At 37.6% G+C, this 288,358-nt stretch overlaps 10 protein-coding genes and 1 long non-coding RNA gene across 17 annotated transcripts; 7 read left to right on the forward strand and 4 right to left on the reverse strand.

Annotated features, from left to right (window-relative positions):
* The first annotated feature begins 14,081 nt into the window (after positions 1-14,081).
* LOC119788896 (type-1 angiotensin II receptor-like) lies at positions 14,082-25,012 on the forward strand. The gene is made up of 2 exons (XM_038293580.1): positions 14,082-14,240; positions 22,235-25,012. The coding sequence occupies exon 2, from the start codon at positions 22,335-22,337 to the stop codon at positions 23,412-23,414; it is 1,080 nt and encodes a 359-aa protein (XP_038149508.1). The 5' UTR covers positions 14,082-14,240; positions 22,235-22,334; the 3' UTR covers positions 23,415-25,012.
* A 14,892-nt stretch (positions 25,013-39,904) lies between these two features.
* cpb1 (carboxypeptidase B1 (tissue)) lies at positions 39,905-49,687 on the forward strand. The gene is made up of 11 exons (XM_038293602.1): positions 39,905-40,050; positions 41,792-41,867; positions 42,067-42,191; positions 42,292-42,391; positions 42,486-42,587; positions 42,682-42,786; positions 42,880-42,990; positions 43,080-43,170; positions 44,172-44,374; positions 49,037-49,121; positions 49,342-49,687. The coding sequence occupies exons 1-11, from the start codon at positions 39,965-39,967 to the stop codon at positions 49,527-49,529; spliced, it is 1,272 nt and encodes a 423-aa protein (XP_038149530.1). The 5' UTR covers positions 39,905-39,964; the 3' UTR covers positions 49,530-49,687.
* A 17,509-nt stretch (positions 49,688-67,196) lies between these two features.
* LOC119789015 (carboxypeptidase B-like) lies at positions 67,197-68,927 on the forward strand. Its single transcript, XM_038293756.1, has 2 exons — positions 67,197-67,360; positions 68,574-68,927. The coding sequence occupies exons 1-2, from the start codon at positions 67,234-67,236 to the stop codon at positions 68,774-68,776; spliced, it is 330 nt and encodes a 109-aa protein (XP_038149684.1). The 5' UTR covers positions 67,197-67,233; the 3' UTR covers positions 68,777-68,927.
* A 4,251-nt stretch (positions 68,928-73,178) lies between these two features.
* gyg1b (glycogenin 1b) lies at positions 73,179-83,772 on the forward strand. 2 transcript variants are annotated; one of them, XM_038293753.1, is made up of 8 exons: positions 73,179-73,330; positions 74,424-74,559; positions 74,673-74,847; positions 74,947-75,109; positions 79,116-79,242; positions 80,010-80,226; positions 82,071-82,109; positions 83,105-83,772. In XM_038293753.1, the coding sequence occupies exons 1-8, from the start codon at positions 73,324-73,326 to the stop codon at positions 83,252-83,254; spliced, it is 1,014 nt and encodes a 337-aa protein (XP_038149681.1). In that variant the 5' UTR covers positions 73,179-73,323; the 3' UTR covers positions 83,255-83,772. The 2 variants fall into 2 exon arrangements, with proteins under 2 accessions (XP_038149681.1, XP_038149682.1); XM_038293754.1 differs by lacking the exon at positions 82,071-82,109.
* Positions 83,773-84,155: 383 nt separating this feature from the next.
* bdh1 (3-hydroxybutyrate dehydrogenase, type 1) lies at positions 84,156-90,711 on the forward strand. Its single transcript, XM_038293824.1, has 5 exons — positions 84,156-84,445; positions 84,685-84,795; positions 85,490-85,631; positions 85,712-85,864; positions 89,553-90,711. Exons 1-5 carry the CDS (start codon positions 84,233-84,235, stop codon positions 90,017-90,019), a joined length of 1,086 nt encoding a protein of 361 aa, XP_038149752.1. The 5' UTR covers positions 84,156-84,232; the 3' UTR covers positions 90,020-90,711.
* A 2,582-nt stretch (positions 90,712-93,293) lies between these two features.
* Positions 93,294-143,858, reverse strand: nck1b (NCK adaptor protein 1b). 2 transcript variants are annotated; one of them, XM_038293676.1, is made up of 5 exons: positions 143,611-143,858; positions 113,273-113,320; positions 111,166-111,406; positions 99,160-99,917; positions 93,294-97,472 (listed from the first exon to the last, which is right to left on the reverse strand). In XM_038293676.1, the coding sequence occupies exons 3-5, from the start codon at positions 111,389-111,391 to the stop codon at positions 97,272-97,274; spliced, it is 1,185 nt and encodes a 394-aa protein (XP_038149604.1). In that variant the 5' UTR covers positions 111,392-111,406; positions 113,273-113,320; positions 143,611-143,858; the 3' UTR covers positions 93,294-97,271. The 2 variants fall into 2 exon arrangements, with proteins under 2 accessions (XP_038149604.1, XP_038149605.1); XM_038293677.1 differs by lacking the exons at positions 111,166-111,406; positions 113,273-113,320; positions 143,611-143,858 and adding an exon at positions 106,611-106,766.
* Positions 143,859-146,685: 2,827 nt separating this feature from the next.
* Positions 146,686-152,583, reverse strand: slc35g2b (solute carrier family 35 member G2b). Its single transcript, XM_038293808.1, has 2 exons — positions 152,270-152,583; positions 146,686-149,435 (listed from the first exon to the last, which is right to left on the reverse strand). The coding sequence occupies exon 2, from the start codon at positions 149,406-149,408 to the stop codon at positions 148,158-148,160; it is 1,251 nt and encodes a 416-aa protein (XP_038149736.1). The 5' UTR covers positions 149,409-149,435; positions 152,270-152,583; the 3' UTR covers positions 146,686-148,157.
* Positions 152,584-191,031: 38,448 nt separating this feature from the next.
* On the reverse strand, positions 191,032-197,665 carry LOC119788945 (Golgi reassembly-stacking protein 1-like). 2 transcript variants are annotated; one of them, XM_038293641.1, is made up of 9 exons: positions 197,445-197,665; positions 196,940-197,020; positions 196,653-196,856; positions 196,420-196,506; positions 196,184-196,314; positions 194,725-194,863; positions 192,488-192,593; positions 191,499-191,621; positions 191,032-191,296 (listed from the first exon to the last, which is right to left on the reverse strand). In XM_038293641.1, exons 1-9 carry the CDS (start codon positions 197,508-197,510, stop codon positions 191,049-191,051), a joined length of 1,185 nt encoding a protein of 394 aa, XP_038149569.1. In that variant the 5' UTR covers positions 197,511-197,665; the 3' UTR covers positions 191,032-191,048. The 2 variants fall into 2 exon arrangements, with proteins under 2 accessions (XP_038149569.1, XP_038149568.1); XM_038293640.1 differs by having other exon boundaries at positions 192,482-192,593.
* A 1,419-nt stretch (positions 197,666-199,084) lies between these two features.
* Positions 199,085-203,705, forward strand: LOC119788911 (chymotrypsin-like elastase family member 2A). The gene is made up of 8 exons (XM_038293600.1): positions 199,085-199,167; positions 199,259-199,353; positions 199,428-199,534; positions 199,622-199,750; positions 201,685-201,821; positions 202,184-202,329; positions 203,385-203,534; positions 203,613-203,705. Exons 1-8 carry the CDS (start codon positions 199,134-199,136, stop codon positions 203,658-203,660), a joined length of 846 nt encoding a protein of 281 aa, XP_038149528.1. The 5' UTR covers positions 199,085-199,133; the 3' UTR covers positions 203,661-203,705.
* A 2,164-nt stretch (positions 203,706-205,869) lies between these two features.
* On the reverse strand, positions 205,870-218,761 carry csrnp1b (cysteine-serine-rich nuclear protein 1b). Of its 4 annotated transcripts, XM_038293597.1 has the most exons (6): positions 218,515-218,760; positions 215,749-216,154; positions 210,916-211,115; positions 209,189-209,448; positions 208,795-209,091; positions 207,705-208,688 (listed from the first exon to the last, which is right to left on the reverse strand). In XM_038293597.1, the coding sequence occupies exons 3-6, from the start codon at positions 211,094-211,096 to the stop codon at positions 207,705-207,707; spliced, it is 1,722 nt and encodes a 573-aa protein (XP_038149525.1). In that variant the 5' UTR covers positions 211,097-211,115; positions 215,749-216,154; positions 218,515-218,760. The 4 variants fall into 4 exon arrangements, with proteins under 4 accessions (XP_038149527.1, XP_038149525.1, XP_038149524.1 ...); XM_038293596.1 differs by lacking the exon at positions 215,749-216,154 and having other exon boundaries at positions 218,515-218,761; XM_038293598.1 differs by lacking the exons at positions 215,749-216,154; positions 218,515-218,760 and adding an exon at positions 214,241-214,337.
* LOC119788912 lies at positions 213,309-215,160 on the forward strand. Its single transcript, XR_005281518.1, has 2 exons — positions 213,309-213,492; positions 214,958-215,160. It is a non-coding gene; the product is annotated as an uncharacterized LOC119788912 (long non-coding RNA).
* Positions 218,762-288,358: the final 69,597 nt, after the last annotated feature.

Below are 288,358 nucleotides of genomic sequence, written 5' to 3' on the forward strand. Positions count from 1 at the left end.
GTAATTCCATTTAAAAAGTGAAACTTGTATATTATATTCATACATTACATACAAACTCATATATTTCAGATGTTTATTTTGTTTAATTTTGATGATTACAAATGACAACAAATGAAAATCTCAAATTCATCATATCAGAAAATTAGAATATTGTGAAAAGGTTCAAAATTGATGGCCCCTGGTGCCACACTCTAATCAGCTAATTAACTCAAACCACCTGCAAAAGCCTTTAAATGGTCTTTCAGTCTAGTTCTATAGGCTACACAATCATGGGGAAGACTGCTGACTTGACAGTTGTCCAAAAGACGACCATCGACACCTTGCACAAGGAGGGCAAGACACAAAAGGTCATCGCTAAAGAGGCTAGCTGTTCACAGAGCTCAGTGTCCAAGCACATTAATAGAGAGGCGAAGGGAAGGAAAAGATGTGGTCGAAAAAAGTGTACAAGCAAGAGAGATAACCGCACCCTGGAGAGGATTGTGAAACAAAACCCATTCAAAAATGTGGGGGAGATTCACAAAGAGTGGACTGCAGCTGGAGTGAGTGCTTCAAGAACCACCACACACAGACGTATGAAAGACATGGGTTTCTGCTGTCGCATTCCTTGTGTCAAGCCACTCTTGAACCACAGACAGCGTCAGAAGCGTCTTGCCTGGGCTAAAGAGAAACAGGACTGGACTGCTGGTGAGTGGTCCAAAGTCATGTTCTCTGATGAAAGTAAATTTTGCATTTCCTTTGGAAATCAAGGTCCCAGAGTCTGGAGGAAAAGAAGAGAGGCACTTCATCCACGTTGCTTGAAGTCCAGTGTAAAGTTTCCACAGTCAGTGATGGTTTGGGGTGCCATGTCATCTGCTGGTGTTGGTCCATTGTGTTTTCTGAGGTCCAGGGTCAACGCAGCCACATACCAGGAAGTTTTAGAGCACTTCATGCTTCCTGCAGCTGACCAACTTTTTGGAGATGCAGATTTCATTTTCCAACAGGACTTGGCACCTGCACACAGTGCCAAAGCTACCAGTACCTGGTTGAAGGACCATGGTATCCCTGTTCTTAATTGGCCAGCAAACTCTCCTGACCTTAACCCCATAGAAAATCTATGGGGTATTGTGAAGAAGAAGATGCAATACACCAGACCCAACAATTCAGAAGAGCTAAAAGCCACTATTAGAGCAACCTGGGCTATCATAACACCTGAGCAGTGCCACAGACTGATCGACTCCATGCCACGCCGCATTGCTGCAGTAATACAGGCCAAAGGAGGCCCAACTAAATACTGAGTGCTGTACATGCTCATACTTTTCATGTTCATACTTTTCAGTTGGCCAACATTTCTATAAATCCTTTGTTTTTATTGGTCTTCAGTAATATTCTAATTTTCTGATATGATGAATTTGAGATTTTCATTTGTTGTCATTTGTAATCATCAAAATTAAACAAAATAAACATCTGAAATATATGAGTTTGTATGTAATGTATGAATATAATATACAAGTTTCACTTTTTAAATGGAATTACTGAAATCAATCTACTTTTTCATGATATTCTAATTTTATGACCAGCACCTGTATGTTCCTGTCATACACCCACACAAGTGCAGTCTCTGAATCACAGCTTTGACTCATGCTGGTCATGGCACTAACAAGGCAGGTACATTGAGAGTGAGAGGTGCAGTAAATATTTTCTGAACCTTGACTACAGCAGAGAGATGATGTGAGAGCTGTCCTTGATAGCTAGATGCTACACTGGAAAAATAGGCCAGTTAAAGTCTCATTTGACTTGTTCTCTTTGGGCCATCATGCAAAGATCTGTCCTCTCTTTAAATCTATTTAAGGACGGATGGAATATCTCGGCAAAAATAACTGAAACTATGTAAAACACAGCGGCGTCATCTGTTATATAAAATATGCTTATTTTTGTTGTGTTTGTTTTGGTTAGTAGCTGTTTAAGATAACGTTTACTCAATTAAGCACAATAACACACATCACAAGTTATTAGTTTATGACAAATTTAAAAACCTAGAAGTGCTGGGCAGTAGAAGTTGAAGGTATATATGCTCTTTGATTTTTTGCACATCTCATATGCATATTATCACAGACCGTATATGCATTACATTCTGCTTTTTTCAGTCAATTAAAGGGACAAAACTAGGAGAGTATCAATGAGGAAGATGTCAATCGGTCCATGGACCTACAGTACAGCTCAGGTGTGATACTTTACTTTAAAGATTCCCAAGACTGGTAAGCTTCAGACTGTCTTAAGCAGAAAAGATTGTGAGGAGAGAAAACTGGTTAATTTGCCACCTTAACAATGGAATAAATGAACACATTAACATTAATTATAATCATGCAATTTCTAATATGATGATAAAATCAATTTTAGCGTTCTCAAACAGATAAATCAAATAGTTTCAGTGATTTCAGCACTTTTCCTCAGCTGTCAGTAAAGTGCATCTCTGTTAATGTAATTATAAAAAAAAGATACATAAATAATAGGGAAAATGTTAAATGATCAGTAATAATAATAGGAAACATTTTAAAACAAATAAAACATAGAGGAATGTCAACTGTATTAGAAGAACATGTTCTTAATGATAAACATTTAAAAAGAAATCGAATAAGTTGCAGTAGAATATGCAAATAAATACAGTTTTACCAATGCGAGAAAAAGATAGCTCTTTGCCCCAGTTTTAATCTCTTTACAGTGAGCACATTTAAGAGTTCTTTTAGACACCTCGGTGGCAAAGCTCCAGTTTATGCAACAAATTATTTGCCACTGCATTCCTGTTCTTGTAGTATGAGATCCCCCAACCAGAAAAGGTTGACCATTCCCCAAACTGGTTGTAGGACCAGAGGGGAGTGCTCTTTTAAAGCTGTGGCCCCCACACTCTGGAATGCATTCATCTTTGCCCTTTCTTGAGTCTCTTCATTCTTTTAAGAAACAGTTGAACACCCACATGTTCTGACTTGACTTGGCTTTTAATATCGTTTTAAACTAGTTGTATACTTAAATGTTGTGTTTATGCTGTTTTGCCTTTTTTGGTTTTCTTATATTTTATTTAATTCTATATTGCTTTATGGTGTACCTATTGGGAAGCAATTTGTGGGTTTTGTCCTGTGAAAGGTGCTATATAAACTACTAACTCGTGAAAGGTGTTGTAAATGATGGATGTAAGCTTGGACAGCACCCTCCTCTCTTTTTTCCACTCTCCCTGAAAGTCCTGTCTGCGTGGATGAGTTTAAAGCCATCTAGGGAAACCACTGAGTCCGGGACAAATCCATCTAACCACGTCTCAGTGAAGCACATGATACTAGTGCCCTGTACCTCCCTTGGAAGCAGGTTAAAGCTGCGAGGTACTCAGTCTTGTTGCGTATAGATCTTATGTTTCCCATGACAACCGATTGTATATAACTGTTCCTACTCTTTGTCCTGCCACCCCTGCAGCCTCCCAGTTTTCTCCTTATTTCTGCAGGGAAGTCTGGTCTCCTAGCGTGGTGGGGAGAAGGGCTGCTGCACATAGAGTCATGTAGTCCGAAGGCCTGGTCCCGCGTGTAGATAATAGGGCGCTTGGTGTCATGGACAAAGGGGTCTCTCGTTGCTGCATCAAAAAGTGCCAAAAAAAGGAGAAAGCTCAACACTATAGTCCCAGGATATGGCTTCCGCTGTGCGCATACCTTCAGAATATCAGATACGGTATTGAATAATATAAAAAAATTCCCAAAAAAAACACAATAAAATAGAGAAAGGAGAAAAGAAGAGCAAGAAGACGACGTAACATGCCGCTGCATGCACAGCACCATCTCATCATCACCATTTAAACTGGATGAGGCCAGTGAAAAACGATGCTCAAAGAGCTTTCTGTCAAGTTATTTTTCAGCATCATACTGAGAAGAAAGAAAACTTTAAAAATGAGCCTCATAAGAAATGCCTGACTGAAAAAGATGAGCATGCCTGGCACTGTCTACATTTGTTACAATTAGATGTAACTTGTACATCTAAATTGTATTTAGCGTTTTCTGGCCTTCATATGAATCACTTAATCAACATTCATTAGTTATTATTTGCATAACAAGAAGCTAAAGATAAAAGGATGTAGTAGGAGGATGTTACAACAGCAAATGAGATATGGGCTGAATCCCAAACCGCCCACCAACCACTAACCGTTAACTATCACGTGTCACTCCCAATGAAGTTTTTCTCGCAGCTGTGGAAGGCGCCTTGATTGAGGGTGGGAGGATATAAAGGAGAATGGGACGGCTTCTTCCCTCTAACAACAATGCAAAGTAGTCATTGCTATTGCAACACAGTGACACCCTGTGTGTGGCTGTAGCCCTGTGGCGCAGGTTAACATAACATTATACATTTGCCCCTTTCCTAAAACAAATGTATATGGTCAAATAAAACTACTTCAAATAGGACCGTCCATTATGGAATTTATTATTTTTTTTTAATAAACTAACTTGGGATTTTCTGTCAATGTGACGAAGATGCCTGCAAACCAGCGTAATTTACATTTGGTGGAACGTGTCTCCTCCGCCACCTGGCCGCTGTTACACCTGCTGCCAAATTCCAGCAAGCCTATCGCTATTTAAGGGCTGAACGGTCCACTGGCCTTACCCACTATGTGGTCTGGGATGGCACTTAATGTAGCATTTCATTTTTGCTTGTAGCATTTTTCGTTTGTGTTTTTGTTTTGTTCATTATTGTTTTTTTCTTCTATATCAGTGTTTGCTGTGCTTTTTGTTTGCAGCTTTTTTTTGTCACATTTATCATTTGTGTTTGCGTGGTTTGAAGGTTGCATCGCATGTTTTTGCATCTTGCTTTGGCGTTTGCACCTGTCAGCCACCGTAAAAATGTGTGTTCATTAAAATGTATTAATTGGGCTTAAACTATAAGATCTACAGAATGAAACTAGACTAAAACAGGAAAGAAGTATTTTAATAGATTTTTACAAAAATGTCATTATAGTTTCTCAATTGACAATTGACTGCATGTTCTGGTTATGTAAGCATCAACACTGGTTAGTTGAACGTGTTTTGCAATAGTGATATTTGCATTAAGTGACAGTGGGGAGAGAAAACTCCCCTTTGGGAAGAAACCTCTGGCAGAATCACATTCTACATGGCGGTCTTCTGCCAGACCGGTTGCGATGTGGCGGGGAATGCAGTAAGAGTTGGGGAGGAATTACACTATGATAGGTACAGTGCTAGGTTTAAGACACACTATGGAAAAGCTTCTTTAAAGATGGAGCTTAGCCAAACGGTGGAGAAGGGGATGGAGGTGGGTTGAATCAGGGTCATCTGAGTCAAAATCAGACATAACAACAATGATTGAACTTCATTGATCTAACATTGGAGAAATCTACTTCTGCATTTAACCCATCTCCTTGGGGAGCAGTGGGCTGCCATTGTGCGGTGCCCAGGGAGCAACCGGGGTTAAGGGTCTTGCTTAGGAACCCAGAGTGGAGGCTGTGGGGATCAGATCGGGTGCTTGCAAGCTTCTCAGAGCACAAGCACACTGCTCTAACCCACTAAGCCAACACTCCCCTCAATATAGACATAGCACAACCACTGCTTGCACCTGGTTTGGTAGCAGGCTGCGTCATGGATTTGAAGACCTTTTAAAATGAACTCTGGATGCTGATAGGGCTTTGTTGGTGTGCAGTTCAAAGCTGATTGATGTGCGTCAGAGGCAGATGAGCCTCTGATGATGAGGGCAGGTAATTTATTTTCTTCAGTTGAACTTTCACTTAGGCTTCATTAAGCAAGCAAGGTGTCCCATGGTGAAACCCGGTAATCATAGCCTATATGATGTAATCTTGGCATGATGCACTAACCTAACCTAAAGACAGAATAGGGCAACCAACTCTGGCTTTTCTGAGTGAGTTTTATAAATACCCTCTTTTGTCTGCAATAGCCATTGTTTGTTTGTGTTTAAACCAAAACTCCTCAGTGTGTTACTTCTTTCTGTTTGCAATAAGGTCAATCCCAAGAATAACATTCAGAAAAAAGAAACTCATTTAAGATTTGGCAATAGTTTGTATTTAGTGTGCTATAATAATAATTAATTATCTAAAGCTTAAATTGCTTTATGAGCATTATCCCACCACCATACTAAGCTGTTTTATGGCTTTTCTGTCAGAAATGGTGAAGGAGGGGGGAAAATTGGACATATTTTTCGCTTCATTAAGCAAGTGTTTTTTTAATTTTTCCTAAATTCTCCAGCTAATTGTCTGTTCTCTGAGAGATACTGTAAATCCCAGTGGAGCGGTCAAAGAGCTTGACAATGCCTTAAAAAGTAGTAAAAGCTGAACTGAGCTTCGCTGCAGGAAATATTTGATCATTTCCACCTGTTCTTTGTTTTAGTTCTGCCAAGTTAAAATGTGTTCAGCACCACTGGGAATGATAAGAAACATGCTTAGTGACCAGAGACTAAAGCACTATATAATGTGATTGATGTTTTTTTTTTTTTTTTTGCTTTGTTTTTTTTTTTTTTTTTTACTTAGGGTGATCATTAAGGGTGTGTATCATTCAACTATTATATATGCTGCCTGTCTTTTACTATTGGAATAATGTTGCAATACACCAAAGACCCTCTGGAAATTTTAAACTTATCAACACCATATGTGCAAAGAATGATGTATTCATGTTCTGTATTTATTCATTATTTTCAAATTCTTCTTGGCTTGTTCCTGCTAATTAGAAAATGCAATATGTCAACATATAAATTTGATGGAAACCATTCAATAAACCTATCATATTTTATTACTATGATTTTTTTATTTTTTTTATGATGATTAGTATTCTAATTAGTAATGTATGGATTTTTTATTTTCATTTTGTTGTAAAAGTAACTCTTTAAGTAAGGCAGAAGTGTATTGATTTTAATGAATAAAAAGTAATTCTTCCAAACAAGCCCATACAGTTATGCTCATTTTGGACCTACGAACTGTTCTTTTAATTGTGGTCTAGTGAGAATGCATCAAGGAATTCATAGAGTAGGAACAGAAATAAATAACTGGGCCAAAAATCCCCAAAATGACACAAAGTTTTAGAAGAATGATAATAGAAACCAGAGATGACGAAAAACCAGAGACAGTAAATGGCCTGTACTTATATACAGGTGTGCAGTTAGCTGGTACTCAGGTACGCATGCACGACACAAATCAGGAAAGCGTAACATCAATTGTATTACTACAGGCCTTTGCATACTACTTGAGCATCAGCTTATCAACACCTGTTTTGAACTACTGTCGAAGAAGTCCAAAAAACAACAAACATTAAGCAGTTTCTTTGGCGTTTTGCACCTAGAAAGAAATGCCAAACTGGGCCGGAGCCGAAGAAAATACTTTTTCTGAAAAGTGGCTCCAAGACATGCCCTGGCTTAAAGCAGACGGGATTTGCTGTTGGCATCCAAATCTAGCAGACAAAACAGGCGTGTTCTACAAAGGCTCGAAGAATTTCAGCCAACATGAAAAGAGCAGGAGCACATGAATATGGTGCAAGCCATTGCTAATAAACAAGCTAACCGAGAGGAAATGTCTAGTTGACTACATGCCAGTTGGCGAGATAAGCTAAATGAAAAACAGTGGCAAACTCTCCATAATATGTTTCTCCTTTACATCCAAAAAGCTAAAAACGCACATCCCATGTCTTCCCTTTCCTTAATCGAAGCAGCTAGGAGTAAATGTCGGAGTTGCATATCATTTGCATGGATGTGCACATGTATCATGCATAGTATTGCTCACACCATCAGCGGGGAGTTAAGAGCCAAGTTGCAGTCTCCTGAATTTTGGGGGCTGCTTTTTGATGGATCTGAGGACATCACAAAAACTGAGCAGAAAATCATTTACATTGTATCTGTTTCGGGTGACGGAGAGTTTACCTCACACTTTCTCGGGCTGATAGAACTGGGTGCTGACCGAACCTAGCAGGTTATAACAGACGGACTTGGATAACTGGACAGCAACACACTGGAGAATTGCACAAAATCGGCCAATCACAACGTCCCTTACTGTGAGATATTCATTCTCACTGTGGTCTAGCTCTTGTAGTACTTACAAAAAAGCAAACAAACAAACAAACAAAATGCTGCACTGAAAAAGGGGATCTCCTTTGTGTAACTGGGGTAAGTTTCATAATATCAGATGGTCTGCATGGAGACATGAAACAAAAATGTCAAGACTACTGCCAGCCATTAAAATGCATCAGGCTACTAGTGACAGTGACTTGTAGCAAATCTGCAGAGAGTATTTTTAGTGCTTGACATTGGAAACATTTGGAAGACCACATCTATCAAATTTCAGAAAAAAAAATTTGACCATTAGAGAATACAAGCATGAATTCATGGTAGCCATTGGACAATTCACACTTTTGTTTGATGGTGAAGGCCAATACAGAGCACACACTGCTTCTAATGCGGATGCTGATAGAGACAAGACAAACATACTCAGGGGGTTAATTGAAGAGTTTGAAATCAGATATCACTCCCTCAAGTCATTTGATCTTTTTTTACTATTTGATATTTCAACATGGCTAAGGAAATGAAAGACCTTCACAGTTTTGGAAACACAACAGTTTGCAGGATTGTCAGGAAATTTGAAGCCGCCTTGCAGCTTAACAAAACCACCACTGTGACAGAATGGATGTGCTTAAAAAAGGCAGGAAAATGCCTAGGAGCCTTATCAGTGTATGACTTGGTCCAAATAGTAAAAACAAGTAACCCAGTTACTTACTCCAACTCTAACAAGGTGGTTAAGCTGTCTCTTATACTGCATTTAAGCAGTGCATCTTATGAAAGGGGATTCTTGCATCTAAGCATAATGAAAAACAAGTACGGATCTCGTATGTCACAGCCCTTATGCACATTCACCTGTCAAGGCAGACCACCGAGACATTTGACCCAAAGCCAGCTGTTGACCTGTGGATGGAGACGGCTAACCCAAGGCTAAATCAAGGACAGGGAAGTGCATCAGCAGCCTCTTCATCATTTACCAAACAGGAGTCCGAAGCAGAGGACAGTGGGAGCAAACTTGAGGAGGACAGTGAGGAAGACTGAGCTTAATAAGACAGTGTTACGTATGGGGTGAGTACCAAACACCATCTCCTGGTACTCACCTGAGTAACTCATCAAAAATGTTATGTGCACCCCTGCTTATATAGCGCTTTTTCAAGTCAGGAGACTTGACCAAAGCCCTTTACACTACATTCAGTCATTCACCCATTCACACACACACACTCACTACATTTTAGCCAAAGATGCCTTGGGGCTCACTGACAGAAGTGAGGCTGCTGTACACTTGCACCACCGGGCCCTCTGACAACCATCTGTAGACAATACGGGTGAACTGTCTTGCCCAAGGACAGAAAGACACTGAAAGCCAGAGACAGGGCTTGATTTCAGGGCAAACTCCAGCATCCCACGCCACTGTTGCCCCTCTTAATAAGCTTGAGATGTTCCAGCCCATCACAATGTGAAACAGTAAAGTAATTTTTACAAAAAGAAAGCTCTTACAAAGTGTTGACCAGGGAAGCATTGGTCACTCCAAAACTGAAGCAGTCTCACATTTACAGCTTAACACATGGATGAACCAATAACCCTATTTTATGATCCATCAGAGCAAAGATTATGCAATTTGGGCAAAAAAACAAAAAGAACAGGCCAATTCCAGGATTATTTCAAACTTTGGAGCTTAGTGGTGGCATTATCCTACTTAAAATGTGAGTGTTTAGTTGACTATGGTTATGCAAGCAGTCCTCAAAGAGCATTGTATATAACAACAGCAATGATCTACTTTTCAGTTGCTTTAATTGGAACTCTACATCACATCACAATTGTAAATGCAACTTTGTATTTTTGTTTGACACTGTGTGAAGTTTAACATCTAGTTTTTGAAAAACTTCAGATTTGTTACTTTTAGAATAATTTTACTTTGGAAAAAATTCTCATCCCATACTGAGTTGATGAATCTGTCATAGACATAGAATATACAGTTAGAGGAATAATTTAAAAAGTTACAACCAGTATGCCAATACACAACACTGGACAAGGACCCATATTTTTAATCTGTTTACTTTTCTTAGAGAGGAGTGTCAACAAATAAAGAAACTAGAAAAACACTTTGAGAGCGCAGACCTCTGCCAAGCAGCAAATTTTGCCCCATATTGTGAGTTATACTTGCTAGAACTCGCAAATGATCCGGATCATTACATTTATATTGATTGTTCTTTGGCATGAGTACACACAGACAGACAGACAGACAGACTCTCCCAAAAACATAACCTCCTTGGTGTTGGTAAAAAACCTTAAAGAATTAATGCAAATTTAAGAACATATTTAAAAGCTAGTAAATAAATGAATTCATAAATGAAGCAATTAAGATAACAGTTTATCATAAGAGTGAGAGGGGTATTTAATGAACAAAGAAGGAAGAGACTAGTTTTCTGTACATTTGGCAAAGAGGTAAACCAACTCTGTACCCAGTCTTCTTTCACACTTCACACAGTATTGTGTTTCTTTAGCAGGTGGCCCTGTGTTGGGTTTGGCATTTTACTGCTTGTGTGTTCTGTGGTGCTATAGAAAGTCTCTCCTTCCCCTGCTCCCTGTATTACCAGTAAATACTTCAATTCATTCTACCTCGCTTAAGAGCTAACAAAGCTAATCTGGTTAGAATGATTTGATTAGCAAGAACATCAACCACTACACCTCCAGGGTATAAGCGTAAGAGATTAAGCCTTTTCCACTTTCTGGCCTTACTCACCCAGTCAATAATCACTTAGTCAATAAATAAAATAAATAATCAAACACCTTGTTTTTGTTGTACAGGTTTGCACAAATGCCTTTTGAAACAATCTTTATCCCCACTGAAGACAGTGGAAAGTCTGAGGAAAGTCACATTGATGTGCTATCCACAAAATCAAGCACTTCTAAAATAGTACCCTTCTAAAATAGCACCATCCCTAAAGAGACCTTAGTTCCATTATTGTTTTCTCAGAACTCTTAATTTTAATATCACTAACATCTGTTTCTGCTAGCATCCCAGGAGTGTAAATCACTGTTACAATCCTGGGTGTTTCAACAACATCCTGTCCCAACAAAAAAAAAAAAAAATGTTCAAATCTCTATCTTTACATCCGGATTGGTCCAGTGGGGTCAGATGTGGGCTGTTGATCATTCTTGTGGCAGCAAAGATCGGGAATTTGCAGGCAATAAGACATCAGACAGACTTGCTGCACTGACAGAATACATGACCGACCAAATCAATTATTCTTATCATCTCCACTATCTCAATGTATAATAGAGACTGATAATCCTCCCGAAGGCGGTAATGGGTCTGTTGCTTTGTGAAGTTAGATAAACTCTGCCACATCCTGACTTTTATTAAATTTAAGAGGTATATAACTGAAGAAACCTATGCCTGTATGTCATGTATTTACAAAACTCTATCCAGACCTTTGAACTAGTTCCCTTTTAACCCTGTGCAGCCTCCAGAATGTTGTTACCCATACAAGTCTGCCAAAGCCCGGTTACTCTCAAATAGAAAGGTCATACCTAAGAGAGGAGGAGCCACCAAACAGGCTTTCTAGAGCCCCGTATGTATTTGTTTTTTCTTTGTTTCTTTTTAGGCCAAGGCTTTTTCCATCTTTGTTCACTGAAACTCTGTGGGCTTAGTAAACAAAAGCCTAGCCAACTGGTCCTAACTGTCCCTCTGGATGCTTAATGCAAAGAGGCAACTTCTCAACACCTGTCAGAATCCAGAAAGAGCAAATAGTGAAAGACAAATACCTTTAGTGCCGGGCCATGCATGAAGTTGCGTGTGGTCTCTAAATATAGACATTCCTTTATAATGCAGTGGCATTAGACGTTCTCAAAGTGGGCAGGCTTTGGATTCCTTCCTTTAGTGCAAACGATCCTGCATAAAAATATTATTTCCATTAATAATTCACATCTCTAGAATTTCTAACCCATTCAGATTTCGGATCAGTGCATCACATGATGCAGTATTCACTTCGGGTTATGATAATAAGCTGTCACTTTACAGAAATAAGAAGCAGCGCCCAAAAACACAAGCAGGTTTCGGATCATTGTATGCTGCTGTCACAGTTTTCTTACTTCTAATGTGTACTGCCATTTTTAAAAACTAATTTTCAATGTGAGAAAAAAAAAGAATGTTTGGGTCTTTGAAGTATGTGAATTATACCCGCCTTCGTCTGCCCAGATCTATTCTCCTGCTTGTTCTCCATCCTCCGGTGCTGCGGCATTTGGGACACTTTGGGTGCCGCCCGCTGCATCTTGTTTTCAGCCCATCGGCTGCATCCTACCTTGTTCTCTGGGCTTGGACTAAACTATTAAACTAGGTTAGTGACTCACGTACATAATCTTCCTCCGCCAGACGTACATGCTCACTAATCTGTTTCTTTTTCTGCCTCAGGCGCTCTAGCAACTGCTACTGCAGATTTGCAGTTTTTATAATAAATGGCTTTTTGAATTCTCCGACTGTCTGTCTGCCTTGAATACTGGGTCCTCCATTCTGCACCATGACAACAATGTCATATACCGAATACTAACCTGTCTGATTTTATGTATATTTGACCTTAAGAGTCAATTACTTCAATAAGAATATCATCTGAAAGAGGTTGTACCACTGTATGTTATTCTTTTGCAGTTTAATATAATCTAGATTAAATCACAAATTTGTAATAATTGGCTGTGTGAGTATGTTGATGCGTGTTTTTGTGCCCATACAAAGTGGGTGTTTTTTGCTTTATGTGTGGCCTATTTTATGGAAATTAAAATTATGTGGGGACTGACTGCTCCTTGTGGGGCCTGTTGCTTGGACCACACGCCAGGGGTCATATCTAGGACTAAGGTGTGAATTGAGTTTATGTTGGAGTTTGGGTTAGGTTTGGACCGTAATAGTTTTAGGGTAAGGAGTAGGCTTTAGAAATGAATGGAAGTCAATGGAAAGATACCGCAAAGATAGTAAGACAAGTTTGCGTGTGTGTTCTTGTGTGTATCTGTGTTAGTGAGTTAAAAGTAAATTGTCGCTAAATTTAACCATGCATTGTTTTCTTTGTTATTACACTTTTTGTCTATTTTGTAACCTATGGAGCTACTGTATGGATGCAAAATACCAAAATGTCATACTGTGCCTCAAATGGTGGCAATATGTCTGAACTGCACACTCTCCCTTTTTGAATAAAGTTTATACTTATGCTTAACTCTCTGGAAAACCAGTAGCCACATTACATCATGTTAATTCTTAACATTGGTGTAGAGATTACAGTAAACAGTCCTTTTTTGATTTTTTTTTTTTTTTTTTACATCAGAGGAAAAACCATATCTCCTTAATAATTCTTTGAGGTGCAAAAATGTCTTAATAATATGTATCTGGATAATTTGAATATACAACAACACTGACAGTAAACATCAATACAGAAATGATTTATCCTAAATTAAATGTATTGAGAAAAAAAAACTGTAATGACATCTTTTTCTTTTAAGTCAAACAGCTAAACATTGTACTGGAAAAACAGGAAATGTTTTGTGGAACCAAAGCAAAGACTGGAACACTTAGCTCCTTACCCCCAACCCCAACTTACCCCCTTTTTGAGACCCCACCTCCCACTCTGCAACAACATGGCCTGATTCAAACTAAGAGCCAGCTTTTAGCAGCTATTAATAACATATGATGACAGGCGCCATCATAATCAAAGCCTGGTTACTGCTTTCAGGATGAGTTTAGGACGAGGGACAGAGTGTTGTTATGATGAGACCACCTCTTAGCCAAAAGGGGCAAGAACATAAGGAATATTCGATGCAAGGCTAAATTTTATTTTATGAAAGCAGTTCAAACAAATAAACAAAGATAAAAAGCATACATTAGAATAAAGTCAAAACAGAGGAGAAGAGAGGGAAACATTACTGAAGCTGTTTGCATGTGAGTGCAACTATGGACTGTTGGGTAAACTTAAATTGGTTAGGACAAAACAAATGGCTCCAACAAACCCCATGCATCGTTGTAGTGTGTTAGTGAGAAAGTAGAGGGAGAGGGAGGGAGAGCAAAGGAGTTTTGGAGGGTTGGGGAGGGGGTTTGTCTGTGTGTCAGCCAGTACTCCTGCTTGTCTCGCTCCACGAGATGAGTTAAAATCACAGGCAGACAGTGGCACTCTCTGGTTGTCTCCCTGTGTCTCTCTGTTCGTTCAGCTCTGAAAGCATCACATAGCCTCCTGGTTCCACAGCTGCAGGTAAGAGCCAACACCATTGCTCTATTACCAAAGCTTTTGATCTCAGAAATTGATCAAATAATTGAAGCTTTTTTCAGGCAGTATATGTCTTTCCTGTGGAGGAAAGCTGGTAATAATATTTATCCAATGACAACTGCACATGTCATAGTTTATAATCCCGATTTTGACTGCTAAGACCTGTTGTTGTTTGTTTAGTTTATTCATGTGAAAGCGCTTTCAAAGGAATACTGTAGCTTTTCAGTTGGTATGAGTGGAATCTGCACTACATTGTACAGCCTATACAATCTAGGGGTTTCATAGGCCCATGTAATTACATCCACTTCCTGATAAAACAGAAGTTGCATACCTGCATGAATGCCTCACTGATTAAAAGTGTCATTTAAAGGTAAGAGGGCCTTGTTTTCTTGTTTTAAGAAAGATCATACAGGTCGTTTCAAGCTCACTTTATGAGCTTTGATTGTTCCAGAAAGAGTTTATTCTTAATTAAAATGTAAGATAATGGCCTCATTTTTCTTAGATGCTTCTTTCACCTTTGATTTTTCCATATTAAGGACTGAGATGGTTTGAAAGCTCTACAGCAAAGTAATCCTTCTAATAAACTAAAAATAAGTAGGTGAGAAAAGGACTTCTTATCTGTCATGTTGTTATGAACAGACATGCCAGTACAGTACAGGAAATAAATGGAAATCCACAGGCAATAGATTGCGCAGTTTAATTGTGCAGATCACTTGTGAGTTCAGTTTTGTAAACAAAAGGCCATGGACATTACTTCTGAGGCATAAAGTTTCCATTAGCTGCTCTGCTGCAAACCATAAGTCATGTCTCAAGTTAGTTCATGGACACAGGGGTGTTGAAAAACAAAGCTTTGCCAGGGCACAGGAAGTAGATATAAAAAAAAAGACAATGCACAACTTTTTAGTCCTTATGTGTATTTCAAGTTGTGTGATATATCAAATCACATTCATTAAGGAAAAATCTGTTTGAGCACTATCACAACCACAAAGAACTACATGAGTGCATTATATGGTTGGTTATGATACAGTGCTTCATCTGCTAAGAATTGAGAAAAAAAAAAGGTTTCCAATTATACATGCATAGGAGGACATTTGCTGTCCTTTATCCTTATAACTGATATAGGTTTAGTAAACTGAAATGAAAATATCAAAAGAAAGCAAAAACAGCATAATGAAAAAACTAAGGGAATATACTATAAACAGTGCAATAATCATCAATGTTACATTATGCAGACTCAAATAGTCAAGCTCATAAATATTCATGCCCCCTAATAGAAATAGATTTAATTCCATCATCCTTTAACCAAGAAGTTTGTTCGGCAAAGGAAACAAATCCGGCATTTCTCAAAAGCTCTTAAATCTGTCTGTCAGCTGTAACAAAAATAATTGTTTGTCTCTGTTTATTATTTTTAATTTTAAAATGGCTTGTCAAAAAAATCTTTATTGGCAGTAGGGAAATTAAACTTTTTTTAAAGAACATATGGATGGTTGGTCAAAAAGGTAGAAACTGTATTGAACTCCACCCACCTTCCATTACTTCTAACTAGATTTCCTATTCCTCTTTAAAACCATTCCTGCCATGCATATATACATATATGTGTACCGTAGGTTTATATGGATGCTTTTTACAATAATACACATTTAATATTAATCTCTGGCTTTGGTATCAAGGTGCTTTTATCACATCTACTAACCAGATTGCAACGGTGAAATAGAGTCCTTTCTTCCAGCAAGTATTCAGCTTTTTGGAGTCAGATATGCTTGTTTTATTTTCTAAAGCAGATATTTAAGCAATCATCACCATCAACTTAATTTGTAAAGCACTTTAAAAAAGCTAACTACTGCAAACAAAGCGCTGAACATAGCCAAACATAACACATAGAATAAAAACATAAAATGCAGCATAAAGATGTAAAATAATAAATGCAATAATAAAAATGTGTTTAAATTAAATAAGCAAGGTCAAAACAACATAGTCTTGCCAGTGTTAAAACCCAGTCAATAAAAGTAGGTTTTTAGCCAAGTTTAAAAATTCGGCCGTGAAGGAGCCTCCCTAATGTGCAGCAGTAGGATATTCTTTAAAAGAGGAGCAGCAAAAAGCCGTTCGCTGAAAGATGTAATTGGACTGTTTCCAATTATATTGTAGTAAGGCAAGGCAAGGCAAGGCAAATTTATTTGTATAGCACAATTCAGTACAAAGACAATGCAAAGTGCTTTACATGATTAAAATACAGGAAGATAAAACAGAATCAAAGCAAGTAGTAGTAATGATCCCGGAAAAATGCTTAGCATGGTTAAGACTATATATAACTTTCTATAAATAAAGAAGCTAAATAGTGCTAAATTATATATATGCAAAAATATAAATATATATGTAAAATATGCTACGCTTTGGCTGAAGGGACATCTTCGTAGCAACTGTAATTTGTGACATTGAAGTAAAATGGTAGGATAATAGATGTTTCAATGTTATCTATAAGGAGAAAAAGATAAAAGACACCACCTTGCAGATTACACCATTAGGTATGTGTTAGCTGTCGACATGGAGGTACGTTTGCAGTCCTCTGACTTGTTAAGATGTGCAGGATGCATTGAGTTGAATGCACCCATTGTTACACAACTTCCTGTTGACCAAACAGGGCTGAAATGAGAGGACAATCAGGAGACTGCCTGGTAGGGATGGTGAACCTCGCTTCCTAATGGGCTTTGTATAAATCATTAACTCCATCAGCCAGAGATTTTACTGGCTTTTCTCTATGGCTGACCAGATGCTGGTGCTCATGTCAGAGTGGATCAGTGCTACAGTTTAGGGCAGCCTCGAATAGCTTGGTTGATGGGAAACTAGTTCCTGTTTAGCCCCGCTTTCTCCAGCAGGATTCCCATGTGTTCATGCAGGAAGAGGCACATTTGAATGCCCCCTAAAATAGGATTAGAAGTGCAATGCTGCAACTAAAAAAGTCTGTCAGTACGTAAACTGTTGGTCAGAAATGTACCCAAACTTCCTGAAAATCTAGATTTTTATCATTCCTTGTTAGCAGCTTTGTGTTTGCAGACATGCAAACACACACACAGACCTTTTTCTTGTCTTAGAGGATGCAGCTTGCTCATGGAGCTTGTGAAGTAGATGTTTACCTTCCTGAGTGTGGTCACCCGGGGTTTATGGCTGCCCATCAGTAATGTGCCATCTCACTCAGAGCTGAAGCTCACTGGACAGAGCTGCGCTTATTAACCTGCTTCCGATCAGCCTGCTGTCTGAGCCACCTCAGCGTTTTATGCAGGACTCTCATATGTGGAAGTGCAAAAAGGACTTTAAGCCTTGTTTAAATAGCACTACTCTGTCACCATTCCCATCATGGAAAAGTACCAGTGGTTACCTACAGTAGTTCAATAATGGTATATAATCTGTACAATGTGTTTTCAATTAATTTTCACTTGTGGTTATCAGAAATGTTCAGAAATATATCAGGTAATTCCTTGATTAAAGCTCCTTAAAACTTAAAAAAAACTTAACGGATTGTATCAATTTCTTATTGTCACAGTGGGAAATTTTTTCTAGCAGGCAGGTTAAAACCATATAACACTACAACAATGGCAATAAAAAAAATTAAAAAAAAGAACTTCCTGAAAAACATTTGTGCTAGTAGCAATTGAAAAGGATCAGATTAAAGTGACAAAAAGTCACACCCAGTCAAATTATAACTTTTCTGAATAATACCCTGGGCAATAAGAATATTTACATCTGTTGGTCCTTCATGGGCTGCCTAGATTTCTTACTAGTTGGCTGGAGTTCAAGTTCTCCTGAATTAGAACTTTAAATTATATTGAAAGGTATTTCTGCACAATTTTGATAAATATTTTAAGGGGAGTTGAGAATGTCTTTTTGACATTTGTGTCCCTCCTTCAAAACCTTTTAGTAAGATCAGGTAATTTAGTACCAATAATATGTCCCCCCAATGTATTTGTTTAATCCTGGTCTTTTATCCTACTGATAGGTCACTAAACCGACTGATAAGAACAAACCATCAACATGAACTTTATTTGTATAGTGCTGAAAATGCTGAACATAGTTAAAAAATTATAAAACACAATAAAACAATAAAAATCAGCATAAATATGTAAAATAAGACATTAATAAAAATTTGTTTAAGTGAGATAAAAAAAAACAAACGTTGCAACAACTAAGTCCTACCAGTGTTAAAAACTAGCAAATAAAAGAATGTTTTGAGCCCTGATTTACAATTTAGCATTAATGCACTAATGTGCAGTGACAAATGTCAGGATAAATTCTATTATAGAATTTATTTACACAAATTTTTACACACACCAAATAGATATAATTTGCATGGGAAGTGTCAATCTTTTTTGTTTTGTTTGTTAGTTTCTTCATTTTAATGAACTCAACAGAATTTGCACTTAATTTAATCTCAATTGAACCGCTTGTTAAAACCACAAACTTTGACTTTATTTGGATTTTGTGTTGCAGACGTTAGTACATAGCCGCGAATTGGGAAAAACATATTTTCTTTTTCGTCTGTTTTTTTTTTTTTTTTTTTTTTTAAGCCCTGAGGGTCTCAGGAGCAAATTCAGCCTGAAGTTACATATGTGAATTAAAGCAAGTACAGCTCTCAAAGTATAAATGGGAAATACAATTGTTTATATTTGTGTGACAGAAAGGCGTTGAGGATTTTAAGGTGGAACCATTATTTTAAATGAACCCTATGTCTGTTTTATAGGGGATTAAACAAAGAAAAAATTAAAAGTATTTAGCCTCGCCAAATTTCTTTCCAAAATAAACACTACAAAACACCTTGAAACCCCATCTGAAACTCTGGAAAAACCCTCAGAGCTTATAGAACCACAACTTGACTATAACTCAAGCAAATTTGGACTGAATAAGTTGAAGCATGTTTGTTCCAGAAAGATTTTAATGGACAGTGGGCTAGGCAAAAATGTGATGTGGTCACAATGCCAAATGTGCATAAATGCATTTTTCCACTTATAAAAGGGAATCTGTCCAGACCTTCTGCAGACCTTTTGCATAAGGCAAAGCCTTTGCTCCTAAGATTAAGCTATTGTTTCATAAAATTTACCAATAATATCACCAAAATTAATAGAAAATAAGTATAACAAGTCAAGCTTCTGTAACACATGCTGGTCACATCACCTGAAATGGTTGCACAATTATCTCCGACCCCTGCTTGGAAAGGTCGAAGCCTCTGGTTTCTGATGATGCCAGCCATTAGGGGGTGTGGCTCAAAATGAATAGCTGCTGAGTCACACATGTCAGGTGTAATTTTAAATCTCTTTTTATTAGTTTACACAGCAATAAAACAAAAAATTGTTTGTTAAAAAATAATTTTCAAACATGTTTTAGAAATTTTAAAGCCCCATTAGAAAAGGCATGTGGAGGAAACACCATGTGACTGTGTTTTGGCCATTTCTATAAATAGGTAAACATGAGCACGAGTTAGTTGGGCCCTGTAACAGGCCCGCCGGGCTCAAGGGGTTAATTCAACATTCGAACAGTGAGCATGTAGCCTAGAGATTCAAAAGTTTGCAAAACCACCTTTTTTTCCCACACCTATAGCTGTACATATTTTAGGGCTAATTGCAGAAACTCTGGCTGTAGTGCTGTACACAACGCCTGGCACACCTCGGACACTATCCCAGACATAGTACAGGATGCTAGTTTGTAGCTCTGTGTGATGGTCTGTTTGTTTGCACACGAAGCCAAAACACGCCACGCCCAGTCTGTCAGGGAAACTCACGGTTGAACTATGTGTTTTCCGGAATTGGATGAGGGGTTGTAGATGGCGAACAAGCTTGTCAAACCGACCCACGGACAACCAAAATCCCAGCTAGTTTGTGATTGTCCCTCTTGTGTGGTATAACATAGCGCAGACCACACTTCAAAATTGGTCATAAATTAAAAATATCTGTGTCATACCTGCGACAGGCTAACTACGACACCCTGCTGCGGGAGTATACACAGCCCTTTACTCTGACCTGTCTGCTGTATCTTTTTAGTTTTATTCATGCTCTCCTAGAAACCTCCTTAGAACAGCTGTATTCATACTGAGATTAAATTACATACGGAGACTCCATACACACGTTAGATGATTTATGAATGTTGTCCTCAGTTTCATTTAAGGGTAGCAGAGCAAGGGCAGAACAGAAGACAATGCTTAAATTTTACTTGAAAAAATATGATTAAGACTATGACATATTACTTACCTTCTTGATCATTTAATATGAAACTTTGTGTCATTATATAAGCATAAATTGTAATAAAGTGTGACAATACGGGGAATTATTCTTTCAAGGGTTATGAATACCTTCACAATGCACCGTAACATTAATCCCAAAATAATATTTTTGTCTGTGGTGTAGTTCTCTTTTAAAAAGTAGCTTGAATTCACATACGTGAATAGAGAAAAGATGACTAGGAGACCTGAGCAATGAGATCTCTGTACTCTCTCAGCCCTGAAACCATCACGTTGAGGTCTGTACAGGAAACTCTGTGAGATATTTCATTATTGTCTTGTCCTTGGCACCAGTGCACCTTCCAAACTAAAACACGCAATACCCACATCTGCAACCGATACGGCTGTTGCCTTAGAGCTCAGATACATCCCCTCGAAACCGGTGGAAAATTAAGAGATCCTTGAATCTCAGATAAAAGAGTTAAAATCCAGAGCCCAGACGGCTAAGCACAGAGAGGCCAGCAGGATTACAAATACTCAAAGAGTTGTGATGGTAAAAAAAATTCTAATTAAACAGAAACACAAGATGAGTGTTTTGAGGGTTGTTTTTATCATGAATTTGACAGTTTAGTACTTCTTTCCTACTCCTTACCAAGAAACATTCGAGTGTGATCATATTGCTAGAGCTCCATCTTGTGGCAAGAAACACACACTAACTGGTACCGGATTCAATTTCTCCCTTTCATCTTTATCTCACAAAAGAGTGAGCTTAATTTTACTAAATCAACCCACTTAATTTTTATAGCATCTTCAAGCTATTTACCTGTTTTTAAGCCCTAAACTCAGCACATGCCTCTTTATGTGCCTGCCTGGTTTAATGAATCCCCAAACCTCCTTTTTGCTCATAATTAGTAACAGAAGCAATCTTTATGGCTTAAATGTTACAAACAGACTCCTTATGCTAATATTATTGCATCAGCTCAGCTAATGACATTCTATTAAACATAAAGACTATCCACAAATGGGGAGAATTTGGATTTTTACAACCATCTCACATTCTGCTCATACAAATTAAGCACAAAAAAAGAACTAGCCCTGGGGCAAATTTTCTGTGGCACACAGGTTTGATTTTCTCACAGAGTGAAGTTTCCACCGAGCTGAATCCCTGCTGTCCTGTTTGTTTAGGTGTGCACTGATTAGAAGTTCCCATGCTGGGTGCGATCTATCTACGCACGCCAAGGGTTTCAAACATGACAAGTCTTTTTTCAGTGACTGGAGCCTCTGAGCTCTTTAACTCTCCCCTCGCACCCCCCTCTTGCACCTCTGCCTTTGACGGCGTTGTCATCCAAGCTTGGCACATTGCCACAAAAGCCTTCAATTAACACAGGTCATAACGCTGAGCGAAAACTGTCATCTGGGCGCTGTCAGTCCACAAGTCTGATAAACACCACAAAATCTACCACCGCTTTCACCGCTCATTAGCTGAGGGAGGTATTAGAGGAGGGACCGCGACACAGACTGTCTGAGTAATGATCTTTCAAAGGACATTTTTGGAATATTGAATACAATATGACATCTGTTTCTCATGGCTTTTTCATTTACAGAAATAAAAATAAAGCTTCAGGAGGGCTTTAATGTGCAGGTCTTTAATGAGCTGGTGTAGGGCGAGCACTTTCATGGGTGTTCATGTGGATTAGCGTTTATGGACCATGCCAGCAGTAATGATGGCTTCTATCCCAGACTGTCTGTGACATTTCTGTTGCATTTTCTTTTATAGGACGTGCTGAGGCCCTCGCCCAAGGCCTGTATCAATCCTCACAGACACACCCCCTGCTGACACAGTCCACTGCTTTAAGGCATTACAAAAAAGAGGGGAAATGCAGAATCAAACAGAAGGGATAAACCTGACATGTGGCCTGTCTGGGAGTCACGGATTCATCTTCACCCTGGTGCCCATCGTCTATGTCTTCAACTTCATCATCGGGATTATCGGTAACAGCATGGTGGTGGCAGTCATTTACTGCTACATGAAACTCAAAGCCGTGGCCAACATTTTCGTACTGAATCTTGCTGTGTCTGATCTCACCTTCCTCATCACCCTGCCCATGTGGGCAACCTTCGCTGCCACGGGCTACCACTGGCCTTTTGGAGGGTTTATGTGCAAGACAGCTGCCGGACTGGTTATGTTTAACCTCTACACCAGTATCTTTTTCCTCACAGCTCTCAGCATCGACCGATATCTGGCCATTGTGCATCCAGTGCGGTCACGGCGTTTCCGCACTGTGATGTATGCACGGATCACTTGTGTGATCATCTGGTTGTTTGCCTTTGTGCTCAGTGTTCCAGTAGCCTTAACAAGGGATGTCCACTACATTAGTAACTCTAAAACTACTGTTTGTGGTATTCTGCACCCAACTGAAGAAAACTCCAAAAGTTTGGATGACCTCCTTCTGGGCATAAGTATCATGAAAAGTCTACTGGGGTTCCTGATACCATTTATCATTATCATCAGCTGCTACTGCCTGATTGGACGGGCCCTGCTCAGGGTTAACCACATTCAGAAAAGCTCCTGCTCCCGAGATGATGAGGTGCTGCACATGCTTGCGGCAGCTGTCCTGGCTTTCTTTCTGTGTTGGGCACCCCATCAGGTGTTCCACTTTATGCAGATGCTCACGCAGCTGAGAGAGGCACACGACTGCACCATGCTTAACATCATTGACACTGCCATGCCATTCACAATTTGCATTGCCTACTTCAACAGTTGTGTCAACCCCATTGTGTACAGTTTTGTGGGGCGCAACTTTCGCAAGAACCTACTGAGACTGCTTCACTGCTCTCCGGGTGGCATTGCAAGGCCTCACCCAAGCATTAGCTCCAGGATGAGTGCTCTGTCTTTTCGGGCCTCTGAAGCCCTGAGCCTTACAGTCAAAAGCAACGTTTCCTGTGACGTCAAATGACAAAAAAGGCCAAAGACGGAGAAGGTGTACAGTCGCTCTGCCCTTGTATTTGGACTACAGTAAAGGGGTTGAAAGTGGAGATGTCCAAAGCTTCAAAAAATCTGTTATAAAATATGAGCAGTGAAATATTTAGAAGGAAGAGACCAAAAGACAATCATTACCTTATATTGAACAGTTTTGCTTTACATGTTATCTTGTTCACTTTTTGTAAACCCTACCTTTTAAATACATCTAAGCAAGTTCATTTATGGTAGCCCAACACAAAAGAGTGCATGTCTGTGAAGTGTAGGCATATTTTGAAGATGGGATAATTGTGTTGTGAATTATGATTTCAGCCCACTGAGTCAATATTAAGTGGAAACAGAGCATGATGCTGCCAAAGCAGTGTTAGATTGTGGAGAAAGGTGTGTCCATTGGGTTAGTTTCCATAAATATTCATTTGCATTCTAACCAAGAAATATTGGTGTATGTTATTGCAAAATATTTACCTTTTTCAGAGGGTCTACAAATTGACTTTTTAGTGTTTTTAGGCCAACAGTGTCTTACTATATTCTCACACTTGAAATATACATCTCTCCAGCTGCTACAAATCATCCACCAGTGTTTTATTTTTCCTGCCTCTTGGCTTCAAATAATGTAATCAACAGGATTCTCAAGAGATTAAAAGCTGGGGATAGTATTTTATAACCTTACCTATCCCTCCTCAAAACTCCACATCTTTTCTTCTGACCTCTCTGCTTTGTTCTTTAGTCTTTATGTTTCTTTACTAATGGTCTTTCGGCAGAATTCAAATTGATGTTAAATAATGCACAAAAGGACTGCATTTAATCATTAAGGGTCTTCTGATATTTGCATTGGATTTAGATTAGGGGAACAGAGTAAAAAGGGTTGAATACATATGACCATCACATTATTTTTATGCCACTTTACAGGTATTAAGTACTTTGCTTCTTGGTCAATCATATAAAATTAAAAGAAAATAAATTGAAGATTGTCTCTTTACTGTGAAATAGAAAATGGAAGGAAAAATCAAGGTATATTTCAATTAATTTTTGCAAGGTACTGTAACCATCCACACACATTACAATTAATGATATACCGTAAGCCTTTACCAGCATGTCATTACTACAAATTTGCAAAAGTCAAGAAACTACTGTTATGGCTTTAAATGTTAAAAATGTTTGTAGCTAATTAAACTTCACTTATCCCATTATTTATAACAGATGTGCAAGTTCTGCAGGATTTTGTCAGAAAAAAGGTCCAGTAATTTATTGCTCAGACTGTGTGCTCAGCTGGTTTTCCAAATGCTTGCAACAGTGATCAAGTGTTCTGGCCCAGCCCTGTTTATTCTGCTACAAAATATGCTATATGTGAAATATACATTCAAATCTGTTATATATTAAACTGAGATAATGTGACATTGTTTTGTGTTATGTAAAATTCATATTTGTATGCTTAAGTAGCATAGATGCAAATTTCTTCATGTTTGATGAATATTATCTTTGTGGTATTTATATGAGTTTATGTTTTTTTTTTTACTCTGTAACTGTAAAGTTTGTGAATAAGTTATAAATAAAAATAAAAGATTGTATCCTGAAGCACATTTTTTTATATTTTCTAAGAGACAAATTCTGATTAAATGAATTATCTACAGGTGCTGGTCATAAAATTAGAATATCATGTAAAAGTAGATTGATTTCAGTAATTCCATTTAAAAAGTGAAACTTGTATATTATATTCATACATTACATACAAACTCATATATTTCAGATGTTTATTTTGTTTAATTTTGATGATTACAAATGACAACAAATGAAAATCTCAAATTCATCATATCAGAAAATTAGAATATTACTGAAGACCAATAAAAACAAAGGATTTATAGAAATGTTGGCCAACTGAAAAGTATGAACATGAAAAGTATGAGCATGTACAGCACTCAGTATTTAGTTGGGCCTCCTTTGGCCTGTATTACTGCAGCAATGCGGCGTGGCATGGAGTCGATCAGTCTGTGGCACTGCTCAGGTGTTATGATAGCCCAGGTTGCTCTAATAGTGGCTTTTAGCTCTTCTGAATTGTTGGGTCTGGTGTATTGCATCTTCTTCTTCACAATACCCCATAGATTTTCTATGGGGTTAAGGTCAGGAGAGTTTGCTGGCCAATTAAGAACAGGGATACCATGGTCCTTCAACCAGGTACTGGTAGCTTTGGCACTGTGTGCAGGTGCCAAGTCCTGTTGGAAAATGAAATCTGCATCTCCAAAAAGTTGGTCAGCTGCAGGAAGCATGAAGTGCTCTAAAACTTCCTGGTATGTGGCTGCGTTGACCCTGGACCTCAGAAAACACAATAGACCAACACCAGCAGATGACATGGCACCCCAAACCATCACTGACTGTGGAAACTTTACACTGGACTTCAAGCAACGTGGATGAAGTGCCTCTCTTCTTTTCCTCCAGACTCTGGGACCTTGATTTCCAAAGGAAATGCAAAATTTACTTTCATCAGAGAACATGACTTTGGACCACTCACCAGCAGTCCAATCCTGTTTCTCTTTAGCCCAGGCAAGACGCTTCTGACGCTGTCTGTGGTTCAAGAGTGGCTTGACACAAGGAATGCGACAGCAGAAACCCATGTCTTTCATACGTCTGTGTGTGGTGGTTCTTGAAGCACTCACTCCAGCTGCAGTCCACTCTTTGTGAATCTCCCCCACATTTTTGAAGGGGTTTTGTTTCACAATCCTCTCCAGGGTGCGGTTATCTCTCTTGCTTGTACACTTTTTTCGACCACATCTTTTCCTTCCCTTCGCCTCTCTATTAATGTGCTTGGACACTGAGCTCTGTGAACAGCCAGCCTCTTTAGCGATGACCTTTTGTGTCTTGCCCTCCTTGTGCAAGGTGTCGATGGTCGTCTTTTGGACAACTGTCAAGTCAGCAGTCTTCCCCATGATTGTGTAGCCTATAGAACTAGACTGAAAGACCATTTAAAGGCTTTTGCAGGTGGTTTGAGTTAATTAGCTGATTAGAGTGTGGCACCAGGGGCCATCAATTTTGAACCTTTTCACAATATTCTAATTTTCTGATATGATGAATTTGAGATTTTCATTTGTTGTCATTTGTAATCATCAAAATTAAACAAAATAAACATCTGAAATATATGAGTTTGTATGTAATGTATGAATATAATATACAAGTTTCACTTTTTAAATGGAATTACTGAAATCAATCTACTTTTTCATGATATTCTAATTTTATGACCAGCACCTGTATAATATTACTTTTAAAGAAAATTAGTCATTATTAAAAACTACACATAAAGTTTGCTTAACCTTTACTTTGCACTAAATCAGAAAGAAATGAGAAGTTTTAAAGTTAATAAAAAGAGACAATTTTATTTATTTATACTTGTTTCTCTTGTTATATTCATAATAAAAATTACAATATGATTAAAATTCAGGTTAATTTTGTAATATAATTAGATTTGTATATAATCAAATTACATTCATCATTTCATATAAAACTTTTACATATTATGTTTTCTTATTTTTTATTGTGTCTCATAAGACGTTTTAATTCGACAACGTTGGTTTATATGACATAATTGGACACCACTGATTTATTGTTGGAGAGGAGAGGAGAGGAGAGGAGAGGAGAGGAGAGGAGAGGAGAGGAGAGGAGAGGAGAGGAGAGGAGAGGAGAGGAGAGGAGAGGAGAGGAGAGGAGAGGAGAGGAGAGGAGAGGAGAGGAGAGGAGAGGAGAGGAGAGGAGAGGAGAGGAGAGGAGAGGAGAGGAGAGGAGAGGAGAGGAGAGGAGAGGAGAGGCTGTTACCAAAGCTCTGGGTATACTACTACCATCTTTCAGATTCAAATAAATTACTGGTGATGGAAAAATCTATCAAGAGCTCTCAATTTAATGATCAATTTACATTCCCCACCTCACCTTTGGTCATGAGATCTGGGTAATAACCGGAAGGACAAGATAGTGAATACAAGCGGCTGAAATAAGTTGTCTGATGGAGACAAATCAAATTGGTTAGATATAGACAGACACATCGTCCGGCTATATTTTTTCTGCCAATATTAGCTTTTGAAATATTTTTTTCTTGTATTTGTATCAGCCATTAAATGCATGTGTCAGTCAATTCATAAGTGGATTCAGCGGCCTTCACCTGCCTTGAGAGCATTTCTAATGCATGTATTGCCAATCCCTACCATTTGCCATAATTTGATCATTCATTTGATTCTTTAATACATTTATTTTTTTGAGACCTGTGTAATTTGTTATGATTATGTCCCTCTAAGCAAGTTAATGTAGAAAGAAAAAGCAATATCACCTCCAAGACTAAAAAAAAAATATCGGCAGCACATCTCACAGTTTGGTATCAGCATCGACCCTAAAAACCTTTATTGGTAAGTCTGTAGTAAATGTTAGTGCATACTTGAGTTGGCATATTGAATATCAGCAAAAATCTAATATAGTACATCCCTAATAAAAACTAATAGCATTAAGGTAATTTAAAATGACAGTGAATTTAATCAGAGGAGAGCTTAATAAAACCTCAATAAAATAAATCATTTTAGAGCCCCTGTCACACCTTGAGGATTTAGACCAGCATATCTGACAAAAATGGCATACGTTGGATAAGTTATGGGTACGTTTTGTATAAGTTATGAGCATGCTGAAGTACGCTGAAGCACATGTAGGTCCGGCATGTGCCTGTAACGTATGCCCCACATATGCCAACGTATGTCATATGTAGGGCATATGTTACAGGTAAGTTATCTAATCGTTGACATAGGTTAAGTGTAAGTTACTCATAAGTCGTGGTGTCCAGCTTATCCAAAACCTATGAGTAACTTCTCCTCCAGACTGCATCCCAATCATGGGATCAGAAAGAAGGTGAGTGTGATGGATCCTCCCTGCCTTCATGCCCACTGTCACGACCCACAAACTTCCTAGCAGACATGACGCTAAATCTGCTGCGACTGCAAACCTTCTTTCTTTCTTTTTCTTTTTATTGATTCTTTTTTTTTTTAGGTGGATGCGCCTGAGGGGAGCAGCTTTAATTGATGCTGCATTACGCTGCCATGCTTTATAGATAAATTAGGCTGTCGTTGGACATAAGTTCTGGACTCGTTATGAATAAGCTATCTATACGCCCAAAATTAAAAAAAAAAAAAATTCATTGAAAGTTCACCATATACCAGCGTTTTAGGAGATTCTGGGATGTCAAGCATACACTGTGTGTGACAAGGCCCTAAATAACAACATTTTCAAGATTTTTTAGGATGATTTCATTAGGAGGCTGACAGTGACCCTGTTTTCTAGAGCTAACAGCCGAATCACACACCTAAAAGATTAACTTCTTGCATTTGTAAAACGTATGGGTATCTATCAAAAATATAAAAAATGTAGAAAAATAAAAATCTCTTTACACAAGTTGAAACTCACATGCAAGTTAAAGACCTTGAGCGCAAAGTTTGGGCTTTGTATCTGTAAACAAACTTTAATAAAAACATGTGAAACTTGTGTACGGTAAAAAAAATACTTTTGTGATTATTTCAATAGATACACATATGTTTTATAAATGAACAAATTATTCACGGATGCACAAAGATGAAATTTCGACACATACAGATGAAATCCTGTGACAATTTGGTTTTTTAAGGTGAGAAAATCTATGAGCTGGCTTGATTTAAGTCCTCCAAGCCCCTGACAGCCCAGGGTGAAAACAGGGAAACAGTCATAGTTCAATACACTGCAGCTTCTTTACCCACCCGTTAATCCCATCTAGACAGTGTGTGGCTTGCAGCTAAAATCAAATTAACTAGAAAAAAATCTAAATGAGTGAATCATTATAATCTAATTAAAATTAACATGACTCCAATTAAGAAAAAAATAAAATAATTAAATGTGTTTCATGGAACATAGGATCTCTCTTCTCGAAGAGTTTGTTAATGACTTAATGTGTGATAATCAACTTAATATAGGTTATCTTATAGAAACCTGACGAGTATTTTAGTAAAACAATCTTAGCAATCTTCCAGCCTAATTTATTGATCAGTCCAAAACCAAGTAAAGTTTTTGAATATTTGATTAATTAATTAATTTGATTAATTATTTGATTACTTAATTTCCCCCATAAAAATTGTAAAGCAACAAATCAATTTCTCTTTGTAACTTTGAATAGTCCCCATTCCTTCACTTAATATTTAGATCAGTTTTCAGATTTTTCTGTCTGATTCAGTGTTAAATACAGAGGGCCGGATTTATCAAGATCCAATTTTGCGTCCAGTAATTTGCGCTCGCAAACTGGAATTTTGCGCGAGGGGCTGAACCATGGTTTGCGGGTGATTTAACAAGAGCGATTGCGTAACTGGTGGCAGGTGCAAAACTGTTGGAGACGCCCTATTTAAATGATGGTTTTGCGCGTTTGGTGGTTTGCGGCATGACGAGTTTGGACAGCAAAAAGCGCAAAAGGAAATTCGACCCCATGGAAATGGAGGTGTTGGTGGATGAAGCCAACAAACATTTAAGTGAGCTACAGCAAAAAATTGTGACTGTCACACAGAGGAACGATATATGTGAACAAATCTGTAATAAAGAAAACGCTGTTGGTGAAACCTTGCGAACAGTGGATGAAGTATAAAGAAGATACCAGGATATTAGAAGGCGAACCAAAGAAAAACTGGCATATAACAAAACATCTGCGAACAAAACAGGACGGGGCACAGTAGATGAGATGCCTCTGACCAGCATTGAGGAACAAGTACAGCTGACGCTCTGTGAGGAGCAAATCACTGGAATTGCAGCTCCAAAATGGCAATGCTGGATAAACGATATGTTTTGATGATCGTTTCCTCGTTCATTCCAAAAATATTCACACGGAGTGAAAATATGCGTTCTCTGCGTCTCCTTGCTTCATTTCCATGTCTCCTTCTTGCGACAATAACCGCTGCCATGTGTGCGCAATTACGCATACAGACCATTTGCACCTTCTTTTGAAACGTGTTAAATATAGAGTCAGATAGCGTTAGCAAAATTGCTTTCAGGTTTGATAAATCACTTTGCGAGTGCTAAATTAATATATTTACATGTTCTCCTCCCACAAGACGCACTTTTGCGTGTAAACGCCCCATATTGCATATTCATTGCAGAAAAAGTACTAAATGGATAAGAGGCGCTATTTAGCACATTTTAAAGACCAAATCCTTTTAGCACGCTGTTGATAGATCAGTTTGTACATTTTTTAGCGTGCGCAGTGAAATAGCTCACGTTTTAATACACGCAAACCTTTGATAGATCCGGCCCAGAGAGTTCATCATAGTGGGGGATTTTAAGAATCATAACAACATTTAAGGTGATAGTTTTAATTCATCCATTAGTGCTATCTTACATTCCATTCACTTTGTTTAAAACAGGCATAATCCCATGCATTCTTATCTTCATACTTTTTACCTTGTGCTGACATAGTAAATTTCTCCACTGTGAGATCAATAAAGTCAATCAATCATTATGGTATTGATGGTGAAAACAATAACAGTATTTCCTCACAGCCTTTTCCTATCTTAATGTTTTTTGAGTTACCTTAATAAACATATCTTCTCCCCAAATAGGGTTTCTTTTTAGCAGCTCATTGTCAAATAATGTGGAATAAATATTCAAGGAAAATTCCCTTTTTGATTTAGTCTCTCTCACAGAAGAATACTGCAGGGGAAAGCTACTTAATTTAGTTCACAAATTGATGATTTTGTTCATTCCCCTCTTCTCTGCTCATTGCTTTAGACAAAATAAGGATTTTGTTAATAGGATGCTGTCTTACTGGTTTAATTTGGAGCTGTGTATTTTGAAGCATAACACTTGGAAAATGGAGACAAAAAATGGCCATTTACACAGGAATCCAACTTAATCAGAAAAAAAGAGTCTACAGCAGTATACAATTATCCTTCATAAAACAGGAGCAGTATTTTACTTTCAATTAATATAGGAGAATAAGAATAATCCTATATTTCTTTTTAATACAGTTGGCCAGCTTACATAGAGACCAATAGCTCTGTTGAAATGTCCAATTCCCCTGCTCTTAGCAGTAAAGACCTCAAATGTTTCTTTATAAATAAGACTGTATTCTAAAAAAAAATATGAGATCATTGGCAACACTCTAAATATGATTAGTTCATCTCTGGAAGGTAATGTAGCATTAGAGGTGCAGCATTACAACACGAACTGTGTTTCGACTGGTTTAATTAAATATATATATATATATATATATATATATATATATATATATATATATATATATAGATACTGCGCAGAACCCTCAAACTCCCAGGTCTCTGGTAGAGGACCCGAGCTTGAGGATGACACATACCACCCCACGAGGGGTGAGAAAACAGTTTTTATATATATATATATATATATATATATATATATATATATATATATATATATATATATATATATATATATATATATATATATATATATATATATATATATATATATATATAAAGAGTAAATCATGATAATTTAATTAAAATTAAAATAACTCAAATTGGGGAAAAACTTAAAAAGATGAAATGTGGTCTGCTTAACATATGGTCTCTTTACTCTAAAAGTCTTCTAGTTAATGACTTGATTTGTGATAATCACATTGACTTATGTTGCCTTACAGAAACTTGGCTGCAGCAAGAGGATTACGTAAGCATAAATGAGGCAACTTCAACTTCACCGTCAAGCTATTTACATTTTCACATACCCAGAAGTTCTGGGCAAGGAGGAAGAGGAGCAACAACCTTCATACTTTGGATCTTGTGCTGACATATGGCATAGAATATTAAGAAATAACAGTATTTCCTCACAAAACTGTAAACTGAAAACTGTAAAAAATAGAAAGCTGGCTCCTTGGTTTAATGCAGAGCTGCACACTTTGAAGCAAAATGCTAGGAAACTGGAGATCAAATATCGCTCACAGGACTATGGGAATCCGACCTAGTCTGGAAAAATAGTTTACTGCTGTATAAGAGGACCCTTTGTAAAGCAAGAGCAGCATATTTCCCCTTATTAATAGAGGGGAATAAGAATAATCCTAGATATCTTTTTAATACAGCTGCCAAACTCACCCAGAGCCACAGCTTAGTTGAACTGTCCATTCCACCTACTCTTACCAGTAATGATTTTATGGGAAACTTTATAAATAAGATTGATGTTATTAAAAATAAGATCAGGCCTTCCTCTATCCGTGATTGGTTTGTCTCTGGAGGGTGGGGCAGCATCTGGGGTGGTCATGGAATCTGAACCGGGCTTAGACTGCTTTGATCCAGTTGAACTTCCAGATTATATTAGCTCATCTAATCTAATCTAAGCTGCACTTTTCTGGATCGAAACGTCTGATCCATTTCAAGGGATCTGCAGTAACCACTCCTCTAGTTTGGGGATCACTGCCCCGAGTGCCCCAATGACCACAAGCACCACTGATGCCTTGACCTTTCAGGTTTTTACCAGCTCTTCGCTGAGCCCCTGGTATTTCTCTACAATGGCTTTCTTCTGCTTTTTGTCCATCACCACAATGTCCAGTTGGTTTGCCAGTACCATTCGGTCCGTCTGTATCTGGATCCCACAGGATCTTGGCTCGGTCATTCTCTACCATCTTTTTGAGTGTTTCCCTTTCTGACCTTTGCAACTCTAAACATGCCTTCACGCTCTCTGGATTCCTGGAACCCTGGATCTGTTTGTTCCTGTGTGGATCAGAACCCCTGACCAGGCTCCGGACTCCTGGATGCCAGAAATGTTCCTGTCTGATCTGTATCCCTGGCCTGGATCTGCGCCGCAGCTCCTTGCAGTCAATCCACTGGATCCTGCCTTCCTGGATAGAATTGTTAAGCCAGGTAAGTGACCCACATGGATATCTATCTGTCGTCAGATGACCGTGGTAACTTACTTGTGATTATATATATATATATATATATATATATATATATATATATATATATATATATATATATATATATATATATATATATATATATATATATATATATATATATATATATATATATATATATATATATATATATATATATACACTTACCTCTTGCTATTCTCATTGTTATATTTCATTGTTATTATTGTTTGTAGTATTTTAAGATAATTCTGAAAAATAAACTACAAATAATATTATTAAATAGTTTGATGCCTTTATACAACAAATGGTGTGATTAAAAATTACATTTCAAATGATTTTATTGAATCATGCTTTCAAGAGAAAGGGAGAAAACAAGCAAATAATGAGTGCATAAAAAGTTATTGCAATGTCTCCTAATGTGTTTCCGAAAGCTTAACCATGAAGTCAACCCAGTCCCATCACTGTGGGACTCTTATCTACAAGCCACATTTAGCTTCAGCAAACCATTTACTTCCTACTCACATGCATCATTCTCATGGCTCTTTCACCTCTCACCGGGGCGTCTGGGGGCTGCACAGTCAGCGCTCACACTCCTGCTTTCCAACTCTCGCACTAACTGAACCATATTGCATGGCACTGAACCCCCCACCCCTGTTGCACTTACTTGTGATTTAGGCTTTCCAACAACACTTTACCGAACAAAAGAGCTCCAGGGATCCACCATAACTCACATGTCCCCTTGGAAATATAATTTCCTGCTCATGCCTGTCTCAGGGGGGTTGAAGGTTAATTTTCTTCTTGCAAATCACAGAAGCCTTCTGCTGTTTTCTTATTTATATTTATGTTTTGTTTTAGTTGTTTTGGTTTAACAATTCTACTAGAAATGTTTCCTTTGAACAGATAAGGATGTGTTGATGTAGTAAGAAGGAAAAAAAAAACTGTTTTTCAGTGACTATTATTTAAATCTGGTCAAGTTAGTATAGTTTATATATTAAGTGATGGAGTGGGCTGCGTTGGGGTGCAGGTTGTAGCACTGTTGTAGCCTCACAGCTAGAAGGTTCTGGGATTAATTCCCTGTCCAGGACTGTGTGTCGTCTGGCGTTGGATGAGGGGTTGTAGATGGTGAACAAGCTCATCAAACTGACGCACGGACACCCACAATCCTAGGTAGTTTGTGATTGTCCCACTTGCGTTATGGTATGAAATAACATAGCACAGACCATGCTTGAAAATTAGCCATAAATCAAAAATATCTGTGACAAGCTAACTGCGACACACAGCTGCAGGAGTATAACCAGCCCTTAAGTGGGATGGAATTGTTGTTAATAGGTTCTTACATTGTCAAAAGATATAATCTTAGGAGTAAATGAGACTTGTTTGTATGGCAAGGCCTGTTTGTTTGTACAATACTATTGATGATGATCAATTAAAAACCACTTTCAAATACAAGGGATGTTGTACTGAATCACTGAACACTACATTTATCAACTTTAAAGCAATTAAATATTTAGCAAATTTGAGAAAATGTTTTTTTTTTACATATATTGTCAAGTGTTTTTTTTATTATTCAATAACTACATTATTTTTTATTAGATTGAGTGGGTAATGTTTAACCAAAATGTATAGCGTACCACACAATCACTTAAAAAACGTCTATGAATGTTTGGGTCTGTCTTTGTCCACCAGATGGTGACAAATTCTTTAAGGGAACTGAAAATTATTTGTTCTTGTCTTTATTCATTTACAAGAAGATCAAGTAAAGGTAAGTGTGGATGAGAGGGGATATATTACAGCTGTTTACTCCTTTATATTTATGGTTAAAATCTTGTAAATGATTCTGTCACTGTCTGGTTGGATAATTTTTTTCAGTTTCCACTGATTAGACTATTAAATGTTACTTCTGAGATTAGTGGTGGATGTGAGGCCAGCCATACTGTGGCTGTTGCGTTTCCCTAAATTCTTCTCAGTCTGATCATTCAGCCCTTCTAGAGCGTTAGGCCCTAAGCAACAACAGCAGTAAATTTGCCTCCTCCTCCACTTATGACAGATATGTAACTTTTTAATGTCAACATTAGTCATATGGATGGATGGATGGATGGATGGATGGATGGATGGATGGATGGATGGATGGATGGATGGATGGATGGATGGATGGATGGTATTTTTTGTCATCGTAAGAGCATAAACGAAGTGCAGTAAAATGTCACTGTCACATTTTTCTGCTATTAAGCTAATTTTTTTCTTTTTTTTATGTAGCATTTAGGGGAAAAAATATAAATATAAATGTTAGATCTTTATATAGTTATTATTAGTAAATGTATATGTTAGATCTGTTTTTACATCTTATATTTAAGATGCTATATTCATATTTATATATAAATCCTAAATCTATATATTGCATCTAAATCTTGATTTTAATCTTGAACTAAATTTAAATATATATAAAAACTCAAAGTTGCTTTCAGAGTAAAAGTATACTTTAAAAGATTCTAGAAACCGCAATTAAACTTGAAGATCAAGAGCAAAGTAAATCTGTTAGGAACATAAGAAACAATCGGATCTCTCATATAAGATTAAGCTTGATTATTAAGGACACTATACTTGAGAAGTAGGATATTAAATTTTATTCCGAATTCAAGAAAGAGCCAAAGAAGGAAAGCTAAAGTACGATATCGCTATATTTATTTTTTATCAGAATTTTAGCTGCAGTGTTTTGGATCAGCTGAAGGATTTTACTCACATTGTTATGGACTCCCTGATAGTAAGGAATTGAAGTAACAAATGCATGGACTAGTGTTCACAGGCTCAGCTACTCTTCTGGTCAGTCAAGAAGCTGGTAATCCACTAGCAGTTAGAGACTGGCTCTGTGAGGTGAGTGAGCTTCTAGGGAGGATAATTAGATCAAAAGGTGGTATTGAATGAGTTAACTTCCACAAACAGTTTTGCCAAAGTATGTCTCCGGGTGGCCAAGGTAGGGCAGAAGGAAGTGCAGTCCCCAATTGACTAGATCATCTGCTAACCTGTTTGCTTGGTGAGCAGATTTCTGGGGTCCTGCAGGAGGTCTATGATGTCCAGACACTTTTAAAAGGATCTTATGACCCAAAATGACAGGTCTGTATTTATTTAATCCTGGGAGGGTAATGATGGTAAATTGCTCAAAGCAGGAGGGATCCTCACATACGTAGCCTCAGAGATTTGCGGAAGGTCTGCGTGAAGACGAGGGCCAGTTAGGAGAAGCTCCCTCAGGAATGCTGCCAGAAACTGGTGTCTGGCTTTGAGATGCATTTTCTGCAGGCAAAACAGCAATAGATAACCAAGTACTAAAAAGGCATGGCATGAAGAATTGAAGGCGCAACTGAAAAGAGGATTTTTTTTCTGTATTGAGATAAAACAAACATGCTGAACATCATTAAACATTAGATATCAAGAATCCCTTTAAAATATCTTTACTATTTTTGCAATAAAATCACTGACATGGAGAGACTTGCATTACAGCATGTCATTTGCTCACATCCCACCTAACTTTACTGACTATTATTCCTACATGTCCAACAGGTTCTTGGAAAAAAGCCATCTACACTGACCCTTACAGCATTCTCAGCAATATAAAAAAAAAAAACAAGCATACATCAGGATTTTGTTCGTATATTTCTGCTTGCAGTTTAACTTCTTCAGTGTCAGCTGACTGATCAATATACTACTGTACAAAATGGAACCTGCCTCTGTGGATCAGAGGCTTTCTGACTGAAACACTCTGCATATCAGGATTGGCATGTCTACTGTATATCCTCAACCATTGTTCTCAATACTGGTGTTGCTATGTTCTGAGCCCAGTCTTTTACACTTTGCACACCCATGACTGTGTCAACAACCATGGCTCCAACACCTTCAGCAAATGTGTGGACAAAGTGTGAAAGACGAAGGAATTTAAGTGCGTCATGTCACTGAACATCCTAGAGGACCAGTGCTGGACACTGAACACCATCCAAATAAATAAAAAGGTGGAGGACAACTTTTCTTCCCAAGAGTGCTACGGAGGAACAAAACCTTTGTTGAAAAAGCAACTGGATGGATAAACCTTTACCATTGCACTTCACCATAGCTGTCTGACTAATGGATAAACAGCATGGTACACCAGCCTCATTACATCAAAGAAAAAACTGCCACTGCTCATCAAAATCCAGATGAGACAGGCCCACCCAGGGCACTCACTGTTTCACCAGAATTCCCTCCGACAGATTTAGATTCAAGTAAACCACAATCAACAGACAGCATTTTCCCTATAGATGTGTAAAACGGAAACACTCGAGCAAAACACACATATGCATTGATATCTTGCTTTAAGTTGTGAGGACTATGCTGATTCCCATTGACCTCCATTGTAATTCAGCTGCACTGGGAAAAAAAGATATCTAATTAAATAAATTTTCTTAAAATAAATGCATTTTTTCTTGAACTGAGCAGCTAAGTTGGACACTTTGCCAATGGAATAAGATGATTTAGAAGTCCTTGCGGCTCCGGCTTCGGCATTGCTGCAGCTGGGGGATTTCCTTGGAGCCCTCTCCCCTCTTCCTTTGGTGGAGGGGGCGGATTTCCTCGGTTGGCCCCTACTGGGCGCCTTTGCTCAGGAGATCTCTGTGGGCATCTGGGGTTATATACGTACTGCTCCACTTGTGAAGCAAAATCTGTTGGGCTATTTTTTGGCAACAAGACAAAAACTACAGTCTCTTATTTCAAGTACATATTATTTGAATATCTTAATTTCTAATATAAGATATTCAAATAATATGTATGTCATGATGGGTCAAGGGAAGCAAGCCCATATGCAGAACACACACGGAGGAGACAGGGGAAAAGTTCAAAGGTTTATTTAAAGTTCTGAACACAAGATAATAAACAAGTTCTGAAACTGGTTTGGGCTGGTTCACTGAAGTCTTGACTGGGACCGGAGACTGTTGGTTAGCAGAGTTCATGAGAAGCTAAGCGTCTAGCTGTCCACATAGGATTCTTCAGGCTGATTCCACATAGGAATCTTCAGGTAAAGTCCACATAGAAGTCTTCAGGTTAAATCCACATAGGAATCTTCAGGTTGGCTCACCAGGGCAGATTAGCAGGTTAAGCTCACCTAGAGCTTCAGGCTAGAGACAGGTTTCCTGTGAGGCAGCTCTCCCAGAGCTTCAGGCCAGAGACAGGTTTCCAGTGGGGCAGCTCACCCAGAGCTTCAGACTAGCGACAGGTTTCCTGTGAGGCACAGACAAAGGAGAGATTAGAATCTGATCTCACACTAGAGACAACTAAGCTTCTATCAGTAAAAGAGGCTCAGGTTGCTAACCAAACTAAGATCAACACTGCGGCGTGGAAGCAAGGTCTGGCAGGAGCTTATAAAGGGGAGGTCTCCTGATGAGTAGATGCATAACAGGTGTGCTGGAAGACTCCAGCCCTAGGAGACCCACGGCGCACTCTGCTGGAGACAGAGGGTAATCTCCAGATCCCAACAGTAACTCCAGCCCTAAGAGAAAACAACAAGAGACAGAAGAGGATCCTCTGCGCCCTCTGGTGGGCAAGCCTGAGGATCCCAACAATGTAGGCCTACTTGACATTAAGACATTTTACTAATATTTTGGATTATCTTTATTTTATTTTGATATTTTGGAAGCCTAACAATAACCCTAAACCTACGCATTAACAGATCATACCCAACCCTAAATTTGACCTAAACAATCCACACCTTAGTTCTGGTGAGGACCAGTAAAATGTTCTCCTTTTGCTTATGAAACCTGAAAAGTTGCCAATCTATTCCACAAATAGGAACACGCACACAAACCCACACACATTTCTAGCTCATAAGATAATGGAGAGAAAAAAAGTTTCGACTTCTCCAGTTGTGGGGCTACATGGAGATTTTACATAATGTGTTAGACCAAGTTGAGCTGTGTTATAATAAGCTCCTAATTTGAGTCTAAACATGTACTAATGAGACACGTAATTTAATTTAATTGTGTTTGTGTAGCCTAGTTAAAATCTTTGTTAAAAAAAAGTTTTAATCTTTTTAAAACTTTTTCTACATGATTATGTTTTAACAACACATTAATGTGGTATTGAGTAACAATCCAGGTTACAATAGCAACTAAGCACTGTGATACTTTCCTTTTTTATTGTGTGTTCTTAAATAGATACCTAAATATTAATCCATATCTGTTGCATTTGCAATTTCATTTAATTCTAGGAATATGTGACTGTATTATGGCGTATTAGTGTAGTTTCCTTGTTAAATTGCCCATGTAGTATCTGTGGTATTTCAGTTTGTTCACATTTTATTTTTAGTCACAAGGAAGTTTTTTTTAAGAGCCTACATTTTTTTTTTTTATAACTTAAATTTCCTAGGAAGAGACATCACTGATTATTCAATACTTACCAATGCTCTAAATATAAACATAGATATAAGATATTGTTTCTATTTAAAGTAATAATCAAATGACACTGGTTAGAGTTTCCATAAACATCTATTAATCATTGACTTTGGGAATTGGAAAGAAGCCGAACAGGTGTACACAGTATGGTGACATTCAGGGAGGATTTATGATAGGGATGCATTTTGAATTAGGATTGGTTGATGGTCGAAGGGCCGATGGGTATAAGTGCCGTCCGCAGGAATGGCCAGCTTTACTGCAAACATGAAGCTCCTGTTGTTTTTCGGATTGGTGGCTTTTGCCCTGGCTGATGTCGCTCGCTTTGATGGGTGAGGATTATTGTTTTATCAAAAGAAAGATAAAACTTCAGACTAAATTATCTCCTGTGTGTAAGAGGGTGTGCTAATTATGCCTTTGCACTTTTGTTATGCCTGTGGAGTATTAAACAGCTAAATTTATCCAGTGTTAAACATTAATCCATAAGTGTCAGTTTTGTGATCTATTTTCTGTCTAACTTTAAAAAGATGTTCAGTAGCCTACTTACCAGAAGTTCTTCTAATGTTACTTCTCTTTCTCATATAGCTAGAGGCTCGAGTCTAAATTCTTTATTAATTCTAGATTTTAAAAAAATGATACATTCTAGCATAATCTTTCTATAGTTCTTTATTGGTATTTTAACTATTATTAATGCATTTTCAATCCTTGTAGCCTACAAAGCAATTCTATATAAAACATTTTTGGATTTGTCAATTAGGGGCTGACCCTCGGAAGATTGAAGGAAAACAGGTCAGCCCCAAGTCAGACCGTTTTTTTCCCCTATGCAATGCAGTCATGAAGTCACGCAACTCCCCCACATGCCATAGTGGCACTGTAATATTGTTTAAAGCAGAATTACAACACATATCACCTATCCAAGTTTTAAGTATTTAAAAGAATGTGAAAAACGTGTGGCATGTCGGAGCATTTATAAAACATGCTGAAAAGATAGAGATAGAGACGGTGTGAGCAGAAAAACTAATAAGGATAGGAAGTAAGATTTAACGTGGGATGCAGCCCTGTGATGTGGGGTAGACATTTTCTGTGGTAGAGCTGCCACTTGTGTTCCGACACTGTGGATTCTTGAGGCTTGTGATACAGAAAATGCCTCTCATAGCAGTAAGGATAAGAAAGGGACACATACGGATGAATAAGGGAAGAAAAACAAGGGAAAAGAAGAGGTGGGGAAAAGCATTGATGAAGGTAAGAGAAGATGCAGGTGCAGGTATCACCAAAAAAGGCAGAGCCACATATAAGTCCACTATTCATCTTTGCCTATTTAAATCCAGAAAGCCTGGATTTAGGTTCAAATCCAGGCTTTCTGACAACTGAACACATTTTTAAAAAATTGTTAATAAAACATCTACAGTAGCTATCTGGATATAGCTTTCGTGATTGTTTCAGTCCTCATCATTTCCATTATTTTTAAGAAAAGCAGCTTGTTTAGTTGTTTAATACTTGCTTTAACCTTAAAAGACTGACCAGAGTAAAAATAAATCAAACAAAAAAAGACATTATAAAAAGGTAATAACTCCAAAATGGCAGAATCAGAAACTAAACACCAAGTAAATAAAACTTAATTTAACTTGATTTATTTTAGTAGAGTGTTAGCCTTGCGGTGAGTTCAATTATTATTATTAATATTAAAAGTATATGTGGTTTTTTTTAAAGGCTGTCAACAAAAAGGTCCTGAACTTCTTTAAGAAGACAGGATTTTCCTCACATAAGGGTCTAAAAATAGTACTAAAACTCATTTGCACAAAAGCATATATCTACATATTTTTTGTGTTGCTGCTATGATTTGACAATGAACAATGCAAAAAGGGCTCTGAACTGTTTAAGTTATTTAACAGCAATAGATGTATATTTGCATTTAAACTTTTTACAAATGTAACAAAAAGTTATAAGTTTTCTTCACTTCTTTTTTATAGTTTAAATATTACTGATTAAACAAATGAACCATAAAACTGGGTTTTTCAGAGTGTGAGATATGTATTATTATTATTATAATTTACAACATATCTTTTCCTGCAGAAACAAAGTTTTCCGACTGAAGCCAAGCCTTGATGCACATGTGACCCTCATTAAGGATCTCGCTAAGAGCATTCAGGTACATGTCTACTTTTAAATTTACATGAAAATTCTCTCAATATTTTGTTTACATTTTTTCTCAAATCTAACTACATATATCTGTATGAACTCTGTCATCATCCATTTAAAACCTGATTTTCAAAAGTTTTATTATTATTATTAGAGAACTGTATCTAAACATTTTATTTCCTAAACGTGGACTTTGCTGCCACCTGCAGGTTGACTTCTGGAGCCCTGACAGTGAGGATTTGGTGACCATTGACATTAATGTGGATATCCATGTCCCAGCCAGATACCTCGATATGGTGTACACCATTTTGGAGCAGAGCGGCATTGAATATGAGTAAGAATATGAGTAAATAACTAATATTTACCAAATTGAAAATTTCTGCAAACATATTTTAAAGATGAAAGGATTATAACTCATCTGGATCACCATTCAGGATCTTCATTGAAGATGTTCAGTCTGCTATCAATCGCCAGGCTAACAGCGGTGCCTCTCCTAGAGCTCACAGCTACACCAAGTACAACACCTGGAGCGAAGTACGGAGAAAAAACAAACTCAATCATGACAATAAAACACATTCTGAAGTCATTTAATGTATGTATGTGATACGTTAATGTATTTATCGTTCAGATTGAGTCATGGATCAGCTCCATTGCCTCCTCCAACCCTTCCTTGATCAGTAAGCAGGTCATTGGACAAACATATGAGGGACGTTCAATGCATCTCCTGAAGGTAAGAGAGTCTCACCAAGTACTTGTAAATGAGACCAAACTATTCATGAATTTAATGCATTGTTCAATCACCTTATTGAAACAAACAAACACAGCTTGGAAAGTCATCCGGCTCAGCCAAACCCGCCGTTTTCATTGACTGTGGCATCCATGCTAGAGAGTGGATCTCTCCTGCTTTCTGCCAGTGGTATGTGAAGGAGGTAATTAAAAAACTGAAATGTGTGCTAAAATGCATTCTGTTTAGGAGCATTTTCTGATTAAACTTACACCTTTCCTCTGCATATATTATTTAGGCTCTGGAAAAATATGGCAGTGATTCTGAAATGACCAACCTGCTCAACACCATGGATGTCTATGTTCTGCCCGTCTTCAACGTTGATGGCTACGTGTACTCTCACACAACCGTAGGTTACAACCTATTTGACCTCAAGTTCACATTAACTAAACCTAATGGTATTATTGAAATGTACTTTTATCCTATTGGGAACAACAGGACAGGATGTGGAGAAAGACTCGCTCTAGGTTATCCGGAACATCTTGCAGGGGAACAGATCCCAACAGGAACTTTGATGCTGGCTGGTGCAGTAAGTGCTAAAACTGAGTTGTATCTTAGACGGAAAATTGAAAATCACTAAACTCACAAATATTTGAGAAGAAGATAAACTTGTCACATAACTTTTTTTTGTTGTTGTTGTTTTATATTATTCTGATCTAATATATAGAAGCTGAGATAATTAAAAGCCTTCAAGCAAAGACAAATTCAAACATTGTTTAAAAGTAAAATAAGACAAAGTAGAGGGGAATAACAAACGAATAAAGAAAAAAATACATAATTTTCTACAGTCCAACATTAAATCAGTCTAAACCGTTCTTGTTAAAGTTCTGTTAGGATTACCAAAATTATTTTATATAGTAAATAGCGGTTCAGTAGTATGTCCCACCACCTTCTTCAAATGCAGAAGTTTACATACACAGCAGAAACAAAGGCTGAAGTTGATCTCATTACATCAACTAGGAGGTTAGAGTTTGGGCACAAATGGATCTTCCAAATGGAGAATCAAACTAAATTAGTAGAAAATGGTTTAAGTGCAGAAAAGTCAAGAAATGGAGAGGTGAATAAGCATATGCATAAATAAGTGCTAATCTCATCTCAGTGAAAAGGCATTAGCTTGAAAGGTGTGAGTCAACAAGCAATCCAGCTCTTCCTGGAGGAATAAGACAAAATTACAGCAAACCAATTGGAGAAGCAGGTACAATAAACTTATACTAAATAGAAAGTGTTAAATCTGGGGAACGTTTAGGATTATTTCTCTGATAATTCTTGTGTTCTGGCATGGAGCAACTGGAAGAAAAAAAAGCAATCATACTAGACCTTAAAACGAAAAAAGATTAATCTGACCTTTTTTGCCAAAAGCTTAAAATGAAGATTGCTTTTTGAAGTTTGCACGTCTTTGTACAGTGTATGGAAACATCTGGTTGAAACTGTACTTATACACGCAAAAAGAGACAAACAAAAATAAAAACAAGTGTAACGACAAACACTCTATCACTTTATAACTAATGGCTTTTCCCCCTTTTTTCTTAGCCATTGGAGCTTCCAGCAACCCCTGCAGTGAAACCTTCTGTGGAAAAACTCCTGAGTCCGAGATTGAAGCAAAGAACGTTGCTGACTTTATCCGCAGCAATAAGTCCACCATCAAAGCCTACATCACTGTGCACTCATACTCTCAACTGCTTCTCTTCCCATACTCCTACAGCTATGGTCTGGCTGCAGACCACAGCGAGCTGGTGAGTCCATGGAGATTTACAGTCTAACCTCTGAATCATGATGTTTACAGTACATATATAATCCAGGGTAAATGGATTTTTTATAACTAACACAAACCATGAAACACCAGCGAATCACTCTTTCAAGAGGGAGCAAAATCTAAGTGGATAAAAACTTCTTGTTGTAAAGTTTCCAAATGTGTTTCCAAAAGCCAAAGTATGAACTCAACCAGCCACATCACTGTGTGACTCTTATCTACAGTCCACATTTAGCTGCTGTAAAACATTTACTCCCCACTTGCATGCCTCATTCTCATGGCTCTTTCACCTCTCCCTGGGGCATCCTGAGACTGCACAGTAAGCAATCACACCCCTACTCTCCAGCGCTCACAAGACTGAACCTCTCTGCCACGGCTCTGCCCCCTCTGTTGCTCACTTGTGATTCGGCCTCTTTACAAACATTTTCCCAAACAAAAGAGCTCCAGGGATCCACCATAACTCATGTGTCCCCTTGGAAATATAATTTCCTGCTCATGCCTCTTAGGGGGTTTCATTTCCTTTTAGCAACTTGCTTAAGCTTTTTTTTTTTTTGTCCTTTTTATATGTTATTGCAAAAAAAAAAAAAAAACGGGTGAGCATGTGAAAAAAGTGTATATATATATATATATATATATATATATATATATATATATATATATATATATATATATATATATATATATATATATATATATATATTGGATATCTTATAGGGCTGTTCGGATCTTGTTCAGGGCAAATTGAATATTAGACCAAATGTTAGATGTAGCTTATAGTGGCTAACTTCAGCAAAATGAAAGAATTTCATATGATAAGAAATGAATGGCCAGATGCAAAGCAGCCACACCAGTTGATTCATCAAGCTATAAACTAATAAAAGTTTAATTTTATGTTCTTTTAAAGCAAATTATTACTAATATATGTCTATTATTTCTTACCTCTCACTGAAAAAAAAAACTAACAGGATATGCAAGATATTGGGGGATTTCTTACATTGACAGCAATTCCAAATAATTCAATCACTATAGCGCTGCTTCACTCCCTACATGCATTAGAGTACCTAATGCCCCGGGGCACCAAAGAATCAGGCTATTGAACCATCACAGATATTTATAATAGAAATGTAAAAAGCTTGTCATTAGATAAACAATTCTGTCCAGTAGCGTTCTCATCGCAGGGGCAGAGCTGGAAATTTGCAACAGTTAATTATTCACATCAATATAATAACATTCAAGATGACAAACAGAATCCATGCTCTTTTTCAGAATTAGGTTTTTTCTATTATATAGCTCTGCTGTCTTCTAGGGCTCCTCTATGTACTTTGAGATGAAAAGCAATAAACGCAAATGTTTAATTTAGCCAGCATAGATGTATACAAATGATTCTAAATTTCTCAGCAAAAGCTTTATTAAAATTTGGTCTGTCTTCTGTGATTTTGGAAAACATGGATTCTGTCATTTTCCTATTGATACTGTAAGAATTGAGTAGATTGACCCCAAACTAATTTTGGTGCCTATCAGTTTTCTGACCAGCCCTTGAAGCACAAATTACATTTAAAACTAAATTAAATAAAAACTTATTTTCTCCAAACATCAATGTTAAAGTCTAATTTATATTATTACAGACTTTCAGTTCTAAAAATTTTAAGACTGTTTAGTTTGGGTAAGCTGGGGGAAGCCCAAGGCGCTCCCAGGCCAGCATAGATCTAGTCCCTCCAAGGTGTCATGGGTCGTCCCCTGGGCCTCGTCTCGGTGGGATGTCACCATGAACACCTACCAAGGGAGGCATCCGGGGGCATCCGAAAAGATGTCCGAGCCACCTTAGTTGACTCCTCTTTATGCAGAGGAGAAGCAGCTTTTCAAGCCAAGCCTCTCCTGACAGACTGGGCTTCTCACCCTATCTCTAAGGGTGAGCCCAGCCACCCTGCGGGGAAAATTCATTTCAGTTGCTTGTATCCATGATCTTGTTCTTATGATCAAGATTTAATGACCATGTTAGGGTAGGAATGTAGAACAACTGGTGATGTGACTTTGCTTTCTGTCTAAGCTCCCTATTCACCACAAAAGACTGGGCCAAGGTCCGCATTATACTGAGAAATTCATCTATCGATTTGCTGCTCCATCCTCCCATCACTAGTGAACAAGACTCCACTTGAACTTTACTACTTGAAGCAGAAACTCTCCTCCAACTGAATGTGGGGGAGAAACTTTTTCCATTGGAGAACCATGACCTCGGACTTATAGGGGGTTCTTCTGCAGCACACACACTACATCATCATAAAAACAGAGACAAAATCTGCTGGTCCCCAAACCAAAGCCCCTGCAGCTCGAGGCTGTGCCTAGAAACCCTGTCCATAGTTATGAACAGGACTACATACTAACTACATACTCCTGGAGTGCCCCCCTAAAGGACACCAGATGGGACATGGGATAGACAAGGGGTTGGGAGTGGATCAGATCCACCTGGAGTATCTCAGGTTCATGGCTGTTGTTGGGCTGTCATTGTTGTCATCCCTCTTTTGCATTGAATCATGCCCCTACACTAGCAGACTGGTGTGGTGGTTCCTTTTCATAAGAAGGGGGACCAGAGGGTGTTTTCCAACTAGAGGGGGGTCACGCTTCTCAGCCTTCCCAGGATAGCCGATGACAGGTTGCTACAGAGGAGAGTCCAGCTGATTGTCAAACCTCAGATTTGGGGGAAGAAATGTGGACATAGATTTGAATAAAAGTATATTCGTCTACTCTGATGCTCAAAGGAATGTTAAGATATATTGTATTACGTTAAGGTAAATAGAAAAAAAATAATGTATTTATTATTTGTAAAAAATGTATTTTCATACTACTAATTGATTGACAGACTTATATTTGCAACTGAGGTTGGTTTTGGGTTGCAGTAGTGGGGGTGTGAGGGGAGGAGCGGGGTTAGCTTGGTTGCTGTGAGTACCGCATATTTTCCTGTCAAGTGTTTTTTTATTATTATTATTATTATGACCACAACCTTTGAACGATTTATAAATGAGACCCCAGGGTTCTGCCTATTCCAAGACATTCTTGCTCTTTTTTCAATCATTCCTTTATAGATTGAACTGGTATATTTTGGGTCCCTCTAATGTTGCAAGGTCCAATTCTGCTTTAGCTTTATGTTTTCCATAAATGGTGTCACATCTTTTCTGTTGGATTTTATGATGGTTAACTGGCTAGGTCCTTCTGCAGCACAGCATCAGCAAACAATGACTCATGTCCATCCATTACTGTTAGAGATATGTGCTTTTCTGGGACATTGCAACTCGATTATGTCAAACGTGACCTTTGTTCAGGTTTTCAAATGTGTAAGTGTTAGACTCATCAATACAATGAGTACATTGCAAAAACTGGTCAAAAAATTTGTACGAATTTAAAATGATTTGAGCTGATAAGCAAAATTAAATGTCAATGGAATGAGTATTTAGACTCATGAAATAGACTCATGAAATAGACCAGATGGACTGTGGGATTGCTCAAAAATGCTTATTCAAAACCAGAGGGTCAGAATATCAGCGGCTAGGGAGTCTGGGGCAGGAAACTCTGGAGGGAGAAAAACACAGGTTAGTGACCACATAAATCTAACATAGGAAGATTATGAACATGAGTCACTAACCTGGCTAACACGGTCAGTCCGTAGCCAGAGAACAGGTAGGATCCACCAGGTGGGCTGCCAACAAGATGAGCCGCCCAGAGTGTCCCAGATGCTGAAGGCAGGCTCAGAGATCCTGGAATCCGAAGCCAGGTCAAGAAAACAGATTAGAACAAGAACAGGCATTCTCAGAGATCTAGGAGTTCAAAGACAGTTCAGGCAAACCATTCAGACGGGATCAGGCAGGCTCAAAAGTTGAGAAGCAGAATAGGTCAGGCTAAGGTAATCAGAAACACTCAGGTATGCTAAAAACAACTCACCACTGAGATCTGATGGGACAGGCTGGCTCAGTGGTTGAGAGGCAGAACAGAACAGGATCAGGAAATCAGAAACACCAAGGTACTCTAAAAACACTCTCACCACTGGCTAGACAGAACAAGAATAATCTGGCTCTCATGACTGGATGCAAGCACCTTAAATAGAGGCAGGAGCAGGTGGATCAGATAAGAGGTTATGAGAAACAGAGTTAGACAGGTGAGAGAAATTAGTATTTAAGCCAGTCTTCAGTGCCAAGATCATGACAGAAAATGGAAGAAAAAAACTACTTTAAGTCCTTTACCATGTCTGTATTCTCCATGGGAAACTTAGGTCTGTTTTCTGGTGTGTTCTTCTTAAAGCACTCCCCAGACAGGTGATCTTGAACAGTCTCTCTATAATTTTCAAAGCCTGCCATTTAAAATCAACAGAAGTGGGAGCCTGCTGTTTGTGCTGTTGTGAACTTGCTAGGACAGCCAGACATCGGTATGTCTGTAGTTGTTTTGGATAGTGGAATGGAATTAGAATTATTTTGTCACCTACTGGAATCAAAAGCTGCTTTTGAGCTTACCACGGTGTTTATTCTCATCTTAACAATAAGCCTGAATAAATATTTAAGGTTTAAACAGATCACACCTCCTTTTTTTACTCTTCTAACATTTTTTCTTTGTCTGACCAAATCCTATAACAGATTCTTAATTGCTTTCTGCATTATAGATGAGCGTTGCTAAAGGAGCCAGTTCTGCTCTGACTAGTCTTTATGGCACCCGCTACACCTATGGACCAGGTGCTTCAACTATATGTGAGTACAGCCAGATGAATACATTTGTATTGACCTTTAAAATATTATGTTTGACGAAAGACAGACAGTTAACTTCTTTTAAACTCTGCATAATACTGTGGTCTTAAGAATGAGTGTCAGCTTAGAAGGTGGACTTTCTAAGAAAAAAGCAATGAACATCATCTCTATAGGTCAGCATATGCTGCACTGAGTAACTCCCTCGCTCTTTATTTGAACTTAGACCCCGCTGCAGGAGGCTCCGACGACTGGGCCTACGACCTGGGAGTAAAATATTCCTACACCTTTGAATTGCGCGACACTGGTTATTATGGTTTCCTGCTGCCTGAGTCTCAAATCAAGCCAACTTGTGAGGAGACCATGCTGGCTGTGAATTACATCACCTCCTACGTCCTGAAGAACCTCTATTAAAAAGTGTAGCAGCGAAGACCCCTGCCAACACAGCTCCATCTCAGCTGACCCCCACTCCACCCCCATCCTCAGCCCTCACAACCACAAGCCATGTTTTCACACAGTGTTTGACAAAATGTCAGGATGAGTGGAACCAATAAAGTCAATGATCCATCCCAGCTTGTTGATTCAGTTAATAAGGAAATTTAGTATGTCACCAAAGCCTTCCATTATTCCACTGTTGAAATATATGAATTACAGAAATACCCAATAAATTGTATTGTGTGAAAACGTGGACAATGGAGAATGGAGAAGAAATAAATTTGAGGTGTTCTCAATCAATAAACTATACATAAAAAACACCAAGACAGAATACAATACTTTGCAAACTTGACCAGTCAGGGTAAAATACAGCGCTGTGTGCCGTAGAGCCTATAGGGTTTTAGTCTATTAATCATAAGAATGCGGCAAACAAGTATTCTGCATAGAAAAATTATCCAGTTTTATCTATAGAAATAATAATTTTGCATTGTCCAAACATATATATAGATATTGTATAGCAGAAATGTATTTAAATACAGAACCCCCTATTACTTTGGAAAAGAATGGCATATAATATGTGCAGTGCGCAAACCTTTTATATTATTATTATTTTAGGACTAAAGTTGGGATTCTTGCATTCTCTACCAAATAAACAATACCTTAGAATCTATTCAGCACATCATCAGGGTATTCCTGGATGCAGGGCCGGTTCTAGCCCTTTGGTTGCCCTAGGCGAGATTGAGTTTTGCGCCCCCCCCCCCCCCCCCCCCCCCCCCTCACTTTTGCCGTGCGAAATACCAGTACTGTTTTCAGCATCTGTTTAGTGCTTCATTGAGTTGTGTTTACAGTTCCACAAAGAGTGCTGTGCGGTGAATTGTGCCTACAGTTGTGCAAAGTTTGTGTTACAAAATTGCAAATTGAGTGCAAAGCAGTGTTTGTTCTTTTAGTTTTGTGAACTCAGTGAGTGGATTTCCTATAAGTATTAATAGTTTTAGAAATTGTGCTATAAGAATCAAGGTTGTGTTTAAGCATTCAGAAAAAACTGTAACTTAGCATGGAGTGATGCATAGACAAATACCAGAATAGATTTCAGTACCTTTTCTTTTTTATTATTTTAAATAATTTATTACACACTCAAAGTTAGGACTGTGCAAAAACACTTTTAACCATCTGTAAGGACACTTAGGTAAAGTATAACTAAAAAACTGGATTGAATCAATTAATGAATTTATTTCAGACAATTAACAAATTTAACACACATTAAACAAATATTAAATAAATCAATTTCAGAAATTACCAAATAACAATAAAAATAATAAATTTAAGAAATTCTTCAACCAAGGACTACATAAAAAAGTAATTGATAAACATTAAATTAAATTTTCTGTTCCAGTTCAATTAAATCATTTGAACATAAATAGAAATGAGATAAACAAAATTTTCCTCTAAATAAAATATATCAGGTATATTTACCCTGATTTCTGACATTGATTAGTGATTAAAGAAAGGATTAACCCTCTACAAACAAAAGCGCTTTTATGAATACCATTACAAAATTAACATATTCTATGATGAACAGCCATAACTTCATATATTTTGATGATTATTTGTACATCCCTTTTGAATACTCAATGCAGATAATCACTACAAAATATTTTATTTATATTAGTATCTTCTACCCATTCTCAAGCTAATAATATAGCACATAATTCTGCTGCATATATACTGAGAAAAAAATGATGTCAAGATTAGGGATGGGGATCGTTAATATTTATTGATATCGATATCTTTATCGATACTCCTTATCGATCCGAGTCTTTATCGATAAGCCTATCGATACTTTTCTGTTATTTGGTGGAAAGACGATGCAACAAAATTTTTTTAACAGAACTGGTATTGCTTCTATTGCTTAACAAGTGAGCATAACAAAAACTTTTCTAGCCTTCAATAAACATGGCTAGTGTAATAGGCCACTTCGAAATGACATAAAACTAACTAGAATATATTTTCACAATTGTTGGTTAATGTATTGTCTACTGTCACTTTTCATCATGTTTTTAGTGATTAGGAAAATATTTAACAAATAAATAATTGTATTTTAAATTAAATGTAATTTTTAATAAATGTTGGCATCAGTAGTTTAATTATATATAGAGCAATATACAACTGTATTACTCATGTTTCTCGCCAAAAACATAATTTCCCGTTTTCTTTACGTTACACTTGAACGCATCATGATAACCTAATTGTCGTTTTACTGAGCCAATCTGGGCGCACGAGGGATCACGTTGGTCGTTTGGTGCATGGCGCGTGTTTTGAAGCTGCTCTGCTTGTGGAGAAATGTCCTGGGCCGTGAGTAGTGAGGAAACAGGAAGCGATTCTTGTGGGATGGAAGAGGGAAATAGTGACAATGAAGGTTGGAAGATAGCAGCATCAAAAAATGAGAAAAAGCGGAAAAAACAGAGATCAGTTAAAGGGGAATCTAGTTCAGAACAATCCAGTGATGATCAATCCATACATTCCACAGCAAAACAAAATGAATTCAAAGTCATATTCAAAGTCGTTAATCAGGCAGACTCTTTTACAAACTGGAATCCGGTTCACTTAACAAAAACCATCAATAAACTTGTTGGAGAAGTCAGAGGTGCCAGAATTCTGTACAGTGGAGACCTGCTAATTAACTGCAGAGACAGCGCCCAGCAAGGCAAAGCAATACGAATTAACAAAATTGACGGGATAAGAGTTCAGTGCAGCCTAATGGAGAACAAAAAGATCAGCAGGGGAGTCATTGGAGGAGTTCCTCTGGAAATTTCTGAAAAAGAGATTCTGGAAAACATAAGCGGTGCAAAAGTAAAAGAAGTAAAACGGTTAAAAACAACAAGAAACGGAGAAAGATCTGACAGTTTATCTGTACTAATTAAATTTGAGGAAGAGCAATTACCAAGCAAAGTATTCATTGGTTACATCAGTTACAATGTCAAAATCTACAATCCACCACCATTGAGATGTTTCAAATGTCAAAAATTCGGACACATTGCAGCAGTTTGTAAAGGGAAACAGAGGTGTGGAAGGTGTGCAGGAGAACATGAATATGGTAAATGTGTAAAAGAAGCTAAAATAAAATGCTGTAATTGTGGTGGAGAACATACTGCTGCTTATCGCGGCTGTGAAGCAAGCAAAAGGTCTGAAGAAATAAAAAAAATGAAATTTGAGCTTGGAATAACTTATGCTGAAGCTGCAAAAAGGATCCCATCTCAGTCAGAAAAACCCAAACCTACAGTTCAACACACGGCAAATTTCAAACCTCTAGAGAAATCTCCAAAAATTGATGAAGACTCACTAATTGTTAAAAAGACAAATTTTGTTTTTTCATTTTTCATGGTGGAAGTGATTAATTGTACTGCTCAGACGACAAAAAAAACAGAAAAAATCAAAATAATAGTGAAGGCTGCAGAAAAATATCTGGATGTTAAAGATATGAACTGGGAGATGGTTGGAAGCATGATGGAAAGACCAATGGGACCATCAGAAACTGGCAGAGTTACGATGACCTAGAGTAAATTAAAATTATACGGGCAAATGTAATTTAGTATAATTTAGTATTATGTGGGTTTAAGTTACACAGGTATTTTTTTTTTTTTTTTTATTGGGGGGGGGTGAATCGTTTCCTGTTTCCTTGCTTTACTCCATATCAGTTGGTGGCGGTAATGCACATTTCACAAGTTTGCCAACCGCCATAAAATCTCATAAGAAGAAGAAGAAGAACAGCCAATCTGAACACATCATCACGCAGCACGTCTGAAATTTTATTTACTTTTCAAGCTAACTAGCTTGTATGCTTCCGATTACAACACGGATTTTACAATTAATATTTTTAACTGACCGGACAAGCTACAAAGTCTGTGTGCGCTTACCAGTGGTACTCTGAGTGGATGATTAAGACGGGCCCGACCGCGAGCAAAGTTAAGCAAGTACGTTTGCTTAGAATTTCATTCCAAAACATTGGTGGACATGCTGCAGTGATTGACGTCACGACTTCCGGGTTAGGGGGCGCTTGGAAAGTGATCAGAATCTTTTCCGATTTTCTCTTAAATGTGAAAAAATAAATAAAAAAACAGTGGTATATTTATTTGTTCATATTTTGCTATTTATATATACGTAAGGCTAAGTCAAACTGACGGACGCTTCATAACCGGTTTAATTCGCTTTTTTTTTCTAATTCTATGATTAATGGGAAGTAAGCCTAAGGGTGACGCTAGAGGGCGCCCCCAACACATTTGTCGCCCTAGGCAATTGCCTAGCTCGCCTGTAGCAATCGCCGGCCCTGCCTGGATGTAGCTGAGGAAATTGTGCATTAAAAGTGATCAACAAACTCGGAGCTCTATAAATGAGTAAGCTAGTATAAACCTAGGTCAGCTATGACTTTCCTCAATTTTTTTCATAATTACAAGATCTTATATTATAATTCTGAGATCCTGATCTCACAATAACATCTTTCCAATAGATATTTTCTTGCAATCGTGACATCATATCTTGTAACTCTGGCATATTTTCTTGTAATTAAGAAATTTGATGTCGTAATTGTTTCATCATTTCTCATATTAGGCTGTTATAATTAGGATTTCTTCTCCAATATTTACAAATCATGTGTCTGTTATGACATATTTCTTTGTGATTATGAATATATGTTAAACACATATACACGCACACATTTATTTATATATATATATATATATCTAAATATATATATACAGTGGATCTGTGACTAGTTCTGTAGTACTGAGAGTAAATAATCTATCAATAAAATCCTCGCAACAACAATGAAAATCTTGTTGTATAATGCTGTGTCCATTGAGTTAATTTAAAAGTCAAGAAAAAGCAGTAGTATTCACATTGATGAACATAAGTACTGATGTCAGGCTGAACACTGTGACTGAAGTATTTATATGAGAGGTAGCTACAGCAGCACCAAACAGGAAATAAAACTTTTTGTCTCACTCCTATCAGGAAATCAGTTCAGTAATATTGCATCAGAAACAAATAGACTTAACAACAGTTTCTTTTCCAGAGCTGCAAAGGGAAAATACACCAAACATCCCTCTTACAAGGTTCCATTTGGGCCAAAAATGTGTTCTTGTGTGTTTTGCATACAGGTCTCTTATTTTAAAATCACTAAAGCGTTTTCAACAGAATGTAGGATGTACATGGTTTCTATGACCCATCATATATTGGAACCCAAGGGGGCTCTGCATGTATTTCACCATAGACCTTTTCAGGATTAGGTTTTGGTCTTTTGACTTTAGTTTTAGGCATCAATTCTGTGACAGCAAAAAAAAAACAGATAGCAGAATGTTGAGGAGACCACCACAGCAGGAGCTTGAGTCACAATATATGTCGGGTCACAGATTTTATAGTAACACTGTTAAATAATGAGTTAGGGAGTTGCATGGAGGAAATCCGAAAAAAACAAATCCAATCAGCGGAGAGAATTCTGTAACATTAGAATAAAATAAGGATAATTAAAGTGACACTGGCAAATGGAGCCACACAACATCAGGTGACAACATAGAGAAATAGAAGTTGGAATGGGAAGATGATAGGTTGTAAGGACATAGCTAGATGACATCAAGCGACAATGGTGAGGACGACCAGATCCATATCTCCTTGACTCTGAAGGACTGGTTTGAGTGACAGAGGAGAACGACAGAACTTCCACAAGATCAGACAACATGACATGAAAACACAGATAACAACTCATAATATGCACAAAACACTTCACAGAGATACATCTGCACACAGCATATGGGCTCATCTCACATATACACATCTTTGTCTTTATCCAAAAATAAACTATACAATTAAGGAATATTCAATCTGGATATAATACATTTTTCAGTTCATTTCAAATAAAAAAAATTTAAACAATCTTTTTGTTGTAAATCTTTTCACAACAAGTTGTTATAGATGTGGATAGCTGCAGATCTGGAGAAGCATTTTACTGAGGAGACTGATAGTCTTTAACATTCTTCTGAAGAGGACGTTCACAGTTGTCCACAATATTCCTCTCCATATGAGGAATTATTTCTGTGAAATCATATCCAAAGGATCTAGGGGAGCTCATACAACAGAGACCGCCTCTTTATCAGCTTGTTGAGCTGTTATCCCAGCAGGTGATGGCAGAAGAGATTACACTCTCCACAACAGACTTATAAATATATGGAGCATTGTGCTGCAAAAACTGAAGAACATAAGCTTCCTTAAGAAGTACAGTCTGCTCTGTTCCTTGTTGTAGAGCTTTACATAAGCCCCATAAAGTTCCTTTTTTTGGCAGTTTCACTGGCACCTGAGACATAGTGGCCATCTTTGGTGCATGGTTTGACCAAACACTATTTTGTTGCAAATTGTGAGCTTGTTTTTAAATAAAAACTTCTTGGCCAGGTTTTGTTTCATGTACCTTTTGTGGGTGAATTAATTACATAATTTCTGATCCACGATGAAATCATTATGATTTTGGAAAATATTATTGAATTATAATAATTCAGTGAAAATATATTAATGATGATTGACTAAAATAAATAAGTTAGAGAAACAATAAGACCTTTCAAAATGTCAATGCATATATATTACATATAATTAAAATGGTTAATGGCCCATATTTCTACAAGTTTTATGACCCCATGCACTTTACACTACACCCAGTCATTCATGCACACATTTATGTACTGATGGTGGCAAGCTACACTGTAGTCACAGCTGTTCTGGGGCTCACTGTCAGAGGCAAGGCTGTCGCTGCTACTGGGTCATCAGACCACCATCAGTTGGCAATGCAGGTTAAATGTCTTTCCCAAGGACACAACTGAGATGGAGAAGCTTCATCCTACACCACTAATGCACCCAACTCCTAATTACAATACACTCAGACAAGGAAACATTAATGGATCTAATTTAGTTAAATAAATAAAATGATGCTTGTCAAACTCAATTACGTAAAGGTATAGTGGAGGATTTTCACGAATTTTTGAGAAGACCCGCCCTCTCAACTTTAAAAAGAAAAAATGCACATACATAACCCTTTACATGTTCCCGAGAGGGAACGTCTATTAAACGCATGCGATAGCATGCATGAGCCCATTTCTCCTCGTGCACGCTCTGTTTAAAAGTTGCTGTTATCATTGCTCCTACAAGCTTACTTTCTAAAAGAAGATTTGCAAATTTTCCACTATGTCAAACTCACCACCCATAAGTGAAAATGAGGAGGAGCATGTAGGACGGCCTTTCGTAAACATATCACCAGAATGATTGACAATTATGAGGACCACTTATTTTGATGATCCACCTGGGAAAAGAAAATCCACCACAATACCTTTAATATTTGATCAATAAATTATGTTTAAGTTAAACTATCACAAAATACTCAGATTGAATGAACTTCATTAGTTTCAAAAATACATTATATTTTGTGGTCAGAAAAACTGGTCAATTAAACTAGGTTACTCTAAGAAGTCCTTTTTTGTCAGAGATGTAAGTAGTGCATTGTTGAGGAACAATTAAAACAGAGAGAACACCCCCTCACTACCCAAAGTTTACTTCATATTCTTCATTATTTCATGCCAAGAAATAGCTATAGTTTGCATTTTTCTCAACTAAAAAAATATATATTGATTTAATTATTTTTAAGCATTTTCACTCTCATACTCTCCGATTTCAAACATACAGCACTAGGTTGTTAAAAGGAAAGAAAATAAATTAACCATAGCAATAACTCTTTTATATCTCGAAACAATATATGTAATATTCTATGTTATATACACTAAATTAACAAAGCTAATATACAGTTTTAATGTAAATAAAAAATAGATATGCCATTTAATGTGTACAATAACTAATGAGCATTCCACTGAAAATACTCAAAAGGAATTTCTCATAAAAAGTCTACAAGGTTTAAAAATTAAGCTACATCAAAGAAACAATCAGTCCAAGTACCCGTAGAGAACCATTGCTTAAAACCAAGGATTACTTAAATATTGTCATTTTTCTTTGGGAATAATAAAGTATATTTGAACTTAACGGAATTTGGCTGTAAAAGGTAGAACAAAATCCAGTCATAACAAAGTTGCAAAAGCATAATTTGTAAAAAAAAAAAATAATAATAATATATATATATATATATATATATATATATATATATATATATATATATATATATATATATATATATATATATATATATATATATATATATATATTCATTCTGAAACATTATCAGTGAATCAAATAAAAAAAATTACCCCGCAGAGTGAGTGACATCAGCCAGTGAAACAGCCACTATTCCGAAAAATAACAGGTGCTTCATGTTGACAGCAAAGCTAGCCATCCCAAACAACACTTATATCCATTAGTCCTTCCTCTATGTAATCATCCTAATCTAACATGGATCCTTATCATAGATTTTCCCAGAAACCCATACTCTGTGCACCTTTTTTTTTTTTTATTCCCAGTCAATGATTAATATGTTATTGGAAACTCTAACCAATATCACCTGATTATTACTTGAAAATGAAACAAAATCTTGAATCCGTGTTTATTTTAGGTGCACTGGAAAATACTGAATAATTTATCATTCTTTCCAGGAAACATCACTTAGCAGGAAGCAATTATTTAAGATTGTACTAAATCAACAGTTTAATTATAATTGCAGGATTTATCTATACCCATGGGCGTAGGTTTGCATAGGGACCATAGGGACATGTCCCTACCAAAATTTTGAACAGACCTAATTGTCCCTACCAATAATTGGATGTGAGCAACATGTTTATAATTTACAGCAGTGGCTCCTTTTCCTCTCGCAGCTCCTCTGCCTGCTCTCTTCTGTCCCTTTCATGTAGCAGCGCATGGAACTGTGCTGCGCTGTTTAACTCTACTCTCATTGGTTGTTCTGCTTTAGGTTCCGCCTTCTCTCTCTCTGATTGGCTGTTTTCTAGTCCGCATGTGCTTGGGGCACAACATTGAAAATGTATTCACACTAGAATGCTGCGTTTACTCCAATTAATATTAGGCTACAAAACAAGTCCCAATAAAAATAAATTAATATCATGTACACTAAAAAACAAAAACCTTTTTTTTTTTCTTTTATAAAACGAAATATCCTGAGTCAGCCAGGAGTTCTGAAGACTGCTGGAAAATTGGGCAAATAAAGGCTGTAAGCCATCAACATTTCTGATTCTTAGCCACAGCCACCTAAAAAAGAAAATGTGAGGGTTTCCTTTTTACCGATATTTAGTTGCTGTTACTGTTTTCATTTTTTGATGACTCTTTGAGGAAGTTCAGGTATAATTATTAGCAGGTGTTATTTCTCTTATAGAGTATAACAATAAGAAATGGTGGCTAAACATCTGCTGTTTATCGTTTAAAAAGCATAATTAGGGTTCCACATAATAATAGTAATTTAATTGACTATTTATACTTCTAGAAATAGGATAAGGCAAGAATAAACAGATGAAGAATATCAACATTCATTTTATCTTGCATAGATTTCCAGACAGTCTATAAGTAAATTAGTACAAACATTAAAGGGATAGTTCGGGATTTTTTACATGAATCTGTATGGCATCCCCATCACCAGTGTCATGCAATCACACTGACTTACCCCTGGCAGCATCCTGTGAGCAGAGTTCTCGTCCAGCTTTGGTCAAGTCAAAAGTAGTCCGGCAGGTTTGCTAGACCCAGCGAAATAAAACGTTTCTCTTCCCAAAACATTATGTGTTCAAAAGAGCGATATTTTTGCATCCCAAAAACATTGTAGTGGAAAAAGTCACACGTCGTTATCACTTGGTCCTATTTTCTCTCTGTTCGTATCAGTGCGCGCCGTCATTCTGACAGCGAGCTCAACAACAGCCAGATGCATGTCTCGCTCCGCCTAGCTCCTAGCTAGGCGGAGCAAGACATGCATCTGGCTGTTGTCAGGTTAGTAGGCCCTAGCTGTCAGGTCATGGTGTCGCGCACTGAAATGGATATACGAAGAAATTCAAAGCCCATCGACACCTCCTTTCTCTGCAATGAAGTGTCGACTGATGGCCGCTGACTGGACCGGACCTAAGCAGAGAGCCATTACCCGCCCGTCCTCAGCCGGAGGAGGGGGGCTGGGAGCCAATAAGGCAGGCGGGGGAAGCACGGGGCCACCGGTGTCCAGGCTACTGTCACCGGGTCGGGTTCGGTCGCTCCGTCCCGGTCCTGGCTCCCTGCCCCCGTCCACCGGGGCTCCCGGACCAGCCCCTGAGCTGATTGTTTGGTTTGAATGCTGGGTGTGTTTTGACTATGTGCTAATGTAGTCGACCAAATTCCCGGGCGATTTTAAAAATTCCCCCCGGACAATTTTTTAGTTATAAAAAGTAGGACATGTCTGTGAAAAGGAGGACGTCTGGTCGCCCTACCATATCAACACATTTCAGTGAGTGAGTACTTGTTGCGATGCTTCGTCTTTGCTCAGCAGCTTTGCTCGTTGTAAACCAACCAATCACCAAATAGCTCATCTAAATATTCATGAGTATACCATAAAAAGAAGAAAACCTGTCCTTTTATTCTAGGGATTTTAACCAAGCTTGCATTAGAGCTCATAGAACAGCAAATATGTCATTTTCAGCCCAGCCAATGTTACACACCCTATTGAGAGACCTTAAGGATCAGCACCAAATACCCTATATAATTATTCTATGACCCCTTTAAGGTAACAATATCATTGAGTCTTAATATTGCTTTAAAAAAAGAAGCTTATTGTCACAGAACAATTTTGTTTTTTCAGCTAAATTTAGCTGTCATGGAGATGAGCTCAGGAGTATCTCTAAAGGTGCCGATTATTACAGTACATATCAATTAGACCAGCGGTCACCAACATGGTGCCTGCGAGTTCCCCATGAGGGCCTAATGGGGTGCTCACACCCTCTCCTAAAAACAGCACAACTCACCAGTGGGCAAAGATTAAATTTTTTATTTTTATTCTGTCGCACATCTTTTTTTAAGAATTTATAAAATACGCCATCCCATAATCATACAGAGTATTTAAGCATTTATACAGGTTTCAAAATGACAATATCATTAAAGAAAATTAGGAATTAAAAGAGACAATAAGAAGAATGTTTATAATGTCTGAAGTTAAGATGAACGCTCCTTTCTTCTTTCCTTCCCTCCCTCCAAATAAAAAAATATGTTCATTAAGTATGAAGTACAGGTGAATACTGATCCCTGCAATTCATAGGCCAGTATTGGTAGCCCTTCCTATGACTCAGTACCCATGAAGTAGCCATCGGCCTTAAAAAGGTTGGTAACCCCTGATTTAGACTTTTCCAGTATTTACAAGTTATTAGTATTTTACTGGTAACTTACTGAGTCAGGGTTCTGTGTAAATATAGTCAGAACTGGTGGATAATGAGAACTCACTCAAAAGAGGCAGCAGCTGGTTCGGCTCTGCACTTGAGGTAAGAAAGGACAACAAATAGTCCTTTAAGCGCTACATTAAAATGGCTTTGTATGAGTCACCTAAAAAACTCTTAAGACTATTCCTTATTTTATCCTCTGTTAACATCATGTTTCATTCTGACTGGAAAAAGCTTTGTCTCAGCCATTGTTAATTTTTTTAGCTTTTTTTTAATTTAGTCTTAGTCACAATGACAAAAATCTATTTTAGTCTTAGTCATATTTAGTCATTGCCTTCCCAGTTTAGTTTTTTTCTTAGTCTAAATGAGGAAAATCAATTTTAGTCTTAGTCAAATATTAGTCATTTTAGTCAACACTGTAAATAATAGAACTTCTCCACGCACTGCTTTTTTAACATATATATCACACTGTACAGGATAAAAATTCTTCACACACAGCTTCTCTTTTTCTCTAATTTATTTATATAACACTGTGCAGAATAGAAATTCACACACTGATTCTGTTTTTAACATATATCACACTGAACACATTGAACCTTTTGTCGGCTTGTTTCATCATATCCACAAAGTCTTCATCCTCAATAGTCCTTGCAGGCAGGCCAGAACGCCCAATCCACTTTGAGTTCTCCAGGGCTTTCTGCTCTTTGGCGTCAGGTTTGTACGGTCGGGGGCTTCCAACATCTCTGCAACAGACTTCCCTTCCTTCCCCAACCTCTGATCTGGCTGTGGTGTCACTGTGTCAGGAAACATGCAAACTCCATGCAGAAAGACCGCAGGCCGGGAATCGGACCCAGAACCTTCTTGCTGCAAGGCAGTAGTGCTACACACTGCACAGCCCTGCGGTTTGCATATACTATGTAAATCAACTGCTTTTGACGCGGACACAGTCTTTGGTGTGAATACGTCTTAACACAGCAGCAAAGACTTGTTAATCTGCATGAAGATTCCTGAGGAATGCTACTGACGTTAGCCAGTCACATGACACTCTCAACTCCTCCTGTTTGGACAGCAAAACAAACCTTGCAAACATAGAAAATGACTAGCAGCAAATACAATTTTTCTCCACATTGATTCAAAACACTAACAAAAACATAGAATTCTCATGCTTAGGTTATGTGTATACCAACCAACAAGGAAGAAATTATCGCATCTAATTTTATCACTTCCCTAAAGACTCAGAAAGGTGAGTAAGATAGGTGGCTGCTGTGAAGAGACCAAACAGGCAACCATCTGTTGCTAGCAGAATAAGGAGCAATCACTTATCATCATCTGCTGTTATGCCCAAATTATTGTTGTAGAGATTTTTTTCATTTAGACAGATGTGTCGGCTTTACTCAACCCTTGACAGGACATGCATTATCTTTGTATTTTAAATGTGTCAATTTTCGAAAGCGACAATAAACAGAGAGTAAGGTTCTGATCTTGGAGAAGGATTCCATCATTCAAAACCCACAACAGCGGGAGAGGATTTATAAGTATAAGTCATGACAGCTTGTGTGTAATTCTGTAAAAACGAGAACGGGACGATGTTGTTGCTTGGAGGATTTGCTTCCACTTCTGATTCATAAGCAATTAGACCTATTCCTCTGGCACCAGTGTTTTCTAAACAGCCCAGTGTTATGCCTGTAACAGGTATAAGGTGCATTAACCCCAAAAATAAGTCCAGAATAAAGAGTTTCATTAAAAACCAATCAGATTTGTTTCTACTGTATTCCATGCAATCCAATCATCTACCACCACCTGAAAATAAGTCAAAAGAAAGAGGAAACTAAAAAAAAACTGATCATTTGAGCACAAATGGTACCGCGACTGCACAACTACGGGCACCGCAGGCTTGGATGGACTGGGAATCCAGGGCCAGCCTCATACAGATGAATCATCTTGTCATCCCAATAAATCAATAACTGTTTTCTCGTGCTAACAAGATAATTATTTTGTTGTCTCGAGGAAACAATTACTGGTTGAACAGTGATAACTGGCGACCTGTCCAGGGTGTACCCCGCCTCTCGCCCGTGTCACAGTCTTGGTTCTGTTATGTTTTCTTTTGAGTTTTCAGTTTTACTTTTCCCCATCTTTTCTGGTTTTAGTGGTTTTATTCTTATTTTGTTGTGTTCTCTAGTTATTTTTCAGGTTTTTATTTGTTGCCCTCTGCTGCCCTCTTGTGTTCTCCTTTTCCCTAGCTCCTTTCCTGTCTGTTCTGTTCACACCTGCTCCCAATCTGCTCGTTAGTCCTCTCTTTTGTTTCAGTCTCCCATAAATACACTCCTTATGCAGTTCCTCAGTGCTCGCTCCTCCAACTCTGTCTCTCTGATTCTTCCTCGTTGTGATTGTTTTTCCCCTGCTGTCTCCACGGTTTCTGGTTTGTTTAATTTTTTTCATGTTTGATTTTTGGATTTGTTTTTTTTTTTTTATTCCTGCCTCAGTTGCCTCACTCTCTGCATCTGACCCATCCCCTTTAGGAGCAGTGGGCTGCCACTGTGTGGTGCCCAGGGAGCAGTGTGGGGTTAAGGGTTTTGCTCAGGAACCCAGAATGGAGGCTGTGGGGATCGAACCGGGTATTTGCAACCTTCTCAGAGCACAAGAACACTCACGATCGAACACACCCTATATCACACATAAACATTGTAATCACATTAGATTGAGACTTCATTATAGTTAAAGGGAATCTTGAGTGGTCTTTGAAAAACTAACATTAATCAAACCTACCCTAATGCTGTTTGGATGCTGCTTTCTTTGACAGTGTACACTTTTCCACAGCATTATTTTAAGCCTCAACACACATTAATATGTTGTGTTTTTTTCTAACGTTACTGGTTACAATAGTGACCAAGATCTATGATGCACTCTTGTGTGTTTCGTCAGCAGCTATTTAAAAATAGAGATCTTCGGTATCTGGTCCAGTGTAAATTTATTAATGGAATGTTTAACTAAGACAACATAGGATTCTGCTTTATGTGGTAAAGAGAAGTCATGCTTTTTTTTGATAAACTGCTCATGTAGGTATTTAAATATTTTTTTATTTTATTTTTATTTTAATCAGTGGGCTGATTTTGTATTTATTCAGAGATAAAGTAATTTATATATATTTTTTTATCATTTATGTCTCCTACAAAGAAACATAACTTATTATCCAGTACATTTCTTTAATAAGCATGGCTTTAATAGTTTGTTTATATTTAAAGTAATAATCAAGTGACCTTTGTCAGTTTCGATAAACATATATTAAAAATTGACTATCAGAAAAAAGCACAACAGCTGTATGTAGTTGGTGAGGGAAGATGTATGATTGTTATACAAGTTAGATTAGATTGGTTAATACGCAAAGGCCTGATGGATATATGTACCGCTTGAGATATCTAGTTTTACTGCCAACTTGAACTTCATGTTGATTTTTTGATTGGTGGCTGTTGGTCTCTCTGATTTCACTCACTTCGAAGGGCACTTTATTTTATCTTTGATAATGAGAATCAAAAAATGCTGTTTTGCCAAGTAGTGCTTTACACATATGCAGAATATATTTTGGTGAAAAGGTTAATAAATATGTTAATAGAAAAAGAAAAGTTGTACTGGAAGAAAACCATTGCAATTCTTTTTTTTTTTTTTTTTTAAGTGTTTCTTTTACTGTTGTTTTTATGTTTTTTTTAAGTACAGCCTATTTTCACAACTTGAACTAAACATTTTCTATTTAGAAATGTTTATAAATATTTAAATATAAAAAATATAGATATATATGTAAATCTAAACTTTTTTAGGTATTATCAGTGTCGTGGGCAGTGACCATCTAGAGCAGAGGTCATGGACTAGCGGATCACCTGCTGGCTAATCCAGACCAAAGCTGATTTCAAACATTTTTAGATTACCGCCTGTTGTCCGAGGACGGTGTCTAACTTCACCTGTTAACATGTTAAAGCCATCCAGAGCATCCGGGACGAGGCTATACGTGATACAAATTAGCCAATGAGCTGTCAGTCTGGGTTGCTGCTGCTTGCCACTTTTAGACACGGGAGGCAAACCTGTGGCATGCTGGGCGATGGGAAAGAAGGAGAAGACGATGAGAATAAGGAAGCAGATAAAGGCTCTCATCGTCTGCCTGTTCTCCGACCTCCAGGACTTCAACATCTGGGACACTCTGGGGCAGCATCCGCGGCGTCTTGGCCAACCTTGTCCTCTGGACACGTACTGAACTTTAAGAACAGGTTAGTGACTCACACATTCATAATCATCCTCTGCCACAATGACATGGTCACTACGTGTTATCATCCTGCAGAGGTTTCTTTCCTAAGACGCCCTTGCCGCAGATCTTTCACTCTTAATAAATGCTTTTTTGAGATATCAAACTTTCTGCTTTGAAATCTGAGTCTTCTGTTCTGAGCTTTGACATTATTTAAGGGTTTAAATAGAGTGGGGAAACTTTTTTCTCTATTTACTTTTTTGCTACTGATATGATCTGACAATAGACAATACAAAATACATTGAGCAGTTTTTATGTATTTAACAGCATAACAAGTATATATGCAGTTGATTTTAATAATTATAACAACTTTTTAAGAATATAATGTAAATTAAAGTTTTAATTTAATTAATCAAAATGTTACAGATAAACAAATTAACCATAAAATTATAAATTATATATCTTTCTTCCAACTGAGGCCAAAGCTTGATGACCATGTGACCCTAGTTAAAGATTTAGAGTATTTAGGGTATGTCTGCCTTCACACACAGACGCTATACACTCCTGTTTTGTTGCAATAAATGTTTTACTTAGTTTGTTTGTAGTTGATAAAGAAAAAATAAAAATAAAAAAAGAATATTCCAAATGTATTTGAAATTACTCATCATTTCTAATGTGTAAATCCTAAATTTAACAGCACAAATTTGGATGAACTCTGGCATAATGTTTTTACAACTCAATATTGAAAGTTTTATCCCAGGATTCTATCTGAACTCTTTAATTCATAAACAAAGAGTTTGCTGCCATCTGCAGGTTGAATTCTGGAGCCCTAACAGGGAGGATTTAGAGACCATTGACATTAATGTCAACATCCATGTCCCTGCTTGATATAGTGCACACCTGGGGTCACCAACACAGTAACATCAGGCACCAAGGGCCCCTCAAGGAACACATGGGGTGTCCTTAGCAAATACTAAAAACAGAACAACTAACCAGTGGACTGGTTTTGACATTTTATTTTTTTTGTGTTGCTCTCTTTTCTTAATAATTTATAGAGCATTTCATCATAGAAATTATATGGAACACTTAAGCATTTATAGAGATTTGAATTTTTTTTTGCTTTTATTATAAATTAAAAAAAACAACAAAAATATGATTATTGTGTAGAAGTTTAAGTGAATGCTGACTCCTCCAGATCAAAGGTCAATATTGGTAGCCCTTTCTATGACTCAGTACCCATGAAGTAGCCCTCGGCCTTGAAAAGGTTGACCCCATGTTGGAGCACAGCGGCATAAAGCATGAGTAAGTAACTAAAATAGTATTTACCTAAGCTTTAATAATGTCAAAATATTTTAGATTGATGCATGGACAAGCTCCCTTTCCTCCTCCAACCCTATCTTGGTCAGTAAGTAGGTCATCAGAGAAACATGAGGGACATTCAATTACTCTACTTAAGATAAGCATTTGTAAGCATAATCCTTTTTGCATTAATGATATGTGGAATGCATAGTAAACAGTTATGAATGATTTATGAAGTGTTCATAGATTAATTTACACAATATATAGACAAATTACTAGCCATCTACAAGGGGAAAATGTAAAGTGATACCAAAAATTGGAAATTGTTGGAGGGGGATTCAACAGGTGCTAGAACATACATTAAACCCTCAAATATAAAGCACTGAAGAACCGGTCATATCTATTTTTTTTCTTTGTTTTTTATTGCATTATTTTGATCAAGTGCATACACAGATGCTTAGACAATTAAATGCTTTGAAAATAAGATAAATCTTTTTTTTTTCTGGAAAAGCTAAATCAAATCAACTAGGTGGAAGAGCAAAAAAAAAAGGAAGAAGAAACCATGATACCATGATATTTAAACATAATTGTATAAGGACATATTTTTTACAGTAGATCTGACTAAACTGAATAAAATTCAGAATAAGAGCAAGAATAAGAGCAACAAACTTTTTTTGACATTATAATTTATTATTTTTTCCCTCATTTGTCTCAGCCATTGGACATTCTAACAAACCCGCAGGGATAGCCTCTAGCAACACCAAGCTGTTGATCGAGGCGAAGAATGTTGCTGACCTTATCCACAAAAACAAGCCCTCCATCAAAGCTTACATCAGCATGCACTCATACACTCAGCTTCTGCTCTTCCCCTACTCCTACACCTTTCATCTGGCTGCAGACCATGGCAAGCGGTGAGTCTATGGAGACACTGTCTAAAACTTCAACTTTTGTCTGTCTTGGACTTCCAGAATAAAAGGTTTCCAGGGATCCGGCATAGATCATGTGTCCTCTTGGAAATGTAATTTCCTGCTCATGTATGTTTCTGGGAGTTTCATTTCCTTTTAGCAACTCACTACAGCTTTTTGGGATTTTTTCTGTGTAATGCAAAAAACAAGGTTTTGTTTGAACAAGTGCAAAGAATGTATAGATAAAGCCAGTGAACGTGGAGAGAACGGAACACTTTAAAGGGTAATTGCGGCTAGGATCTTGTTCCAGACAAATTGTTGGAGGTAACTTATGATGGCTACTTTCCAGAGGTAGGGTCACATGATTTTAGAGTTAACTTTAATAAATGCTCAGATGCAGATATGTATGTCTGCGACAGCTTCAGCACAGCCAATCAAATTAACCAGATTTTTAGAGTATGTAATTTTCAGCAACACCTAACAGTCAGATTGCAGCGATGTAGCTATCCCAGGCCACCTGTAGCCTCTCCTGGGCCCTCCGCACAGTTTTCCCAGCAGGTTTCTCCGATCTTTAATAGTGCTGCTAAAGCCGGGCATACACTGTCCAATTTGTTGCCCTTTTTAGGCCGATTCTCCAGTCATGCGAGAATTTTTCGATCAGGCCGTGTTTTAGACTCCTCGGGCGTCGTGCATCATGTAGTATACAGGGGGTAAAGAGGGGCAATTAGCATCTCACAACCACCCCCTGATCAGGAAACTTAAGGTCGGTAGAAAATCAAACATGTTTGAAATTCAGTCGGCCGTTGTAAGAACGCATCAGAGCATCAAGCCGCACAGTGTGAGAACATGCATCGTGAGCTGTGACCTTTTAAACCCTGCAGTTTTGTCGTACAGTTTGAGCTGTAGCCTGCAACGATTGAACATATCAAACAGTGTATACCCTGTTTAAGCCACTGATCTCTATTTATTAACTCAATAGCTTATAGGCCAAAAAATTAAAGCCACCTGCCGCCATCTTGGTAATCCATACTCTCACCGAGTCACGGCATAAAAGTACTGACGTGTGCATTTGGCTGCAAAAGCAGGCAGTTTTATGGCTCCGGGAATATGCTTCACAGGTAATTTATAGAAACAACCAATGATCAGCATCTCTATAGATCAGCATATGCTGCACTGTGTAACTTCCTGGCTCTTTATTTGATCTTACACCCCACTGCAGGAGGCTCCGACGATTGGGCCTACGACCTCAGAGTAAAATATATCTACACCTTTGTGTTGGGTGACAATGGTCACTATGGCTTCCTGCTGCCCGAGTCTGAGATGAAGCCAATCTGTAAGGAGACCGAGCTGACTGTGAAGTATATCACCACCCACGTGCAAAAGATCTCTATTAAAAAGTGTAGCAGCCAGGACCCCTGCTAACACAGCCAGGACCCCTGCCAACGCTACTCCCACCACCCCTTACAACCTCTAACCAATCTTCTTGTGTGTTTCCATGGATACGGTCACCTCCAGCCATGTTTTCTCATTGTGTTTGACAGAATGTCAAGATAAGTGGAAACAATAAAATCAATGATCCATCCCAACATGCTGAATTAGTTTTTTTTATTGGTGTCCTGAACTCATTGTTGAAAGATATGCAAAAGAGAAAAACCCAATTAAGTGCAGTGTGCATAATAAAGGCGGGTCAGCAAAAAAATCCTTTTTTAGATTCAAACCATAAAGCCATGTTACAATGGATTATGTTTGTCTGTTTTTCTTCTTTTTTTTGTTGTTACTTTTTTTTTAAGATTTCAGTCCAGCAGCACAGTAAGGGCTCTCCTTGGCATCATCTCTGCTCTGCCAAGCATCTGCCTAAATGTGGACAAACTCTTTCAAGAGGCTGTGTTACATGAAATCCAAATGAACTGGAGTAATTCAACAAAAGATTAATGCAAAAATATTATAACGTTCCACTATGGCAACCAAGCACCAGGCAGTTTACCCTGTTTATTTGGGTCAGTATAAAAAACAGCTACTCACAGAAACAACCCTCCTTCCAAGACATCCCCCTCCCAGTTCAAACCTGCAACTACCCAAATTTAAAAAGACAGTAACTATTTAACACACTTTAGAATAACATCCATTACGATAACCTACACTTTTTAAAAAGTTTAGAGATTAAGAAATTAAAAGGTTGCATTGTCTATTGTTAAAGCATCAAAACAACCCTCACATACCTAAAGCTGTCCACTTGTTCAATAGCAGCTGTTGTACAATTGGTGCAGGGTAAAGGGAATGCAAGTAATTCATATAACTGAAAGGTGAGTCATTGCACAAGGATATAAACTCATCTCTCCATTTTATGTCAATCCAATGCACCTTTTTTATGTAAAGCCCTCATTAAAAATGTTGTTGCTCCTCATCAGTATCAGGTTATTAAGTTGCAAAGAAATGTTCATCAATTTCCAACAGTCTCTGACAATAACTTTTTAAATTTTCGCCAATGTTTATTGGACTTATTCTAAAGGATAATTAGATATTGGAGGAACTCTTAATATCTGTTATTCATCAAAGAATAATTGGTGATCACTAAAGAGCAGAAGGGATCTTTGTAGTCTTTCAGTTTGCTGCGTATCTGATGGATCCAAAGAAGCCTTCAACTGAATCAACAATCCGAATGAAAATAATGTTGTGGTTTTGTTGTGAAGCTCCAAGTTATCAATTATGTCTTTAATTTTAAGAAGCATCATTCTTCACACACTTAGTGAGAGACAGCAGGCAAAAATCGTGGCAGATGCTGCTGCCGCACCACCAAAGGAGGTGCCAGACAGCCTGCCACTGATTTCTGTAACCTGCCACTGATTTTCATGACCTGCTACTGATTTCATGACCTGCCATGGCCATGAAGCGGGTGCTAGACAGCCTGTCTATTTTGGCTATTTTGAATGACAGCCACGTTGCAGCAGATTGGTGCCAAAAATAATTTTTTTAGAGTTAAATTTCCCAGAGTACTTAGTATGGACAACAAAGAACAAACTGAAACCCTTCAGGCCATGCAGAATTTGGAGACAGATTACGATGACAGCTCTCCAGCTGAACTTTAAACCTTTCTTTTTGAAAATAAAAATTACTACGACAAGTTCTGCTCTGTCATTATTGATCTGCAAAATCTTAAGGTTTTTGCAAAATTCGAGTAACAATAATTAATCTTCTTGGCAGGTTTGTAAATAATAAAGTTGTCACAGCCATTGTAACTGCAAACACTTTCTGTGTCTACCATGGTATCTTCTAGCATGCTGTGGCTTCTTTGTGGCCAGGGAATTCTACTGAGTACCAGCATGTTCTTAAGTATTTTATTTTCTGTAACAACTCACAGTAAGCTGCAGTGAGTCTTTGCTGCAGTGAGTCTTTGCCATCCTTCCAGCATGTCATATGCATACATATATGACATGCTGCAGTATACAGTCACTATTTATTTTGTAAAACTTTTTATTAATTCAAAAACAATAATGACACCATCAATTGAAAGTACGTATTTACAAACAGTCAGTAGCTCATAACTGTCCTGACATCCCATTTGTCGATAATCAGCATTGCTTTCACAAAAACAGCAGCAGCCACCATGTGATGCTGAAAGCTTTTACAGTCAGTCTGGCATCTTGGTAGCATCCTGGCATCCTCTGGCATTATCCTGGCATCTTCATGGCACCCAACTGCCACTGACTACATAAGTGTGCCAATGTATTTTCACTAGATTTTTTTTCATATCACAACATTGGTTTTTCTTATCACCAGACAAACCACCCACAAAAACAGTTACCATTGTAAATCCATTTCCCTTCACGCTTAATCCCGGCTAGGGTCACGAGGGGTGCTGGTGCATATCTCCGGCTGTCTACAGGTGCGAGGTGGGGTACACCCTGGACAGGTCGCCAGTCTATCGCAGGCCCACACTGAAACAGAAACAGGCCAAACAATCATTCACATACACACTCACACCTAAGGAGAACTTAGAGAAGTCAATTAACCTAACAGTCATGTTTTTGGACTGAGGGAGGAAGCTGGAGTACCCGGAGAGAACCCACACATACAGAGGGAGAACATGCAAACTCCATGCAGAAAGACCCCAGACCAGGAATCAAACTCAGAACCCTGTTGCTGCTGGACAGCAGTGTATCCACTGCGCCAATGAGCAGTAACAAACTCTTACCTTATAACTTTTTTTTTGTTTATACATTTTCATACATTATGTTAATCAAGCACATCATTCATTGAAAGTACATATAGAAGAGGCATAAATAACCCCAAAATCAAAGCATTTGCCCATAAACGGTAATGGAAGTGCGGCAGGTGGCCTGTCGGCTTAGTGAAGCCTTGTGGCAGGTACCAGGTGAAAGTTCTACAAGCTTTTATAAGAAATTATATAAATAAAATATAATTACTTGGAAGTTTTTATAGACTAACAGGCGTCTATAACAAATCGTTTGCCCAAAACAGCAACAGCAGTGCGACAACACCCTTGGCACCTTTTTGGCAGTCTTCGGAAGTGCCACTATTCTCCAGCTGCCACTCAAACAAGTGCAACTATTAGAACTAGCTGTCACTGGAAGTGCCACTACCAGGTAGTGCTGCCACAAATTGAGCTCGGCCCCTGCAGCTGTGGACTACATGCCCAACTCCACTGTTTCCTGAACTTCAGGCAGCTCCTTTGTTTCCCATTTTTTAATCATTCTATGAATAAATTAGTGCAGGATTGTGTGGTCTCAGTAACCATGATGACATTGGCCAGACACACCTGGACTAATCGGTTTGTACAATGATGAAAAAACATGAAACAAACGATCTAGCAAAATTCAGGAAATAGTGGAGGTGGACAAGTATCCCATGAGCCCAAGAGCTCCCAACCACCCTAAGAACAGAATCCGCCTTCTGAAAACAGTTTGTTCAGCTTTTTTATGTCACTGGCTCTGATACTGCTAATCCAATGCAGGCATCCCCAACCTCGGTCCTCATGGCCCGCTGTCCTGCAGGTTTTAGAGGTTTCCCTGCTTTAGCACAGCTGATTATAATGATTGCAGTAGACCAAAAGCCTGTTAATCAGCTTTCAATTAAAATCAGCTGTGCTGGAGCAAGGAAACCTCTAAAACCTGCAGGACAGCAGGTTTCGAGGACCGAGGTTGGGGATGCCTGCAATAGGGGACTGCTGATCTTACAGCAAAAGAAAAAGGATATCAACTTTCTCTAAAAGTAAAATGTGCTCTGTCCTTTCATGCACAGCACTGTTGTTTATTCAGTCCATTTCAGCTCCCCATCCTCAGCCTCTGGTCCACATTCTAAACACCCAATCATATTAGTATGTATTGTTATGAGGGGGTGGACACACACCCACAAACCGTGGAGTTTGTTCGCTAAAATAAAAACAAAAAAGAAAAGGTTTCCCTACATAAAAATATCTATTTAAATACTATACAAATGTTCTCAACTAAAAACTGCTTTTGATTATATATTTTTGACCACTAGATGGCGAAAAGAATAATCATACTTTATAAATAACCTCCTAATATGGCATTAAATGCTAAAAACCTAATAGCTTTGGTAAACTAACGCAGAATAATTTCTATGAGTTACCTCAAAGGGAAAAAAATAAAAATTCAATGCCTCCTTTAAGGATATATATATATACATGTACATATATATATTTATCTTTATTTTAAGAGAAAAGGTGCATGCAGAAAGACATCAGGAGCACCTGGTATTTTTATTTTTTTTTGCATGCATGTCTCTGGGATTGTATATATGTGGGAGCAGGGCAGGAGGGTGTGAAGGATCATACGTTGGGTGTGTGGAGACCCTGTCACGTGACCTGCCACTCTCCGTGGTATAAAATCACCTCAGTGTGTTTAGTCAGCCCTTCTCTCTGCACGCAGAGCAGCGGTGTTTGAGTGCGAGCTGCCACAGTAGCTCGGTTAATACGTCTCCTCTCAGCCATGGCAGGTATGTAAACTTTTTTTGCACTTTATCAACCAACCGCTGTTGTTAAACAGAGCTAACATTTCCTGAAAACTTTTAAGGACAACTTTTTCTTTTAAATTTGTGTAAATGTTACCTTACATTGCTTGTTAATTTTCAGATTAATTTGACACCTGGTTGTTTAATCTGAGATTGGGTTTTGCTTGAGTCCTAAGAGTTTTCACAGCAGACATGTTTGATTGCCTCCAGCTGATTTTAATGAGGGTGGAATTTTTTTTTGTAGTTCTTTTGTGGTTTAAATGTCTTCAACCCTTACTGAATATTAAACTTTTAAACCACTGACTGAATTACAAGGTGTATGCACAGATTTTTATCCACTTGTGTTGCATTCATGGACTTGTTACCTGCAATCAGAAGTTTTATAATTCATCCATACCCCCTGAAGTGACACAATCTGTTTAAATTGATCCTTTTCCATTTGCATTAACACTACAGCATCACAACCAATTGAAAAAGGGGGTGTGAGGCAAAATAAGGTGTGGTGCTGTGCTCTGGCTGAGGGAGAACTTTTCCAGGCATGCACAGTTAATGGGAACCATTGTTCTCAACTGACCCAGATTTAGATGCCTGTTCTTAAAAGTTTTATTTTTGCAGGGATACCTGCATTAGCACCATGAGATTAACCTACAGCTCATGTGGGAATCCTATTGGATGATGTCCTTGCAAAACTATTCCAGTGATTAAATCATCCTAGCTTGTAAATTTATTTTAAAGGCAAATCCTTGTTTGAGGGCATGGTTTGGCAGGTAGTTTTTTTTTTTCCCCCTTTCCTTTAGTGTAAAGCAGCAAAGTAGAGTTTGTGCAACTCTAATAAAATAAACCTTGTAATTTTACTTTGACACTTAATGAGTGTCGGTGGGGCCTTAGGGAAAGTTTGTGGGTAAAATGAAGAAATGCATTTGCCTCCAAATTGAACAGAAATGTGAATAAAACTTGTACAGTCGGATTCAGTTGGCAACACTTTTTAATCTTAAAAAAAAGACAAATTATTAAAGCTTTTTCTCCTTTAGCATCTCTGATTTAGATTGCATTAAAAAGAATTTTCTATTTTCTACAGATCAGGCTTTTGTGACTTTGGCTACAAACGACAACTATGCTCGAGGTGCTATGGTTTTGGGCAAGTCTCTTCGTAACCACAACACATCCAAGAAACTGGTGGTACTTGTTGGCCCACAGGTGTCTGCTCCTTGCCAGTAAGGAAAATAAAGTCCAGCTTTTTTGCCTGCTTTTATTCCTCTTGTTGCTCCTCTTGTCAGCTCTTGTTTACCACATGGATGGATAATTAATTACAAAGTTCTTTCATTAGGTCTGTGCTGAAGAACATCTTTGACGAGTTGAAGGTTGTGGATGTTTTGGACAGTGGTGACACAGCTCACTTGGCTATGATGAAGAGGCCTGATCTGGGTGTCACACTGACAAAGCTGCACTGCTGGACCCTCACGGATTACTCCAAATGTGTTTTCATGGATGCAGACACTCTGGTGAGCTTGAATGTTGTCTTTATCCCCAGAAGTTTTAACGAGCTGTGAAGGCTTGTGTAAACACATTTTGGCTTCATGCACTATGGTTCTGCATCCTAGGTGCTGTCTAACATAGATGAGCTCTTTGAAAGAGAGGAATTGTCAGCTGCCCCGGATCCTGGCTGGCCCGACTGCTTCAACTCTGGCGTGTTTGTTTTTCAGCCCTCTGTGGAAACGTATGGCAAACTACTTAAGTATTGCACAGAACATGGCAGCTTTGATGGTGAGAGATTTTATCTTTAGTTTTTAATATTGCTTTCTGCATTGCCCTTATACATGGTTTTTACAGGAGCTGTGCCAAAGAGCAGTCTCTCTTCAAAGTAACATCTTAAAGGTTGTGAATTATCATGTACTGTCCAGACAAGTGACCACCTCAGTCTAGATTTGATTAAAATTAACCTAATTATGCAGTCTTTGAACAATTTTTAGAGCTGCATTCCTAGTCTCTCAACTCAAACAGGTTATAATGCCACCAATTTTTAAACTGAGGTTAAGTTTACTGGTGGATCGGCCTGATTTTCATCATTTTGTTTAAGTAATATTGGCACTTTGGGTTCAACTTCATATGTAAAGTAAATTCTGGGTTGTATGATGTAAACATTGTTTATTTTTAGCTTAGGGTCTTTATCATTCCCAGTTCCTGGGCATCAAGGGCCTCCTTTCAGACTTACAAGCTCTGAGCTATTCTTGGAGCTCACTTGAGGTTGAGTAGAGGCTGCATCTGAGATGCCTTGTCTTGCAGACACGGGGTGGGTATAGTGTCCTCAACTCTTTATTTATTTTTTTCTCCTTCTGACCAAGTTTCTGGGCCCAAGGTGAAGAAGGACCATTGTAAATTGAACATAAATGTAAACAATTTTATGGGGCCTGCAGGAACTTGGGGCCCTAGGCACATGCCTAGTATTGCCTAATGGTAAATCTCCCCCCCTGTATGGGGTAAGTGTTGGCCTGATGGTTAGAGCAGTGCACTTGTGCTCTGAGGAGGTTGCAAGTACAAGGTTTGAATCCCACTGCCTCCACCTTGGGTTCCAGAGCAAGACCCTTAACCCCACACTGCTCCCTGAGCACTGCACAGTGGCTGCCTACTGCTCCCCAAAGGGTTGGCGGAAATGCAGAGGTAAATTTCATTGTGAGAAATGAAGTTCAATTTTATTTATCAATAGGTAATTAGCCACACTCCACCACTTCTTGATCAGAAATCATAGTATGAAATTCAGTCTGCCCTCAAAAGGTGAGTGTCAGATTATCCTGTTGGTGAAGCAGAGTTAAAAGGATCTACAAGCTGATTTACCTCAACCTTATGCATCTGCAAAACAACGGAATTCCTCTTTACCTTTCCTTCTGGATAGAGTATGATGAGCACCATCTCTTGAAAGAGCTGATTCAGACATTGTTTTTGGACATGCAGTCACATCTCATCAGTGTGTCAGGCCATACAGTGCAAAAATAAATATCCTGAGCTTTGAACTTCTAAACCTATGGTTTTGTCATATAAAATCTTTAAACGTTAAAGTATTCTGAGCTTAGTACATTTTTTATTTTATTTTTTTCAAGTTGGGAAACCATTTGAGCGTTTAGGGATATTTGATCCTATTTTTATCCGTTTGGATAAAAATGGCAAGTAGTGCCCAGAATTTGGTAAACTTGACTTTTAAAAGCTGATGTACAGCGACTGGTTTGTGCCTAGCTGAACATTGTATGTCAAGAATCCAATGAGCTTATAAATTGTGGCAATGAAATGCAAACATCCAAGTTTTTGGTCTAGTCTGAAAGTGGTTACCTTTGTTAGTGAGGGGAAATGACCAGCTAGAGTTCTTTTGTGATCCTATGAAAGATTAATCAGTCGCTGTCTTTAGAGGAACCAATTAGTCTCTTATGTAGGCCAGTTCTTTGAAGTGCTCACTCATTGCCGACAGTCTTCTGCCAAGTGGTTTAGACCTTGCAATCGTAACAATATAAAATGCCTCCTCCCATTCCACTCAAATCCCATAAGGTCCTTTTTATTAATGGAGTTGATATTTGGGTTTTCCAATCCGATGCTAGCATCCATGGCCAATGGCAGTCTTGAGTTGTGAAAGTTCCTGTGTGCTATGGCATGTGGTGAGTTTCCTGTAGCATTCCAAATGTAGTTTTTAAAAATGTGCTGCCTTTCTGGACATCATGGATAACATGTGGGGAAACTAAGTAAATGAGCAGTTGAACCCAGAGGCTATATCTCTGCATCTGTGGTTCCATATTGGCTGCTGCCAAGACAAACTGGCAAGTTTAGAGGCACATTCTTTGAGCCCTGCTCATCCCCTCAAAATGAAGATTCTGTTCCATATTGAGGTTTGAAATCCCTAGACTGCAGGTCAAATAAGTTGTATAAACTGTAGGCTTTATAGTTTGTTCTGACAACTTTTAGGTGACTTGCTTCTGAAGGGGAAATCTAAATCTGCCTTAGAGGTCAGACTCATGAAATGTTAATTCACACTGCAGCTTGTCATCTGAGGTGGGGTAACATATCTGGGGAATGCAAAGATGGGTGTTGCACAGCTCTAGCATGAGAGGGGCTCTTTGGTTTTAAAGGATCTCTGCATGGAAGAGTAAATTAGCATTGGACTGGAGAGAGTTTACCAGGCGAACAAATGTACAAATATTTGTGTCCATGTAGATTATTTCAAGTTGATTGACTTTGAAAGGGGCTTAACATTGTTGGAGCTCTAGAAACTGGTTCATCTAAATTTAGTTTCACCCAAATCTACTTTTTGCCTTTCAGCTTGGTCTTTAAGTATTTTTTTTCCTGTTGCAAAGTTTGGGTCTGTCTAAATAATACAAGTTGGTAAGGTCAATTATAAGCTAACGTAGAAGTGAATCAGTATTGGCCGTAACTGAGAATGCAGGGAGCTTTCTTTGTTTTATATAGCATAGGGACTTCTGACATTCCTATCAACAATTGTCCACAATCCCTGAGTGATGCGACAAGTCGGCACAGTCCACCAAACTAAATGTAACAAAATGATTACTTGTCCAAATGTATGAAGTTTGGATTTTTTTTTTTTCCCCCCCTGCCTTCAGGTTCTCCTCTTGCTATCGTCTGGAGTATTAGCAGCAACAGCTTCTGGCATGTTTAATCAAGCAATTTGAAACAAGTGGTTTGAAATGAAGTTCCAGCCTACTTGACATTGCATAGGCCAATTCAATCTCCAGGGATTAGGGGGTTAATAATCATGCACCTCAAATGATTCTTCCGTTTAGCAAGCGCACCCCTCTTCTCACCTTGATGACTGGAATTTTATTTATTTTTTATGTATCTGGGGAGGAGGCAGGGTTAATTTAAGTGGAGCAATTGGCATTACTACAGTACAGATTAAGTGGGATTTTAAATTTAACAATTTGAAAATCTAAAGTTGAGTGGATGATTTGGCAAGCAGTCATCATTTGGGACTGGAATATGGAGGCAAATTACACGTAGCATGCATCAACTCGACTGGCTTTAATTCAAACATCCACAGCAGCCAGTCGAGCAGAATCTGAACCTGTGGGAATATTTTTGTAACCACATGCGTCAAATGCTAACGAATAGAAGCAGAAAGATAAATTCTCAAACGTGTGCTGCACTTCAGAGGGCCTTCTGTACAGTTTTTAAAAGCGCTTCCTTTTCCAGGTTGTTTAGGCTTAGAATGGAATTGAAAATCTCTAAAGTAGGGCTGCAACTAACAATTATTTTGCAAATCGATTAATTTGTCGCCTTTTTTTTTTTTTTTTCCCACTCAATCAGATAGCCAAAGGTGGCTTGGGTGTGGTGTGTGTGATTTTTTTTTTTTTTTTTTTTTTCCTTTTTTTTTTAAATCATGCATGGCAAATTTAACCCTGTGGGTAAAACAAATTTGTCCTTTCAATCAATTTTTGTGGCACAGGGTGCACATAATGACCCCTAAGTCCTAAATATAGCTAAATTACTTGGGTGTGATCAGAAAGTTTTGTATACAAAAAGTTCCCATAATCAGCTGCAACTCAATCCTCTATTGTCTGTTTTATTCATGCAGTTATTTTGAGGGTAATTTGGTTCAGTCTATAAAATTGGTTAAACCTATCAAAATGGTGTTGAAGACTGGTAACTTGCTTTAAAACAAAAGGTTTAGTCATCATGTAAACTTAAGATCTGAGGTTATGGAGTTAAAGAATGTGTGCAGAATTTAGTTTGGTGATTAAGGTACCCATCAAGTCTTTATGTCATGTCTCTACAGGAGGAGACCAAGGGGTTTTGAATGGCTTCTTCAGTGACTGGGCGACAGCTGACATCTCAAAACATCTCCCTTTCATTTACAACCTCAGCAGCATAGCAATCTACACTTACCTTCCAGCATTTAAGCAGTAAGTGTGAATCTAGACCTTATGAGATCATGTGGGAAAAATTAAAACCAGAAGTGGAGTGGGCAAGACTGCTTTCATTTGTTTACAAGCTAAAACGATTGTTTCAGCTAAGCAGTCGGTCAATATGACTTCAAACTTATAAGAACCAAAGATGTAACTTGATCTTGTGATCACATGAACGTGTAGACTTCAGTTACTCACTCGTTACTGGGGAGATGAGTGGCAACATTCCAGACTGTGGGCTGCGTCACCCAGCAGGCCTCCCCTCTGGGTTTGATATCCACCCCTGAGCTTCCAGCAGCTGACGCTCACTCCTAAAATGGAGCAGATTATTTAAAGGCCTTTATATATTTGCCTCCCTGACTACTCATTGTCCACCATCTTAAGCCCCCCCCCACCCCTCTTATTCTTGCAGCATCTGTATGTCAACACCTCTGGATATAGAAGCAAATGCCAACAAGGGTTTCAGTCTGGTATTTCCTTGTTCCAAATTAGGATTGGGGAAGTGGGTTGGTCTCTAATTGTTGATGGTTGTCAACAATTGGGTTAATGAGTTTGAATTTGAGAGCTTTGGCTTACTAAAGTGCAGTTCGCAAGTTTTGTATTTGAAATTGATATTTCAGCTGTATTGTTTAAACTGTGCCTCCACACTATTGCATGAAGTGAAGGATAAAACTAGAGTGCCTTTCTTTCTAAAAGCTTCACTCTGAAAGCTTATTTATACCCACTTGATTTCAAATTTGTGGCATCCTGTTTCCTCTCTTCAGGTATGGTGGAAATGCCAAGGTGGTGCACTTTCTGGGGAAGGCCAAACCATGGAGTTACACTTTCAACCGCAAAACCAGACAGATTTCAGGAGGTGTGCAAGAGCCTGCAACACACCCCAGCTTCCTCCTGGACTGGTGGACTCTATATTCCAGTACTGTGGTTCCAATGCTGCAGCAACAGTATGGAGAAGAGAAGTTTCACTCTGGATGTGTGGAGGTAACGAGATGATTCAGCTCTCCTTCACAAATGGTCCACCTGTTTAGAGTTCCCAATGGTTAAGATGTTTTTTGATTAAATTGATTTATACTGTAAACTGAATATTTGAAATGCAGGTTTACCTTTTCCTAATGGTGTGTTCACACAAACGGCTTTTCTGGAGTGATCAGAAATTTTTAGCGACTAAATGGGCATGATTATGGTGACTACAACCATGTCATGCCTGGGGTGGATGTGCAGCAAAATTTGCTAGAGTTGGAAAATCTGAACACTTGGCCACTGATTACTGCAACTTCACAAGACTATTCTCAGTATGTGTACTTGTGCGTTCTCATGCACTTGTGAAACCTAATCATACTCGGCCCTAGTACTGTTCCAATTCACAAGAATTCGGGACCGAAAACATACTAAGTCCCAGGATGTTCTCTCACCTCCCTTTTCAGACTATGCATCAGAGCAGACTTGTCTGTTGTCCAGATTGTAGGCTGTCCCAGCATGCACTGCGGGCAAAGTAGCTTCCAGTGGAGTGCTCACAGAGTATTAAGTTAAAAGTTCTTTTCTGTTGCCGTTCTATAAAAGTATGTTTTAAGATCATTTGAGGCGACATTATAGTTCTAAACTGTATGGTCCATTGACTGAGTGCTCGAATGAAAAAAAACTAATCCGATGTCGAGGGCCACAGCAACCAACGGACCTCTGAGGCTAACCACAGCCAGGGCTGTCCTTAGCAGATCTGCAGCAGCCCTCTCTCAGCATAGCAATGTGTAAAGTACTGCTGGCTCTGATGGCGATTCGAAATTTTTTTTTTTAAGAGACTATTGGGAGGAGCTCCAGACCAGCTTTGAATGTGATGTCACGAGTATGCTTCTGTTCCAATTGACCCTTATTAATGCTGTGTGCGCCTGTTCTCCATGAGTCCATACTTTCCTTTTTTTTTTTTTTTTTTTTTTTTTTGTCAAGAACATAATCAGTGAGAACACGAGTCTGAGTCTTTCTCGTAAATTGAGAAATGGCCGGTGACTGGATATGGCTGACAGAGTGCAGCAGGAATTTTATTTTTATTTTTTAAATCAAGGTGGGGTGATGTCATGGCTCCAGAACCTATCCTCGCCTTACATCTACTTGAGCAGTTCTCCCTCAAAGTGGATAGTTTAGGTTCCTGCTCAAACAGAAGCGCTGCAGAAAATGACCTTCATTCATATACCCTGGACTCTTAACTTGGTCTTTGGAGGATTGGGTGGAACCAGGAATGCCAGTGTCATTGTCCTTTGGCATTTCAACATAAAGCACTGACCTGCTCTGTAAAGTCTGCCATGCTTGCTTTAAACTGGCAAGCAGCAGGAAGCTCCTATTGATGCAGGAAATGGATTGGAATGAAGCTCGTCTCTCGCCACATAGCAGCACCTGGACATGGCTTTTTTTTTTTCTGCTGGAATCCCATTTGAACACAATTGGTCTGTCTGGAGGCCCAGATGGAATGTTTGCTGATCTGTTGCTGCACCCTGCTGCTTACCTGACCGGGTTTTATTTATTTATGTTTCTGCATACTTAACTCGCTGTTCTAAAGCTTTGAGCAAGCCATTAGTACAGTACAGAAGAATCCAACACCAGATTGTGTCTAGTGTGACAATACATAGTTCATCCAAGTGTTTTGCAAGCTTACTTGGGGAAGGCAATATCAAACTTTGTCAGCCTTTACTCTTTTTACTGTGGCTGTATGTTATGTAAATGCTTTTGACTTTTGCATTGCTTGTAGAACTGTCTGGAAATGCTGTTGGCTTCTCTTGCAGTGTAAGTACATGCTGTAATTCTGCTTCTCTTTTGTTTTCCCATCCATCTCAAAGTCCAAGCACAGTGACCCAGTCACTTGTGAGACTGTACAGGTATGGAGAGGATTTGGTTTATTTGTTGGCACTTGCCTGCTGTCATCAACTGTTACCCTAAAACGGGAGTCTTGCTGTGTCTGCCTGTACTCACCAATGCAGATGGTACACATGGTGTGGTTTATAATCACAATGGGTGTCGTCTAATCTATTGTTTGGAGGGTTGTCTTACCTTATGCCCCTGTCACACCTTAACAATTTAGCCAGCGTATGCCTGACGTCCCAGAATCTTAAACGCTAGCATATGCTGAACTTTTTTTTTTTTTTCAGTTATGGACATATGCATAGAGTATTCATAAAGAGTTGGCACGTATGTCCAACAGCCTAAGTTATGCATAACACACTGCAGTGTAATGTCACACGTCTGTGCCCTGAGGGGGGGCAGCAATGTGCCTGGAGGCACCCAGCCTGCAATAAATATTTGATCAAGGTATTAACCTGACTGCTGTTTATATATTGAGGGGAGGGGGTGAAGGGATGAAGTCTGCAGGCTTACTGACGGTTTCGTCCTGTGAACCCCTTTTATACCAAAATTCTTCCAATACACCATTATACAATAACTGTGTTAGAAACGTGTTCAGTGGTCGTCTGGAACACGTCAAATGCTTTGATATGCATTGGAGATAACTTCTTGATGATTTGATACACAAGTTAGTCATAGGTTTTGACTGAGCTAGACACCACAACTTATGAGTAACTTATGTCAACGATCAAATAACTTGCCTGTAACTTCTGGCCCACATATGAGCATAAGCTGGCATAAGTCAAGAAATTTTGAGCATGCTCAATTTCTCGACGTATGTTGACATGTGCTTTAGTTCTTCAGCGTGCTCATAAGTTATATGAAACTGACCCATAACTTATCCAACGTATGCCAGCGTTTTTGACAGATTTTTCATATATCAGGCATATGCTGTCTGGCTAAATCAAGGTGTGACAGGGATTTTACAAGAGTAAAGATGGTGACTGAAATCTATTTATTTTTTTTCCTTCAGGAGGAAGATTCCTCTTCGCATGCACAAGCTCCTGAATCCATCCCAACTTCAGAAGAACGAAAGGAGCAGTGGGAGCAAGGCCAAGCAGACTACATGGGAATGGACTCCTTTGATAATATTAAAAGAAAGCTTGACACTTTTCTGAAATGAAAAGGGAATGAAGAGAATAAAAGGCACTTGCAGTCTAACAAATGGTTGTCTTTTTAATTTCGTAAATGGGTTGTAGTCTCACTTTCCTTTCACTGCATGGTCACCATTGTCCAAAGAACATGGATTTCAAATGATATTGCCTGCTTTAAGATTAGTTTACCCTGTCACACTGAGCAAAAAACAAGGTCAATTTTACAATGTCATCTACTTTCAGGTAGAAAACTTTAGAATGCTTATGTCAGGTCTGTTTTGTTTTCTTTTTTTACTTTGAAGTCAACAATTGGCTGCTTGCGTGATTAGTTTCTAGTTTAAAATGGTTACCGGTACTTTTACTTGCAGTACTACAAAGGCAATTTGTCTGTACACAACTCTTCGTGCCTTAAGGTCTTGTCACCTTTCTTTCAGAGCTCAGTTTGCTACTTTCCTATGGGTGATTTCATTGAGTTGGGTCTGGTTTAACTTAACCAGCATGTTGTGTAACTGCCTTTCAGCTGAAAAATAAATGAATAAAAAATTAAGTCAGTTTCTGAGTGTTTAATTTACTTCGAACTCTATACAAAATGTCCCCCCATCTTTAAAGCCAAGCGCCAATAAACTTTATAACTCAAAACGGGCGCACATGTTGGCTGGGTTGAGACTGAAATCTATTTTTTTTTTCTTTTTTTTTTCCTCGGCCAAGAATCCCTTCCGGCTACTTCCGGTTTCAACATAGTTATTCCCTTTTTTTTTTTTTTTTTTTTTTTTTTTTACTGATTTTTTTTTTTTTTTTTTTCGGGCAAGAAGGTTCCCTTCGACATAGTTCCCCAGTCATAAAAATTTTAATCCTCAGGATTTGAGTTTTTTTTTTTTTTTTTCTTGACAAAAGCGCTGCCCTCATTCAAACGTCAGACAGGGGGCGTTTCTTTTTCCGTACAGTTATCCCACTGGTCTGTAATGTAGACGGCTCGTGCAGGAAAATAAACACTCAGTTGCTTCAAGATGGCTCCTCAGTCTATGTTCAGAGCGGCCCTCCTGGTGTCCTTCTCGGTTCTCCTCACCGTGGTGCTGGGTTTCGGGCTCCCCGCTCTCCTTAACGCCATCATGAGGATGCTGGGGCTGCCGGAAACGAGCGTGACGGAGTGCATAGTCCTGATCTATGCGGGTTTTGTGATTTACGTCGCTTCGCCGCGAATCCCCAGAGGATCCGTGGAGGTAATGGAGCAGAACAGGAAATTGTGTTAAACATGGAAACCTTTTGTTTTCTAATTGACAGCCCCGTCAAGCTTTGGAGCAATCTGTTAACATGCAGAGACTCCAGAAAATGTCCTTTAGGGACAAGGTGACCGATGCATGAGGTTTAACTTTGCAAACTCTTGCTGCTCTGCACCAGATTTTTGGTTGGATTTGTCTACATTTTTGCATGCATCATGTGGTTTTTACTGTTTGTTTAGGTTAAAGGGAAAGCTGTGCTTATTACGGGTTGTGACACTGGATTTGGACTTTCACTTGCAAAACATCTGCACACGCTCGGTTTTACTGTCTTTGCTGGGTGTCTGCTGAAGGTAAATATACAACTTCTTTTTTTTATACAGCATATAGTGGATTTTAGAAGTATTTGCACCCCCTAAATGTAAAAAAACTGTTTGCAGATTTGTTGTCAAAAAGAAAAAAAAAATCTAAACATGTCCTATACAGGAAATTTGTCTTGGATGTGCTAGCAACATAAAAGGTGTAATAAATAAACATTAAATACACCTATTGCACGGACATTTTTATTTATTTTTTTGCTCAATAAAACAAAGTTAACCAGCTTTTACTGTTATTATTGTGCTGTTCTTTCTTCTTATTTTGCCTATCCTCTAAACATTTTAAGTTTTTGCCTATGGCCATGCCACTCCTCCATTAATGCCAGATTTGTGGAGAACAAATACGGCATTAAAACATTTAAATAAAATATAAGGTTTCCTCTAAACTTGCATTTAGCTGAAGCTTAATTACCAAATTGGTATAAGGGCATCAGCGATAGACTGACCAGTTATATTATTTGCATGCAAAATGCAAGCCATGTGAAATATAGTATTCTACAAAACATTGCATCCAAGTAATTAGTTGTGATAGTGCTATATGTATTATTATGATGTGCAGCTCTGGGTTCTAGTTTAGCCATGTCAGGATGTTACTGCTGTTAGAATAAATTGCATAAAAAGCCTTAAATGGATGTTGACCTGTCATTTTTCTTAAATTTCTTTCATGCAGGACAAAGATGGAGAAGGTGCAAAGGAGCTTGATGAATTTCATTCAGATCGCATGAAGGTGGTACAGTTGGACGTCTGCAGTGACGAGCAGGTGAAAAAGGCAGTCGAATACATCAAAGGCAACCTGGATGATTCCCAGAGAGGTAGCAATAAGGATTTATTGTGCCCGATATCAGATCAATGAAATGTGGGCCGATTGATGCTGATTCTGTCCATGCATCAGGACTGTGGGCAGTGGTGAACAATGCCGGGGTGTCGACCTTTGGAGAGGTGGAGTTCACCTCCGTGGAGAGCTACAAGCAGGTGTCAGAGGTTAACCTGTGGGGCACCATCAGGGTCACCAAAGCCGTTCTTCCATTAATCCGCAAAGCAAAAGGTAAACTCATGGAAGATTCCTCAGCCTGTTACTTATTAACGTCTACTTTTGTGTAAGCATGACATTAAAAAAAACAGATTCGTCCAAAGTACAAAAAGCAGAGAGGGTCAGATAACCTAGGGTGGACGTTTAGTTTCACATCATTAAAATAACTTTGTAACCAAAGCTTGATCCTAAAACACAGTTTCTAAAAAGGTTATTTCTTCCTCCTAGTGTGAATCTGTAGCTGCAGGATTAGAAAGCTAATCAGGGCCAATGTTTGTTTTGGCTACCAAAAGCAGCTGTGGTGGATAACTAATGAATTTCACATGTTTCCTTGGTAACCACACTCAGGTTTAAGCTGGCAGATTTAGTTACAGTTTATCCATAATGTGAAGACACAGATTGAAAAAACAAAACAAAATCAACTCTCTCTTGCAAACATTAAAACATTGTTATACATACCAGAAATGATTCTATGATCTATTTTTACTCTGCACACAATCCATGTCAGGTAAGTTAAAGGAAGCAAAGGCGAAATATGTGATCTGTTCTTTATCATATCTATTTGTATCTGCTCTATAGAGGCCTTTATCAAAGGTCGTTGTCAAAATAAGAGTCCAGCAGTTAAAGGAAAATATTTTTAATAGAGCACATGAAAAAGAAAACTTAATTGCAGGAAATTTCAAACATGTATTTTATGTGAACATTAAATTAAAATAAACTAATCAGAAAAAAATATATACATTCTTAGATATTTATTGATCTTTTATAGATTATAGATTATTTTTCTTACTTCAAATGCAGCCAGTGATGCAAAAGTCTAGTTTCCATAAGATAGTTATACATTAGACGATTTATTATATTAATTTGGATTTTGGCACATCTTATTTTTTTAAGGCTACCAAATGGACACCCAAAATGCTATTTTTTTACCCATGGAATAAAGCTGTCCATGCCAACATGACTGTATGTAAAATAAAAAAAACATTTGCTGTCATTTGATCTTATTTTTATCTGAGGTTTCCAAACAGCTGCTGTTGTTTCTAAATCCAGCAGGGATACAACTGCTGTTCTCCATTCAGCCTTTCTGTTATCTAATGGAAGTATTGCAGATGATTTGGGGATGAAATAGAATAGAAATCAACTTTGTTGTCATTACACTGTCACAAGTACAAACCAATGAAATATAGTTTGCATCTATCCAGAAGTGCTATTAAGGATATAAATATTTATTTACATGTGCACAGAGACTATGTATGTATTGACTATAAATGCTATATAGAAACAGAGAGTAACTGTAAGAGGCTATGAAATAAATAACTATGGAAGCTATATACAGATTATACAGGAAAGTTAGGATTTAGATTATATATATACATATATATATATATATATATGTATATGTGTATATATATATATATATATATATATATATATATATATATATATTTAGTGGTGTTATAATTAGGGCTGCAACTAACGATTATTTTATAAATCGATGAATCGGCCGATTATTTTTTCGATTAATCGATGAATCGGACAAAAAATATTTTTTATATTAACCTCTTTATTCCAAAATAAACATTTTAGACAGAACAAACAAGCACACAAGTACAGGTTGCTCATTAACTGTCCTGGTGCAATATGAAAAATAAATGTTTGTTTTAAAACGCAAACTTACATGAGAAATGTAGCTGTACATCCACAAAATATAGGGTACTTTGTTTCATAAAGCGCAAAAAGAGACAGGCATTTTTGTTTTTTAAAGCCCCTAAGGGGTTCAAACAATAGGCCCCCCCATTTCAACAAATGAGGTTTTTTTAGACTAGAAGAGTTCTGCCTTTTAAGACAGGAAAGTATAGCAGTTAAAGTTGCTACTTGAGAAAATACTGAACCATAGAGATAAAAATAGCCCTGTGATTCAAATTATAAATTGTATTTGGAATAAAAATGAGAGAACTAGGGGTGGTAAAAAACACATCCTCCAAAGACAGATATTTACATGGGAATGTGGCATATAATTAATTGACATATTACTGATCTTCCTGGATTTTATTCTGCTTTACTTCCATAAATTGCAGGATCTTCTTTACTTTATCTTTGCCAGAAGATTTAAACTTTAAAAGCCTTGCCCTCATAATTTGGAAGTTAATTTATTTATAAACTAAATATAAACGCTGCTTAAGCTAATTCAAATGAAATTAAAAGTAAAATAAGTAGCCAACCTTATCACTGTCTGTAACCTACTAACAAGGTAAGGAAAGCATCAGATGAGCTACCTGAGAAACTAACGTAACGTTTCCCCACTTTAAAACCAAACAAACATGGTGGTTCCGTGCCATGTTAATTTGTTTTGAGAAAAGTTGCACGTTACGACTTTTTTCACTTTACAAAGCGCAGGCTATTTTAATTATTGTGATCAATTTGCGCCGTCAATCCCGGCGCATGCAAGCTTCATTTGCAGTCTGGACGCTGAGGGTAACATCCTGCTGCTCTGACTGCAGCACTGAGAGGGACTCCTGCAGGAGAACGGGGTTGGGGTGGGGGAGGCGCCCCACGGCAGAGTAGGAACGATACATGCTTTCACGTAATAGTCTCCAAAAGCCGCCAGTGACACCGTAAAAAGTCGCCAGATTTGTTGCTAGTCGCTTTTTTGGAAAATAGTCGCTGGAGGGGTCTGAAAAGTCGCCGAGTTGGCAACACTGCACCAGCGCCGCTGGCTCGCTCTGCCGTATTTTTTTCTTCTTCCCCCGTTTCAGTCAAGTGGATGTGATGACGGCGGTCGCGGATGACGCATTAATCGCCCGACACAACTAATCGATGACAAAATTCGTTGCCAACGCTTTTAAAAGTCGGTTTTATCGATTCGTTGTTGCAGCCCTGGTTATAATACAGGTAAAATAATGAAAGATAATGGCAGATAAAAGATTTACAGATTATATACATCTACAGTTAAGAAGTACATGTAAGTGGTTTAGCCACCTGTGCAAGAATTTTGCATCATTTGTATGTTATTGTACTCTGTTAGAACCTTAAAGGACTAATGGAGGATTTTCCCAAATTTTTGAAAAGATCCGCCCTCTACACTTAAAGAAAAAAATAATGCTTATGCTTAACCCTGTACCCACTCCCAAGAGGGAACGCCTATCAAACATGTTGCGAGACATGGACAAGCCCATTTCTCCTCGTGCACACTTTGTTTAAAAGTTGCTTTTTGCATCACTCGTACAAGCTTACTTTGCAAAAGAAGAATTGCTATTTTTCTACTCTGTCAAACTCACCACCGGTTGGGGAAAATGGGGATAAGCACGAGCCTTACGTAAACATTTCACCAGAATGATTGGCAACTAGGAGGACCACTTATTTTGATGATCCACCCGGAAAAAAGAACATCCTCCACTATACCTTTAAATCTCTGATTGTCTGTCTTAATTTAAAATTTTCATCATTACTGAAAGTTTTTTTATTTTGAATCCTTTTCTCTCATTAGAAGCAGTCATGTTTGAATTTCCGTTTTTTCCCCAACTATTCCGTGGTAAGGTTTATTCACTGATTGGAAAAATATCTGCTTTTTGAGCTTTCGACAATCTGGTATATATTTTACTAGAATCCGTGAAAAAAAATGAATATAATAAACTGACCTATTACCTCAAGCACTGGGTGATAGCATGATAAATATAAACTTGGTCTCTTTCTCTGCCTGCAGGTCGAGTCGTGAACATCGCCAGCATGTATGGTAGGATGGGCAACCGGCTGCGATCCCCTTACTGCGTGTCCAAATATGGCGTAGAGGCTTTCTCCGACTGTCTGCGCTACGAGATGAAGACATGGGGAGTTAAAGTTTCAGTCATCGAACCAGGGAACTTTATCGTGGCCACTGGCATCCTTACCCGGGACATTGTGGCCAACACAGCCAACAAGCTGTGGAACGAGGCCCCCGACGACGTGAAGGAGGATTATGGGAAAATCCACTTTGAGCAGTACATGGCGCTGATGCGGTCCTACTGCAACAGTGGCGTAAAAGACATGAGCCCGGTTCTGGATGACATCACGGATGCCATCAGATCAAAGCGTCCGTACACGCGATACAGCCCTATGGAGCCGCACTGGTGGATCAGGATGCAGGTGATGACTCACCTACCAGGCGCCATATCTGACTTGCTCTACTTTTAAAATCGAAGCTGATGCTTTTTGCTTAAAATCATTCATTGGTTAAGCCTGTTTTGTTAAAGTGCAAGTAAATGGCTGCAATTTACTTTTTAAAAAGCCTAGCAAAGCCTATATGTATCCAGATTGATTCTCTGATAAGTAGCCACCACTTTTTGTTATGTATTAGCAGTGTTGCTGCACGCCCATAGCTATTAACACAGCACTTATATTGCTTACTGTGTTATTATCTGAAACACTGGGAGCTTGTTTCTTTATATCTTTTATTTACCATTATACTTTGCAATGTTTTCCCTCATGTGAATCATCTGGGGGGCCCTGATGGAAGGGAGACAAAAGAGCCTGAAAAGGCTCCTGCTGTTCTGTTGCCGAGCGCAGCAGAAAAAAACTGAGGCCGGCCTCTGGACACCGCCGCGATGTTTGCCCCAGAGTTATGTAACAACCACACAAACCCACTTTGTCTCACATGCTCCATGAAAACAGCATACCGCTTCCAACTGAAGGGTTTAATGAGGGTCATTGGAGAAGGGGGAAATGTTTTTGTTTGTTTTTATACGACCCTTCTTTGTTTGTTAAAAATGATATAATATATATATTTGAATTATGCAAACAGAGTGATTTATTTTAGAATACTAGAGTTTGTGTAATTTTTCATGCCTGATTCTTAATAAACCAAAAGTTATGGAGTTGTGATTAAACTTGTTCTGAGTCAGATGTTGTTCTATTAACGGCCACCAGGTGGCACAGATGCATCACAGCTGTTTCTGCTAGAATAACACACATCAATATGTGAAAATATAAAATAGGTTACCTCAAACATGATAGATTTATTAAGCACAGTGATCTAGTTCAAGTTTTTTTTAAGTTAGGTTTAAGAATTATTACTTAAAGATGATCAAATACCAGAACTTGGCTCTCAAATTGTAATTTACCTCAAGATGTTTGGATAATGGCTGTTTTTTTACAAAGCAGGTTTAACAAACTCAGACTCAAATCCTCAACTCTAAACTGATCTAGCCTTAGATTAGAAACTGAGTTTTCGGTTTCACTACAGCTGCTGTGAGTTAGTTTAATGAACTCTGAGTAGGTATGATAAACCATTATCAGGAGCATCGATTTGACGAGTCACCATTACAACAGAAAGTGTCTATTGCAAAACAATGGAATATTTTCATGAAAAGGAGAGGAAGAGGTAATGCGTATGTTTATGTATGGAAGGCCATTTTAACATTTATTAAAACGTTCTCTCTGTTGTGCCATCAGTAAATCACTTAACTAGGAGTCTTCCTGATTAAAATCACATTCCTAGTCAGAACTTTAATAACAGATTATCTAAATTATGTGTTTGCCACAGAAACTGAATTTCAGATAGTAAAAAACTAAATTATACTTGATAGAATCAAGTTTTATATACATGGTAATGTTTATACATAAGTGGCCGATTTGTATTTAAATAATGTTTACAAATTATAAGTGGCCATTTTGACATTCATCGGCTCGACTGAATATTTTTGAAATACATTTCTTCATAGTACAAATAATGACCAGTGACAATAGGAAAATGGAGATAGGAAATTAATTTCTAGACATCCAAAATGTGTATATTAGCTGTGGAAAAAAATGAATTTGTTTGAAATGGACATTTTGATAAGGAAAAACATTTTTTCAGATATCAGAAATACATATTCAAACTAATGCATATCAAATAGGCCTGCTATAGAGTGTTGTGACCACGATAACATTATGGGGGAAAACTAGTTTACTGCATGAATGGCCATGGATTAATGCATTCTGGTTAGTTTGTCATATTGGTAGTCTACTTTGTAAGTCGCTTAGTATAAAAGCGTCTGCTAAATGCATAAACAGTTGAAAGTATCTGGCAGCAGGGTAGGGTGAAGTCTCAAAAACATTGTTCTAAAAGATAGGACCTGTTCATCATCCATGGGTTCCTCCTTAATTTGATTCCGTCTTCTATCACACAGTTATCACTAAGTGGCTCTTTGCAGCCACTTTGGATGTTATCATCCCAATAAATTGCCATTAATAGCTCTTATATTTCCCATGTAATGCCTTCAGACTGCACCTCCTACCTACCAGTAGTCTCGGTAGGTTATCACCGACTGAATCCTAATCCTAAAGTGATTCATTTTCGCCCAGCGGAATTAAATAACCTATTATTTGCCATCTGAAATCATTTCAGTAGTTCCTCTACTGTAAAAAAAAAAAAGGTTCACATGTCGCTCATACAAATCTTACATCCTGTGAGATAAGTTTAAATATTTAAGTCTCTTGAGTAATGCTGATCATTCTTTACAGAATCAGAAATACTTTAATAATCCCAGAGGGAAATTACTTTTGTTACACGCTCCAGTTAGTTATATATATATATATATATATATATATATATATATATATATATATATATATACACACATCCAACTACACAAGATAATAAAGAGAATGAATGTAATATTGTATGTCCAACAATAGTTATTTTCAAAACCTAATGTGTCTGATGGGTCTTGTTAATGATTTATTTTGTTTGTTATGAATTATTTATTGTTTGCACAAAACTAAGAAAAAAAAGCTCCTGACAAAATCAATAAAAATACGTGATTGTCTTGAAGGAGAGCTGAAGAAAGAGGATAGTTTATTGTACAAAACCTGCTCGTGAACAGGTTCGCTCTGGAAAAATGTTACCATGGCAACAGAAACAGAGGTAAAGGAAACTGCATGAAACGGAAAACTCAGAATTTCCCTAATTTCAGGTTTTTGAAAACTTAATATTCATTAAACATACTTTATTAAACAGATCCAAGGTCTTGAGAATAATGAGGAATACTGCTGACCTCTTTTATAGGGAATCCCCACTGAAGAAAAAAGAAAATATGTGTGCTTAGAGTTCTCTATCCAAGCATAACAATGGAAAGTTGAGTCAGGGAAAAAAAAATAGGCAGATTGGCGACAGGAATACACCCAATCATGAGAGGTATTTAAGGACACCATTTAAAGAGGAAAAATGAATGGATTACATTTCAATTATTCCAAGTCTTTTTTTCTCTGGTAGAACATTTTTGTTAAAAAAATATCAGTTTTTGTTTTGCATCATTTAATATTTTTAAGAAAATTAAATAAACCATAATCAACATGAATAGACAGAAATACACGTGTCTGAAGTGAATCCGAGTGACAATTCACTTTTAATATTCTGATTTGTCTCGTGCACCAGAACCACTTTTTCATATGTATTCTCAAAAACATCAAAAGACAACCCGATATGTTCATTTTTATAAGTTTATTACATCTTTGACACTCTAAATCTTCTAAATTATTACACCTGAAGACAGTCTCCCCTCCATAAAAACAGTATTAAGAGCATAACATTGCTTTTTTTTTCACAGCACTGCCTTTTTAATCATTCCACAGTATGAATCTGGTTCTTCACTCTTGACTTGCAGAAAAAAAAAGGCTTTAATCACCACAGAAATGTAAGCAGCACAAAAGCACCAAAAAACAAAAACGGGCCACTTGTTTCAATATTATCAAGACATCTGTGTGAAAGTTTTACAATTCTCAGGTTCAGGGTGAGCAGTAGCCCCATCAGGAGGAGCGGTCTTGATAATATCCATCACAACTGACTTTAATGTGTCGTTAAAGCAGATTCTCTTGCACAGCTTTAAGGCTCTGCTCATGCAGCCTCATTTTATTGAGCCATCAAACAGCTCCCAGTAACAATATCTAAGCTGGGAGATTCTGTAGTTGTTTGATGCCAAGGTAAATATTTAAATATTTAGGATTTCTTTCATAAATGTGGCTAAACTGCAAAAAAAAAAAAAGAGGCAAAAAGCTGTGAAATTACAATAGTCAAAGACGTAAAAGTTATATATTAAGAAACCATCAATGTTTCATGATACAGTTACTTGAGGTGCTCATACAGATCGAGGTCATGATTACATCATACCTGGAGTTGTGTTAATCACCCAACATCCATGTGTTTTTATCATTTACATGTAGGCGATCACTGTTCATCTAATACTCGATGAAGTCAGCCATGGTAAGGTCACTTGAAAAGAAACGGATCAACTAAAAGGGCATTTGATGCATGATCGAGCAGGCTGAAGGAGGAAATGCTCGTCCATAGGAGGATGTGTTCCTGACACATCTTCTAATCGCTCCATCGATGCACATGCAAAGCTTTAAGCAGATAGCAGTGATTAGGGAAGTGGAAAGTACGGTTATGGAGGGCGGGTGGGGCTGCTAAAGCTTTGGTTTGCCAGAAAGCTGTGAAGGCACATAAGATTCTCCTAAATCCTTAAAAGTGGGGCAGAAAGTGTTGGTGGATTCACTTTAATGCTATGCAAAAAACAACAACACACATTTGAGATCCTATAGAAACTGGACTGACTTAAAAATAAGGTTTTCATATCAGATTAATGGAGAAGATGGTTGCAGATTGGGTATTACTCCTGAAAACAATGTAGTTTAAAATGGGAATGCAATTTAATTGATCAATACTATTAGAAACCAGATATATCACTACAAATTTCAGTGATCCTGCTTTCATTAGGTTTATCTATTTATAAATAACATGAACATTCAATGGTAAATTGAGATTAGGCCGGTCTTAAATCCAGATTTCATTACACCATTACAAAGTACTGTCACTCCACACTGATTTCTTTCTTTGATTAGGACGTTATTACAGAGTAAATAACTCCAAAGAAGCCATATTTAGTATCAGAGATACTACTTGAAAGTCAACTGTCTCTATGTGACACGTTGAGACACTTCTGTGGCTTGTTGAGTGTTACATACGGTGAGAACACAGGACTTTAAGCAGACAACATGAGTGGATAGAACACAGCCAAGTTGGACATTAATTATTCTCAGTAAAAAGAAAAAGAAAAAAATATTTTGGAACATTACAGAAAAGAAATTTCTGGCAGGCTTTTAAAGATCTAAAAGTAAGGATCTTACATTACATGGAGACTAAAGGAATCATTCCTAGCTGTGCTAAATGATAAATAATGCTGATATGTTCCCCAATCATGGTCTTAATTTAACCAACATCAACCACCAAGTCTCACACACAGTGTGATAGTTGCCTCTGTTCATTATTTTTTTAAATATTTCTTTAACAGGGTTTGTAAAGAAAACTATTTTTTTTGGGTAAAATTGATATTAGGTCAAAGCTTGTAGAAACCAGGATTCAGCGATTCCAATTGGAGCATGTCTACTTCTGTCAATCACTTTAGAGTCTCTCATCAAAAAGCCTTCTACGCGCCCAGTTGCACATGAATAATTGGGTGTGGTGGAACAGTAAAAACATGCTCTCCAATTCCTTAATCTATTTTTCCTTCCCTCGTCTTCTTTTTGTGCCCGGGTCCAACCAGCTGCAGAACTCATCATCGCAAGCTTTGCGATGGTCATCATCATCGTCGTCAACATCCCCCGGCTGGAGTGGCTTCCTGCCAGCACTCCTGCTGTAGCTTAGATTGCTTCCCTTCAACATTCAACTCTACCTTCTCCCATTCTAGTGAAAAACCCATTCCCTCCAGACCCCCGCTGTGTAAAAAAAGGTGGGTTTTTACCACCTCCTTAAGGAATGGCTCGTTTTCTTGTATGATGTACATGTTTTGCAAGTACGTACACTTGACCCCCTGGTGACCCTCTATTAGCTCAAGTAATCACTTATTCAGGAGCAGTGACATCATGCTCTTGGCAGCCAGGACTGGTCCTCCACTTCCTCTTTTCTCCAGAACTGGATTTATAGATTTTCCTGACTTCGAAAAAAAAAAGAAAAAAGTCTCCACTGCTCCAAAGTTAATCATTAGATGCAAAGATACTCCCAATACTAAGAGATCAATTCTGTCGATTTTTATCCAAGGGAAGTAAGATTCCTCAATATTTGTTAAATACTTTTCAACCAAGATTTTCACTTTATAAGACCACAGAACAAAAGAAAGTGCTTTAATGCACATTTTTTGACAAAGATTCATTTATGAAAAAACAGATGATGGTCACTGGATTTCTGGTTAAGTAGAGGCAGCAATCAACCAAACTAAAGCACCCAGTTTTTGTTTAATCAGGAGATCAAATGCTTAAAAAGAAAAATCTCTTTTGATATTTAAAGTCATCAAAATAAGAGCAACCATCGTTTTCATTCTACAGAAAACACCAACATGTACTCTGATGGACTTTCTTTTAGTTTAGAGACAGGAAAATCAGATAATAGCTCAGGGACTTTGGACTTCGGTCCATAAATGGGGATAATCGTAGAATTCCTTCATCAGCAACTGGATTGAAAACCTGCACACATTTCTTTTTTTTTTCCCCGTCACACATGTTTAGTCCTTTGAAAATAAAAAATAAAATAAAATCAGAAAGGATCCTTGCTCAGAACACCCCAACCTGTTATCAGTCAGGAAAAGGCAATTTAATGGAAGATAAAAGGATGTTTGGTTTTACCCTATCCCACTTGTTAGCATCATGAGATTGGCCGTGTAATTTTCCTCCTCTTTGTAACATTCACATGATGTGGATACAGCAAAATGTGGCACAAGCACTTCTATTGTACTGAAAATAAAAAGCCTATTTGCACAAGGAATAGAGAAAAAAGAAAGATGCACCTTACTATTTCAACTTAACAACACGGATCCTAACAAATCTAAATAAATATAGTTTGGTCACTTGATTTATTATCACTTATTAGCTGAAGTTGTGGATTATTGTCCACATTCACGAAAAAAAAGGCTGTAAGACAAACAAAGGGAGTCAACTTGTAAGACCTTTAGGCATGGCTCTGAGTACGTTTTCATCTTAAAATATCTCAATATGTCGTGTGTTTAAAAAAAAAAAAAACAAAAGTACAAAAAAATGAAAATCACATCTTTAAAGGAAACTGTTAAAGCAAAGATTATATATTATCAACATAAAGAAATCTAAATGAAACCCTAATAGATACCAAGGGTGAAAATACATGCCGTTGCCTATGAGCTAACATGTGGATAATTTAAAAATGCGACCAGGAGGTCTGTAGTCAACTCTGAGGATATGCAACTCTTTTCTCCAGCCCTCTCAATGTCTCTCCCATGCTTTTTCCATATCTCCTCTTGGAATGCTCACAAAGCGGCCATTTAAGTCCTGATGATGTGTTAAGTCTTCAGGCTTGGAGCTGAAATGTTAGTGTGTGTTCTGGTGTAAGGATCAGTTTTTTTCTATATGGAAGCCATTAATCTGTTTGTGATTAAGGGTGGGATCAGGAGGCAGCCAGGGCTTTGATCAGGTACAGTTTATCTCCCTGCTCACTGGTAAAGATGGGAGCCTTTTTGTAGTGTTCAACAAGCTCCTCCATAGAGTTGAATTTGCGCTGTCCGATGCAGTAAAGGTTCTCCTTGAGCTGAACTTTGAAATGCTTGTTCTTGCTCTGCGCCTTCAGGGAAATGGAGAAGTCGTTCGGCTGAAAAGGTATGAGAAAATTCTGATTAGTGACCACAGATGGAAGGAAAGACAGATTTTGAAGGGATAATCACACTTTTTTTTATGTCTGTTAAAAGGAAATTAGTAACCAACTTCCTAGGTCCTAATTACTCCCTGTGTCTTTATTTAGCAGAAATCCAGACTAATTGGTCCTGAAGGTTGAAATCATTGGCTGGATCAAGAAACCAAAGCAGACTTGCACCATAACATCACTAATTTAAAAAGTCATTGGGGGTTTATGTGTATGTTGTTTTATGGCCCTGTAAAACATCACCATGTGTGCATAGGATGGTTTTACACTTATTAGTGCAACCCTCCAGGTTTTCCTGTGTAATAGTGAGAAAAGAACAGAAAAAGCATTTCTGCTCATAATAACAATCATAGAAGTGAAATTAGGTTAAAGATTAGGATTATTTACAACTATAGATACATTTACTTGAACTGCTCTTTGTAAATAACACCCAATACAAACATGATCCTTAAAAAAAAAAAAAAATCTTCTCTGCTCTTATCACTTTAGAGACTATCCTTTAGCTACAGCCCTCCAGAAACAACTAATTTATATTTATACTAAAGGAAAGAAAGTTGCAGCAGAAAAAAGGCATTAAATCAGCTCTTATTTGTAAACCTGTTAAACACGGCTGTCGATATAAACTTTCCACCCAATGTCGATGAAAATACAAGTAAATCGCACAAATAACCCCCACAAAAGGTGTTATGAAGTTTATCAATTAGCAGAAAAGCTGCATTCAAGACGACTCTTGTCATCTTGAATCCACTACAAAAAACGACCAGATGTAGCATTCAGGTGTCCTAAAACTGTCCTAGAGTCTCTTCTATAGTTTATCTATAGTTGTTCCAAAATATTTTACACAGTTGACTCAAAAGTGCAGCTTCAAAACTCCAAATCCAGTCTAACGTTTTTCCTCAGATTCTCATGAATGATCCTGATAAAGTTCTCCAAAAACTACCTTCACTGAGATAAAGGTCTCACAGAACCACATGGTGTGGTGCTGAAAGAGCCCAATGGCATTATGTGTGCATCTCAAAATGTTGATAGATGTATGATGGGGAGTGACATCCATTTTGGCATCATCTTTCAACACCATCTCTTCCAATAGTTCGTTGACTCATTGTATTTCAGTATATCTAACACCAAATTTAAGGAACATGCCTTTACTTCAGCAGTCTTGAACATCTGCCTAAGGCCAGATGTGCGCGTGAATTTCATGAACATGCTGTCTGTATGCTCCTCGGCTCCTGATAATCTAATCAATATTCTGACTCCTCTGTCAAAAATCTTATGGGGAGCACTTGGTCACAGCTGATTAGATGTTACATTTATTTCTCTCCCATTATGACCCCAAAAGAAATCACTGAAGAACTAAAAAAGTCTTTAACAATCTAAACATTTTTACACATTAAATAAATAGACGTGGACATATTGAATTAGATTTGTGTTCATGTGTGAATAACGTGAACTAGTACCAATATTAACATTCAATTCCTACCAGACTAAGCTATTCAAAGTCCTTACTGAGGAAAATGTAGGGTTTTCCCTGATGCATCTACAACAGGGAAGATAGTAGAAGCTTATAACCGTTTAACAGAAGCTAATTTCAGATACTCTGATCTAGTCCTTTAAGGGACAGGTCTCAGTGACTAACCGATGACTCGCTGTCTCGGATGAGGAAGTCTCCCTCCGTGCCTCTCTGATTTAGAGCCACCTCAGCCTGATGGCGCGTCACCTTTCCATAGTACCACTCCTTCCCAGCGAAGCGCCCGCTGCCTGAGGGAGAGATGTAGTCACAGTCAGGTGTTGGAGGCCCGGCCGGCCCCCCTGTGGACTTATGGGAGCTGGAGTCAAGCACAGTGACGTAGTTCTTAGGCACCAGGCCCAACTGTCCGTCTGCTTTGCGGCACTTCCACCACTCCGGGTCGTTCTCTGGCTTCTCTATGACTTCCATTACCTCGCCCCGTTCAAAGTTCAGTTCCTCGTCGTTGCCAGATTCGAACGGGTAGAGAGCTTGAACTGTGTGCAGCACCCTGTTTCCGTTTGCGCTGCTGCTCACCACAGTGACCACCTGATCAGTCAGCGATCCGGCAGCCGGATCTCCAAATCCGCCCATGCCGCCTCCTCCCGCCGTCCCATCTACATCCTCTGTCACGTAGTTGGAAGGGAACCAGCCAGAGCGTCCGTTGTAGCTGCCCCGCCACCAGCCGTCACTGCACTTCTCCATCACCACCACCCGTGTGCCTTTCACCAGGGACAGCTCGTCGTCACGCTCCGCCGAATAGTGGAACTTGACGAAGGCGGGCACGTTGAGGTCGTACAGCCTCTCGCCGTTATCTGTGCTCAGATCTGTGTCGGCATTTGAAGCGGTGTCTCTCATCCCTCCCTTCCTGTTCTTCACCTTCCCAATTCCTAGGAGCAAAAATAGTTTTTAGAAAGGGGCATTGATTTTCTTTTTCACATTTTAAAATGAAATCTTTCTGAATATAGAATGAATTCAAAATTTAGGAAAAGGCAAAGTATTTAATTAAACCATTTTAGACAATCCACTGATGATCTCTAATGAGCTCGGTCCTTTCATGCAATCAAGATGCAGGTTGGTGCGCATCCTACAGATACCAAGGATCCTACTGAAAGCATTGACCTCTGCTCAGAGTATCAATTAGTGATTAACTAAGCTGGTTTTTGTTAAATATTGATGGATTATTGACATTATTTTAAAGACAGAATACATATTGCATGCTCACATTGTCATGTTACCCACTTTAACATTAATTAGCACCAAATCTAAGTACAGCAGGAGGGAAAATCCCCTCAGAGAGTAAAAAAAATAGCTTCTTGGTTGCCAATTGAAGGCATATTTAGGGGAAAAAAATTTCAATTTCAAAAGAGCATTTTTTATTTATTTTTTTATTTACCTGAATATGCCTTTTTTTCCCCAAAAACATCATTTTTTTTGTTGTTGTTTTTTTTTTGCTGAAACTGCATTTAAGAAAAGTCTTCTGAAACAGTGTTTCCCCACTTTCTACTAGTATGGAACAAGTCTAAAAAGAAACAGAAAAGCACAAAGAAAATAAAGCAATAATTAGCATTACGGGCTTTCTAAATATCCGTCCTTTTCCACGAGACCACAAACACCCCCATGCTCCAAATCTAAATCCATTCTTCAGGATTAGGCCAAGGTACTGAGGACACAAAAACCAAAAAAAGTGGCATACCGGAATAAAAACTAAGTGGGATCAAAACTTGTTAAGGCAGGGGCCTAAAAATCCTAAAACAGACTTTTTTTCTTTCATTTACTGTCATCTAACACAAAACCAGGCCCCCTAGTCAACTTGCCTTGTATACTTTGAGACCAAAGAACTTCTGTTAGCTACAGCCTCACTGCTGCTAATCACATTGCACTAATCACCTTGGCCTGATCTGCATCCTTATTTCAAACTCTGCTACTTTTCTCAAACTCTATAGTCCTATTGTTGCAGGGCTGAGGCCATCTTATGATGTTACAATGACTCGAGCTCAGCCCAAGCAGACGCTGATATCAGAGACGGTAACAGATTTAGGCCCGTTTCTGATTACGTTTGCAAGGCTATAGCTTGCATAATCAAAAGACAGCTGGGTGAAATTATACAGTGAGGCAGGGTGGAGTCTCCGGGACTGCTCTGGGAGGAAAGCGTGCGCCGTCTGTTATCCCAGTGAGGAGAAACGCGAGTACCCTTTACCACAGATGGATTGTTACTGAAAGGTGCCTCTGACTCAAGGAGAGCAGACAAATTTCACGGTAGGGCTGAGAGTCCAACGTCAAATTGCTTCCAGGTAGAGCCTGTTATTAGTCCCACCACTGTGCATAAGTACAGAGTGCAGACAGGGTGTTAAGAGCTGATGTCTGGAGGCGGAGGTTACGTGCTGCACACAAGCCAGTTAGGTATCATTGTACAAACTCAAACCAAAGACAAAAAGATATCCATGGACAGATGTTTCAGTCATAAAAACACTAAATATATCAACTAAATTCCTAATGAGCACAAGTTAAAAAGTGATTACGTAGCTAAAACATTTATGGTTGAAATATAAAAGTTGATGGGCTTTATCTGCTGATAGCCACATCTTTTAGCAAATGTCAGAGAGCTTATATTTTATCTGCCAAATGCCTTATCAGTGTCCTTGTCATCAGTGTCCATTTGCTTCTTTTGTCTACCATGGTCCCTGAATGCTTTGCATTGAAAATGCAGAGCCACTTTATTTGCCTAGATGATCAATCTGCACCGAGCTAAATTTATGGGAAGTCTGGATTTGCCTGCACAGCTAACCGATACAGGGCAGCCACTAAGAGCAATGCTTCTACAGCACATCACTTATACGGTTCTAGAGTTATTCATAATCATTCACTTTTTGGCAGTGTGGGAGAGCTTCCTTCTCCAGTTTAGAAGAGATGGTATCTTTTTACGTCAAATGCACAAATGGAAATATATTTTTTTTTTTGCAAAGAAGGGAGCAGCTGCACTCAGCTCAGGTGGTGCTAAAATATTCTGGCAAGCACTACCTCGATATTTAGCCAGGCTTAAGTGTTCAGCTGAGTTCTGGACATTTGGGTACAATAGCTGGAAATGTGCAAAGGGTAATCCCAGGGTAGTAAATCTGGATGGAATCACACTTCATCTTTCAATAGCACAGAGTTAAAGCAATTTGCTGCTAGGGATTTTATTTGGTGTTTTAAGAATAAAGGGGTCTGGAAACAAAAGGGAATTTATCTTCATGATGGGACTTCTAACGGCAACTGGTTGTAGTCCACTTGATTTCAGAGTTAAATGTGGCTGAAGAGCAATCTACACAACATTTTAGATTGTTTTTCCTTTTTGAGGAAAAAAGGGGACAAAGAATTTTCCACCAATTTGATTGTAATATACTTCTTTTGTCGGTCTATACCAAAAACCTAATAAAATACAATAGAGCGAGTCGTAGGATTTATATTTCCTTGGATGGGAATCCTATGACCACTTTTCACCAGCAACATGAAGTTAGAGTGAGGCAGAATTACCAATGCTGGTCAGACTTTTGCCATGGGTACCTGACAGTGAGCTATGTTATTATATTTCAGGTTGATCCGTCGTTAACAAGGTTTTCAGCTATAGTTGGTAAAGTATGAGTGGTGTGAAAATGAAGCCCCTACCTGCACGTGTGCAACTTGAGCAGATAAATGACTTCAACACAATAGGCACTAGAAAACTGCTTCCAAATTTAGGTATGTGCTCTTGTATTCTTATGTCTAAATTAGGAATAATTGAATGTTATTTATAACAAAACAATAAGTAAAAAGTTTATCTATTACTTAGGTTTAAAATTTTATCTTTATACAGTGAAATTACAATATTTCTATCTGCATTTACCAGTCCATGCATGTGGAAAAAAAGTTCACTTTGGGATTAACTAGTAAGGAACAGTATGCAATAGCTAGATATGCAAAACTGCATCTTCCCGAAGTCCAATTCAATTGAAAACTTGATTAGACAATTTTTCCAAAACACAAAAATGTTATTTCTCACACAGCATGTCGCACAAAATTTATATGACTACCATTTGGGGTTTTTGTAAGTAAGTAATGGCTGGAAAGCACCATTTGAAAGCAAAGGCAGACACCAGTCAGACGACTAAAAATACCCCCCTCACCCCCATTCTGCCTTACTTTCTGCACCTGACTGGAATCCTAAACACAGCCAGTCACTTGAACTTGGTGAAAATGTACAGTGTGGGAGTTGCAGCTTCCACTGAAAGCCACAGACCTTGTCTGCTGCAAGCTGGGAAAGCCTTATGAGAGAAATTAAGAAACACTGTGAGCTAGAAACTTCTCTCGCGCAGTGTCACATGCCTTTTTCCCCCCCCATGTATTTGCTGAGAGGGATCCAGAGGAAGGAAATTACAAAGAATCAGATGGCTGTAAATCACTGCAAACAATGACGAAGAGCGCAACAGGCACACGTTGCACTCTGCCGAGGAAAACAGAATTCAGAAGAGTAAAAAAAAGAAAAAAAGGTTTGTTTAAAGATGAAATGCAACAACGTGAAGAGAAGAAAGTGCCGGGAAGTTTGTCCAACTACCAGTGACATACAGGAATGATTTCTTTTTGTTTTCCAATTCTGGCCTCCCTACGCTAGTTGGTTGTCCATTGTCTGCCAAGGCCCTTTCGACCTCCCAGCTTCCCTCCATTCCAGGGCTCTTCCTCTGTGGACGACAACACCCCGCGTCAGGCTGTCTGACAGGCCTTTAACATCCCTTTGCTTTGACACGGACACTAGTCAGTTTCAGTCCAAACTGGGCTGAGCATTTCTGTGGCAAGTTGCTGTGACATCCTCTAACGCAACAATCGTTAAATTGCTTAAATTACTGTGTAGCAACGTCTGTCCCATAATGGCAGACGCTCAGAATGAGCTCTGTAAGTTCATGACAACAATGTTTCTTCAGACAGGTAGTGGAAAACAGCAGTCCTCAGCCATACGCTTTGCTCTGAGACATACACATTAGCTACGATGACAACATGTGGAGCCAGAGGCACCATGAGACAATCAAAGAGGAGGAAAATCTCACGAGTGAGTTGGCATATTTGTGGTCGGGGTTGCCTTTTAGAGGCCATGGTTTCAATTGAGTCTGCCAACATGGCTGACTGATACACAGGAAACATGCAGACTTCTTTCAACTTCAAATGCAGGCATCCATCGATCTCTGTGATGAAGCAGAGGTCAGGAGAGGTGCTGCTGAGCAAAGCTGCAGTCAGGGGTGTGATCTGTCAGGCCGCATCGACTAATGACATTTAGTTTCAAGAAACCCTGATGGTAACCCACTCATAAATTCATTGTCACCACAGGTTCGGAGTTCATTCCATTTTATTGAGTGGAATGATATTTAAAAAAGCAAGGTTTGTGTAATTTAGGGAAAACAAGCAGTTGCATTGGCATAGTAAATACTAACAAGGCAATAACCTAATATTTAAAAACTCAAGTTTCTTTAGATTAGCCAACAACAAGAAAATGCTAATATGGTGCAAATAATCACGTGTAAAAGAGAGGAAGATGAACAGCAATGTTCAGAGTGTATTTTTCCACTTTGATCACTCAAACGCCGCGGCAACGTGTTTCATACACAGGTTTCATTTTCCGTTTAAAGAAGTTGGTGCATCTAAACCCTTAAAAAAAACAAGTTAAACTGGGTTCTTCTGTATTAATATTAGGACCTCTTAACAGCTTTGATGGAATCAACTCAATGTAGAAATAACTTTCTAACTCTACAAGTTACAGTGAGGGTCAAATCAGATTGAAGTTGTCATATTGCTAGACTCACTGATCTAAATAACTCCTAATGGCAGAAGCAAGACGGTTAGTATTTCTTTCAGCTGTTAAAAGGCCCACAGCGGTAGTCCCACTGACTAGTTCAGATGTTAAGCTGTTTGAGCCTGCCGGTTGCACCAATTCATCAGCTCTTCAGTAAGAATAAACTATTAGGATATTGCTTGTGCTTTGCAGCAATCAAAGAGGGTATACAAACATTACCGTCTGTAAATAGGCAGCATCCAGAATTCCTAGTAAGTAAAAAAAAAAGGTACTGGCTTTTAATTGCAGTAGCAAAGGCTCTGAATATCAACCTAAATGAGTTACTTTCTGGAAATTCATGTAATTATTACAAAACATTCTTAAAATTCAGTGTTGCTAAAAAAACAAAAACAAAAAAAAACTTAAAAAAAAAACAATGAACTACTGCTCCAATAAAAACATATTTTCAGGTGTAATAGATACTATATATAAGAAAAATCAGTGGCCCATCAGGAAGTCCTTGCTATCCCTCATGTTTACTGCAAGTGCAGACCACTACTCACTTCCTGATGGGAAGACAGGAAAACAATGGTTGGTAATACAGCTTTAAAGAAGATAAATGTTGAAGGCATGAATGACTTAAAGCCCCTCCTCACTAGATTTAGTCAAGCCATGTTTTGTTTTGGTTATTTAGTCGGTAAAAGAGTGAACAGTTTGGAAGAGAGAGCGGGAATTAAGGAGGGAGGCATCCAACAGACAATCCCAAACGACATGATTCAACTTCCCTCTGACTTCTCACTTCCTCTTTGGCTCGTACCGAGCTCGGAGAGAAATGTGGCTTAAATTAGAGTTTCCGCTCGCTGGGGAGGCTGAGAAACAGGAAAAAGAAGGGAGGGGAGGCAAAAAGAAACGGAGGAGGAGGGAGAGAGAGAAAAGCAGCGGCTCATGCAGTTTGCACAACCAAAATGTCTGTTAGCTCATCCCTATCTTCACCTCCTGTTAGAGAACGAGCAGCCGTTAATGTGGGCAGCGAGGGCGTGATTGAAGCAACAGTTTACCTTGTTAAAAATGAATGTCAGTGTGGCTGTTAAGCACTGACTATTCTCCGATAACCAGGAGAGGGGCTTAAGATGGGAGCCCGAGCCCCATCAATCATCAAGGACCCCATTCCTCCTTTTAGCACAATGACTACAGTGTTCTACATGAGAACCCTTCAACTGCAGCTCATGACCGGCAGCAGGGGGACCCTCCCAGAATGAGGGAGCAGCCCTGAGGGAACATAAAAGAAAACAGGCATCTGCGACTCTGGGAGATATTCCTAAACAGACTGAGGAGGAGGGGTCTAACAGAGATAGATACTGTAATCCACCAAGTTGTATCCCACCTCAGTTAGCTAAAACGCAAGAAGAAAACAATGAAGCAAGATTTCTGCCTAAGTGTGCCTTTCAAAGAAAGAAGGATTGCCGGGGCAATTACAGGCTTCAGCTCAGCAGAGGGCTTTCAAAAGCAAAGCCACCCAGCCGCTCACACAGACTGAGACAACCTCTCTTTGTCAGACCAAACCGGTTCACACTCAAATCTTTACCCGATTGCTCAAATCTTTAACTTTCTGTGGGTAAGCTTAGAGCAGTTCTTTAGCCAAAGCAAAACATCTTTAAGAGCCTTGACAGCTTTTCTTGTAGAGTTAAAAGACACACAACTACTTAAAGTTCAGAGAAAAAAGATTTTAAAGTGATCAAAAGCCAAACAAAGCCAGAAAAAAAATTCCTGGAGACACTGAAGGCTAGAAAAGATTTAAACTCACGAAAGAAATGTTTGAATAGGTTAGCCATGTCCATTTTGGGCTCGCTGGCTCTCCCCCTTCTCTCCGTCGTTTTCCCAGCCCCTGCTCTCTTCCCACTGCAGCTGTGAAGTTATTCCATGTGAACACCCTGAGAGCTGGGCGGACTGTAGACAAGGGCGGCCCACTTACTGACCATGTGATCAGGGGTTAGCCAATGAGGGCAGGTTACAGAGGCCCCAGATCAGCTCTGGAAAGGAAGAGTGCAAGTGGCCTCATGGAGTGAAGTAGTAAGGAAGAATGGGGAATAGGAGGGAGTGTGTGTGGGGGGGGGGGGGCTTAGACACAGAAAGAAAAGATCTAGATGCTAACTAAGAAGCTATTTTCCAGATGAGAAACAAGAGTTGGTTAAAATAACTTTAAAAAAAAAGCAGGAATCCCTGGCATCAGTTTAAGTGACTGAATCCTCATGTCACATGACAAAAGCTGTTTGAGACACACTTGCATCTTTATAACAGACCCAGGGAGAAAGATCCCTTAAACACCGAAACACTTCCAAACAGTTAGACAGCCCTTTGCAGGCAGATGAGGCAAGCTCACACCCAGCAACAAAAAGATAAACGGTTCCTCCCACATAACATATTAGAGTGTGAGCCCAAAGCTGCTTCTCTCGCTCGCCCACATATATTAACAAGAAGGAGCAAACTGCCCACTGTACAGATTAGGAAAGCAGCATTGCTAAACCATAGATTATACAATACCTGGGAAAAACGTGTGCATAATCCTTTCACTTCACAACTAAAAACAGCTAATAAACTGTAAGGATTTTATGCAATAGTGTCACACAAAGTAGCTTAAATATGTTAAGTGGAAGAAACAGAAAAAACCCGCTGAAAAATGAGGCATGTAAACTGAATTCTAGCGATATATTGACGTGCAATTTCCAAAATGGTAGATCGCTGTATTGAAAAGATTATTATAGCTTTATTTTTGTAAATATTTTTGTATTGATTCAGACATAGAATAAACCGCAACGCTACAGCGTTTAACAAAAGCAAACTCTGATATCAATACAGGGAGGGCAGCTTCGATTCCACCTACTTGCAATGGAGCTGGCGCCTACGGTCGGCGCCGAGTTACAAACATTTTGAAGGAGCACAACCAAGGTGCACACTCTGATAGCGTGACCTTTGGTGCACACTCCTTTGGGTCTGGTTCAATGCGGCAAGTATAAATCTAGCTTCACGGTTGAAGGTGGTATATGAAGCTGTGTAATAATAAGGTAATAAAAATAATAATGGCAGCCCAGGAGGATGTAGACGTACAGGGCTAAACCATTTCTGCGATGCAGAAAACGTGGACGGAATCACAGAATTTAGCAAATAAAATGGAATGTAGTACAAAACAATTAACAGAATATTCACTCTTTTGGGCAAAAAGTAGTATTTATCTAAGGTCTTTTGCCCCCTGAAAACAGATTTCATGTAGATGTTGCCATTACATCAACTTTGTGCAAATTGATGATTCTATCTTAGAAAGAGGAACATCAAGAATGTATAAGTGGAAGTTGCGGTTTCCCGTGGCATCTGTATCCGTGATTGGCAAAAACCAAACATGGGAAAGCAGGCACTAGTTGTTGCTTCATCCAACTGAAGAGAAGATCCCCTGGATGTCCATTCTTTCCCTGAACAGATTCAATTGAAGGAGTCCCAGATTAATCATGTGTAAAAGTAAAACAGAATGCTACACATGATTAATCTGGCTTGCAAATGCTTTTGCAAGACGCTGTAGAACAGGTCCTTCTAGGACTGTGTTCAATTTTTACACACACTGCTACACCTTCGACTCATGTTTCATTTAGAGTATACAGTAAGTTAGGCGTGAGTTGTGTTTGTGACAGTCACGCAGCTGTTCTTAAATAATTTGATGATCTGATACAGTGACAGCTGGGTTGTTGTTGAGAGGCCTTCAGCTTTTGTTTACAGCAACATAATCTCCCACTAGCACACAAAAACCCTACACGGCGAAAATAATGGCGTATAAAGCCAGATCCTTAGGGCAACATATGCGGGACAGACGGCTTAAAGTTTATAGAGCAGTCAAAGAATATCCCTGCTTAAGTCATTAGTTTTGGGATATAAAAGTAACAATTTCTCTTTTACTCAACGTTTCAAAATATCACACTATAGCTGTAGTGCATGCACTCAGACACTAACAAGAGCAAAAGGGAAGTCACAATTCACATTTCCCACAGATAAGTGTTTTGCAAACACTGGTGAGTGCGAGATAGTTATAAAAATTACATAAGGACCCTTTTTTTTCTTCCTTTATCTTTTGTTCATGGAAAAACTACTTTAGAGCCATCATTCACTCTGAATGATCCTCCTATAAAAGCACAACTGCTCCATCACATCAACAAGAGCAAAAGTCCTGAAGTCAAATTTGTTCTTAGTGTTTTATGAGTTAGTGGATGTCTTATTACAGTAAAAGCGACAATGCCTGATAGCATAGATTAATGGCTCCGTGTTAATAACACAACAAAAAAAACTCTCCTTTTATGGATCCCATCGCACAGGCCATGTGCGATTTCTAAACCTGCAGCGGGTAATGTGAAGTTAAAGGGCCGTGTATAATATATATAATTTAGCCCAGGATCTATACTCCTGAAATATGACTAATGAAAATGGCGGTAATAATTAGGGATCTCCCAACGTACAACTTTTCACTTCTGATACAAAGACACACCAGTTATTTAAATTGACCAAAACCTATACTGAGCCGATATACTGATTCTTGTAGAGTTGCATGTAAGGCTGGAGGACATGGATTGAAGTTGCATCTCAATATATTTCTCAGTTTTGTTTGTATTGTTTGTATAAACAATATAAAAAAAAACTTTAGAAAAACCCAAATAGATGCCTGTGCAAACTTATGAAAAATGTTTTTCCATTTCTACAAAACTCTTCCAAAATAAAATTTTAGGAATACTCAATATAATAGTAAAAATAATATGATAATAAAAATAATCTTTATTTGGAGCTTCAAGACTTCAGACTATATATCCAAATAAGTGGGTGATTATCTCTCCCTCCATATATTTCACAGTTTCTCTGTCATTGCCTCCTTTTTATGAGAAGAGAATCATACCAATACAATTGATTAGTATAACCACTCATGCAGAGCTTTAAACATATATTGGAACTACAAGCAGGTATTTACCAGCTTTTCTTTCCTACTTATCGTGTTAAGATACATCTCTCTTTCCCTCCCTCATGCCACAGCTCCCCCTCCTCTAGGCTTGATATCTGATTATTATCCAGCCTCGGTGGAATGTTGGATAAGGCTTGAACAAGTGATATTATTCCAACAGAACAACAGTCAACAATAGGTATGAGAACAGCTGACCCAGTTGCCAATGTGAAACATAAACCTAAACAAAAAAAAAGGTAGACGCTCACTAAGACTAAGATTTCCAGAAAGTTGTCAACATTTCTACATCCTGCGTGACAGACACAGGATGACAGCTCAAAAGAATAAACCAGGACAACTGTGCTGTAATATGTTCAGCTAAGGTCAGCTCCAGGTCAAGTCATCCTCTTCTAAATTTGACAAAACCTTCCCAAGGGCAGTTTAAGTTTACCCAGCTCTCATGGAGTATCATTGGCATGTAGAAATGTTATGTATGGAACTTTAAAATACAACATACTACCTTAATACTGTATTAGAGGAGTCATTTGTAAAGATCATTTTACGGGGGAGTGTTGGCCTAAGGGGTTAGAGCAGTGCGTCTGTCCTCTGAGGAGGTTGAAAGTATCCGGTTTGATTCCCACAGGCTGCACTCTGGGTCTCTGAGCAAAACACTTAACCCCACACTGCTCCCCAGGAGCCGCACAATGGCAGCCCACTGTTCCCCAAGGGGATGGGTTAAATGCAGGGGTAGATTTCTCCAGTGTGAGATCAATAAAGTTCAGTTATTATTATTACACATTAATACTGCAACAGAATATGCAATATGCAGATAAGATTCAACCATCATGCCAGGGGCATATTTTAGGGATAGATTTCTACCCTACTTATAGGATATGGCTCCGGTTCCTGCAGTGGGAATGATGCGGTAAAGAAACAGTCCCACAAAACAAACTTGTTTGCTTGAGAAGGTTGCAACAGTGACCAAATACCTAAAGACTAACAGATTGTAGTAACAACTTAGCTCTGCAACCATAATCAAGTACACCAATTAAAACAACTGCTTTATCATGTCTTTCATTAAGGTCAAATGCAGAAAAAAATACTAAATTACGCTACACAAAAAAAAGAAATTACACATGGCACACCAATTACCAGGGCACTGCTTCTTGAAAAAGAATTGAGCACAACCTATAACCTTGGCATTGATGTCTGCAGCTGGGAACTACATAGTTTAAAAACAGACCTGTGATTATCTAAGTTGAAAAAATTAATGAAAGTCGGCCTAGATAAGGCCTTTGCTGCAACTTTGACTCAGCGAATGCAAAAACATAAATCTGCATGTGGAGGACGAGCCCCTTTAAGCTTAATCACAAGAATTAATTTCATTTACCGAGCGTGTCTTTCAGGTTCTTGACAATGGAGGCCTTCCTGGCGCTGTTTTTCCTCTCCACATAGTTGGACGGGACGAAGCCGGTTTTGTTGGTGGCATTGCGGACCCTCCACCAGGATTTGGAGTCGTCGAGTAGCCAGAGGCGCTCGTTCTTCTTGATGTCTAGCTCCTGGTCCTGTTGAGCCATGTAGTCAAACTTGGCGATGACAATCACCTCTTCAGTCATCTTGACCTGGGGGGACTGATGCAGAGAGGCAAGAGGCATCAAAATCTTTGTTGGAATATCATCAATTGCAAGATTAATACTGTCAAAAAGAACTCATAATGTAATTAAAATATTAATCCAAGTATTACACATTCAGGCCCTCTATGCAACTAATATATATTTTCTGTCACTTTTTGGCGTAAAAAGGGTTTTGTTAAGTAAATTACAAGGAAGACTGTAGTCTAAAAGATACATTTTGCATGTCTGCAATGAAACAATTTTAACCTGATTAACACGGAAGTATTTGATTAAATATAGCAAGTCATGTTACTGCATTCTTGATCAACATTATCAGTCATTTTCCCAATACAGGTTGACTTTTGCAAGGCTAATCACAATCTGCCTTCCTTCTTTTGAAAAAAATAAAAAAATAGATGTTTAGTACACACAAACACATATTCTCACACAGACACGTGTACATGCTGCTCCTTATCCTTAATGTTTGGTTTAATGTCGACTGAAGTCAAATTCATGCTTTGTGCATTCAAACCGAGTTAATGAAGTCGATTCCGATCTGAATAATTTACAAGAGTTCATTGTGTGTTTGCTTTGTGCAGCTGTATTTTAATCTGCCCACATAATGTTACTGAAGAGAAATATAGACTTTCCCTGACAATTTCATCTTTAACCTTACTGAGAGCATGGATTATAAAATAAAGACTGCTGCATCCAGTCTGTGTGTCATATGATCTGTTCTGCTATGCTCAGATATCCCCAGCTGTCCCAGAGGAGCTGTGAAGAGAGCAGCTGAAACACTAACTATTAACAATAACGAAATTCATATTAAGACAGAATATCTGCTAATCCCCCCCCAAAAAAATGATTAATGGGATTTGGAAAATCACAAGTAAAGAAGTGCTTCACAAACATAATCCTAATATAAACAATTTAAAATCTATAAAATCTATTTTTTTTTATTCTACTGCATATACATGCTACTGACCCTAATAAAGTTGCCACCTGGAACCAAATATAAGCATATGCCTAAGATTCAAGAGCTCAAAAGGTTTCTATGGATTTTCTATTTTAATATAACGGACCTTTCTTTTTAAGAAATTCACAATTCATGAGGAAGGAGAGGAATGAAGGCTAAAAGAAAGGAGATGAGTACAGCACAGGGAAGGGAATTAGGAACTGAAAGGAAGGGAGGTTCGGAAGGTAAGGAGGGAGGGTAAAGGAAGTGAAGAATTGGGGAGGGAGGAATGAGAAAAGGCTATGAAAGGACAAAAGGAGAATATGAGGAGGAAAGGAAAGAACATTATAAAGGCCGAAAAAGGGGATGGAAGGTAACTGTAGGAACTATGGCTGGACAATTAACTGTATTAGCAATATAACTGCAATTTAGAAATATCCAATTTTCAAATCACAGAAGCACTCGTTTTTTATTGGCAATACATTTAACAAGAGTAAGTCACTACAGGTCTCCCTCCAGCCCTTTAGGTGGCGGTAATACAATTAAAGTGGGGAGGCTGTCGCACAGGAGGGACGAGAGAGTTGCAGCTAGCCCCTAGATCTATGCATTACAGGAAAGATAAGAACTTTTTTATGCAAATGTTACAGTAATGTCCTGAAACACTGCACTCTGGTTAAGCAAGCATTCAAGGTCATGAAAAAACTGAAAGCCTGCAGTAAATTATCAACATGCATGTGCTTAGTGCAAAGGGAAATCTTAATCACAATACTGATTGAAAATAAACACAATTTAGATTTTTGGCATATTTGTTCATCCCTAGAGCCCTTGCTACAATATTCTAATCATTATCAGCAATAACAAAAATATTTATTGCTAGTAGATAAGTATCTACAAACCTTAAAAGAGTAACTGAAGCTTAATAGGCGTACCTGTTCTGCATCAAAGCTGAGAACTAGCTGGGCAGATGTTCTGTTGACCTGGAACAAAAACAGAATGGACATCAGAGTTAAAATTGCAGTAGGCCTACATTATGAAATAATGTGACAAAGAGGATTGTAGTAAAACAGCACCTCTTGCAGTATACCTTTTTTTCAAGAAGGTACAGAACATAATTACCCAAATATACCCAGCAAAATAAAAGTAAATAATAATAATTCTAGACAGATTTTCACTATTTAAATGTCATCCTAACCCGACATCTTAATTCTCTTATTGAAACAAAAGACAATCATTTTCTTATTCAGACTTTAGAGCTAAAAGCTTTCTAAATGACATGAGATTTAAATGATTTACTTTCGAAGAGGAAACAAACAAATAATAATTAACATAAGCCAAGAGGATGATAAAGATTATTGTAATATGAAGGCCTACTACCATGCATGAAGCAAGTCTCTCTCCAAGGCTTGATGATGTAGTGAATCGTTTTAATTTTAGATCTGGCCTAGATTGGTTCTCGCATGCAAAATGCTGCGTCTGTTTGAGCTCAGTTATTAAATACAGAGGGCTCTATTATCTTCTGTGCTTCATAACTTCCCTTGAAACATCTAAAATTATGATTTTTGGGAGACTGTGAACCACTGTAAAAATTTTCTCTTGTCGAACAAAGCATGCCTTCACAACGGCAAGTCTTGTGACCTAAGCAGCCACCATCAGAGTTAAGCTACGCTTAGTTTAACATTGCAGATACTTGGGTCAGCTATGGTGGGGAGCAAGGCTCGAATGAAGTGGCTCCTCTGATGTCATGGGAGTGGATGAAGTTTCACCTCTCCCCCACCATGACTGACTTCAGGGACCAGACAGTGACTTCATTGAATGTGAGAGAGGCTTTTTAAATGTATTTGAAGCAGCAATGCTGTCTAGGTTTCAACCACAGCTGGCCTTGAGATGACTGCACAACCTGATCTTAGGCAAGCAAGGGTGAAGGGAGCCGAGCAGACTTTCAGCATGGTTAACCAAGACTAGAAGAGGAGAATAAGATTTAAATCTCATCTTACAGTCGCCCAGCCAAAATAACAGCAACTTTGGACCCTCAGCCAAGAGGCTCGACAAAGATCCCCAAAGGTCTGCTCACACTAGAAAAGAATAAATGATAAACAAATAGGGGTAGCAGTATGCTTTATTCGAATAAAGTAGTAGCATTAGGGTGTTCACTGCGGTTAAATCTTAAGGCATGTTATTGCCTGCTTCTTTTCCATTAATTACATTAGTGAACACTGGGAGAAATGCAAGGGAGCGGCACACAAAAACAAAGAGCTGATTTACTCTCCTCGAGTGCCTCAGTCACTCCAACAAAAGGCAACAAGCTCCCCACTCCCTGGGTTGGACCGAGTGGCTGTACGTTCGCTTCATCCCACTTTCCTTTCTCACCATAATCCTGTTTCAATCATTTAATGTTCGACCCATCAGTAAAGGACTCCCTCTTTCATCCATCTTACATTTCATGCCGAATTCTGTGTCTTGCTCATGTTCTTTATAAATCAGTTTTTTCTCCAACATCTGATTTAGCAGTCGTAAAATTCCATGCCAGTTCTGCAGTGGCTTAGAACAGTGTAGATATGAGGGACGTTCAAACCAGGGGGTGACAGATGCTCTGAGATAATCACGCAGCTGCAGACAGAGCCGAGGCCAGTCGCCATGCTGAAGTACTGAACACCAGGTCAGGCAGGTCAAACTGCTCATATGGTGGCACTACGGATATTCTTTTACACTGATCCAAACCAGCAGCATTTCTTCAAAGTTTGGTAACTCCAGATTGGTTCTGTAGGCCATTTTAGCCTTTAGATTATCTAAGCAAATAGCTTCTACGATAGATGAATCAATTTAGTTTGTGACCTAATATGGCAGATTTTCTGATCAGTAATTGGCAGTTTCCTTTTTTTAATTAATCTTCTAAAAGTGACACTCAGTCTGGCAGTAATTTTTATCATCAATAAGGTGTTTTAACAAAGCCAGAGGAAGCATGTTAACACAACTACTTCAAAAGAGTCAATATTCTTCAACATGTCACAATATGTTGAGACATGTCTGCTTCCATTCAGGTTGTTTCTTAAAGAGACAGCAAGGTGTTAGCAGAAATCAGGAAGAGAGTCTTTTATACCATGGTTTTTCCGTTTTAGCTTTTGTGTTTTTAACTTTTGGTCCATGAAGCTGGGCTCCATGCTAGTAAAAGGTTATACCAAGGTTATGATTACAGAACCAGTACCATACCATTATGCTTCCAATGAGATGCCAAAGAAGTGACCTGAATTTTATACAGCTGCACAATATAAAGAGAAAAGATTGCTGTCACGTTAGATTGCCTCAATTAATTGCCCTTAGGCATCAGTATGTACAAGCATACTGAAGCCTGAGGGCAACCAGCACCAAGTGTGTCTGACTGACCCTGTGATGAACTGCTACAGGATCACTTTAGAAAGGCACCAGCCCCTGTACAAAAAACAAGGCCAGTAACTAGCATATATAGGCAAAGGATACATAGTATAGACAGCATTTTAGAATTTGGTCAATGCTTTCTGTAACCAGCTGTCAGTCTACGGACAAAAATGTTTTTACAGATAGTTATACATCACACCTGGTTCTTGAAAATGCTTGATATAAATATCAAGCATTACAAAGAAGCAACCAATAAGGACACAAGCACTAATTCAGGAAATTACACCATCACTCACACAGCAAGTGAATAGGTTCAAAGATTTCTTTAGTAACATTTGCAAGCCGTCTATTTCAATTCTGCCCCCATTTAAAAATATTTTTTCTACTCTATATGTTTATCTTTTTAAGCATAGTTACATTTTATTCTAAATAACTGGTGATTCTGTTTTGCAGTTTCATGATGCAAACCACTAAAAGTGAAATAACTCTGGGGGAACCGTAACTAAAGGTAATTCCAGGTAACCTATGAAAGAAATCCTGATCTGGAGCAGATCCATCATTGATCTAAACAATATGTAGGGAATTGATATTACTATGAGATGAACTTTGAGGTCGATTATAAACATTTATTATTGAAAAATCTCTTTTGAAAAAAAAGTGACTGCAAAAAAAAAAAAAAACACTTCTGCAGCATAAATACAGAAAATCACATCCGTGTAATTTTTCAACATCTCAGTTTTTATTCCAAAAGTAAAACTAGGATGATACTAAAAAGAGATTTTGGTTCATGTGGTACTTGTCGAGGCAGGTAAAGGTGGAAGTGATGCAGCACAAGATTGTAGAGTGTTTGAAGCAAGGAAGTGATGTCAGAGGTTTGTTCACAACATTAAAAGGGCAACGAAAGAAAAAAAAAAAATATATATATATATATATAACATAATGTCAGTCTGTGTTGGTTATGGACCAGAATACCAAGATTAATATTGAATAATAATATCTGCCCGAATATCCATATAGATGAAACCATTATATATTTTCCAACAACTAGATGATGTGTGAAGTTAATACATTAAAACATGTTGACAGTTAGATGTAAATTATTGGACACTACTTTCAAGATTTAGACTATAAAGAAGGGCTACCAAAAGTCGCCCCTCGAGGGCTATTATTGTACCGGTTCTAGTGGTTTCCATGTCTCAACACAGCCGAATCCGATGATTGCAGTTTAGCAAAAGCTTGTTAATCAGCTATCAATGGTAATCAGCTGTGCCAAAGCAAGGAAACCTCTAAAACCTGCAGGACAGCTGCCCTCGAGGGCCGACTTTGGGCAGCCCTGCTAAAGGGTCAAATGTCGATAGTCAGTGTAGGACATACAGAGCATTATAACAGACCTATTTAATCCATCTCTTTAATGCAAACACACAAAGACTTGTAAACAAGAAGTTCCAAAACAATGTCTTATCTGTGTAATTAGTGGCACCTAGGGCTGCAACTAACGATTATTTTAAAAATCGATGAATCGGACGATTATTTTTTCGATTAATCGATGAATCGGACAAAAAATATTTTTTATATTAACCTCTTTATTCCAAAATAAACATTTTAGACAGAACAAACAAGCACACAAGTACAGGTTGCTCATTAACTGTACTGGTGCAATATGAAAAATAAATGTTTGTGTTAAAACTACGCAAACTCACATGAGAAATGTAGCTGTACATCCACAAAATATAGGGTACTTTGTTTCATAAAGCGCAAAAAAAGACATTTTTGTTTTTAAAAGCCCCTAAGGGGTTCAAACAATAGGCCCCCCCATTTCAACAAATGAGTTTTTTTAGACTAGAAGAGTTCTGCCTTTTAAGACAGGAAAGTATAGCAGTTAAAGTTGCTACTTGAGAAAATACTGAACCATAGAGATAAAAATAGCCCTGTGATTCAAATTATAAATTGTATTTGGAATAAAAATGAGAGAACTAGGGGTGTTAAAAAACACATCCTCCAAAGACAGATATTTACATGGGAATGTGGCATATTTGTGGCATATATGTGGCATATATAATTGACATATTACTGATCTTGCTGGATTTTATTCTGCTTTACTTCCATAAATTGCAGGATCTTCTTTACTTTATCTTTGCCAGAAGATTTAAACTTTAAAAGCCTTGCCCTCATAATTTGCAAGTTAATTAATTTATAAAGTAAATGTAAACGCTGCTTAAGCTAATTCAAATGAAATTAAAAGTAAAATAAGTAGCCAACCTTATCACTGTCTGTAACCTACTAACACGGTAAGGAAAGCATCAGATGAGCTACCTGAGAAACTAACGTAACGTTTCCCCACTTTAAAACGAAACAAACATGGTGGTTCCGTGCCATGTTAATTTCTTTTGAAAAAAGTTGCATGTTATCACTTTTTTCGCTTTACAAAGCGCAGGCTATTTTATTTATTGTGATCAATTTGCGCCGTCAATCCCGGTGCATGCGCGCTTCATTTGCAGTCTGGACGCTGAGGCTCTGACTGCAGCGCTGAGAGGGACTCCTGTGGGAAAACGCGGTTGGGGTGGGGGAGGCGCCCCACGGCAGAGTAGGAACGATACATGCTTTCACGTAAGAGTCTCCAAAAGCCGCCAGTGACACCGAAAAAAGTTGCCAGATTTGTCGCTAGTCGCTTTTTTGAAAAATAGTCGCTGGAGGGGTCTGAAAAGTCGCTGATTTGGCAACACTGCGCCTGCAGCGCTGGCTCGCTCTGCCATATTTTTTTTTTCTTCCTCTTTCAGTCAAGAGGCAGTGATGACGGCGCGGCGGATGACGCAATAATCGCGCGACACAACTAATCGATGATGAAATTCGTTGCCAACGCTTTTAAAAGTCGATTTTTATCGATTTTATCGATTCGTTGTTGCAGCCCCAGTGGCACCCAAAACAAATGAGAATAAAATTTTAGGGCAGAAGGATATTGCCAAAACTAATATCCCTACTTCTCCATTAAGGTTGATAGAAACAATATATAAAAAAAAATTAAATTAAAAAACTAACAAGAAAGCCGACAACAGAATCCTGAACAACCTTCTGCAATTGACAGGTTGACAGTTAAAATGCCATATCCACAACAACAATAATCTTTGTTAATGAAATTTTGTTGAGAAACCCTGTTCAGACTACACATAGATGCAGAAAGAAAGAAAAAAAATAGCCAAATAGAAAGAGTGGATTTTGTCAGAGTAGCGTATGAAATAAGTGGCAGTCTATTTTAGGGCTGAAACAATTAATCAGATAATTATGATTAATCAATTATTGAAATAATCGTCAAATAATTTAGTAATCCATTAATCATTATCTGGAGTGTAGAGACTCTAAAACAGCTGACAGTGCGACCCTACTTGAGCAGCAATTATATCAAAATTGTAAAAAAAAATAAAAAAAAAAATACGTAAACATTACACAAAATCTTTTTTGTCTGTCAATATGCTCCATCCAGAACTACTCAAGAGGAAAAGTTGCAGCTGGTTTAATTTAGCAAAAAATCTTCTTTAAAGAACCTTTAGCTATCCGAATATTGATCGAAAACAATCGACAGATTAATCCATTTGCAAAATAATTGTTAGCTGCCGCCCTGGTCCAATTCATCATTACAAGGGATAATGATGTGTGTATATACATTTTTGGGTATATTTACTAACCCTGATGACCAACTGGCCTTGTGGGGACCAAAGGCTAGTCATAATGTGGTGGACCCACATTTTTAATATAAGGGAGTCAGTTTAGAAGTTGTGAATTTAGGTTTATAAATATACTGGTGATGGTTAAGGTGTCAGAGTTAGGCAAAAATACAAAACCTACATTTAATGCAAGTCAATGTAAAGTCCCAATATGGGGAGAAATACAAACTCGGGTGAAGGTGTGTGTGATGGTGAGAATGGCTACAGGTGGTTCTTACTGAATCTACTGTAGTCAACTATGACCTCCTTGGTGTTGCTGGTGTTCAGGATAAGGTTATTCCTGGAGCACCGTTGTGTCAGATTGGGAAACTACTTTGTGTAGTGGGTTGTAGGGTTGTCAAAAGTATCGATACTCAAAAAAGTATCGATTCTGAAAAGTTGTATACGGATACAATACTCATTTTCAAAAGTATTGATACTGTGCTACCAACAGTGGCACCTAAACAGTCATTCATCTTAAGAGCAGAATAGAGGAAAATGCACTTTCTGAACACTGTGATTGAATAATTCTGTGCACTTTTTAGTTTCAGACTTTTTTCTGTAACAGGTGCAGCTGCTGAGAATTATTTTTGTTTTTTAACTGGTTTGGCTAGTGTCATTGTTATGAGTGTAAAGCATAGCCAAGGAAGGAACACTTAATTTTAATTTGGTAAGTTTTTTATCAAGCTTGCTTAATATTGTGCACAGCATACAACCTCAAAATATTGTTTATTGTTTATTTATTTATTTATTTATTGTATTTTGTTTATTAATGAAAAAAGTTCTTTTGAATTTTGGAGTCTTTGTTTTTATCCTTGTGGTATCGAAAATGACAGAGTATCGAATATTTTACTTAGTATCCGTATCGAGTTGAAAAGTTTAGTATCGTGACAACACAAGTGGCTTGTCGTCATTGTTAAATACAAGACCCACCACAAAGGTGTCATCCGCAAACTTCTAAACAATCTATGATTTTTTTTTTTTTTTTTAAATAGCAGAGCAGTAATGTGCAAAGAGGAGAAGGTTGGCATGGCAAGAGAAAACAACCCTGTGGCTTACCATTTCTTTATTCTTACTACCAAAACATTGACATAATTTTTTACAACCTAATAAGCATTCATTAAAAATGATTGGCTACAAATGTAATTGAAAAAACAACGGTGAAAGGTAAGCTGATGTTTTTTTTTTTTTTATAGTACCACAACAATTGCTCATCAGTGTTGTCAAAGGAAGATGCAAGGTGCAACTTTGCGAGTTCGTTTGTTAGGGTGAAACAGCAGTGACATAAATTCACCACATCCTGCACTCTACAGCTGCTGCGATAAATTCTGGTGTGCGTCTCTGCAGATGAGGAGGAGAATGAAACGCTGAGTAGAAATCCAGTTAAAGAGCACACCTAGTGGTCAGTGGACGGATGCAGTTTAAACCACAGTCCTGTTGCTACACATGGAAAAGATGCAAAACAGGCTTTAGATAGTAGCAAGAGTTGTGAAGTCATTTTAGGTTATGTACATTAAGCAAGCATAAGGGAATGAATATGGGTCCTCTTTTCTCCAAGCAGTGGGAACAAATAATGTGCTGCTGCTCGGCATAATTGCTAAGGCACTTGGACAGCAACGGCATGAGCTCACAGAGGCACACAGGGTAACCTAATCCCTCTGACAGCGCGCTAAAAATCACAGAGCTCTGCTGCCTACAGGAATGTGCTCTGTGTTCACTGCTAACTCAGCCCCCTTAGGCACTGCAGTTCTTCCTACAGCCTGCATAAAAAGTTGCATTTTAGACACAGGTGTCCAGTATGTTTCACAAAGCAATAGGCAGGTGACTGCAACGAACCAATAAATACAAGCTTGGATTTTTTTTCTTTTTTGTTTTTTTTCTACAAGTCTAAGTGACATCAGCTTAAGCTCATGAGACTGAAGCTCATCCCGGCAGTCCTGGATTCTCTCATAACAAAACAGCAGCAAAACAGCAAAGGGTCATGGGAGACTTGGCAGGCCAGCTGTGAGACAGGAAGTGTAGACACGAGAGTGACCGGATGATGGGAAAGTGATGCTATCTGACAGACCAGGATTCGACCCCTGAGCGGAGAGGAGTGAAGATAGCTTATCTTTGAAATGATGCACATAATGTACCTCGTTAAAGGGACAAGTGTTAATGTTAACACCAATGTTTCTGAGAGACGGTATTTACCATTGGAAAAGTGTCCTAAATCCAAATCATATTGAAATTGAATAAAGGGGAAGTGATAGCGTTACAGCTGTGATTGTGTGAAAGTAGTAGGTTATCCATCCCTCGGGATCCTCTGTAGATGTTGGGAATATCTTAAAATAGATTATGGTTCATGTCCTTTGAGAATAGACAGATTTACTCTCACAACAACAACCAACAGCAAAGGTTTGGAGCTTTTCTTTCAGACCCACTTCACATCAAAGAGACCATTCTTTATTTAAACAAAACTGTATGAATGTCAGAGATAAGCCACTGTTTAGAGTCTGTTGCCTGGTAGTTCACTTAAAAACACTCAGGCTGAATCTTCAGAATAGTAAGAGTTTCAACACAATAATTTTACAGAAGAAACTGGGTTTGTTGGAATTAAAGAACCACATTTTACAAACTACTGGCTGCAAAAAAAATAAATAAATAAATAAAACATTTAGTGAAAACTTCCTGGTTTCAACTGGAAGACATTTTCAAAGCGTAACATTTTAGAAATACTAAGAGCCTTTTCACTGTTCTGTTTTATTTCTTTTCCTTTAACACTTTGGATTAAAATATTAATATTTGGTCAAATCTGAATTCAGTACAAAAATGTTTTTTTATGAAAGCTTAATTCTATTGATATAAACAACAAAAGAGCAACTGCATGATTATTATTATACATTATTTTTATAATAAAAGAAGTTTGAAGTAGTTGCTATAATCGTTCTCCTTGTGAAATCAATATTGTGCATTTTATCTGAGACTCTTGGTCTCTGTTGTTGCACTTCATTGGGGATAAGAAAAACACTTGATAGAGCTAGTTCAATACCATTTTTTTAAAGCATAACTATCTTTGTATCTATAAATTGCTACACCCAAGTTGGGTTATACTCCATTAAGATTGCATGAAAAGCGAGGATGTGTTTTTCTTTTTTTGTTTGTTTTATTTATTTTAATTTCTTGTACAAGGAAAAGTAAGATTGCTCCGGTACCACAAAGCAGGATTCTTGGGTTAGCCAAAAAAACCTATGTTTCAACCCTGACTTTCCCACATTGATTTAATTCAGAGCAAAAATAACTTAAATCACACAAATCACAAGAAGCTTGAAAACCAAAAAACAGTTTAAACAATATTTTGCTAACAAATTGATCAGTTTTCAATTTATGAATTTTCCCTTCATTTTTGACATGGCAACCTTTAACTGTTCTGTATTTGTTTTTTCCTGTATGTCCTTATATACCTCTGGAATTATCTTACTTCTTCCATGAATGCAATATGGAGCTACTAGGGCTGAAACAAATAGTCGGATTAATCGTGATTACTCGATTATTGAAATAATTGTCATCTAATTTAAAATTAATCGTTAATGGAGTATAGGGACTCCGCAGTGATTCTGCGGGAATCTGCTGTTTAGACAAACTAAAAATTGGGACAGTTCATTCAGAATTCAATAAGGGGAACTAGTCTGATATCAGTGGATTTTAATCAGACTGCATCTTAAATCTCAGATATAAACATGGAGGGACACTCCATCATTTATGTAACCCGCTTATTAATGGTAGACGGGTCACTTCACTAACCCACTAATGTTGACAATTGCTCTTTGAGTAATATTACTTGATCAAGCCTTTTCCAATGTTCAACACTACAAAAGAAGCAATAAAAGTAAGCATGATTCATGCTCATCTCCTTCCGGATCAATATTGGTATCACAGTCAGTCGTGTCAGGACACCCCTAACTACAAAAGAGCTTTTGAGATGTACCTTCTTGCTTAAAAGGATCTTAAAGCTACTTTTTTCCCCTACTCATCACAGAAAATAAATAAAAAAAAAAAAAAAAAATATATATATATATATATATATATATATTTATATTATTATTATTATTATTATTATTAGGGCTGCAACTAACGATTATTTTGAAAATCGATGAATCGGCCGATTATTTTTTCGATTAATCGATGAATCGGACACAAAATATTTTTTTTATATTAACCTCTTTATTCCAAAATAAAAATTTTAGACAGAACAAACAAGCACACAAGTACAGGTTTCTCATTAACTGTACTGGTGCAATATGAAAAATAAATGTTTGTTTTAAAACTACGCAAACTTACATGAGAAATGTAGCTGTACATCCACAAAATATAGGCTACTTTGTTTCATAAAGCGCAAAAAGAGACAGGCATTTTTGTTTTTTAAAGCCCCTAAGGGGTTCAAACAATAGGCCCCCCCATTTCAACAAATGAGGTTTTTTTAGACTAGAAGAGTTCTGCATTTTAAGACAGGAAAGTATAGCAGTTAAAGTTGCTACTTGAGAAAATACTGAACCATAGAGATAAAAAATAGCCCTGTGATTCAAATTATAAATTGTATTTGGAATAAAAATGAGAGAACTAGGGGTGCTAAAAAACACATCCTCCAAAGACAGATATTTACATGGGAATGTGGCAGATAATTAATTGACATATTACTGATCTTGCTGGATTTTATTCTGCTTTACTTCCATAAATTGCAGGATCTTCTTTACTTTATCTTTGCCAGAAGATTTAAACTTTAAAAGCCTTGCCCTCATAATTTGCAAATTAATTTATTTATAAAGAAAATATAAACGCTGCTTAAGCTAATTCAAATGAAATTAAAAGTAAAATAAGTAGCCAACCTTATCACTGTCTGTAACCTACTAACACGGTAAGGAAAGCATCAGATGAGCTACCTGAGAAACTAACGTTACGTTTCCCCACATTAAAATGAAACAAACATGGTTACTCATCCTGCTGATCAGCTATCTTCACTGCCATTGAAGGCTCCAACATGTTTTCTTTTCAGGTGCTGCGTCATAACAGTGGTGCTTCCGTGCCATGTTTATTTGTTTTTACAAAAGTCGCATGTTACGACTTTTTTCACTTTACAAAGCGCAGGCTATTTTAATTATTGTGATCAATTTGCGCCGTCAATCCCGGGGCATGCGCGCTTCATTTGCAGTCTGGACGCTGAGGGTAAACTCCTCACTAAAATCCTGCGGCTCGGACTGCAGCGCTGAGAGGGATTCTTGTGGGAGAGGGAGAAAGGCGTTGGGATGGGGGAGGCGCCCCACGGCAGCAGCTGCCGCTGGAGGACAAGAGTAGGAACGATACATGCTTTCACGTAAGAGTCTCCAAAAGCCGCCAGTGACACCGTAAAAAGTCGCCAGATTTGTCGCTAGTCGCTTTTTAAAAAAATAGTCGCTGGAGGGGTCTGAAAAGTCGCTGAATTGGCAACACTGCAACTGCGGCGCTGACTCGTTCCGCCATATTTTTTTTTTCTTCCCCGGGATGACGGCGGCGGCGGATGACGCATTAATCGCGCGACACAACTAATCGATGATTAAATTCGTTGCCAACGCTTTTAAAAGTCGATTTTTATCGATTTTATCGATTCGTTGTTGCAGCCCTAATTATTATTATTATTATTATTATTATTAGGGATGGGACGATTTATGAAAACCGTCCGAACCGTTCAGTTCGACTCTCTCGGTTCGATTCGTTTGTGTTTTGTTCGGTTCATGCGCTGCTCCTTTTTCTCATAGGCGAAGCGTTTACACTCCAGAGCAGAAGGTGGCGGTACTGCGACCAAAGCCAACCACCAGAAGTAAACAAGAAGAAGCGAAGCAGCTTAGCCGGGTGTAGCAGGGAAAAAAATCAGTTGTTGTGGAGAATTGTGTCGGAATGGCGGGTGGGAAAGAACAGGAGTTGGAAGACGAGCCAGCAGCACTTTATAGGTCTGCTGTATGGGAGCGCTTTGCATTTAGAGTGACCTACCATGACGGAGAAAGTTGTGGATAAAAATGCAACAGTGTGCAAGCATTGTGCAACACGTTTTGTTTAAATTCAAAGCAGCAAAACATACGAAAATGATCCAGGGTTTCCGTGGATCATTTAAAATAATTACAAATCATTATTTTTTGGGGGATTTTTTCATTAATTTCATAAATTTTTATGGGATTTCGGTGTAACAATCAACATATATCGAACCGAACCGAAAACCGTGACCACGAAACCGTGAATCGAACCGAACCGTGGAGTGTCCAAGTTGAGGAATCCAAGTTTTTGACACTCAGAACGTGTTTGGTCTGAACGCAGCATTAGAAACACTTGTGTGGGTTTATTGTGCATTTTACAGGTATGGTTGCGTCCAGTGTGATGCAACAAACAATAACAGGCAAGGATAATATAGAGTAATAATACAGTAGTAATATAGTAGTACTAAGTAATATAGTAGTACTAAGTAATATAGTGGTACTAATATAGAGTCTTCCAAGAAGCTCCTTGTATGACCTATTGGAAAGATGCATTAAACACACATCGGCTATTCGCCTGAAAGTATTTATGTCTTTGCCCTTGAGATCACTTTTTTTGTTCTTTGTTACATTTTTTTATTAATTTAATTTTAAATATTAGCAGCAATGTCCTTTTTAATATTTCCTGGCTGATTTGTGATTAACATTCAAGATCAGTGCAAACACATTAATTTTAAAGGTATTTTTTTTGTTTGTTAAAACTAGATGAGCCATTTCAATACCTGGGCGAATATCGGCTCTGACATTGACCAATTAGCTGATTCAGATATCTGTGATTCGAGATCTGAGATCCAATCTAGTGCACTTAACATGGAACTGTAATTTGTTCATTTTACAGATTATTTACTAATAAATAATATAAATCTGTCCATCTGTTCATTTTTTACCTTTTTTTGTAATGTTTATGTCAACGCTGAAGGTTTCACTCACAAGATACAAGGTTCGTTCATTTGACAGTTGAATTGGATTGTATTGGGAAAAAGCTGGATGGGTGCATTTCTAGTTAAAACAGTACATTTGCAATGTGCCTTGTACAGTTTGTGTATTAGTTTTATTTTAAATTTTATCTAAACTTTTAACATTTTTTTTTTACAAGATTACAGTGTACATCTACAAATAGGCTTAGTAAATTTTCTGAGGGAAAACCTGATTATAGTCAACAGTAAGGGGTCATTAAAAAATTACACATAAAATTGTATACAAGTTTAAAAGTTGTATCTTAAATAACTGCAAACAATTTATTGTTTGAACTGATCTTGAGCTGTAATTTAAATATGGACACCAAATCTAATCACATTTGATAACTGTTCATCCGTATCTGTTGCTTAATGGCAGAAATTAATCATAATGAAGCAATTGAGAAGGATTACAAACAACTACTTTAAAGAGCTTTCATTTCCCTGTTTCACTTTACGCCTGATTGCAGTTTAAAATTCCCCAGTCTGGTTTTTACTGTCTGGCCAACGGAGACACTGGAACAGGTGAGGTGACTAAATACTTTGAAAAGGAAACAGCAGCAACAATCAAGTAACATGATGATAGGATAGCAATTAGATAAACTGTTTATTTCACCCTTTCATCAATATAATTAAGTTACAAAAACATTAGTACATGGAATATGAGTATTAATTAAAATCTAAAATAACTAATCCATGTTGTTTAAGGTTTCTCTTAATCTATAAACTAAGAACTGAGAAACATAAGTTTACGCTGCCATAGCCAGGTAATTCCTTTGCTTTATAGTTGCTTCATAGCTTCCATCAATTTTCACGCTATAACAATCTAATCTTTATACATACAATGAATGAAGTGAATAACTATGCATTATACTTTCATTTCTGATAAAAAAAAAAATCACAAATGAAAAAAGCTGTTTTCTTGAAAAAAAGAAGATGACTCCTTTAAATTTGTGCCGCTCAAAATCAATTTTCCAACTGGTGTGCTGAAAGCGGAACCCTTATTAAAAGTGATGAACATACGAATATAAATTTCTGATCAAAGCCATCGAAATAAGAACAGAAACAGGATAAGCTCATGTGACATGCTAAAAAAAGACCTCCTTTTACAAAGATGAATGAATGAATGAACAGAACTGAATACCCTCTTTTAAAGGTGAAGTGGATCATAGATGGAAAAAAAATAGTATTGTCTATATTAAGAGTATAAATCAGCTAAACAGAGTAAAAAAAGTGAAAAGAAGATCATTCAAAGGGTGTCTCTCGTGGGCACATGCTGAAAGAAAAACACTTGTATTTAGTAGATCAGTTATCAGTCTCATCACTACGCAGCCTGATCAAAGCATCCTTATCATTTACTCACACCGCTTCTGAGAAGCCTTACGCTTTTCAAGACAAACTATAGAAATAGTAACACTGCAAAACCATTTCCAAGAATACCCTAAAAATGAGCCAGACATTCATGTAGTTTAATGACTAGGCCTGTTCCATATTAGAAAACACAAAAATAGAAACTTTTAGATGGCTCAAAGAATTCTGCTGCAAATGTAATCACTGGAAGAGCTCATCCGCATGGGAAATGGATACAGTTATAAAAACAGATTTTCCCTGAGGACCACCTTTAAAATCTTCTTCTTCTTTCTCTGTTGTTATTTCACTATTCAATCTTCATCTACATTTTTTGATTGCTGTGTCAATCGTGGGGGATGAAGCACTAAACAAAAAGAAACAGCTGAAAGTCAAAGTTTCATAAGCAGCCTTTTTTTTTCTTATTTTGTCAAGTTAAAGCTTAGTATGATCATACTAATAATAGTTTTGTTAATAACTATATTTATTTGTCTTTGCAGTAGTGCATTCCAATACGACTTCTCCTCTGGATTCACTCAATCCCTGAGTGACAGTTTGTGTTTATAACCAGGGCTCTTCGACCTCTCCAGGACACAGACGCCATGCTGTCTGACCACTAGGGTAGATGCATCAGCAGTGGGTAGGCATTAGTCAGGAGATGCAGGAGTACTGGCAGATTAAAGGAGAATTGTTCCACACATCTTGCCCCTCTCAACATACAGTTGGGCATAACAGATGGAGGGTCAGTGAATCTGGACCAAGCTGAGAGGGGACTGCTTGTCAACCTTTTTTTTTTTTTCCTGAATGTGCATTAGCACCCAACATGATGCTCCTGATTAGCCTATAGTGTAAAGTAATGAGGACTTAATCTAAAATTTGGACTCAGCAGTGTGTTTTTCCAAAAACATTTAATTGCATTTACGCTTTATCAAAGAACCAAAAAAAAAAAAAAACATTTGCATAAAATTCTACCTTAATAACAGATTTACACATCTTTATCCAGACCTTTGGGCTGATACATTAGAGCCTAAGTTGGTATTTTGCCCTTCCCCGATACATTTTAGAATATATTGGAAAATGCAAAGCCTCTAGTTCAACTCCTAAGTCGTGAGAGCACAAGCAGAATTTAAATCAGAAATCCAAGTTTACATCCTGCCACAGGAGCATCCCTAACATTGTGTTCTGTAGCGTGTGCTGTCCTTAAAAAACAGAGCATTGGCAAACGGGCCGTAAAAACAGTTACCAACTGTACATTGTTTTTCTGCCAAAGCTCCCCTAAAATATTCATACTTGAAGGGACAAGCTTTGGAGTTGTCCAACAATAAGACTAAATTAGCAACTCCTGAGAAAATACACTAAAGTGTCACATGGTGAAACTTGTGAATAAGAAATCTGCATGTTTCTGCAAAAAAAATTGTTGATAAAAGATGAGGAAGAGAGGAAATATTTCTCTCAAAAAGACTTTGCTCTTTAGCACATGACTCTGATGACCTACACAGATTGTACACAACAGCTAAAGATGTTGTTTAAAACTGACTCTTTCACGTTATAACAGAAAAAGAAAATAATTCATGTCAATTCTTTTTCCAGTATACATACACAGAAAGTTTTTATATGATGTTCTAGGGCATAGTTTTTAAATAATTGTTCAAAACCCTAAACTGTCAGTCAGGAGGGGCTGGAACAAATGTATTAATTCATTGTTTTAGTGAGAATGGTTAAAATGGCTTTGGTAAAGTGGTAATTCCTTTTTGACATCTGCTTAAAAACTGAAAAATCCCCTCATCAAGTTGCATTATAAGGTAGACAAACAAAGCAACTTCTACAATTATTTTGTTAGGAGTTGATCTGTCCAGCTTGTGTCAGCAACTTTACCAAGTCATCTTGCAGAACAGCGTTTTCACTTCCCACAAAGACATGACACAAACAATAGAAACTAGAACTAAGCATTTTATTTGATTTTTATTCCCAAAATCTAACATAAAACCTCAAACATTTAGTATCGTTTTGGTCACGGTTTTGTATGAGATAATGCAGATACAGCTCACGTACTATCATTCATGTACTTTTAGCCCACATTTATAACTGTATTTATAATTTATAACCACCTAAGTGCTAAATGACCTAAGTGTCAATAGTCCTTTCATGTCTTTTTGCAAAGTGTTGCTGACTGCAGAGCTACTAAATCTGAACAGAAAGGAAGCAGGTGAGGACTTTACTGAAGCTAGCTTAAGTTGGAAAACACAACAAATAGATCAACACAAAAATCAACATTTTAAGAATGAACTCTTTGCAAACATCTTCTGAAATTCCACTACATGTAGGCGTCACAAGAATAGTATAGAATAGAGTACATTCATAAACTGTTTCACTTCTCTGCAGCTACTGTCAGTGTATTATCTAGATGAGAAAAGGATCAAGATATTGTCTCCAAATTTGTGATCATTTCAAAATATTACACAGATAAAAAAGGAAAAAAAGAAAAACACTTTGCTTTAATGCTGACCAACCTGTAGCTTCATGGAATGTTTAAGACAAACTCAACTTTTTCCACTTTTTATTCTCATAATAAAAGTGGTTTTGCAGAGGTTTTCATTTTTTGGCAGCAAGTTGAAATGAAACCGGTGTGCATGTTCAATTGAGAAAAGCAAAAAGTCTTATTCCATCACCAATCTCACTCCAATTTAGCCATTTATTTCACACTTTCCAAAGGTTTATTTTTTTAACCTTTGTGAAGAGTCTAAAGGGGTTTGAGGTCTACTTCTGGTCAGTCACCGATCACATTTTATTTTGTAGATTTGGACAGCATCTGGTTTATATGTCCACTGTAAAATAAAGATTTCAGTTCAGTTGTTGAATTTTGTGAGGTAGTTTGTGTTTTCTGCATCACAGGAACAAAGCCGTATAAATAGCAGTAAGTAAGCTTTCCTTCGGTTATTACGAGTAAACATCTTTCCGCTCTTCAAATGTAGCCATCAATGCCAAAGCATCTCCATAAATGGCCATTCTGAGTAACCGGGGTGTCTGACAGAGTGTCAATCGACTCCTTTAAACAGAAATTATGAGTACAATTTCAACAATTACATAGGCTATATATAATTATGTTGTTTATTTTTACGGTGAGTAATGAGACAACTATATATTTAGAAGCTAAAACTTCCGCAACAAAAGCAGCATAAAAACAACATTAGAGAAAAATAGAGTCTGGAATAGTGGCCTAAACCAGAGGATGATGTAAGCTAATCATCTACACGAGATTAAAAGCATTCATGTAGAACAATCGTTTCACATGCTAGTTTGCTGTGTTTCACTGAGATGTCAAAATTAAAGCTGCATAGCTATTTTAACTAGAAAATAATTTAAGGACAGTGATTAAAATAGCTTCAAGGTCTAATTTCCCTTCCAATGATGCAGGGTTTGTACAAATAGCATTATGTGAATTTAAAGTGCAAACTTTCCACAATGCCAGCTTGTCAATGACTTCATTGCCTAAAAAATAATTTTCATCTCTAAAGATGATAGAAATATAGCAACAGAAGAGCATTCTAGTTTATTGTCATGATATGCAGCCACAGTTGCATATATCAATACCAGCTGTGATTACACAAATGCATACATCCTCATTTTCATTCTGCCAAACCGACTGATAGAAAACCCCTGACCCAAATGAACTAAGTCAGACACACAGAGCCGAAACTGCATACTTCTTTAACCCTACAAGAGGAAGTTTCATCACTGACTCCAAGGGTAAAATGATAGCAAATCTCTCACCGCACACTACCTACATGATGAGGTTTTGCAGAAGTGGGGAGAGGAGCCCTAACACTGCTTTATCACTGCATTTAAAGAGAACAAATGCACTTAAACAGCAACAAAGAATCACATGAGAGGCACAATCCATTTCTCACCTTAAATATTGATATTTTAGACATCGGCCGTTGTATTTTACATTAATAACAGTCACTAGTTTGATAACACATTAATGACATCACACAATTATTATATAATTAAAACAATAAAACACCCCCTTAAGTTCTATTTGCTTGTAAAAAAAAGAAGATCTCTACAGTTTAAAGCTGATGTCTACTCTGCAGAGCTTGCTAGGAATTAGAAGGAAAAGCAAGAGCTGGTACTGGTGTGCTGCTGTGAGTCTTTTCAGCATGATGTTATGTTTCTACTTAACAGTGAGACAAACAGCTATATTAGCAACAAACAGGAAAACCCCTCTGATAGTCTGCTGCTCAATAATATGGAGGGGAATGCAGAGGCGGAGCTTTGCCATGACCAAAACAAAAAGGAAATTATAAATCCACTCCTCATCAACAACAGCACAAGTTCAAAACAATAGTATCTGTTTAACTCTAGTGGAGAAAGGACATTAAGACGTTGCAATCTTCATGGCAAACCTCCAAGTTCTTTCTGGCACCATTAGGTTAGATGTTATAGCAGCTACCTCATATCTTTATGTACCCACTTTGACTCGTCTACTTCACATACTTGCTGCTCTTTCAGTCTTGTGATCTGGCACCATGTCTCCGATTAGCTCAACACAATGAGACCCTGCTCTTGACCTACGTTCTAAAGATGATCTGTGTTCGAGGCTTGAGTCCTCATGTCTTTAAAAGGTCTCTTTTCTCTGGTGAGTGTCCCTTCTTTTTAACACATGGTTGAACCAAAACATTAAAAACCCGGTTTAGATTCACGTTTACCAAGAATTACTGGAACGTTTCTCAACTCTCATTCAAGTTAAGTTGTAAAAAGGAAGGAAACCCCCATTACTCAGACTTCCCAGAAACTGTATGATTTCCACAGACCGAGGAATCCCAAGTTTTGGTATTATCACAGATTTTATCACCGTTTTAAACTGCTGATCATGGCTGCAAATATTATTTAGCAAATCGAATAACCTGTTGATTATTTTTTCGATTAATCGCTTAATAATCTGACAGCAAAAGGTTCCTTAAAGAAGACCTTTTACAAAATTAAACCAGGTGGAACTAAAACTTTTCTGCTTGGGGATTTCTGGATAGAGCATATTGACAGATCAAAAAGAGTTTTTTATCTTAAATGCAAAATGTTTACTTATTTTCTTTTACAATTTTGGTATATTACTGCTCTAAGTGGGTTACTCTGTCAGTTTAAGACATGTTTTAGTGTCTTTACAATCCAGTTAACGATTAATCAATCACCTAATTAGTTGACAATGATTTAAATAATGGATTAATCACAATTAATCCAATTAATTATTTCATCCCTACTGTATACACTTTCTGATTTAGTTGCAAGGTCTTCATAAAAATGGTTCTTATAGTATACTAGGGGATGCTCAGATTGCGATTTTTGCTGCCCACGAGAGCCGATCACTGCCAATCGCATGGATTAATGTTGCTTCACCTTATTTTTTTCTGCAGTGTGCCTCGATTACTTACCAGACTATGTCCAATGCTTGTTTGTAAATAACACATTGCATTTGTTGAATTGATGCATTTTAACATACTTCACTTCAGAGGAATTTTTCCAAACTGCAAACTTCAAATTACTCCCATAGCACAAAAGTTCCACATGACAGCGCTTAAGATTTGCTGCAGCACTGCCCAGTGTGAAGGAAAGGCGAGATACGCTGCAGGCGGAGCGTCTACAGACTGCGAAGTAAGAGATGCAGGTGATCGGGTTTTCCTGATCAGTAACAAAAGACAGTGATCATTGATCACAAACTTTTTCATGAAAAAAATTCAGCTGATTTTGATCCCTGCCCTTTCGATCAGCCCACCACCATCATACACGAATCATTATATGGATAATATGTTTAATGTTTCAATTAAAAGCTTCAATGTCTGTGTCAATCAGCTTAGGGAAAATTGCACAGATTAGGGATGAGATGCCTCAGGGATCAAAATAATTCAATATTTCATTAAAATCTATAATTACACCTTTCTCTTACCAGCGTTTGTTGTTTTATGCATTTTTGTGTGTTTTTTCTATTAAAGCAAATATCTTGTTTAAATGTTTTATTGGATGAATTTTATAAAAAAAAAAACTCTCAATAAGGTCAAAAAGTAGCCTGAACCAGCGTTTGCTTGAGTGTATTAAAAAAAAAAAAAAAAAACTTTGGTCGAAAACTCTGGTCCATTCAAAGGAGACTAAAGGTTGTAGGTATCTTAAAACAATACATTGAGACTATGGCTTCATCAGACCATCAGAACCTCATGAACCCTAGTGGCTATTATTGATTTGGTAATGTCTTCAAAGTCTTACCAATAAATGAGGAACTTTTCCACCTGAGGAAAAGCGCTCAGTCAAAATTACTCATGTCAAAATCAGACCTATATGTGATTGGTTATGCGTTGATTACTTCAGACTTCCGCCTGAAGTGACCCAAATCCAATTTTTTTGCTCATATGCGACCTGTATCTGATCTTTTCATGGAAGTCTGAACAACACAGATCCAATTTTTTTCCAATGTGACCCAGGCCACTTGGCTAGGTCCTAAATCCGGTATTAATCTAATCTCAAACGCGACCTGTGTCAGAATAGCCAGATAGCATTCATCCTGTATGCCATTAATACTCAACAAAGGTCAATATTCTGCATCATGCTACGCAGGAGCAGGATTTGTCTTGGATTCAGGACCACATAGGCAAAGAAATTCGGATCTGGGTCACTTCAGGCTGCTGTGTAACAGTAGCCAAAAACAAACCATCTTGAATAGATTGAGTTTTAAAGAGTGGGAAAGATCGCTAGAGGCATGTTGTTTTTGACGGCAATCTTAGATTATGTCTTAAACTTTTTTTAATGAATTTTATACTCTACTTTATACAAAAGTGTCTCACAAAAGTTGTGAAAATTGCAGATCTAGTTCAACGCGTAAACATTTGTATACCAGACAGACAAGCTAACAAAATGTACAATAAAGGAATGGTTTCAGACATATAAGGTTTCCACCCAAAGAAAATACTTCCTGATCTTCCAATACTTGTGCATTACACACAGATCAATAAAATCTTCATTGCTCGAAAACAGCAAAAGACAAAAATATTCATCTTTCTACAATTTTGGCTTTATTTCTTCAATTTGTCCCTTGGTTACTGCTACTCAGGTGTCAAAGTAGATTTAAATTCAGAGGGTTTTGATATAAAAAAATACAGAGAGAAAATACATAATTGCCCTGTAATGCAATGGAAATCCAGACCTAAATTGAATGAATATGCTAACTAAAATGTTGAAACATTTAAAGGAAACAGAGACAATGTTTTAATAATAATAATATTTAAATAGACAGAAACGAGAACTATGAGAAAGAAATATTCAAAGATCTATGTACCTTTTCATCTGACTCTTTACCCAAAAATAAACAGTATGCAACTAAATATTTGCTTTGGATATAATTTAGGGAATCATTTTGGTAGAAATTAAAGAATGTTTAGTATAAACAATTGTGAGCTGGATAAAAGAAAATCTTGATAAATAGAAAAAGGAATTTTACGCTTGGCAGAGGATGATCATCCCCATATTGTTTATTGAATAGCGAGAGCAGGAAGAGCCATACTGCTAAGAGTGAACAATCATGTGGAGCGAGAAGCGGAGACTTGCCGCGCATTTCTGTACAAGCACAGCTGGAAGAGCAGAGTCTGTCAGAGTGCAGCGCGCAGTGCCAGACGATTGTGGGTTAATTTCTTCCCTGCTGCTGCTGCCATGATCCATTTGTGGTCATGCAGAATGTGCACCGCTGCATGCCAGGTGGGCTGCGTGACCAAACAAGACGCAGTAGCACGTCTGATACTACTTAGCCTGTCTAACAGATTACTACACAATGATGAATTTTAAACGTCCGACAGACCACGCGCTAACATTTTTATCTGGTCTCATCGACGAAAACTCACACCCATGACTCGTCATGTTTTCGTCATCAAAGATCCATGTTTATCTTGTCGGTTTTCGTTACCCTCATGAAAATAAGGAGCGTCAATGAAATAATTTCATCAGTGTCAGCAAAAACAAAACACCGGCTAAATGCGCTCTAGGACTATCGTCCGTGTCACAAGCAAGCGTGCTTGTGACATAATTGCGTCCTCTATTGCGCATGCGGGATAATTGCGCTGTATGAATGCACTTCACACTCGAGATCAAATACAAGTCGCATATATTTGAAAATGTGAATGCAAAGCAAAAAATAAAAAATTGGATTTTACAAAAAAAAAAAATCTGAATTGAAAATTAAGGCCTGTAGCGTGAACTTAGCCTTAGACAACTGCAATGGTCCTATCTCTCACATCTAAGTATTGCTTTTCCTTTTAAAGTTTTGAGGTCTTTAGGTCAGAGACTGTTAGTTGCTCACCTCAGCAGGCACCAGAAAAGTTTTGGTGTCTCACCTGTAGCTTCAAATTCTGGAATAAGCTTCCTCTTTATATACCAACTCCTTTTGATTCTTTTAAATCAATATAAAGACGTTTATTCAAAACTTTTAAACAAACATTAGGTTTCATGGTGATGTGGGTTTGCATTCCTTTTTTTAGGTCTTTAAGTATCTGTCATAATTGACTGATAATCAGACAGCAAAAGGTTCCTTAAAGAAGACTTTTTACTAAATTTAAACCAGGTGGAACTAAACCTTTTCCACTTGAGGGGTTCTGGATAGAGCATATTGACAGGCAAAATATTTTTTAATCTTAAATGCAAAATATTTATATATTTTATTGGCAATTTGGTATAATTACGGCTCTAAGTGGGTTGCTCTGTCAGCTAAAGGTTTGTTTTAGAGCCTCTATACTTCATTTAACGATTAATCAATTGTTAAATTAGTTGAAGATTTTGTTTTCGATAATCATTAATCAAGATTAATCTGACTGTTTCACCCTTATTGTATTTTTAAACATTATTTGCTGAATAGCATTTTTTATATCATACAAATCTTGGACAAAGAAATTTAGCTTTTAACTTTGAAAAAAAAAAACAATATGCATGGGCAGTCATCAGAAAAGATTACAAAAAAAGAAGATATTAAAAGAGGAAATGGAAGTTTGCTTTTGCAACCGTGGAGACTCTAGAGATAACAACTAATTAACAAGATCTCAATTTCATCACATAGAATGGATTCCCCAAACAGAAATTAAGAGACATTTTTTTAGCCCCATCTTGTCTGACTTTTATTAAAATGCAGTTATTTTCCTCTCAGCCTTAATTACAAATTCTATTGCTCCAGGCCACCAAGGATATCCTTCTCATCTAGCCTCAAGGTTTTATTCCCTAATGAAAGATAATAATTACATTTAGGGGCAACACTGGACAATCATTACACAAATGAAGTACACATGCCACTATCAAAGCGAAGACGAATATAGCTACTCATCAGTGAAACCTCAATTCTTAACAAAAACTGACAGCTGACAGGTGCACATTTTCCAAACAGGTTGCCTCGTTGCTATTTTTGGACTTGAAATATGAAAATAAAAATGCCTTCAAGCATTAAAGCTAAAAGAGGAAAAAGAAAAAAAAACAAGAGGGATGTAGTTCTGATTCGGAGCAAACAGACCCTTCTTAAAACAGCTGAGCATTAAAACCCCAAGCATATGTCTCTATTAAGTTAGAGCCCAAAAAGAAAGAAAAAAAAACAAAACACTTAGATAGCATTTGCTGTTTTGGATGGCAGCAAGCACATGGTAGTTCTACTACAGAAACTGCAGGCTTTAAATGATTGCTTTGAATCAAATATACAACCATTTTATCCAAATCTGCTCTAATGTGAGATAATGTTTGCATGTAAAACTGAAATTCATCGAGTTGGAAAATTCACCCCCTCTGCTATGACTACTTATGCAGCTATTTGTACTCATAGCTACTAGGGTGGGTACCTAGGCAGTTAATGTATAATGGCATATAATGCGTAAACTGTGTGAAACACTCTAGCCTTTTATAATCATTTGACTTCATGTGAAGAAACAAAGAACTTTTGTTTAGCAAAAATGTAGCTCTTCATTGTACAAAATATATATATATAAAGTTTAATTAACCTGGCAGTTACCAGATTGACATGTGTAGAACTGAGTTATAAATCTGGGATGGCTGCCGTTGAGTTTGTCCATGAAAAGGAAGGACGTTTAGAACAATACTTCGAGCTGATTGGGTGACGTCCCAGCTAGTACCTGCCTTCCGTATTACGCTTTCAGCCAATCGTAGCAGTGAATTGTCTACAGCTTTAGTGTTTTCACAACTAGCAGAGTAAGCTGATAAATTTAACTTTTTCAAAATCCTGTCGGAAGGAAAGCACAGAAATCTTTCCCATCTACAAATGCACAAAGTGCTTATTTTTGTTTCTTTTTTAAACAAAAAATTGTCACTATTTTAGCTGAAACCAAGTCAAGTGCGGTATAGACAGGTCAGTCCCACAGCGTAGCCATGTTTGTTATGCAAGGGCAAGGCCCTTCTGACTGACGTCATTCCTACAAGTCCCGCCCCAAATAAATCACTGCTGTAATTTAATTGGTCCGACCCTCTGGTGGTTACGAGTCGACGTATTAGCTAGAGTCTTTCAAGATGGATTTGCAGCGAAAGGTTATAGTTTACTGCCATCCCTGGCAAAATCCTTACCATGAAATATGTTTAGAAAATCCTGCTCTATCCTACCATCCAAAATCTAAACATGTTAAGTAGCTTGAATCTACAGGAAGCTGGACTGGAATTTTGCATTATGGCTAAAAATAATAACACTACAATAAACACAGGGCGATCTAGAGAGAAACGGAGTACATAGGCCTACTGTTAAGTATATTGGATGATCTATTATATTGTGGGGATGTTACTCTTCCAAATCCCTGATGTGTGAGGGCATGCCATTAAAGACTCTTAGAAGTACTGTTAGCTTTTAAAATGATGTGTTGGTCAGTGCCAGATACGTAGACAAGGACTTTCATTGGATCATTCAATTGGATAAGGATGTATATGCCTAAATTAACAAATGAGTGGCTCACCAAACAAAATTAACTGTCTTCCATGGCAAACAGGGAAGAGAGCATCAGGATACATTCCCACCTGCCATGATTTTTTCCTTTTACAAAGACCAGAGATGTTTTGTCCCCTCAGGTCAGTCCAGACCTTTTGCGCAGTGATAAATGCACTTAAGCAAACCTTGGTCCAGACAAATAACCAAGACACCACTTTCTGAGATAGTCTTGGTCCTCTTCTAAACAGACTATGGTGCAATTTCTGCTGCTGTGAATACAGAGCAACCTTTTTGGACTAAACAAGCCACCCTTACAGGATCTGTAGCAAAAGTGAATGTACTAAAGTCATGGGATAGGAAAGGAATAGGAAATAAGACTAGTAATGACTAGTAATGTCATCCCATCCTAGAAGAGCTAATTCTACCTGCAAGCTCCTAAAATATATACCCAATATGTCGATAAAAATGTTTACTCACACACCCATCAGGTTCCCAGAAACATCCAAATTCCTAGCTCAGTGAAAACCAACTTTCTCAATTTATTCAAAGCGCTATTTGAGTCTTGTCCTTCTTAAATCCATCTATTGCTGCACTGTTATTTTTTTCACACTTGATCTTCGACTTAAACTGACCCCCATGTTTATATTATTACCCCTATCAACATAAAAACAAGGTAGTGAAGTTGGGTCTTATTTTCCAGAGATTTCAAATAAAGGGGGCATTTTGAATATTTGCAAATCCGGCTGGTTCCACCCCATTAAAATCAGCAGATTGTGTGTGATACAGGCAGCTATAGAGTGAGTCTAAAAGAAAAACTAGGTTCTAAGTCATGCAGTTGGAGGTAATAATGACAATACTCATTTAAATATTAACAATGATAATACTAAATAGTTTTCAGAGTTCATTTCACATAGGTAGTTTATCTCAAAGTGCTACAAACAAAAAGTAAAAAACTACAATCATTCAAAAATAAATAAGAAAAAATAAAACATCTTTGTCTGCTGCTGCTTTGTCCCAGCCATTTTTTTCTTTATTGAAACAGAATTTCTCTCTAACGTCTGTCATAGAACCAATACCTCATTTGTGGCCAAAATTACCACCAAAATGTTTACATGCAAGTTTGCAGCAGACTTTCAGAAGTGCTAAAAAGGATGCAAAAAACGTCTTTTTTTTAAGAAAGCCTCTCCACAAAGGACAAATTCTTTCTTGCTCCTTCTATATCTATCCTAGTCACTAAGTTATTAAGTGTTAATTAACGTTCATTGTTTCAGCTACATTTTTTTGAAAATGTTACAGCAACATTAGTGACCCAAACGAAAAAAAAAAAAAAAAACGAGCCATATTACCCATTGTGGTGAAGTGTGACAATCTGTCTGTCTGATGAAATTCTAGAATTGTCTAGATTATAAACTAGGTGCTTCAGTTTTCCAGCTAATGGTTTCACATGACAGATGTGGCATTATATTTATTGGTATTCAATTTCAGCCATGTTTACAGTATAAACAACTCTCAAGTGTTGTCGTTGTTAGGGTGACATTTTCGATCAGCCCAAACACAAGATTTGCGAAAATCACCTCGACTTCTAGGAAAATTTTAAAACATCCAGTTATTTACTGGCATGGTGTGTTCGTTATAGTTGTTCAGTTGACTATAAATTATGACCAAAATAAGGGGGAAGAAACACAACATTCTATGCCTTTATTAATTACAGGGCTTGGTAATATATATACATATATATATCTGATTTGTTCCATGTTATAGATTTATTTTTTCCCCACTCAGTTAAACTTTATAATTAAAAGGAAAACCAACAAGAACTTTTTTTTGTCATTACTTTCAAAAAATAGCTTTTGCTTCAACCGTAAACATGCTTGGAAACTAGTTGGCTGGCCCTGCCACTATAAACAAAATTGAACACACTTAATGGCTGCAGCTAGTAGTATTACACAGTGATTTAGTTTATCATTTATTGTTAACTATATTTCTACTTCGAATGGCTGTGTGAAAGATTAGAAGCGATGAGGCAATCAATCAGATTGTGTCGAAACAATGACATATGCCAGAACCCTTTGGGCATGACAGAGGTGTCATTCAACTAGTTGTAAATCGACGTATAATCACAAAAGTTCAAACACAAGAGTAAAAACATACTTCGTCATGTTTTAATTACATATACTAGAAACTTGTGGACTCTTAGCAGACCTGGAAATTAAAGTCTTTATACAGACAAGAGGTGGACTCATTGGTCGATTGGGGGCAATTCGAACTACCTGGAGCTTAACCTACTCAACTGTAGATATGATGGTAGACTTCTAAAAAATGGACCTGCACAATGCTTCTACTCATTCTCATCAACAAACTGTGTCAGTGGCTTACTTGCCTCCATCCAACACTTGTACAGGCCTAGGGTCAGAAAAACCAAAGTCAAGACCTTTACCGACCCCACATATCCAGGAGCTACATATCCTTTTGCCTTCTGGTTAGGCTTTACAAAAACCAATACTCATATCCAAAATCAATATATCTAGTAAATTTTAACCGACACTAATTACATACCAACCCTTTGGAGACAGAGGAAAAAACTACCACAGTGTGGCGATTACTTCTCCACATCCGTGAAACACCAAATATCCTTTACTGTGATGACTGGCTGCTGTCATATGAACAAAACAAATACCACATGAACAATCCTCTTCCCATCCAGTTTTACTACTTGGACAGATACTAATGTGTTTAAAAACAACAAATGTCTGTCAATATTTCCAACACATTGTATAGTTTTTACTTGATAACTGTTTACTGTGAATTAAAAAAAAACAATTCCTCTTTTTGTTCCCAACCATCTTTTCCAAGAAAGCTGGATTTAATAGCAGACATACGGCTCATAGCTAGAAAACTGCTGTCTCAGTTTATTTATACAGCACCATTTCACAACACATTTCATCTCAAGGTACTTTACAGAGAGAATTCAACCAGATCATACGGTCAGATTGGTTTTAAAACACTTTAGAACACTAAAGAGCTCTTCCCAGTTTCTATACAACGGAAGTCCACATACTTGCTAAATTTAAACTCTTTAATTTTAGTCCATGAGGTGCGGTGTCCTGAAAACCATTTAAATGAGTCTCTGCAGCACAACCGAATCAAATAATCAGGTCCTTTGCAAAAATCTAGTCAGGAGAACTTGAAACTGGGAAGCATTTCAAACAACAAGAGACCAGATCATGAGGACTGGCATTGAAGACGTCTATCCTAACAACAGTAGAACCCCAATAAAGAAATCTTAATTAGACACCATGCAAATCTAACATGCATTCAAAGGAATTAATGTTTGATTGATGAATTTCACAGAAGATAGATAGATAGATAGATAGATAGATAGATAGATAGATAGATAGATAGATAGATAGATAGATAGATAGATAGATAGATAGATAGATAGATAGATAGATAGATAGATAGATAGATAGATAGATAGATAGATAGATAATGTATAAACTAGGGATGCACGATATAATCGGCCCCCTATCGGTATCGGCCTTAAAACTGAATATCGGTCATCGGACACCGATATTTAACCCGATATTTGATCAGCTTCTGAGTTTCTAAAGTCTAAATAAAAAAATAAAAAATATTACTTCTTCCTCAAAAAATTCTTTTTTACAGACTTAAAAACTTTTAAAGACGAGGGAAAAAAAATATTGATACATTAAACTATCACAATATCTTCATATGCTTATATATTGCCATTTAAAAACACCATATCAAACGCTTTTACTAATGAAATATTGCTATATGTCATCGTTATGCTATGAAATCCCCCGAAAATTCACGAAATTTTGCCCTATTTTTATATGTTGATATATTGACGCGGTATCGATCTATTTTACTAACAAAATCTCACAAGAATTTGCAAAATATCACCAGAGTTTGTAACAGAACGATGAAATTTCACACGAGATTTTGAAAGCAAAATAGATCGATACCACGTTTTTAAAAATCTATTTGAAATCAGCATATGAAAATAAATTTGAGTATATTATTTTTCAAAGTGTCAGAAATGGATAACAAAACTGCTATTTTCAATGACTACTTATTTTTGTCCAGCTTTAACATCGGTATCGGTTATCGGCTACATGAGTTTTAAAATATCGGCATATCGGATATCGGCCAAAATCCCAATATCTTGCATCCCTAGTATAAACCAAGAGGGTATGTTTGAGCTATACCTCAGTATTGTGAATCATCCTAAAGCATAATTAGATATTATGGCTACTTCTTGTTCAATACTTGTCAATATTGAATTAGTTATCCCAGTAACCCCCAAATAATAATAAAATAAAAATAAAAACAGGGGGAAAAAAATCAATTACAAGTACAGATTGTTTATAGGTTTATAAAATATATTTACATTACTAAAATAGTTTGCTTTCATATGGTCTTTGCACCAATCCATCTGTTCTTCAATGATTTTGTCTCCAACATTTCTACTTTAAAATATGGGCTTTAACAAAAATGTAGTAGCCGCTATTTTTTCTCTATTTAAGAATCTTCATTTTAAATCCATCACAACTTAATTAAAACAAGCCAGGTGTTAATGTATAACCAAGATTTGTTGCGCTTAAATCTTTACCTTTTATTTCATAAGTTACGGTTTTCAGCGTGTCAAGCCACCCAACTTGGTTTAAACCTTACTGTGAACATTTATTAAACACTATTATCTCTTTTTTGAGCTAAACTAAACGTTCACCCCACTGTGAACGCATTTTGGACCAATGCGACAAAGCAGAAAGGCTGGCTTTACTGTATGTTTTATGCCTCGGTTACCATTTAGCCGTTAGCCTGTGTGGCTTTTACCGTTAAACAGAGGCAGAAGGCAGCCTGGCATATTCCCTCTTCAGTCATGCCACGTCTTACCTGACTGCTGATGGCCAGCTCTTCTTATCTCCCTCTTAAATACAATGGATGGAAGCGTCTCGAAAAAAGGATGCTCACAACGGATGTCAACGGTCCTTTCCAGTCTGCCGCGAAATATTTTCTTTTTTTTCCACAATCCAGGAAAGCTAGCCTAGCTGAGTAGACGCTGCGCCCTGTTGGAAAAGCATTTCTGCATCAGACCGTATCAGAGCTCAGCAGCGAGGCTAGGCTAACTAACTGTTATGGCTTCAGAGCAGTTTGGAACCATCTTGCCTCCCAACTGCTCGTCTCTGATTGGCTGCCGAGAAACAAGCTGTGTTTTCATTGGACACGGATACTGTCAATCAAACATATTGCAGCTTTTGATGTTCTGCATTCCCATAGAACGCCGTCTTTCTAGGATTTAATTTTTAATTTAATATCCCGTCTAAAATATTTTAACGTTAAAAGCTCATAGAAACCCTTTAAATTAGTATCTGCTTCATTTAACCTTGTTAATTTTAGTCAACTATTCATTCAAACGAAAAGTGTTAAACGCATCTGGCTAGAAGGATTATGTCAACTGTTGTATTTATATTATATTTGCCAGCTTCAATAGAAATAATCGAAAGTCATACCACCCTAAAATAAAAGAACAAGAAAATAAAAAGTATAGTTCAATAAAAACACAATGACAATATTTTAAAATAAGGATGCACTTATAAGAGAAAGAGGAATATATTTAGTTGTATACAGATATGAATAGTTTTGTTGGCACCACTTTTAAAGATGTGTTAAAATCTTTATAATAAAGCAATGTCCTACAGCATCACAAGAGTTTAACTCTGAAAGAGAAATATTAAAAATGACAAAGCTTGGCTAAATGATTTAAAGCTATTTAACTAAAAATACCAATGTTTCCATTACAGATAATCCTAACAATTCCATTTAAAGAAATGAGTCATGAAAAACATTTTTAAATTATATTTTATCTCTTCAAGTTGATTAGAGTGCCTAACAGCCTCTACATGGAAATCTCTGATTTTCTGTTTCACTGGGGTAATACTATTACATAAGAAAAGTGGCTGTTTAGACAAGGTGTCGTATAAATCTTACCACCACATACAGTGAAGGTAAGAGAGGTACAAAACAAGTATCCTCTGTCAAGTATGCTGCATGATCAGTGATGCTGCGGGCCCATATCTCTTTTTAAGACACAGGGAACCTTCTAAACAATTAGGGCAAAAGTGATTTACACAATTCTATGATAAATGAATAGAAAAACTGACCCACATTATGGTCCTGGTCATATCAGTGTGCAGTGCTACAGAAAACCTGCAGAGTGACGTGAAGAGAAGATAGCATCAGAAAAGCATGAAATTAGAAGGAAGAACCAAGAAAGGCTGACAGAAATTCCTTTCCATTTGCTTCAAACTTGTGAAATATAATTGTAGATTACATAATGCTACTATAGGGTGCTTTAAAAAGAATTATAAGTGGAGGTATGTACAACTTTTTCAAATTTGCAAAACACATTTACTTCTTATGCTTTTTATTCTAAGGGAGCTAAAAATAATGGCACTATTTATCAAGGTAATCAGCCATTTGTAATTCCCCAGTAATTTGTACCTTTCAGTAAAAGCAAAACATGCAAGCAAATGTAATGATCTCATTTCTGTAGAAAAAAAACATAAAAATTTGTTCAGTTAGTGCCTGGTGCAGCTAATAAACGTGCCTGTGGTTGAAAGAGTTGCAGAGTTATTTGGAAGGTTGTGCAGCTCGCTGCAGGATGCAATCTGTTTCCTGCTCTAACAGATGGCTCTCCTCTACATGTCTTCTTCGTTCTGCAACCAAAAGCCCGTTTCAAAAAACAAACCAACGCAAACAGGAATTTGAAGCAGACTTCTCTTCATTTTTGTTGCCCTTATTAAACTATATGTAAAGGCATATGTCACAAAAAACAGGTAAATGAAGATTGGTTGTGGTTTTGATTCTAAAAGAATGGGTTTGGTCTCTGTAATAAAAAGTGTCTCAGTTTTAACAGTCACCCTTGTAATATAGAGTTCATACACCAGCAACAAGTGCATTATGTATTTGCGCTGCATCTGCCAAACAAATAAAAGGAGGAAATACAATCTAATCGTTCTATCTTTTGTGATGCAAACACAGGACGAGTCCTAACTTTATTATCTAGGGGTAACAATAACTGGCTTCATAATTCAGCATAGATGGTCTTATGGGAGAGTCAGAATGAATTCATGAAGCAAACAAAACCCAAAGCCTTTATAGAGAATTTCAGTGGTTTTATTATAGCATTGTTTAGAACCCTGTTCAAAAGAGAAAAAAAAAGTCAAAACAAAAAAATACTACATAATCTGTACTTGTATATATAACTGATCTATAAAAAAACATATAATGTATCTAGGATTGTCTGGCCAAGTAGTGGGGTTGGTCACTGCAGCCCTTGTGGCACCGCAGACCTTAGCTTTCTTCCTCCATCCCTGGCTGACAGAGACATGAAGTAGGTCATGAATGCCACCTGCTGGGCTGTTGATGCAACATGTCAGTTTGGTATCAATAATAAGTCCTCTTTCCTGCACTTTTTCATAACCAATGTCTCCATTTCATTCCTCAGGAGTTCCTGTTTCCCCTTTAGGCACCATTTAAGAGGCTGTTTATCTTTGCAAAAAGAACCAAAAAAAGGGGAAATGTCCCCACTAAGTTGATGACTCAACCGATACAGAAAAAGAAAAAGCAGATGAACTGGTGTTTGTAAAGGGGACTTTCATTCAATTCAGTGCTCTTGCCACTGGGCATTAGTTTGACGTACATCTGAGAGTAAACAGAAGCCACACTCAGTGAGGAAATCACCCTTGTTAAATATAAACCAGCTGATAGGATTACAGTTGAAGCTCTTGCAGAAATGCTGCTCAAACGATTTTGCAGTTTGTGAAGTTGAGCTATAACTTTCTAGTTTTCAGTTTTCCACATTTTCTTTATTGTAATTCAGAAAAAAAGTTTGAGTTAGGTTTGTATGAAAGTATGCAAAAACATTTTATAATTCTTCTTTTTTTTTTCAAAAAAAAAAAAAAAAAAGGTCTCTTTAGATACTGGATTTAAATTGAACCTATGGTTTAAAATAATGAAACTGCCTTTTTACACAAACCTAATCAAATTGTCACAGATTTTTTTTTTAACAAACCATTATTAAATGTAGGGTTAGCATTTCAATAAAACTAAACCAAACATGTCAAAGCAAAACTTTTAAAATTGCTATTTTCTAAACATGTGAAATACAAGCCAACCTCAGAATTCCCTTGTGTGGAAAGTTCTGCACTTAGATGCTCTAAACTGTATGGAAATTCCAAAAAAATAAAGGAATGTTGAAATGTATAGATTTTTTAACTGGAAAATTTAAATGAAAATCTTCACATTCTTTATTTGTTAGACAGTTTTTTTTTTATTTGAAGTATGCATGGATAGGTATGAGATTTAAAAAACAATGCTAACCAAAAGTACCACGGTTTGAAGTTATCATGGCGTTTATACAGAAATTTGAAAAAACTTTATGAATTGGTCTCATTTTATATAACTCTTTTAAGAAAAAATCCTACCCCCTGAAGAAAAACAAACATTCTGTTGACTTTAAAATAAAAACTTATATCAATAACAAATTTATTTGGGGGTATTCTTACATCCTCTTAATAAGATTTTGAAAAAAAAATGTCCCCTTAAATGTCCTCATCCCTTTTAGCAAGGCAGACTGCCCTCTGGTGCGCAGCAGACATGTAGCTCTTTGCTTCCTAACTCTACGTGCTGGAGGTTCTGAGTTCAAGCCCCACTTCCACAGCCTGCACTCTGGGTCCCTGAGCCAGGCCCTTCACCCCACACTGCTTCCTGGGTGCCGCACAGTGGCACCCCGCTGCTCCCCTAGCGGACGGGTCAAATGCAGATGTGACCTTTCACCAGCCAGCTGACTAGCAGTGCAAAGAAACAGAAGAGCTGGAGAAGAGTTATGAATCCTTTAGTCTATTTTGTGTACAGCTGGAAAACAAACAATCTCATTCTAACACATTTTTTTGTATTTCGGGTACTTTAAATTATATAAAAGATTTTAATTATTTTTAAACCACAGCTATTTTAAACCATGGTACATCTTGACACCGTTAACCATGCCTAAATAATTGTTTTTGCCTCGAACAACAAGTCAGTTTTTTCATTTTTTTATTCCTAGTTACAGTATGACTTGCACTGGACATTGACACAGTTTTGGCAGTGTGACGACAGATTATATCAATACCTTGTTGATGCCATGATTCTCTGGTGCCTTTTTTACTGACATTTTAGCCTGTGACACGATTTCACATAAAAGCATAGCTATACAAGGGGAAAATGGTCACGATATTACAATTGTCTTTTATTTCACACGTAAATATTCAGACTTTAGTTACACAAACTGGCACTCTGTTCACAGCACAACAATACAAAATCATCAGATGAAGATCCAGACATTCTTTTGATTGCACGACCAAGCAACACTGTAAACAAATAGATTGACAGATATGGATTTATTTGATAGGCGAGTCTAAGATCTCTTGGTAATCCTGTCGAATGGCCCTGCTCACTCTGTACAGCTTTACCCCGGTCAGAGTGAACACGCTGACCATGATGACAAGGCCCCCAATAACATCGTACGCAGAGGGGATCATCCTCAGCACGATAAGCTGCAGAAACATTGAAACCACGATCTCTAGGTGCTGCACCGTGCTAACTAAGGCTGGATGAAACTTGTTAAGAGCATAGTAGACTCCAAGGAATGCCACTGTGGAGCAGATACAGATTCCAATTAAATATCCCCAGGTCTCTCCATCCAGGGGAATGATAGGCTCTTGCATGATGAACATGGTGGAGGCCCCCCATACAGTGCCCGTCCAGCCGAAGGTAAAAAGTGCAGTCCACATGCTGACACGCTCCTTGATGGCTCTGTAGACAATCATGGAGAGGGCGGCGGTCAAGCCTGCCATCACTGTCATAGTATAGCCAAAGGCTTCCTTCCAAAACCCCAACCTGGACTTCTCCTCGTCCGCTACATTCGGCACCATAACCAGGCAGAGGCCAAACACACTTCCTACCACCGTGACCACATCTGTGTAGCTCAGCCTCTCATCCAGCAGCAGGAAAGCCAGTATGGCACTGAAGACTGTGGTGGAGGCTCGCCACATGATGGTACCATTGCTGGGAGGTACTATGGCAAAAGACGTGTAGGCGCAAGTGATTGAAATGACATTGCAGACACCATAGAAGAAGAGACGAAGCCGGTAGCCCTTTGGGCCAAAGGGCGCCTCGTGGTAATAGAGGACCACCAGAATTGACAGCACTTGGATCACAGAACGGATGAAGAGCAGCTCGAGGGAGGGAACCTTAGAACGATCTGCTGCCAAGCGAGTAATTAAAGCCACACATCCATGAGCTGCTGCTGCACCAAACAAGGCCATCCAGGTCACTTTGGAGGCCAAAACATTAGCCTCGCCAAAGCTGGCCAGCTGACCCTCAACCCCCTTGTCTCTTTGAACATTTGGCTGCTTAGGTTGAGTCTCCATGGTACCAAAGAAAGTCCTGCTGCCTTTGGCATCTGAAACCAATCTCTTTCCGACATTTGCCTCTGCAAAGGTACCAAAATCCTCAAAAGAGGGTGCATCATCGTACCCTTCGTCACCAGGCTGGGGGAAGTGGGTGGCGTACTTTACTGTCACGGTGTTGGGGTGAATTTTGACTCGCTTTTTTGATCCATACTGGAGGGAGGGTGAAGCTGCATCCATGATGTGTGAGGTATTATACAGGGTTGTCTGGAAATAATGAAATAAAAAGTCAAATCTTAAATGAAAACATACTTGGCTCATTCCAAACAATGTTCTTATGTAACACCTGCATACCTAAAGTACATTCGACAGTGATTTACTTGAGTAGCTAAATAAAAGTAGTGCATCATTGGGAATACAGGGACAATTATACACTGTTTTGAATGTTTTTTTTTTTTTTATTAATAAAGACCTGAAAGATGTGACATGTATGTTAATTTAGCCATCTGGGGTTAAGACTTCATGCAACCACTTTCTAGTATAATTAGAGCCTCATCTGTTTTCTGGGTTCTTCTCTGTTAGATTTTTATATGTAGACACCTAAAGCTGAGCCCATTATTCTTTGCAACATGTTGTCTTGAGAAAAATCTAGGGCTGAACGATTTTGCGAAAAATCAAAAATTGAGATTTTTAACTAATATTGCAATTGCGATTTTAATTTGATTTTTGTTTAAATGAAATACAAGATTTTTGATATTTAATTACGGGGTTTTATTATTTTCATGACCTTAAAACCTTTACTATAACCTTTGTGTAAAAAAAATTTGTACTACTAAATGCGTGTTAGCTGAAACTCCGTCTGCCTATTTGTGTGGTGGCTAACCCCATTTAAGGGTATTGCTGCCCCCTAGAGGGCTGGAATGGAATGAAGCCTCTGCGACTTCAAATTTGTGTTATATTAAATTGCGATTATTTGCAAAAGCAGTTATTTGCCCGGCCCCAGTCAGATTGGATAGAGAGTGTCTATAAACATCGATTTTCTAAGTCCTATCTGATTGTTTTACTAAACTGTTCCAAAGTTGGATAACAGTTTGGTCTAAAACATTTTGTTGTGGATCTGGCTTTTTGTTTAGAGTTGTTGTTTTCTTGGGGGGGGGGGGGCTTTATCTAGCCTGGGTGCCATTCCGAACTTAGTCCCGCCCACAAAGTTTGAGGTCGGGAAGTTCGGTCTGGCTCTGCTCCATAGTAGCGCGAGTATGATCGCCCACCCTCTGGCGATCCAATCAAATTGTCAGGGCGGACTTTATACGATGATGGACAGATGATCAACAGTAACGTAATCAACCACGTGACCAAAGCGCGCTTGCGTGACAACAATAATGGCTGCCGCTGGAGAGTTTAGGTGAGTAAATTCTGCTATTAGGTCTGTTCTAGAAGATATCGACAGCAAATTAATTTTAAAAGAGGAACAGAGAAACGCGATCAAGTCTAATCTTCTTATTATAGGCGTGCAACTGCACACTTTGATTTTTGTGGACATCAACTATGCCTCGCTTAAGATACGTCACGCACTCCGTTGCTCTTATTGGTTGTAGGTCTATCCTATTGAGTGCAGAGGCATTTTTTTTCCTGGTTCGTTCGAAACACGCCCCATAATCACAGCTCTATGGAGCAGTATCAGACTCATATTCTGACTAGAATTGAGTCGGACTACGTCATGCTAGGCTTTATCCCCGTTTCATGCGTTTTAAAGACTAGAACAGGCTTTCTCCCCAGGGTTGCCCTGAGTTTACACATCTTTTCATCAGCTCTGATCCAGCCTTTCTGCCCATGTGGAAGAAACGTATTCTTACAGCATAATGCTGCCGCCACAATTTCTGAACTAAAGAGCACCTTCTTCCATTTTTAATGGAACCAGCTCACCTGAACTATGGCTATTCCATAGTTAATATGGGCCTCCTGAGTGGCAGCCATAGCTTGGAAGATTTGAATTATGTCACAGATATCCAAACCTCTGGAAATTGTTTTCTAAACTAAACCTGTCAGATATATTCTCATCTCTTCATGATGCTGTTTGTTCCCTGCTGTTCTTAATCAAACAGAGAACAGCTGGATCTATACTACGGTGATGCACAAAAACTATTTACATATCCAATGAGTTATGAAGGCAAATGGTTACAATGGATTTAATTTACAGTTAACAACGTAACTCCAAAATCGTATTATTTGTTGATTTCGTTTCAATTGAGAACCATGTAGGCTATAGTTTCCTTTCCAGTTTATATTAATGAGCCACTTTGTGTTTGTCTATCACATACAAATTTAATAAGATAGACATTTGCACTCATTTAATCCAAACAGCAAACACTCTGAGGCTGATGTAGTCTGATGGGGATGAGATTACATAACAAGGAAACCAATGAGGGGGTTGATGGATGAATGTGGGCCACGTATGAGAAGAATAGAGCAACAAGCCAGAGTTAATGCCAGACTACTGTATACAACAGATGACAAACCTCAAAATCTATAACAGAAATTTTGTTGGATTTTTCAATCAATTATTCAAAAACATTTTTAGACATAGACGTATTAACCCCCAAACGCACACACGTTATACCCTATGCAAAATACATTTGCAGTCACTACAGCCCTAATTTTAGGACCACGTTAAACATGAATTCAATCCACAAGGGGGCAGAAATGACCTCCTTATTTCCTTTTCATCGTCATAGCCTATAGTTGCTCCTCTTTTATTTATTTATCTTTTTTTTTCTTTTCAATTTTATTTAAATACATTATAATAAAACACAGAAATAACGTTCTATAAAAATACAGAAATAAAAAGGCTTGATGCAAATGTCACGCATTTTTAAATTGCCCCTTTAATTAGGCTAAATAAATGATTTTTCTCTTACAAATTGCAGGAGGAAAATTGCACCAACCGTTTATTTAGAATTATCATTACTAATCAAACTGAATTATTGTTTTAATTGCAGCGTATCTTTAATCATATTTATGTCAGATCTTCTTCTGCACGATATTTCCATCGAAACAGTGTTTTTTTTTTCATCAAATGAATGAACGTTTTTAAAACATCTTACCTTGAGCGTGTTTTATTTGTATGAATTCCTAATGATGCATGGGGGTGTGTGTCATAAAAGCAGATTTGGTCGGAGTTCCTCTTCCTTGCATCTGATCATCTGCAGCTCCAGTTTCCCCATGTTCCCTCCCCCCTGAAGCGGAGCTTCTCTTAAAGACGTCTAAAAGCCTTTCCGGGTGTTTTTTTTTCCCTTCAAGCTGTTTCTACAACTCTGCTCTGATTTCTGCTACCGACGAATCTGAAGCTGCTGTTGCTGCTGAGGTGATGATGAGAGCAATGATGATGATGGTGATGATGATGATGGTGGTGGCAGGGGAGGTGGTGGAGGAAGCCATGCCCCCCACATCAGGGGCGGAGCTAGATGGGGGGCCAGGGGTGGCCATGCCCCTCCCTGTGGCCACCCTTACCATTTTTTCCTCTCTAATACAGATGGTGCAATGGCGTAACTATCGGTAGGCAGAGACTGCAGTTGCTTAGGGCCCCCCAACCTCTTAGGGGCCCCGTCTCTGACACCTGGTCGGCCCCCTACATCACAGTGGACTAGGACGACTGTTTGCTGATGTAATGGTGCGAAAAGTTATTTCTATACCCACCTGACACTAATGCATGTTAATGGACCTTATTTATACCCCAACACATTCCAGATGATAAAATGATGAAGTGTGTAAGTGGGGTGGGGGTGGGGGTGGGGGGTTACTTTATATGGGGCCCACCCAGGCAATGTTGCTTATGGGCCTATTTTTGTGTCGTTACGCCATTCATAATTACTTGATAACAAAAACACTGTGGTTAATTTAATACACATTAAAGATGATAAGTTCAGAATTCATGCTCTTTTCAGAACTAGATTTTGTCTTATATGGGGTAAAGAGAGTCATCCAGGAGTCTTCAGTGAAATCATAGATAAATAACTATTTTAATAAAAAAATATTAAATAATTGATTTATGTAGATATTAGTACTTGTAAATATCAATTTTATGCGGAATGATTATCGATATAAATAGGTATGTAATGACAATGGAAAAGAGGTTTGCCTCAGAACTCAAACCAGAAAGTATTTTATCCACTATACCTTTTATCTAGAAAGGAGGGATGTTTAAATATATGTGTCTATTTGTTAGCAAAGGCTGTAGGAAAGTATAGTTAGTCTTATCTTTGGCTTGACCCTGAGGTGTACATTGGTTATTGCCTGGCCACCCTTATAAAAATGTTCTGGCTGCGCCACTGCAGAACAAAATAAATAAAAAACAAAAATAAATCCCTAAGATTTGGCTTTGGTCTTTAAGATGCCTATTTCACAATACAAAATGTCTAACTATTTTTTGATTTCGATGGAGTTGAATATTTAATTCATCTCAAACCATTAAAAGATTTTTTTCTAATCCTCCCAGAATTCCTGATTTCGCTAAAAGATAGAACCAGCTGTTCTTTTTATTAATTTTATTTTATTTATTTATTTATTTCCTTCAATCACTTAACATATCCGCTCCCCTAGGGACTACAGAGAAAATCTAACAAATAATAAATAGTTATAATTCATATATTTTGAACGTTCTCCTCATTTTTTCTGCTGACAACAACACAATTTAATTCTTTTTGGATTTGAAATTATGGACCAAACAGTACAAAGCTGAGGTGCATTTTTTCTACCTTTTTTAATATAATACATAATTTTCTGTGAAGGCATCAGAGGTTTGTCAGAGGATATTAGTGAACAGCTTATTTATTGCATTGTTGTCTAACTTGGGTTTAGTCTGCATGTCTTGCAAATAGATGTCAAAGAAACCAAGTAGACATCTTTGGGAGCACCATCCTCTAATCATCTGAAGAAATAGAAATAGTATGGGACAATAGCAACATTACTAAAGACCTGACATTAAGAAACCAACAGACTAATGGTAAAATTGGATGAGCTGCAGAGATAAAGTGATATGCATGACACCATTGTTTATAATGGGTTACAATAAAACTAATTTTCTAAAAACTAATGTGAAAAACCAACCATGTGCAAAAATGTGCTCTTATCAGTAGAGACCAAAATGAAATGTACGTTCATCCACAACTCTATCTGAGGATGGAAACAGTGTTGCCTTAATGGAACATGGTGAGAGCAGCATCTTGCTGTTAAGATTACTTCCTTTATTAAGGACAGTAAAGCAGAGTTGATAGGAAGAAAGATCAAGCTAAATATCAGCCAATCCCATAAAGAAATAGATTTAATAGATTTATGAATGAAATCCAATAGAGAAAAGGTAAAAGAAAACTAAAGTTTTCAGCAGCTCTTCATCCAGTCTGACTAAGCCATTCTCTACTGTTAGTCAAAAAGCAGCTAACCCTACAGAATCACATCTGCACACACAGTGAAAGGTAGTTCTACAAAGCATTGCCATAGAGGGGCTGAATATCAGTAAAATATACTCCAAAGCAGCATTTCATTTTTTTTCCCTCTGTATTCGACCGACATTGTAACAGGGTCGGAGCTAGATGGGGGGCCAGGGGTGGCCATGGCCACCCTTAGCCAATCATTGGCCACCCCTTTGGCCACCCCTACCATTTATTTCCCTCTAATACAGATGGTGGCAGCGGGTAATACTATCAAGAGGAATGTTTAAACTTATTAAACATTTTAATTTTTCATATATTAATAGTTACTTGACAACTAAAACGCTGTGGTTAATTATGCACATCTAAATACTAACATTATAGTTGATATGTACAGGATTAATGCTCTTTTAATTTTGTGTTATATGGGGTAAAGAGTAAAATTATGTGTCTCTGCATATCATCAAGGAGTTTTCAGGGAAATTATAGATAAATAACTACTTTAATAATAACTTAAAACGTCATTTAATGTAGATATTAGTACATGTAATATTAATATTATGCAGAACACATTTTTGATGAAAGTAGGTAAGTAATGACAATGGAAATGACGTTTGCCTCAGACATTTTGTCCACTATACCCTTTATTTAGGCAGCACGGATGTTTAAACATATGCATCTATTTATAATCATGGATGGATGGATGGATGGATGGATGGATGGATGGATGGATGGATGGATGGATGGATGGATGGATGGATGGATGGATGGATGGATGGATGGATGGATGGATGGATGGATGGATGGCTATGCCTCTGCATTGTAAATGAGAGAATCATTGTGTAAATTTATAAAAAAATTTTAATGGTTCCTACATTCTGCTTGTCTGCTCCCCAGACATCTTCAGCTCATTTGAAGTACTTATTTATTCTACGTAATAAGCACCACACAACAACCGTCTCACACTAAATAGATATTTAGAAAAACAAAAACATAGACACTTGCAGCAATAAAAAACAGCAGGACAAGAATGAGATAATATGATACGGTGATGTAAAAGTCAGGAAAAAACTAATGTCCTCTTTTCATGTAGCTGGATTATAGAACTGAAATTAGGTTGTGAAGTATTGCCCCCCCAACCCCCCACTCAAACCCCCAGGCGATGCATCATGAATCCCATCTGCTAATATAAACTGTAACACCACTGACTCTGCTGCACGACAGCGATTTTAATTATCACGGAGGACCATAGAAGGTGAATTGCAATGTTGCGGCAATTAACTCTGTGTCAACATCCGCATAAAACTCCTTGCAGTATCAGTAAATCTGCCAGTAGAGAATAAGCATTTGAATTTGATTGCCTATAAATGGGGAAAATTATGCTCGAAACACCTGCGCAGTTATCTTCTGCCTGTGATAGGTAGCACAATTACAAACTGCAAAACACAGTGGAAAACATTTAGAACTAGAAAAAGCTATTTAAGAGAAACAGCAAAGTGGGAATGCTGTTTTCTGATGAATGAAAATAGAAAATTTAGCTAAAGAAACAAAACAAGGAAAAAAAACAGAAAATAGCTGAAGAATTTTCTGTGAAGGCATCAAAGGTTTGTTAGAGGATATTAGTGAACAGCTTATTTATTGCATTGTTGTCTAACTTGGGTTTAGTCTGCATATCTTGCAAATAGATGTCGAAGAAACATCTTTGATTCAAAACAGTCAAAACATAATTTTGGTTCAAAACAGTCATATCATTACTTACCTACTTTTATCCATCCATCCATCCATCCATCCATCCATCCATCCATCCATCCATCCATCCATCCATCCATCCATCCATCCATCCATCCATCCATCCATCCATCCATCCATCCATCCATCCATCCATCCATCCATGGCAGCGATACAAAAACACTTGTTGTTTCGGATTTTCATCTGTGATTTTGGAAACTCTCTCATTGGATTTCTATTGGGGGAGTGTGGACTTCTTCGTGCTCTGGGCCAAACTGCAGGAAAACTGTAAATCCCACACAAATGAGGGTTATATTTTAATAGTTTAATGTTTGGAGAACATTTTAAAAGTCGAGTGGTGTTTCTAGCTGAAAGTATGGTGAAGTAGATAAAGGTCAAAATGGTGAAATTTTAGCAGAATTTTTGTTGAAATCTGAGAATTCTACATGCTTTTCAATGGGACAAAAAAACACAGAAAAAGCTCAATATTGCAAAAACTAATAAAAAATATCTATACCAAAAGATATAGCATAATTCTCCTGAACAAGCTGAACATTTTGATACCAAAATTGTCGAAATCGGTTGAAAATTGCAGGACTAATTAAAGTCAGAAAAATAAAAAGAGCAAAACAATAAGTGGGAATGCATAAACATTTGGGTAACATACCTATTTAACCTTTTTAATTTATTATAAAACAAATAAAACTGCCTAGATTTTGGATTAATAACCCATAAAAAATATCTTCATTCATAGTATTGTGCATTCTTGAATACATACCATCGCAGGACCACCTTTGGTGAAATGCGCATCCCTTCCAGAGCACTGTGACACTGCATCATGAGCAACTTTCTTTCAAAACCCTTTTTTTCCCAGCATTTGATGTTTTAATTATAGTGCCAGGAAGTGCTGTTGCTTCAGATAGGCATGTATACTGATCCTTTGTGCCTTATCAATTATATTTCTAAAATGCATGCAAATGACCTAAGAGAAAGGTTAAAATTTAAAACTAAGAGGGAAACTAAAGCACTGTACTGCTATTTTGAGGTGGTGACTGCATTTTCTACATACAGCCAAGGAGAAAAGATAGTACATCTTATTTGAATGTCAGGGCTTTAACTATTACAAAGTAACAAAACTGATATTTCTTTACTGGCTTCTAAAATGAGTTAAATTCAATCCTGAGAGTAAAACAACTTAAACAGATTCTACACTGTTATACATTTTTTTAGTCATAAACGTTTGAGTTCCCATTAGCTCCTTAAGTAAACAGCTCATGGTCAGTTAAGCGACTATAAAGTACATGTTACTGCAAACCACATATCCTCTGCCATGGTTGATTAGTGGAATCAGTTTGGAATGATAAGCCCTATCTGTTTTTATCAAAGAAGTTACTCTGTGTTATGGCCCAACATCCTTATTTTTATCAGATTGGTCCAAAGAATATTTTTGCTGAAGCCATCTGGTTTCATATCACCCTCTGTACTTTTTTAAACATTACAGGAAATGCTACAGCCCCGCTGTAAATCTTTGCTGTCATCCATTCGGGTATTATTATGCATAAAGCTGTAACTGCACAAGCAATTACCTCTCCTATGGCTGTTTGAGTACCTAGTGTTTTGGGAATAAATCAAGCCATGGAAAAGTCCACAGTAAACTCTGCATAGCCTCACAGCTCATTGAACTACGATAACTTGGAGGCAATCATGTCCTGTCCTCTCACTTTATCATCTAGTGCGTGTGATGAGTTCAGATGATCCAGACTATTGGTGCTCAGGGGTGTAAATTGCTGGAGGTGTTTTATTTTCTCACAAATCAGCCAAACAGTTTTATTGTCTCTAGGAATCTCTGTTGAGGCTAGATTTGTACATCCTAGGTTTATGTTTGGGTTTATACGTATTTTCTGTCCATGATGGTTCAGGTACATGAATTATAGATTTTAGATATCCTAAAGCTATAGTATGAGTATACATTTGATACTTTAAAAAGCATGATTGTTTTTGCAATGTTTAAAATGAAAGTAGCATCTTTTTTCTTGTCTTGTGTGAATTATAATATTTCATTATGTAACAGAAGGAGTCTGAGCAGACTCTACCTGCTAAAGAGGCTGAGATTTTAAGGAGTGTGCGGAGCTCTTCTAAAGACCTTTATTGACTGTTGTGGAATCAAACATCTTCTCTGGTATGGTTTGTTGGAGCCACAGCTTATCTACTGCTAAGACAAAGCAGCTTTAGGGAAGCTCATCAGGAAGGCCACCTCTGTCCCAGGATGCCCCCCTTAATCAGTACAAGTGGTGGGAAAGAGAAGGACTCTTGCAGGATTAACATCATTGACAGATGTCTTCCAACTCATGCAGTTTCAGTACTGGAAAGCTCCTTTAGTGATAGACTGCTACATCCAAGTTGCATTAAGGAGTGTTGCTACTGGTAGAGACCAAAATTAAATGCACATTCAAATCCTCCCTTCATGCAGCTGTGAAGAAGAGAAACAAATGCAGGGAATGTAGTATGTAAGCTCTACAATTTGAAAAAACATAATTTTTGAAAATTTTTTGAATGTAGTCCGAGAATAATTCATTTAGTTCCTCTGGCAAAATGGGTCTAACCTAGGAAAAACATGGAGGATTTCATGTTTTAGATGTGTCTCTACTCAAGCACACCTGATCAAAATGATTTCATCACCTCCTCAGCAGTAATTAAATGCTACAAAAGGTGTGTGGATACATGGAAACACCTAAAACATGTAGGATTGGGCCCTGAGGACCAGGGTTAAGAACCCCTGCTGTACATTGTTCATTTATTGAGCAAAGTTTTCTTTCAATATAGGATCATAGCAGTAAAATCAGGACACAAAGTTGCAGGGATAATATTGTGGATTAGGACATACTTTTTTCCCCTCCATTTTAGGATCCTGGCAGAGTTAGTACTGGGGACATTGGTGTCCCTTCCATTTTCCAAAAATCATTTTTTGTTAATAGTGCATGGATTTTAATATATATGTCTATTTCAGTTTGTCCCTTTTCCTCTTATTTAGAGGATTCTCCCCCCCTTTAGGTTTTCATGGAAAATATAAATTCCGCCTTAACTATCACAAATTTCCCATAATTGTTCCCTCTATTTCCAACTTCAATATTTAACAAAAGCAACACATCTCTGTGTGACAGAGGTAAATATAGCTTTCTGTTTTCATGATCCAAGTGCTATAACACTGAATATAATAATGGGACCTTGTTCCACACTATAATTTGAAGCATTTCTATCCGTGCACCCTGAAGCTTATTTCTAGCTGGAAAACAATTTAACAGCTGCTAAAAATACCTGCTGTAGTCACAGTAAACACAGACTGTAAGGGCTGCCTTACCTGCAGCAGCCATCTCATTTGTTATATTCCAATGAGAAGCTCTCAGCTACAAATGGAATTGTAGATTGCCTCTATAGGCTATTTGGGAAAATGAGAGAGCCCCTGAGCGTATTGTTTATTGATTACATGTGAGTCTTTATTTCTATCACACTATTCTCTCTCTTAAACATTGCAGATGTGGTGCTTATTCGTCTCACAACACCGGCCTCATCTATTGGTCATTGATTAGGCAGTTATGTAGTATGTCTGTTGTAATAGCACAGGATCAGCAACTCCAATCCCTTCAGCTGGTAGACTGACATACTGTTGGAGAGTTTATGCGGTCAAAGATCTATCACTGACGTGAAGCAAACTAAGCACATTTTTGAGCTTTTCAAACAATGGAACCAAACAGCATGTTGGTGGGAAATTGATGCGCATAAAGTTAGAGATTGAACTAAGAAATTCTGCAGGGTGGGAGAATAGAGACAGAATGAAGCAGAATGATGAAAGATTAAAATGAAAGCATGCAAGAGAGGAAACCTACAAGCCACATTTAATTCTTTGGCAAGGGTCCATCGTGATATAAAAATATTTACTATAGTTAACTATATAGGTTGCCTTCCAGGAAAATGGGTCACTGTTTCCTTTGAGTGAAAGAAACACTGTTAATGTTCAACCAGTTGTCTAAGTCAAAGCCGGCTTGTCTTCTGGGTGAAGTAAAGTGACAGATATTTTTCCTAGAATGGCTAATTTCTGCGGCTGTCTATTACTTACTTCTATGAATAACAAATAGGCCAGTGCAGAGATGTTTTCTAAATGGAGCGTTTTAAATTATGAATGAGCTGAAGAGGTTCCAGGCTCTTTAAATGTGGTGCTCTCCCTGACTAAGAATGAAAAAAGGAAAATTATTTCTTCTGTCCTTCTAAGAGGAGAGATTATGAATTATTATAATGCCCGTATGATTTTGTTTTTTTATGAGCTTTAAAGGTGATGTCAACATCACTCTAGAAATGATTATGGAGCATTTCTAATTGTGTTAGATTTACTAAATAGACAAATGTAATGTGCAACTTGCCAGTTTGCACCTTCAGGGCTACCCTAATGCTTCACGGCATGGTTTTGAACCTGGAGTCAGAAACATTGATCAGATATTTAGTCCATTTTGACCAGGTGGTATAACAAAGTGGCTTCTTATATCTTTTTCCTACAATTTATCAAATGCACTCTGCTTGATTTGGGACAACCTGGCAATGCCACTGGAGTACAGTGGACTTATTGTCACAATCAAAAAACTTTGAGATGGTTTGAGATTGGTGTATTTCTGTGCTGAAAGATGATTGGTATACCATGGTAATGAATGAAAACAGATTACCATACAGCAACTATACTAGGCTGTGGAGTTTGCTTGATTCATAGTCAAGCAAACTGTGCCAAGGAAATACTTCCCTGCTTTCATGTTTCTTAATACAATTTTGACCTTACAATATAAGTGTTCAGAATACCTTGCGAAGAAATAACTGGTTGTTTGAGATGCTGTCACCTCTACACTGAATGGCATTTTTTCATCTGACCTTTAAAATCAGCAAAGGACTTCTTTGTCTCTCACTAGATATTCTATGTTTTTGACCATGCTCTGTAAACATGACAGATGGTGGTGCATGAAAATCAAATACAAAGTGCCTGAATCACTTAGAACAGCACATCTGGCAGAGATGGGGTATCTGGGGTCAACAAGTCATCTCTATGTCATGTTTTTGTTCTGCCAAAGCACAGAACCAGGTGAGTCCAATCTGGTTTATTCTTTCTAGATTTGACTCACCTGGTTCAGTGGCTGGGCAGAACAAAAACAGTACATAGAGATGACTTGTTGACTCCAGATCCCCCATCTCTAACATCTGGTAACAACACATTTTATTTTATTTTAAACTATGTTCTTCATTGACCTGATCCAAAACCACCAGTTTTGTTTTGCCATTCATGATTCATTCAGCTGCTGTGACTCAGATCAACCATAAACCTAATGAAGGTTTATGGTTGATCAATTTTAAAGAATTCTGTTTAGGTGAATACATGTTATCTGTGTTTAACAGGCAATCAGATTAATATTGGCCATCTTTGCATATATTTAAATAAATTTTTTTTTATGTTTTTTGCTAACTTTCAAGAGCATAACACTCAAACCCTCTTTTTTAATTTAGTAATTTTTTATGATTGCTTTATTTATATTGTGATACTTGCCCCAGATTGTTTGCGTCATATCAGTTACCAGAGGTGGAACAGAGTCATTGGTTTGTATGTTACAAATAAATCTCAGGTATTTTTCTTATCCAGTCCCAGTTAAAGTCACAAAAGTGAGAAGTTCAGTTGAAAACTAAACTATGAATTTATATCCTAAACCGCATCTTTTGACTAAATATCTAATTTGACCTCAGTAATAAAAATGTTGAGATTGTTAAATAATTTCCCAGAATAAACGGATTATTATCCTGCCTAAAGTAATGAGGATATCCAGGACAAATTTACATGAGGAACTATTCATTTCTGTGTCACACTGGATATAGGTGATGTACAATTATTGAAATGTTGTACCATGAAATACAAATCAAATCTTTTTTGAGAGGGTGTGAAATCGACTTTAACTGCAGGTAAAATATCTCATTCTATTAACTGTATAATAATCAGTGGGTAATAATTCATCAAACTTGTGAAGGATTTTTTTTCCTCTAGAAGAGAACATTTTGGCATAATTTAGCCTCACATTCCTTCAACACTTACAGTCACTGTGATATTATCAGCTCAGCACAGCAGGCAAGGCTAAGCATAATTACATCCTAAAGCTTAAGAAGCAGTTTTTTTTTTCCTCTGAGTCTTCTAATGCAGTGAAAACATAATTTCAGTTTTTACCAGTGAGGGTCTCTTTTAGGGACATTCTGAATTTCCTGCAGTAATTATATAACTAAAACAACTCAATTCTAACATTGCTAAAGGATAGAAAATGAATTTTAAAAGTATACTAAATATTGCTATGCAACTCTGTTATCTGAGCATGTGTTAGACTCAGGAAAACAAATGTGGAAGGAAGGTGCTTGGGTTAGACAAAATAAAAAATTTAACTTGTGGGCAAACATATAGATATGTGGTGGAGGAAAACAAACAATTTCACATTCAATTCAATTCAGTTTATTTATATAGCGCCAATTCACAACACGTCATCTCAATGCACTTTGCAGTTCACCAGATCATACAGTCAAATTGATTCAAAGTTTTCTATCTAAGGAAAACCAGTTGATTGCATCGACTCATTGACTTGGACGCAATCCATCACACTAATGCTTGTAGCGATAGTGGAGAGGACCCGCCTCTCCCCCAGTGACAGCTGGAGATAGGCACCAGTGACCCCAGCAGGAAAAAGTGTGATGGAAAATGGATGGATGGATTTTAACAAGACCCTGCACACAACAGTGACGTATAGCAGTTAAGACACTCTGACATGGCGGCAGGTTCAATGTATAATTTACCTATTAAATGAGGATTGATCACCTATGACTTTATTTCCCAGATTTACTTTGAGACACAGGGGCTGAGATGTTTTGGCCTGCTCTCAGGGGACTGGAATGACAGCTGCTCCATTAGCTGCTGTGTTTAGGCTCGACAAACCGGAAGCTTTAAAAATATCATATGAGAGGGAATATTGAAGTGGATGAGACATTTTTGCTTTTCATCCCGGCTGGATGTCAGTTTGTCCAGTCAAGCATATGAGTGAGTAACCATGGGCTGGCCGCATCTAAGCATAAAAGAGGTTATTTATGCGTTGTTATCCTGGGGGCCAAGCAGACACATCAATGAAGCTGTGGTGCAGTTAACTCAATCATCAGCCTTTGGAGAAGAAAACTTTAGGCATCACAGATAATAATGGAACTCCTTCTTCATATTGGATTACAACTTTCCATGATGGAAACTGTAAGGAAGTTTCAGCTTAGAGTCTTGGTAGTCTTTTAATGGAAACTCCTAAGTAAATCAAAAATAGATGAGACGGGGCTATGAGGGAGCACTCTCAGTTGTTAACTCTGCCAGAACATAACGGATTGCTTGATGAATAAGCGATAGTAGTGGTCATGTTAAGGACAGAGTCTAATAAGGATCTAAAAGTAGTATTTATTGAGCATGAATGTCAAAGACTCCCAATTAGAGAGGCTATATCTCTACTTGGCACTAATCTCATCCTCTCTATAACCTTACATGAACAACGAGGAGACATTTTGGACAAGAAACAGCCATTTGTTCTAAGGTAGGATAACCTTACATTAGAGTGTGGTCTGTACGTAGTCAACTCTGGTCCTCATTAACTCATTCCTCTTCTGCCACAGACCGGCTCAGTATCTTCTTCTCTGCAAGGCCTCTGAAAGAAATGAGACACTTGTTATTATGCTGAGTCCTGAAAAATCTCTGCCTCTAATAATATATCAATGACTGAACTATAAGCCTTTGAGAGTTTTTTTGTTTTGTTTTTTGCAATCAGATTTATATTTTTTCTCCCCCTTTTCGGTAACATTAAAATGTTTTGGATCAAAAAAAATATTTAATATGAGACCAGCCTCACACTGAATAGAATAATCTGAATTCAAATTCTAAATTCATCTATTTATTTAAAAGAAAAATCAATGCAAGCCAGCATAGAAATACTTCCCCAGGCTTTGTGAAGGTCTTTTAAAAATGTTCTTTGGACTTTTGGGAGTTTGGTAATTTTTCCAGCCCAGCAACCCGCTGTTTAAGCAAATCTTTTTTTTGTGTAGGCAATAAAAATTAGACACAAATCAGACCATTTAGGAAATACACAACTGAATAAATACTTTCTCACACCTAGAAATATTTCAGACAGTAGAAGCTGTTTATCAGATGAAAGCTTTGCATATGTGCAACTAACTATAGAATGATTTACCTCTTTCACTTTGGTCTTTCTTGGAAACAGGAGTTTTTATATACCTTTCCTCTGCTGGAGATCATTTTTATGCCAATTGCTTCTATTTTGAGCATTACCAATGCTAACGATTGGTTGGACAAACAAAAGATCAGAAAAAAATTATCCTTGAAGCAATGCTGCAGATTATAATATGAAAAGAGAATTGAGATTGAAACAATTGAAATTTGAAGCTGACCTGCATGATACAACTGCCAGGGGAAATATCTGGTTAACAGCTGCTCTGTTTTGGTTTTTTGATTGACACTTCCACAGTGAGCCTTTTTGAATCCTGATGGATATATTAGCAGTGCTAGCAGCTGACTTCCTCCCAGCCAAAATAAGCAATGGATCTGCTGCAACACTCATTTTCTGATGTGATGGTTCACATCAAAAGTGAATTCTCTGTTTCATATGAACTAGCAAGTTAAAAACAAAAGAAATTATATATTTCCCTCAGGTTTTAGAGAATTGTTGCAAATAAGAGCTTTAGGGAAAATAACAAAAGTTGACTGAACAGGAATATTTACTATAACTGCGTAGAAATCATAGTTTTCCAACCAGCCACATTTAAGATAAGATTTGTATCTTCAATCTCATAGATCTGTCTCATTTCTCAGAAACTGAAGAAGTAAATTATGCTTTAGTTTGATTCCGAAAGAATAATTTTGAAAGAATAAACCACTGACTGTGAGAGCAGCACAACCAGCTGTTTCTACTATTGATACTCAGGGTGACAACAATCATGTTGTTGTATGAGGACTCTGTGAATGTTGATGTGTAACAGTACAAATTAGGACTGCTGCATAGAAAAACATTGGCACTTTAGAACAAAACGTTTCCTCATTAGTACTGAAAATTATTAACAAATGTAGCACAGACACAAAAGTTGTGTGTTTGCGTGGGGAAGCAGAAGCTGTAACCCAAGAATGTCTTTTCTTTTATTATGAAAAAAATATTCAGTTAAAATAATCTATTCCAACTATTTACAGAAAAGATCATTTGCAATTATACACAGAAAATTGACAAAAAAACAATACAATAACCAGGATCTTTAAAAAAATATATTCAAAATGAAAACCCACTTATTTTTTTTTTTACAAAATTCAAAAATACCAGTATGTTACATTAAAAAGAAAATCGTTCAAGTTAAAGCATCTTTTTCGAATAATTACATTAAAAAAAGAAAAAAAACACACAATTAGATATAAACACAAAACATTTTCTTTTCCATTTGACAAGGTCAATTTCTTGAAAACATTAAAGTTACTTAAAGTCCAAAAATATAAAGCATAGAATAAAATAGTGGGAAATTAAATTGATCAAAATCTTAATTCTGCAGTAAAACAACACTGGAGACTGAAACATGAATCTTTGGTTTTACAAATCATGCATCCAAAATTATGCATGTCATCAGAAAGATTCTAGGCTTTCAATGTTATCTGTAGTTATTTCACTTTGATATATTAATGAAGAGATGGCTGTTAGGCTTGAACCAAGAAAAAAAGGAAAGTAATTACGCTTTAGCCTGTGTACATGGATCAATAGGATCCTTTTTCTTACACATCGTATCTCTAATTGAGAGTCCACTGAGGTGTGGGGCACCACAGCTGAGCACTCAATTGTGCTCAGCCTCAAACGAAAGCAAATGGAGATCAGATTAACTTACGTTCATAGGAAAAATGTGTCCCTCAGAGTCAGTTGTGTTTTAAGATAGAAGCCATTTAGAGTTATTGATTTTCTCTTTCGCTTATGTTACATTCATTTTGGGCTGACAGCAGCACGAGGGTAAAATATATGTCTTATTCAGTACTATATGATGACTTTTTTCCAAAACTGTTGAATTGAACTGTTGAAAGCACTGAGACATGAGAGTAATACCATAAGTCAGAGTCAGATTGTAAAAGCAGCATGATGCCGTATTTGATAGGGGATTAATCAACGTCTGCTGCAGGGAAGTGCTGTCTGGAGCAGTGGGAGCCAAGAAGGTCAGATATCAAGGTGATTTATTATGGCGGCTAACAATTTAACTGGAAGCTTCATATTCCAGTCAATATGACAAAAGCCTTAAAAACTAAATTTATGGAGGAGCAAAGCAGTTATTTACCTCAACAGCTGCAAAACATGTGCAAGTAATGCCCTGGTTACTCATACATGATACATTTTAAATGTTGTTTTTAGGAAAATAAATATTTTAAGATATTTCCCATAAATAATTGAAGTACCTGAATGAAATCATAACAATTACCCAAATAATGGAAGCAGCTTGAAAGGCTGATTTGTTCAATTGGCGACATGCAAGGATAAAATCTCTCACTGAACACAGAAAAACTAAGCAGGTTCTTATTGACCTAAGGAAGAAGATCAGAGGCCAGTACACCCCAATGTTTTTTTATCAGGAATCGTGTGGAAAGGGTGAGGAAATTCCTTAGTGCCATTATTAGTTATTAGCTCTCCGGAAATAATTATACGCAGAAGATCATTAAAAAAGGCTCTATAGGGAGTCGTCTTCTCTTCCGAGATAACAAAATATGGATGATCTTGTCAAAGAAAGGGGGACAGATGGACCGAGTATTCAAGGTGAGACAGGCAGTGGGAAAGTTCAAAACGTTTATTAAATAACAGAACGGATACACGGAGCTGCTGTGGATCTACGGACCGACAGACCGATCCAGGGTTCCAGGAATCCACATAGCGTGAAGGCAGCTTCAGAGTTCCATGCATCCAGCAGTGAGCTCAGACAGAAACACACAGATGCAGAATCCAGCAGGAGTCCAAAGATGATTCAGGTGAACAGATCAGACGGGGACAGACAGGCTCAGTGGTTGAAATGGAACAGAAATCAGAAACCACTAAGGTTGCTGCAGCCAGAGAACTGATGAAAATTAAAAAGAGAGATCATATCTCTCCTATCCTGGCTTCTCTTCACTGGCTCCCTGTTAAATCCAGAATAGAATTTAAAATCCTCCTTCTCACATATTAAGTCTTAAATGGCCAAGCTCCATCTTATATCAGAGATATGATTGTTCCTTATGTTCCTAAAAGAGCACTTCGCTCTCAATCTGCAGGTTTACCAGTGGTTCCTAGAATTTCTAAAATTAGAATGGGAGGCAGATGTTTTAGTTATCAGGCTCCTCTCCTGTGGAACCAACTACCAGTTTTAGTCTGTGAGGCAGACACCCTATCTACTTTTAAGGGTAGGCTTAAAACTTTCCTTTTTGATAAAACTTATAGGTAGAGTGGCTCAGGTTATCCTGAGCTATCTCTATAGTTATGCTGCTATAGGCTTAGACTTCTGGAGGACATAGGGACCACCATTTCATCATTCTGGTTCATTCTGTCTCTATTCTCCCACTCTGCACAATCTGTTAGTTCAATCTCTAATGTTATGCTCTCTCTGCTTTTTCTAATAGTAGCTTTGCCTCGTCTGTTCCTGTTTGGCTGTAACACCATCCTGGAGAATAATATCAGCTGTGCTGCTGCCATCAACACCTTTTTTTTTTATAGATGTTGGAGATTGGCCTGTTTTCCAGTGTAGTCCTGTTCCTCTGACTGTGACTGGCTGGATGTGCTCTCTTCACCCTCTGACATGGGAGTTGGCTCAGAGCTCATCTGCCTGGCTGTGTGTTTCCTGGACAGGGCTGCCTTTTAAAGCTGCTATTTGTATCTCTGCTTCTCTCTCCTTGAACCCCAGTCGGCCTCGGCAGATGGCCGCTCACACTGAGCCTGGTTCTGCTGTAGGTTTCTTCCTGTTAAAAGGGAGTTTTTCCTCTCCACTGTCACTACAAGCATGCTTAGTGTGAGGGATTGCATTCGAGTCAATGAGTCGATGCAATCAACTGGTTTTCCTTAGATAGAAAACTTTGAATCAATTTGACTGGATTATCTGGTGAACTGTGAAGTGCGTTGAGATGACATGTGTTGCGAATTGGCGCTGTATAAGTAAACTGAATTAAATTGAATTAGGGAAACACTGAAATGATCTCCCCAATAACTAGTGAACTCCTGAAGACACAAGATCTCCTCACTGAATCGGGGACATGAACCTTGAAGAAACTCAAACTGACGAAACATAAACATTCAGTGATCAAACAGGGAAAAAAAAGGATCTGGCCCCGATAGCTGGGCTGACCCGTATATGAAGCAGAACGTGCAGGTAGATGACATCAGGAATGATTTGGAAGCGGGCAGAGTTAGGCAGGTGAGAAAATTTCAATTAAGGTCAGTTCAGGGCAGATGATGACAGAGCTTACCAGCAACTCAGAAAACCTTTTAAAAACATTTTTAAAACTAAATTGTTATAATTTATTTTTAAAGAATTAAAACTCTTCCCCAGCCACACTGCTCTCATCCCCGACAAATAGAATAAGAAAGGTCAAACATCAAAACAGAAAAAGAAAAAAATATTTGACTATCCACCTAAACCAACATATCAAGCAAGGAAAGCAATTAACAAAGAAGCCGCTTTAAGTCCTTGATTACTATGAAGGAGCTGCAGAGACCCACAACATGGGTGCTTAGAGAATAACCATTAGTTGCACAGTCTGGAAATCTGGCCTCATGGAATAATGGTACGTTTAAAGCTATTATTGAAATAACGCTGTAAAAAGTCTTGTTTAAAGTTTATTACAAGTCTTGCAAAGGATACAGTACACAGGTAGAAGAATATTGTGTAAAAATGCCCTGCGTGTGGCATAAAACTAATACTGAGATCACACCTGAAACACTATTAGCGCTGACCAAAATTGGTGGTGAAAACATTTTTTGTTTGCTTGTTTTAAGGCAGAGACAAAACAGACGTTTCCAACTGGTGGGAAGTCAGATAGAGATAAATACAGTGGGAAAAAATGGGGGTTGGGTGGTAGCTTATTCCCCTTTCATTAAGAAAATAACCAAGATGTAGTTATATAGCTGCAGTAGAATGGCTTGGATCAAAGAACATTTATGTTTACCTGGATACAGGGGGGGTTCTCCTACCTCTTTATCCCATACAACCATTTAACTGTGTGTCCACTCTTGCCAGCAGATCATGTCTTGGTCTGTTCTGGATATATATTCAGTGGTCACTGTGTGCTCACAGCACAAATCTTCCTCTGGGACAGAACTTTACTGCAAATGAGCCACATCAGAGCTGTTGTTTTTGTCTTTTTAAGCTTTAAAAATCATACAACATGAATAGCTAAAAACATTTTTCCAGCTTTGCATTTAGGTTGGGAAAACAATCCTAAAACAGGAGACTATGTGAGAGAAATAAAAAAAGCCACAGCTGTAACATGCAGTTTCTTCCTCACCACTCTCTACACCTGCCCTCTGTCCAGCTGCCCCAATTTATACCATCACCAGATGATCCCCTCTGTGTTCTAGTCCAGGGCCGTCCAGGGTTAATTTTAAAGATAAGGAGTATTTTTCATCAGACAGCACTTGTTGCCCTGTACCACAGAGTATTGATTTAAAAGCTCTGGTCTGCCCTATTTGCATTTACCTCTGCAAACACAGTTGCCATGACATAACAGCCACCGCTGAGATTATGTTGTGTATGCGCTGTAAAGGTGAAGTCAAAGTGAGCTAATGCAGTCGCTTTAGACAGCAAATGCCACTCCTGGAGGGGAAGAACTCAAAATACCTGCTCTGTAAATGTGTTTATGGAATGCAGCAGGCTGATACACAACATCTGCACACGTTATTACAGAGTCAGATTTCCTTTTCATCAGCAGGTGGATTCAAAATAGGAAATCGAAACCTGTGAATTCGTGTTGATTTGAGAAAAAAAAAAGATCATCCTTGCAAGACTTTAAGAGAAAAAATAGAGATGTCTGAATGCCACCTTCTCAATGTGAACTTTTTAAAGCAGTTTCAAAACAAAAGGTGTCGCACAAAGGATATGTTTATATTCTCATTTCCTACTTTTATGGTCTAACTGCCTATCATCGATGCAGGCTGTAGTTTATTATCAGTCCAACACCTCTGCATCGAGGGGCAGAGGAAATTTTTCATTGCCATGCTGAATAAGGCTGCAGCTCCTCTTATTGACTGCCTTACCTCTCCCGATGGCCATTAGCCTTTTGGAGGCTTGTAACCAGATGGAGTGAGTGTGCAAAATAACCCCGTGCTCAGTCTTTGTGTGAACAGATGGAGGAGGGGGAGATGGGTGATCTCACACGGAGCAACGATACAGAAATTTCAGAGGCAGGCTTGCTGACTAACAAAAAAAAACTGACTACAAATGAGGAGAGAAAACAGTGTGGTTGTTCAGAAACAGACAGAAACTTTTTTTTTTGATAAGGTTACATCTACAAACATTAAGGTGTTTTTTGTCATTGTATGTTATAATAAAGACAATGCCATATGTCCTGGTGAAATGGAAAAACTATAAATGTTATCAAACAATAAAAAAAAGACTTTTTTATGCCTTGAAAATCCAGTACAACCCATTTCCTTCTGATATTTGTAGTCGTTAAACACTACTTGACCCTAAACACATCATCCCAATGGTGAGGCACGGTGTTGGCAGCATCAAACTCTGGGAAAGTTTTTCTTCAGCAATAACTATCCCCACTTACTATTTTGAAAGAAGACTGGAGAGACATTTTAGTATCTAGATGTATAAGCAGGTAAATACATAGTACAAGACTCGCATCTTTACTTGCAGTTAAAGTTAAAGTGTTTTTATTCAGGAGGGCCTTGTAGGATATCTGTAGGTATATCTTGTGGCATTATTTAAGGATACAATAATATTTGTAATGCCACTGACATTGCAATGAAATATCTTAAGCTATGAAAAGCCTTTTAAAAACTAGTGATACTGACAATTTTTGTTGCTTAAAAAAATGTCACTTCAACAAAAAATAAGAAAGTGTTATTACCACAATCTTGGAAGGATTTTTATTAGGAAAACACAGAGGAGCAAGTCAAAGCTAGAAAAACTTGTGTTGATTGAAACAGGACAACAAACAATATTTGGTCAAAGGTAGCTTAAAACTTGCAAGTATGTGGAATAAAATGTGGACTTTTTTACATGGAATTTCTGTTTACATATCCCTGTAGCAGAGATAGCTTAAACGCAACTAGAAACTCCACTGAAACCTTAACTGGATAATTTCTATTTGTTTTCATGTATAAAATCATAGAAAACATTGGCTGTGGTTTAAATTGTGTCTCTGAATTCATTTAGGTTAGATAAAACGGAATGCATGCTGATCTGACAGAACACCAACAGCAGAGAGCTTTTCAGTCGGGATTTACAACGCTACCTCCCGGCAGTATGCGGGACGTATGGGGCCCCGTAAAAGAAATGCATATTTTAGTAGGATATAATCTTGATGGCCTGACTGCACAGAGAATGTTTGGAGGTGGACTTTCTCAAATAAAAATGTGTCAAAACAATTTTTCCAACTCATAAAGTAAATAAAGCCAAACTGCCTTCTAGCTCAAAGCTCCAGAACAGGGCAGATAAACAAACAGAGCGCCGAGCATCCAGAGTGTCAAAGCGTCCAAGCAACTTGACCAGAGGTTGATCCAGTGTCTGACCCAGTGTCCAAATTTCTGCGTTTGCAGATTTTTCTGACACTCATCATGCCTTTTGTGTGAACTCAGCATAAGATAGTATTTAAGGCTGCATTTACGTTTTCACTGTTATCATCAGCATGAATGTAAAATCCTCCACTATTTTGACTATGATTCTGTTGCATGGTTGATTAAATTTTTACCTACAGTCTATAAATGCTTGTTTACTCCCATCTGCTTAGTAAATACTTTTTAATTCAATTCAATTTATTCATATAGAACCAACCTCAAGACACTTTATAGAGTCAATACTGAGTGATTGGTAAGGGAAATCAATAAATTGTATCCAGTCATTGATCTACAAGACATACTCTTATTGATGAGCCTGTAGCAGCGACCTTGGCTTGCATTTTGTCGCTGAAAAACACTCCATGTTTTCAGAGAATCAGGAAATCAAGGAAACTCCACAAAGAAACCAGCAGAAGAAACCGTTATAACTCAACCTGTGTAGTAGTTTAAGCTTGAAAGGAGATTATCTGATATATCAGCTCCTTCTCTTGAAAATCATTGTGGAGGACTGTTGCACAGCACAGAATGTGTTTTAAAAAAAAATCTTTTCACAAAGACATTTTTAGGAAATTATTGAAAAATTCCCTGCTCTAAATTTTACAGTTCCTTTTCTTGCTATTACCCAGTGACCTAAGCACATGTTAAAAAGAGACAGATCCACACCCTGCCAACTGTTCTGCTGTGCAGCTTTCCTCCTCTTGTTCGCACAGTCTTCTCCACGTCGGCCTGGCCAGGAGGATGCTGTTTATACAAGCAGGGCAGCTGTCAGCAGAAAAGCAGAGTATAAAGCATCCTGAAATGTGGAATACAGTATGCTATTACAAGGAGTTTTACACAATACAACATTTAAGAAGAGAATGAGCTCTGCCATAAGTAATCAGGCCATGCTGCGTGATTGTGCTGTCACTCAGAACCCCAGACATCCCTCTGAAATTCTTATAATATATTTCCTTTTTTATACTCAAAGGCCAACAATGACAGAAATGGAAAGAGGTGAAGTATGTATTTGTGCCACAGTGTTCCTTTAGCGTTTAAGAGAGCATTTGGGACTAGAGGGGTATGTGAAAGAGAGCAAGGAGGAGGGGCTTGAGGGGAGAACTGATGGTCACGACAAAAAAGGTATGAGTCATATAGTGACGTAGATAGATTGGTTAGGTAGCACCCATGTGCTGTTCATACTGACCCAAGAGGTTGCAGGCAAACAGCAGACGTGTCAAAGTTATGCAGCAGCAAAAAACCCTGCACCAATTTAAATATATTTATTCAAATTGTCTTTGTGGTCTAAGAGCAAATTGTACCAATTTCTGCACATCCAAGAAAAATTATGTGAATGCTTAATATTTTATTGCTCTAATCAAGGCTTTATTGTTGCAGGATACTGGTGCTGATTTTATAAAACTACCAGTACAGTTTTCTATTTTGCATCCACCTGCTGAATGTTATTTAGTTTTACAGCTCAAAGCTTTTCTGTTTTCCTTCACTTTCTCTGCCCTTGTCTCTGACCTAGCTGCGCTGTTTAGATTTGAAAAACTCAGGAATCAATAAAGATAAAATTAACCTTTTACAGTCCAAACTGTTACTATTAATAGCTAATTAAAACTGTCATAAAGATCAACATAGGGTAGCTGGTTTGAAAATGTGACATTTGGGGCAATTGATGTCTTGGCAAAATGCATCAGAGAGGTTTTATTTGTAAGATGAAATAAAAAAATCCTTTCATCATTATTAGTTATTCAAATGACATGATTTTGACATGGATCATTTTAATGTGATCTTGGTGCGGAGCCCCTCAAAACTTTCTCACGTTACAGCTACAAGCTATATCTGCTTCATTTTCTATTTCTGCTTCTGTCTTCTTGAACCCCAGTCCACCTCGGCAGATGGCCGCTCACACTGAGTCTGGTTCTGCTGGAAAGTTATTTTGGTTAAAAGGGGGTTTTCCTCTCCACTGTCGCAACAAGCATGTTTGGTGTGAGGGATTGCTGAAGAGTCAATGAGTCTATGCCATCAGCTGGTTTTCCTTAGATAGAAAACTTTGAACGATCTGACTGTATGATCGGTCGGATTGTCTCTGTAACTTGCCTTGAGATGACATGTTTTGTGAACTTGCGCTATATATATATAAACTGAATATAACAGAAAATAATTAAAGTCTTCTATCTAAGGAAACCCAGCTGATTGCATTCTCTCACACCGGGCATGCATGCAGCAACAGTGGAGAGGGACATTTCCCTTTTAGCAGGAGGAAAACCTCAGTGGAAGCAAACTACTACTGTTTAATTTGAAGGGGTTTGATTTAAATGATTGCTTATTTAGCCTGTGAATCATCATCCATTCATTTAAGTCAGTAAGGAGACACCTAAAACATACAGAACATTGGTCCCTGAGAAGCAGGTTTGGTAACCACGGCTTTTCCAGGGTCTGTCTAAGTCAACTTTACATATGAAGAGATTATTCTTGTTGCCCATTCTTATTTGTAAAATAGCTCAGTAAGCTATGCTTGCAATTTTCTCTTAACACCGGTTTTGAAATCCATTCTCTTATTTAGATTTTTTTTTATTTTCTTTTTGTTTCTCGACTAAAGTAAAGCATCCCCACAGCATGATGCTTCCACTTCCATATTTAGCTGTAGCGATGGCTCAATGTATTGGCAGTATATGCTTTTTGATTGCAGAGTGAGGGGAAATCAGTTTACAAATAAAGCGATATATATATAAAGACAATCAGTGCCAGTACATGTTCCTAATGTTATCAGTGCAAAGAATAAAAAAAAAAAAAAATTGGGATAAATTCCTTTTGCAAGTATACGTTACTTAGTGTTAGTCAGTCACAAGAAAAATACAATACAGAAAAGTATTGTATATTGTATTGTATATTAAAAGTATCAAGGCTTCCTCTCAGATCCAGTACATCCAATTGTTAATTCCTGACTCAGATTACTGTGGGATTGAGCACATAAAAATAAATATGTGAAAAAGATAAAAAGAAAAAGTCTGTTGAATCATGCACTTTCGAGCAGAGTATCAAAGGCTGCCTTCTGGGCGCTCCTTTTTAAACCAAACAGTTTTTAAAATCTAGTTCTATTTTTATAATAAGACCATTTGGAGGTTTTCACAATGCTAAGTTTTATAAGACTTAGCATTTTGGTGTGTTTACAGTCTCCAGCAAAATGTCATCATACTGATATTCGTTTTAACTATAATACAGTGTATAGTAAAGGTTGCAGTCTGAAAAAGAGGATCAGAATATGTAAAACAAAACTAAATAAAGGTTTATCATTTTTATCTATTTATCCTTTCATTAACCGGTAAATGTCCTGTTTCTTACATGTTAAACCCACCACAATGGATTCCCTCTCCATGTTCATGTTTGCATATGTGGTCTGTCGACATCACAGCCATAATGTTATTAAATCAACAGGCAAGATAAAAGCCTCCTCTGCTCGCGCTGAGGAGCAGATGATAATAACATCTCCCGGCAGCAGCCTGAGAGCAACATTATCACAGAAGACAAAGCCGTCAGGGAGCAATTAAGGGGAGGCAACTCTTTTTTATAGATCGTAACCTCAAGACAATAGCATGTAGTATCTCTATTTGAGTTTTATCATTAAAACCTGAAACACCCAAACCATATATTTTTCCTCTGAACAGCAGATAACTTGAAAGTGCTTTTTTTTTTCTTTCAGAAATAAAGCATTTAAGTCTTTTTCAGAGCTCTATCAGATCAGGGTAACATTTCTACAGGCTTCTTTCAAAGGAAAAGTTGATTCATTTACAGTAAAAGCTTGATGTGTATCTATCATGTTACCAATTGTGAATCAAACACATTTTTGTTCCCACACACAAGGCTTACTTTCTTTTTCACAAGCAGAGTTCTCTGAATCTGCCTCCAGATGTGCCTCCTCCTCCATTTTTAACTGTGTCTTTGTTTACTTGTCTCAAAGGCATCTCATCCCGGAGGGACATGCAGATGCAACGACACTTCATTGTGCTGGAGGCTACTTTTTGAAACCAGATGGACAGAACTGTTTAATTTCAATCAATCGATTGCCTTTGACAGAGTTTTTAAGGTTGTCTGCAGGTCAGTGACAAGAGCGGGGATTGTAGCAAATCTGCTTGATATTCGAGGGATTCAATGTCAAATCAGCCCCACATTATTACAGATCCACCACTATACAGCTGATCCAAGGTCTACATCCTTTTTATTTTTTCTTCATTTTTGGCATTTTAACATAAAAAGCTCAAAATGATTCCTCAAAACAACTTGGAGTCTTTCATTGTATGCAATAATTCAAATTAAAACTCCTCTATGTTCATTTGGTTCAATTATTGCTAATACTGGATCTACCGATGTATTATTTTGACTAAACCAAACATTAAAAGGCATTATGTGTTTGAAAGTGATTTACAGAAAGCGTCAAACATTTCTGAAAATATCGTTGCTCCATCATTAAAAATAATAATAATAAAGAGTTGCACTTCAAGTCATAACTTTGTGTTTAACAATTTCAACATGAATGCTACAAAACTGGGCATGTTAAGGGTTATAATTTCTTAGCTGGAAACATGATATTTGGTCTCCCATCATTAAGCATAATTGTATGCTGCTTTAAAGGTCATGATGTGATCCAAGGCAACCATCAGCAGCTGGCATCTGGCTAATTTCTAGTCTCCATGTTGAATTTCCGCCAAATTTGATCTTTAAGCAAAAGATCAAATTTAATTAAGTCTTTGCAGAATGACCACCTTAGAGGTGATTTGGTACTCGGACTGTATTAGGAGCTGTTTTGGCCCTTAAAGCAGTAGTTCATGAAAGGAAAATAAGGGACTGTGTGCATAAAAACATTTAGTTAACATGAATTTTTAGACACAATGCCGAAGCCTGTAATTATCTGCTAGGTGGTAATTCTCAGTTGCCATAGGGACACGGATAATGAAATCAAATATAGCACTGTGTTTAACTATTTTTCAAAGGTGGAACATTTTTTATTTTTTTAGACAAAATGGAAAAGCTGCTTTTCTAGTCATTCTAACAATTCAACATGTCCTCATCTTCTGTCTTAAAACCTAAAGGCTAATTTGGACATCAAACAAACATTAACATAATGCAGGGGAATTCGTTTCCGCTGCTGCTTCAAAGCCCTCCACATGGCACATGAAGGGAACATAATGTCTCTTAGAGGGATGTAGCCTAAATCACTGAAGCATTTCAGTGTCTTCATCATGTCTGTGGCACATGAATCTGCAGCCAGAGCTGAAAATCTGCAGAACCTAACAGCTGTGTAGTCAGACAACATCGGATGACCATAGTGGAAACTCATCATCCCCTTAAAAAAAAAAAACACCCACCCACCCACACACACTTATTCAAACACACACATCGAGATAGAGGCGATGGCCCAGTGTTCCTATTCAAATCGTGTTGTTATCCTTGACATCAGGGGATGTGCTGATGAGTCAGTAACAGGAACTGTAAGTATTGGTTTCAACAATTTCTGAGTCACCTGAGGCCCCTGTTCCTCATCCATCATAAATGGAGCTACAGGTGAAGTCAGGAAGACAAAATAACCTGTCAGACTCTGTTTACATGTCGCTCTGTCAATACAGTTGTCACTTGTGTTTGTTTTCCCCTTACACCAATATAAGTGTGTTTGAATGTGAATGGTTCATGGAGGATGGTTCCAGCTGATTGCATTAAGTAATTGATAGGATGCACTCCTCCTGAATGAGCAAGTTGCAATAGCATACATAATTTGCAATGTGTTTTTGACTGTTCATCATTCGCTCACACTGAGCATGCTTGCTGCAACAGTGGGGAGGAAAATGTCCCTTTTAGCAGGAGCAAACCTCAGTGGAGGTGACCCACTACTGCTTGCTTTGAAGGGCTTTGATTTAAATGATTGCTTTAAAATAGAAGGAAAATAATATTTACAGATAACATTCAAACTATTTGAAACACTGCAAAATATGAGTCTCTCTGATGATGTGATAATATTGAATTATAGCTGTAAAATTGCCTAACACTTTCCAGCTCACATGGGGCTAATTTAGACCTGTTTAATGCAGCCTTTAACAACTTTCACTCAAAATGCATAAAGTACAGTGTGTATTTTTCAGTGACATATAATGGTCAGACTGCAGTAACATGCACTGCTCCCCAACAGCTTCTCCATCCTCCAAAACTACGGAGGCCGCATTGTCCACATCACCTATCTAGTTAAGCTATTGTGAGTTTTCTTTACATAGATCAACGTATAAACATTATTATATTAGTCCTGGTAGTATATAGATTGTATATATCCCTAACTTGCAGTACCATTCATGCGTAATGGCGATCCCTGCGGTCACTAGTTTATCAGCTCTGCACGACCGTAGTACAAAGATGTCCGCCTCCATAAATGTGTGATCCAATCTTATGTAAATATAAATAGCAATTTCTAAGGTAACGTAAAGCTGTCAGACTCTGTTACAGTTTTCAGTTGTTGTTTTTGTTTTCCCCTTAAACCAATATAAGCTTGTTTGAATGTGAATGGTTCATGGAGCATGGTACCAGCTGATTGCATTAAGTCATTAACAGGATACACTCCTCCTCAATGAGCAAGTTGCAATGGCATACATAATTTGCAATGTGTTTTTGACTGTTCATCATTCACTCACACTGAGAATGCATGCAGCAACAGTGGGGAGGAAAATGTCCCTTTTATCAGGCGGAAACCTCAGTGGAAGCGACCCATTACTGCTTGCTTTGAAGGGCTTCGCTTTAAATGATTGCTTCAATAAAGAAGGAAAATAATGTTTACAGATACCATTCAAACTGTTTAAAACCCTGCAAAATATGAGTCTCTCTGATGATGTGATAATATTGAATTATAGCTGTAAAATTGCCTAACACTTTCCAGCTCTCATGGGGCCAATTTAGACCTGTTTAATGCAGCCTTTAACAACTTTCACTCAAAATGCTAAAGTACAGTGTGTATTTTTCAGTGACATCTAATGGTCAGACTGCAGTAACATGCACTGCTCCCCAACTGCTTCTCCATCCTCCAAATATAGGGATGCTGCATTGTCCACATCACCTATGATGTCAAGCTATTGTGAGATTTCTTTACATAGATCAACGTATAAACATTATTATATTAGTCCTGGTAGTATATAGATTGTATATATCCCTAACTTGCAGTACCATTCATGCGTAATGGCGATCCCTGCGGTCACTAGTTTATCAGCTCTGCACGACCGTAGTACAAAGATGTCCGCCTCCATAAATGTGTGATCCAATCTTATGTAAATATAAATAGCAATTTCTAAGGTAACGTAAAGCTGTCAGACTCTGTTACAGTTTTCAGTTGTTGTTTTTGTTTTCCCCTTAAACCAATATAAGCTTGTTTGAATGTGAATGGTTCATGGAGCATGGTACCAGCTGATTGCATTAAGTCATTAACAGGATACACTCCTCCTCAATGAGCAAGTTGCAATGGCATACATAATTTGCAATGTGTTTTTGACTGTTCATCATTCACTCACACTGAGAATGCATGCAGCAACAGTGGGGAGGAAAATGTCCCTTTTATCAGGCGGAAACCTCAGTGGAAGCGACCCATTACTGCTTGCTTTGAAGGGCTTCGCTTTAAATGATTGCTTCAATAAAGAAGGAAAATAATGTTTACAGATACCATTCAAACTGTTTAAAACCCTGCAAAATATGAGTCTCTCTGATGATGTGATAATATTGAATTATAGCTGTAAAATTGCCTAACACTTTCCAGCTCTCATGGGGCCAATTTAGACCTGTTTAATGCAGCCTTTAACAACTTTCACTCAAAATGCTAAAGTACAGTGTGTATTTTTCAGTGACATCTAATGGTCAGACTGCAGTAACATGCACTGCTCCCCAACTGCTTCTCCATCCTCCAAATATAGGGATGCTGCATTGTCCACATCACCTATGATGTCAAGCTATTGTGAGATTTCTTTACATAGATCAACGTATAAACATTATTATATTAGTCCTGGTAGTATATAGATTGTATATATCCCTAACTTGCAGTACCATTCATGCGTAATGGCGATCCCTGCGGTCACTAGTTTATCAGCTCTGCACGACCGTAGTACAAAGATGTCCGCCTCCATAAATGTGTGATCCAATCTTATGTAAATATAAATAGCAATTTCTAAGGTAACGTAAAGCTGTCAGACTCTGTTACAGTTTTCAGTTGTTGTTTTTGTTTTCCCCTTAAACCAATATAAGCTTGTTTGAATGTGAATGGTTCATGGAGCATGGTACCAGCTGATTGCATTAAGTCATTAACAGGATACACTCCTCCTCAATGAGCAAGTTGCAATGGCATACATAATTTGCAATGTGTTTTTGACTGTTCATCATTCACTCACACTGAGAATGCATGCAGCAACAGTGGGGAGGAAAATGTCCCTTTTATCAGGCGGAAACCTCAGTGGAAGCGACCCATTACTGCTTGCTTTGAAGGGCTTCGCTTTAAATGATTGCTTCAATAAAGAAGGAAAATAATGTTTACAGATACCATTCAAACTGTTTAAAACCCTGCAAAATATGAGTCTCTCTGATGATGTGATAATATTGAATTATAGCTGTAAAATTGCCTAACACTTTCCAGCTCTCATGGGGCCAATTTAGACCTGTTTAATGCGGCCTTTAATAACTTTCACTCAAAATGCTAAAGTACAGTGTGTATTTTTCAGTGACATCTAATGGTCAGACTGCAGTAACATGCACTGCTCCCCAACTGCTTCTCCATCCTCCAAATATAGGGATGCTGCATTGTCCACATCACCTATGATGTCAAGCTATTGTGAGATTTCTTTACATAGATAAATGTATAAACATGATTATATTAGACCTGGTAGTAGATGGATTGTATATATCCCTAACTTGCAGTACCATTCGTGCGTAATGGCGATCCCTGCGGTCACTAGTTTGTCAGCTCTGCACAACCGTAGTACAAAGATGTCCGCCTCCATAAATGTGTGATCCAATCTTATGTAAATATAAATAGAAATTTCTAAGGTAACGTAAACCTGTCAGACTCTGTTACAGTTTTTAGTTGTTGTGTTTGTTTTCTCCTTAAACCAATATAAGCTTGTTTGAATGTGAATGGTTCATGGAGGATTGCAAAGGCCAAACAATTCACACCTACTCATCAAATAACCCAGCAAAGGCAATATCTCTTCTGAGCCTCAATTGAATTGATAAAATTAATGCATGCATGGAAATTTCGATCGAATGGAAAAATATTTGATTTATTTTATTGCTTCATCTGTGTGAATTAATTCAAATATTTTAGTTTCTTTAGTTTTCATGGGCAGTTGTGACCTTTTACAGGGCAAATCCTACTTCTCACCCGTTCACCCCTGCAAATCAGCACCAGATCCCCTGTGACCTTGTACGGACAAGCAGGCACAGAAAAATAGATGGATGGACGTAAGTTTGATTTACAATACTAAAGAATCTCAGAATAAGAGAAATTGCACATGTTTTTTATAAGCTCAATGGATAAAAACCTGAATCGCATGCCAAACATTTAACAAGCATAAAAAGGCATTTAAACCTCTTTGGACTTAGGACCTTGAATAAAATCCAGTGACGCCAGTTATCTTTAAAAGACCTGCTGATCGAAAGAGATGCAAGATGCAACTACTCCTCATGCCTAAAAGGTCTGTTAAAGAACATTAGTGAACAAACAGACTGAGGAGCACTTTTAAATCCAATAAACCAAGAAAAAGATAAACCAAACAGTGAACACCCCACCTGATTAGTAAAACATGCTGAAGGAAGCATCATAATGACCTGTTTGGACAAAGCTTTATATATTTTTTATTGCAGCAATATTCATTAATATGAGTTGCTCTGACTTTAGAATCTATTCAGGGTCATTCTATTTTAGAAGGCTACAGTGAAATGCTCTCAACATAATCTTTTAAACCCAGGAGGGGCAGAAAAATCAACAGAGGATTTAAAAGAACACACATCCCACTCTATAAAATTGTATTTTAAGAAGCATATCAACTAGGCTTTTGGTCCAATCTGATGAGCAAGTTATCACTTTAATTAAAGACATATTCCATACAAAGCGACACAGTGTTTTCACACTTATTTCTCTCTTATGAGCAATCTAACTATTTTGGCCCAAACTAACCCCATACCTCCCACCACCTCACACACAACACATCAGTCAGATTACTCTCTTTATGTTAGAGACGTTGACTCAGGGACATCAACAACTTTGTAAATGTAATCTTTCAATCGGAAAAATCTAAGCTAAGAGGAGGCAGATTGCTATTTTTTTTCCACACATCTGCACAACAACGGTGCAGCAGCATACATCTGACTTTTATTTTATCTCAATTCACCACCACTTTTCAGCTCACCAGGTATTAAAATGCTTCCAAAAAGCTGATATTTTTAATCGCCTTCTTCCATACCACTGCTGCTATAACCTGCAGGGCCACAACACACACTCACATACACACACACGCTCAATCTATCAGTGATTTACTGACACAGTAAGAAGCCGTGTGGCGCCCACGTTGTCGGAATGAGGCTGTCATCTGTTCTCGTACATGCTCAAAGAGGACAGGACCAGAGCTGGCTAAGTGAGCCACAACTGGAAGCAAAACGCAGGAGCTGTTTCTGTAAGCAGGTGATAAATCAAACAGATGCAGAGGAGCTTTTTATGTCAGCATGAAATAAATGGCGGCTCATTCCAGAGCAGGGGTTGGTTTGAGAGCAAAGATTTAAAACATTTGTTGTTCTGTGGAGCAAAAATATCATGTCTAGGATTTCACACAAGTGGATTTAGAAAAACTGAAGGCCATTTATTTGACTTGAAGGCAGAACTTGTCAAAGTCTCAGACCCTTTCCTTTAAAAAAATGAGCTTTTAAATTCTGCTGCTTCTTTCTTTAGTTTCCAGCCCCATATTTTACTTGCATGTCATTTTTTGATAAGTAGATTTAAAATCTATTATTTAAAGTTAAAACAATGTAAAATATTAATTTTTGTGGCATATTTTATATTATTTTCTATGTGTTGATGATAGTAACTTAAACAAATCCTTCTATTAGATTTAAACCCCATCCATCTGATAGATTGCGTCACTTTAACAACACAACAGAGCAGCTTCAGACCTTCCAAGCAGAAAACTCATCCTTTGTCTTTATTGTGCTCTAAACCTGCTATTGTTTCCATTTTAGTGGTTAAAATGACTGTTTGTAATCCAGTGGCTGTATATGCATGTGTATTAGGACTGAAGAAGGACGTTACCAAGCGTTAATATTCTTCTAGGGTAATAGTTGACAGAGATAACTTTCAGAGACAGAGTACCTACAGGGTCCGAGCCGGGGTGGGTAAGGGTTGGCATGTCACACCAAATATGTCACAAACATCAGGAAGGGTGGTGAATCATGCTTTTCCCTGCGCTCATGTTTATTTGCTGCTTTTATTTTTTTTCATTTCTCTAAACACAGAACAAGTAAAATTACAATGTTCAAGATATATTCGTATTTCTGTGTAAAAGGTGAAAAACATTATATATATTTTTTTATCTTTACTCTAAATACATCTATTTGACACAAAATCACATTCTGACAATTTAATGAACCGATTCCTAAATAAAAGTGATTTCTTACTGCGATACGTTTCGACTGGTCTCACCTCACTGTGGTCAAAGGGCAGTAGTGAGGGATGACACACAGAATGTAGGTTGTTTCTGCAGGTTGAAGGACAGCCACAGATGCACCTGGACTTGACATCAGCAGGGACATCCTGACAGCAGATCAGCTCCTGCTGTCTTCTGTAGCTGCCTCCTCACCCCAGCTGAACGGCAATCAGTGCTTGAAATAAAGCAGGGCGCTTTACTGAGCATTCGTACTGACAGCGGCTCTCCGATTTATCTCCTGCTATCTCCTCTGGAGAAAAACATAGCAAATTGTACATGATTGCTGTTCTATTGTACAATTTTGCAGCATTTCATGGGTTTCAGAGGAGAAAATGTCAGGTTAATGTTATAAAAAGTGTGGCCTGAAATGTTGCTGTTGCATGACTGTTTTTGTAAGAACAGCTTTTACCTGTGCAACTACTATAAAAATAGTTCAACTTAAACTGTACCTATATATATATATATATATATATATATATATATATATATATATAGAAAATAAAACATGATTTTAAGATTTCTCTGTTGGTAAAAGTGAAATAGATCTAAGTGCGGACAGGAATACAAAAGCTGGTTGGAGAGCTACAGATTTTATTTTGAGGTGAACACTTGCTGAAAGGGATGAGACAGAAACAGGCTAGTTATCAGCATTCAACCATGAGGAGTGAATGCATCAGATGAGTATTAAATGAGTTTGACTGGAGAAACAGGCATTACTATTTGGCATTAAAATAAGAGCACAATGGGAAAACAGATATGGCAAAACCCAGAGGGCAAAAACATCATGGTCAGACCTGTTAGGGCATAACTTACAAGAAAAACAGTAAAAAAACAAAATATTCGAAGTGAAACACCTCAAGATTTGAACAGTTTCAGAAGATTAAACAGATTGAAGTATAAAATGTAAATAAGCAAATGCAACAATAGGATTTTTAGACGAATATTTAACTGAAGAAAAAAAACAATCTAAACCAATCTGACTCTATATGTGAAAAGTGTTGCCTTTGGTAGAAAACACTACCATCAAACATTTGCACAAACTTTGAATAGGCTAATTCAAATGCATTGTTTTATGTTATTGTTTTGCTAAAACCATTTAGAGTGTGATTGAGTTATGATCACAAACATTCTTCTTAAGATCTTCTGTTTATATAGTCTATATAAAGACTCAAACTCACTGCGGATCCAGACATTTGAATTGAGAAAGCTTCCTGGAGAGGTGGCGAAACGTCTTCAAAACTTGGAAACCAAGTCCAGTGGATATTTTTTGAACTTTCACGGAATGAGTATGACTTGGATGACTGAGAATCTTCATCAGCATTCTGTTTGAGAGGATTTCATTCCTTTGGCATTGCTGGAGCCACTTGTTGGTCAATCTTTTTTCTTGTTTTGTTTTGCATTGTCATAGCAGGTGGCAGTAAAGCGGCAAACCAGTCTTATAAAATGGCAGCTGCCCGCAGCTGATGCAGGTCTCTTAATTAGCTTGGATGCAGGAGGACCCAAGTTATTTGCACTTCTTTAGACTTTTTTATTTATGCAAACCTGGCAGCTAAAATACTAACCTTTGAAAATCAATGGGAACATCACCCAACTTAGACAAAGATGTTTTGGAGTTCTTTTAAAAGCGCTTTATAAACATACCTCTCCCCTCCCCTCAGCCTGTAGTGACTGAATGCTAGTCACTACAGGCAGGTTGCCGAGGATCTGTACCAACAAATGTCCCAAAATTGGATTTTGTTCATTCTGCCAGTCCTCTAAATATTTTCTTTAAGGTCTCGTTGATCATCAAAGTTTGTTTAGGCAGTTTTGCTCAGTGTATTTTGTATTGTTAAGTTATAAACTACAACCTTAAAGGTCTCATATTATGCTTCATTTGAACATTAACATTTTAACAATGAAGCCCCCAGAGCTTGTTTTTGTACAGGACCGTTCCTTCTCAGATTAAGCAGCATGTACGAGAAACCTCCTTATTCAGCCTTCCTCTGGAAGAGCTCCTTTCGCTTTCCACGCCCCCGTCCTCCCAAAGGCCACACCCCCACAACCATGAGCGTGGAATAATACCATAGATGAAGGCCGTAGCTAGGCGATGAGCTTCTATAGACCGCTCTGGACAGCTTATATCTCCTTATGACATCATAAAGGGCAGGGTTTTCAGACCATTTTGAGCAAAGATTAGCTAAGAGATGGAGAAAGGTTGTGAGAGAGATTCAATTTTTTCATTTTTTTTTTTCATTTGTGATTCTCATACACAGGCCTCAGGACACATGACTGTTGTGTAATATTTGTAATGTTAATTTTGCATAATATGAGCCCTTTAAAGTATTGCACATGAGCCTTATTCAAATGTTTGTTTATGTTATAACCTTTATCTTCTTCTGGGAAGATCTACCACTGTGCCATGCTTTATCAATTAGTAAATAGTAGCTCTTTTATTGAGTCTCATTTAAGATAAGTTTAGTATTGTTCATGGACAAGTCAGCCTTTTCCATCTAGCACAGTTAGATGCTAACAGAAATGAGCCATTACTTCTAGAACTAAAGTTGTCAATTGATGTTTGCTATTTGACATTCACATGACACAGTACCTGAGGATGTTATTTAGAATTTTCCGCTTAATTGCAGCAATAGGTGCCTCTATTTAAAGGATGGTGTGGATTTGAAAGGTAAAGTTTCAAGTACTCTGTCCTTCCAAGCTTCCTGTGTCCTTATTGTCCAAGTCTCAGTTTTTCAATGTTTTCCAAAATATATTTATTTTCCTAAAAGGCTGAAAAAATTGTGGAATTTTCATTCAACAAATATCTGAGGAATAACTGATGTTTGCTCAGAGCAACGGCTGCTTCTTTGAATCAGCTGCAAGATATGCAAACAACCTGAAATGAATTCAGACCTCTCACAGCGACAGTCCTCATACATGAATGAATCTAATTATAGTCTGTGCATTGGTGGTCTAACACAGACAAGCACTTACTTAGATTTTTCCTTTTGTTTTGCATACTGTGTGAATCTTGTATGTAAATTTATCTCCCCTCACTTCCAAGTACAGCTTCCATCTTGCCAATGTGTTTGCAATCAGGGTGGGGAGGTGATAAAAACAGACAACTGAAATCTTGGGGCATAACAGAATTTGTTCCCTTGCATATGCACAAAAACGACAAAAACAAAGAGTCTATTATCAGTATTTTGTCAGTTGTATAAACCTCATATACATGAATTGACACACAAACATTGAAATGTTTAAATTAACGCTGAATTTTAATTCAACGTCTTTTGCTCCATCCCTTCACATGTTTCAGCACGCAATGCTATCCTTCCCCGTGGATATCCTGTCTCACAATTTGTGATGCTGCAGCGCGAGGCTGAATGCTGGTCCCTGTGAGCTGAGCCTCTTAGAGGGCTGAGATAAAACCAGGCTGACGTGTGGGTTCAGCTGCGTCACACCATCCTCTCAAACAGCCTAAGAAGAAAAGGAGCGAAAAAGAAGGGAAGGCATTCTCCTCCAGAGTTGGCCTCCTTTTGTAGTTCCCACCTCCTTGCTCCTCCTGGCACACAGATGCTGGCTTTTTGCTTTAAACAGCTGCTTCAACCAAAGCTGTTATTTCACACATAGGACACAATGAAGGTCTATAGAAACACAAGTGAACATTTGATTTAGGTCAAAATGCTTCAAGAATTTCAACTTTGAAGTTGAGAATTGTAGGCAGAATCAGAGACTGATTTTTATATAAACCCCAGTAGGCTCAAAGCTAAACCTTGACAAAACTGGAGGAAACCATCACTAGAGGAAAAGATAAATCTATCTTTTTTTCTTTCTTCCATTCACACAGGGTTCTTTCCCATCCCCCCACCCCCCTTCGTCTAAGGATCTCCTGGTAAATAATTGAGGCACATCCCCCCTCTGCTTTAGTGGAGCTCATCAACTTCATGATTTTAAAATTGGCGCTATAAAAACTTGGTCCTATTTATCCAGAATATAAATTAGCATAATTATACATTTTCATGTTAAAGATGCAGATAAATTGTCTCTTTTGCATCCAAAGACATTGTTGTGTGGTCCTAAACATCTTCCAAAAACACTACTTCTGTACAAATTTTTTAATTTTTTTAATTTATTAAGTTAGAATTTCTCAGTTTTTTTATTAGAAATCTGAAAAAGGAAATAACCCAGACAAAAAAAATGTTGATTACAGTCACTTGCATTAAAAGGTACAAATTGTACAAATGATAAATGGCATTGCTTGGTTTGGCAGCCTGTGTTTTTTAGACATCATCTATAATTAACCAACATATTCTCTACCTCATTTAACAAACAATAACTTTGGTTTTTCTGCACGAAATGTGATGTAAGTCAAAACATCACTTTAGCAGTGCTGCTCCATTCATGATGTGAAAATGTGAGTCTAGATCTGTCATCATTTTTCCAAGCTGCAGTGAGGAAAAACACAGCTAGGATTCAGAGAGGGTGTTTGCTGACCCCTGCTGCCTGAAAGCATAACTTCACTTTTGAAGCCTAATTGAACATCAGGAATGCATATGGAGTCTTGTATTTTATGCAATTTGCTTTTTGTCTTCACAAATTCACAAAGCAGATTGCCCTTAAAACACACAAAAAACACCACTGATGCTAAAGTAAGTGTAATTTTCATTCTAGCTCCAAATCCTTTGCTAAACCATTCCTCCAAACTTTAAAGACTCCTGTCAGATTTATTGTGTTTTCTTCTTTGTCACTAAGTGATAAAATGAGATGATAAAAGTGGAGTAATGAATCCTTTAAACTGTTATCCTCCAAGAAAAAAGTAGTTTAAATGTTCTGTATATGGAACTAAACTCACTGATGAGGTGTTTCCTAATCCTACCTGCTCTTAAAGACTTTGCAAGACTACTTTTTTAAGGCTTTCTGAAAATTCATGGAGGATTTCATGAAATTTGGTTTAATGCGTGTATTTTTAAAGTTTCTTTAAATGTCTTTAACAATAGTGAGATCCATAAATTATCAGAGAAGTAGCCCATAAATTCTAAGAAAGAATGGGGAGCAAAATGTTTTGAAAAAAAAAAAGGTAAAAATTGATATCCCTTTAACCCCTTCCCTTCCCTTATGGCCCAAGATTTAGTTTTAACCCGCTATAAGTAGTAAAAGTTCTATTTATTTTCATTTAAAACAATAAATTGAAATGTAGGTATGTTAGAAATTTCTGACATTATTAACATTCAATAATAAAAAACACCATCAGGAGAAAATTAGTAGCAGAAACAAGAGTTTGCTAAAGGTTTTTAGGTCCACACTGAATGTTTAATAACTGGCATGGGGGTAATGTTTTATCTTGGCTGTGTAGTACATAGGGTTTGTTGCATCTTTGCACCAATGGGCTTTAAGGTGTTAATTCCTCTTAATAAAGAGTAAAGGGTCATAGCTTCATATGGTGATGTGTCGGCTCCCCCTTTCTGTAATCCATTCGCACATACTTTGACTAACCCCAAGTTGATCACAGTTTATTATCTGGATATCTTACCTGCTGTTCAATTTAGACACATCTTAAGTAATTTTTTATTTGTCTTAATTGAATTTCTACACTGAACCTTGTTCTGCTGGAAGTTTCTTCCTGTTAAAAGGGAGTTTTCCTCTCCACTGTTGCTACAAGTATTCTTGGTGTGAAAAATTGCTGTCTAGTCAATGAGTCGATGCAATCAGCTGATTTTCCTTAGATAGAAAACTTTGAATCATTTTGACTGTCTGATCTGGTTGAATTGTTTCTGTAAAGTGCTTTGAGATTACTTATGTTGTGAATTGGCGCTATATAAATAAACTGAATTGAATTGTCTAGTAAAAACTCTATTTGGTGCTTAGCACAGTTAGGTTTATATCCCGTGTTAACAAAACATTTCTTTTTGCAGGTCAAATAATTGCATAGTGTTGAGTAAACATATTTTTTTCTCTCCTTTTTTGCAATTCTTAACAAATTTATTAAGATAGAAATAAATATAAATAATATCCAGCAAACCCCTCAGGAAAAGATTATGTGACTTTTGTGACATTTTTTTTGTAAATCTGGGTGACTATGTTGTTGCATTTTTTGTCTTTCACTCTTAAATTATCCAGTACGTTCATCAGATGGCATTCTTTCTGCATAATAATCTGGATTTAAAGAATATCAAGCAATTTTATCTCTTTATTTTAGCTACACAAACTTAAATATGGTCAGGCATCTCTATAAATACATGTATAATACCTTATTTAAATGCAGAAAAATGTTAGAGATGCCATAATTTGCTTGCATCTTAAGAATATGCAACTTACTGAATGCGTTTTAATTATCAGGGCTCCATCAATGAAAAAAAGGCAAAGAATAACCTTTTCTTAAGTAGAATAACAGTGAATCACATTTACATTTGGCAGCACAAATCTAAGAGACCTTTTTAGTACTTTTCAAAACTATCTTTCTTATAATTTATATTGGCAACTAGCCACCATGAGGCTAGTTGCCTCATGGTGGCTAGTTATAGATGGCTAATTCGTCTATGACAGGCTATGCTGCTTATGGTTGCAGAATAATGGGGTTTTAAAGAGCTAAATTAGAAGTAATCTGGTATTGATTCAAAGTTGTTTGTTTTGTATGCTTTAGTTCTGAGGTCTGTTAAAATAGAGATAACACAACCATTTCCAGCATTGAAATACATTTTTTAATATAAATGAAACTGGAATCATAATTTCAAACAAAAAACAGGAACAGTGTGCTGCTCCTTTGCACTACTAAATACTCTGAGGTAAGCACTTAATGGCAGAAAGTACAAAATATTAAATACCTGAGAATAAAAACTAAAAAAACAACATATTATTACACTTGGCCCTGATGACAATCAATAAATCCCACATTCCAGAATCCACAAAATAAAATCTTGGCCTCCTCTTTTATGTATTTAAGTTAGTTTGTTTTTTTAAACAGATCAACTAAGGCTTCATATAGTTAAATATTAAAACTTATTACAGTACATTCAAAATGCTTTACATCAATTCCCAATGTGCAATGCAGCATGCAGTAGTGGCACAGGGAGAAACAAAAGTCCTTTAACTTAAAAACAGGTCCAGTGATACATCTTTAAAAGAAAAAGAAGCAAATGTAGCTTTTCTCCATCACTCCTAATCCTTTTTCTCCCTCTTCTCTGCTGCTGCTGTTATTCAACTGCCTGACGCATCAGACTCAATCAGCTCCTGTTCTAAGAGGCGGTCTGGGCTGAAAGCTTCCATGTTAGGAGTCTGCCTCTCTGGGATGCTCCCAAGGCGCTCTGTGGTATCCTTGAGGGCAGCAGAAGCATCATCCACATCCTCTCTGCTGCTATGATTTAAAACTCCCTCATGCTCAGTTTGATTGACTTCTTCTTCTTCTTTCTCTTGAGATGAAGACGTTTGGTCAAAAATTGAATCATCTATGAAGGATAATTATATCGTTAACGTACAATTATTCCAAAATTTGATCCTACACCATGCATCCAGATATAACATTTTCAGCAGATAATATTTACATTTTAAATCTGGAGAAACAGGTAAAGTAAAGTAATTTTTTAGGAATAGAAAATAATGAATTGAGTCCACCAAACAGCAAAATGTAATAGTGAGTGAATAACTTACCAAAGCTACATAGGTCACGTGTGTCATCTCCATAATTAGCAAACATGGAGCTGTGGCCCTCATCCATGGTAGAAACAGCTTTGGCCAAATCTGAGTTAAAGGCTCCAGGACTGCTGGAGATGTCTGAAAGCAGCATGATGCATAAGCCATTTATAAATGCAGAAAATATAAATCAGCATGTGTTAGGACTTTTAATTCTGATACTCCTATATAAGGTCAGCTGCAACAAACTTCCTTCAGAAGTCAACTATATCCGGAGACCATCTTTAACTCCAGCATAAAGGAAACTTTTCTTTGAAGGTCAGAGATGAGATAGTAAGGCATGGTGGTGGAAGCATTATGCATAGAATTGGTAAAATAGATCAAATAGAGCTAGATGGAGTACAATCCTGAATAAAAAGCTATTAGAGGCAGGCTCATTGCAAAAACAATCTAGAAATAAGTAAAAATGTCTTAGATTTAGTGTAAGTACCCTTAATTTAAGTAGGTAAATAAGGTGTTTTGTCAAAGAAATTAGTATTTTCACTCCTAAAATACACTTCAAATAAAACAATTCGATAGTTTTTTTCATATTTTAAATGTAAACTGTCAAAGTCTATTGGCGAAGGGTCTCAATTCAAGAAAAAAGGCTCTTATTTTAAGAAAAAAAAGGACATATTTAGATTTCTAAGTTTTGCAGTGAAATTAATAATGAAAGTCGGGTGGAAGTCATTATTTATATTAGGATGGCCAGGTCAAATTCAAAAAGTAAATACAGTAAATGTGTGGCAAGATGTTCTAATGCGTTCTCCATCCAATCAAACTGAAGGTTGAATTCCCATAGGCAAATTTAATCAGTATATGTGTAGCTCTAAATCGAATGATGGTTGATCCACAGAATGGTTTGCTCTTTTAGATTTCTAATAATTAAAATAATTAAAATACAATGAAGTTTGTGGTTGTAATGTAAACAAAATGTGGAAAAATTCAGAAGATATAAATACTTTCACCTGGAGACTCCTCCTGGGGTGAGATTTCACTGAGATTAGGCAAATCTCCTCCAGTTTCAGGTAAACCTGCTTCATTAGTCAGGATGCGTTCAGTCAGCGGAGGAACCTGAGGAGAATTTCAGATATTAGACATTGGGCTTCATGCAAGATGTGTTTCAAACAAACAAATTTTTTCTTAAATCATTTGTTTTAGTGATTTAGGAGAGAATGTCGCATTCATAATTTTTCTCCTGTTTCTAATCGGCACAAACCGATTTTGCTCCAGACTTGATATAGGAGTCTTGCCCAATCAGTCAGCTGTTATCCAAACCTAGTTTTTCACTAAATGACTACATTTGTTTCTCTAAGAAGCAGCTGTCCATTTTATTAGGCTGCATCGTTATATATCACGCAACTCTGCAATTATAAATTAAAATGTTCTTCTTTCGGTTAATTCTGACATGTCAGTATTCAGCGAACATTGCTTTAATTTTCTGTCCCTTCGTCAATAGAAAAAAAAACCCATTGAACTAACAGCTGTAATAGCTGCTTGGCTTTGTTATTACATTAAATGCAGAATATTTGAATATTAAATTAGAGTTATGCTGTCGATATTTCATATATGTTTATGTGTTGTGATAGAGACGGAGAGTATGATGAAGGGATGGTAGATGGTTTGCGTATTAAAGGGAGACTTTGCAGTTTTTCTTCTGTCTTCAAAGCCATTTCTATGAATGTCATCAAATCACAGAGGCGTGGGAATTCATGACCTTACAGGACAAGGGTGTAACTTAGCGATAAAAGTTGGTGGGGACGCTCTATGGGTGGTGACTGATGGACCTAGAGTTACTCAACCCGAAACGCTTTCAATAGAGTTTATATTTTCCAAAAATTAGCTCAAACATATATTTATTGAATGCTTAATATTGTTGAGAACATAAGAGAACCACAATGTATTTGTGGAATTTATAGTTACAGAAAGATGCCTGCCTTTAGTGCATTATTTTATAAAGGGCTCAAAAACATTAATGTATAAAAAATGACGTATAACAGCCGATACCGATGCCAACAGCAATATATTCTGCATCCCTAGTATGGACACAACTTCACTTTAATCCACCCATCCATGCATGGCTTCCCTTTAAAATGCATCACTGATTATCCTCCTTCCCGAGCAGCAAAATATAATTTAGAAGTTTGTCCCAAATGTCATTGACAGCCAAAGTCTATATATTGAATATAGTGTAAATCATTTATACACTGATTTTTATTATTTGAGCTTTAATTCTTGTAGGTTTCTTATACTTTAATTTTAAGTCTGTGTCGTGTGAGGCTGACTCTCTCTGGATTGGCTGGCACAGCTATTTCTGAGTCTCTTTGAGCTACAAAAGACAAAAAGATATGTTGAATTTTATTATAGCATTGTGTATTTTTTCTGGTAAACTTGGGGATATATTTTATTGCATGTTGCATATTCCAGTTAATCTGTTTCACCTTTAAATCTGCAGCTGTCCCTAATTGTGTCTCTGCTCTGCTTAAAAACAGATCATTCATTTTTCATTTTACTCTATAACTTTGAGCAACGGTCCTGAGAAGCCAAGCTATTTTTTTTGCTTATATAAATGTACACTCTGTTGCCATTTATTAGTTGAAAAAGCTCTGTATGTGTAACGAACTGATTTTTCGGTGGCATCTCTGATGTTTTTAACCAACCCGTCTCCTAACTTTTACTAAAACATATATCGAAGTAGCTGCCAGTTAAAATTCACTGAGTGCTGCAGCGAATTTATGTTAAAACGGCTTTCGATATTTGGCCAAACGACACGGACTGTATGCTTAATTTGGCTTGCCATATCCAGTATCTCTCCTCCTCCACATAGCGACTCTGTACGCAGTGAATAGCGACCCTAAATAATATTATGTCCCAAAGCGACAAGGGGGAAAAAGAGGAAATTATTGGTGGGGACATGCCCACACCAGTCCTTCAGAAAGTTACGCCACTGTAATAGGGAATAATCAGGGTGGTAATTATGCAGATTTAAATTTCTCAGGAACGAGCGCTAACTTATGCACAGGTGGAGTGCAACAGGTAATTTCCTGAAGGTAAGAATGTTTGGTGAATCTGACGTATCGCATCCATAAAAGCCCATGGTAGGAAAAAAGTACAAGAAACGTCTAACAATACGAAAATATCTTTGCATGAGGCCCATTGTGTGTAAGGGGTGTGTTTAAATAACATAAATAACCAAACTCTGTACCTCACTGTGGTCAGACGAGGTCACCCCTTCCCTGCTAGCTGTAGCCGTTGGTTGGGGAACATTTCTGTCCTGGACATTTGGGGGAACTGGACGAGATGGGATCCTGTGTAGGTAGCCGTAGCCGATACCGCAGCCTAAGCTGAGATACAGGAAATACAGACGGTTCATGTTTAGGTTTTAAACCCCATTTATGAAAGTACAGCCCGCCCCCAAAAAATATTATTCCACAAAAATTTGTAGGTTGCATTCTATATTTACAAAATAAATACTTTGACTGTAAGAGATAGGACTTACACAGTAACAACCTATGAATGACAAACCTTTTCATGTCATTGAATTTAGAAAGATATCTTGCTGCCACTCAGATCTGTTATTCAGGTAACTTTTTATTTAATGAATTCAGGTCTGGACTCCAAATTATAATTCATTGCTACAAGGTCAGGTGCTACAGAAAGCTGCAGTTCTGCATATATGGCATCCATATTTTTTTCTCTTTCTAATGTTATGAAAGCCTAAAGTGCTTAAACAAGGAGAGGATCTAAGATGAACAGAATTATCAGGGAGAGAACATTTTATGATGAAAACATGAAATCTTTGCTTTAGTTTGAGATTTTCTCCATTTTGAAAGCACTTAAAAGTACAGTAGAGGATGTTCCTTTTCCAGGTGGATTATTAAGATAAGTGGTCCTCCTAATTGTCAATCATTCATGTACCGTAATATGTTTACGGAAGGCCGTGCTACATGCTCATACCCTTTTTCTTTTACCGGTGGTGAGTCAGACATAGTGGAAAAATTGCAAATCTTCTTTTGGAAAGTAAGCTTGTATGAGCGATGCAAACAGCAACTTTTAAAAACGAGGAGAAAGGGGCTTGTGCACGCTCTCAAGTATTAAACACGCATTTAATAAGCTTTCCCTCACGGGAGTAGGTATAGGGTTGTGCATGTGCAGTTTTTTTTTTATAGTGGAGAGGACTGGTCATTTCAAACATTCGCGAAAATCCTCCACTATACCACTAAATATACAGAAAAGCAATAAAAAATTATCTACCTATAATGAAGCAGGTATTGAAGTACAGCCCTTTAAATTGTTACCTCCTTAGCACACATATGCACTAAAACCCTGAAATACATTTGTATTATGACTGATGATCCTTTACTTGTTTGCCTTGTTCTCTTATCTAAAGTAGCTTAGAGAACTAGGTCCCCGTGTTACACCGTATCAATACCAACAGAAAAAGGAAGTCACAAATTATTAATGAAAAGTGATTGAAGACACATATCTACCTCTATCTGCTAATATAAAGCTTGATCTGTTTGACAAGAATTGTTAGGGTTGCTACAAAATACATTAGAGTTTTAGGTCCTTTATAGTAGAAAAAACAACTTATTTCATAAAAACCAGGATTCATAAGTTTGGGTTATTGGGTGATTATATTAATCAAACAGCTAAATACCAACCTCCCCTCTCCTCCCCAGGCTCCATTGGGGGTCACCACAATCTCCCTGCACTGATCGGTCTGCACGTTATAAACTAAAAGCTTCAGAGACTTCCCCTCATTGGCTTCAATCAAGGAGAAGAAATCCTCTGACTGCAGAATTACAAAAATAGATATGCATTATGAGTTTTCATAGTTACATTTTCTAATGATTTATGTCTTAGACAAAAAAAAAAAATAGAAGAGATAAAACCCTACATCTTGTAACACTTGGTCAGCCCCGACAATAAAGTCTTCATGTGCAATAAGGCCAGCAAGGGATGCAGGAGAATTCTCCTCCACGTCCTAAAAGAAAAAAAAAAAAGGGATAATTGACTGAATAATCATTTGAAGGATTAAATTAATTCACACATGTAGGTTTTTAAGTCTGTAACATTTATGTTGTGGCCTGAGTTTAAAATATGCATCTTAGAGTAGAAGAGTGTACCTACCAACACGTGCCACACATTCTCGTTGGCTCCCTCGAAGCTGCAGAAGCGAACGCTGGCGCCCAGCAACCCCTGACCACCCCACATGTTACTGGGTGTCACCTCCAGCTCCCTCACCCGCTGAGTTTTGGAGCTGTACACTTCCAGCTTGACTGCCTTTTCCACATTGGCCTTCAGTAGATCTCTCAGCAAATCACTCTCCTTATTCTGTGGTGACAAAGGGATATGGGTGAATCTACAAAATGTAATACTAAAAGAAAAATAAAGTGCATAGATAGATAAATACTTACAAGTCTGGTGTTCCCTATAGAGAGAATAAAGTCAAAGAAAGGCTCCAGTCCAGCCTTGAGTGCAGGCGATTCTTCTTGAACCTGAAATGAATATCAAGTAATTTGTCGCCATCGTGTGGCTGTTTTAATGTACTGCATGTGCCAGAAAAATATTCTGCCATAAATTACTGCACAGCTTGAGATACACGTGTGTTGGCAGTTATGTCTAACTTTAATATTTATTTAATGTTTTTTTTTGTTTTGGGAAGTTTACTGAAAATAAACCGAAATGATATCAGTGAACAGATAACAGGCTTGGACACCTGCCAAATGCCAACTCATCATGATGAAAGTGATGGGTGGAGAACACCAACAGCAAACTTAAAGAACCTATTTTAAAGATAAATATCTTAGATAAATCGCACACTTTTCTAGTCAACTTATTATAACCAGGACGTGTTTAATAGTAAACCCCAAACCCTCTTAATGCAACCGTAATGTTTAACCTTGTGCTGGAACAACCTACTCCGTGAACATGATATCCACTGTTACTTCCAGCGTCTGACAGGAGCGAGCTCTGCGATAGCCCCATGGTCTTCAGCGGTTACAGCTCTACTGTCACTGAGGCAGAGCTGTGTTTGCAACCATCATTGGAAAATAGACAGGATAGATAGAGCATAGAGCCAGCTAACATTAGCATGGAAGCCAGACCGCCAGCAGGTGTAAAACAGCCAGGCGAAACTAAAGGAGCGAGGTTAGCAGATCTCTGAGTACAACAGGGGACAACAATCTGTACTCGATTGCCGTGCCTTGATGGGGTTTCTAGGAAACAGACAACACAAAGTACTTTGTATTTTTTTTTTTATTAAATGGTTTTTATTCTGTTTTAACTTTGTTTCTGCCATTGCGTTTTTATCTTTTGTACGTTGAGTTTGAGTTTCCAGAAAGGTGCCTTTAAAATAAAATGCGTTATTATATTTATTTTATTAACTGAAAAATGAGTATGTGTCATATTCTATCTATCTATCTATCTATCTATCTATCTATCTATCTATCTATCTATCTATCTATCTATCTATCTATCTATCTATCTGTCTGTCTGTCTGTCTGTCTGTCTGTCTGTCTGTCTGTCTGTCTGTCTGTCTGTCTGTCTGTCTGTCTGTCTGTCTGTCTGTCTGTCTGTCTGAACACAAACCTATTTTTTTTGTTTTCATCTAGTAACAAATGCAATCAAAAAAAATCCCAATGAGCATACATCTTACATGTAAGATATCATTTTCCTTTCATTTTCTCCTAATTTATTTACTTAACATCATTTTGCCTGTTTTCTTAAACACACACACATAATACACCGTTCTAATGTTTGGCTTAACATTATTTGCTGTTATTCAGAAAAAGGCTTCAGTCAAATAAGAAACCAGTGTACTGTACTCCAGTATTTATTAAAATCAACAACAGGTTAAAGAATATTATGTCTGTAGAAACAACTACTCCCTTTAGAGATTGCTTGGACAGCAATACTGTTGATGTAGAAAAGATATAGTTTATATGGTAATAAAAAATGGCAGGATTTTTGACGTTGATTGCTTAGTTGTGACCTCAGGAAAAATCATACATTATAATAAATACGAATTGTAGCACAAGAAACAAAGTTTTTATTTGACTAGTTTCCTCTAAGAAATCCCCATGTTTTGGTTAGACATATTTTTAATCCCCGCACATATACATTTTTTTTATGTTTAGAATATCTTCAGTACAAATGTGTTGATTAACTATGTTGACTATGCTGAAGAACATTTTCTTCTTTACATTATCTGCACTGTTTAAACTCTTGTGTAACTGCACACTCTTTATGTTTGACTCACCTGTTTAACTAAAGGGCTTTGCTGACTTTCTCTCAACGGGACGTGATGTCATCATCAGACTTCACCTGGTCTTTTCCCAGAATATTAATACATAACAAAATGAAATAAGTTAAATTTTAATAAAGGATAGGAATTTTTGAATCTGGGGTTCTTAAAAGCATAAAGAATTTGCTTTTTCATTATGTCTGCAATTTTTTAAGCTCCCACTTTGTGTGAGGAATGTTCCACATTAGCTGCTGGTCGGGCCAGATAACTAAACATCTGTGTAATTCAGTCAAACATTTTGAAGGTCTTTCAGTGAGAAACTGATATAAATACTTCAAAGTGCACAGAGCATTCATTCCTTCAACATGATTTGGCTTGTGGTTTTCCTCTCCTGCTTTGGTATATATACTTTTCATCATTTTATTCCAAAAATTATAAACATCCATGTCATTACTGCTTCCTACATGTATCATTGTGTGTTTTTCAAAAGGGCTTATTTGTTGCAACGAACCCTTTAACTATAGGGTTAACAATGGGAGGGTCATAGGAGGCAGTGATGCTAAACCAAACACCTGGAAATGGCAGGTAAAGAATAATTAAACCTCTGCAGATAAAATCAAACACAGCATACAGATAATTAGTCGTTCATTTTTTCTCAGGTTTCACTTCAGTTAGATTCATACAATGAAGGTTCCTTTGGCCACATCTGCGGAGGCTCCATTGTTGATAGTTTTTACATCTTGACAGCAGCACACTGCATCATAAGGTTAGTTTCTCGCATCAGACCCCTGAAGTTCTGATAAAAGTATGCAATTGTATTGTTTCTTTTCTTTCCTCTCTCTGTCCCCATCAGCTCAGATGTTAGTCAGTACCGTGTGGCGGTTGGTGAGTACAGCCTGTTTGAATTTGACGGCAGTGAGCAATTCACCTCTGTGGAAACAATCATAGTTCATCCTGACTGGAACGGAGATCTGGCCAAAGGGTAAGTAGCAATTTTCAAAATGATATATCTCCATTTTAATATTAAATTTACAAATAGAAATATGAAAAATATGAAGCATTTTAGCTGCTTCTAAATTATAAAACATACTTTTTTATTATGCTTACTATTTATTTATGTATTAACTTTATTTCAAATAAGAGATAAAAACCAAATAGGTTATTTAAAATAAATTTCTATCAGATTTAATGTATTTATCATAAAATAATTTGGGTTGCCATGTTGCAAGGTGGATGGAGTAGCCAAAAATTGTACTTACTAACTCTAAAAACAACTTTTTTGTAAATAAGCTGTATAAACTGGATCAGTGGGCTGCTGTTTTATAGTCACTGTGCATTTTCTTTTACATTTTTATGTGAGATTTTCATTCAGCAATATTTGTCTCAAAAAAGAGTCTCAGTGCTGCTCATAGCGGTTGAGCCATGGCTGTTGCAGTCTAATTGCCCTATTGTTTAAAATAGCATTTTTTGGGATAACCATTTAACATAATATCCCCATGATAGTGTATAAATACAACTTACTCAGAAACATAGAGAGTCATAGTGAGAACTGTCCTTCGCTGCTTCAGCAGCAACCTTTTCCTGCATTGCTTAGTCATCTTTATCTTACAACTGGCTTGACTTGATAAGGGCCAGCTGGGTTTTACAAAGCCTTACTCATACTTCTGGGTGGAAAGGGGTGGAACATCCCCTGTCTCAAAACATCTGTCATTGTTGTAATTTCCAGTATCTCTCTGTTCACTCTCCTTGTTTCTATAAGGCATAGCTAGGCTAGGCTAAGTTTTCACAAGGGGCGTGTTACACTTTAAGAAAGAGTTGCAATATGTCAACATATTTTAACCAAATCAAAGGTCAAAAGCAAACAAACAAAAAATGACTCATGGGCGAATAAAAAAATGTATAGGTTTAACAAGTAACTAATCATACAGACCAATTTTTAATTTAAAAAAATGATCTAAAGACAATACATTACCAAGTTCAGGCAAAGAAGCACTTTTCAGATTTTTCCTTTTTACCAATAAGCAGTGATGGGACTAACAGCGTTAAAAGTAACGGCGTTACTAACGCCGTTACCTTTTTTTAGTAACGAGTGATCTAATTACTTTGACTGAAACTATAACGCAGTTACCATTGCCGACACCCCGTTACTGTACGTACAGCACACACAGAGAGTTGGAGAGTGAGGAGGGCTCCAGCAGCAAAAGAGCGTTTTCAAGATGGAAATAACGGTTATTAATTTCATATACTCACCAGATCTGAACGCCCTGTTAAAAAACTTCACAGGTGGGGGCCAGGTGGTGAGGGTGAGAAACGCAAAAGTAACGCAATAGTTACTTTTACTAGTAACTAGTTACTTTTATTGTGGAGTAACTCAGTTACTAACTCAGTTACTTTTTGGAAGAAGTAACTAGTAACTATAACTAATTACTTTTTCAAAGTAACGTGCCCAACACTGCCAATAAGCTTATGAAACCAATACCTGGAGCAATTAATGTATATATAGTAAGTTAGAACAGTATGTTGTTGCCAGCTAAGTGACTTTTCAGACCCCTCTAGCAATTTGTTTTTTGTTAAAAGCAACTAGCTTTTTTCAGTGTTGGAGACTTTGCCAACGAAATGAAATGACCAATTGCTCTGAATTTACTATCTTGTGCAAGTAGCAAGTGCTGCTGCAGAGCCCTCCCTCCTCCAAAGCACTGGCAGGTGGTCGGACTCAGCAGCAAACTGTTTCCTGCAGTCAGAAGGACAAAAGTGACTCCCCTCTATTTATGTTCCTCCCTCCAGATTAAAATGCATGATGTAAATAGGATTTCAATATAATATTTAATCTTATTATTTTCTTTTAAACCTTTGTACTAAAGAGTTAAAGAACAGTGAATTTCTGGTAATATTAGTTGTTCTTCCTATTTTCCTCAGCAATGACATCGCTCTGTTGAAGCTGGCTAATCCCATCTATGACAATGGTTACGTGGAAATCGCAAACCTTCCCTATGCAGACCAGATGCTTCCTCATGGCTTCACCTGTTACATCACAGGCTGGGGATTAATGGACTGTAATTACACACTGGAAAAAAATCAAATCTATATAAATCATTTTTCCTTAAAATAAGTGCATTTTTTGTTGAATTAAGGAGGTAAAAGAGACATTTTGCCAATGGAACAAGACAATTTACACCTAAAATAAGAAAACAATATAACATATAATCTAATTATCTTGTTTTATAAAATTCTAATTTCATTGGCAAACTGTCTCATTTACCTACTCAAATTAAGGGTAAATACACTTAATTTATGAAATTTTTACTTATTTCTAGATCGTTTTTCCCGTGCACAGATCTATGATCGTGTACGTATTAAATATGGACCCACAAAACACATAGATAAAATAATGAAGTATTTCATGTTGCCAACTCAGATAATGGGAGCGTCCCAGACAAACTGCAGGAGGCTCCTCTGGACGTGGTGGAGCATGCGGTCTGCTCCCAGCCTGAGTGGTGGGGCAGCATTGCTCTTAAAACTATGCTCTGCGCTGGAGGGGATGGAGTCATATCTGGCTGCCAGGTATGGAAACTAAAGATATGGTTTGTAGAATCTGAATTTAGAATGGCTAATATGTAGTGCTCTGGTTCCTAAAGTTAGATGTTGGGCACTAATCTGGGTCATAAAGCCTGATATGTGGGAGAAGTCTCAGCCCAAGACAAACCCAAACTATGCAACAGCTTATTTGCCAAATGAAAACGTCCTAACTGATGACACTGTAGCAGGAAGCAGCACCGATTTTATAAGCTGTTTTTCAACGGAGGTTTTTGTTATAATAATAATCCAACTGTGGACCCATTCCACAAAAACGTCTAAAACGCATAAACAAAAATAGCATAGAAAAACAAAAAACATTGTACTTTGTTCTGTTTTCTTTATAACGAAAAAAATTCCAACTTAGCAAATTAGTACGTTAGAGGAATAGGGAGAACTTCTTATTTATTTAAACTAGTTACTTCTTATTATTTATGGCAGAAGTCTGGTATTTGATAGTGGGAGACTGTGGGGCAAATCTTTAATAAATTAACAAGCTTGATTAAACTATATCCAGTTTCTTAAAAATAGATTAATCTCCTTAAGTTCTTTTACTGTATTTTTTTTTACCCTTTGAAGACAGATTATTTAGAAATACCTCTGTGTAAAATTATTTAAATATGTAAACGATTTGATGGATAAATAATTTTAAAGTTACTTAATTCCAAGTGCTATTCATTGAACAGGTGTTGAATATGTTCATCACTAATTTTGGACTTAAGAAATCTTGCTCTCTGTGCAGAAATTCAGAGACATTAATTACTCTAAAATGATATTTGATATAATTTTTGATAAGGGTAGCTTTTACCATAAGGTATAAAATTGTTTATTTTATCCAGGCATCTTTGGTCATCATTTTATCAGCTAAACAGCACACCGAAACTCTTCCACCAGTGGTAATTTGGACAATAGGTCTATGAGAACATTATGTGGTTTGAAGCTTAAGCCATTTGGAACCACTGATCTATAGAGAGATGTGCATGTTATGAAGAAAAAGTGTAAAGAGAGTAATGTAGTTTTGATCATTCTCTGCAATTTCGTAGGGTGACTCTGGAGGTCCCCTAAACTGCTTAACTGATGGAGTTTGGAGAGTCCACGGTGTTGTCAGCTACGGTCCGGCCGGCGTTTGCAACCAACCGTTTAAACCCACCGTCTTTACACGAGTCTCTTCCTTCCTCCACTGGATGTATTCAGTAAGCATCTCCACAATTAAGCCTAATGTACCCAGAATGAATATAACTGGATGTATTTTATTTTCTTTTTTCTTTCAGGTTATGGATCAAAGATTGGAAATTAGACAGAAAAGTTCAGTCCTCTAACTTGCAAGTCGAATTAGTGAAATAAAATTATTTCAAGAAACTCAATACTATACATCTTAATCTCAAAACACTGCACCCCCCCCCCCAAACACCAGATGTTGGTTTTTAGGCTTGATTTAGTTTAAAACTCATTGCTGAAAATTGGGCTGTTTGTTCGGTCTTATCTTGTCCCACTTAAGTGCAATAAAAGATGTTGAAAAGAAGTTGCAAACACAGTCTTCAACATCTTTTCAATGATCTGAAAAATACAGCTTTTCACCTCTTTTCAACTAAATGTAGACATTCTTTAGACTTAAATCATGTCATCTTTTCAACCAATTATTGCTTGGTGGGTAAGGTGTGTCATGTTTTTTTTTAATCATAAAGCACAGGGCTCTTTAGATCGATGCAATAGCCTTACATTCCCTAGACAGTGTTGGAAATGCATTCCATATTGAACTGGTTACATGCCTTGTTGCTGTTTTTGGAACACAACCCCTGGGCTGTCATTAGTCCACGACCAACAAAGGTATTGTGATTCTGATCTTCTGACCTCCCAAGCTGTAGTCTGAGATGATGGAAAATTCCAAAGGATGTTTTTAAACCAAGGATCACAGGGAAATGTTCTTTTTCAGGCTGAAAAGTACTTAAACGGCATGAAAGAAAAATATTTTTTCCCAAGTTGTCAGGATCAAGGAAAGCAAAAAGATTTGTGCAATTTTCGCCCAAGCCTTCCTAATTGTGACCAAATGTGAGCTAAAAGCGGTCACATACCCCCCTGCCTGGAATTTCTGAGCCATATGTTTGTGGTGTTTGGAGAGACTACAACATGACATCATACTGAGTATTTTTCCATTTTCTTCAGACATGCAGGCTTTAAACAAGAGATATCAGGAGGCTAGGTAAAATTTTTTTTCCTTTTTTATTTATGGAAGGGGAAATAATTTCTTTATGGAAATATTTCAAACGGCTTGTACACAAAATGGCTTCTTGACCTCATAAACTGTGCGCATTGTTAATTTTTATGGCTCAGGTTGAACCTCTGCGGTGAAACGTGACGTTTTACATCTGTTACATATTAACTTAGAATATTTTCTTTGCTCATGTTCCCTTCTGGTATGTCTTTACCAGCTTTGGACATAGAGGATGGGCTATTGAATATACAAGTATTCCTCAATCTCAACTGTTAGGTTGTGGCTTTAGTTAAGTTTTGAGTCCTGCTGGAAAAGATGAACCTCTTCCCCATTCACTAGTCTTTTAAAGCATCTAACATGTTTTCTTTCTTTAAGACCCTTTGTTAATTTTTATCCATTTTCACAAATTGTTTATCTTCATTGTACCTGCTAAGAAAAAAAAAACACTCCCACGGCATAACTCCCCACCCATCAATGCAATGAGAGGCCTATTTATATTTGATTTTTAGCCATTTAGAAAAAAACTCACATTTAATTTCTGGCTTAAAACAAATTCCTCACTTTTAAATTTAATTATTGAGGACTTTTTGTTTGTTGTTGTAGTGTGACCTGCAAAAACAGTTCCAGAAATATCCTCTTATTCTAAAATACCTGTAGCCAATATAAGAAATCACAAAAACAGCCATGCATTTACAAAAGAATGTTTTTTTAATTATCATTTGGAGGGACAAGCTGTCAAAATGTTTTGAACAGCAGGTTAATGTGTGAATATGTAAAAAATAAAGCAGCTTTGTTTGCTCTGCAGGACCATTTCAAGCAGAAATAAGCACAACACAAAAAGGCAAAAAGTAAGACACATTCTTTTGAAAAATAATAATAAATTGTACTGTAGTATATTACACTGATAAACACTTACTGATCCAAGTTCTTCATGAAATTTCATGTTTTATACAAGAGAAAAATGTCTGCTTGGAAAAAAAATTTGCCAGTCTTTGTGGCTTATGAACATATACAGGTTGAAAATTAATAAAATAAAAATAAAAAAAGGCAAAAAGCGAATAATACATTTCCAGTGTGCAGTTTGCACTTTTCAAAGTATACAGTTATTCTGAAGTAGTTTTATCAAACAGGACCTGCATGCATAATTTCTAAAGGGTCCAGAAAAGGCTGTTAAAACAGCTCTGGAAAGGGTGAGGATATGTACATCAGCTCTCTAGTGTCCCTCAGCTTTAAAAAGGTCTCAGTTGATAACCAATGAAATTTCAGGGTTCGGGAATAAAAACTGTATAATATATGCAGTTTTTTAAACCACTTCAATACAAAATAACCTTTAGCATTTGTGTAATTTCTACCATACTTTAACCCAAGTCACAGACTTCCAGAAATATTCAGAAAACAATCAAATAGATTTTTTGCAATTTTAGTTTTAGTGGCTTTTCTCTAAGATATTCAAACATTTGACTGCCTATTAAAAATAATTCTGAACACTAACCTTCATAAGCATAGAGTTTCTCTATAATTCATATATTACAAAGGTCGTCTCAGATTGAAAATTATTAATTTTGCTTTCTTAATAAAATATTCAATTTGTCAGTGATTAAAATTCTTTTCTCATCCTACATATATTAGCTAGAAAATATTAGTCTCATTTTTCTATGTTTTTTATAGGCAGCAATACAAATAGAATCATAATTTTCTTTATTTGTTTCAGTGATTAGGGAGATTCCACAGTTTTCAGTCCCAAAGCTTAAGTGGAACCGCTGCACGCACACCACAGACAAGCATGGCTCCTCTGATAAACAGGCACATCCAGTAAACTTCACGAAAGCCCAGGTTATTGCCAAAATGCCTTTAAATTAAATAACGCATGAAATAAAGACAGAATAACTTAAAACATAGTGTTAGAGAATAGATATATTAAATACTTTCCAATGGACATGTGGTCCGTTTAGTGGCGGTTCTTACATGATTGATGTTCTGTTTAATCTCTCCTTTCTGCTAACCTTGCTGAGGTTCTAGGATGGAATAAAATGCACTGCATAAAGCGAGTAAACTAGTCTCCCCATAAACAGAAGGTAGCAGGGGGCACTCCTTGACTGCACATGCAAAGAAGCAATATAAAACTGGTTCTTGATTGCCCCTTTATAAAGCCACCCTGGGCAACAGCCTATATGAATCATGTCAAAAACCGCCACTTGGTTCCATTTCTCATAGTAATACCTTAATGTGATATGGAAAAAAAAAAAAAAAAAGGAGGAAGATTGCACTTTAAGGTAAACAATCCACAGTGCTGTTTGAATGAGAATAGGCTTCATCAGAAATAAATAAAACCATAAAGGAAATAATTTAAAACAAAAGCAATAAAGAAAATACAGATACAACTTAATCGTTTTAAGAATATGAGCAACAATCCTAGCCCATAAATAAGAAACTCCTTAATTTAGCATCAAACTGTTGAATCCATCCCAAACGACCAAAACTATGCCGATGCATACATAGCTTTTTTCACATTTAAAGTGCTGATCGAGGAGCTCTGACAGGGATTTTTTTTTTTTCCATTGTACCTTTTGGGATGAGACCTCAGCTTTTCTTCACTCAAGTTATGTCCAGAAGGGAGTGGGGGGGGACGCAAACAGGACTACTGTATACATCGCAACTGGACTCGGTTTTGTATGAAGGCAATCACAGCAATGGTCACCACACATTGCCTCCAAAAGCTAGAAAACATTGAATTCCCTGAGGTGAACATTCAGCTGTGTTGAGATTAACACCCAACCTGGAAACAGTTTTAAGGTTGATTCCTGTTTAGCAAGCGCTTGGTGGTCTTGGTTTGGTTAAAAGGGCTTTCTTAGGATTAATTCATTTATATTGGCCTAGTAAAAATGATCTCTTTCCACTTGTAACCCCTAGCTGCCATCTCACACAGCAATCATCCCAAACTGAGTTGCTATCATTTTGAAGGCAAGTCTGGAATCTGAATATGTTGTTGGCAAAGAAACAAAAACAAAAACAAAAAAAAAACAAAGAGGGAAATCTCAGCTTCCTCAAAACACGTTGACATCTTATGTGCATTTTTTAATCCCCTTCTAATACCCCCAACGCTAATACCCCCCGGTGGGTTTATCCTTTCTTACATAGTTCACATATTCCGTCAAACTTTCACAGACTCTATTACAGACAGTGTCATGGCTTCCTCCATCAACTGATTGTCTGTAAACGTAGCAGGAGGCTCTGGGACGGATTCTGAGAGACCGATCAGGGATTCCAGAAGGCAGGTTCCTGTGTCGCTCGCCGCTGGGAAGCTGGGGTAGTTGGGCAGCTGATAATGGAAATAGTTGTCCATGGGCTCATACTCTTTAAGCGAATTGTAAAGCGAGCTGTGTCCCAAGCAAGGGAAGCCATCAAAGAACTCCAGGTCAGACTCAGAGGAGAGGCTTAGGTCCATGTCATAGCTTGCTGAGCGGTCAACACTAGGAGAAGGTGTGTGTGGCACACTGCAGCTGTGGAACAGGCCGTTTCCCTGGTTGGCGTTCTCATCCAAGAGTTCTGAAATGGCTGTAGCTCGATTGTCTGTGTGCTGATCCGTGGATTCCAAAAGAGCAGTGTCTATGTTGTCATTTTCATCAGCAAAGTCCACTATGCTAAAGCTACTGAAAGCCTCTGTAGATGGCTGTTGCTTCTGATGATTTGGGAAACAAGTGTTTTTACTCTCCCTCTCCATGCTCTCCACACTGCTTGCATCGTTAAAACTCAGTATCCGGCTCAGGCCTTTCTCATCGACGTCCAGCTGGCTATGATTCTCACAGTGGCTCTCTCCCACCTCAGAGTCCTCGCTTTGACCAGATGAGTCCGATGAGTCTGTCATGTCACTGCTGCAGCTGTTCTCTCCTGCTGCCATCAGCTCCGAGCTGAAAGGGAAGGAGGGCACCGCTGGTAGCTGCGTGCTGGGTTCTTTAGTGTTTGCCTCCTCCTCTTCCTCTGTGCTGGACTGCTCCTCTAGCCTCTTCTCCAGCTCCAGCTTCATGATAGTGTGAATGTAATGCGTCTGTACCCGGTTTGAGTTGAACTCAATGCGACCCTCTGTGTTTCCGCAGCCGTCTTTGGTGCAGCCACATGGGAAAGAAGAGTGGTCCATCTGGAATGAGCAGAACGTAACCGTAAAACCTTTGCAATAGAAACTTTCACTTGTGGTCCTGTTTGGCAGACAATTCAAGCAGGAAATCTTAAGGCTTTTTTTTTACCTGACACTTGATGCCTGCCAAGCTGCAGCTGCAGGTCTCAGGCTCGCAGAATCCCTGGCAGTCACAACCGCAGTTCTCCCTAGAGAGCCTCAGTTCATGCAGCTGCCTCTTCTCCTCCTTGTCGATTTTCTTCACACCAGCTGCTTTGAGTAGTGCATAGCGCTTCTTAGATGGGTAAGGCTGGAGGAAAGAGGCCTCGTCCAGGTTGGCATTGCTCATGTCGATATCTTGCTCTCGGATATCCTCTAACGTAAGCCTCTCTGCCTCCTCGCTTACCTGGGTTCCATTCTTTGTCAGCTGTAACAGAAAAACACACAGAAATTCATTTTTATTTGTTCCTTCATATTGGAGGGTGAGCTCCATTCATTAGATCTTAGCAATCCACATTACTCACCTTCATTTTCAAAGCTTCCAGCTTCTCCTCCCTAAGCCTATTGAGGAATTTTTCCCTCCGTAGGAGCCCTTGCTCCGAAGCAAATTCTGAAAGTGTGTATGTACGCCGAGCACTGTGGCGCTGCATCATGCCAAGGGTGCAACCTCCCCGACTGGGTACACTGGTGAAGCCCTGGCATCTTGGGAAGAAGTACACAGTCACCCGGTCGAATGTCACGTTGCCTCTGCGCGCTCTCTTTGATTTCTTAAGAATCGACGTTGCTGTTGAAGGACAAAAAAAGAGAAGCTGAGAAAACATGAAGAGTCATGCTGGATTATTTTCTACCACTAGATGGCATAACCACTCCACTTGTCTGCACTGATGCTGATGAAGAAACTGTAAAATGACACCTCTGTGATTCATTGACCTGGCCTTTTCAAGTACCCAATTAAATGATACTACCAGGAGCAGTTTGACATGCTTACTTCCTGTAAACTGAAACTCAAACTACTGGGAATCCAACTAGCTAACACTAGAGTCTGACCAAAAGACTCCCAGCACAGGAATTTCCCTTTTGTTGGTGGCAAACCCAGCAGAGGAAAAACCAAGATCAAAAAGTCAGTAAAGTCCCAGGGGCTTCCAGGTACATTGGGAACTTACTCACCCAAATCATGATCCATACAGTTAAAAGTTGCCAACATGATCTACCCTAAAATAAACCATTGAGGGGGGCTAGTGCAAAGTCTACTTTCTCCATCAAGGGATTTTCAACTTTAAAGTCTCCCTTAAGCCAAGCAACTTTTGCAAGCGCTTCCAGAGCCATTTTTAATAAGAGTAACATATGTCTTTAAAGAAAAGTCTGGTAATACCCTACCCATCTGGTCCCCATTACCTTTGCAACTCCTTATTGAGTCTTTGTAGAGAAATAAAATTGTTAGCCTTTTTGATAGTTAAAAAGGGAAAGTGAGTTTGTAGAGAAACGGAAAGTAAAGATAACAGCTGGTCAGATATTGACAACATCCATTCAATTTAGTCAGCTTGGTGATGACAGTAACATACAAACAACATCAACTTAGCAGCTTCCAATTAAAACATCTTTTTAGGTTGTCTCTAGCAGACAACTTTCTGTCCCACAAAAGCACCAAATACTGATAGTCGCATAAATCCGTTTATCTAGAAAGGCATGCATGCTCTGGTTCCCTCCAGTGCTCCCACACCTTTTTTCTATCCCTTCACCCAGTCTCTTCTAGCACCTGTGTTGGGAGCACGCCCAGGTTTCAGACAAGGCGCTGTGTGTTTTCAGCCTTGGCAACCTGCCATGCATCTCTCCCTGGCTTCGTGCCCCGCCATCCTGGAAACCTTACAACCTTCTCCCCTGTAAACAACACAATCCCCTCTTCAAACTCTACCAGTCCCCCTAAAGACTCAGCTGGGTTCAGATGGACGTAAACACCCTGAAGCTACTAGACTTAAAGCTCTGACAGGAAAGGGGAAGCAATATGTCTGTCTCTAATGTTCTGGTAGGAAGGTGGAGATAAAACCCACGGTGTGCCACCACTATGCCTAATGTGATTTCATGTTTCGCAGCTTTAGGGCATAAAAAAATCTGAAGGACACGTTTCTACCAAGATCTCCATCGGAGGTCAGTTGCGTAAAATACTAAAGATGTCTATCATTTTTGGGTTGCCATCAGTGCTTCAGGGGATATTGAAGTTAAGCTTAGAGAATGCTTGAGAGAAGAGACCTACTGTTGAAATGTGTTGCTGGGGAACAAGGGTTGCTGAGATTGGAATCCAGGGTGTCCGAGTAGCAGCTCTCCCCCCCAGAGTCCCAGCCTGAGCAGGCAGAGGAGAGGGAAGAGGGTGAGGGAGACGAGTAGCATGGGTCCTCGTCCACCTCCTGAAACTTCCTCTTCAGGTGCCCACTCATGGCGTCTAGTGTGAAGAATCTGCAAGAATAAGCAGCAAGACAAGAGTTATTAGGAAATTATTCAACTCTTTTTAGAAAGCGACAAAGGTCTTGTGAACATAATGAAGCACAAGTATCTGTTATGCTTTTGTGTGCTGCAAACAGAGTTCTATGTACTGATTTTTGATGGCATGCAGTCATCCAAGCTTTAGTTGCAAAGAATAGGGGGTTTAGCCATGGTATGAGAAGCAATCAATCAGTCCTGATTTGCCTAAGTCAACAATTACTGGACCCTTCACCCTCTTACAAATCCCATCAGCCCACCATTGATTAAACTGACGGCCCAAACAAAGGTGACCCAATCATCAAACCGCTGACATTCTCTTCAAACAGGTCAAGGCTAAGAAAATGCAACTCATCTTGTCTGTCCTCATGTAGAACTTTTAAATGCACAACAATGTACATCGCCCCCCCCCTGTATTTGGATTATTGTTTTGCAACCTTTGCATTGCTCGACTTCTCCCGTAAGAGTCTGCTGGCACAGTGATAAAAACAATAAATCCTTTAAGAAATAAAAAAGGAGGAGAAGAAATGGAGGGAAAGAAGATAGAATGTGATTTATCCTTTAATCTTCGAGAACATTGCCTTACATTGGTAAAGACTGGTTGATGTGTGTAAGAGTTTAAATCTGTAAACAATTCGAGCAACTAAAGAAAAAGATAAAAACAAAAAAAAATTCACATTATGCTGAAAAGATAGGGTACTGCTTGTATGTTTTATATTAATGTCACACAGTGTTCTTTTGACTACATTCTTTGCCAATTCTGAAAAGCCAGTAGGTGATGCTACACAGTACAGATTGTTTTTATAGTCTGGGACTGAGCCTAAACTGGGAGGGGAGGAGAGGGGAAGAAAGAGAAGTGAGTGGGAAGACTAGACTGGGCTCTGTTCCAGAAAAGGACACTCCCATAGACTCTGCGGGATCGGAAAGGAGATCATTTCACTATCAAACTGACTCATTACCGGCACCTAACAATAATAAATCTACAATACTTATGTTGAGAGTGGGTTTGAACACTGGGTCTTAGCTACAAGAGTGCAATGTGGAGCTGTTGCAGGAACAGGGCTCTGCTCATTGTCAGGGACTCACCCTCTCATTGAATCTTTTAATTTACAGTATAGCCAACAGACAAACTGCATCACAACATCTTGAGCAGAACAAACAGGCTAAAATGATGAACACCTGTTGTGAATTTGAATCACTAATCTGCTCACTGTTTCACAGTTTTTAAAATACATTTACTATATGATCATTTTTGAAAATACTTTCATTCAGATGATACATTTTATTTCCTGCCTCTGCAGTAAATGCAAAACCCCAGCAACTGCTTCAAGTTAGGCTTAACTGGTAAATCTGCCTCATTTTGGGGTTTTTCCGTTTGTTTGTTTCAATATTCTATAGAGATACCTATAATTTTAAAACAAATGCTCACAATCAGAAGGTAAGCTTGAGATAATTATAGAGCAGGGATGTTTAGCATTTGAAAGAGAGCTAAATTTAAGTGTTATGTGGCTAATTATTGCATGCTCAGACCAACAAACTGCACAGGGTATTGTCAACAAGCCACTGTAAGCCATTGGCACCGCTTTTTGAAGGTGGCAAATTAAGAGAGAGACAGTCGGTTTACAGGAACCTCTACCACATGTGCCTGTCCCAGCTTGTTTGAATGTTAAGCGAGAGTCAACACTCCAAGAAAAGAAAGAGTAAGAAAAAAATACTAAGCAGGTAAAGGAGGAGAGCTGCATGATGCGTAGAAGAATTATGCCAAACTAGTTGTCTTTTGACAAAGATGAAGTTGCTAGAGTCAAGGGTGAAAGGCACAAACCTTTCTGCTAGCCTTTGTTTTTTTCTGTGGTTGTCCAAAAGATCAAACATGATGAATGAATCACCTTGCAATAGGGGGGGGGGGATATTCAGCATCAGTTGCTGAAGCGTTCACTTTATCTGACAACATGTGCTCAAAATACCACACACATAAGCTCACCTTGCATTTACCATAATTTCCAACCCCCACCCAATTCTCCACAAAAAGGAAAAGGAAAAAAAAAAAAAAGGAAAACAAAGCTGTGATGCATAGCGCCATAGCGCCAGCTAAGCAAAGTCTTTTTAATTAAAAGCTGCAGTGAGACAGAAAACAGGGGGGGGGGGGGGGGGGGGGGGGGGTAGAAAAGGGGGGTAGGGGCAGTGGTGTCAGAACTGGGTCATTGTCTCCTGACTGCAGTCTACCTGACACATTGATTTGTTAATCCTGTTCAACGGGCAGAAACAATGGCAAGAGGTTAATCCCGGCAAAGGGCCGGTTTGTAGTCAATCTGGAGATTCTCAGCCACTGCACAGAGCAAAGCAAGAGAAAAGGGTAAAAGATATTTTTTATAAAAATAGACATCTTGTAATAATACTGTTGCAAAAAGGTGGAGGGTGAGGATGAAAAAGAACAAAGATAAAGTCCCTTTCAATGCCTGCCTCTCTAAATGGAGAATGGATGTGATCGGACAGCTGAGATGGAGAGAAGGAACGCAGCATGTTTTCAGCGAGCACTAAATTATGCATTGCTGTCATTCCATCAAGCAGCGCACAGGCAGACAGATAAAGGCCACATCCACCGAGGTGCTCCCCAACCAAGTTGTCAGAGAGTTGGCGAGATAAATCTTTGGCGAGATTTGTCACTAGAAGTACTACACAGCTCCAGTCAGATGCAGAACTGTGTCAGTGAGATGAGATTATACCAATACACACAGCTGTGGGCTGTTCTTATGACTTCAAAATCCTTTTACCTTATCTGGAAACAGAAGTTATAGTCCTTAAAGAAGATTTGTAAATTATTTCGGAGGATGATATCGGTATGTCAACAAGATGCTGCAATGGTGAGCCCACAAAAGATCTCTTATCAAATCTATACTCTTAATTAAGCGAACTATTGCAAATAATGAAATAAATAATAAACTTTAATGTAGTTTGACAAGTCTTAAGAGATGCATATAAAAAAACAACAATAAATCAAAGGATGTGCGGGTGACAAAACTTTAAGAGTACATTTTCTAAATATAAGACATTTAATAGACTCAAACTAAGATTCTCAGTAAAAAGGTTTTTTTTTCGCCTACCTATTTAGACCAGGAAAACCCCTGAATCAAATTCCAAAATTTTCCAGACTTCACAGCAACTCTACAGGCAGCAGCCAGTTTAAACTTCTCCATTAGCCCAACAGGACAAGTCACAGTTGACTTTTCCCTTTGCACTGCCTGTCCAGCCCCCTTTGCAGCTGATAACAACGTGGGTGGGAGCGACAAGTTGTGCTAATCTTGGCCTGCTGAGCGCATTTAGATGGCACACTGACAACCTTGCAGCGTCTGAATGACTGACTGAGTGCTCATAAAATGTGATAATGATGAGCCCGGGAGTCCTTCCTGTGTGTGCTGGAGTTTTGTCTGGGCAGGTCAGCCTCATCTTCATGTAAGGCTTCACAGGTTGTAGCACCTCATAGCTAACTAATCAGTGCTCTGGAGATGAAGATGGCCCTGGCTCTCACTCCTGCCCAGCTGGGTAAATGCTGGCTTATCATTTAAAACCCCAGCTGTCAGTCAGAAGAGCTCCACCTGCTGGAGCAAAGCACATCTGCTGTTTTTTTTTTTTTTTTTCCACCTTCCTCCTCTATGAGCCTGTTGTTCTCACTGAGGGCTCACTGTGTGACTATGCCACGGAAACATTCTGTTCCTCAGCTTCGCCCAGTGCGCAGAGCAATTCCAAAAAGAAGAGGTGGTGGGAAGAAGGGGGACGGATTGTACAAAACAAATAAATAATGTCATGTCTCCAATCCGCAGGAATTCCACTCTGGCAGGGCTACTCCAGCTGTAACAGTGGGAGAAGAACACAGGCTCTATCTAACCCAGATGTGCCTTCTGCTGCTAAGCGATGGAAAGTCCTGCTCACTGAGGAACATGAGCTTTTTGTTTTTCAAAAGCCACACCTGTCAGGTTGTTAGCTTGCATTGGACCTCACACATACTCTCTAATTTGGGGTGATTTAAAAAAAACAGCTAGATGATGCACAGAAAAATAAAGAACCATGTCACAAAACATACAAGGCACAATACCTATGCTGATAAACTGGTGATAAAAAAACATTAAAGTAACTTTTGACACTGTAAGTCAGATGCTAATGGATTAAAACTGTCAACTTTATCAATTTATGAAGGGAAATGCGCATCAATGAGCACATAAGCCAGCTGAATGTAAACAGACCCAAGTTCACAAACAGGCTATTATAATTGGTAGTCCCTGTGTCTAATATAAACAGCCATCAAATGTCTCTCTTAGGAACATTAACTAAAACAAATTTTTTATTGATTTTTTTCCATTTGATTGGGTTCCTGTGTGATTCACCACCGGCAAAACTAGTAAATAGTTCCATCGTTTCCTAATTCAAAACCCTTGAACTGCAGCCATAACAAAAAAAAATGTATGTAAAACCCCTTTGAAGGAAAAATGTAAATAAAACATGCAAATAAAGAAGAAAAAAAGAGAAACAAATTTAGTCACATAGCCTGAGTAGTAGCTTTAGAATTTAGGCGGGATAGTTAGAGAACAAACAAACTTGAGAAAATCTCTCTTGCCTGGGTGTTTATGTGTATTGGGAGGAAGGGAGGAGGAGGTTGTGGGATCAGGGGTCGTGCTCCAGTCTGGGACACTTGCCGTATGGAATGCTGGGAGAGGACAAAGCCAGATGGGATCTCTCTCTCTCTCCACTGCTGCTGTGTTCAAGACTGTGTCAGCTCCCTTTCTCCTACCCCCATCCTTTCCTCTTCCCTTCTTTTCCTTTCTGTACAGCCGGCATTAAAGTGTTGGGCCAAGCCTAGCCTTCACTCAGCTTTCTTCTGCAGCTTCTCACTCCCAGTTGGGATGCAGCGGTACCAACAGTGTGCAAGAGCTTCCTGAGGTTGTGAAACACAGCGGTTCACAGGAAGTGGCGATCCAGATCATCAGTGATGTGCCTGACAGCTGCAGGAACCGCAAGGTTAACTGAATACAAAATAAGATGGACAATGAGGCAGATATAAGGTGGACGATTCTTGTTTTGGTGAAAAAAATTGGGATTCCACCATTCTTCCATTGGGGAAGCACTATATTTACAGACCCCACTTAACACTATCTGAATATGCAAATAAAATATGCAAATATTTTATGAGAAGATTTTTCTTATAAAATGTTCAAAAAAAGAGAAAAGAACAAATATGCTTTAAAATAATAGACTGTGTCTAAATATACTTGTATAACTAGACTGAGTTAAAATTCTTAATCTGTATAAACCAGGGTTCCAGCCACAAAAGACTAATATAAAAGTTTAAAATAATACCAACTAATACCTCTCAAAGTGAGAGACCCCATCTAATATTAAGTAGCAATTACAAGTCTGGAAACAGCTTCTCATTAAGAACTTGTCTTCAATTTCATTACTACCTCTGGGAACCTGTTGGAAAACTATTTCAGGTTACTACCTTGTAAAACTCATGGAGAGAATGCCAAGAAAACAAATTAGGAAGTGCCCCCAAATTACAAAGGAGTGTCAAAATGTTTGACTGGCTAATGTTACACTACTACTAAAATAGTTGTTTAATTTTAAAGCAGACAGAGCTATACTAACATGGGAATTTCATTTCACATAATGAAAGCAGATGTTGGAAGACTAAATGTGTCAAATTATATTTTGCTTAACGGTTATTCAGAAAACAAACACTATACATGCAAGACATTTTATAGTTTCTATTTTAAAAGTTCAAACAGTAAAAGTATTTTTTCTTATTATGGATGGTAAATTTTTGAAGCTTTTATTTTTTTTCTAGGCACTAAAACATATTAGCTGATAATCAAAAAGTTAATTAAGGTTCGACAGCCCAAATAATTAAAGATGTTTAATGAATCTTGTCACCTTTCCAAAATTACTGGGGTCCCCTTTTTTGTTCAATTCTGAGGCTCCACTTGTGGTTAGAATTAAACCAAAATTTACAAACAACACAATGGTGGCAATGTGGAGCCTAATATATAGCGTTGTGTATCAAGAGGTTCCCAACTGATGCAGCTGTAATAAATAGACCTGATTGGATCACTGTGAGCCTGGCACCACTGAACACTCTTCCAGTGTGAGTAAAATCCATATGGGTTTCAAAAACACATGCTGGCTTGATCATTCCCTAAAGGACACAAAGGCTTTGGTGCATCCATGTTATATATCTGAAAAGGGACCAAATTTGAGCTGGCTTATTTCACAAGATAAGACAACGTGTTACTCTGTATGTCTGAGTATAAATGGGGAAAAGGAGGTTACAATCAGTGCCGAACACCAAGAGTTATAAACCCTCTCTGAAAACAAAGGATCATTCAGAGCAACTCAAGAAAACATAATTCCAGAAATGATCCGGATGAGGTCGCGCTAGAGACGGTTTAAACTATCTCTGATAAACATGTGACTCACGGGCCATTCTGGAGAACAACAAAGAAAATGAACATAGAAAATATATATATATAAAAAAAAAAAAACTCAATATATGTTGACTGAACAACTGAAAATTAAACATTCAGAAATAACTATATGCGTAAATAAATGCCAAACAAACGCGCGCCTGTTCTGATTCCACCTGCAACAGACCTTTCACTTAAGAAAATGGTATAATTAAATCAATCAAAAACCAGTTATCAAACTAGTCTGCACATGCGCAAAGCAGGTCTCATGCCGTCTCTCCCCCCTCCCTGACCCGATCATTCCTCATGATTAATGCTAATTCTAATGACAGCCGCCCTGTCAGCTGGGCGCTCACATGTAGTGCCTTCAGGAGTCGCTCTAGTTGCAAGAGGCGCACCAGCACCACTCAACACACACATATATACATAGAGGCGCAACACACAAAAGCCGACCTGATCAGTTCATAAAAATGGACCAAAAACCACAAAATAGACTAAATGATTGAGTTTAACACTCAAATCAGAGATGGGGAGTTTAGTTTAACCTGGATAAGCGCATAAAGGCAACAAATGAATGAAGCCCATTGGCAGAAACCGCTTCTCAATCAACTTGTTTCACGAAAAAAAGAAAAAAAAAATCTTAATCGCTAATCTTTGTTAATCTCTGTGCAATCAAAAATGTCTTTAGATAAAAACTCTCTTTATCTAATTAAGCGTCGTTGCGCGTCACCGAAATAAATCGCCAACTTGAGCGACACTCGTTCTTTAAGAAATGCAGCAAAGACATTAAATCAACCAGTCACTCTGGTACCGTAATCAAACGAAACCTTTGCATTAAAAATCAATGTATAATATATATTTAAAAAAGACATTCCAACAGATTCAGATAAATGAGGCTACGGTGGCTCAGTAGCGATACTCACCAATTCAAGTATCCGATCAGCATTTAGGAATCAAATGATGGCTTGATAATCAATCGATGCGAGGGTAATCCGAATGAGACAAGGGATAAAATATGTGAATAAAAAAAATGAAAAAGAGAGCGCGTATCCGAGCGTATATGTGTATATATTGTGTGTATGTATGGTCAGCCCTCGGTGCTATTGTCTGCGGGGCTCCGCACCAACAGAAGCGCTTCCCTTGTCTGAAGCAGACTGCCGAGAAGCGCAGCCTTTTTCGTCAGTGGAAAACTCCCTCCTGGCGTCTGGTCTGACGCAGGCGGTGACACAAGGAGGCTGCCCACGCTGCTTCCTGCCTCACTGACTGTCCTGCCATTACCTGCGTGAAAAAAAACACAGACACGTCCATTTCTTCATATTAGTTTAACAAAGAAAAAATAAATAAGACAAAGACCCTAAACATTTAATTATTTCTGTCTAAGATATTTAAAGCGATATAAAGTTTTACAGGTCTGCGCTTTAATAAGCCGTTGTGAGGTTATAGAAAATGTTCAAGGCAACATTGGTTAAAAAATCTATGGAAAAGGAATAGGGCCACTGAAAAAAACAAAAAACAAAATTTTTTATTTCAGTATAATATGAGAAAAAAGAGAATTCTGACTTTCTTTCTCAGAATTCTGACTTTAATCTCAGAATTCTGACTTTTTTTCCTCAGAATTCAGACTTTAATCTCAGAATTGTGGATCTTAATGTAGATGGACACCATGAAGGAAGAGATGTGGGAGCACTCAGCTTCACTGACAAAGATGTGAGTTGTTTGGGAGGGCCAGTTTTACGCACTTTTTACGAGCCCGAGGGGTCCCCGATGATGCTATTTCATAAATGGAAGAGCAGAAGTTGATTAAAACAAGAGAGTTGGTCTCTAAAACAGACATGGCTACAGCTTGGTGCTAACATGTTTGTTAGCTGTCAGAATTCTGACTTTTTTCCCATCCATCCATTTTCTTACACTCTTAATCCCAAGTGGGGTCACAAGGGGTGCTGGTGCCTATCTCCAGCTGTCTACAGGCAGGATACACCCTGGACAGGTCACCAGTCCCATCGCAGGGCAACACAGAAACAAACAACCATTCACACAGACACTCACACTTAAGGAGAATTTAGAGAAGCCAATTAACCTAACAGTCATATTTTTGGACTGTAGGAGGAATCCAGAGTACCTGGATTTGTTAGCTTTCCAGAGTACCTGGATTCCAGAGTATTCCTGGAATCTAGAGTACCTGGATTCCACTCCATGCATGCTCAGGGAGAACATGCAAACTCCATGGAGAAAGACCCTGGGCTGGGAATTGAACCTGAAACCTTCTTGCTGCAAGGCAGCAGTGCTACTCACTGTTCCACTGAACAGCCACCTTTTTTCCCATATTAAACTGAAATAATATTTAAAAATCAGTTATTATTCTTTTTTTCTTTTTTTTTTAGTTGGCCTAATCCTCTTCAGTAAAAAACTGATGCGATCACTCAACAGATAATTAAATGAATTCTTTTTCATGTGGGAGGTACTGAAATATTGCATTGGTGTGGCAAATAGTTCAACTTCAGGGAAAACTCTGACGAAGCTGTCTGAGGGAGTGTGACTCACGTTCTTCTAGAGAGCACACAACTGATGGCTTTATTTCAGAGGAAGCGCTGTCATTTACTATAACAAACAGAAGTTATCTTTATGTGTAAAGCACAAGGAAGTCAAACAGCTATACGGGAATTTGAAAAACAATATACATACACACACACACACACACACACATATATATAGGCTTTGTAAGAATAGTGTTAGAATTAAAGCAGTTATGATAAAATCTACATTTTTAAACAAATAAAGTGAACCCATGAAATGATATTTTATCTTTATTGTAAAAGCTGCAGGAAACAGTTATGCTTGTGAACCTTATGTTCTCTCTGACTTTGATCTCAGTTTGTTGTCATCTTTGTTTTCCTGAGAAAACAACCTATTATTATTTCTAATTAAAAAAGGATATTTTTTATGTATCAGAATATCCGAATTACTTTATGAATCTCTTGCATTAATTATTTTCTTACAATTACACCGTTATCAGAAGAGAGAAAAATAAGACTGTAAGTACAATAGAGCAAAAGACAATGTATAATCAAGATAAGCTGTAAATGGGTTAAAACTGGATTTAAAAGCAAGATATTATTTCTAATTCCTGAAAAGGTTACAGTTATAGGAGGTTTCTATCTGACAGCAACAAAATTGACTTAGACCCCAGGTGTGTAGAACATAGAGTGAAACTCCCCTTGTATGGCTCTGGTACAGGAAACAGTAAACTGGTCTGTGGTTCATATTAGGAATCTGTCTGACTAACTGCCTCCATGGTTACAAACCGGGGCGGGGTCATGGGGTGAGATGCATGACACACCCAGGAGAGGTCTTAATTCAATTCAAAGATATTTTATTCATCTTCCATTCAGAGCAAAAGTAATCTCAAGGCAATTTTGAAGGTAAACTCTGGAACCTATATACAGAAATATATATACTTATTTTAGTTATAAAAATACGTTATAATGTATGAAGACCCTGCACAATTTAGCACCTGACTGAGCAATAGCAAGACATGTACTGAGAGAATGGGAGCGGTTATTTGATCCAAATTCTTGTTTTGGGCAGGACTCTTGGAGCAGCAGTTAGGACCTACTTGTCTTTCAATTGATTTTTATTTTACAGATATTGTTACAGACAAAATGGCAATTATCTATTCCACTGATAAAAAATATGCAATACAAGTGTACACTATTCCTCTGTGTTCAATTTGTAGAAAGGAAAAAAAAAAGTTTTTAGGATTATTCATAGAGAAACAAATTAGTAACATCTTAAAACTTTCTGATGCCAATCAGAGTAAATCTCTCTTATTTCAATTTACTTTCAGTTGATCAGTTTCTAGTACCATTTTTCTTAGTTGTAAATTACTTTCTTTTTTCCCCTGGGGAATAATTACAATGTGATAATGAAGACTATATCTTATAGCCACTCCTTTTAAACTAGGAGTTAAAAGTATTCTCCATAACAACAATGTATTTTCATGCTGATTAGGTAGCCTTTTAAGGGTTGACTAGGAATAGAGCCAATAAATAAAATAAGAAAACTCGTATTATCCCTTAGTTTTGTTATATATACATTAATTTCTTTTTTTAATCTTTTAATCTACTTTCTGGTACCGGGCAAGTATTATTTAAATCAATTCTCACTCAGACCTGAGTGAGAAGATTGAAACTTAACTCAGCTTCCAAATAATGTTGTTAATAACAATGATTTTCTAATTATAAAAGCTTTTATACACAGATTCAGAATTATTTTAACAGCAATTTTTCCTAGATAAATCATCACTTCAAAACAAAATTTTCGATTTTCTCCACTTATCTCTCTGTAATCTAAATATCTGAATGATATCTGAAGCATCTTTGTAAACAAACAAACTACCTAACAAGACATAGAAGGCAGATTTCCTTTTTCAAAATGCTGTGATTATAAATTAAGCTGTGAATTTATTCAAGGAAATCAGTCATAGACATGACTGTGCTTGAGAACCGTCAAACAAGCGGCAGACTTTCCTAACGTCATAAGGTGATGATGACACATTAGTGTTTGTGGCCTGATTCTTGTTCATCTATCCCTATTTTCTACCATTGCGCTAAACATATCGTCAACAAGTAGTATATATATATTTGTCTGCAATGCTGCAGGTTAAAAACACTCAAATGATAGATAAAGCAGCCACAGTCTTACATTTTGTAATACAGTAATTGTTATGTTATATTAAAAATAGAGGTGAGCACATTTCTACTAATGTTTGTAGAACTGTTTGCTTTAAAGACAGAGTAACTAATGCAGAACTAATTCTTGATTTTTAGAGGGTTCTATTTTATTGCTTTTATTTTGCATATACACTCAGGCTTTGTTACTTATTCACTTGTTTTTATTTCAAGGGAAATTCATGAGTGTTTCAAAACAGTTAGTGAAATTTATCAGCAGCTGATCTTCAGGGGAATTTCCTTGGAAGAGCAGTTAAAGTTCATTGAACTAGTTGTAGCGCCACAGACTCCTAGAAAAATAAATAAAGTTGTTTTTGGATGAGATGTCCAGGGAAAGCTAGGCTTTATCTCCTATTCTAATATATGATGTTTCTGACACCATGAGTGTATTTCAACTTTAAAGCACATCATTAGTTTCCCAGCAGTGCCCCAATATTTAGAATTCCACAGCGTTGTAACACACCGACAGGATCCACCCACCCATTCCTCCTCTGATGAGCTCCTCCCAGGTATTTCTGAGTTGATCTGCTGATGGAGATGTTTGTCTTTCTCTCTAAGCTGGACCTGAACACCAAGCAAAGCCTTCTGCCAAAGTCAATAGGGTGATTTTGCGCAGAAATGTGAGGAAATGTCTCCAAGAGTTGTGTACTTAGCCTCCTGCTAATTGCTCCCTGCTAATGGGAGCATTTTTCTCACCAACTTGTTAAGCCTGAGGGTCCCCTTGTTTAGGGGGTTACTCTTTAAGGCAAAACACCCGCATAAACCGAGAGGCAGCACATATAGCTCCTGGTGAAAACCCACAGTGTTTGAAGCTTCAGATAACAGAATGTCGGCATGTGGATATACTTGATGTGAGCTGAAAAAAACAGGTTTCTGAGATCATTAGACAACATAGGTCAAAGCTCACCTGAAAACTCAATTCTAGGGATTGATTAATTGTTGTGCAAAACTAATAGATGCACCATGTAAAAAAAAAAGAGAAGGTAAATCAATGTAAATGTAATGTAAAATAAAAATTAAAAAGTCTTTATTCTCTCACAATTAAAACCATAAACCTTTATGCTTTTATGTGTTGGACCAAAAGAAAGAGGGACATCCAAATTGATTAATGGTTATCCGAAGTTTTACAAGTTTTGAATCAGAGCCCAAAGAACATACTTTGTAGAACTAGCTTTCACTGTAGATTCAGCAGTAAAATTCAGTTCAATTCAATTTCAGTTTAGTTAATTTGTATAACAACAATTCCCAACACTCTCAAGACACTTAAAAGCAGTGATTCCCAACCAGGGGTACTCGTACAAAGTTTTGCTTTGTGAGGACCCAATTGAAAATTAAACAAGCTTTTATCAACCAAAAGGCAAGTTTTTCTTATATGTTTGAGTTCACCTGTACCTGTGGCACACATCAAAACCTGCCAATGCAGACTGAAGTTTCAAGTGAATAGAAACCGACATACAAAATGGACATAGAAGCACTGATCTATAAATACCTTCTATATTAGAAAATGTAACAGTGAATTAGCTCAAAAGGTGGCTCTGTCTAGAAAAGAAACATTGAAGACAAGGTGTGAGACAGTTTTCATGTCAAATGGGTAAAAGAGAGCAAAAAAAGCTTAGCCTTTAGCTCTGTGTAGAAGAAAAACAGGACTAAAAACTAAAAAACAGGCCCAAATCTATACTCTGTAATCAAAGGCGTTAAAGACAGCAGCTCACCTGATATTTCTCATGAGGGGAGTATCGCAGCAAAACAGTAACAGAGCAGATGAAGCTACTATGATGAGAAAAAAATCTGAGAAAACAGTCTTTTTTTATATGAGGTTTGCCATCAAGAGCTTTGAAGTTATCCATTTATCTTTATGAAAAAGATTAAGATTAAATTAGATGCAATATAATGGAGAGTTGAAAATTAATGATCTACTCTTCTAAGTGGTTTTCAGTTGAATATATGTTTTTACTTTGACTGGGCCATTCTAACACTTTAATTTACATTGATCTAATTAATTATTTTGTTGTAGCGATGGCTGCTGTGTGGTATAACTTTTATTTTGCTGCATCAATCTCCCAATCAACTCTGACCAGCCTTATAAAAGATCCCCCCCCCCCACACGCACACAAAAACTTATGTTTTCATGACTTATTATTATATTCTATGTGCCTAACCCTGATCCTTATCCTAACCTTAACTATAACCAACATATACCTTACCCTACCTTAACCTAACCCAAACTCAAAGAACAGAACTTTACCGTATAGGGACCAGAATTTTGGTCCCCATAATTACATAGATCCCTCTTTAATCTATGTAAACAGATTATAGTCCCCACACCTTCAACCCCCACCCCCCACACACACCCAAAAACACACGCAGCAGCCATCATTATGTTTAATGGTTGAGAATAGTGTGCTTATAAATTGTTTGTAAATTGTGAAAAAGTTGACTGGATTGAAAGACTTTTGCAAGATGAGATGTTCCACATTATATAATTTGGTTTGAGGTTGAAGTGAAAAATATTTCTTGGGCTAAAACCTTCAAAAAGACCCTTTATACTTCAGCTACCAAAAATCTGTTGAGCATTTAAAAACAACTGTATCTAATGATACTGTATGCAATTTCTGTTTACTTGGTTGGTGCTCCACGTGCTGATAATGATACTGGTGCAGGAGACTGTTTGTGTTTTTATGTGTTTAGGTGTGTCACAGAGAGTAGGTGAGGGTGTGTGACGGAGTCTGTGTGTCGAGACAGACTCCACCCCAGCCTCGCTTTCCTGTCGCCCGGCAACTCTTTAGGAAACAACAATGAACCATCCACAGCCCGAAGGAAAAAGCCGACAGTCACATGAGCAGCAGCAGTTACAGCCACAGCTGAGGAATTCCACTCTCCTAAAAAAAAAAGAAAAAAAACCCTGATAATAAGCAATGTTAACAATTAGTAGATATTCCAGAGAGACTTGAGATATTGTCACTCACTGTGTCTCCTCCGTAGTTTGCTACAGCGTAATGCCTAATTATAGCAGCAGAGTTGGCAAAGAGCAGATCACCAGCACACATTCGACAACGTTGTTTCAACAGACCCACATTATGTAACTAGCAAATCTTGGCAGTATTAAAAAACTCCACCTGAGTTTCCGTGATCTTTGATGAAGCGTCCTTCATAAAGTTCTCAAGAAATAAACAGGAAATATCTCGGCCATAGAACTCCTGCCTTTCATGCTGCCCCTTTGAAGTCCCTTTGTCAGGCCCATCAATTCCCCTTTATAATAAACAAGGAAAAATTCCTGGGAAAGCTGTATCTCACACGTGTTTACCCCTCTCTTCTGGAAAAAAAGAAAAAAGTGGTGCAAGTGTGGATGCCTGATTGGGGGATAGTAGTGCCAAAGCCACTTTGAATCAGGCCTGAATACATTAAGGCCACTCTCTTTAAAAGTGTGCCAAAGAGTTCATGGTAGAAGACGCCCCCAAAGAGCCCAATAATGGGCTTCAATACTCTCCATCTGCAGAGGGAGAAAGGATTGTGACTGCACGTGCTGCGCATAGTTGCCTCTACAGTGAAACAGTACATGGCCATCGGAGGCATAAAAGTGATGGGTAGAGACTCGGCCAGAGGATGGATAGGTAAAATTGATAACTTTAAATAAGCAGACTCCAGTGCATGAGAATTAGGAATGAGAAGGCTGTTAAATACACTAGGTACTCTCGAACTTATCGACGGTACAATGGTTATATTTGAAATTTTAGACAATCTCACAAAAAGCAAGCTTGTGAAATAAAAATTACATTTTACATTGCTTTCAAATGTTTAATAAAAGATTTATCAAATTTTGCTTGCATTTAAACTTACCCTACCCCCTACCTTTACTTTGATACCCTGATTATTTAAACATGTGCAAAGTGTTTCAGTTATATCAGACTAGAATAGATTTTTTTTGTCTCTATGAAAACTGTACAAGTGTAATACCACATATTATCCTGCCCCACTCCTGGGAAGTAGGGCTGCAGTAGCATCATAGTCTTGGAATGTCTTTCATCAGCATAATTAGGGAAATTTACCAACACTGAATTGTTTAGCCTATACACGCAATACACTGAGTATATCCGAAATATAACTCTTCACATCACCTCAAACCTATCAACTTCCACTATGAAGTACGTTGGTGGCAGCATCAGACTGCGGGAATGTTTTTCCTAAGCAGAGTGAATGGAGCAAATCCTTCACTCAATCTTCTTTGGAATTTATAGGCTCCACTTTGCAATGGGCATTTAAACCCGATCTGGTTGTGTTCTGGTCGGACATTGGAGATCCAGTCGGAGTTGGTGATTGCTTTACAGTTATGCGCTAGCAGCAATTCAAGCTGTTGATCATAACTTTACTCAGTTTTGTGTTCAGACAGGGACAATGTTAAAAATAAATATTGTACAACAGTTTCATATCTTATGCACCAATGGTTTAAGGTAGTGTTACTCCGATACCGATACCAGTATCTCACAGAGCCCCGATCCAGCACTAAAATGGTGGTATCGGTGAGTACCAACAAATAGAGCACCGATACCATTTTGAGAGCCAAAAGTTTTATTCAACTATTGTCACCCATTCCAGGTGGGCAATAAAAAGTTCTACTGGATTCACTTTGTATAAGTCTTTTTCCTCTTACACAAAGGTAGGCAGCAGCTTGATAAAGCCATGATGGCAATTATTTTACATCCAAGTATGCAGTTCTTCATATATACACATACACATCAATTTCAAACAGATGGTATCGGTATCGGCCAATACTGCATGCCAAAATATGGCATTGGCGCAACACTAGTTTAAGGTAATATGAGACATTAAAATGTCTACTAAATGGTTTACACAACTTTTTTTGTGTGCAGCATGAACTAGAGAATTTAAGTATTCTTAATAGAAACAACCTGGGGAAATACATTTTTTGTGTGTGTGCAAATAGTGCTCTGGGGCATTGGCCTGCAGATAGAAAAAAGAAAAAAAATGTTTATTTCCAGGATGTGTGGGATATTAAGAGATGTCCTTTTCCTTACTTTTTTATTTAAAATATAGAAAATAGAAAAACTATCTTCGGAATTAAACATTTGCACTTGCACATTAACAAAATTAAAATTGTATGTATTTGTTTAATGAAATGATAAAGAAGTTTTGTAGTCTAGCCCAACCAACCTGAGACAGAGTAAAGGACAAAGCATACAAAGATCATTTCCAGAACAAGATTTTGACAAGGAAGAGAGAAAACCAAAGACCAAACCCATGTAAAGATATATTAGACCATGATCTTACTCCTGACAAAGTTGTTGATGCTGCAACATTCTGAAGGGCAGAGACATCCAGCTAAAATGTTGGTACTGTATAGGCATTCTATTTAGGGGACTTAAATAGCATAGAATTATTTTTTTATTTGTTGTACTTCTCAAAAAACCTGAGTATAATTTCACTGGACTTTTTCTTATATATTTTCAAATCCCCTTGAATTTCTTATTCTTGGCGTACAGTGGCTAAGCTGTAATTTAGTATAGTTCAAAACCCCATCTATTGGTTAATTTCGAATGCAACAGAGAGCTTGATATTAAGACCCACAAAAAAGACAAACATATAAAAAGAATACATTTTAGGTGTTGTCTTCTGACAGGTTAAGACCAAGACCAATCTCAAGTTCTTCAATACTTTAACATCATAGTTAGATTAAACATAAGAGGTTCCTTGCACATTTGTGTTAGTAACAAAATGAAATTAAATTCAAACCAAAAAAAAACCAAAAGACTAATATATTTTGTCGTGCCTAACATTTTCCTTTTAAAGAAGATTTGAATTAGTCTTTACATTGCATTAAAAGCCTCATATCAATAAAAATCGCATACTGATGAACTGAAATGTAATCAATCATCTGTGCTTTCAGCTATAATATGTACATTATTTTTTAACTGTGATATGTGCAAAAGTTCAATGAGTATAAACACATTTTAGGACAATGTTTCCCAAGAGGACTGTCAGCTCCAATGGGGCAGTCTGGCTATGTTTTCCTTGGTGTAGTGGTGGTCAGGCATTGGAGCCGGTCACAACAGGGCTCGTGGGGGCGGGTTGCTGATTGATGGCTCCAGCTGTCCCAGAGGAGAGAAGCGCAGGCAGACAGCTGGTCACCTGTAGCCCCAGACATGACTGTGATAAAGGCCCAGGGCATTGTGTTTCACTGCAGAGGCCAACTAGTGCAATGCGGAGTTCAGGCCACTGTTTGTCACAGCCATGAAAACAAGCCAGAGGAAAACAAGCCAGAACATTATTTACTGGATTCAAAGCTGGAAAAGTATCTCAGCACTTCAGTATTTTAATAAGATTACTTAAATCCTGAGACAGAAAACCTTATCAACCACTTTTGCCACTAAATCATCCAATTTTGTATGGAATTATGAGCTGGACTTTAAGAGTAATTTCAGGGGTTACAAGAGAGGGAGAAAATAAAACACAGATGAGCTCACTAAGGCACAGGGATTAATCCAGAGGCAAAAGGAAAAGAAAAAAAAACACCCTCCCCCCTCTCTCAGACAGGCAGCCAATCAGCTTGTGGAGGAGCTGGTTTACTTAGAGACCAAAGAATCCATGTGGTGATATGACATCATCAGCTGCCCAATAAGGGACAGGTCACTTTTTCTTGCCTTCTTCTTTCCTCTACCTCTACCTTTACCAGAAATCCCAAAAAATCTGATATATTTAAAAGACAAATGTTTTCTTCATTTTCCTTTGTGTTGATAATGGCACACATTCACTGTAGTACTGCGGTTCAATATTTAATATGTAGGATTGTCTTTAGTTAATAGCACATTCACTGTCTCTCCGTTGTTTAGCTCCGAGACAGGCACGATTCACACATTCAGCATATTGCCTCTCCTGTCTTCCCTTTGTCTTGTCACTGTGACAAGAAACCCTCCGTCTTCAATGCCTCCATTCAGCCACAGACAGAAAATAACTATGTTTGGGTTCCCCTCACCATGTACTGTATGGCTCCTCTTTACTGAGCTATGTGTGCTTAGCTTTAGGGTGCAAAACATGCTGCCAGTTTTTTTTTTACTTGGCAGCGTCACATGGATGTCTGACTAATGCACTATGGATTGTCTCCGAGAACGCTTGTTCTATGTTTTATTCATTGATGCGGTGTTCTATAGACTTCCCCTGACAAAATATTATTGATTTCCTGATAGACGATTAAAAGAAGGGCTGTGCTCAGGACATCGACAATTTAGAGTGCTTTTATGTCTGGTTCATAACTGATTAAAAGAAACAATAGGGAAGCAATAAATAATGGGTCTCAGTAGCTATTAATCTGATTCTTGTCTGTGTCGTTTTCACCTACACAGCACAAAGTTATGGCAAATATGCTCAAAAGTAACTTGCTATTATTGAGACTTATTTGGCACTCTGTTGTAGTTGATATTATATTAGTTAAAAAAAAACATTGAATAATATCCTTCCTACTGTATGTAGGGGAAAGTTTAAATATTTTTCTGACAGCAAATATGGACAATTTACAGAGCAAGTTGTTTTCTCTTGCCCGCCTCGTGAAGATCAATGCAAAGACACCACCATCTTTTGTCTTTCCCATGTTAAGATCTTAGAAATGTTAAGGTTTTATGTGCTTCTGCATCATACTTGTAAAGCGCAAGTAAATAGAAAAGTGAGATAATCAATTAAGGAGTTCCCAAAAACTTTAACTTGACAAATAAAAATTTTGAAAATGTATTATAGTAGGTGTTATGTCTTGAAGTAGGCTAATGTGGGACACAATGCAAGCAGAAGATGGGCAGGATAATGATGAAAGTGATTACTAATTAAAAATTAAACAGACTTCCGCCACTTATACATAAGTGTAGAGTTGAAGGAAAGGAGGAAGATGGTGAAATTAAATCTCAAATCAAATCGGTAAGGAATGGTTAAACCATTACAAGTGCTATCTGAATAGTGCTTGCAGTAAGGAAGGAGGTAGGAAGCGAAAGCAGGATGCTTCCTATCTCCAATTCAGGTAGCAGGGGGACCTCCTGTTGTAACAATGGCTGGATTAGAAATGTGTTAAAATGCAAAAAAGAAAAAACTTGAAGAGTCATTCAAAAAGGTTGTGTATCTGATTGCTGAAGAGAACCAATCTAGTTTCTTTGAAATTAAAGATAAACAAAAAAAATCCACAAGACATTTTGATATAATTTACTACTTTCTGCATATAACAATTTCATGCTGCCTTTTTAATGAGTGCTTCAGGTCCAGTGTATCATCTTTGCCCTTTTAAGTCGATTTACTATGCGGAAAGTTTTTTGGAAGGATTCTAGTAGTTCTAGTTTAATGAATAGTTAACTTTTTAAAAGAAAAATAAACTGATTATATGACGCTTAGGATTTTTTTTGTTTAATTAGCTGTGTAACTCAGTAGGTAGAAACAAATTTTATCCATCTTACAAGAGATTTAGACTTTTGTGTTACAGTATTTGTATCTTTCATTAAAACAACCATTTACTTATTTTTTTTATCACTGGTTAAAGCCTTTTAGGTCTTTAAACCTCACTTTAGTGAAAACCTAATCTTTACCACCTAATCTATTTCTACATTGAATCTACTGCAGTAATAATTTAACATACTGGATCTAAGACTGAATTTGTTATTTCAAACTGTCTCCTTTTATTGGCATACTGATTACAGGCAGTGTGCCTGGTTGACATGGTGATTGCTATTTATTTCTGGACAGCAGCTATGAGATAGAAATGAAGGTATAATAAGTATAGGTGTAACACAGTATAGCCTGTATTCCAGTAAATAGAAAACTTCACAATAATCTGGATAAATTATGGATTAGGAGATCAGAGGAATTTGTCAAACAAAGAATTACCTGTCTCTTGTTTTTTTTAACATGGTTACCACTCTTATTTCAGTCTGAGGCGTAATATTTGCTTTGCTACTGAAAGGTCTAATCATGACTGACAGCCCGTTCAATCACATCCCTCAGCAGACTCTTGGGTGATGATTCATAGGACTGAGCTAAACCTCCTTTTCACATGAATCCTTCAAACAGCCCACTTCCTCACTGAGATGTTGTGATCGTTGGAGAGCTTTGAGCTGTCATCGCACTTTCCTGAATGGCTGTAAAACAAAGTCAGCTTTTCCTAGAGAAGCAGCATTGTTAGTACACATGCCTTCTGTAATGTATTATTCTTGATAGTTCTCTGCATTGCTCAGGAAATCAATATGTGGCAGCTTGTTCTTTATGGCTGCACAACAGTTTTAAAAGACATAGTGCAGGAGAGCGCGCTGAGATATTAGGTCAGATTAAAGTCAGACAACAAAAGTGAAACCCCACATCGGCCTATTTTCCGTTTGACTTTAACACTTCCTCATTGCACTGTTTACATGCATCTCATGCTTTCAGAGTAGGACAGAGGAGGGAATTCTTCTGAAACAGTTTCCAAATTATTAGTAAGTAAGTAAGCTTTATATGTACAGCGCTGTTCACAGACCAAAGCCACAAAGTACTCCACAAGATAGTTTAAAAACATCATTACACAAAGTGTTACCTGCAATCTCCTGTATTATAGGAATCATGTAGAATTGAAATAAACAACTCTCAGCTGCATTTCTCATTACTTCTTAAAAGATAATTTTTGGATATTTTAGAACCATTACACTTTTTCTGGCTTTGACTTTATTTTAGAGTCTGATATAATAATATAGATTTCTCCACAGCTGAAGAGGAGATTCCACTGTACTGTGGTGGAAACCCCTCTTTGTCACACTCTCGATGCCACGATGAGAGGGAAATCACACGCTGCATTGTTTCCCGTTACAAACTTAGCACTTCCGTCTTTTAGTTGTTTTTCATTGTGCGTATACATTTCAGATCACAAAGCCTAAGAGACATTGCTGAGAAAAAGAAAGCTAGCTTACTGGATTTACAGTGGTGGTTAAAAAAAAAATGTCCTCGCTGTATTTAGAGGAAACATATGGCTTACACTCAGTTAATCCCTGCAGAAAAGCTAAGAGTAACTTGCTGAGTTAATAAAATGTTATGAAATGTGATGCTTATAATTTTTTCTTGCACAAAAGTATCAGCTGTTCCTTTCGGATTAAAAATATAAAAGATCTTTGATCAAAATGCAAATTTGACATTTTCCTAGTTGGATTATGTTGAGCTATCATGTTTTAAGTTGCATGCATGGCTATAAGACATTGGGAGTTGCATTGACCCTTATCAGTCATACTTGGTACTGAGTCTAGTCACTATGATCAAAAAAACTCAGCCTATGATGAGGACCCAGTGTTGGTGATGAAGAATTGAATATTAAAATAGCACACAAAAATTGAATAGTGCTCAACTTTCACCCACTGTTGCTAATATTTCTGTGGAGGAGGTGAAGAGCAGAGCACTCAGCACATACAAGGGAACACAACCAACCCACTGGTTTATATATGTCGATGACACCTTGGTCAAAATCCAAACCCAAGAAGTTGAAACATTACCTAATCGCATCAACTCAGAGAACGCAAACATCAAGTTGACTACAGAGGATGCCAAGAACAGCATGTTTCCCTTTCTGGACTGTGCACATTCAGGACAATGGGAGTCTTAATACTAAGGTGTACCAGAAACCTACGTATACAGACCAATACCTGACAAGATTCCCTCAATTACAAAGGAGAAACAAATAGAACACAAGCATGTTAGGAAAACAATTCAGGGATGTGTTTATCCAAACTGGCTTTCTCAAAACCCAATATTTTCATACCCATCAACACACTCAGATAAAAAAAAAACTGATAAATCCTAAAAAAAGAATTACTAAACCTAAGCTGAGCGGAATTGTTAATGCGATCCATTGCAGCAAAGACTGTATAGCCTCCTTTATTGGAGAAACCAAACCATGGTTTGACAAATATGTGTCACAGCATAGATGAGCCAATAGTTCTGGGCAGGATTCAGCTATAAACTTGCACCTTCACAACAAAAGACACACTTTGAAGACCAAAGTGTTCAGATTTTGGACAGAGAAGCAGATGGTTTGAAAGAGGGGTAAAGGAAGCCATCATTGTGAAAAGAGAAAAACCATCACTGAACAGAGGGGGAGGATTGCAGTTTCACCCTCCAAGCATTTACAAATCAGTCATGAAACTCATTACAAAGAAATTACATAAGCACTCCTATCATGATTCAAAAGACCAATCACATAGCCAATGCACAACAAAAGGCTCCAACAATCCAGAAACAAACAGAGGGTGGCTATTTGAGTTGCATCTAACCAGGAACGTGTTCAGGAGGATGGACATCCATTCTGCTTAAATACGTCAGCCCTCCAACTACAGATAGCTCTGGTGCAAGCCAACAGAATGAACAAAGACTTCTGGATAGGTGTTGACACATCTCCAAAAACCTCAGCGAAAGTCTGGTTGCCTTCCAAATTAAGCATATTATGGTTGCCATTAGGGGTGTAAATAATAATCGTTTTGTATCGATCCATCGATCCAACAGCCGACGATCCGATGCATCGACAGGTCCGCAAGAGTAGCGACTCATGTTTTTTTTTTTTTTTTCCTCCGGTCTATTTATATCCATTTGCTCCTGGTCATAATTCTGACTCCCGTGCTGCGGCGGCACTGAACCTATTTTGCCCTCCTACCTCGCTTCCTGGTTTTACTCCTGCAGCAATGTGTCACAGTGAGCTTGACACAGCATGGTCTGCGCTAAACACTGTGGGTCTAGATACGACCGAGACGGTGAGGAAGTGGGGGCGAGTTTGTCTGATAACTGAGGGACATGACGGTGAAAAATAGTGGGGATCCTGGTGGAAAAAGGATCCCAGCATTCTTGCGCACCTCACTCTTCTAGCTGGTCAAACTTCACGAGTTGTTTTCCGCAATTTCGGTCATAAAAACAAAACAAGCCGGCCTCCTGTCTGCGGCACTGTCTGCGGTCAGCTACAATTTGGGAGAGGTGCAGCAGAGTGTCTGCGGAGGGGGGGACAGCTTTTTGTTCCCTGCGACACCTATGCAGAGGACCTAGTTTCGAAGTATAAATCAGCCTTTAAGAGGGTGAGGAATATATCCAAGGCAATCACGTTCTTCATATGTACAGACATTGGTCCCTGTTGCGTTGTGGAGAACGAAGGCTTCCGATACCTGCTTGACCCTGCTTGGTATTGCATTGCCGCTATTGCACTGATTTTGTGCAGTATTTTTTTATGCAAGGCCTTTCAGAATCTATAATGCAGGGGCATTGTTATTTTTCAGTGAATGAGGTTTTAATAGGTCTAGGGGGAGTACAACTTTTCTACTTCTGTTATTTGCTGTTGTTTCTCAAATAAAATGCATAACGATATTACAGCTTTCATTGATTTATTTCAAATTTGAAACATTGTCTAGCCTGTAAGGTAAAAAAATAAATGTACCAATTAATCAAATCGAATCATATGGTGGTGTATTCTTGAGTTTAGAAAATAATCGAATCGTTGGGTCAGGAAACCGATACTGAATCGAATCGCCATGATGGGTGTGATTTACACCCCTAGTTGCCATAATCCAAATTAATGAGAATATACACTGGCACTGGCAAACCCTGCACTCATAGCCAGTATTGTGGTACACAAGACCAGTAACACCTGTATCAAGAACCCTCGTTGTTGGGCTTGTCTCAGACTTGCCCTACATGTAGTTGATTTCTCTGTCTTGTATATTGAGGACCACTCCCAACAACCACCACTCAGGGTCACACATCCCCTTTGTCAATTTTCCAAAATGTTAGCTTCGTTGAGCTCCTGTGCTCCTAAACCATCTTCTGGCCTTATTTCGACATTTTTCGACAATGAAATTGAGCCATGATAATACTGCAGATATGACCTTTAACCTTCTAAAACTGCTTTCCTCCAAGTCCCAGACATACAAGAGTCCTTTATTCAGAAAGCTTTAGAAAAAGGTTGTAACTTCAAATTAATTATGTTTTAAACTCTTAAATTTATAGTTACCTGTTTGTAACCTCTAAAAGGTTTCCATATTCTTTTTGCTTTTTTAAGGTTGTAAGTGGATTAAAAAGTTTTAGAGAACTTTGCCTTCAGACTGACAAATAATTAGATGATTGAGATTTGCTGATTCGTACACATAGCTTAACTAAGCATATCAATGCCACAATTAATTAAACTTTTGATTTTAATTGATCAGATTTTGCTGTTCCCAACATTCTTAAGCAAATTAATCCAGATCTCATCAAAAAATTGCGTCCAATAGCTGCTCTACTGTTGCACCTACACCTGAATCTCTTTTTTAATCTTTTTGAATCAATTAACCTTTACATGTCTGGAAGGGTGGAATTAATGATGCAACATCATCTTTGTTTGTATAAAGTGGTTGTATGGTTTCAGAAATCTGATTTGGTAATGGCCCTACCCAAGCCATTGCTTTTAATCAGACCTACAGTCTTAAATCTAAATTAAAATGACTTTGCTTACTGATGATAAGGTAACATCTGCTGATAATAACCTACATCAGCCATACTTAACCCTGAAGTAAATCAGTCTATCCCAAAACCTAGTGTTCATGATATTTTATTAAATGCAATCATTCATCATATTCTCACTGGTAACTGCCCAACGTGTAACAATTAGTAAGTTGTGTTAACCTAGGCCATCAAACCTGAAAGAAAGCTAAAATTAGATGACATGAGTAAATGTAATAAAAAAGAAAACGTTCTGTCATAGAAAAAATAATTCTTATAGATTTTATGTTACTCAAGTATAGATAAAAAGTAAAGCAACAAATACTTTAAATTCTTTATCTTGTAACTTCATTGGACTTTTTATTTAAGGTGATGCATAGCTTAGAGACACACTTCCCCCCTCTGAGAACAAAAACTGGACTCACAGAATGTGAGAAAAGGGACAAGTACCAGTGTTTGCTGAGCACTACTGTCCACACATCCGTTCCCACAATGGCCCCATTGAGGGTGGGCCCAGGTTAAAGCCTATTTAAAAGGCTTGTTTAACACTGAGAAGAAGGGGCCACATACCCGAACCACAGGGAAGAGGAGGCCAAGAGGGTGGGGGATTCAGGCTCCTTAACATCCTCTCCTTTATTTTCTCCTGCATTTTTCTTTTTTTCCTCTCTCTGTTTTTCCTTCCCGCGTTCCTAAAAAACATGTTTTACTTAGAGATTCTAAGTGCACCACATGTGAACTAGATGTAGCACGGTGTTCTGATCAGAGCACATAGACACAAAAAAATGATGGGTGAAGATTAAATGGGAGTGGGAATATGACTAAAAGGGTCTTCCTGACAAAAACAAACAAAAAAACAACAAAAAAGAAAGAAATATAGATGGGCAGAGTGAGGGAAAGAGAGAAAGAAATCTCACTACCCTCCCTTCTTCCCGCCTTTCTCATGTGAAGGACAAGCCTGGCGGGGCTGCGGTCTGGCCCAGTGATTGTGTACAGCGCCTTGCAGTGCCTCACACAGAAACCCCATTAATCACTGGAGCAGGTCTCTCACTCCTGGACACAAAGACCCCACACGCCGACTCCTCTGCAGACACTCGTGCATGCAAACATGAGGGCACAATGACTGCTCTCCATACCTGCTTTGTTAACATGAGAGAAAAAACAACAGGTGTAAAAGAAAAAGGAGACTCCAAAATATAGTCACAGAAGTGCACACAATTATTCCAGAAATGCTTTGGCAGTGCTCAGCAGAAAGAACTGAGAAAGGAATGTCAAACAGTTTGGAGTCACACCAAGACAACAGACTTGAATTAGTTTAGCATTTAGTCAAGAAGTGAACTTGCTTCTAAAGAAACAGCCAACACCTGATATTAATGCATTTCAAATGCACAAATATAATAGTGCGGTGATGATATATAAATACTAAAAACATGGGTCTGATATAAATAATCAAGGATAAAACTAATGAGGGCAAAGCAGGTTTGGTTGGGTACCAAGGTATACAACACCCATCATTTGTCTAAACCTGCTTGTATTTGCAGGCTACAGGGAGCCAGTACACATCTCCAGAGGTCATTAGATGGTAGCCAGGGTACACTGCTGACAGTTTGCCAGTCCATCACAGGGTAAAACAGAGACACACAGAACAAACAGCCATGGACACACAGAGAAGGTAATTTTGGTGTAGTCAGTAGATCAAACAATTATGTTTTTGGACTGAAGAAGCAGTCAGAGTACCAGCAGACAACCCATATATGCAGAGGGTAGAACATGCTAAGTACATGCAGAAAGACACCATATTGGAATTTAATCCCAGGACCCTATTAATACAAGGGAACAGAGCTACCAAGTGGATCTGTTTCTGTAACTAAAAAACACTCTGACTGGCTTATTTCTATATTTTTTCATACTTAAAATGCAAACCTTCTGTGTGGGTCAGAATCAGCAATCTGGTCCGCTTAATTTGTTGAACTGGAAATAAATTAGTTAGTTTTGCTTTAGTGTTTTTCTCACCACAAGGTTTTGTGCAGATACTGCATTCTTAGTTAAGGTGTGCAGCAGGTACTCTCACAAAGGCAGTGTGGATATCACCTGTGTACCTCTGCATGATCATGTTCTCACTCTCATAAAGGAAAATAACAAAAGAGAAGCCGGGGTCTGTATGAAACAAAGGAAATAAACAAAAGAAAACTACGTTTGAAACAACAACTCTGTTACATTGGTGTGAGTAAAAGATTCATGGTAGAGGACTCACCTTTGGTTATTGCTAAATAATGTGTTGCAATTTATTTTCATAAATGTCCCATATAAGATCAAATAATATTTTAAATAAAAAATTATTTAATAAAGTCCAAACTTTCTATAATGGTTTTAGCTGGAAGTAGCTCATAGCCTGAGTGTTTAAGTAATGACTGTCAACATTTGATTGCAAAGAAATGTAGAAAAACAAGAAATAATTTCCCTGGTGCACTTTTTGCTGCTCAGTAGTAAAAAGAAAAAATAACAGACATGATACATATATTTTTTCAAAAATTTAAGAATACCTTGAATTACCATTAGCCTTTCTAATGCAAAAACTAGCAAAGCTTTTGGAAATTCCTATCAGCAACAAACTGAAAGGCGATTTCTAAACCAACTTTATCTTTTCCAGTTTTAATTCATAAGATCTCTATCCTGTTTGCAAAAATGCACAAATTAGCACAAGACTGATGGTGTTGCAATAAGTTACTAAAATTTTACTTCGTTAACATAGTATTACGTATCTTCTTATCTGTTGAATGGGAATTTCTATTCAAACTTTTGAACCCTAACCCTAATTCAAATTTTTTAACCCTCATTCCAATAATTGCTGAATAGTATAACAATAATTGAAATAGAAATAAGTCCATCATTACATATATCTAAAAAGATAAATCAATATAAAGGAAGGATCACTTCTGCAACAACAACAAAAATAAATGAATGAATACATTTTGAGAGTTTCTCTTTGGTGATGAACCTTTGAAATTTGAAGGTCTCCTGGCCATAACCTTAATTTTTAGCTCGAAACCGACTTTCTTTGAGATTCAAGCAAGGAATCCGGGTGGGCCATCCCACTTGATCCGTATTACATTCAGTCATATTTAATGTCAGTAAAAAGCATTACTTTAAATCTGCCAAGGATAAAAATATTTTGGGATTAAACTATAGCAATAAATATCAATTTGTGTTTTGTTTTTTGTGTAGGAGCTTTTAGAATAACTGTTCCTTTTCAGTTAAAAGTTAAGTTAGATGAACATCAAGATTTTTTTTAACCTTTTGGGGTAATATCATGACTTTGTACTCAAGGTTATTATTCCACTAGAATCATACTGTTATGCTGGCATACTGGCTAATGTGCCACGACTTAAAGAAAAAAAAGCACATTTTCCCACAACTCAAACAAGTGATGCTTTCCAGGTCATTTGGTATAGAAATTCCTGCAGCAAGTCTATTTTCATCAGCTGCTCCAGAGCTTCATGTGTGCACAGTCCATCTATAGCCGGAGCTGAGGAAAGGACACGTCTGAGGTCACCTCCTATATTAAGGGTGCAGGCTTGTCTCAGCTAATACATGCAACAAAACATATAAATGAAAAGTGTTGCTGTGGAATAAAGACAGAAAGACCTTTCAAATCTTATCTAGAGGAACTGATGCATGAATGGCCACAAAGATTTGCTGCACCAAAAACTACCTAGATTATCATTCCTACCTCTGCATCTGCGAGCATAAAAAAACACAAGAACATGAAACCAGACTGATTGATAGCACAATTTGCAAGTTGAGAAAGGAGGAACAGTAAAATTCAGAGTCGCCTGGCATACAAAGAGACAGTCATCAGTGAGGGAATGTGTGTATGTGTGCGTGAATGTCTCAGACCTAATCCCAACCCCAGCCACTGTAATTTACTGCCTATCGGTAACTAGCCATGGACAGGGAAGGAGATGGGGAAGAGCTAAAGAGAGACGGCAAGAGCCAGAGGCAGGCTGAGGGTCAATGGCTATATCGAGAACATAAACCCTCCATGTAATGAGCAATATTTGTGTACCAGGAGGAAGGTCAAATACGGAGGGAGTTACATTGCACATGCAAACAGGGGAATCTACTTGATAGGAGCTCTATCGCAGTGAAACAATATTTATTTATGCATTAATTCTACTTCATTTATTTAGGAAAATTTTTGATAGGCTGATCTGTGTTGCAGCAATCTGTAATCTTGATGAGACTCATTAAGATAAAGCTCTGGAAGGATTTTGTTTCCTCTTGAAAAAAGCCGTTAGATGGAATAGCCGGCAGAATCTTTAGTGTTGCTACATAATCAATGCGTATTAGGTGAAAAAACCCCAGATTACTCTTATCTCAAATTGTGTGCATCATGAGGTAAAAATGCAAATCAAGGTAGACGCAGTGGAGCGGACTGTCCATCAGTCCTTTGAAATACTATTGCTTGTTGTGAGAGGTTACTTGGATTAAAAGAACACACAGAGACACACACACAACAAAGTGAATCCAATCAGCGCTGAGCAGCTGACCTAAGCGTCTGTAAACACATTTTATGTCTTTAGAAGGAGTCAGAGTGCATGTTTTTAGTTCATGGAAAAGCTGAGGCTTTCTGGGGAGATTAGGGCTGCGGATCCCAATGATGTGTTTGAGATTTGAGGCGGATTGTGGCCACTTTAATCATCTCAGCCCTTCTGTGACATCATACTGTTCCAGCATACTCTACATATGTAATATATGGAGTATTCCAGCCTGTCTTCTCTATATATTCATCCCCTGGTGACAAGAGAACCAGCTGGGACTGGCCCAACAAAACTGATGGGGCTCATGGAGGCAGAGTGACGGCCTGTGTTTCATTATGATTAAGTGCTGTGAGAGGAGCTCATCATTGCGTGATGCATCACATCTGCAGGTACTGTTAATCATCCAAGCAACACAGCTTCAATCTGTCTCATGCAACTGGTCCAAAGACAGCCATGAATCTATCAGTAATTGTAACTGCATTATAGGGTATTTTATTGATAACAACTGTAGCTCCACTGATGAGGAGTGTTTGTTTAGCAGGACTGGGTGTAATTGTGGATCAAGATAGAGCAGATTAATAGACACCAGTGTGCTAATGGCACCTTGATAATCCAGTTGGCCCGAAGGTTTCTCACTGCATAGTTTCTTGAAAAAGTACTGTACCCAATTTTGTTACATTTAAACAAAAATCTGAGCTCTGTTATGTTTATATTTAACTTTGGGCCAACCGAGAGTTCTCTGAAAAATATGGGATCCATTTCTTTTCAAATCCCATGAGACAAATCCTTTCGCGTCAACGTGTAACTGCAGTTACAACTGCAAGTCTTTTGGACAATACCTGTACAATTTCTATATTGTGTATACATTGAAAGACTGAAAAATACTTAAGGTTCTTTTTCTTTCTTATTTTGAAGAGAGTTCTAGCTCTGTAATTTTTGAGTGGAGAAAATCTGTAGACAGATTCTTCAAGGGTTGCCAAAGATTGTCAGTTGGACTTTGACTGGACCATTCTAACTCATGAATGTCTGAACCATTCCAGTGTAGCTCTGGCTAAAGTTTATGGTCTTTGTCTTGCTGGAAGATAAACCTCAGACCCAGTCTTACTGGCATTGTGGATGATTTTGTTTTCAGAAATGTAGGTAAGAATTGCCCAAGTTACTTTCTAAATAACTGCATGTGCATGACCATCTTACCTGCTTTCACACTGTTGTTTGAAAAATCTTGCAAATAGACATTTTTTTTTCTTCTGAGGCCAGTCTCTTCTCTTAAACATGGAACAGAAGCTACGCAGCTTTCTAGTGTGGGTCAGATCCAGCTCTGTTTGCCAATTTGTCAATCTGTGTTATTTAACCAAACTAATTTAAGTGGGAAACAGGCTGAAATAAAATTTCCCAAATAAATGGGACTATTAGGGACTGTTTATAGAACAAAACATGATGTGTGACATTTGACAGCTCTCTACCTCCAGCTCCAACGCCAACCTGAAATCCCCAGTTCCCCCCTCATCCCTCGAGATGAAGGATAAATATACAGCACAATAGCATTTGCTTTTGGAGAAACATGTCTGATTAAGAAGTTAAAAAGTTTACTGCTCTCCAGCTCCTATTATGATGCTCTCTCTTTTCAGGGAGGGTCTAAGCTGGAGTGGTGGCTACTCACATGGAGTGAGTAGGTGACATGGTCAGCCCACATCGTAAACATTAAACTTTTAGGTTATTTCTATACAAAATAATGAATTATTGCTTTTTGCTCTTTTAAGTATTTTGCAGCAGCTAACAAACTTTTATTTTTAGTAATTGTCCTTTATTTAGCTCTATTAACCTTTCCATCAACTATGAATAGCTGCCCTGTTTCTAGTGAGCAAAATCCCTGAAGCAAAGCTTTTTCTATGTTCACATAGGAGCACTTTGCATGTAGTCCAATTTCAGTCTGATCTAGAGCTGTCGGATTTTAACTATTCAAGCTGGGGTGGGACAAGATGGATTATGGTGTGTTTGTTAACTCACAAATACCATGTTATTCAGCTTAGAGGCAAGGTTGACTTAGATTGTTGTAAATCTTAAAATCGATGTGTTGTTAAAATGACTTTCTTAAAAAATGTTTTTTTGCCAATCTTCCATAAGAGTAACTTTAGTGGTGTTCATTACCTGTCGCAGCACCAGAGTTTCAGAGAGTTGTAAAGCGATCAGTTTAGTTTGTCGGTTATGATAGCGTAGGTCACCCTTCTCTTAGGCGATCCTACACTTTTATATCCTTATCATTCTTAAAAACTCAAAAGCCTTCTCAATGACTGGTCTGTTGTGTTTATTGGTCTTTATGAGGCTGTTTGATGAGTAATATTCTCTATAAAACATCCAAGCCCTTCACATTGCCTTTCCTTTTAAACTGGGATTAAATCAAAGGAATGTGGGCTCTGTTTTATGAAATAGAATTTCGAAAGTCTCATGGCATAAAATCTTATAAACATCTAATTTCTAAAGTAATATATTTTGTTTAAAAAAATAAAGAAGAAACTTCTGACTTGTGTCCAATCTGCTAAATGCAACACTAGTGCCTTTAGACAAGAGAGGGTATTACAGAATAACATGTTTCCTTTCTGTCTGATTAATGCATCAGTGACAGATGCTGAAGGGATTAACTCTAGATTAGTATCCTTTCCACAGAGCCTGTTTTCCTCCACCATGTTGCCTTTCCAATGATCCTTTATAAGAAACAAAACAGATCAGCTTTCCTTGTTTTTCTTCTTCCTTGGTCATTATTGTTTTTATGGTGTTGTTTTTGTTCAGTAGGTCTGCACAAAAGAATTGTTTGTCACTCTAACGAATTGACCACTGTTCCGTTCTTGTTTGCAAACTAGAGAGGACCACAACTGTTGAGACAAGCTGTCGTAAAACAGAAAAAAAAAAGTGTTTTCTGCATTCTTGGAGTTTTTTGGATTCTTCTTTTTTGAGCCTGATTCATCTTTTCACCTTTAACAACCACCAATCATTTGTCTTTTACATCAGATCACAGCAGGAGACAGGAGGTTGTTTTTCCTTTTGACGAAAGTGGATATGGCATAAAGCAATCAGTACTTGCATTAATGGTGGCACTGTTTTTACCAAAAAAGATTAAGCTATTTGTGACAAGTTATCATTATTATTTTTTCCTTTTCAAGATCAACCTAATGAAGAGGATGCTAGAAATTTAAAGGAACAGGGTCTGTCCCTTCGCCTCTAACCTAAGTAACACCACTTTTCCTAGTTCTTCCTGAAATTGCGTTCACAGGCAGATGTCTCTGACAGGCCCTGCCAGATAATGACAAAGGATTTAATCGGCTGATTCTCACACCGCCTGCCCAGCGTGTTTGTCTACCCTCTTTAGCCTCAATTTATGGGCTCTGCAGAGCTGAGATAGATTGACTGCTCGAGTATAAGCCTTTGAGGAATAAAGATGGAGCTAATCTGTGGAGAATAATTCAAATTCAAGGGAGTGATTTGGGATTAATGGAAATGCCAATTTGCTAAAATGTAAAGGAATGATCTTTTTTCTTCATGTTCACAATCTGTCAGTTTGTTTTACTATTGCGTGTTTTAATCATTACCATTATTTGGGCTTAAAGTAAGTCAGTCAAAAAATTAACGAACAAATCTTTATTGGGATAGTTTACAAACACAGTTAATGGGTTTGAATAGGGAGCTCCAGATTCCCATTACCAGTCCATATGTTAAAAAGACCCCACAAATATACACAATATCTTCTGATTAGTAAAACTACTTTCAGAAGTTTTTTAAATCTTGAAGCAAGAACAAAACAAAATAAAATGCAGTATTTCTTTAATTCTATTATTTGCCAAAGCATTTTGGTAACTTTAATGTGATCATTTATTGTTTTAGTTTTTATGAAATAAAGAAAATATTGTATAACAGGTTTTTATGTAACACAATTGTTCCCTACATTAGTCACTCAAGCAGTCAAAACACTGGGCCCCTTTGGCTCATGAATGTATATGATACGCAATTTTGGTTTCAAGAATTGTAACATGGCTAAAAAAGTCTCTGTAGACTGGAAGAATTAGATGAAAAGCTTAATACCACTTGATACTGATGGCATCAGAGGGAATTTCAGTACAGTTGTCAAGAGAATTAAAACTAGAAACTGTAGAATCAACAGAGAAGTATGGAGCTAGATTAGTCTTAATTTTCACAAATACACCCATGTGATTCATACATTTACAGGACAAGATCCACACACACACACAGCATGATTCACGCAAGGACACAAGATCCTCACACGCAAAGAACAAGATTCACCAAAGTATTTCTGGTCCATAAACAATTATAAATTAAATTTCAAAGTACCAGTAGTCTTTAAACGTCACTGCATTTGTATGTGGATTTTTGAGTATTGCCTTGACGTGCCTCGATACACAAATGATTTTTTTAAATGGGATGGTTTGCCATCAACCACAAAGCTCCCTTGTATGAGCCAATCACAAGAAAGTACTCCACGTGGGATGGCTATCCCCAGATCCCACATCCTCCCCTCCGCCCTGCCCCGCTCCAGCCCGCCTGTGCAAAGCAAAGACTAATTCATAGGAGAACAACACGCGTTAATGAACGCTTGATTTAATATGACATAATTAAATCTCACTATCAGCATCAATCACACGTTTCTGCCCAAACATTTTCTTTTTATTGTGGGTCTTTGTAACAGGGATAATCATACAAAATTGTTTTGCTCTCTACCTCCAAACTCAGCATGTCTTAGGCTACATTCACACCTAAAGCAGCAGGAGCAGCAAAAATGCGCATGCTGCTTCATTTTTGATGCTTGTACAAGTTTGGTTCTGACGCGTGTCTGAAGCGTCTTTGCTGCTCTAGCTGCATGATCGAAAAGTGGGTTTGATGGGTGTTGACTGGAGCTACCCATTATTTCTTTGCTTGTAACAATGGCAGCTATATTTGACGTGGTCAGTGGGTAAAAAATTGTTTTGATTATTTTAAGTGAGAGAGTCCATCTGAAAACTTCACCTGTGCCGCCAGTTCATCAATATTACGATCCTGCCTTCAATATTGTTTTGCTGTCGGAGCCGCTCAGACCCCAGTACACCGGAGATGGTCTGTCTCTAGGAATCCCATTATACCGCAGCGTCTGTCCCGGTCAGCTCTGCGCGGTTTGCCGCTACTGTTCGTGGCGGCTGAAAATAGATGTTACCGTTTTTCACAGTAATCCAGACTCCAGGCACCAGGATAATAAAAGCGAACATGTTTCATGAACTGTTTCAGTGGAGTGATCATAGCGATCTGCATGAGCAGTGCTGTGTCTGTCTGCCTGCCAGCTAGCAGATCGGCTTCTCTGATTGGTTGATGTGGTGCGTCGAGCAGCAAAAGTTCAGTTTTCCAACTCCAGCAGCTGCTACTTTTGCAGCGCTTCCCATGCATCAGATGCTCAGAAGCTCGTGAGGCACTGCTTTAGCTGCTCAGATTTGCTGCTCCTCCTGCTCAAAATGCTGTGCAGGACCTTTTGCTGCGCCTTAATAGACATCAACCATAGATCTTGCATGCAAACTAGAATTAATTATAAAAATAATAAATCCTTGTAGACGTGATGCTATCTACATTTGCCTAAGTGAGCGCATGTTGATGAGAACTGCATGTCTTACCATTAAAAGAGTTTCAACCTTCAGCTTGTTGCTGAACTTCCTTTCTGAACTCTATCTATTTTCTCTTTGAAATGTTATTTCAGTAGTAGCTTGATCTCACATAGAACTCACTGACTGTTCCTTTTTTTCACAAAATGACAACAAATTAAACCAGTATCCCCTGGATACCAGGATGCCAGCTGCAAGTGTAGTGAACAATAGTTCTATTAAAACCAAATAAAATGATTTATAATTGTAGAAGTGCATTATACATAATGATGTAGCCTAATTTATACTGGATTTTAAAATGGACAAAGTAAGAACAAATGTTGTAATTAGTGGACAAACTAGGTTTGGATAACAGGTGACTGATTGCACAGGTTTTGGATTAAAATTTCACAATACCCAATAAAATATCCAATAATATTCAAATCAGAACAAGTGTGGGCTTCATCCTGGTGTTAGTTTGGTGTCTTGCAACAAGTAGGTGCTGGGATGGAATGCATGTTTTCTCATCAGAGGCATCAAAAGTATTAATGTTTATTACTAAGGTAGAAGTATAAATCCTACACGAATAGGATTAGATTAGAAGTATGAACTTAAGATTTTTGCTTAAGTAAAATTGTAAAAGTACCATTTTAGAACAATTCAAAGTAGAAAAGAAAAAGTAATGCAGTAAAAACGTTAAGGACCGATGCTTTAAACTTCGTACTGGGTTTCCACTACCCTATTTCAGGAAAATTTTCTACAATTCTGAGACTTCATTACACTTAATTTTCTTAGTTTTATAAGTAATAGTAACAATGTCAAATTTAACTTTGCATCATCTTAAAAAAACTCTTTAGTATTGTATGTGGCATACAAGTTGGATCAGCACAGAGTCCAACCACAAAGAGATTAATTGTAAATGTAAATTGGATGAAACTAGTTTTTTTTATACCAACAGACCAAAAAAAATGAACTTAAATATAACAAACCTAACAAGTCCACTTTTAAATTGTAAGGAGAAGAAAGTAGAGATAATTTTTAAAAAAAATTAAGGAGAAGAAGTAAAAAGGTGTCTGAAAAAGAATTACTTAAGTAAAGTCTATATAGCCAAAATCTCTGGGTAACTTGACACCTCCGTCTCCAATGCATGTGTGAATTTAAAGTTTGAGAAATTGTTGTTTTCTTGTTTGATACTTGGACCTTTTAGCTTATAACAAAAATGTCATACATTCATTAGAATTAATGAGCAGACTTGAAAAGGTGAAATGCTGTGATCCTCTTTTCAAATTTCTTTCAAGATGCTAGCGTGGAAACCTGTTGTGTGAGGTGACACTTGTCTAAAAAATTTTTGAGAATGCAACAATTCTTACCCAAAGAATGATGCAACAAGGAGCGATGTTCCAAAACTCACCAGGGTAGCTATTCTACCAGTTCCATCATTTTTTACTTACCTCATTATCGCTTTCTTGCTCTTAATTGTTGTTTTGTTGAAATATATGCAATCTCTCATTCAAAAGAGAAAGTCAATCCAGAGTATCCTTGCTTGTGTCATTTTTTCTTAAACATATCAGAATTACATTTAGAAAAAGCCCAAATCTAAAACAGGAACTTTTACAGATTTTGACTAGATGCTCAGATATAAATTTGGCATTTTGGCAATTTTTCTCTCCATGCTGCAGCTGGGTTTTGACTGGAGCACAGTTACAGTAAGCCTACACTTATGTCATCAAAACAACCTATTTTGGCTGTCATCATTTGTCAGTCAAATGAAGCCAAGGGGATCCACGGATCTCATATCTAACACAGAGGAAAACCCTTATTCTATTAACGCATTGCTGTCTCCCTGTTGTTCCATCAAATAACTTATCAGATGCCTGATAAATGTCTGTCTTTCACAATATTTATAAAAGAAGCAAAGATTGTGCGCGAAACATCAAGGATTATACCCAGGTTTAAAATAAACATGCAATCCTCAAAAGGAGAAAACAGCATAAAAGGGCTAAAATAAACAGAACAAAGCTCATTACACTCGATAACCTGCAATTTGAAGTCAAAACATTGATTTTTCTGGCTTTATTTCCAAAATGCAGGCAGTTTTTCTCTAAACACAAGGACGCTTTGAGTACATCCTGCCTTTTTTGAAGTGGATGATTTGTGTACCAAACCTGGTAGACTGTCATTGTGTGTCTTTAAATGGAGAGTCCTGGAGTTTTGCGGATCACCCAAAATAAGACAGTGTGTTTGTCATTTAGTGATAATGTTGCTGGCTGGCAATGAGGAACGGGGCAGTAACAATTAGAGAGCTGTTCTCTATGGCTTGCGAACAGGACGTGAGGGGAGGTCGCTGTTTTCATTTGGCTAGAGCCGCCTGGCCTCAGTGTAATAATCAACCATCAGACTTTAGAGCAACAGTCGCCAGAAGGTTGAGATCAGGACACACATATTTAGAGTCTTTATTCAGAGCTAAAAAAAAATAAAGATTTGAATTATATATTTGCATTTATGGTAGCTATTTCTGGTCCAAACTGTGTTGGTGTAGCTTTCCACTGATAATGAGAGGCAACACTTTCCACCAGAGTGTATGTGACAAGGAAAGAATCCTGACAATCCTTGTCTTTGTTTGCAGTAAACTACAGCACTCACCTGTGACTTCAGAGGCATTGGCTGCTGTCCAGAAATTGTGTGGAGGCTTGTGTGCACTGTGAGTGTATGTGTGTATTTTTCCAGCATTTGTGTGTCAGTACAAGAGACATAAAGAGGGTCAGTCAGGCGCCTGTGCATTGGTTTGCCTGTTTCCACACAGTCTGGAGGAGGATTTGCAGGCCAGATAGGATTAGGCTCCTTTTCTTTACACAACAGTGATGAGGATAAGGAGTCTGCAGAGCTCAGGAGCACTCCAAAGCCCCATTAATACACACCAGCAGAAAACACACAGATGAGTACCTTAAACAGCTCTATATCTTTGACTATAAATTATTCTATGCTACATCTTTGGTCAAATTTACCCATACACTAAAAGCTAGAGTGGAAATCACTTAGAATATGTTCACTGTCAGAGGCACAATCACAGCCAGTCCTCAGCAGACACATCTAAGAGACTTCAGATGACCTTTTGCAAATCTGGTACATAAAGTGTTTTGAAAAGTAGTTCTCCTTGTTCTTTTATTTTATTCTGTCTTATTATATTATATTTTGCTCTACTGTACTTGCAATCTTATTTTTCTCTCTTCTGTAAATGGTTGCACTGCAAGAAAAGAATTTCCCGCAAGGGATTTGATTCTGATTCTTTCCTATTTTATCATTTTTTAAATTACACTAAATGTTTAAGTCCATCGAGCCAATTTTAAGATCTTAGATGACTGGAATAGATACAAAAGCATGATTCAAAAGGAAAAAAGAGATAAACACTAAGAACTGTAAGAATATCTGGTGAATTATATATTTCATTTCTAAGCAATTCAGCATTGCACAGTAAAATATTTGCCTTCAGGCAACAGAGGAACCTTTACAAAAAGTCTGCATCTTAAATAACAGAATCTGAAATATTGGCCAAACATGCAATCCTTACCTTTAGTTTTATGCAGCAGGATAATTATCCAAACCTCACCAGCAACGCCTCCTCTGAATGACTAACAAAGAAAATGACGTATTTTAAAGTTAAATTACCTAATCGAAATACACCTTAAATTTTGTTGAGATATCGTGTCATGATCTTAAACAGCCTGTTCAAGTGAAAAAAAAAAACATATGTAATTTAAACAGTTCATCAAAGAGGAGGAAGCTGAACTTGCTCTATGGGGATTTAGTGCACATTGCTGGTGATCAAAGCAACCAATTCCAATTTTGGTCAACAAGGGTGAAACAACTAGTTATGGTTGGTGGTAATTACTTTTTCCAACAATGGAGATATGTAGTTGTTGACAGTTATTGTTTTCTCTTAATAAATGAAATGATGGTGTTAACACATAGCGTATATGCAACAGAAATGCAAACCAGAGGGAATCTATAAGTGGGAAACCCCATTTCCATATTGTTGTATTTTCTTATTTAAGTGAGAAATCTTCTATAATGACAGTTATCTGATAATGGAACTAAATGTCTATGTTTGATTTTTATGTAATCAGCATGTAGCTTCTACAGCTTCCTCAAACAAAACTTACAGCACAACCTGTTATGAGTCTGGGCATTCTTGCATGGACCTGCCTCTACCACCTGCATGCCTATCATTAACTGTAATTGTTGTGCATCACAAGCACACATCAAACATTGTAACCTCAGGTTGCCTTTTTTTCTGATTAAAAAAAGCATACATCATCCAATGAGCTATCCAAAAACACCTTTTCATTTGGAAGTCTTCCAGGAGCAGGTTACATAAGTGTAGGGTCTCCTCTGCCCTGTATGGTTCAAAGAGCTCTAATCCCATTAAGGCAAGCCACTTATTGCAGAGTTCAGTCTAACTGCAAACTGATATCGGATCAGACCTCTAATTCAAGACAAGACAGTGTAATTGTCATGTTGTTGTTTTTTTATGCATATCACTCAGCTATTTTTGGTGACCTTTAAAGGAGTTATTCATTTTACTGGTACTCCCCCAAATACCTTTGTCACAGCAGACTGTCATGATTTCACTGTTGTATTTTCCTGGCCCTCAGTTAACCTCATCTTTCTGATCTTATCCTAATGTGTTCATTGCTTATCCTCCTCCTATGCTGCCTCTTGCTAATCTTATTAATCTCTCACAATCTTATAGCCCCATCTTATCATAGGCTGTTTAAAATGTTGCACACTACTGGAAGTTGAAGAATAAACATACTGTTGCAGGTTCAGAGTTTTATTGGCACCTCTGTTTAAAAAAAAAAAAAAAAACCTTTTCATACTGTTCTATTTTAACACCTAAAGGCTAAAACCCAACTTAATGGTAGCATTCCTATATGTGCGTAAATGCCAGTATAGCCTTGATAATAGAATCAACTTTAACACAGTGACATTTTTGATAACTTTATTTGACTGGTTGCCTATTTGTTGAACACAAGCAAAAACAAAAATCAATTAATCCCATTAGTGTAAGCATAAATGACTTTTGAACTTAATTTTAATCGGAGGGTCGTCAGTTTAAACCCCAGCTCTGTGTTTCAATTGTTGCCTGTTGCCTGTTTGTGACGGCCTCACTTCTGTCAGTAAGTCTTAGGGCAGCTGTGGCTTCAATGGAGTTCGCCATCATCGATGTGTGGTTGAATAACTGAATGTAGTGTAAAGCGCTTTGGGGTTTCCTGACTAGAAAAGGGAGAATATAAGTAGACAATTATGCGCTCTCTCTGGGTATACCTGCTTCTAATAGCTAGAGAGTTGGAGACTTGAAAATAGCCTGACAACCCTCTTTAATAAAGTCACATATTCACCCCTTTACAACCTTCACATCAATTTCAGTGTAACGGAGAGACTAATGGCATGCTTTCAACTAAACGATCCATACTATTCCAAAACTCAGGCATTACATTCACAGATGTTGAAGGGTAAACATTCCTGCATCAGTATTGTAGAGTGAGATTACAAAGTCCAAATTTTCAGCAATAAAACTATAACTGGAGAGTTATCAGAGCAGCAATATGTAACTTATGTGGTCAGTAAAAACTCAGTGGATGCAGATATTTATGTTGTATCAGTTCAGAGGCGAGATACGAGAAATCACCCTTATTAGGATTAAAATCCAATGTTCTACCAAACTGCTTGTTGACTTTCACACTGTTTACAATGAGAAATAAACTGCAATAGCTTCAAAGTCCAACTGGCTGGATGACTTACCTCAATAATTAGTGTTACTACCTGCACAACTCTATGTCTGGCAGCTTGGGTTAACACATGCTCTTTTTACAAAACAAGAGTTTTTGGTGAAAATGGAAAGTTTTGTTGAGTTTCTACTGTTTGAAACTTAACACCGGCGCATATATTTTTCCTGACAACTGTGGAATCAGAGAACGGGTTACAGAGTTTAATAGTTTGAAAGCATTCTTGTCTACATTGTCATGCAGACAGAAAAAAAAAATGTCATCTTTCACATGGAATGCGCTAACACATGCCCAATATGACAAAAATAAGTAAAAGTAAATGTGTATGCCCACCACAGGCATAGCCAGAACACAAGGGTGTACTGAAGGGTGGCTGAAAGCGCATAGTGTGCAGAATCAATCAGATCAATCTACGCTGTTTTAACAGAAAAACGAAGGAGTAATGTGTTTTCCAAAGAAACACACATTTGATTTTTCTAAATCCCTTGCTCTTAAACACATGCATATATTTTCACATTCTTGCTGTCTAAATTTCTTGCCGTCTTGCTGTCTTCTTCAGTGTGAGAGTGTGTGTGTGAATGGGTGAATGAATGTAGTGTAAAGCGCTTTGGTCAAGTCTCCTAACTTGAATAAAGGCGCTATATAAGTACATGCCATTTACCATTTACCATTTCTTTCAGCTTTGAGTTCTGGGAGGAACATCTTTTCCATTATCATTTCAAAACTACATTTCTGGAGAAAAAAATGTCAGCTATATTATTATCAATGATCATCTGCATATTATAAATATCTAAGTATATTATTAAATACATTAGGTTAGTTAATACTTGTTTCTGATTACACTGAAAACTCCTAGTTGACTTTTAGAGACACATTTTTTTTCTTTACCTATTTTAACACAAAATCTAGTTCTGGAAAGAGCATGAATTCTGTAATTATTATCTTTAACATTAATATATTGATGCAAGTAATTTGGCATTTTATTCTTTGGTCAGTTTATTGTTAATATATGAGATATTAAAATGCAAAATTAGTTAGAGCATTCCACTTGATCACTGCTGCCTAAGAGTGTTTTAAAGGGAAACTGCATGTGAATTATGCTCACATGGGATCACCTGGTAGGGGTGGCCAAAGGGGTGGTAAAGGATCACTATGGCCATCCCTGGCCCCCATCTAGCTCTGCCCCTGATGCAAAACAAATAACAGCTGCCGAACAGTTTAACATAAAGAAAACAAAGATATTATTGATAAGAATGGTAAATCTTAGAGCACTTGATTAAATAAAGTGATACATTTCTCTTCAGTTTTCTCAGTAGAAAGTATGTTGAGTTTTGAAGAAAGTACCAGTACAACTAGTGGTGGGCAGGAGAAATTCCACCTTTTTCAACATTTTTTGTCTCTATGTGGAAAGAGATTGTGCTTAAAATGTTTAGAAAGATAAAACTGAAAATCAAAAAAGTACATTTCAATGGATTTTTGTAACTGATCAAATTAAAGAATTATATATTTATTCGTTATGTTTTTACATTTTCACTTCAAAGGGCTTTAATGGATTATTATTAGTAACAGGTTCTTTAGCTGCCTGACATCAGTCTCTGCAAAATCCATTTGTATAACATCTAATCCAAAATTTCATGCCATGAAATGACTTTTTGCTTAAGGAATGCTGATGTGCAGAATTTTACATGAATGTGCCAGGAGGCTGTCATCCAGCCAGTTAGACAGCACTTTGTTGAGTTTGCTATGAAGCTCCCAGGATGTTTTGCCATTTAAGATTAAAAAAAATAACTGCTAACTCTTGGTAAAAAAGGGATATACAACTCAGATGCATTCAGGACTTAATCTAAACACCTCCTGAGTCTCTATCAGTATGTTTCAAGCTGATAAGCCTGAACTCAAAATCCAAACGAAGCAGAGAAATGGAGTAGCTCAAAAGAGGAAAAAAAGGAAGCGTCTGGTCATAAAAAATCCGGCTTCCGACAACACAGACTGTGAGTCCCTCGTTTGCTGAGTCTCCAACACAGAGGTGGAGCTGTGTCTGTGTGAGGGGGTTGCATCAGGGTCATGGACATTTACAGATAGAAGTAACATAAAGTCAAAACAATGACTTGCACAAAAGTCTAAAGCTGAGAGCTCATTAAACTCACAGCTGTGGGGAGATGGGAGAAGGGCTGTAAATTATCACAAAAGGGACGTAACCTTCCCTGTCTGTTCTCTGTGTGCAGATCTGTAGATGTTGGAGAAGAGAGAGGGAGGGGAGGGGAGGGGGTAGCTCTATTTAGCATGAGAAGCTTCCTGTGCGTGGGCCTCATGGCGCCGAGCGGGGGACAGGATCCACAGTCCAACTCTCTGTCTCCACAGAACACCCTTTTGCTACAGAACACACACCCTCTGGCTCAGATTCTGCTCTCAATTTCCTGCCTGTAATTCTGGCTGTTGGTCAGAGAAAAGCAACTTCCTAACAGCAGAGGAGACCAAACAATGTTACACTCCATATATCACATGTAAACAATCAGGATCCATGGTACAAGAGTGAAAAGAATAAAGCAAAATAATGGATGCTATTGTTTGATTAAACAAATTATTGACACTAAAGGAAACAGAATATTTATGATGCATCAATTTTTAAATCATATCCTTTCTCTTGAAGAAATTAGACGAAACGTCACTTCTCTAATTCAAGACATGTTTAACATTTTTTTTGATCCATATTAAAGGAGTGATAGAATTTCAGCAAAGACTTCTTCAGAACTAAATGCCAATACAAGTGTGTGCCGTTTAAATTGGGAGAGGCACATTTTAGGTGTGACAGTATAATCTACCAAATTGTAGTTAATTTGGTTTTGTTAGAAAAAAGTAAAAAGAAATATTGTTTTGAATTTTATTATCCTAATTTTCTATTGCCTAACATTATTGTCTTGCGTGACTATGAACATGATGAGATTTTTGACTGAAATTTTGTCAAATATTTTTTCTTTTTTTTCTGTTTAATGTGAAATGATATGGACTCTACAATTTAGGGTATTTTTCAAACTTTTACAGTCCTTTTTTTAGTTGATCTCAGGTTCTGGAGTTCAAGCAATCAGCATGGAGTCATGTTGTTACATTAAAAAAAGACAAGCGATTAAAATGTTTATAATACAAATAATAATGTGCCAAAAAAAGGGAAATATATAAGAAAGTATACAGCTGGACATAACTACTGCGCAAAAAAAAAAAAAATGCACATTTAAGAAACAAGTAAAATCCATTAAATCCATTAAAATCCATGGTGTTCTGTTAAAATCAGCTGTAAAACAAACAGCTCTGTAACAGGGAAATATAAAGATGCATCAATGCCTTTAATTTAAATTTGTTGTTGTTTTTTCTCTGTGGGAGTCCATCAGTATTCCAAATCTTGACTTGATAATATTTACATTCTACCATGCTACAAATCTATTGGATTCTGAGAAGGTCTCTTATCCAAAGTCCGTTTCAGTTTAGATGCACCCAAAATGAATCAGAATCATTGATGGTTGCTGTATGCTTAAACCAATCTATTGATATCAAAGTATGCTTAGTCTTTCAGGGATTCTGAAAATAAACAAATAAATAAAAGCCTCTTCATCCTCATTTTCTAACATATGGAAGCACTGGATCAGAACTGATTATTGTTTGAAATCAATCAGAACCTCACTGATCTTCTTGACAAAACCCTTAGTTATCTGAGTTCAAGAGAATGATACAGTATATCCACCACCATCTTTTACTGTGGCCATGGTACCCTTTTGATGAGCTAAGGTGTTTTAACGGAGCTATTTACCCAGCATGGATACTGTCAGTGGAAAAAAGCCAGTTAAATTCGTATTTGTTAGCCTAGATATATGGTATATATGGAGTATGTGAGCCTGTTATCCTGTGTACAACACAAACAGTACTAATTGGAAATAGCTGCAGCTCCATCAGTTTCAGGAGTTTCAGTCTTGTCTTTTATTATTTTGACACACTGGAAAAAAATCTAAATTTAAGATGAATTTTTAGTGCATCTGTTCTTGAATTGAGATGTTTTGCAATGGAACAAGAAATTTTTAATTTAAAACAATTGCATTGTCTTATTTTAAGTACCGGTACGTATTATCGAATGATCTTATTATAAGAATAAACATACCCGTTCCGTTGGCAAATCATCTTATTTACCCACTCAAATTAAGGGTAAATACACTTAATTTAAGTAATGTTGACTTATTTCTAGATCATTTACTGTCCTTGTTACTCCATATTTTCTGCGATTATTGTTGGTTACTGCTATTCAAATTACCAGGCCTATACGTTTTCAAAAGGGTGATGAAGGCTGCCATGTCTTTATTCTTTCATCTTGAAGGCCTTGCTGGTTTGGCATTCAGGGGAGTACTTCACTACATGCAGAAGAACATTTTATGCAGTAATCAGAGTATTCATACCACATTTGTATCCCTATGGGGGGAATTTTCTCCCTCACTTATTTGCTAAATTGCTTTAAAGAAGATACATTGGAGAGTTTCTGAGCTTCTGTAGTTTTTAAAGTTACGTCACAGCAATCAGATTTAGTTAAAGTTTACTTTGTTTTTTGTGTGTTTTAAGCCATTCAGAGGTGAACTTGCATTTGAGTACAGAGTACATTATAAGAGTACATTGATAAATTAGGAATGGTGTTCAGTTGAAAATAGTTTTCTACTTAAATGATTTTAACTTAATAAAAGTGATGCATATTTTCTGTGGAGTGTTGTTGAATATTTTATCTTCTGAGAGATGTGTTAGGTATAACAAGTGTTTCCCACAATATGTAAACCACGTAACAAAATGCATGATGGCACTGAACATTCATTACTGACAGGCAACAGATTGTAAATCTCTAATTAGCTCTAGGTCTTAACAATAAGAAACACCGAAAAGAACAGTGTCTTCTAATTAGAGCCTGTGTCTTCTTTCTTTGAAACAAGTTTTTTTTCCCCCTCTGTACCTCTAAGTTTATAAGCGGTGGCCATAGCTGCCCGTAACAATTCCTGATTTACAGGCATCACATGACTCAGAGGATGTTTCTAATTACAGGGCACATGCAAACCAAGCTGACCCATGTTACCCCTGAAGGGATAAGATCACGTCGACATCAAGAAGGAGCAAATTTTCTGGTTTCAGAAATCAGGCATGAAGGAAATCCTTAATCAATCAAACTCTCTGAGGACACACCAAAGAAGCAAAGGAGTCATTAGTAGAAGGGTGAGCTTTTGCATTTACATAGAATAAATCACAAAAAGACATTAAGTCTAATTCCAAAATTCAAACTTTCTATGCTTTATTTATATATTTTTTTGGTGAAAACCTTAGGTGTCTCTTATTTCAATGCTTTAGAATAACACAAAACCTTAAGGTTTGTGAGCATACCTTAACAAATTAGAGTTAGAGTTCATACAGAGTCTAGAAAAGTCTAGAATTCATTCATATATTTTCCCAGTGTGGAAAATAAACGGAAAGAAATTATATTTTTCTGAATTTATTTCTTGTCTTTGTCAGACTGTTCTATCCATTTATTTGTTCATTCATCCATTCATTCATTTGTTTACTCATTCTTAATTTGGTCGTCCATTCATCCATTGCTAAAGCCTTTCAAATGAATAAATATCCATCATTGGTAAATAATTTTACATAAATAGAAACTGTGGAAATTTGAGTGCAGCTGAGCAAGGTGCAGTTTGTAGCACTGTTGCCTTACAGCAAATAGATCCTGGGTTTTTATGTATGGGGTTAATATGTTCTCCCCAGGCATGCATGGGTTATCACCATGCCCCAAATGGAACAGCAACCTATCCAGGATGTACCATGCCTCTTAACTCATAGACTGCTGGTGATAGGGACCTGCTCCCTGTGACCCTGATAAGCGATAGATGATAAATAGAAATGTGAGTGTGAAAAAAGAGGGTTTGTCCATGAATAATATGTAGGAACCTTGGTAGGCCCTGCTTTTACAGATAAACTGGGAAAACCATGATAAAAACTTCAAGTCAAATTATTTATCTGAAGACAACCTCACAGTTTCTTCCTTATCTGTTTTATATCAAGGCTCTTCTCGTGAACAGATTGTTAATTTTGTTAAACTTGGAATACAAACTAATCATGCAGTAATTAGTGAAACATTATTTAGGTTAAATACACAAATCAAAATTAAAACAGGTCTATTTTATCTGTTCTGATATGCAGTCTGAGCTGAGAAAACCAGACAAAGAAAACCCATAAGATCTCCTATTAGCAAGATTTTACATTAGATCAAATCACAGATCTACTCAATCACCATAAACAGTAAGTATTTGAAAATATTATGTTCCTCTGATCATCTAAATGCCTTTTATTCTAGAGAAGTGAACGGTTTCACAGCCAAGAACAACGACACTGTAGCATATTGATCCCAGCAAATGCTTATCAATGTTCTCTTAAAATGTAGGTCAATAAGGCTGCTGCCTCGCTCAAGTGTGGCTCCAGTCAGATATTTAGGTCACACCCCAATTACACAGAGGCAGAGAGAGAAGCTTTGCAGGAGAGATATATATTTATGGATTGAAGCCATTTCTTTTGAATATTTTGTAGTAATTTTGGGGCAGAGCCCTAGCTGGGGCTTAAAGCAACAAGCGGCGGCAGCAAAGAGATGACAGCTCGGGTGATTGAGTTTGAAAGTGGACATGTCTAGCCTCTATGCTAATGCTCTGGCTCTGAGACAGTCTCCTGACTGGCAGAGAGTGTTTGGGAGCAAGCGACATGAAAGCGAAGTTGTCAATTTATACCTCGCACTGCTTTGTGGGCTCTATTGTTCTCTTGCGCTAGACAATTTCTCTCTTTCATTTGCATATTGTCACCACTACTAAACCCGATTTACATCAAAACAAATCCTTGAATTCTTTTGACATGCACTGTGAGATTTCGCAAGAGGCAAAATAATGCTACTAAACCTATTTTGTCTATCCAAGGGAAGTCCTGGGAGCGTTAGCAGGCTGAATGTAAAGTCAATACCATCTTACACAAGCTCTGCATGTGGTCTGCAATGGATCAGCCCTGTGAGACACTCTTGGCGGGGGATTTTAAATGGGAGGCATCCTTTGAAGTCCAGGAATTTATAAAAGAATTAATAAAAGATGCCATCAGTGTGCCCCCTTCAATTATGGCAGTGTTATTATTATTTTTTATTGAAATAAGTAACAAACTTAGTTGACAAATATACTTTCAATGTCTCAAGCAAATATATTTAGCCTTCTATTTTGGGGGTTTCCACAATTTAACTTTTACACAGAAATTCTCATTATAACAAAGTTAATATATTAACCATTTAATGCAAGATTTATAAAGAATTATGAGAAGTAGTTTTTGTTAAAGAAATTATATTATAAACTCATTGCAGCTTTATGTTATGCATGAAGCTGTCTTCTCTGTAGCAAAGGAGAGATAAATGGAAAAGGAAATATACAAGCTTATCATGTTTGGGTGCTAACTTCATGTTTTATCAAAAAAATACTTTGTTTTAATTTTTAAGTATAAGTTAAATTAGTTGCTTTAAGTCAGACTTTGAATCATGCCATTCAAACAGTTTCATCTGACGTAGGCAGTTGTTTTCTTCCGGCCCAGAAAACAAATTGCTGCCTTCTTATTGTCTCATCAGTGGAAACATTCTAAGAAAGAATGTGAAAGAAAGAAGGTAACCTGTTTGGTGGAAAAACTGCTGCTATTAAATGTTGGTTAGCACACAGCAGGTGTGTGTACAGGTACTTATGTAAATACCTTGTGGCAACTAGTTCGTGAGGCTTTTCTGGGGGATTTTAATTTGCTTGATTTTTACCTCGTAGTCTGTATCCATAGCTTCTGCTGCAGTGTTAGGCTCCTTCAACCATAAATTACCCTGAACTCTGGCTGTGCACAATCGATCAGATAAAATCAAATGATAATGTAAAAATAAAACATTGAAATACTGACGTTAAGTTCATCTGTCATTATTGGTTTCAGATGAAACTAAACTACAAATCCCCAAAGTCTAAATGTTATTTCCTCTCAGCTGTGGCGGCTCTCGTGAAGGTTTTAGAAATGCAAATAAACAACTTTATCATAGCTGCAGTTATCACAGGTTCCAATAATTAATATCCTATGCTGTGCTCTGCTATAATTCATTCGTGTGGAAGGTATCTGAATTCACTATCAACTAAAGACAAAAAGCGGCTATAAAAGGCGGCACAGTCGAGGAAACACATAGCCAGGCAGACGAGCTCTGAGCCAAGTCCCATGTCAGGGGATGAAGAGAGCACATCCAGCCAGTCACAGAGAAACAGGACTACACTGGAAAACTCATGCCGATCACCAACATTTATAAACAAAGGTATTGATTGCAGCAGCACAGCTGGAATTTCTCTCCATGATGGTGTCACAGCCAAACAGGAACAGGTGTGGTGCAGCTACTATGAGAAAAAGCAGAGAGAGCGTTAGAGATTGAACTAACAGTTTCTGCAGAGTGGGAGATTGAAGCAAAATGATGAAATAGGGGTCCCTATGTCCTCCAGAAGTCTAAGCCTATAGCAGCATAACTAAAGATAGCTCAGGATAACGTGAGCCACTCTATCTATAAGCTTTATCAAAAAGGAAAGTTTTAAGCCTACCCTTAAAAGTAAACAGGGTGTCTGCCTCACGGACTAAAACTGGTAGTTGGTTCCACAGGAGAGGAGCCTAAAAGATCTGCCTCCCATTCTACTTTTAGAAATCCTAGGAACCACAAGTAAACCTGCAGTTTGAGAGCAAAGTAAGGAATAAGGAACAATCATATCTCTGATAGAAGATGGAGCTTGGCCATTTAAAGCTTTATATGTGAGAAGGAGGATTTTAAATTTTAGGATAGGAGAGATATGATCTCTCTTTTTAAATTTCATCAGAACTCTGGCTGCAGCATTTTGAATCAGCTGAAGGCTTTTAACTACAGTTTGTTGACTTCCTGATGGTAAAGAATTACAATAATCCAGTCTTGAAGTAACAAATGCATGGACTAGAGTAAAGTTTTTACCATCTGACCTGAGTCCAATCTAGGAAAATGTGCTTGTGTGTCCTCAGTAAATGATATCTTAATGCGAGAAGTTTCTTATAGTAACTTTTGTTTTTGACTCAAATATGCAAAAGTGGCATATTTGAGTCATTGAGGTCCTTGAGATCAACAGTCAGTGGAAATATGGAGAAATGTAAACACTTCAGAAATCAATATGCAATTATTTGTAAGTACAAATGAAAAGTGAAAATTGTTAAGACCATTTATTATCAAATTCATAAGAACACTTAAGAGAAATAAAACAATATGCAGTAATTAAATAGCTGTAAAATAAGTAGTTTGTTTTTGGAGCAAAAAATGAGGTAAGAAGAGTTTGAAATCCTGTGTGCCTTATTGAAATAGGGGGCGATATTTTAAAACTTTTGGAAAATACCTCCAAGCTATAACATTAGGACAAGAAGACAAACTTGTCCCTAAAGAAAAGGAAACTGAAAGCAATGGAATTTATTGTTAAAAGTCAATTAGAGTCTAAAGTCAGCGTGTGAGGTCATCATACAGACAGACAGATATCTATAGTATACCAAAGTACCTTTCCCATTTCATCAAGTCAGTGTCTAAATGGTTCATAAGCTCCTCCTGATGACACCTCACCCAGAATCAAGTCCTGCTGACACCTGTAGAGGAATTTGAAGACTCAGATTGAAAACCTGGCTTACCTCTTGAGATATTTTATTGTCTTTAATATGGTTCTGTTTGCAAAACAAAAAGACAAATACCACCTGTAAGCCTGTTTTCCAGTTATCTAAATTATGTCTTAAGCAGAATAACATATGTTAGGAAAAACTGCCAGAGCAGAAACACTAACTGATGTCAGAACAGTAACATCTGATAAAGTATGGCATCATTTCTCATTCTGTTGTGGTGGTTCAGGTGTTAAAAGCTGATAGATCAAGGATGTTTTTCCCCTGCTTAGGTTACAATCTGTATAAAAAAAATTTGGAGATTGATGAACTCTTCTTAGACTTAGGATTAAAGCTAATTTAAATGACATTCACAAGAACTAAAACCTACGCTTTAACTGTTAAATTAGCCTAGTTCATCTTTGTTAGGAGGCCTTTATATTGGTTTTATTTACTTGAGATATGACAAAAGAGTAGATATTAGGGTAGTTTAGAGAAACGATCTAGTTCCTGGATCCATTGAATGTTTTTATTAAATATTGCTCTTATCTGTAGCTGGAGTGTAATTATCTTGACATTATTCCTAACCAGTGTTTAAATTTGAAAGTCCTGATTTTTATTCTATCATTATACTATGAGAATAGTGAATTCATACATGTACATTTAGTAAAATGTTTCTTAATTGTGGGACATATACTGTACACAAGATATATTTCCTCAGTCTCAAGCCTGTTATTATAATGACTCCTTTTCCTTCTTGCAGGAAATGGCTCTCATTAAAATCATCCCAAATTATTCTTTTTTGTCACCTAAGACGGAAGTAACATTTCCTATAAACAGTCGGTCATTTCAACTAACAATGTTTGAGGCAAGTTTTTTATCTTTCAAACCTAGAGGTAAGGTGCAGAACTACTTTGTTGCAGTGTGTAGCTCTTGTTTACTTCCTTGCTGAGCCAAGCATGTGATAGTTCCCAGGTATGCCAAAGCAAGGTGCAGCACAAGAGACACTGGAAAATAGAAACTTAAGCATAAAATTATATTTTGAAATTAGTGAGTAAAGCAGATGAGTAAAAATGTTTAAAAAGCAAAATGACATCAGTTGGATTTTGACTGTGGTGTTTTTTTGCATGGTAATATACATTATGTCAGTGACTCACGATGAAATGGTTTTCATCATCATGACACACTCACAAGTTAGAACGTATACTTCAGGATCTGATTTTCACTAAAAGGAATGTATGATTTCAGCTTTCATATGAAGGGCAAAACCACCGACTGGAAAATGCAAGACCAAGCCCTCGAAGTTTGCAAGAAGTCAACAACATGACAAGGTGGGGTTTTCCCGACAAACACTACTTTGTTCATTTTGTTCCCAAATCTGCTGAAGCTGTGGAAACTTTAAACAAGTCAGAAAAAAAGAGAGAGTGGGAAAAGTGATCTGTTTTGTTTTCCTTCTGCCTGCTACCTGGCAACTTGGCAAACTTTCAAAGAAAAGAAACTAGAAGTCTACCGAGCAGGAAGCAACACCTCGTTCACAACAGCATATATCCTGATTGTTTCTACTGTAACGTGGTCTGTTGGCTCAGTCTGATTGTAGGCAATTCCGGATCAAAACAAAACACTCTGCTGTGTGTGTAATTGCAAAATCAATGCAAAACATCTTGCAGTACAAAGCCCCATTTTGCATCTGAAAAAGTGGGGTACATGTTAATAAAAAAATGAAAAACAAAGATGCAAGGCGCAAGCACACACCCAAGGTGTATTATTTATCTTACTTTGCTTCAATTTAATTAGGTGAATTTATATAGCGCCAGTTCACAACACATTATCTCAAGAGACAATTGAACCAGATCATACAGTAAGATTGGTTCAAAGTTTTCTATCTAAAACCCCGGTCACACCTTGACGATTTAGACCATTGTATGCCAGACGGACGAATAAATGTGGCAAAAACATTGCCATACATTGGATAAGTTATGGATACGTTTTGTATAAGTTGTGAGCATGCTGAAGCAATTTATACTTCTGTACCACTCTAAATGTTCTGTGGGTGTTTCATATTTTAAAAGTCACTTGTTTAGATGAAAACTTTGTAGTTATGATCTTTATATAAATATATATATAAATATATATATATATATATATATATATATATATATATATATATATATATATATATATATATATATATATATATATATATATATATATATATATATATATATATATATATATATATATATATATATAAAAAACTGTTTTCTCACCCCCCGTGGGGTGGTATGTGTCATCCTCAAGCTCGGGTCCTCTACCAGAGGCCTGGGAGTTTGAGGGTTCTGCGCAGTATCTTAGCTGTTCCTAGGACTGCACTCTTCTGGACAGAGACCTCTGATGTTTTACCTGGAATCTGCTGTAGCCACTCTCCCAGTTTGGGGGTCACAGCCAGGGCCGTGCAGAGACCACTAAAGGGGCAGGTGCTCAAAAAAAAAAGGGCACATCTTATCGCATTTTAGGACAGAATATTAACAAAGTCACATAGCTTTCAGAGTTTAATGAACAATGATAAATTACAAAATTGTGAGACATACAATCAAAGCTAAGGGAAATCTCTACATAGAACATAGAACTATGCATATGTAAAATATTTTATTAGTAATTTCTTTCTGCAGGTCTATTTTGTTATAGGAAAGTATTACAATCTTCAAACCTGCAATTTAGCCAAAGATGTAAATCAGAGCTGGACCACCAGACATATTTTGTCTTTACAGAATTAAACTGTTAAAAATGCATACAAGGGCACAATGCAACCTTTTAGTATACTGTAATCTATAAAAAAGAATGTCTGCCTGGTTTGCTGTACTGACAGTGGAGATGGAGACGGTCCATTCAGAAAAGCAGAGCTGCTGCATCAAACTTTAACGTGGAACTGCAGAAAAAAAAGAACAAAACAAACATTTTATTAAAGCATGTCACCATGAGAAAAGCCTACTCTGTTTGTGTCTTAGTGTATTTTGTAAGTACCTATATACATTTTCTTCAATCTTTCCTCTTCGTTTTTTCTTGTCAGTTTCTCTTTTCTTTTTTTCCTCATTGTCTCATCTTTTCTGTGTTGAGTGAAGGTCAATGTCTTATTTATTTCAGTCTCTTGCCTTTCTTTTTACCCCAAACTAAATTCAAGATTATGATCCAAAAACTTATTTTCCGTCATGGTGATTTAACTGTTTAAAAACAAATGTCCATCTTTTAAGCATTTTTGCTATTTTTGTTCTCTTTTGTTCATAGCAGCAGTTTTCTGTTAGCCATGTCTTTAAAAATGTTAATAACCTCACTGTGAATAATTGGCACATCCTTCTCGATTGCCAACAAAAGAAGGTCTGACAACCGATCCTCCTTGCATAAGCTGCGCAGTTTTGTTTTTAACCAGCTTCATACATTATATCTATCATATATCTATCATGGTAGTTCTGGATGAGTTCTCCTTCAAGATACATTTACCTAACACTAGAATAAATGAAATGTACATCATGCAGCAAAGGAAATTAGAAAATCAGACATATATCCATTATGGAGATGATAGGTTTTTGACGGGCGATGTGCCCCTATTGCATAAGTAATACTGAAGAATGTCCTACTATCATTAACGACACAGGGAAGCTTTTTAGTTATCTTGCTTTGCTAGCAAAGTCATTAGCTAACAGCTAGCTCATAGCACAAGAACAACAGCCTAATGTCTGTATGATAAAAATACTGAATCGATAGATAAGAACAGCTTTTCCTCACCTGGCTGTCTCCTCCCGCTCAGTAGTTCTTCAGAGAAAGAAATACTTTCCTCCGTTTAAACCGCTACTCTTTGCTAAAGTAGAGAAATTATACAACGTTCAAAGTTTTCCGTTGTCTGACAAGTAGGAAGCCTACTCCAGTATTTTCACCAAAAATTATGTTTTTTAATTCACAAAAAAACTGTTCTGTAATCATGACAGAACAGTTTTTTGTGAATTAAAAAACACAATTTTCAATGTAAAAGACTAAAAGCACAGAGTAATCAGTGTTTTAGATCAAACAATACTGCATCATGCATGGGGCTCATTTGGTTTCACTTACATGTCTATTCGGGTTGACATTGGAGAGGCGGTGCAGACTGAAGACATAGCCATCCGTCCGATCATGGTTGATCTTGCTTAGGGCCAAATGAGCAGCGGCCACAGTGTAATGTGGAATATTCGCTACCTTTAGCTCCGCAGTTAGCCGCCTTATCTGACTGTGCGAGAGGCAAGTGCGTCGTCACCGGCAAAAGGTCAAAGGTAACAATGTGATCGGAGGGCTTATTGTATTTTTTTTCTTGCCAAAAAAAAAGATAATAATAATAATTTCAGTACATGTGTCAAAAAAAAAAAAAAAAAAAAAAAAAAAAAAAGGGACCAAAAGGGCACATTGGGATCATGGAGCAAAAGAGGCAGGTGCTCAAGCCCCCTTAGCCCCCCCCTCTGCACGTGCCTGGTCACAGCCCACAGTGCTCCAATTACCACTGGCACCACTGCTGCTCTTACTTTCCACATCTTTTCTAGCTCCTCCTTCAGTCCTTGGTATTTTTCAAGCTTCTCGTGTTCTTTCTTCTTGATTTTGCTGTCGCTTGGGATTGCCACATCTATCACTACTGCCTTCTTCTGCTGTTTGTCGATCAACACAATGTATATTTATATATATATATATATATATATATATATATATATAAATATATATAAATATATATATTTTTAATTAGTAGTTATGATCTTTAACAGTATAGATATGCTAATGTCCTCTATAATTTTTGCTTAGATTGCTAAATGGAATGAACACTTCCTGATATTCAACCCATAGTGGTTTCTTGACCAATGTTTTGGGCATCAATTTAGTTGTCATGATGGGTACTCTAAGAGTGACCCAATGATGCAGAACACCACTGACGGACACAGGAATAAAAGTTCAACAAGTTTATTTGAACACAAGCACACTGATAATACTGGTTCTGGTTCGGGCCTGGATTCTGGTTCACCGGAGTCTGCGTGAGAGACAGTTCAGTTGGCGTTGTACGATGGAGCTTGCTTTCTTGATTATTACTGATTGTACCTTGAGGGTTCTTGAGGTTAGCTTTGGGAGGATCACTGTTGGATCTGGAGAGGAATTGATCAGCAGAGTCCGCTTGCTGCTTCAGCGTCTTGCGTCTAGTACTGAGCAGACCTTGGCTTTGGGTCTTCCAGCTCTTAGTCCTGAGCAGCATGGAAGTTCACAGTGGTTCTTCGGGTTTGGCTCTGAGGGTCGGCTCGGCAGGTTAGCTCTTCCAGAGCTTCACAGGGGAGACACTGGTTTCCTGGAAGATAGAGGCAACGGTTAGAATTCTGGCTGGATTCAAAGTCACAAAGATACACTGAGAGTCTAGGCTTAGGCGCTGACCAACTGGATCAACACTGCGGCGTTGAGGCAAGGTCTGAAGACAGCTTATATAGTGGATCCTCTGATGATCTTGATGGGCTGCAGCTGTGCAGGAGGCTCACTCAGAAGGATCCACGGCGGACTCTGCTGGAGAAAGGTGGAACCTCTCCAGCTCCCAACATTAGTAGAGACACATATATGTTAAAAACGATCATGATCTCTGACTGTTCTGAGCAGCATTAATGCATTCCTGATGTCAAACACCAAAGGTGACTCTGGCTTTTTTTCTTGTCAGCACAAAGAGTTGACGTTTACCATCTTGATTTAATAAAACGTTAACTGTGCCGTCCAATTACCCTTAGACCTAATTTTTGTATGTCTACAAAGCACCACAGAGAAAAGGAAACTCTGTCATTACAAATGTAAATATGAAATTTAGAGCTCTCTCAATTACAGAGAAGAAAATAAGAAGGCTTTGGCTTATTTGTATCTTTATTGTGCCGAGAAAACAGAGGAAGCAATTTTCTATTGTCTGTTCCAGGGTAGCAATGAAATAGTGTGACATTTTAAAATAGAAATAATCAGAAGCTTATTGATTGGAACTGGGGATAACTAAAATGTTAGTGTGGTAATTCATGCAGAGCATGGTGCATTGATCATGCTTGCAAAACTGGGTGTCAAACAACTTCTTTATAAAGAGAATGGATGCCCATTTCTTTCGCACACAGACAGAGCCCCCCCCCCCCCCCCCCCCCATCCAAGTTTCTTTGATGCTTTGCTATTCAGACAGATCAAAGAGAGGAGCCCGCGAACATCCATGCATTAAGGGCAGACAAGATCCTCCACAGACTATGTGAATGCTTCTTTGGGTTAGTTGTTTTAATAAACACTTCAGTACTGTTACCTTTTTTTGCCTGCTTTCAATGACGCTTGCATCAAAAGAGGTTATATGCTGTGCTTCTGCACAATGATTGATCAACATTTTACTCTCTTAATAGAAATTTCAATTAATAATTAATAAAATAATAATTATTAAGCTTCTTAGGTTTAAGGTGGACTGCCCAATGTGTTGTCCATGTTGCCTTCCAATTAATGGTTGCCTTCTAATCCAGATGACTGAGAACTTACATATGCACGTTGACAAATGCTTTCAGCTATATTTATCCATCTCTTTTATGCTTGTCATTCATGCATGGGTTAAACAGAGAGTTTCCTGCTTTTGCTAGTGTACTGGAAGTCCAAAAAATACATCACAACAAAAAAAATAACATTCCTAGCACCCCCTACTATGCTTCTAATTCTTACCGACATGGACGATTTGCATGTGCTTGCACTGAACCGGCAACGTTTACTGTTTCAGGTTCCTAATGTGTCACACGTTACACTTAAATGGGCACAGCCACTTCCCTTCTCACAGCTGCACTCCTGAGACCTTCCTGAGGTTCCCCTCAGGTCTGTCCTTCCTCATTGTTGTTTGGGAAATGTTAAGATCTTTAATGGTGCTGTTTTTTAAACAATAAGAACTTTAATGAAAATTAATGTTTAAGTCATCGTAAGGTCACTTGACCCGAATTGTTATTTGTAAAAGAAGTTCCCATTTTTTCGTTTGGGGTCAGAACATTATAATTCTGGACAGAAGAAGTACATGTGTTAAGTAACTAAAGTACTGTACTTAAGTAGGCTTTTTTTTATGAATCTGCAAGCTCCTTAAGTATTAAATAGCTTGCAGATATAAGTATTACTTCGTTGAGGACTTTTTACTTTTGCTCACTGTATCGGAAAACAAATATTTGTAGTTTCTCATTAGTTTCTCAAACCTGACTCCTTACTTCTACACAAACCGACACTGTGTAATGGCTGCAACAAAACAGAGGGAACATCAAGCCACAAAGAAAATCTGTCCAGTTGGAGCACAGTTTGTTTATAGAAAAACACTGATAGCAACATGAATGAAGGCAACGCACTGGGAAACATTTTAGATGATGGATCAGTTTGATGATCATGTTTCAAGTTCTGTTTAAATTCTAATGCTAACTGCAACATTAATGGCGTGAATATCAGAGCTTTGAGAGAGTTCAGCAGCTCATGCAGGAGTTCAGTGCAATCTATATTATCCTGTCTGAACTTTTAATTCAAAGCAATAGACCGGGTCAGCATTTTTTTATGTTCTCTCTACCAACATAGTGTGCAAGGAAGGAAAATTTACCAATTTTTGTACTTTGAACAGATTTTATGGAAATAGAGTTTTTTATTTAAGGAAAAATATATTTCACTTTTGCACATAAGTACAAAAGTAAAATAGCATTTTACTTTTACCTAAGTTGATAAATTTAGTATGTATACAGGTAATTTACTTAAGTATTAAAAAGGTACTTTTGACAACTCTGCTTAAAACAATAAACATGTTTTGATTTAAATCATTCTCTCAACATTTTTTAAATAATCCCTCTTTAAGTTAGTACTCCTCAAATGTCCAATTTAAATGTCTTGTCAAATTTACATTGTCTAATAAGCCGTTGGCAGTTTTCTGTTTAAACATCTGATTTGTCTTTGTAGCAGCAGAGCTTTCTTGTGATATTTCTCTTCATATATAGCCAAGGATGTACTTTCCTTGTGTCACTTTAATACTGAAAGTGAAGGGAAAAGAATCTATTTTAAGTTTGTGCTATACTCTTAGAATACTAGAAAAATGAGATTAAAAATATTTTGTGATGTCTTTAAAGTTTGCTGGACTTTTCACTGTTTCTATGGATTTTTTTCCCCTTTTTGCGCAGTGATGAGCTTTAGAGATCTGCAGCTCATGTAGTAGAATGTGTTTCTCTATAACCTGTGTACTCAATAAATCTGTTGAGATCTGGAGCGGTACCATCCGTCTCCAGCAGAGTGCGCCGTGGATCCTCCTGTAGCTGAGCCTCCAACACACCTGAGGCGCATCTCGTCATCAGGAGGACCTGCAGTATATAACCGGCCTTCAGACCTTGCCTCAACGCCGCAGCGTTGATCCAGTTTGGTTAGCACCTAAGCCTAGAACCTCCTGAGAATCTCTAAGTGATCTCCCTAGTGATCAATCAATCTTCTAACCTTCGTTGTCTATGCTTCACAGGAAACCTGTTCCCTTGGAAGCTCTGGATGAGCTTAACCTGCCAAGCCTGCCCTCAGAGTCAAACCTGAAGACTCTCCTCTGGATTCCTCTGCAGCTCTTGGCTAAGAGCTGGAAATCAAAACCCAAGGTCTGCATTCAAGTCAGAAGTAAGACGCTGAAGCGGTTATTGAACTCTGCTGAGCAAATCAGTCTCTGGACCCAACAGTTCCTTCCTCAAAGAGAAACCCGGACTTCTCAAGGTAATCTTCTGAAACTTCCCAATGCTAACTCCTCAGTGCCTACGCTAACCGAACTGTCATCCTCACAGACTCCAGTGAACCTGTCCCCGGCCAGAACCAGTTCCTGTTCACATAATTCATGTGCTTGTGTTTTAATAAACATTGTAAAACTTTCCATCTGTTTTCCGTGGTGTTCTGCATATTGGGCTTCTCTGAGAACCAATCATGACAAAATCTGATCCTTGTGGAAAGGTGCTTGAAAGAAAGTTATAAACTAAGATTTATCCAAAACTATTTAGAAATCAAATGAAGCATGTAGAATTTACAAATTTACATTAATAAGTGCAATTTCTCTGGCTGTATATACCGACAGGTTTATTTGGTGGAGGATTTTGTTTATGCTTATGTTCAGGTAAATTTAGTTATTTTGGAAATTGGTGTTTAGTTTGGTTGATGTTAACTAGTCTCTTTTGTGAGTATTTGGTTGATTCATTTATTGTTGTTTGTCAAATTGTCTCCAAATTCCTATAATAAATTATCATTCATTCATTCATAGAAGAAGGAGCTCTCATTAGATGACAAGTTAGTGAATTAAATCAGGTCAACAAATCAACCTAATTGACTGAAACTTTACATAACCATGAACATATGAACCTAATTTTAAAATATGGAGATGGCAGCAGTATGATGTGGGAATACATCACCAGGGAGCAACTGGTTTGACTTCATGGGAAGGTTGGTATACAGTAGGTAAATAAAGGCCAATAGTCAGAAAAAATACAGTTTTAGATTGTAACATGAGAAAACGTGGACAGGCTAAAGTTGTTTAAAGAACCATTGGTGCCACAAAAACATTTCATGGACTTTTGAGCATATTTTAATGACTGGAAGACATAGAGGCTCAATAGAGCAGGTTTTGTTTCTTTCTATTACAAGAAAAAACATGGCGCTGGAGCACAAGCTCATTTTCTTTTTATTGTATAGCTGTAGCCGAACCCCAAAAGAAGAAACAAGTACATTCATCTCTGCCTTAACACCCTAAAATCCCAGATTTCTGACTTCCCAATGTGTCTTATTTGAACATATCCAACTCTTACTCCGCGAAGAACAATTCTCTCCCACCTCTCAAGCCCCTGGTTGTTTTCGATTCTCTCTCGGTTGTTGGTGCTTGGTGAAAGGCGGTAGAGAAGAAGCAGCCCCACTTGGCATTAGGGGAAGATGATTCCCAAGCAGCCTGTCGACTTCACTCCCTAACGCTCTTTCGCCTGTTCCACTGACTGAGATTTTCATAAATGATGACATGTGGTATAAATAAACCACAAGGCAGTTCTACTGCCAAAAGGCAACAAGAGATTCCAAGGTAACACACCAGAAGTGATAAATAAGTAAACAATGGCTGATTTGCTAAATGTGTTCTTTTTTTGCTATCATTATGGCATTGCATTGAATAGATGTGAGTTGGCAAAGGATGTCGCTGCAGATGATTAAATTACTGAATAAGGTAAAAAAAAAACTTGGATGACTGAGAGGTCATTGAGAGGTATTGAGAGAAGTAAATACAGTTTGGTTTGCAGAAGTTTATGATGAACAAGTAGTTTACAATATTTTCTAAACACAGAGCTGCTTCATTATGATCAAAAAAAATTTGGAATATTTTGGTAAATATTGAAATCTTTGGATTTAAAATTATTAATTGTTAAAAAAAACACATCTTTTGTGCTGGTGGGAATTATCCCTCGAATCATATATTTCACCTTATGCATTATTTTTTCCAGCCTTTGCTGAAAAACACTTTTATTCAAGTAGTGAGTGTTATATAAAACCATCATAAATTAAATTATTTGGTAGGTTGCATTTCTTTCGTTCTACTACTAATAATAATAATACAATGATAATAATAATAAGTATTGCAGAACAGTAAATAAGTGCTTTATACATCCATCCATCCATTTTCTTACACGCTTATCCCAAGTGGGATCACGACAGGTGCTGATGCCTATCTCCAGCTGTCTACGGGCGAGAGGCGGGGTACACCCTCAACAGGTCGCCAGTCCATCGCAGGGAAACCCAGAGACAACAACCATTCACACACACACACACACACACACTCACACCTAAGGGGACTTTAGAGAAGCCAATTAATATGATGTTGGGTTTTTTTTTGGACTGTGGGAGCAAGCCAGAGTACCCGGAGAGAACCCACCCATGCTCAGGGAGAACATGCATACTCCATGCAGAGACCCAGGGCCGGGAATTGAACCCAGAACCTTCTTGCTGCAAGGCAGCAGTGTTACATGAGGAACTCTGCTGTTCATAAAATTGAAGAGAAATATTGTTTACATGTATTTCAACCTAAAGAGAGGTTAAAAAAAAAACAATTGAGTCTGCTGCTCTTTTAAAACCATAATGATGCCAAAATAATAATAACAATAATGGTTAAAAAAAAACAACAACAACTGAGTACTACTTTTGTTTATAGTTTAAGATTTGCATCATATCTTTTGCAAACAGCAGTGCGAAGTTTGGCTTCTACAGAACATTATTGATCCACATTTGAGTTAGTATTATGTAAGAGCTGACCTCTTTATCTGTAGACAACCCTTGAGCAAAAGGGGGTATTGTGCAAACTAACTACAGACTTTACTGAAGCTCTGTCACTGCCACTTCTGCTCCAGTTATGGTCTGCAGAGACAGACAAACCTTGTCCTATATTCTGGAAGCTGGTAGACAGAGAACTTTTAAAGTAGGTGAATATGTACTGAGTTTTTCACAGAAAGGTCTAGAGGATATCAGTGTGCTACAAGCGCTCTGAGTTATATTTTAATAATATTGTTTACCAGTTGTTTGTGAAGTTTTAATCTGATACTGGGTGTATAAATTAACCAGAAATGATGATCAATCTAAAATTGAACAAGAACGGTCACTTATGTTGGTTGAAAAGCCAAATGCTGATATCTAGTATGATGAAAAGGATGATGAAAGGCTGGAGTGAAAACCTGAAATGCAGTGGGGGGGGGGCTTTTAAAAATGTCCTCTATTTCATCAAAGTGATTATTGGGGGTACTTAGTGGCTTTCATCAGTGGCGGCTGGTGAAAAATATTTTTGGTGGGGCTGATATAGCCTAGTGTATGTCTCCAACTAATCCGGAATAAGAATTCAAATAAACAATTGGACAATACATACAATTTAACAGTAATGATTTAATTTACTATATAATAACAGTAACAGTGATGATTTGGGTCACTGTGACGGGGTTCTTTGGCCTCCAAGAATCCAGTCTCAGTCGGGTTACCGGTGTTGGTGATTTATTGAGCTCAAAAACTCAAAACAGGGTGCAAAAGAAACTAAACATACAAGATACTCTGGGCCTCAGCCTCCCTCCAGTTACCAGCAATGTAACAAAGAAACAGAAAACAAAAATTGCCACTTTTCTTCCCACAGCCCTCATTAAATAGTTTAAGCCCCTCACATCAGGCTCTCTTATTTCTGATTTCTTCTCATTAATCAGTTTTGTCCATATATTACCTCCACAAACAATTGATGTACAAAAACAAATAATTTTTACAACTTACTTCTTTTACACAGATTCATTGACTTATTCAATTACACCAAACTGGGTTTGAACCCAGCAAAGACGCAGCCAGACTGAAGATGACAAGTCCCCCGTAGCATAAACACGTACACACCCCCCCCCTCAATACGCCAGCAGGTAACCAGGAACAGCTTGTGTGTTTTAAGTTCATGGAGCTACTGGTCTCAGCGCGAGTGTATTGGTCCTCACAAACACAGTATAACAGGAATGTGTGTGTGGCGCGCAAAGTTAGAGAGGTTGTTTTAAGCGACGAGGTGGATTCGTCACAGTCACAATAAACATGACATGAAATGTTCATATCCTACAACAGGGATATTCTTCTGGCAAACGGGTAGATAAATAAGGATCTCACCGAATTTGGTGGAAGCTGCATCTCGGTCGTTACATTCGCCATCTCCCCTCTAACTGTCTGCACCTGCGCTTGGGTTCAGAAGCCTGTTAAAGCGCAGTATTTTCAGCGCCCCAAGACCATAAAGTTCCGAGACGCTGATTGGCCATTAAATTCACCTAGCAATAGTACATGATTGACAGATTCTCTGCAAATGTGGGTCAGTCTGATCAGCGCCCCCAGAACAGAGACGGTAGGAGTCTGTCTGTGGAAATCCACAAATTAATGACAGTAGATAGGGAAATGTAGTTTATATAATTTGTTAAAACTGACATTTATGAGTTAATTTCTAAAAATATATTTTACGTTTCTCTCTTCTTATCAGGGAGGGCGGTGCCCCAGCGCCCCCTATGGGCCGGCCGCCACTGGCTTTCATATTAAAATGATTAAGGTCTCTCTGAAAACTAAGAGCTGGTGTGGCTCCAGTCAGTGGGAAGCCTTGAATAAAAGGCTCTGGTGGGCAGGAAAATAATGGGGCTTAAATACCTTAAAAAGGGCAGCCTTCTTGGAGCTTATTTTCTCCTGGTGTTATTTTTGCTCATTTTTCAGGTGTCCCAGGTTGTAATGTTTCTTTTTATGAAGATAGATCTATACAGAAGAGAAGAATGAAATGCATTGATACTCAAAACCATGACAACATATAATTAAGTGAAAAGATTACAAAAATAATTAAATAAAAACATTTTGATTATAAACGCACTATTCAAAGTCTTGCCAAAATAAGCGAATTGTTGGATCAATTATAGGATATCCATTGGTCATTTTGAACAGTTGGCAAAACTGTTACATAAACGTTCATTTCAGATAAACCGTATTAAGTGCAGTGCTCTAGGACACTAGTTTTAAGATACTAATAGTAGTAATATTGTGGTTTAAAAGCCTTTTCTACATGTTACCTAAATATTAATAGAAGGCATAAGGATGAAAAATTAGACCTAAAAGTAAGAACTGTATTTTTTTGCTCATGTTACATATCTTCCCAAATTTTATTTTATTTTTTTATACATTTTTTACACACATCCACCTCTATCTTGAAATAAATCAGGATTATTATCAGTATTATTAAATGCAGGATTGACAAGACAACCATTTTATAAATTGTTTTGTGGCTAGTTCAGGCATTGTATGTTCTGTGGTTTGGGGTTTTAAAAAAAACTCTAACTGCTCTAACTGCTCTAACACAGTAAATGTTTTAGAAATGTAAAGCTGTTTACTACCCTCTGATCAGTGCCCAATTATTTAGTTCAGCTTTAGTTGAGGGCTGACTGGACACTTTGAACTGCATTCTTAGCAGCCAACTATTAACCCGTCTCCAAGATTTTTTAACCATGTCTACAAGTGGTTTGCATCTGGTATATATGTGGATTTATCTCTGAGTTCCCAAAATTGTGACACATAAAATTATTTTTAAAAATAAGGACTTTCGAGGCTTCCGGAACCTCGTGCTGTGAGTAGTTCTTCATCAGGCTTTTTACCCTCAATCTACAATAGGGCAATGCAAATCAAGCTTCCTTTTATTTATTTTAAGCAAAGGGGATCAAGATAAACCTTTCAGTAGCCAGATTCATATGTGTAGAACTGAGTTATCTATCTGGGATGGCTGCCGTTCAGTCTCTCCGTGAAAAGGACGGACGTTTAGTACAATATTTCGAGGTGATTGGGTGACGTGCCAGCTGGTACCCATCTTCTATAATACACTTTCTGCCAATCGTAGCAGTGAAACGTGACGTTTCACATCTAGAAATACAAAAAGTGCTTCTCTGTGCTCCTTTTTTAAATGAGAAAATGTCGCCATTCTAGCTAAAACCGAGTCGATTGCCATATCGACAGGTAAGTCTTCCAGCGTAGCAATGTTTCTAATGCCCCAGCAAGGCCCTTCCGACTAACATCATTCCTACTGCCCAAAAAAAAACATTGCTGACATGTCATTGGTCCTTTTCGCAGGTTGTTATGAGACGGATGTATTAGCGGGAATCTTTTAAGATAGATTTGTTTTGAGACTGAAAACTCAGATCTCGTGACAATCCTGCTTGCAGCACAAGGTTAGATCAAGGTAAAGTACATACCTTACTGTCTAGAGCTCGTCAATAACAGTTTGTATTGATTCACTAAATTTACTGAGAAATATTGCATTTTTATATCCTTGTGCTATAAAATGTTGTTAAACTTCTATGGAGTAAAAAATCTGTAGTAAATCAGCTGCAATCGCTCTTTTATGTTCTAAAGTCATCATTTGCTCAAATCATTATCCATTTAAACTGTTTACATGCAATTGAGGTGAAGCAGGGAAGATTTGTTTCTATGGAGAAATTTGTCTTAGAGAAAACCAGTGCAGAGCTGCACCCTCTAAGCCAATAAAAAAGCCTTTTCCCTTTCTTCGTTTACTGTTCCACCTTTAAGGACAAATTGTGCACACACAGAAAACATCGCAGTCAGCACATTATAAATTGTTAGGCTCAGTAAAAGCAACACAGGAGTAAATATTGATTGATTGATTAGTGTCTGAATGTGACTTTGCCTGGTTGAATGTTAATGGTTGCTAACAAATGCTTACTGTGGCTCTTAATCTATAGAAAACCCTCCCTTTGGTCAAGATTAAATACCAACATCATAGAAAACTGATTTAGGGTAGTCGAAGCACAGAGGGAAATCATCTAAAAGTGGGTAACAGATGTTATGTAAATATATTAAATGTCTGGCTATTTTTGAGTCTGCTGTTTTTCTGTTTTATTCAAAATTTAGGTTATGTTTTGACAAATGATAAAGAAGCAATATTCTTTACTCTCTCCAGATGGAGTTTTGAAGTGTTAGATGAGTACAAACAAAATAATGTTTAATGTGACATACGGTGAGCAGCAAACTTTTGCTGAGAGGCAATACAAGGCTATGCTACTGAGTTACTGTTATATACCTTGGGTTGTTCTCTGTAGACATTTCTTTATTTCAGCTGAGCTTCACATTTTCTTTTTTTTCAGATTGAAAAATGTGTGCAAAATAGTTCATCTGAAATCCGTCGTGATGTATGTCAGACACAGTTGTATTTGTATATATTATGGTTTTTATATTTGGGTTTAAAACTATATTTTATCTGCACTTCAGATTGTTAATTCAAATGCATTGCTTATTTTAAACACTGCTATAGATTATCTTAATTCAAAATTTCCTATTGAAATCCAATCAAGTTTTATCTTCCATTGCTGTTGGTTTTTTGAATAAATACTTTTCCACCTTATAAGAATGTGAAACCCGTCATTTTATTTATGTCACTCTCTGTTTCATCTTGAGAGCATTCTGATGCACGATCTCATTTTCATCAGTAGTGCATGAACCAGCTCTATGTCTGAAGTCAAGTGATCTGAACTGAGTAGGCGCACTTTTTTAACACATTACATCTGAAGATTTTTTTTTAGGGTGACGATTGACACATGGTAAGCTGCACTCGGGATGCAAATTCTTCTGATACATACTTTCTGCTCTCTCAAGAACTTTAATAGGTGTCGTTAGGTTATTTAGCAAGTAAGCTACACGAGAGATAATCTGTTTATAGAACATAAAACTGCTGTCTAACAAGAGTTTGTTGTGAAAATTTTGTCTTTAAATACAACCAAGAGAGCAGCGGGATTTTTGTAACTCATGTTTCCATTATGTTGTATTACCATGCTGGTAACTGTAATCCTTAATTTAGTAGATATTTATTTGCACTCACCTGTTAGTGTTAATCTTTGGTCTGTACTGGAGATGAAAATAAAAAAGCTTTTTCATTTCAGGTATTTTAAGGCCAGTATCTCCCAATGGTGTGCCCACACCTAACTAGACTCCAGTAACAAAAAATGGCAGTTAATGGTGTTTTCACTCATTTGACATATAGCCAGCTATTCACTTCGGTCTTTCAATCTGCTGCTTGCCAAATCCACCTTACAATACTTGACCTGGGCTCTTAGGTGAAACCCAACTATTTACCTCGAAGTATATCACCTACATTTCTGCATTGATGAACTTTGCAGCAACAGAGTTCATCAACTTTTTCTAAGTTTTATATGCTTCCACATCAATTTAACATGCTCACATTAAGAAGGTCTAGCTAGTAAGCAGGACATGGTCTCTCCCTACAATCACATAAAATGATATAATGATTTATGATAATAGTTTATTTACAAAAAAAAAAAGATTACAAACATGTCTGAGAGGATTAGTTGTCATCTTTTGGTAGCAGTAGGCGTTTTTGAGGATGCTACCACCTTCCCATGTTTCCACCCTGTGGTTCTGAGCTCATTCAACCACATTGGGTGATCTGGGGATAAGATGCCCTAGTTACAAGGAGTGATTGACTGCTTTTCTGTCCCCTGAGAGAATCTGAGTGTGAATGAAGTGAGGACAGTACAGAGTCCTCTGGTTCACAAAGCTTTCTGACATCCTGAATTTAACCACTTAAGCCTCAACAGTTAATGTCCAACTTCATCTTATCTGGAGACCTGATCTATCTATCTATCTATCTATCTATCTATCTATCTATCTATCTATCTATCTATCTATCTATCTATCTATCTATCTATCTATCTATCTATCTATCTATCTATCTATCTATCTATCTATCTATCTATCTATCTATCTATCTATCTATCTATCTATCTATCTATCTATCTATCTATCTATCTATCTATCTATCTATCTATCTATCTATCTATCTATCTATCTATCTATCTATCTATCTATCTATCTATCTATCTATCTATCTATCTATCTATCTATCTATCTATCTATCTATCTATCTATCTATCTATCTATCTATCTATCTATCTATCTATCTATCTATCTATCTATCTATCTATCTATCTATCTATCTATCTATCTATCTGTCTATCTATGCCAAGAGTGTGGCTTACCTTGAAGATCATAGAATATAAGACATTCTATGATTAAGTCCTTAATTCCAAATGTGTCAATTCATAGTTTTGATGCATTCAGTTTGTATCTACAATTCCCATAGTCATGAAAATAAAGACAACTCTTTGAATGAGAAGGTGTGTCCAAACTTTTGGTCTGTACTCTATGTATTTTTCTAATACAAATGTTATTCTCCGATCTACACTGCTTGATAACAAAACAAGTCAACCCAATGTTCGATTTAACCCATACTACTCCATAATTCAGACAGCTTGCATCAGAACTTTATGTCTGAGACCAAGAAAATGTGTTGACTTTCTATCTTCAATAATATACAGTAATGCTATATTTCTCAAACTTTCAGGGGTAATGTAGGAAAAAAGAAATCAGAAAAGAGAAATCTTAACATCTCTGCTGCAGTCCTTTCCCACAGAGAGCCTTAGCATTGTCAAGAGACAGTGCAAAGATCGTCTACCAGGGCTTATTAATTCACTACACTCATCTCCCCGAGCCAGCTATCATTACAACCCTATATATAGAGTCGCGGAGGGAATAGCAAGGGATGCTCATGCACATTAACATTAATGACTTTAGGCTTTGCTCATATGCCTTGGGTGCTTAGACACTCACATGTGTAACTGTGTAACAAGATAAAAATGAGCACACATCCCATGAAATAAACATCCCTTTGTTTACAAACAAAAGGGCGACTGGTTTCTTTTCCACGATGCTGTCATCTGTCCTTTTGCCTCTGATTGCGTGGAAGATTAGCCTGCAGGGCAAAAAACTGAGTGGAGGATCTTCAGTGGATTGTGAACTCCTACTGAGTTTGCTAATGAACAATCATCAATGCCCCCCTCCCCCTGTGGCTCCTGTTAAGGACCGGTGCGCTCCCTACTGCATTGTGAAAGCGGGATTACATGGTGTCAGCCCCTGTGTAGTAATTCTATCCCAAACTCAGCAGGAGATTGCACAGCCCATTTCATTTTCCACTATGTGCTAATCAGGACTTAATGTCCGATTCTGCTTCTTAAGATTTAATGTACAGTATACTAACAACTCCTCACTTCAAAAACACCACCATACCTACCCCAAAGCACCCGATTCCCTGGGCTCCATCCTGGGTGACTCAGTAGCAGAATAACAGATGGCACTTATGGATAGGGGAGGGCAAAGCATGCATACTCCTGTCCCCCTGCCCGAGGCCTTGAGGGGGGGGTGTCTGCAGCTAGTAGGGGCTTCCTGCCTGCAGAATGAGACCATTCTCTCTCCTCAAACAGCCTTCAGGCCTAAACACTGTTCAGCTCATAGAAATCAAAGACAAGTCCAGTGCTCTCCTGCTCAACAAAAGTGGGACATGCAGTCACAAGGGCTGCAAGGATGGGTCGATTCCTTGATAAGTCCCAACCATTGACGATCCATTAGGTGTCTTGTGCATGCGTGTCACTAATACAATACAGCAGGATGAATGATTTATCTGGGAAGTGGGGAAGTGGGGGTGGGGGTTGCAATTGTCAAAGATGGATAGTATCAATAGGGGTTTTATCCTTGTTGATGAATCAGGTGATTTGGTCTATCCTAATACAAAAATAGGAAGGTCGACACAGATGAGAGGAAGTGCACTGCTTATGCAAATATGTGACAGTTTATTTGGGAGTATGGGGAGGATTTAAAGCTCTCAGTGGGAGTCTTGCACAGAGAGCATACTTGGGAGCATGGTGGCATCAGCTGTCTGACTCCAGGCAGGAATGTAAAAGAGGAAAAAATATGCAGCGTGGCATCTGGATACAAACTATTCTATGGGATTTTTTTTCATATATATGTTTTATTATTAATACTCATTTAAGGTTTTTGGTTGTTTTTTTTTACAATTTGTTTCACAACAATTTTCTCTTATTTGTTAGGATTTTGTGTGATCGTCCTAAACAAAATGGCACAAAATTGTTAGATATTAGTCAAGTGAAAAAGGGTTTTCAAATAAAGACAAATCTTTAATATTGTGACATGGATTTAAATGCATTTGTATTTAACCCCATTTTTACCAAGTGCTTATACATAAAAGTCCTGTACCAACATTGCTCTAAAGACAGCTATGTTTTTGACAGCACATTTCGATATAGCTTTGCACATAATAACAGACAGTTTTCACAGTTCATTCATCTGAAGTCATATCAGTCTAGTTTTTATTGAGTAAAGCTTAAGCTGCTTTAGTAGATGCAATTCACAGTAAAAATAGTAGGTAGTCAAAATGGGAAACATATTTTTTGCTTCTCTTAGATTTTTAGAATATATAATCTTATATCTTAGAATGGCATAGAATCTTAACACATTTTTACATGTACTTTAAAAAAGTAATTTCTTCATCCCACACAACTAAAATTCAATTTTATCTAAAGATGCACCGATCCATTTTATACCGATTCAGTCCGGTACTGATACCTGAGCTGTCCCGATATCCAACACAGTCCAATTCAACCTTTGAATGAATTAACCATACATCTGTGATGTGAGTGAAGGCTTCCGTCTTGACATATATACTGTTAAAACCAGTATAAATACACTTTATATTATTTATTAAGAAATAATTGTCAAAAAAGAAAAAAATATAAATACCAGTTTATGTAAAGTGCACTGGATTAGATGTCCGATATCAAATCACCCATATCCTATTAAGCTAATTAGCCGTTATTGGAGCTGATATCCGATCTAGGTATCAAATCGGTGCGTCTCTGATTTGATCTTAATCCAATTTTCTTTGTTTTGTTTTTTTGTTTTTTTGGAATTTGTTGCAAAATAGGGTCAATTTCTTAGTAATCTGACTTATATATCTGAATATACAGCTGTGCTTTGAAGATAGTGGGGAAATTGAGACAGCCATGAACATTCTGGACAGAGCACAAAAAAAATGCATGTTGAATTCTAAATAACTGTTTCTAAATATTTGGAGAACTGTTAAATCCTTTATTTAAAATGGAAAGAGTGTCACACAATTGTAAGCCTACCAAAGCATGGCCCTCAAGATATATGGTTTTATCTGATCAAAGTTGCTTTAGTGAGATAAGGCCATCTGACTGTCTGACTTAATTGCAATATCCTGTTTGATGCTGAAAAAATCCCACCTTGAAGCCACCATGGCTATTACGAAATTTGTGTTGCAGCATCATGTTGTGGGAATGTTTACATTCAGCAGGCACAATGAGGCTGGTCAAAGTTGATAATAACTAGAACATTTCAGACAAAATAAATTCATATTGTATAATAATATAAGCTTAGATCCTAATTAGAATCTGAACTTATAAAATGATGTTCAGAGAGTTTTCTAAAATTTTTAATGCAGGTAAAAGAAGAAAAAAAAAACCTCTCTAGATGTGCAAAGTTGGTAGCACCAGAAAAGATATTTTGTATCTGTAATTGTAATTAAGGTTTATCTAAAAGCTTTTATATCAGAAACACATCCTGACACAGTGCAGTTCCTTGGAGCCAAAGGAATAAGGCTGAATAAAATGTCAAACTATCTATGCTTCTTCAAATTCAATTGGCCAAAATGATCCTTTTCTTCAACTTTTGCATCTTCCGTCTTGAATCAAAGTAAGATGAAGGGTCCCATATTATTATTATATATTAGAAAATAAAAAATATCAACAACAATAAAACATTCTATGAAGTCCTTAGCTTCACAGTTGGGCTGCTACAGACAGCTTATTTCCCCTTATCACATCATCAGGGGAATACTTTTCAGACAGACACACATTAGCTAAGAGGTGGAGAAAAGCAATAATAGAGTTGAAAGGATTTTCTTTTTATTTGTGAACCTTATACACAAGCTTCAGGACACATATGCCTGTTACAAAATGTTTGTAATAAGAATTTTGCATAACATGTGACCTTTAACAGCCCAAATTCTGCCAAAACATTTATTTCTGCCCATTTGCATTCATTTACTTTCCACCTAGACACATTTAGTCTTTTAATTACTTGTAGGTTTTTAGTCAGCTTCAAATACTACAATATACTCTGAACGCTAGTTTAATGATTTTCAACCTTTCTTTAATGAAATAGATCAAGTTTAATTTCATGTTCTGTATCTTTAAATCATAGGAATAAACACACATGACCTTACCAACAGCAGCTTTGTCTCTGGCTTGTGTTTAATGTTTCCTCAATAACTACAGTGAAAAAATTGTTTATTAACACAATTGTCCTAACATGAAACAATTGTGCTAAAGTAACTATATATGATTAAGTAAATGCCAAAAATGGTGCATTATTTTTTTCTGTGTATTTTCTTTATCTAAGATATTTCCTTTTCTTGTTATGGACAACAATCATCTTTAAAATATACACCTTATGCCTTTTAAAAAACTTATCGAAAGATTGATTTGATTTGAATTATGAAAACACAGGATATTGATTAAGTTATTAATTAAGTTATTAATATTTTCACATTTTAAAATAGCCATAAAAAAGTCCACAGCATCCTTAGTGTGTGTAATTCCTGAAAGCTTTCTTATAAATTAATATTAAATTGATGTCTCCCTTAGAAGCAGTGTCTCAAAGATACCCCCAGCATATTGATGTCCCTCTGGGATTATCTGACAAATTCACCCAGAAGCTTCATATGAATTTGAATAAGCGCCCATTTAGATTATTTAGCTATGGGAATACTACATAATACACAACAGAACCCACTTAATGAGGAGATAAAGCAGCTTTTAATTTAAAATTAATGAATGGGGGAAATAATTGGAACAATTTTGATTTACGTGCACCGATTGTGATTTCATCTGCATTATCTTGAAGTGAACATGCCTCACATTAGACTGCATAGGACTGTGCAACAAATGCAACATAGGACTGAGCTTTGGCTGCTCCTGGAGGCACTTTACATGCTCTTATGTGTGTCTCGCTCTCCGCTGGCAATGACCAAATCCATCATGACATGTGGACAACAAAGAGCTGCAAGAATGCCTGCCTCATTGTTCCCTTTCGCACACCACCAACACACTCCGTCTTAGTGTACTATCTCCTCAGAACACCAGCCTATCCCCATGCACAAGGAGCATAACATGTCGCAGAACACTGTGAAATCTTTAAGCACCATATCCAAATGTAAAGCCCCCCATGAAAAATAGCAACCGCAACATAAGATGCAGTCAAAGCAGTGGATGGTGTCGGAGCAGTCAGTCCGGGAATTTTACAGATAAAGCTTTCTGGTGGAAAGGTGGGAGAGTCCAGTCATCAGTGTGTTCCAGGCAATTCTTTAAATTAGCCCAAGATTAGGGAGTGCACGGTGATTAAGCTCATTTATAGGATTGAGTATCCGTCTGGGCATTGGCAAAAGCCGCACTTTAATTAATCTAGTAATGGATGAGAAAAATAAGCACTCTTATACGCACATATCAGCATTTTCCTGAACAGGAGGAAGTAAGCAGGATGAAGAAGAGGGAGTTTAGGGGTGTGTAGGGGTGGGGTGGCTTTTTAAAGGCAGACACTGGGAGTGAAATGGAGCATGCTGCCTATAGGGAAATTAGCACTGAGTGTAGTCAGATGAATGCGCCATTGTATCGATGTTATGATGAAAAAGGGAGATTGTATGGTGTGTTTTTTTTTCTCCTATTTTATCACCCCAGCCATTGTTCAAAAGTTTTCCCTGGAAACAAGGAATCTGTGAGGTTATTAGATCATTCAGAGAAAGCCTGCTCTGCTGTTTTAACTGACAGGAAGAGTTTTTGAGAAACTATAAGGATATGACTTCTTTCATTCTGACTTTCTGTCCTAAAAATAATGATATATGCACTGATTGTGCAACAAACTACTTGTCTTTTATCATTTACACACACATATACATATATATATATATATATATATATATATATATATATATATATATATATATATATATATATATATATATATATATATATATATATATATATATATATATATATATATATATATATATATATATATATATACATATGTGTGTGTTCTTGTCTAGCCCTCAGAGTGAGGACCATTTTTCCAATTTCACCAATTTCACCATCCAGATCATGTGCAAGTTTTAGCTATACTAAGTCACAGTCCTCTGCTTGGTCGAGGCTTTTCTAGTTCTCATAACCACTGAATGATTTTAAAAGAGGCTTGAAGACTTTTTTATTTAAGCAAGCCTATTCTGCCTCCACATGATTTTTATGATGTTGATTTTTATCTTTGATTTTATTTGCACTGTGTAGCACTTTGAGATTTTTGTTAATGAAAAGTGCGGTACAAATTGGATTTATTATTATTATTATTATTATCACATTACGGCCATTGTTGCAAAGTAAGGACATTTTACTGGCCCTCACATGCTATTTTGCTAATGGTTAGGTTTAGGGATAAGGTGTCAATTGATTAGGGTTAGGGTGAGGTATGCATTGGTAATGGTTAGGTTTAGGGTTAGTTTTAGGATTAGGGCATAGAAAGGGTTGAAAATGACTGAAAATCAATTGAAGTCAATGGGCACAAACACATGGTCCTCATGGCAGAACGAGTATGTATGTGTGTGTGTGGGTGTGTGTGTGCATATTTCATTAATTTGAGAGACTTCACTGATAAACATTTATAAAATGTTGAAGATATCATTAACCTTTTGTGTGCCCAAGTTATTTGCTTTAAGCCATGTCTTATACAAACCAGTATTGTTACGTGTGCAGTCATTTGATGTTATTGTTTAAAATTAATAAAAAATCTCACTTTGTTTGTTGTTAACCTGGTCCTTGTCACAGGTAGTGTTTAAAATGTTTGTCTACAAGCCGGCAAAATGACGCGTTGTAATAATCATACACTTCAACTTAAAATATGTATACCTCTGATAGAGTTAGAAACAGAACTTCTATCAGTAGACCGAGATGTTTCTTTCTGATATCAAATTTTAACTTTTAATAAACATAGCAGTTATCAATTATGAGAAAAATGACACCTGTTATTTTCCAAGTAAAAAAAAAAAAATATATGGTTTGTTTCAGAATAATTGTTGGAATATCTTGATTTAAAAACTCCCTGATTGATGATCAGCTTTTTGTCTCTCTCCATTGATAGACTTAAAGGTTTCAGGTCAGAGCACCTCCAGGCTTTCAAAGATAGCATCACATTCCTACTATACAAAAATATCTTCCTGCTTTTGAAATTCCATGAACGCATATTGCTCTGCTCTGGATATCTCTTTAAGAGACACAGTGCTAAGTACTTTATTCCAAACTCTATGTCTCTGCAATAGCAGCGATAATTGATAAAAATTGATATACTTGAGTTTTATTGATTTGATGTGTATTAATTATTGCATTATATTGGCTTTTTCATGGAAAACTTAATTTTATGGAATACATTTAAGAAAATGTCAGATGCATTCATTTAGTAGAGGTTATTAGAGCACAGAGAACTTACTGTAATTAAAGAAAGAAGTTTACGATGATTTAAGTTTTGCATGGTACATAATTCTGCAGGACTTAACTCTGGGAGGATGGGTACACTACAGTCACACAGAAGCAGATAAGGTCAACATTTATACTTAGGTAGATTAAGGCATTAAATGATACAGAGGGATCCAAAGTCTGCCAATTGAATTCTGCACTTTTTATACAATACAGAATGGATCCATAACTTCATGTTATTTGACCAAATCCTGACCCATTTATGACCTGTCTGATTATTTATCTTGTCATTTTGATGAGTCTTTGGAAATTGTAGGCACAGTTTCCTGGACTTAACATGTACTTACCTTAATTAAAATCAGATTTTGTGTTTTTTTAAGATAAATTATCAAATTATCTATCACCTAAATATGCTTTGATCCAGTTTTGTACTACATATCATTCCTTCACAAGCATGAATATTATGAATTCTGGAACCTGCTTTAAAACAGTTTTCAACTCACACGTTATTTAGGTTTACATACTAGACTGGGTAAGAACGTGATTTATTAGCTTACAATAGGTGATGAAGAGAATGACAGAAAATGCTGTATACTCATATTGCGAGCTGCATGGATACCACACACATTGACATCTTTATCTTCAACGAACACATCTGTCCTGTAGAGATGCACCAATCGATCAGCAACCGATCATAATCGGCCAATAGTCCCCTTATCAGTATTGATTGGAGTTCTGAAAATAGATCATAGAAGGCAGATCAGAGGACGTTTATCACAGCAAACCTCTGCCAGGGATGCGTGCATTACCAATTCTTTGACCCAGGTCGCCATATTCAATTTTTATTTTTAAGATTTAATTCCATTTCCCACAGGGAAAATTGGTCTATAGTTCACGAATTGGATTGACTGGTGCACTCACGACAAATGCAAAACCTGTGAAATTTTCACCAGGTTCGTCTGCTTGTAATTGCCTTAAAATTGTCCTGGTTCGCAACAGCACAGGCTCCAAAAGCAAAGGCTCCACTACGTTGTTCAGTGTGATAGTTGTTGGTTTCACAGCAATATGGTTGACATGGAATTATGTAATGACTTGCTGTGCATTCTTATTACTTGTGAAAGCTGAACAAACCCGCCGACGTCTCTTCACCAGAATCCAAGCAAAACAACCAGTATGGAGAATGCCACCACCTCGTCCAGAGGCTACATAACGAGGTAGATGACTGTCAGATCGGTTCTATCCAAGGAAAAACAGCTGATCTAATGTATGATCTAATCATGCAGTGTCACTGTACATAAGACAACAATATTGAAGAATTGATGTATTTGATGCTGTAATCTACATTATTGGAAATCCTAATCGGTGCATCTCTAGTCCTCATCATGTAAAATGGGGTTTTGGAAATTAATAGATCAGTTTCTCAGTTTTGCAGTGTTATAAAGGAAAATTTGACGACTAACCTTTGAAAGAAAGGGTTATAAAGACATCTTGAGGTTTAAATGTAACTCAAGGAAGAGGAATAGGTCATTTCAGTGCAGCTAAACTGATGGATCATAATTTATTCATGTTTCACAAAAATTCCCTGGAGAAGGCGGTGATAGCCCGCAGTAGCTGTGATGTTCTTGCATGGCGGGCATGAATCCATCATGAAGGATTCCCACCCAGCACTGCCTCTGGAGTGGACTTCTTCGCCTAATTAGGCTTACAGGCCTTTAACATTTAATAACGTCCAGCTGGATCTACAGTTGAATTTTTAATCCAAGTCCATACTGAAGGATTTCAGCAAGATTATAAGGATTAAAAGACAAAGGAGTTTCCCTCCCAGGTTGAAACCAAATTGCAGTATTTAACATATACAAATTTGGCACCACAACTCTTATAGCATTAATTTGGGACATAAACATTCACTGCCGGCACGTTTCTCAGTTTCCTTT

The sequence above is a fragment of the Cyprinodon tularosa genome, unplaced genomic scaffold (genome assembly GCF_016077235.1).
Source record: "Cyprinodon tularosa strain WSP-4 unplaced genomic scaffold, ASM1607723v1 ctg33, whole genome shotgun sequence".
Lineage (NCBI taxonomy): Eukaryota > Metazoa > Chordata > Actinopteri > Cyprinodontiformes > Cyprinodontidae > Cyprinodon > Cyprinodon tularosa.

Coding starts and splice junctions, on each gene's coding strand:
- slc35g2b (XM_038293808.1), bottom strand. CDS start 149,408: ATGGATGCAGCTTCACCCTCCCTCCAGTATGGATCAAAAAAGCGAGTC.
- LOC119788945 (XM_038293640.1), bottom strand. CDS start 197,510: ATGGGGCTATCGCAGAGCTCGCTCCTGTCAGACGCTGGAAGTAACAGT. Junction 196,507..196,652: donor AGAATGTGTGGCACGTGTTG/GTAGGTACACTC, acceptor TTTTTCTTTTAG/GACGTGGAGGAGAATTCTCC. Junction 194,864..196,183: donor GCCTGGGGAGGAGAGGGGAG/GTTGGTATTTAG, acceptor CCTGTATCTCAG/CTTAGGCTGCGGTATCGGCT.
- bdh1 (XM_038293824.1), top strand. CDS start 84,233: ATGGCTCCTCAGTCTATGTTCAGAGCGGCCCTCCTGGTGTCCTTCTCG. Junction 84,796..85,489: donor TTGCTGGGTGTCTGCTGAAG/GTAAATATACAA, acceptor TCTTTCATGCAG/GACAAAGATGGAGAAGGTGC. Junction 85,865..89,552: donor ATTAATCCGCAAAGCAAAAG/GTAAACTCATGG, acceptor CTCTGCCTGCAG/GTCGAGTCGTGAACATCGCC.
- cpb1 (XM_038293602.1), top strand. CDS start 39,965: ATGGCCAGCTTTACTGCAAACATGAAGCTCCTGTTGTTTTTCGGATTG. Junction 42,192..42,291: donor CAGAGCGGCATTGAATATGA/GTAAGAATATGA, acceptor ATCACCATTCAG/GATCTTCATTGAAGATGTTC. Junction 42,392..42,485: donor AGTACAACACCTGGAGCGAA/GTACGGAGAAAA, acceptor TTTATCGTTCAG/ATTGAGTCATGGATCAGCTC.
- LOC119788911 (XM_038293600.1), top strand. CDS start 199,134: ATGATTTGGCTTGTGGTTTTCCTCTCCTGCTTTG. Junction 199,354..199,427: donor CAAACACCTGGAAATGGCAG/GTAAAGAATAAT, acceptor ATTTTTTCTCAG/GTTTCACTTCAGTTAGATTC. Junction 201,822..202,183: donor AGGCTGGGGATTAATGGACT/GTAATTACACAC, acceptor TTGCCAACTCAG/ATAATGGGAGCGTCCCAGAC.
- LOC119788896 (XM_038293580.1), top strand. CDS start 22,335: ATGCAGAATCAAACAGAAGGGATAAACCTGACATGTGGCCTGTCTGGG.
- nck1b (XM_038293676.1), bottom strand. CDS start 111,391: ATGACTGAAGAGGTGATTGTCATCGCCAAGTTTGACTACATGGCTCAA. Junction 99,918..111,165: donor GAACCTGAAAGACACGCTCG/GTAAATGAAATT, acceptor TTTTGCTCCTAG/GAATTGGGAAGGTGAAGAAC. Junction 97,473..99,159: donor TCCGAGACAGCGAGTCATCG/GTTAGTCACTGA, acceptor ATACCTTTTCAG/CCGAACGACTTCTCCATTTC.
- LOC119789015 (XM_038293756.1), top strand. CDS start 67,234: ATGTTGCTGACCTTATCCACAAAAACAAGCCCTCCATCAAAGCTTACA. Junction 67,361..68,573: donor GCTGCAGACCATGGCAAGCG/GTGAGTCTATGG, acceptor ACCCCACTGCAG/GAGGCTCCGACGATTGGGCC.
- gyg1b (XM_038293753.1), top strand. Junction 75,110..79,115: donor AGAACATGGCAGCTTTGATG/GTGAGAGATTTT, acceptor ATGTCTCTACAG/GAGGAGACCAAGGGGTTTTG. Junction 80,227..82,070: donor TTCACTCTGGATGTGTGGAG/GTAACGAGATGA, acceptor TCCATCTCAAAG/TCCAAGCACAGTGACCCAGT.
- csrnp1b (XM_038293599.1), bottom strand. CDS start 211,096: ATGAGTGGGCACCTGAAGAGGAAGTTTCAGGAGGTGGACGAGGACCCA. Junction 209,449..210,915: donor CCCAGCAACACATTTCAACA/GTAGGTCTCTTC, acceptor GTCCTTCAACAG/CAACGTCGATTCTTAAGAAA. Junction 209,092..209,188: donor TGGAAGCTTTGAAAATGAAG/GTGAGTAATGTG, acceptor TTTCTGTTACAG/CTGACAAAGAATGGAACCCA.